Here is a 288,358-nt window from a genome sequence, read left to right as displayed (position 1 = left end):
TTAAGTTTCTCCAATCTTCCCAAAACTCTGGATTCTGATAGAGGGCAATGAGACTTAGACCTGAGTGCAAAAATGGAGGCTCTAGCCCCTTCCAGAGCTGAGATATGGAAACTCAAAAATTCGGCCCGAAAAAAAAAAAACGACAGTGGTACCCCTTACGGTTTTTTTTTGGGGCGAAAAATTAAGTTTCTCCAATCTTCCCAAAACTCTGGATTCTGATAGAGGGCCATGAGACTTAGACCTGAGTGCAAAAATAGAGGCTCTAGCCCCTTCCAGAGCTGAGATATCGAAACTAAAAAATTCGGCCCGAAAAAAAAACGACAGTGGTACCCCTTGCGTTTTTTTTTTTTTGGGCGAAAAATTACGTTTCTCCAATCTTCCCAAAACTCTGGATTCTGATAGAGGGCCATGAGACTTAGACCTGAGTGCAAAAATGGAGGCTCTAGCCCCTTCCAGAGCTGAGATATCGAAACTCAAAAATTCGGCCCGAAAAAAAAAACGACAGTGGTACCCCTTACGTTTTTTTTTTTGGGCGAAAAATTAAGTTTCTCCAATCTTCCCAAAACTATGGATTCTGATAGAGGGCCATGAGACTTAGACCTGAGTGCAAAAATGGAGGCTCTAGCCCCTTCCAGAGCTGAGATATGGAAACTCAAAAATTCGGCCCGAAAAAAAAAAACGACAGTGGTACCCCTTACGTTTTTTTTTTTTTGGACTAAAATTTAAGTTTCTCCAATCTTCCCAAAACTCTGGATTCTGATAGAGGGCAATGAGACTTAGACCTGAGTGCAACAATGGAGGCTCTAGCCCCTTCCAGAGCTGAGATATGGAAACTCAAAAATTCGGTCCGAAAAAAAAAACGACAGTGGTACCCCTTACGTTTTTTTTTTTTGGGCGAAAAATTACGTTTCTCCAATCTTCCCAAAACTCTGGATTCTGATAGAGGGCCATGAGACTTAGACCTGAGTGCAAAAATGGAGGCTCTAGCCCCTTCCAGAGCTGAGATATCGAAACTCAAAAATTCGGCCCGAAAAAAAAACGACAGTGGTACCCCTTACGTTTTTTTTTTGGGGCGAAAAATTAAGTTTCTCCAATCTTCCCAAAACTCTGGATTCTGATAGAGGGCCATGAGACTTAGACCTGAGTGCAAAAATGGAGGCTCTAGCCCCTTCCAGAGCTGAGATATCGAAACTCAAAAATTCGGCCCGAAAAAAAAACGACAGTGGTACCCCTTACGTTTTTTTTTTTTGGGCGAGAAATTAAGTTTCTCCAATCTTCCCAAAACTATGGATTCTGATAGAGGGCCATGAGACTTAGACCTGAGTGCAAAAATGGAGGCTCTAGCCCCTTCCAGAGCTGAGATATGGAAACTCAAAAATTCGGCCCGAAAAAAAAACGACAGTGGTACCCCTTACGTTTTTTTTTTTGGGCGAAAAAATACGTTTCTCCAATCTTCCCAAAACTCTGGATTCTGATAGAGGGCCATGAGACTTAGACCTGAGTGCAAAAATGGAGGCTCTAGCCCCTTCCAGAGCTGAGATATCGAAACTCAAAAATTCGGCCCGAAAAAAAAAACGACAGTGGTACCCCTTACGTTTTTTTTTTTGGGCGAAAAATTAAGTTTCTCCAATCTTCCCAAAACTCTGGATTCTGATAGAGGGCCATGAGACTTAGACCTGAGTGCAAAAATGGAGGCTCTAGCCCCTTCCAGAGCTGAGATATGGAAACTCATAAATTCAGCACGAAAAAAAAAAACGACAGTGGTACCCCTTACGTTTTTTTTTTTTGGGCGAAAAATTAAGTTTCTCCAATCTTCCCAAAACTCTGGATTTTGATAGAGGGCAATGAGACTTAGACCTGAGTGCAAAAATGGAGGCTCTAGCCCCTTCCAGAGCTGAGATATCGAAACTCAAAAATTCGGCCCGAAAAAAAAACGACAGTGGTACCCCTTACGTTTTTTTTTTGGGCGAAAAATTAAGTTTCTCCAATCTTCCCAAAACTCTGGATTCTGATAGAGTGCAATGAGACTTAGACCTGAGTGCAAAAATGGAGGCTCTAGCCCCTTCCAGAGCTGAGATATGGAAACTCAAAAATTCGGCCCGAAAAAAAAAAAACGACAGTGGTACCCCTTACGTTTTTTTTTTGGGGCGAAAAATTAAGTTTCTCCAATCTTCCCAAAACTCTGGATTCTGATAGAGGGCCATGAGACTTAGACCTGAGTGCAAAAATAGAGGCTCTAGCCCCTTCCAGAGCTGAGATATCGAAACTCAAAAATTCGGCCCGAAAAAAAAACGACAGTGGTACCCCTTACGTTTTTTTTTTTTGGGCGAAAAATTAAGTTTCTCCAATCTTCCCAAAACTATGGATTCTGATAGAGGGCCATGAGACTTAGACCTGAGTGCAAAAATGGAGGCTCTAGCCCCTTCCAGAGCTGAGATATGGAAACTCAAAAATTCGGCCCGAAAAAAAAACCGACAGTGGTACCCCTTACGTTTTTTTTTTTTGGACGAAAAATTAAGTTTCTCCAATCTTCCCAAAACTCTGGATTCTGATAGAGGGCAATGAGACTTAGACCTGAGTGCAAAAATGGAGGCTCTAGCCCCTTCCAGAGCTGAGATATGGAAACTCAAAAATTCGGCCCGAAAAAAAAACGACAGTGGTACCCCTTACGTTTTTTTTTTTGGGGCGAAAAATTAAGTTTCTCCAATCTTCCCAAAACTCTGGATTCTGATAGAGGGCCATGAGACTTAGACCTGAGTGCAAAAATGGAGGCTCTAGCCCCTTCCAGAGCTGAGATATCGAAACTCAAAAATTTGGCCCGAAAAAAAAACGACAGTGGTACCCCTTACGTTTTTTTTTTTTGGGCGAAAAATTAAGTTTCTCCAATCTTCCCAAAACTATGGATTCTGATAGAGGGCCATGAGACTTAGACCTGAGTGCAAAAATGGAGGCTCTAGCCCCTTCCAGAGCTGAGATATGGAAACTCAAAAATTCGGCCCGAAAAAAAAAAACGACAGTGGTACCCCTTACGTTTTTTTTTTTTTGGGCGAAAAATTAAGTTTCTCCAATCTTCCCAAAACTCTGGATTCTGATAGAGGGCAATGAGACTTAGACCTGAGTGCAAAAATGGAGGCTCTAGCCCCTTCCAGAGCTGAGATATGGAAACTCAAAAATTTTGCCCGAAAAAAAAACGACAGTGGTACCCCTTACGTTTTTTTTTTTTGGGCGAAAAATTACGTTTCTCCAATCTTCCCAAAACTCTGGATTCTGATAGAGGGCCATGAGACTTAGACCTGAGTGCAAAAATGGAGGCTCTAGCCCCTTCCAGAGCTGAGATATGGAAACTCAAAAATTCGGCCCGAAAAAAAAAAAACGACAGTGGTATCCCTTACATTTTTTTTTGGGGCGAAAAATTAAGTTTCTCCAATCTTCCCAAAACTCTGGATTCTGATAGAGGGCCATGAGACTTAGACCTGAGTGCAAAAATAGAGGCTCTAGCCCCTTCCAGAGCTGAGATATCGAAACTCAAAAATTCGGCCCGAAAAAAAAACCGACAGTGGTACCCCTTACGTTTTTTTTTTTTTGGGCGAAAAATTAAGTTTCTCCAATCTTCCCAAAACTATGGATTCTGATAGAGGGCCATGAGACTTAGACCTGAGTGCAAAAATGGAGGCTCTAGCCCCTTCCAGAGCTGAGATATGGAAACTCAAAAATTCGGCCCGAAAAAAAAAACGACAGTGGTACCCCTTACGTTTTTTTTTTTGGACGAAAAATTAAGTTTCTCCAATCTTCCCAAAACTCTGGATTCTGATAGAGGGCAATGAGACTTAGACCTGAGTGCAAAAATGGAGGCTCTAGCCCCTTCCAGAGCTGAGATATGGAAACTCAAAAATTCGGCCCGAAAAAAAAACGACAGTGGTACCCCTTACGTTTTTTTTTTGGGGCGAAAAATTAAGTTTCTCCAATCTTCCCAAAACTCTGGATTCTGATAGAGGGCCATGAGACTTAGACCTGAGTGCAAAAATGGAGGCTCTAGCCCCTTCCAGAGCTGAGATATGGAAACTCAAAAATTCGGCCCGAAAAAAAAAAACGACAGTGGTACCCCTTACGTTTTTTTTTTTTTGGGCGAAAAATTAAGTTTCTCCAATCTTCCCAAAACTCTGGATTCTGATAGAGGGCAATGAGACTTAGACCTGAGTGCAAAAATGGAGGCTCTAGCCCCTTCCAGAGCTGAGATATGGAAACTCAAAATTTCGGCCCGAAAAAAAAACGACAGTGGTACCCCTTACGTTTTTTTTTTTGGGCGAAAAATTACGTTTCTCCAATCTTCCCAAAACTCTGGATTCTGATAGAGGGCCATGAGACTTAGACCTGAGTGCAAAAATGGAGGCTCTAGCCCCTTCCAGAGCTGAGATATGGAAACTCAAAAATTCGGCCCGAAAAAAAAACGACAGTGGTACCCCTTACGTTTTTTTTGGGGGGCGAAAAATTAAGTTTCTCCAATCTTCCCAAAACTCTGGATTCTGATAGAGGGCCATGAGACTTAGACCTGAGTGCAAAAATGGAGGCTCTAGCCCCTTCCAGAGCTGAGATATGGAAACTCAAAAATTCGGCCCGAAAAAAAAAACGACAGTGGTACCCCTTACGTTTTTTTTTTTTTGGACGAAAAATTAAGTTTCTCCAATCTTCCCAAAACTCTGGATTCTGATAGAGGGCAATGAGACTTAGACCTGAGTGCAAAAATGGAGGCTCTAGCCCCTTCCAGAGCTGAGATATGGAAACTCAAAAATTCGGCCCGAAAAAAAAACGACAGTGGTACCCCTTACGTTTTTTTTTTGGGCAAAAAATTACGTTTCTCCAATCTTCCCAAAACTCTGGATTCTGATAGAGGGCCATGAGACTTAGACCTGAGTGCAAAAATGGAGGCTCTAGCCCCTTCCAGAGCTGAGATATCGAAACTCAAAAATTTGGCCAGAAAAAAAAACGACAGTGGTACCCCTTACGTTTTTTTTTTTGGGCGAAAAATTAAGTTTCTCCAATCTTCCCAAAACTCTGGATTCTGATAGAGGGCAATGAGACTTAGACCTGAGTGCAAAAATGGAGGCTCTAGCCCCTTCCAGAGCTGAGATATCGAAACTCAAAAATTCGGCCCGAAAAAAAAACGACAGTGGTACCCCTTACGTTTTTTTTTTTGGGCGAAAAATTAAGTTTCTCCAATCTTCCCAAAACTCTGGATTCTGATAGAGGGCCATGAGACTTAGACCTGAGTGCAAAAATGGAGGCTCTAGCCCCTTCCAGAGCTGAGATATGGAAACTCAAAAATTCGGCCCGAAAAAAAAAAACGACAGTGGTACCCCTTACGTTTTTTTTTTTTGGGCGAAAAATTAAAATTCTCCAATCTTCCCAAAACTCTGGATTCTGATAGAGGGCAAAGAGACTTAGACCTGAGTGCAAAAATGGAGGCTCTAGCCCCTTCCAGAGCTGAGATATGGAAACTCAAAAATTCGGCCCGAAAAAAAAACGACAGTGGTACCCCTTAAGTTTTTTTTTTTTTGGCGAAAAATTAAGTTTCTCCAATCTTCCCAAAACTCTGGATTCTGATAGAGGGCCATGAGACTTAGACCTGAGTGCAAAATTGGAGGCTCTAGCCCCTTCCAGAGCTGAGATATCGAAACTCAAAAATTCGGCCCGAAAAAAAAAAACGACAGTGGTACCCCTTACGTTTTTTTTTTGGGGGCGAAAAATTAAGTTTCTCCAATCTTCCCAAAACTATGGATTCTGATAAAGGGTCATGAGACTTAGACCTGAGTGCAAAAATGGAGGCTCTAGCCCCTTCCAGAGCTGAGATATGGAAACTCAAAAATTCGGCCCGAAAAAAAAAACGACAGTGGTACCCCTTACGTTTTTTTTTTTTGGGCGAAAAATTAAGTTTCTCCAATCTTCCCAAAACTCTGGATTCTGATAGAGGGCAATGAGACTTAGACCTGAGTGCAAAAATGGAGGCTCTAGCCCCTTCCAGAGCTGAGATATGGAAACTCAAAAATTCGGCCCGAAAAAAAAACGACAGTGGTACCCCTTACGTTTTTTTTTTTTTGGCCGAAAAATTACGTTTCTCCAATCTTCCCAAAACTCTGGATTCTGATAGAGGGCCATGAGACTTAGACCTGAGTGCAAAAATGGAGGCTCTAGCCCCTTCCAGAGTTGAGATATGGAAACTCAAAAATTCGGCCCGAAAAAAAAAAACGACAGTGGTACCCCTTACGTTTTTTTTTTTTTGGGCGAAAAATTAAAATTCTCCAATCTTCCCAAAACTCTGGATTCTGATAGAGGGCAAAGAGACTTAGACCTGAGTGCAAAAATGGAGGCTCTAGCCCCTTCCAGAGCTGAGATATGGAAACTCAAAAATTCGGCCCGAAAAAAAAACGACAGTGGTACCCCTTACGTTTTTTTTTTTTGGCGAAAAATTAAGTTTCTCCAATCTTCCCAAAACTCTGGATTCTGATAGAGGGCCATGAGACTTAGACCTGAGTGCAAAAATGGAGGCTCTAGCCCCTTCCAGAGCTGAGATATCGAAACTCAAAAATTCGGCCCGAAAAAAAAAAACGACAGTGGTACCCCTTACGTTTTTTTTTTTGGGGCGAAAAATTAAGTTTCTCCAATCTTCCCAAAACTATGGATTCTGATAGAGGGCCATGAGACTTAGACCTGAGTGTAAAAATGGAGGCTCTAGCCCCTTCCAGAGCTGAGATATGGAAACTCAAAAATTCGGCCCGAAAAAAAAAAACGACAGTGGTACCCCTTACGTTTTTTTTTTTTGGGCGAAAAATTAAGTTTCTCCAATCTTCCCAAAACTCTGGATTCTGATAGAGGGCCATGAGACTTAGACCTGAGTGCAAAAATGGAGGCTCTAGCCCCTTCCAGAGCTGAGATATGGAAACTCAAAAATTCGGCCCGAAAAAAAAAAACGACAGTGGTACCCCTTACGTTTTTTTTTTTTTGGGCGAAAAATTACGTTTCTCCAATCTTCCCAAAACTCTGGATTCTGATAGAGGGCCATGAGACTTAGACCTGAGTGCAAAAATGGAGGCTCTAGCCCCTTCCAGAGCTGAGATATGGAAACTCAAAAATTCGGCCCGAAAAAAAAACGACAGTGGTACCCCTTACGTTTTTTTTTTTTTTTGGGCGAAAAATTACGTTTCTCCAATCTTCCCAAAACTCTGGATTCTGATAGAGGGCCATGAGACTTAGACCTGAGTGCAAAAATGGAGGCTCTAGCCCCTTCCAGAGCTGAGATATGGAAACTCAAAAATTCGGCCCGAAAAAAAAAAACGACAGTGGTACCCCTTACGGTTTTTTTTTTTGGGCGAAAAATTAAAATTCTCCAATCTTCCCAAAACTCTGGATTCTGATAGAGGGCAAAGAGACTTAGACCTGAGTGCAAAAATGGAGGCTCTAGCCCCTTCCAGAACTGAGATATGGAAACTCAAAAATTCGGCCCGAAAAAAAAAAACGACAGTGGTACCCCTTACGTTTTTTTTTTTTGGGCGAAAAATTAAAATTCTCCAATCTTCCCAAAACTCTGGATTCTGATAGAGGGCAAAGAGACTTAGACCTGAGTGCAAAAATGGAGGCTCTAGCCCCTTCCAGAGCTGAGATATGGAAACTCAAAAATTCGGCCCGAAAAAAAAACGACAGTGGTACCCCTTACGTTTTTTTTTTTTGGCGAAAAATTAAGTTTCTCCAATCTTCCCAAAACTCTGGATTCCGATAGAGGGCCATGAGACTTAGACCTGAGTGCAAAAATGGAGGCTCTAGCCCCTTCCAGAGCTGAGATATCGAAACTCAAAAATTCGGCCCGAAAAAAAAACGACAGTGGTACCCCTTACGTTTTTTTTTTGGGGGCGAAAAATTAAGTTTCTCCAATCTTCCCAAAACTATGGATTCTGATAGAGGGCCATGAGACTTAGACCTGAGTGCAAAAATGGAGGCTCTAGCCCCTTCCAGAGCTGAGATATGGAAACTCAAAAATTCGGCCCGAAAAAAAAAAACGACAGTGGTACCCCTTACGTTTTTTTTTTTTGGGCGAAAAATTAAGTTTCTCCAATCTTCCCAAAACTCTGGATTCTGATAGAGGGCAAAGAGACTTAGACCTGAGTGCAAAAATGGAGGCTCTAGCCCCTTCCAGAACTGAGATATGGAAACTCAAAAATTCGGCCCGAAAAAAAAAAACGACAGTGGTACCCCTTACGTTTTTTTTTTTTTGGGCGAAAAATTAAAATTCTCCAATCTTCCCAAAACTCTGGATTCTGATAGAGGGCAAAGAGACTTAGACCTGAGTGCAAAAATGGAGGCTCTAGCCCCTTCCAGAGCTGAGATATGGAAACTCAAAAATTCGGCCCGAAAAAAAAAACGACAGTGGTACCCCTTACGTTTTTTTTTTTTTGGCGAAAAATTAAGTTTCTCCAATCTTCCCAAAACTCTGGATTCCGATAGAGGGCCATGAGACTTAGACCTGAGTGCAAAAATGGAGGCTCTAGCCCCTTCCAGAGCTGAGATATCGAAACTCAAAAATTCGGCCCGAAAAAAAAACGACAGTGGTACCCCTTACGTTTTTTTTTTTTGGGGCGAAAAATTAAGTTTCTCCAATCTTCCCAAAACTATGGATTCTGATAGAGGGCCATGAGACTTAGACCTGAGTGCAAAAATGGAGGCTCTAGCCCCTTCCAGAGCTGAGATATGGAAACTCAAAAATTCGGCCCGAAAAAAAAAAACGACAGTGGTACCCCTTACGTTTTTTTTTTTGGGCGAAAAATTAAGTTTCTCCAATCTTCCCAAAACTCTGGATTCTGATAGAGGGCCATGAGACTTAGACCTGAGTGCAAAAATGGAGGCTCTAGCCCCTTCCAGAGCTGAGATATGGAAACTCAAAAATTCGGCCCGAAAAAAAAACGACAGTGGTACCCCTTACGTTTTTTTTTTGGGGCGAAAAATTAAGTTTCTCCAATCTTCCCAAAACTCTGGATTCTGATAGAGGGCCATGAGACTTAGACCTGAGTGCAAAAATGGAGGCTCTAGCCCCTTCCAGAGCTGAGATATGGAAACTCAAAAATTCGGCCCGAAAAAAAAAAACGACAGTGGTACCCCTTACGTTTTTTTTTTTTGGGCGAAAAATTAAGTTTCTCCAATCTTCCCAAAACTCTGGATTCTGATAGAGGGCAATGAGACTTAGACCTGAGTGCAAAAATGGAGGCTCTAGCCCCTTCCAGAGCTGAGATATGGAAACTCAAAATTTCGGCCCGAAAAAAAAAACGACAGTGGTACCCCTTACGTTTTTTTTTTTGGGCGAAAAATTACGTTTCTCCAATCTTCCCAAAACTCTGGATTCTGATAGAGGGCCATGAGACTTAGACCTGAGTGCAAAAATGGAGGCTCTAGCCCCTTCCAGAGCTGAGATATGGAAACTCAAAAATTCGGCCCGAAAAAAAAACGACAGTGGTACCCCTTACGTTTTTTTTGGGGGGCGAAAAATTAAGTTTCTCCAATCTTCCCAAAACTCTGGATTCTGATAGAGGGCCATGAGACTTAGACCTGAGTGCAAAAATGGAGGCTCTAGCCCCTTCCAGAGCTGAGATATGGAAACTCAAAAATTCGGCCCGAAAAAAAAAACGACAGTGGTACCCCTTACGTTTTTTTTTTTTGGACGAAAAATTAAGTTTCTCCAATCTTCCCAAAACTCTGGATTCTGATAGAGGGCAATGAGACTTAGACCTGAGTGCAAAAATGGAGGCTCTAGCCCCTTCCAGAGCTGAGATATGGAAACTCAAAAATTCGGCCCGAAAAAAAAACGACAGTGGTACCCCTTACGTTTTTTTTTTGGGCAAAAAATTACGTTTCTCCAATCTTCCCAAAACTCTGGATTCTGATAGAGGGCCATGAGACTTAGACCTGAGTGCAAAAATGGAGGCTCTAGCCCCTTCCAGAGCTGAGATATCGAAACTCAAAAATTTGGCCAGAAAAAAAAACGACAGTGGTACCCCTTACGTTTTTTTTTTTTGGGCGAAAAATTAAGTTTCTCCAATCTTCCCAAAACTCTGGATTCTGATAGAGGGCAATGAGACTTAGACCTGAGTGCAAAAATGGAGGCTCTAGCCCCTTCCAGAGCTGAGATATCGAAACTCAAAAATTCGGCCCGAAAAAAAAACGACAGTGGTACCCCTTACGTTTTTTTTTTTGGGCGAAAAATTAAGTTTCTCCAATCTTCCCAAAACTCTGGATTCTGATAGAGGGCCATGAGACTTAGACCTGAGTGCAAAAATGGAGGCTCTAGCCCCTTCCAGAGCTGAGATATGGAAACTCAAAAATTCGGCCCGAAAAAAAAAAACGACAGTGGTACCCCTTACGTTTTTTTTTTTGGGCGAAAAATTAAAATTCTCCAATCTTCCCAAAACTCTGGATTCTGATAGAGGGCAAAGAGACTTAGACCTGAGTGCAAAAATGGAGGCTCTAGCCCCTTCCAGAGCTGAGATATGGAAACTCAAAAATTCGGCCCGAAAAAAAAACGACAGTGGTACCCCTTACGTTTTTTTTTTTTTGGCGAAAAATTAAGTTTCTCCAATCTTCCCAAAACTCTGGATTCTGATAGAGGGCCATGAGACTTAGACCTGAGTGCAAAATTGGAGGCTCTAGCCCCTTCCAGAGCTGAGATATCGAAACTCAAAAATTCGGCCCGAAAAAAAAAAACGACAGTGGTACCCCTTACGTTTTTTTTTTTGGGGCGAAAAATTAAGTTTCTCCAATCTTCCCAAAACTATGGATTCTGATAAAGGGTCATGAGACTTAGACCTGAGTGCAAAAATGGAGGCTCTAGCCCCTTCCAGAGCTGAGATATGGAAACTCAAAAATTCGGCCCGAAAAAAAAAACGACAGTGGTACCCCTTACGTTTTTTTTTTTTGGGCGAAAAATTAAGTTTCTCCAATCTTCCCAAAACTCTGGATTCTGATAGAGGGCAATGAGACTTAGACCTGAGTGCAAAAATGGAGGCTCTAGCCCCTTCCAGAGCTGAGATATGGAAACTCAAAAATTCGGCCCGAAAAAAAAACGACAGTGGTACCCCTTACGTTTTTTTTTTTTGGCCGAAAAATTACGTTTCTCCAATCTTCCCAAAACTCTGGATTCTGATAGAGGGCCATGAGACTTAGACCTGAGTGCAAAAATGGAGGCTCTAGCCCCTTCCAGAGTTGAGATATGGAAACTCAAAAATTCGGCCCGAAAAAAAAAAACGACAGTGGTACCCCTTACGTTTTTTTTTTTTGGGCGAAAAATTAAAATTCTCCAATCTTCCCAAAACTCTGGATTCTGATAGAGGGCAAAGAGACTTAGACCTGAGTGCAAAAATGGAGGCTCTAGCCCCTTCCAGAGCTGAGATATGGAAACTCAAAAATTCGGCCCGAAAAAAAAACGACAGTGGTACCCCTTACGTTTTTTTTTTTTGGCGAAAAATTAAGTTTCTCCAATCTTCCCAAAACTCTGGATTCTGATAGAGGGCCATGAGACTTAGACCTGAGTGCAAAAATGGAGGCTCTAGCCCCTTCCAGAGCTGAGATATCGAAACTCAAAAATTCGGCCCGAAAAAAAAAAACGACAGTGGTACCCCTTACGTTTTTTTTTTTGGGGCGAAAAATTAAGTTTCTCCAATCTTCCCAAAACTATGGATTCTGATAGAGGGCCATGAGACTTAGACCTGAGTGTAAAAATGGAGGCTCTAGCCCCTTCCAGAGCTGAGATATGGAAACTCAAAAATTCGGCCCGAAAAAAAAAAACGACAGTGGTACCCCTTACGTTTTTTTTTTTTGGGCGAAAAATTAAGTTTCTCCAATCTTCCCAAAACTCTGGATTCTGATAGAGGGCCATGAGACTTAGACCTGAGTGCAAAAATGGAGGCTCTAGCCCCTTCCAGAGCTGAGATATGGAAACTCAAAAATTCGGCCCGAAAAAAAAAAACGACAGTGGTACCCCTTACGTTTTTTTTTTTTTGGGCGAAAAATTACGTTTCTCCAATCTTCCCAAAACTCTGGATTCTGATAGAGGGCCATGAGACTTAGACCTGAGTGCAAAAATGGAGGCTCTAGCCCCTTCCAGAGCTGAGATATGGAAACTCAAAAATTCGGCCCGAAAAAAAAACGACAGTGGTACCCCTTACGTTTTTTTTTTTTTTTGGGCGAAAAATTACGTTTCTCCAATCTTCCCAAAACTCTGGATTCTGATAGAGGGCCATGAGACTTAGACCTGAGTGCAAAAATGGAGGCTCTAGCCCCTTCCAGAGCTGAGATATGGAAACTCAAAAATTCGGCCCGAAAAAAAAAACGACAGTGGTACCCCTTACGGTTTTTTTTTTTGGGCGAAAAATTAAAATTCTCCAATCTTCCCAAAACTCTGGATTCTGATAGAGGGCAAAGAGACTTAGACCTGAGTGCAAAAATGGAGGCTCTAGCCCCTTCCAGAACTGAGATATGGAAACTCAAAAATTCGGCCCGAAAAAAAAAAACGACAGTGGTACCCCTTACGTTTTTTTTTTTTGGGCGAAAAATTAAAATTCTCCAATCTTCCCAAAACTCTGGATTCTGATAGAGGGCAAAGAGACTTAGACCTGAGTGCAAAAATGGAGGCTCTAGCCCCTTCCAGAGCTGAGATATGGAAACTCAAAAATTCGGCCCGAAAAAAAAACGACAGTGGTACCCCTTACGTTTTTTTTTTTTGGCGAAAAATTAAGTTTCTCCAATCTTCCCAAAACTCTGGATTCCGATAGAGGGCCATGAGACTTAGACCTGAGTGCAAAAATGGAGGCTCTAGCCCCTTCCAGAGCTGAGATATCGAAACTCAAAAATTCGGCCCGAAAAAAAAACGACAGTGGTACCCCTTACGTTTTTTTTTTGGGGGCGAAAAATTAAGTTTCTCCAATCTTCCCAAAACTATGGATTCTGATAGAGGGCCATGAGACTTAGACCTGAGTGCAAAAATGGAGGCTCTAGCCCCTTCCAGAGCTGAGATATGGAAACTCAAAAATTCGGCCCGAAAAAAAAAAACGACAGTGGTACCCCTTACGTTTTTTTTTTTTGGGCGAAAAATTAAGTTTCTCCAATCTTCCCAAAACTCTGGATTCTGATAGAGGGCAAAGAGACTTAGACCTGAGTGCAAAAATGGAGGCTCTAGCCCCTTCCAGAACTGAGATATGGAAACTCAAAAATTCGGCCCGAAAAAAAAAAACGACAGTGGTACCCCTTACGTTTTTTTTTTTTGGGCGAAAAATTAAAATTCTCCAATCTTCCCAAAACTCTGGATTCTGATAGAGGGCAAAGAGACTTAGACCTGAGTGCAAAAATGGAGGCTCTAGCCCCTTCCAGAGCTGAGATATGGAAACTCAAAAATTCGGCCCGAAAAAAAAAACGACAGTGGTACCCCTTACGTTTTTTTTTTTTTGGCGAAAAATTAAGTTTCTCCAATCTTCCCAAAACTCTGGATTCCGATAGAGGGCCATGAGACTTAGACCTGAGTGCAAAAATGGAGGCTCTAGCCCCTTCCAGAGCTGAGATATCGAAACTCAAAAATTCGGCCCGAAAAAAAAACGACAGTGGTACCCCTTACGTTTTTTTTTTTGGGGCGAAAAATTAAGTTTCTCCAATCTTCCCAAAACTATGGATTCTGATAGAGGGCCATGAGACTTAGACCTGAGTGCAAAAATGGAGGCTCTAGCCCCTTCCAGAGCTGAGATATGGAAACTCAAAAATTCGGCCCGAAAAAAAAAAACGACAGTGGTACCCCTTACGTTTTTTTTTTTTGGGCGAAAAATTAAGTTTCTCCAATCTTCCCAAAACTCTGGATTCTGATAGAGGGCCATGAGACTTAGACCTGAGTGCAAAAATGGAGGCTCTAGCCCCTTCCAGAGCTGAGATATGGAAACTCAAAAATTCGGCCCGAAAAAAAAACGACAGTGGTACCCCTTACGTTTTTTTTTTTTTGGGCGAAAAATTACGTTTCTCCAATCTTCCCAAAACTCTGGATTCTGATAGAGGGCCATGAGACTTAGACCTGAGTGCAAAAATGGAGGCTCTAGCCCCTTCCAGAGCTGAGATATGGAAACTCAAAAATTCGGTCCGAAAAAAAAAACGACAGTGGTACCCCTTACGTTTTTTTTTTTTGGGCGAAAAATTACGTTTCTCCAATCTTCCCAAAACTCTGGATTCTGATAGAGGGCCATGAGACTTAGACCTGAGTGCAAAAATGGAGGCTCTAGACCCTTCCAGAGCTGTGATATCGAAACTCAAAAATTAGGCCCGAAAAAAAAACGACAGTGGTACCCCTTACGTTTTTTTTTTTTGGGCGAAAAATTAAGTTTCTCCAATCTTCCCAAAACTATGGATTCTGATAGAGGGCCATGAGACTTAGACCTGAGTGCAAAAATGGAGGCTCTAGCCCCTTCCAGAGCTGAGATATGGAAACTCAAAAATTCGGCCCGAAAAAAAAACGACAGTGGTACCCCTTACGTTTTTTTTTTTTGGGCGAAAAATTAAGTTTCTCCAATCTTCCCAAAACTATGGATTCTGATAGAGGGCCATGAGACTTAGACCTGAGTGCAAAAATGGAGGCTCTAGCCCCTTCCAGAGCTGAGATATGGAAACTCACAAATTCGGCCCGAAAAAAAAACCGACAGTGGTACCCCTTACGTTTTTTTTTTTTTGGACGAAAAATTAAGTTTCTCCAATCTTCCCAAAACTCTGGATTCTGATAGAGGGCAATGAGACTTAGACCTGAGTGCAAAAATGGAGGCTCTAGCCCCTTCCAGAGCTGAGATATGGAAACTCAAAAATTCGGCCCGAAAAAAAAACGACAGTGGTACCCCTTACGTTTTTTTTTTTTGGGCGAAAAATTACGTTTCTCCAATCTTCCCAAAACTCTGGATTCTGATAGAGGGCCATGAGACTTAGACCTGAGTGCAAAAATGGAGGCTCTAGCCCCTTCCAGAGCTGAGATATCGAAACTCAAAAATTTGGCCAGAAAAAAAAGGACAGTGGTACCCCTTACGTTTTTTTTTTTGGGGCGAAAAATTAAGTTTCTCCAATCTTCCCAAAACTATGGATTCTGATAGAGGGCCATGAGACTTAGACCTGAGTGCAAAAATGGAGGCTCTAGCCCCTTCCAGAGCTGAGATATGGAAACTCAAAAATTCGGCCCGAAAAAAAAAACGACAGTGGTACCCCTTACGGTTTTTTTTTTGGACGAAAAATTAAGTTTCTCCAATCTTCCCAAAACTCTGGATTCTGATAGAGGGCCATGAGACTTAGACCTGAGTGCAAAAATGGAGGCTCTAGCCCCTTCCAGAGCTGAGATATGGAAACTCAAAAATTCAGCCCGAAAAAAAAAACGACAGTGGTACCCCTTACGTTTTTTTTTTTTGGGCGAAAAATTAAGTTTCTCCAATCTTCCCAAAACTCTGGATTTTGATAGAGGGCAATGAGACTTAGACCTGAGTGCAAAAATGGAGGCTCTAGCCCCTTCCAGAGCTGAGATATCGAAACTCAAAAATTCGGCCCGAAAAAAAAACGACAGTGGTACCCCTTACGTTTTTTTTTTTGGGCGAAAAATTAAGTTTCTCCAATCTTCCCAAAACTCTGGATTCTGATAGAGGGCAATGAGACTTAGACCTGAGTGCAAAAATTGAGGCTCTAGCCCCTTCCAGAGCTGAGATATGGAAACTCAAAAATTCGGCCCGGAAAAAAAAAAACGACAGTGGTACCCCTTACGGTTTTTTTTTGGGGCGAAAAATTAAGTTTCTCCAATCTTCCCAAAACTCTGGATTCTGATAGAGGGCCATGAGACTTAGACCTGAGTGCAAAAATAGAGGCTCTAGCCCCTTCCAGAGCTGAGATATCGAAACTAAAAAATTCGGCCCGAAAAAAAAACGACAGTGGTACCCCTTACGTTTTTTTTTTTTGGGCGAAAAATTACGTTTCTCCAATCTTCCCAAAACTCTGGATTCTGATAGAGGGCCATGAGACTTAGACCTGAGTGCAAAAATGGAGGCTCTAGCCCCTTCCAGAGCTGATATATGGAAACTCAAAAATTCGGCCCGAAAAAAAACCGACAGTGGTACCCCTTACGTTTTTTTTTTTGGGGCGAAAAATTAAGTTTCTCCAATCTTCCCAAAACTCTGGATTCTGATAGAGGGCCATGAGACTTAGACCTGAGTGCAAAAATGGAGGCTCTAGCCCCTTCCAGAGCTGAGATATCGAAACTCAAAAATTCGGCCCGAAAAAAAAAACGACAGTGGTACCCCTTACGTTTTTTTTTTTTGGGCGAAAAATTAAGTTTCTCCAATCTTCCCAAAACTATGGATTCTGATAGAGGGCCATGAGACTTAGACCTGAGTGCAAAAATGGAGGCTCTAGCCCCTTCCAGAGCTGAGATATGGAAACTCAAAAATTCGGCCCGAAAAAAAAAACGACAGTGGTACCCCTTACGTTTTTTTTTTTGGACGAAAAATTAAGTTTCTCCAATCTTCCCAAAACTCTGGATTCTGATAGAGGGCAATGAGACTTAGACCTGAGTGAAAAAATGGAGGCTCTAGCCCCTTCCAGAGCTGAGATATGGAAACTCAAAAATTCGGTCCGAAAAAAAAAACGACAGTGGTACCCCTTACGTTTTTTTTTTTTGGGCGAAAAATTACGTTTCTCCAATCTTCCCAAAACTCTGGATTCTGATAGAGGGCCATGAGACTTAGACCTGAGTGCAAAAATGGAGGCTCTAGCCCCTTCCAGAGCTGAGATATGGAAACTCAAAAATTCGGCCCGAAAAAAAAAACGACAGTGGTACCCCTTACGTTTTTTTTTTTTGGACGAAAAATTAAGTTTCTCCAATCTTCCCAAAACTCTGGATTCTGATAGAGGGCAATGAGACTTAGACCTGAGTGCAAAAATGGAGGCTCTAGCCCCTTCCAGAGCTGAGATATGGAAACTCAAAAATTCGGCCCGAAAAAAAAACGACAGTGGTACCCCTTACGTTTTTTTTTTTTGGGCGAAAAATTACGTTTCTCCAATCTTCCCAAAACTCTGGATTCTGATAGAGGGCCATGAGACTTAGACCTGAGTGCAAAAATGGAGGCTCTAGCCCCTTCCAGAGCTGAGATATCGAAACTCAAAAATTTGGCCAGAAAAAAAAGGACAGTGGTACCCCTTACGTTTTTTTTTTTTGGGGCGAAAAATTAAGTTTCTCCAATCTTCCCAAAACTATGGATTCTGATAGAGGGCCATGAGACTTAGACCTGAGTGCAAAAATGGAGGCTCTAGCCCCTTCCAGAGCTGAGATATGGAAACTCAAAAATTCGGCCCGAAAAAAAAAAACGACAGTGGTACCCCTTACGTTTTTTTTTTTTGGACGAAAAATTAAGTTTCTCCAATCTTCCCAAAACTCTGGATTCTGATAGAGGGCCATGAGACTTAGACCTGAGTGCAAAAATGGAGGCTCTAGCCCCTTCCAGAGCTGAGATATGGAAACTCAAAAATTCAGCCCGAAAAAAAACGACAGTGGTACCCCTTACGTTTTTTTTTTTTGGGCGAAAAATTAAGTTTCTCCAATCTTCCCAAAACTCTGGATTTTGATAGAGGGCAATGAGACTTAGACCTGAGTGCAAAAATGGAGGCTCTAGCCCCTTCCAGAGCTGAGATATCGAAACTCAAAAATTCGGCCTGAAAAAAAAACGACAGTGGTACCCCTTACGTTTTTTTTTTTGGGCGAAAAATTAAGTTTCTCCAATCTTCCCAAAACTCTGGATTCTGATAGAGGGCAATGAGACTTAGACCTGAGTGCAAAAATGGAGGCTCTAGCCCCTTCCAGAGCTGAGATATGGAAACTCAAAAATTCGGCCCGAAAAAAAAAAACGACAGTGGTACCCCTTACGGTTTTTTTTTGGGGCGAAAAATTAAGTTTCTCCAATCTTCCCAAAACTCTGGATTCTGATAGAGGGCCATGAGACTTAGACCTGAGTGCAAAAATGGAGGCTCTAGCCCCTTCCAGAGCTGAGATATCGAAACTCAAAAATTCGGCCCGAAAAAAAAACGACAGTGGTACCCCTTACGTTTTTTTTTTTTGGGCGAAAAATTAAGTTTCTCCAATCTTCCCAAAACTATGGATTCTGATAGAGGGCCATGAGACTTAGACCTGAGTGCAAAAATGGAGGCTCTAGCCCCTTCCAGAGCTGAGATATGGAAACTCAAAAATTCGGCCCGAAAAAAAAAACGACAGTGGTACCCCTTACGTTTTTTTTTTTTGGACGAAAAATTAAGTTTCTCCAATCTTCCCAAAACTCTGGATTCTGATAGAGGGCAATGAGACTTAGACCTGAGTGAAAAAATGGAGGCTCTAGCCCCTTCCAGAGCTGAGATATGGAAACTCAAAAATTCGGTCCGAAAAAAAAAAACGACAGTGGTACCCCTTACGTTTTTTTTTTTTGGGCGAAAAATTACGTTTCTCCAATCTTCCCAAAACTCTGGATTCTGATAGAGGGCCATGAGACTTAGACCTGAGTGCAAAAATGGAGGCTCTAGCCCCTTCCAGAGCTGAGATATCGAAACTCAAAAATTCGGCCCGAAAAAAAAACGACAGTGGTACCCCTTACGTTTTTTTTTGGGGGCGAAAAATTAAGTTTCTCCAATCTTCCCAAAACTCTGGATTCTGATAGAGGGCCATGAGACTTAGACCTGAGTGCAAAAATGGAGGCTCTAGCCCCTTCCAGAGCTGAGATATCGAAACTCAAAAATTCGGCCCGAAAAAAAAACGACAGTGGTACCCCTTACGTTTTTTTTTTTTGGGCGAAAAATTAAGTTTCTCCAATCTTCCCAAAACTATGGATTCTGATAGAGGGCCATGAGACTTAGACCTGAGTGCAAAAATGGAGGCTCTAGCCCCTTCCAGAGCTGAGATATGGAAACTCAAAAATTCGGCCCGAAAAAAAAAACGACAGTGGTACCCCTTACGTTTTTTTTTTTTGGACGAAAAATTAAGTTTCTCCACTCTTCCCAAAACTCTGGATTCTGATAGAGGGCAATGAGACTTAGACCTGAGTGCAAAAATGGAGGCTCTAGCCCCTTCCAGAGCTGAGATATGGAAACTCAAAAATTCGGTCCGAAAAAAAAAACGACAGTGGTACCCCTTACGTTTTTTTTTTTTTGGGCGAAAAATTACGTTTCTCCAATCTTCCCAAAACTCTGGATTCTGATAGAGGGCCATGAGACTTAGACCTGAGTGCAAAAATGGAGGCTCTAGCCCCTTCCAGAGCTGAGATATGGAAACTCAAAAATTCGGCCCGAAAAAAAAAACGACAGTGGTACCCCTTACGTTTTTTTTTTTTTGGCGAAAAATTAAGTTTCTCCAATCTTCCCAAAACTCTGGATTCTGATAGAGGGCCATGAGACTTAGACCTGAGTGCAAAAATGGAGGCTCTAGCCCCTTCCAGAGCTGAGATATCGAAACTCAAAAATTCGGCCCGAAAAAAAAAAAACGACAGTGGTACCCCTTACGTTTTTTTTTTTGGGGCGAAAAATTAAGTTTCTCCAATCTTCCCAAAACTATGGATTCTGATAAAGGGTCATGAGACTTAGACCTGAGTGCAAAAATGGAGGCTCTAGCCCCTTCCAGAGCTGAGATATGGAAACTCAAAAATTCGGCCTGAAAAAAAAACGACAGTGGTACCCCTTACGTTTTTTTTTTTGGGCGAAAAATTAAGTTTCTCCAATCTTCCCAAAACTCTGGATTCTGATAGAGGGCAATGAGACTTAGACCTGAGTGCAAAAATGGAGGCTCTAGCCCCTTCCAGAGCTGAGATATGGAAACTCAAAAATTCGGCCCGAAAAAAAAAACGACAGTGGTACCCCTTACGTTTTTTTTTTTTTTGGCCGAAAAATTACGTTTCTCCAATCTTCCCAAAACTCTGGATTCTGATAGAGGGCCATGAGACTTAGACCTGAGTGCAAAAATGGAGGCTCTAGCCCCTTCCAGAGTTGAGATATGGAAACTCAAAAATTCGGCCCGAAAAAAAAAAACGACAGTGGTACCCCTTACGTTTTTTTTTTTTGGGCGAAAAATTAAAATTCTCCAATCTTCCCAAAACTCTGGATTCTGATAGAGGGCAAAGAGACTTAGACCTGAGTGCAAAAATGGAGGCTCTAACCCCTTCCAGAGCTGAGATATGGAAACTCAAAAATTCGGCCCGAAAAAAAAACGACAGTGGTACCCCTTACGGTTTTTTTTTTTTGGCGAAAAATTAAGTTTCTCCAATCTTCCCAAAACTCTGGATTCTGATAGAGGGCCATGAGACTTAGACCTGAGTGCAAAAATGGAGGCTCTAGCCCCTTCCAGAGCTGAGATATCGAAACTCAAAAATTCGGCCCGAAAAAAAAACCGACAGTGGTACCCCTTACGTTTTTTTTTTTTGGGGCGAAAAATTAAGTTTCTCCAATCTTCCCAAAACTATGGATTCTGATAGAGGGCCATGAGACTTAGACCTGAGTGCAAAAATGGAGGCTCTAGCCCCTTCCAGAGCTGAGATATGGAAACTCAAAAATTCGGCCCGAAAAAAAAAAACGACAGTGGTACCCCTTACGTTTTTTTTTTTTGGGCGAAAAATTAAGTTTCTCCAATCTTCCCAAAACTCTGGATTCTGATAGAGGGCCATGAGACTTAGACCTGAGTGCAAAAATGGAGGCTCTAGCCCCTTCCAGAGCTGAGATATGGAAACTCAAAAATTCGGCCCGAAAAAAAAAACGACAGTGGTACCCCTTACGTTTTTTTTTTTTGGGCGAAAAATTACGTTTCTCCAATCTTCCCAAAACTCTGGATTCTGATAGAGGGCCATGAGACTTAGACCTGAGTGCAAAAATGGAGGCTCTAGCCCCTTCCAGAGCTGAGATATGGAAACTCAAAAATTCGGCCCGAAAAAAAAACGACAGTGGTACCCCTTACGTTTTTTTTTTTTTTTGGGCGAAAAATTACGTTTCTCCAATCTTCCCAAAACTCTGGATTCTGATAGAGGGCCATGAGACTTAGACCTGAGTGCAAAAATGGAGGCTCTAGCCCCTTCCAGAGCTGAGATATGGAAACTCAAAAATTCGGCCCGAAAAAAAAAAACGACAGTGGTACCCCTTACGGTTTTTTTTTTTGGGCGAAAAATTAAAATTCTCCAATCTTCCCAAAACTCTGGATTCTGATAGAGGGCAAAGAGACTTAGACCTGAGTGCAAAAATGGAGGCTCTAGCCCCTTCCAGAACTGAGATATGGAAACTCAAAAATTCGGCCCGAAAAAAAAAAACGACAGTGGTACCCCTTACGTTTTTTTTTTTTTGGGCGAAAAATTAAAATTCTCCAATCTTCCCAAAACTCTGGATTCTGATAGAGGGCAAAGAGACTTAGACCTGAGTGCAAAAATGGAGGCTCTAGCCCCTTCCAGAGCTGAGATATGGAAACTCAAAAATTCGGCCCGAAAAAAAAACGACAGTGGTACCCCTTACGTTTTTTTTTTTTGGCGAAAAATTAAGTTTCTCCAATCTTCCCAAAACTCTGGATTCCGATAGAGGGCCATGAGACTTAGACCTGAGTGCAAAAATGGAGGCTCTAGCCCCTTCCAGAGCTGAGATATCGAAACTCAAAAATTCGGCCCGAAAAAAAAACGACAGTGGTACCCCTTACGTTTTTTTTTTTGGGGCGAAAAATTAAGTTTCTCCAATCTTCCCAAAACTATGGATTCTGATAGAGGGCCATGAGACTTAGACCTGAGTGCAAAAATGGAGGCTCTAGCCCCTTCCAGAGCTGAGATATGGAAACTCAAAAATTCGGCCCGAAAAAAAAAAACGACAGTGGTACCCCTTACGTTTTTTTTTTTTGGGCGAAAAATTAAGTTTCTCCAATCTTCCCAAAACTCTGGATTCTGATAGAGGGCCATGAGACTTAGACCTGAGTGCAAAAATGGAGGCTCTAGCCCCTTCCAGAGCTGAGATATGGAAACTCAAAAATTCGGCCCGAAAAAAAAACGACAGTGGTACCCCTTACGTTTTTTTTTTTTTGGGCGAAAAATTACGTTTCTCCAATCTTCCCAAAACTCTGGATTCTGATAGAGGGCCATGAGACTTAGACCTGAGTGCAAAAATGGAGGCTCTAGCCCCTTCCAGAGCTGAGATATGGAAACTCAAAAATTCGGTCCGAAAAAAAAAACGACAGTGGTACCCCTTACGTTTTTTTTTTTTGGGCGAAAAATTACGTTTCTCCAATCTTCCCAAAACTCTGGATTCTGATAGAGGGCCATGAGACTTAGACCTGAGTGCAAAAATGGAGGCTCTAGCCCCTTCCAGAGCTGTGATATCGAAACTCAAAAATTAGGCCCGAAAAAAAAACGACAGTGGTACCCCTTACGTTTTTTTTTTTTTTGGGCGAAAAATTACGTTTCTCCAATCTTCCCAAAACTCTGGATTCTGATAGAGGGCCATGAGACTTAGACCTGAGTGCAAAAATGGAGGCTCTAGCCCCTTCCAGAGCTGAGATATGGAAACTCAAAAATTCGGTCCGAAAAAAAAAACGACAGTGGTACCCCTTACGTTTTTTTTTTTTGGGCGAAAAATTACGTTTCTCCAATCTTCCCAAAACTCTGGATTCTGATAGAGGGCCATGAGACTTAGACCTGAGTGCAAAAATGGAGGCTCTAGCCCCTTCCAGAGCTGAGATATGGAAACTCAAAAATTCGGTCCGAAAAAAAAACGACAGTGGTACCCCTTACGTTTTTTTTTTTTGGGCGAAAAATTACGTTTCTCCAATCTTCCCAAAACTCTGGATTCTGATAGAGGGCCATGAGACTTAGACCTGAGTGCAAAAATGGAGGCTCTAGCCCCTTCCAGAGCTGTGATATCGAAACTCAAAAATTAGGCCCGAAAAAAAAACGACAGTGGTACCCCTTACGTTTTTTTTTTTTGGGCGAAAAATTAAGTTTCTCCAATCTTCCCAAAACTATGGATTCTGATAGAGGGCCATGAGACTTAGACCTGAGTGCAAAAATGGAGGCTCTAGCCCCTTCCAGAGCTGAGATATGGAAACTCAAAAATTCGGCCCGAAAAAAAAACGACAGTGGTACCCCTTACGTTTTTTTTTTTGGGCGAAAAATTAAGTTTCTCCAATCTTCCCAAAACTATGGATTCTGATAGAGGGCCATGAGACTTAGACCTGAGTGCAAAAATGGAGGCTCTAGCCCCTTCCAGAGCTGAGATATGGAAACTCAAAAATTCGGCCCGAAAAAAAAAAACGACAGTGGTACCCCTTACGTTTTTTTTTTTTGGACGAAAAATTAAGTTTCTCCAATCTTCCCAAAACTCTGGATTCTGATAGAGGGCAATGAGACTTAGACCTGAGTGCAAAAATGGAGGCTCTAGCCCCTTCCAGAGCTGAGATATGGAAACTCAAAAATTCGGCCCGAAAAAAAAAACGACAGTGGTACCCCTTACGTTTTTTTTTTTTGGGCGAAAAATTACGTTTCTCCAATCTTCCCAAAACTCTGGATTCTGATAGAGGGCCATGAGACTTAGACCTGAGTGCAAAAATGGAGGCTCTAGCCCCTTCCAGAGCTGAGATATGGAAACTCAAAAATTCAGCCCGAAAAAAAACGACAGTGGTACCCCTTACGTTTTTTTTTTTTGGGCGAAAAATTAAGTTTCTCCAATCTTCCCAAAACTATGGATTCTGATAGAGGGCCATGAGACTTAGACCTGAGTGCAAAAATGGAGGCTCTAGCCCCTTCCAGAGCTGAGATATGGAAACTCAAAAATTCGGCCCGAAAAAAAAAACGACAGTGGTACCCCTTACGTTTTTTTTTTTTGGACGAAAAATTAAGTTTCTCCAATCTTCCCAAAACTCTGGATTCTGATAGAGGGCAATGAGACTTAGACCTGAGTGAAAAAATGGAGGCTCTAGCCCCTTCCAGAGCTGAGATATGGAAACTCAAAAATTCGGTCCGAAAAAAAAAACGACAGTGGTACCCCTTACGTTTTTTTTTTTTGGGCGAAAAATTACGTTTCTCCAATCTTCCCAAAACTCTGGATTCTGATAGAGGGCCATGAGACTTAGACCTGAGTGCAAAAATGGAGGCTCTAGCCCCTTCCAGAGCTGAGATATCGAAACTCAAAAATTCGGCCCGAAAAAAAAAACGACAGTGGTACCCCTTACGTTTTTTTTTGGGGGCGAAAAATTAAGTTTCTCCAATCTTCCCAAAACTCTGGATTCTGATAGAGGGCCATGAGACTTAGACCTGAGTGCAAAAATGGAGGCTCTAGCCCCTTCCAGAGCTGAGATATGGAAACTCAAAAATTCGGCCCGAAAAAAAAACGACAGTGGTACCCCTTACGTTTTTTTTTTTGGGCGAAAAATTAAGTTTCTCCAATCTTCCCAAAACTATGGATTCTGATAGAGGGCCATGAGACTTAGACCTGAGTGCAAAAATGGAGGCTCTAGCCCCTTCCAGAGCTGAGATATGGAAACTCAAAAATTCGGCCCGAAAAAAAAAACGACAGTGGTACCCCTTACGTTTTTTTTTTTTTGGACGAAAAATTAAGTTTCTCCAATCTTCCCAAAACTCTGGATTCTGATAGAGGGCAATGAGACTTAGACCTGAGTGCAAAAATGGAGGCTCTAGCCCCTTCCAGAGCTGAGATATGGAAACTCAAAAATTCGGCCCGAAAAAAAAACGACAGTGGTACCCCTTACGTTTTTTTTTTTTGGGCGAAAAATTACGTTTCTCCAATCTTCCCAAAACTCTGGATTCTGATAGAGGGCCATGAGACTTAGACCTGAGTGCAAAAATGGAGGCTCTAGCCCCTTCCAGAGCTGAGATATCGAAACTCAAAAATTTGGCCAGAAAAAAAAAGGACAGTGGTACCCCTTACGTTTTTTTTTTTGGGCGAAAAATTAAGTTTCTCCAATCTTCCCAAAACTATGGATTCTGATAGAGGGCCATGAGACTTAGACCTGAGTGCAAAAATGGAGGCTCTAGCCCCTTCCAGAGCTGAGATATGGAAACTCAAAAATTCGGCCCGAAAAAAAAAACGACAGTGGTACCCCTTACGTTTTTTTTTTTTGGACGAAAAATTAAGTTTCTCCAATCTTCCCAAAACTCTGGATTCTGATAGAGGGCCATGAGACTTAGACCTGAGTGCAAAATGGAGGCTCTAGCCCCTTCCAGAGCTGAGATATGGAAACTCAAAAATTCAGCCCGAAAAAAAACGACAGTGGTACCCCTTACGTTTTTTTTTTTTGGGCGAAAAATTAAGTTTCTCCAATCTTCCCAAAACTATGGATTCTGATAGAGGGCCATGAGACTTAGACCTGAGTGCAAAAATGGAGGCTCTAGCCCCTTCCAGAGCTGAGATATGGAAACTCAAAAATTCGGCCCGAAAAAAAAAAACGACAGTGGTACCCCTTACGTTTTTTTTTTTTGGGCGAAAAATTAAGTTTCTCCAATCTTCCCAAAACTCTGGATTCTGATAGAGGGCAATGAGACTTAGACCTGAGTGAAAAAATGGAGGCTCTAGCCCCTTCCAGAGCTGAGATATGGAAACTCAAAAATTCGGTCCGAAAAAAAAAACGACAGTGGTACCCCTTACGTTTTTTTTTTTTGGGCGAAAAATTACGTTTCTCCAATCTTCCCAAAACTCTGGATTCTGATAGAGGGCCATGAGACTTAGACCTGAGTGCAAAAATGGAGGCTCTAGCCCCTTCCAGAGCTGAGATATCGAAACTCAAAAATTCGGCCCGAAAAAAAAAACGACAGTGGTACCCCTTACGTTTTTTTTTGGGGGCGAAAAATTAAGTTTCTCCAATCTTCCCAAAACTCTGGATTCTGATAGAGGGCCATGAGACTTAGACCTGAGTGCAAAAATGGAGGCTCTAGCCCCTTCCAGAGCTGAGATATCGAAACTCAAAAATTCGGCCCGAAAAAAAAACGACAGTGGTACCCCTTACGTTTTTTTTTTTGGGCGAAAAATTAAGTTTCTCCAATCTTCCCAAAACTATGGATTCTGATAGAGGGCCATGAGACTTAGACCTGAGTGCAAAAATGGAGGCTCTAGCCCCTTCCAGAGCTGAGATATGGAAACTCAAAAATTCGGCCCGAAAAAAAAAACGACAGTGGTACCCCTTACGTTTTTTTTTTTTGGACGAAAAATTAAGTTTCTCCACTCTTCCCAAAACTCTGGATTCTGATAGAGGGCCATGAGACTTAGACCTGAGTGCAAAATGGAGGCTCTAGCCCCTTCCAGAGCTGAGATATGGAAACTCAAAAATTCGGCCCGAAAAAAAAAACGACAGTGGTACCCCTTACGTTTTTTTTTTTTGGGCGAAAAATTACGTTTCTCCAATCTTCCCAAAACTCTGGATTCTGATAGAGGGCCATGAGACTTAGACCTGAGTGCAAAAATGGAGGCTCTAGCCCCTTCCAGAGCTGAGATATCGAAACTCAAACATTCGGCCCGAAAAAAAAAACGACAGTGGTACCCCTTACGTTTTTTTTGGGGGGCGAAAAATTAAGTTTCTCCAATCTTCCCAAAACTCTGGATTCTGATAGAGGGCCATGAGACTTAGACCTGAGTGCAAAAATGGAGGCTCTAGCCCCTTCCAGAGCTGAGATATCGAAACTCAAAAATTCGGCCCGAAAAAAAAACGACAGTGGTACCCCTTACGTTTTTTTTTTTTGGGCGAAAAATTAAGTTTCTCCAATCTTCCCAAAACTCTGGATTCTGATAGAGGGCCATGAGACTTAGACCTGAGTGCAAAAATGGAGGCTCTAGCCCCTTCCAGAGCTGAGATATCGAAACTCAAAAATTCGGCCCGAAAAAAAAACGACAGTGGTACCCCTTACGTTTTTTTTTTTTGGGCGAAAAATTAAGTTTCTCCAATCTTCCCAAAACTATGGATTCTGATAGAGGGCCATGAGACTTAGACCTGAGTGCAAAAATGGAGGCTCTAGCCCCTTCCAGAGCTGAGATATGGAAACTCAAAAATTCGGCCCGAAAAAAAAAACGACAGTGGTACCCCTTACGTTTTTTTTTTTTGGACGAAAAATTAAGTTTCTCCACTCTTCCCAAAACTCTGGATTCTGATAGAGGGCAATGAGACTTAGACCTGAGTGCAAAAATGGAGGCTCTAGCCCCTTCCAGAGCTGAGATATGGAAACTCAAAAATTCGGTCCGAAAAAAAAACGACAGTGGTACCCCTTACGTTTTTTTTTTTTGGGCGAAAAATTACGTTTCTCCAATCTTCCCAAAACTCTGGATTCTGATAGAGGGCCATGAGACTTAGACCTGAGTGCAAAAATGGAGGCTCTAGCCCCTTCCAGAGCTGAGATATGGAAACTCAAAAATTCGTCCCGAAAAAAAAAACGACAGTGGTACCCCTTACGTTTTTTTTTTTTTGGCGAAAAATTAAGTTTCTCCAATCTTCCCAAAACTCTGGATTCTGATAGAGGGCCATGAGACTTAGACCTGAGTGCAAAAATGGAGGCTCTAGCCCCTTCCAGAGCTGAGATATCGAAACTCAAAAATTCGGCCCGAAAAAAAAAAACGACAGTGGTACCCCTTACGTTTTTTTTTTTGGGGCGAAAAATTAAGTTTCTCCAATCTTCCCAAAACTATGGATTCTGATAAAGGGTCATGAGACTTAGACCTGAGTGCAAAAATGGAGGCTCTAGCCCCTTCCAGAGCTGAGATATGGAAACTCAAAAATTCGGCCTGAAAAAAAAAACGACAGTGGTACCCCTTACGTTTTTTTTTTTGGGCGAAAAATTAAGTTTCTCCAATCTTCCCAAAACTCTGGATTCTGATAGAGGGCAATGAGACTTAGACCTGAGTGCAAAAATGGAGGCTCTAGCCCCTTCCAGAGCTGAGATATGGAAACTCAAAAATTCGGCCCGAAAAAAAAACGACAGTGGTACCCCTTACGTTTTTTTTTTTTTGGCCGAAAAATTACGTTTCTCCAATCTTCCCAAAACTCTGGATTCTGATAGAGGGCCATGAGACTTAGACCTGAGTGCAAAAATGGAGGCTCTAGCCCCTTCCAGAGTTGAGATATGGAAACTCAAAAATTCGGCCCGAAAAAAAAAACGACAGTGGTACCCCTTACGTTTTTTTTTTTTTGGGCGAAAAATTAAAATTCTCCAATCTTCCCAAAACTCTGGATTCTGATAGAGGGCAAAGAGACTTAGACCTGAGTGCAAAAATGGAGGCTCTAGCCCCTTCCAGAGCTGAGATATGGAAACTCAAAAATTCGGCCCGAAAAAAAAACGACAGTGGTACCCCTTACGTTTTTTTTTTTTTGGCGAAAAATTAAGTTTCTCCAATCTTCCCAAAACTCTGGATTCTGATAGAGGGCCATGAGACTTAGACCTGAGTGCAAAAATGGAGGCTCTAGCCCCTTCCAGAGCTGAGATATCGAAACTCAAAAATTCGGCCCGAAAAAAAAAACGACAGTGGTACCCCTTACGTTTTTTTTTTTGGGGCGAAAAATTAAGTTTCTCCAATCTTCCCAAAACTATGGATTCTGATAGAGGGCCATGAGACTTAGACCTGAGTGCAAAAATGGAGGCTCTAGCCCCTTCCAGAGCTGAGATATGGAAACTCAAAAATTCGGCCCGAAAAAAAAAAACGACAGTGGTACCCCTTACGTTTTTTTTTTTTGGGCGAAAAATTAAGTTTCTCCAATCTTCCCAAAACTCTGGATTCTGATAGAGGGCCATGAGACTTAGACCTGAGTGCAAAAATGGAGGCTCTAGCCCCTTCCAGAGCTGAGATATGGAAACTCAAAAATTCGGCCCGAAAAAAAAAACGACAGTGGTACCCCTTACGTTTTTTTTTTTTGGGCGAAAAATTACGTTTCTCCAATCTTCCCAAAACTCTGGATTCTGATAGAGGGCCATGAGACTTAGACCTGAGTGCAAAAATGGAGGCTCTAGCCCCTTCCAGAGCTGAGATATGGAAACTCAAAAATTCGGCCCGAAAAAAAAACGACAGTGGTACCCCTTACGTTTTTTTTTTTTTTTGGGCGAAAAATTACGTTTCTCCAATCTTCCCAAAACTCTGGATTCTGATAGAGGGCCATGAGACTTAGACCTGAGTGCAAAAATGGAGGCTCTAGCCCCTTCCAGAGCTGAGATATGGAAACTCAAAAATTCGGCCCGAAAAAAAAAACGACAGTGGTACCCCTTACGGTTTTTTTTTTTGGGCGAAAAATTAAAATTCTCCAATCTTCCCAAAACTCTGGATTCTGATAGAGGGCAAAGAGACTTAGACCTGAGTGCAAAAATGGAGGCTCTAGCCCCTTCCAGAACTGAGATATGGAAACTCAAAAATTCGGCCCGAAAAAAAAAAACGACAGTGGTACCCCTTACGTTTTTTTTTTTTGGCGAAAAATTAAGTTTCTCCAATCTTCCCAAAACTCTGGATTCCGATAGAGGGCCATGAGACTTAGACCTGAGTGCAAAAATGGAGGCTCTAGCCCCTTCCAGAGCTGAGATATCGAAACTCAAAAATTCGGCCCGAAAAAAAAAACGACAGTGGTACCCCTTACGTTTTTTTTTGGGGGGCGAAAAATTAAGTTTCTCCAATCTTCCCAAAACTATGGATTCTGATAGAGGGCCATGAGACTTAGACCTGAGTGCAAAAATGGAGGCTCTAGCCCCTTCCAGAGCTGAGATATGGAAACTCAAAAATTCGGCCCGAAAAAAAAAAACGACAGTGGTACCCCTTACGTTTTTTTTTTTTTGGGCGAAAAATTAAGTTTCTCCAATCTTCCCAAAACTCTGGATTCTGATAGAGGGCAAAGAGACTTAGACCTGAGTGCAAAAATGGAGGCTCTAGCCCCTTCCAGAACTGAGATATGGAAACTCAAAAATTCGGCCCGAAAAAAAAAAACGACAGTGGTACCCCTTACGTTTTTTTTTTTTTGGGCGAAAAATTAAAATTCTCCAATCTTCCCAAAACTCTGGATTCTGATAGAGGGCAAAGAGACTTAGACCTGAGTGCAAAAATGGAGGCTCTAGCCCCTTCCAGAGCTGAGATATGGAAACTCAAAAATTCGGCCCGAAAAAAAAACGACAGTGGTACCCCTTACGTTTTTTTTTTTTTGGCGAAAAATTAAGTTTCTCCAATCTTCCCAAAACTCTGGATTCCGATAGAGGGCCATGAGACTTAGACCTGAGTGCAAAAATGGAGGCTCTAGCCCCTTCCAGAGCTGAGATATCGAAACTCAAAAATTCGGCCCGAAAAAAAAACGACAGTGGTACCCCTTACGTTTTTTTTTTTTGGGGCGAAAAATTAAGTTTCTCCAATCTTCCCAAAACTATGGATTCTGATAGAGGGCCATGAGACTTAGACCTGAGTGCAAAAATGGAGGCTCTAGCCCCTTCCAGAGCTGAGATATGGAAACTCAAAAATTCGGCCCGAAAAAAAAAAACGACAGTGGTACCCCTTACGTTTTTTTTTTTTGGGCGAAAAATTAAGTTTCTCCAATCTTCCCAAAACTCTGGATTCTGATAGAGGGCCATGAGACTTAGACCTGAGTGCAAAAATGGAGGCTCTAGCCCCTTCCAGAGCTGAGATATGGAAACTCAAAAATTCGGCCCGAAAAAAAAACGACAGTGGTACCCCTTACGTTTTTTTTTTTTGGGCGAAAAATTACGTTTCTCCAATCTTCCCAAAACTCTGGATTCTGATAGAGGGCCATGAGACTTAGACCTGAGTGCAAAAATGGAGGCTCTAGCCCCTTCCAGAGCTGAGATATGGAAACTCAAAAATTCGGTCCGAAAAAAAAAACGACAGTGGTACCCCTTACGTTTTTTTTTTTTGGGCGAAAAATTACGTTTCTCCAATCTTCCCAAAACTCTGGATTCTGATAGAGGGCCATGAGACTTAGACCTGAGTGCAAAAATGGAGGCTCTAGCCCCTTCCAGAGCTGTGATATCGAAACTCAAAAATTAGGCCCGAAAAAAAAACGACAGTGGTACCCCTTACGTTTTTTTTTTTTGGGCGAAAAATTACGTTTCTCCAATCTTCCCAAAACTCTGGATTCTGATAGAGGGCCATGAGACTTAGACCTGAGTGCAAAAATGGAGGCTCTAGCCCCTTCCAGAGCTGAGATATGGAAACTCAAAAATTCGGTCCGAAAAAAAAACGACAGTGGTACCCCTTACGTTTTTTTTTTTTGGGCGAAAAATTACGTTTCTCCAATCTTCCCAAAACTATGGATTCTGATAGAGGGCCATGAGACTTAGACCTGAGTGCAAAAATGGAGGCTCTAGCCCCTTCCAGAGCTGAGATATGGAAACTCAAAAATTCGGCCCGAAAAAAAAACGACAGTGGTACCCCTTACGTTTTTTTTTTTGGGCGAAAAATTAAGTTTCTCCAATCTTCCCAAAACTATGGATTCTGATAGAGGGCCATGAGACTTAGACCTGAGTGCAAAAATGGAGGCTCTAGCCCCTTCCAGAGCTGAGATATGGAAACTCAAAAATTCGGCCCGAAAAAAAAAAACGACAGTGGTACCCCTTACGTTTTTTTTTTTTGGACGAAAAATTAAGTTTCTCCAATCTTCCCAAAACTCTGGATTCTGATAGAGGGCAATGAGACTTAGACCTGAGTGCAAAAATGGAGGCTCTAGCCCCTTCCAGAGCTGAGATATGGAAACTCAAAAATTCGGCCCGAAAAAAAAACGACAGTGGTACCCCTTACGTTTTTTTTTTTTGGGCGAAAAATTACGTTTCTCCAATCTTCCCAAAACTCTGGATTCTGATAGAGGGCCATGAGACTTAGACCTGAGTGCAAAAATGGAGGCTCTAGCCCCTTCCAGAGCTGAGATATCGAAACTCAAAAATTTGGCCAGAAAAAAAAAGGACAGTGGTACCCCTTACGTTTTTTTTTTTGGGGCGAAAAATTAAGTTTCTCCAATCTTCCCAAAACTATGGATTCTGATAGAGGGCCATGAGACTTAGACCTGAGTGCAAAAATGGAGGCTCTAGCCCCTTCCAGAGCTGAGATATGGAAACTCAAAAATTCGGCCCGAAAAAAAAAACGACAGTGGTACCCCTTACGTTTTTTTTTTTTGGACGAAAAATTAAGTTTCTCCAATCTTCCCAAAACTCTGGATTCTGATAGAGGGCCATGAGACTTAGACCTGAGTGCAAAAATGGAGGCTCTAGCCCCTTCCAGAGCTGAGATATGGAAACTCAAAAATTCAGCCCGAAAAAAAACGACAGTGGTACCCCTTACGTTTTTTTTTTTGGGCGAAAAATTAAGTTTCTCCAATCTTCCCAAAACTATGGATTCTGATAGAGGGCCATGAGACTTAGACCTGAGTGCAAAAATGGAGGCTCTAGCCCCTTCCAGAGCTGAGATATGGAAACTCAAAAATTCGGCCCGAAAAAAAAAAACGACAGTGGTACCCCTTACGTTTTTTTTTTTTGGACGAAAAATTAAGTTTCTCCAATCTTCCCAAAACTCTGGATTCTGATAGAGGGCAATGAGACTTAGACCTGAGTGAAAAAATGGAGGCTCTAGCCCCTTCCAGAGCTGAGATATGGAAACTCAAAAATTCGGTCCGAAAAAAAAAACGACAGTGGTACCCCTTACGTTTTTTTTTTTTGGGCGAAAAATTACGTTTCTCCAATCTTCCCAAAACTCTGGATTCTGATAGAGGGCCATGAGACTTAGACCTGAGTGCAAAAATGGAGGCTCTAGCCCCTTCCAGAGCTGAGATATCGAAACTCAAAAATTCGGCCCGAAAAAAAAAACGACAGTGGTACCCCTTACGTTTTTTTTTGGGGGCGAAAAATTAAGTTTCTCCAATCTTCCCAAAACTCTGGATTCTGATAGAGGGCCATGAGACTTAGACCTGAGTGCAAAAATGGAGGCTCTAGCCCCTTCCAGAGCTGAGATATGGAAACTCAAAAATTCGGCCCGAAAAAAAAACGACAGTGGTACCCCTTACGTTTTATTTTTTGGGCGAAAAATTAAGTTTCTCCAATCTTCCCAAAACTATGGATTCTGATAGAGGGCCATGAGACTTAGACCTGAGTGCAAAAATGGAGGCTCTAGCCCCTTCCAGAGCTGAGATATGGAAACTCAAAAATTCGGCCCGAAAAAAAAAACGACAGTGGTACCCCTTACGTTTTTTTTTTTTGGACGAAAAATTAAGTTTCTCCAATCTTCCCAAAACTCTGGATTCTGATAGAGGGCAATGAGACTTAGACCTGAGTGCAAAAATGGAGGCTCTAGCCCCTTCCAGAGCTGAGATATGGAAACTCAAAAATTCGGCCCGAAAAAAAAACGACAGTGGTACCCCTTACGTTTTTTTTTTTTGGGCGAAAAATTACGTTTCTCCAATCTTCCCAAAACTCTGGATTCTGATAGAGGGCCATGAGACTTAGACCTGAGTGCAAAAATGGAGGCTCTAGCCCCTTCCAGAGCTGAGATATCGAAACTCAAAAATTTGGCCAGAAAAAAAAAGGACAGTGGTACCCCTTACGTTTTTTTTTTGGGGCGAAAAATTAAGTTTCTCCAATCTTCCCAAAACTATGGATTCTGATAGAGGGCCATGAGACTTAGACCTGAGTGCAAAAATGGAGGCTCTAGCCCCTTCCAGAGCTGAGATATGGAAACTCAAAAATTCGGCCCGAAAAAAAAAACGACAGTGGTACCCCTTACGTTTTTTTTTTTTGGACGAAAAATTAAGTTTCTCCAATCTTCCCAAAACTCTGGATTCTGATAGAGGGCCATGAGACTTAGACCTGAGTGCAAAATGGAGGCTCTAGCCCCTTCCAGAGCTGAGATATGGAAACTCAAAAATTCAGCCCGAAAAAAAACGACAGTGGTACCCCTTACGTTTTTTTTTTTTGGGCGAAAAATTAAGTTTCTCCAATCTTCCCAAAACTATGGATTCTGATAGAGGGCCATGAGACTTAGACCTGAGTGCAAAAATGGAGGCTCTAGCCCCTTCCAGAGCTGAGATATGGAAACTCAAAAATTCGGCCCGAAAAAAAAACGACAGTGGTACCCCTTACGTTTTTTTTTTTTGGACGAAAAATTAAGTTTCTCCAATCTTCCCAAAACTCTGGATTCTGATAGAGGGCAATGAGACTTAGACCTGAGTGAAAAAATGGAGGCTCTAGCCCCTTCCAGAGCTGAGATATGGAAACTCAAAAATTCGGTCCGAAAAAAAAAACGACAGTGGTACCCCTTACGTTTTTTTTTTTTGGGCGAAAAATTACGTTTCTCCAATCTTCCCAAAACTCTGGATTCTGATAGAGGGCCATGAGACTTAGACCTGAGTGCAAAAATGGAGGCTCTAGCCCCTTCCAGAGCTGAGATATCGAAACTCAAAAATTCGGTCCGAAAAAAAAACGACAGTGGTACCCCTTACGTTTTTTTTTGGGGGCGAAAAATTAAGTTTCTCCAATCTTCCCAAAACTCTGGATTCTGATAGAGGGCCATGAGACTTAGACCTGAGTGCAAAAATGGAGGCTCTAGCCCCTTCCAGAGCTGAGATATCGAAACTCAAAAATTCGGCCCGAAAAAAAAACGACAGTGGTACCCCTTACGTTTTTTTTTTTTGGGCGAAAAATTAAGTTTCTCCAATCTTCCCAAAACTATGGATTCTGATAGAGGGCCATGAGACTTAGACCTGAGTGCAAAAATGGAGGCTCTAGCCCCTTCCAGAGCTGAGATATGGAAACTCAAAAATTCGGCCCGAAAAAAAAAACGACAGTGGTACCCCTTACGTTTTTTTTTTTTGGACGAAAAATTAAGTTTCTCCACTCTTCCCAAAACTCTGGATTCTGATAGAGGGCCATGAGACTTAGACCTGAGTGCAAAATGGAGGCTCTAGCCCCTTCCAGAGCTGAGATATGGAAACTCAAAAATTCGGCCCGAAAAAAAAAAACGACAGTGGTACCCCTTACGTTTTTTTTTTTTGGACGAAAAATTAAGTTTCTCCAATCTTCCCAAAACTCTGGATTCTGATAGAGGGCCATGAGACTTAGACCTGAGTGCAAAATGGAGGCTCTAGCCCCTTCCAGAGCTGAGATATGGAAACTCAAAAATTCAGCCCGAAAAAAAACGACAGTGGTACCCCTTACGTTTTTTTTTTTTGGGCGAAAAATTAAGTTTCTCCAATCTTCCCAAAACTATGGATTCTGATAGAGGGCCATGAGACTTAGACCTGAGTGCAAAAATGGAGGCTCTAGCCCCTTCCAGAGCTGAGATATCGAAACTCAAAAATTCGGCCCGAAAAAAAAACGACAGTGGTACCCCTTACGTTTTTTTTTTTTGGGCGAAAAATTAAGTTTCTCCAATCTTCCCAAAACTATGGATTCTGATAGAGGGCCATGAGACTTAGACCTGAGTGCAAAAATGGAGGCTCTAGCCCCTTCCAGAGCTGAGATATGGAAACTCAAAAATTCGGCCCGAAAAAAAAAACGACAGTGGTACCCCTTACGTTTTTTTTTTTTTGGACGAAAAATTAAGTTTCTCCAATCTTCCCAAAACTCTGGATTCTGATAGAGGGCAATGAGACTTAGACCTGAGTGAAAAAATGGAGGCTCTAGCCCCTTCCAGAGCTGAGATATGGAAACTCAAAAATTCGGTCCGAAAAAAAAAAAACGACAGTGGTACCCCTTACGTTTTTTTTTTTTGGGCGAAAAATTACGTTTCTCCAATCTTCCCAAAACTCTGGATTCTGATAGAGGGCCATGAGACTTAGACCTGAGTGCAAAAATGGAGGCTCTAGCCCCTTCCAGAGCTGAGATATCGAAACTCAAAAATTCGGCCCGAAAAAAAAACGACAGTGGTACCCCTTACGTTTTTTTTTGGGGGCGAAAAATTAAGTTTCTCCAATCTTCCCAAAACTCTGGATTCTGATAGAGGGCCATGAGACTTAGACCTGAGTGCAAAAATGGAGGCTCTAGCCCCTTCCAGAGCTGAGATATCGAAACTCAAAAATTCGGCCCGAAAAAAAAAACGACAGTGGTACCCCTTACGTTTTTTTTTTTTTTGGCGAAAAATTACGTTTCTCCAATCTTCCCAAAACTCTGGATTCTGATAGAGGGCAATGAGACTTAGACCTGAGTGCAAAAATGGAGGCTCTAGCCCCTTCCAGAGCTGAGATATGGAAACTCAAAAATTCGGCCCGAAAAAAAAACGACAGTGGTACCCCTTACGTTTTTTTTTTTTTTTGGGCGAAAAATTACGTTTCTCCAATCTTCCCAAAACTCTGGATTCTGATAGAGGGCAATGAGACTTAGACCTGAGTGCAAAAATGGAGGCTCTAGCCCCTTCCAGAGCTGAGATATGGAAACTCAAAAATTCGGCCCGAAAAAAAAACGACAGTGGTACCCCTTACGTTTTTTTTTTTTGGGGCGAAAAATTAAGTTTCTCCAATCTTCCCAAAACTCTGGATTCTGATAGAGGGCCATGAGACTTAGACCTGAGTGCAAAAATGGAGGCTCTAGCCCCTTCCAGAGCTGAGATATCGAAACTCAAAAATTCGGCCCGAAAAAAAAACGACAGTGGTACCCCTTACGTTTTTTTTTTTGGGGGGCGAAAAATTAAGTTTCTCCAATCTTCCCAAAACTATGGATTCTGATAGAGGGCCATGAGACTTAGACCTGAGTGCAAAAATGGAGGCTCTAGCCCCTTCCAGAGCTGAGATATGGAAACTCAAAAATTCGGCCCGAAAAAAAAAAACGACAGTGGTACCCCTTACGTTTTTTTTTTGGGGGCGAAAAATTAAGTTTCTCCAATCTTCCCAAAACTCTGGATTCTGATAGAGGGCAATGAGACTTAGACCTGAGTACAAAAATGGAGGCTCTAGCCCCTTCCAGAGCTGAGATATGGAAACTCAAAAATTCGGCCCGAAAAAAAAACGACAGTGGTACCCCTTACGTTTTGTTTTTTTGGGCGAAAAATTAAAATTCTCCAATCTTCCCAAAACTCTGGATTCTGATAGAGGGCAATGAGACTTAGACCTGAGTACAAAAATGGAGGCTCTAGCCCCTTCCAGAGCTGAGATATGGAAACTCAAAAATTCGGCCCGAAAAAAAAACGACAGTGGTACCCCTTACGTTTTGTTTTTTTGGGCGAAAAATTAAAATTCTCCAATCTTCCCAAAACTCTGGATTCTGATAGAGGGCAATGAGACTTAGACCTGAGTGCAAAAATGGAGGCTCTAGCCCCTTCCAGAGCCGAGATATGGAAACTCAAAAATTCGGCCCGAAAAAAAAACGACAGTGGTACCCCTTACGTTTTTTTTTTTGGGGGCGAAAAATTAAGTTTCTCCAATCTTCCCAAAACTATGGATTCTGATAGAGGGCCATGAGACTTAGACCTGAGTGCAAAAATGGAGGCTCTAGCCCCTTCCAGAGCTGAGATATGGAAACTCAAAAATTCGGCCCGAAAAAAAAACGACAGTGGTACCCCTTACGTTTTTTTTTGGGGGCGAAAAATTAAGTTTCTCCAATCTTCCCAAAACTCTGGATTCTGATAGAGGGCCATGAGACTTACGCTGCCTTCACACTGGCAGTTGAAATCAGCTCCGTAATACGCAATACGTTCCCAACGGACGTCGTACTACACAGTGAAAAGCGTCGGACGCGGGTAGAACAAAAATGGCGGAGAGATTAAAGTTTGATTCTGTCAGTTCTGTATGATCTCTCTGATTAGGGTTATGCTGCGTGAGGAAAGTTGCTCAGGACGTTGACATGTCAGGTCGGCTAAAAAATGTGATCTAGTGGTCAATAGTTCAATGTCTACCTTCAATTTAATTGTATTAACTGCCCTTATAAACGTTAGAAAGTCATGAAAATAAAAAATGACATCACAAATTATCGTTATAAAATCAATATTTATTTTATTAAAAGTTAATAATTCAGGTTTGTTTATCAGTACCATAGCAACGCTCAACTTCCGCTGGAATTGTCGGATAGGAACCGTCCGTAGCTTTTCGCAAGAGTTCAAATTTTTGAACGCATGCGGATGACCAACGGACACGATTTTCTTCGCACCGCACTCGGTCGGACCCGTTTCGGACCCATTCGCATGCGGTCTGCGAATCTCCATAGGAAATGAATGACTTCCGGTCGTTTCGCAGCCGCATCGGAGCTGATTTCAACTGCCAGTGTGAAGGCGGCGTTAGACCTGAGTGCAAAAATGGAGGCTCTAGCCCCTTCCAGAGCTGAGATATCGAAACTCAAAAATTCGGCCCGAAAAAAAAAAACGACAGTGGTACCCCTTACGTTTTTTTTTTTTGGGCGAAAAATTAAGTTTCTCCAATCTTCCCAAAACTATGGATTCTGATAGAGGGCAAAGAGACTTAGACCTGAGTGCAAAAATTGAGGCTCTAGCCCCTTCCAGAGCTGAGATATGGAAACTCAAAAATTCGGCCCGAAAAAAAAACGACAGTGGTACCCCTTACGTTTTTTTTTTTTTTTTGGCGAAAAATTAAGTTTCTCCAATCTTCCAAAAACTCTGGATTCTGATAGAGGGCCATGAGACTTAGACCTGAGTGCAAAAATGGAGGCTCTAGCCCCTTCCAGAGCTGAGATATCGAAACTCAAAAATTCGGCCCGAAAAAAAAACGACAGTGGTACCCCTTACGTTTTTTTTTTTTGGGGCGAAAAATTAAGTTTCTCCAATCTTCCCAAAACTATGGATTCTGATAGAGGGCCATGAGACTTAGACCTGAGTGCAAAAATGGAGGCTCTAGCCCCTTCCAGAGCTGAGATATGGAAACTCAAAAATTCGGCCCGAAAAAAAAAACGACAGTGGTACCCCTTACGTTTTTTTTTGGGGGGCGAAAAATTAAGTTTCTCCAATCTTCCCAAAACTCTGGATTCTGATAGAGGGCCATGAGACTTAGACCTGAGTGCAAAAATGGAGGCTCTAGCCCCTTCCAGAACTGAGATATGGAAACTCAAAAATTCGGCCCGAAAAAAAAAACAACAGTGGTACCCCTTACGTTTTTTTTTTTTTGGGCGAAAAATTAAGTTTCTCCAATCTTCCCAAAACTCTGGATTCTGATAGAGGGCCATGAGACTTAGACCTGAGTGCAAAAATGGAGGCTCTAGCCCCTTCCAGAGCTGAGATATGGAAACTCAAAAATTCGGCCCGAAAAAAAAACGACAGTGGTACCCCTTACGTTTTTTTTTTTTTTTGGGCGAAAAATTACGTTTCTCCAATCTTCCCAAAACTCTGGATTCTGATAGAGGGCAATGAGACTTAGACCTGAGTGCAAAAATGGAGGCTCTAGCCCCTTCCAGAGCTGAGATATGGAAACTCAAAAATTCGGCCCGAAAAAAAAACGATAGTGGTACCCCTTACGTTTTTTTTTTTGGGGCGAAAAATTAAGTTTCTCCAATCTTCCCAAAACTCTGGATTCTGATAGAGGGCCATGAGACTTAGACCTGAGTGCAAAAATGGAGGCTCTAGCCCCTTCCAGAGCTGAGATATCGAAACTCAAAAATTCGGCCCGAAAAAAAAACGACAGTGGTACCCCTTACGTTTTTTTTTTTTGGGCGAAAAATTAAGTTTCTCCAATCTTCCCAAAACTCTGGATTCTGATAGAGGGCAATGAGACTTAGACCTGAGTGCAAAAATGGAGGCTCTAGCCCCTTCCAGAGCTGAGATATGGAAACTCAAAAATTCGGCCCGAAAAAAAAACGACAGTGGTACCCCTTACGTTTTTTTTTGGGGGCGAAAAATTAAGTTTCTCCAATCTTCCCAAAACTCTGGATTCTGATAGAGGGCCATGAGACTTAGACCTGAGTGCAAAAATGGAGGCTCTAGCCCCTTCCAGAGCTGAGATATCGAAACTCAAAAATTCGGCCCGAAAAAAAAAACGACAGTGGTACCCCTTACGTTTTTTTTTTTGGGGCGAAAAATTAAGTTTCTCCAATCTTCCCAAAACTATGGATTCTGATAGAGGGCCATGAGACTTAGACCTGAGTGCAAAAATGGAGGCTCTAGCCCCTTCCAGAGCTGAGATATGGAAACTCAAAAATTCGGCCCGAAAAAAAAAAACGACAGTGGTACCCCTTACGTTTTTTTTTTTTTGGGCGAAAAATTAAGTTTCTCCAATCTTCCCAAAACTATGGATTCTGATAGAGGGCCATGAGACTTAGACCTGAGTGCAAAAATGGAGGCTCTAGCCCCTTCCAGAGCTGAGATATGGAAACTCAAAAATTCGGCCCGAAAAAAAAAAACGACAGTGGTACCCCTTACGTTGTTTTTTTTTGGGCGAAAAATTAAGTTTCTCCAATCTTCCCAAAACTCTGGATTCTGATAGAGGGCAATGAGACTTAGACCTGAGTGCAAAAATGGAGGCTCTAGCCCCTTTCAGAGCTGAGATATCGAAACTCAAAAATTCGGCCCGAAAAAAAAACGACAGTGGTACCCCTTACGTTTTTTTTTTAAATTAAGTTTCTCCAATCTTCCCAACACTATGGATTCTGATAGAGGGCCATGAGACTTAGACCTGAGTGCAAAAATGGAGGCTCTAGCCCCTTCCAGAGCTGAGATATGGAAACTCAAAAATTCGGCCCGAAAAAAAAAACGACAGTGGTACCCCTTACGTTTTTTTTTTTGGACGAAAAATTAAGTTTCTCCAATCTTCCCAAAACTCTGGATTCTGATAGAGGGCAATGAGACTTAGACCTGAGTGCAAAAATGGAGGCTCTAGCCCCTTCCAGAGCTGAGATATGGAAACTCAAAAATTCGGCCCGAAAAAAAAACGACAGTGGTACCCCTTACGTTTTTTTTTTTGGGGCGAAAAATTAAGTTTCTCCAATCTTCCCAAAACTCTGGATTCTGATAGAGGGCCATGAGACTTAGACCTGAGTGCAAAAATGGAGGCTCTAGCCCCTTCCAGAGCTGAGATATCGAAACTCAAAAATTAGGCCCGAAAAAAAAACGACAGTGGTACCCCTTACGTTTTTTTTTTTTTGGGCGAAAAATTAAGTTTCTCCAATCTTCCCAAAACTATGGATTCTGATAGAGGGCCATGAGACTTAGACCTGAGTGCAAAAATGGAGGCTCTAGCCCCTTCCAGAGCTGAGATATGGAAACTCAAAAATTCGGCCCGAAAAAAAAAAAACGACAGTGGTACCCCTTACGTTTTTTTTTTTTGGGCGAAAAATTAAGTTTCTCCAATCTTCCCAAAACTCTGGATTCTGATAGAGGGCAATGAGACTTAGACCTGAGTGCAAAAATGGAGGCTCTAGCCCCTTCCAGAGCTGAGATATGGAAACTCAAAAATTCGGCCCGAAAAAAAAACGACAGTGGTACCCCTTACGTTTTTTTTTTTTTGGGCGAAAAATTACGTTTCTCCAATCTTCCCAAAACTCTGGATTCTGATAGAGGGCCATGAGACTTAGACCTGAGTGCAAAAATGGAGGCTCTAGCCCCTTCCAGAGCTGAGATATGGAAACTCAAAAATTCGGCCCGAAAAAAAAAACGACAGTGGTACCCCTTACGTTTTTTTTTGGGGGCGAAAAATTAAGTTTCTCCAATCTTCCCAAAACTCTGGATTCTGATAGAGGGCCATGAGACTTAGACCTGAGTGCAAAAATGGAGGCTCTAGCCCCTTCCAGAGCTGAGATATGGAAACTCAAAAATTCGGCCCGAAAAAAAAAACGACAGTGGTACCCCATATGGTTTTTTTTTTTGGACGAAAAATTAAGTTTCTCCAATCTTCCCAAAACTCTGGATTCTGATAGAGGGCAATGAGACTTAGACCTGAGTGCAAAAATGGAGGCTCTAGCCCCTTCCAGAGCTGAGATATGGAAACTCAAAAATTCTGCCCGAAAAAAAAACGACAGTGGTACCCCTTACGTTTTTTTTTTTGGGCGAAAAATTACGTTTCTCCAATCTTCCCAAAACTCTGGATTCTGATAGAGGGCCATGAGACTTAGACCTGAGTGCAAAAATGGAGGCTCTAGCCCCTTCCAGAGCTGAGATATCGAAACTCAAAAATTTGGCCAGAAAAAAAAACGACAGTGGTACCCCTTACGTTTTTTTTTTTTGGGCGAAAAATTAAGTTTCTCCAATCTTCCCAAAACTCTGGATTCTGATAGAGGGCAATGAGACTTAGACCTGAGTGCAAAAATGGAGGCTCTAGCCCCTTCCAGAGCTGAGATATCGAAACTCAAAAATTCGGCCCAAAAAAAAAAAACGACAGTGGTACCCCTTACGTTTTTTTTTTTGGGCAAAAAATTAAGTTTCTCCAATCTTCCCAAAACTCTGGATTCTGATAGAGGGCAATGAGACTTAGACCTGAGTGCAAAAATGGAGGCTCTAGCCCCTTCCAGAGCTGAGATATGGAAACTCAAAAATTCGGCCCGAAAAAAAAAACGACAGTGGTACCCCTTACGGTTTTTTTTTTTGGGCGAAAAATTAAGTTTCTCCAATCTTCCCAAAACTCTGGATTCTGATAGAGGGCCATGAGACTTAGACCTGAGTGCAAAAATAGAGGCTCTAGCCCCTTCCAGAGCTGAGATATGGAAACTCAAAAATTCGGCCCGAAAAAAAAACGACAGTGGTACCCCTTACGTTTTTTTTTTTTTTGGGCGAAAAATTAAGTTTCTCCAATCTTCCCAACACTATGGATTCTGATAGAGGGCCATGAGACTTAGACCTGAGTGCAAAAATGGAGGCTCTAGCCCCTTCCAGAGCTGAGATATGGAAACTCAAAAATTCGGCCCGAAAAAAAAAAACGACAGTGGTACCCCTTACGTTTTTTTTTTTTTGGACGAAAAATTAAGTTTCTCCAATCTTCCCAAAACTCTGGATTCTGATAGAGGGCAATGAGACTTAGACCTGAGTGCAAAAATGGAGGCTCTAGCCCCTTCCAGAGCTGAGATATGGAAACTCAAAAATTCGGCCCGAAAAAAAAAACGACAGTGGTACCCCTTACGTTTTTTTTTTTTGGGCGAAAAATTAAGTTTCTCCAATCTTCCCAAAACTATGGATTCTGATAGAGGGCCATGAGACTTAGACCTGAGTGCAAAAATGGAGGCTCTAGCCCCTTCCAGAGCTGAGATATCGAAACTCAAAAATTCGGCCCGAAAAAAAAACGACAGTGGTACCCCTTACGTTTTTTTTTTTTGGGCGAAAAATTAAGTTTCTCCAATCTTCCCAAAACTCTGGATTTTGATAGAGGGCAATGAGACTTAGACCTGAGTGCAAAAATGGAGGCTCTAGCCCCTTCCAGAGCTGAGATATCGAAACTCAAAAATTCGGCCCGAAAAAAAAACGACAGTGGTACCCCTTACGTTTTTTTTTTTTTTTGGGCGAAAAATTAAGTTTCTCCAATCTTCCCAAAACTCTGGATTCTGATAGAGGGCCATGAGACTTAGACCTGAGTGCAAAAATGGAGGCTCTAGCCCCTTCCAGAGCTGAGATATGAAAACTCAAAAATTCAGCCCGAAAAAAAAAAACGACAGTGGTACCCCTTACGTTTTTTTTTTTTTTGGGCGAAAAATTAAGTTTCTCCAATCTTCCCAAAACTCTGGATTTTGATAGAGGGCAATGAGACTTAGACCTGAGTGCAAAAATGGAGGCTCTAGCCCCTTCCAGAGCTGAGATATGGAAACTCAAAAATTCGGCCCGAAAAAAAAAACGACAGTGGTACCCCTTACGTTTTTTTGGGGGGGGCGAAAAATTAAGTTTCTCCAATTTTCCCAAAACTCTGGATTCTGATAGAGGGCCATGAGACTTAGACCTGAGTGCAAAAATGGAGGCTCTAGCCCCTTCCAGAGCTGAGATATCGAAACTCAAAAATTCGGCCCGAAAAAAAAAACGACAGTGGTACCCCTTACGTTTTTTTTTTTGGGCGAAAAATTAAGTTTCTCCAATCTTCCCAAAACTATGGATTCTGATAGAGGGCCATGAGACTTAGACCTGAGTGCAAAAATGGAGGCTCTAGCCCCTTCCAGAGCTGAGATATGGAAACTCAAAAATTCGGCCCGAAAAAAAAAACGACAGTGGTACCCCTTACGTTTTTTTTGGGGGGGCGAAAAATTAAGTTTCTCCAATCTTCCCAAAACTCTGGATTCTGATAGAGGGCCATGAGACTTAGACCTGAGTGCAAAAATGGAGGCTCTAGCCCCTTCCAGAGCTGAGATATGGAAACTCAAAAATTCGGCCCGAAAAAAAAACGACAGTGGTACCCCTTACGTTTTTTTTTTTTTTTTGGGCGAAAAATTAAGTTTCTCCAATCTTCCCAAAACTCTGGATTCTGATAGAGGGTCATGAGACTTAGACCTGAGTGCAAAAATGGAGGCTCTAGCCCCTTCCAGAGCTGAGATATGGAAACTCAAAAATTCGGCCCGAAAAAAAAAACGACAGTGGTACCCCTTACGTTTTTTTTTTTTGGGCGAAAAATTACGTTTCTCCAATCTTCCCAAAACTCTGGATTCTGATAGAGGGCAATGAGACTTAGACCTGAGTGCAAAAATGGAGGCTCTAGCCCCTTCCAGAGCTGAGATATGGAAACTCAAAAATTCGGCCCGAAAAAAAAAACGACAGTGGTACCCCTTACGTTTTTTTTGGGGGGGCGAAAAATTAAGTTTCTCCAATCTTCCCAAAACTCTGGATTCTGATAGAGGGCCATGAGACTTAGACCTGAGTGCAAAAATGGAGGCTCTAGCCCCTTCCAGAGCTGAGATATCGAAACTCAAAAATTCGGCCCGAAAAAAAAAACGACAGTGGTACCCCTTACGTTTTTTTTTTTGGGCGAAAAATTAAGTTTCTCCAATCTTCCCAAAACTATGGATTCTGATAGAGGGCCATGAGACTTAGACCTGAGTGCAAAAATGGAGGCTCTAGCCCCTTCCAGAGCTGAGATATGGAAACTCAAAATTGGCCCGAAAAAAAAAAACGACAGTGGTACCCCTTACGTTTTTTTTTTTGGGCGAAAAATTAAGTTTCTCCAATCTTCCTAAAACTCTGGATTCTGATAGAGGGCAATGAGACTTAGACCTGAGTGCAAAAATGGAGGCTCTAGCCCCTTCCAGAGCTGAGATATGGAAACTCAAAAATTCGGCCCGAAAAAAAAACGACAGTGGTACCCCTTACGTTTTTTTTTTTTGGGCGAAAAATTAAAATTCTCCAATCTTCCCAAAACTCTGGATTCTGATAGAGGGCAATGAGACTTAGACCTGAGTGCAAAAATGGAGGCTCTAGCCCCTTCCAGAGCTGAGATATGGAAACTCAAAAATTCTGCCCGAAAAAAAAACGACAGTGGTACCCCTTACGTTTTTTTTGGGGGGCGAAAAATTAAGTTTCTCCAATCTTCCCAAAACTCTGGATTCTGATAGAGGGCCATGAGACTTAGACCTGAGTGCAAAAATGGAGGCTCTAGCCCCTTCCAGAGCTGAGATATCGAAACTCAAAAATTCGGCCCGAAAAAAAAAAACGACAGTGGTACCCCTTACGTTTTTTTTTTTTGGGCGAAAAATTAAGTCTCTCCAATCTTTCCAAAACTCTGGATTCTGATAGAGGGCAATGAGACTTAGACCTGAGTGCAAAAATGGAGGCTCTAGCCCCTTCCAGAGCTGAGATATGGAAACTCAAAAATTCGGCCCGAAAAAAAACGACAGTGGTACCCCTTACGTTTTTTTTTTTGGGGCGAAAAATTAAGTTTCTCCAATCTTCCCAAAACTCTGGATTCTGATAGAGGGCCATGAGACTTAGACCTGAGTGCAAAAATGGAGGCTCTAGCCCCTTCCAGAGCTGAGATATCGAAACTCAAAAATTCGGCCCGAAAAAAAAAAACGACAGTGGTACCCCTTACGTTTTTTTTTGTTGGGCGAAAAATTAAGTTTCTCCAATCTTCCCAAAACTCTGGATTCTGATAGAGGGCAATGAGACTTAGACCTGAGTGCAAAAATGGAGGCTCTAGCCCCTTCCAGAGCTGAGATATGGAAACTCAAAAATTCGGCCCGAAAAAAAAAACGACAGTGGTACCCCTTACGTTTTTTTTTTTTTGGGGCGAAAAATTACGTTTCTCCAATCTTCCCAAAACTCTGGATTCTGATAGAGGGCAATGAGACTTAGACCTGAGTGCAAAAATGGAGGCTCTAGCCCCTTCCAGAGCTGAGATATGGAAACTCAAAAATTCTGCCCGAAAAAAAAACGACAGTGGTACCCCTTACGTTTTTTTTGGGGGGCGAAAAATTAAGTTTCTCCAATCTTCCCAAAACTCTGGATTCTGATAGAGGGCCATGAGACTTAGACCTGAGTGCAAAAATGGAGGCTCTAGCCCCTTCCAGAGCTGAGATATCGAAACTCAAAAATTCGGCCCGAAAAAAAAAACGACAGTGGTACCCCTTACGTTTTTTTTTTTTTTGGGCGAAAAATTACGTTTCTCCAATCTTCCCAAAACTCTGGATTCTGATAGAGGGCAATGAGACTTAGACCTGAGTGCAAAAATGGAGGCTCTAGCCCCTTCCAGAGCTGAGATATGGAAACTCAAAAATTCGGCCCGAAAAAAAACGACAGTGGTACCCCTTACGTTTTTTTTTTTGGGGCGAAAAATTAAGTTTCTCCAATCTTCCCAAAACTCTGGATTCTGATAGAGGGCCATGAGACTTAGACCTGAGTGCAAAAATGGAGGCTCTAGCCCCTTCCAGAGCTGAGATATCGAAACTCAAAAATTCGGCCCGAAAAAAAAAACGACAGTGGTACCCCTTACGTTTTTTTTTTTTGGGCGAAAAATTAAGTTTCTCCAATCTTCCCAAAACTATGGATTCTGATAGAGGGCCATGAGACTTAGACCTGAGTGCAAAAATGGAGGCTCTAGCCCCTTCCAGAGCTGAGATATGGAAACTCAAAAATTCGGCCCGAAAAAAAAAAAACGACAGTGGTACCCCTTACGTTTTTTTTTTTGGGCGAAAAATTAAGTTTCTCCAATCTTCCCAAAACTCTGGATTCTGATAGAGGGCAATGAGACTTAGACCTGAGTGCAAAAATGGAGGCTCTAGCCCCTTCCAGAGCTGAGATATGGAAACTCAAAAATTCGGCCCGAAAAAAAAACGACAGTGGTACCCCTTACGTTTTTTTTTTGGGGCGAAAAATTAAGTTTCTCCAATCTTCCCAAAACTCTGGATTCTGATAGAGGGCCATGAGACTTAGACCTGAGTGCAAAAATGGAGGCTCTAGCCCCTTCCAGAGCTGAGATATGGAAACTCAAAAATTCGGCCCGAAAAAAAAAAACGACAGTGGTACCCCTTACGTTTTTTTTTTTTGGGCGAAAAATTAAGTTTCTCCAATCTTCCCAAAACTCTGGATTCTGATAGAGGGCAATGAGACTTAGACCTGAGTGCAAAAATGGAGGCTCTAGCCCCTTCCAGAGCTGAGATATGGAAACTCAAAAATTCGGCCCGAAAAAAAAACGACAGTGGTACCCCTTACGGTTTTTTTTTTTTTTGGGCGAAAAATTACGTTTCTCCAATCTTCCCAAAACTCTGGATTCTGATAGAGGGCAATGAGACTTAGACCTGAGTGCAAAAATGGAGGCTCTAGCCCCTTCCAGAGCTGAGATATGGAAACTCAAAAATTCGCCCCGAAAAAAAAACGACAGTGGTACCCCTTACGTTTTTTTTTTTTGGGGCGAAAAATTAAGTTTCTCCAATCTTCCCAAAACTCTGGATTCTGATAGAGGGCCATGAGACTTAGACCTGAGTGCAAAAATGGAGGCTCTAGCCCCTTCCAGAGCTGAGATATCGAAACTCAAAAATTCGGCCCCGAAAAAAAAACGACAGTGGTACCCCTTACGTTTTTTTTTTTGGGCGAAAAATTAAGTTTCTCCAATCTTCCCAAAACTATGGATTCTGATAGAGGGCCATGAGACTTAGACCTGAGTGCAAAAATGGAGGCTCTAGCCCCTTCCAGAGCTGAGATATGGAAACTCAAAAATTCGGCCCGAAAAAAAAAAACGACAGTGGTACCCCTTACGTTTTTTTTTTTTTTTTGGGCGAAAAATTAAGTTTCTCCAATCTTCCCAAAACTCTGGATTCTGATAGAGGGCAATGAGACTTAGACCTGAGTGCAAAAATGGAGGCTCTAGCCCCTTCCAGAGCTGAGATATGGAAACTCAAAAATTCGGCCCGAAAAAAAAACGACAGTGGTACCCCTTACGTTTTTTTTTTTTTGGGCGAAAAATTAAAATTCTCCAATCTTCCCAAAACTCTGGATTCTGATAGAGGGCAATGAGACTTAGACCTGAGTGCAAAAATGGAGGCTCTAGCCCCTTCCAGAGCTGAGATATGGAAACTCAAAAATTCGGCCCGAAAAAAAAACGACAGTGGTACCCCTTACGTTTTTTTTTGGGGGCGAAAAATTAAGTTTCTCCAATCTTCCCAAAACTCTGGATTCTGATAGAGGGCCATGAGACTTAGACCTGAGTGCAAAAATGGAGGCTCTAGCCCCTTCCAGAGCTGAGATATCGAAACTCAAAAATTCGGCCCGAAAAAAAAAACGACAGTGGTACCCCTTACGTTTTTTTTTTTGGGGCGAAAAATTAAGTTTCTCCAATCTTCCCAAAACTATGGATTCTGATAGAGGGCCATGAGACTTAGACCTGAGTGCAAAAATGGAGGCTCTAGCCCCTTCCAGAGCTGAGATATGGAAACTCAAAAATTCGGCCCGAAAAAAAAACGACAGTGGTACCCCTTACGTTTTTTTTTGGGGGCGAAAAATTAAGTTTCTCCAATCTTCCCAAAACTCTGGATTCTGATAGAGGGCCATGAGACTTAGACCTGAGTGCAAAAATGGAGGCTCTAGCCCCTTCCAGAGCTGAGATATCGAAACTCAAAAATTCGGCCCGAAAAAAAAAACGACAGTGGTACCCCTTACGTTTTTTTTTTTTGGGCGAAAAATTAAGTTTCTCCAATCTTCCCAAAACTCTGGATTCTGATAGAGGGCCATGAGACTTAGACCTGAGTTTAAAAATGGAGGCTCTAGCCCCTTCCAGAGCTGAGATATGGAAACTCAAAAATTCGGCCCGAAAAAAAAAACGACAGTGGTACCCCTTACGTTTTTTTTTTTTTTTGGGTGAAAAATTAGGTTTCTCCAATCTTCCCAAAACTCTGGATTCTGATAGAGGGCCATGAGACTTAGACCTGAGTGCAAAAATGGAGGCTCTAGCCCCTTCCAGAGCTGAGATATGGAAACTCAAAAATTCGGCCCGAAAAAAAAAAACGACAGTGGTACCCCTTACGTTTTTTTTTTTTTGGACGAAAAATTAAGTTTCTCCAATCTTCCCAAAACTCTGGATTCTGATAGAGGGCAATGAGACTTAGACCTGAGTGCAAAAATGGAGGCTCTAGCCCCTTCCAGAGCTGAGATATGGAAACTCAAAAATTCGGCCCGAAAAAAAAACGACAGTGGTACCCCTTACGTTTTTTTTTTTTGGGCGAAAAATTAAGTTTCTCCAATCTTCCCAAAACTCTGGATTCTGATAGAGGGCAATGAGACTTAGACCTGAGTGCAAAAATGGAGGCTCTAGCCCCTTCCAGAGCTGAGATATCGAAACTCAAAAATTCGGCCCGAAAAAAAAACGACAGTGGTACCCCTTACGTTTTTTTTTTTGGGCGAAAAATTAAGTTTCTCCAATCTTCCCAAAACGTCTCGGTTACGTATGTAACCCTCGTTCCCTGAGTAAGGGAACGGAGACGTTACGTCAGAAGTGACGGAGATTGGGGGTTTCGCATAGAAAGCCAATCCTCTTCGAGTATTAAAACACGAGCCAATGGCATGCAATGCCTTGGGGCTGCGGAAATTTGCATAGCGTACTCCGCCCTACTCCGTGAGTATAAAAGGAGGAAGTGAACGCAACCGCAGTATGTCTTCGCTGAGGAGCCAAGACTGAACTCGGCCTCTACCCAGCGATACAGCAGAAGTGGCAGGGAGACGTAACGTCTCCGTTCCCTTACTCAGGGAACGAGGGTTACATACGTAACCGAGACGTTCCCTATCGTAGTCACTTCGAGTTACGTCAGAAGTGACGGAGATTGGGGGTCTGTGCCATCACGCCATCTTCAAGCTGTCTTCCAGTGCCCTGCGAAAGACTGAACCCCCGAGCCTTACCTCTTTTTTTTTTTTTTTTTTGGGGATCCGACTTTGACACAGGATTACCAAGGTACACTGGGAAACATATCCCGAAGGGGACATGCTACCAGCTGCCTACCGAAGGGAGGACTTAAGAATACACATATGGCCACATAGGGACACATATGGAACACTGGAGTACCAACCGCAGGTGGCTACTGATTTAAACTCCAGGGGTGGCAGATGGCTTGCCAAGGGAAGACACATGCTCAGAGAGGCTTACAGTGGATAATACACATGAGACGGTTACCATGGGGAACCGTGCGCATGGAGGCACCTAGCTAGCATCCAGAGCCACGCAGTGGTGCCCGCATCGTCGGTGCTGGAGGACTCAAGACTTCAATGGAAGAACTGAGGAAATATCGCACTTATCCAGTCCGGGGAGTGGAGTGGCGAGCAAGCGAAGACACCTGAGCGGATCCAGAACTGGCCGAAACGAGTACGTGAGAGGATACCGGCTCAATTCGCAGATTATAGAATCTGGCGAAGGTGTTGGGTGTCGCCCAGCCTGCAGCTCTGCAGATGTCTGTTAGCGAGGCGCCGTGCGCTAAAGCCCAAGAGGAGGCTACACTCCGAGTGGAATGGGCCGTCACACCAAGGGGGCACGGAAGGCCTTGCTGCTGGTAAGACAAAGCAATGGCATCCACTATCCAGTGGGACAGCCGTTGCTTTGAGAGAGCCCTTCCCTTCTGGCTCCCTCCATGACAGACAAAGAGCTGGTCTGAGGTCCTGAAACACTGCGTTCTGTCGACATAGGTGCGGAGAGCACGTACCGGACAGAGCAGTGCCAAGGCTGGGTCTGCCTCCTCCGGGGGCAGCGCTTGCAGGTTCACCACCTGGTCCCGGAAGGGAGTGGTGGGAACCTTGGGCACATATCCAGGCCGGGGTCTCAGGATCACGTGAGAGTAAGCCGGCCCGAACTCCAGGCACGCTTCGTCAACGGAGAATGCGTGCAGGTCCCCCACCCTCTTGATGGAGGCCAATGCAACCAGGAGTGCTGTCTTCATGGACAGAAACTTTAACTCTACTGATTGCAAAGGCTCAAAGGGATGCCTCTGCAGAGCACTTAAAACTACCGAGAGGTCCCAAGAGGGTACGAGGGGAGGACGAGGCGGATGCAGCCTCCTCGCTCCCCTCAGGAACCTGATGACCAGGTCGTGCTTCCCTAAGGACTTACCTTCCACTGCTTCATGAGAAGCGGCAATGGCCGCGACGTAAACCTTAAGGGTGGAGGGCGACAGCCTGCGCTCCAACCCTTCTTGCAGGAAGGAAAGCACGACACTGATCGAACATCTCCGGGGGTCTTCTCCGCGAGAAGAGCACCAATTGACGAAGAGGTTCCACTTCAACGCATAAAGGTGTCTCGTGGACAACGCTCTTGCGGAAGTGATGGTTGCCGCCACCGCAGGTGGCAGCGAACTCAAACCTGCCTCGTCCCGTCCAGGAGCCACACGTGCAGCCTCCAGAGATCGGGACGAGGGTGCCACAGAGTGCCCCGTCTCTGAGAGAGTAGGTCTTGTCTCAGAGGAATAGGCCAAGGAGGTGCTGTCGCGAGGAGCATGAGATCGGAGAACCACGTCTTGGTGGGCCAGTAGGGGGCTACCAGCAAGACCTGCTCCTCGTCCTCCTTGATCTTGCACAACACCCGTGCAAGGAGGCTCACTGGGGGAAACGCATACTTGCGTGGGCCCCGTGGCCAGCTGTGCGCCAGTGCATCCGAACCGAGAGTGCCCCAGGTCAGAGAATAAAACTGGGCGCAGTGGGCTGAGTCCCGGGAGGCGAACAGATCTATCTGTGCCTCCCCGAACTCTTTCCAGATCAGCTGGACCGACTGGGGATGGAGTCGCCACTCGCCGGAGATAGGGCGGACCCGAGACAGCTCGTCGGCTGCCCAGTTCCGGTCTCCAGGAATGTGAACTGCACGAAGGGACCTCAGGTGCTTCTGACTCCATATCAAGAGGTGGCGGGCGAGCTGCGACAACCGGCGCGAGCGTAGACCCCCCTGGTGGTTGATGTACGCTACAGCCGTAGTGTTGTCTGAGCGGACAAGCACATGCTGGCCCTTGAGCAACGCTCTGAAGCGGTGCAGGGCGAGCCGTACTGCCAGCAGCTCGAGGCAATTGATGTGCATGAGGCGCTGGGCCCCCGTCCAGGAGCCGGCGGCTGCATGCCCATTGCACATGGCACCCCAACCCGTGGTAGATGCATCCGTGGAGACGATGAGATGCCTAGAAACTCGCTGAATAGGGACGCCCGTCCGTAAAAAGCTGAGGTTCGACCACGGGAAGAAGGTTCGCCGGGATGTCGGAGTCACTGGGACTCGGAGCGAGCCGCGATGCCATGCCCACCTCGGGACTCGATCGCGAAGCCACAGCTGAAGCGGTCTCATATGAAGCAAACCGAGCGGCGTTGCCGCGGCCGCGGATGCCATATGCCCCAGGAGCCTCTGAAAAAGTTTCAGTGGAACCGCACTCTTGCCCTCGAAGTGACGAAGACAAGTCAGCAGTGAGTGCGCGCGCTCGATCGTGAGCTGCGCGGACATGGCGACCGAGTCTATCTCCACGCCGAGAAAAGAGATCCTCTGCACGGGGCAAAGTTTGCTCTTTTCTCGGTTGACCCGAAGGCCCAGACGGGCTAGGTGCCGGAGCACCAAGTCTCTGTGTTCGCAAAGCTGAGCTCGAGAGTGTGCTAGTATCAGCCAGTCGTCGAGATAATTCAGGATGCGAACCCCGTGTTCGCGAAGGGGAACAAGGGCTGCCTCGACGATCTTCGTGAAGACGCGAGGGGACAGAGCTAACCCGAATGGGAGAACGGCGTACTGATATGCCTGGCCCTCGAAGGCAAACCGAAGAAACGGTCTGTGTCGAGGTAAGATGGACACATGGAAGTACGCGTCCTTCAGGTCGATCGCTGCAAACCAATCCTGATACCGAACACATTCGAAAATGCGTTTGGCCGTGAGCATTTTGAACGGTAGTCGATGGAGAGAACGGTTCAAAATGCGCAGGTCCAGGATCGGTCGTAACCCACCGGTCTTCTTGGGGACAATGAAGTAGGGGCTGTAAAACCCGGACCTCACCTCGGCTGGAGGGACCGTCTCGATTGCACCCTTCGCCAGCAGGGTCGCAATCTCCGCTCTCAGGACTGGGGCATTGCCACCGACTATCGTGGAGCGAACTCCCCTGAAGCGGGGAGGAGACCGTGCGAACTGAATCGCGTAGCCGAATCTGATCGTTCTGATGACCCAGCGGGATACCCCGGGAAGCGCTAGCCAGGCTTCCAGGAAGTGAGCCAACGGGGTCATGTGAACCACAGACGTCCCCCCGGAGGGGCAGCGTGGCGGGTCGACTGGCACGCGTGCAGGGGTTACCCCGCTCGGATGCGTCGAAGCCCGCTCCCCGACAGAAGGGACCAGGGAAAGCGGAGCGTTCCACGGGGGTCCGTTCTGCCGGGGGTCTGGCGAGAGAGGGGGAAGGGATTGGTGTAGCCCGGGGACGACACACGCACCCTTCCGCGCCCTCCGAGACAGAGAGGAGTGAGTGGGCCGATACCCTGGGGCATCGGGGGCACTCACTCCAGTCTGTGAGCTCAGTGAGGATGTCAAGTCTTTCTTTAACCAGTTCAGGGTGCTGCCCACCCGTGGGTGAGCAGCGGGGAGCTGAGAACAAAAGATTCTCCCCCGGCCCTCCACCGGGGGAAGGAGGGGGCCTGCTACCGCCTCCTGTGAAAGACTCGAGATCGTCACTGAGCGGCCCGTGTCAGGATCTTCGCTTGGCCTGGCGTTTAGCGGGGCGAGCGGCCTGAGGGGGCTGTGACGCCGGCCTGCGGCCTCCTCGACGCCGGGGCCCGGGTGAAGGCTGCTGCTGGGGCCGGGCGGGAGGGAGGGGAGCCGCAGGGGGGCGTCCTCGGCGGCGAGCAGGGGGAGGCGCCTGTGCCGACGACTGGGTGGAGGCAGCAGCTGGTCGTCGGGGCAGGATGTGTTTGATGGCCTCCGTCTGCTTCTGGGCGGTGGAGAACTGGTGGGCGAAGTCCTCGACCGCACCGCCGAAAAGGCCAACCTGGGACAGCGGAGCGTCGAGCAGACGAGTCCGCTCAGCGCTCCGCGTATCCGACAGGTTGAGCCACAGATGACGCTCCTGAACCACGCTAGTGGCCATCACCTGACCAACGGCGCGAGCAGCCACTTTCGTTGCCCGGAGAGCAAGGTCAGTGGCGGACCGCAGTTCTTTGAATGCCGTCGTGTCAGTCCCGCCCTCGTGCATGTCTCTGAGCAACTTCGCTTGGAAGACCTGCAAAGTGGTCATAGCATGCAGAGCGGAGGCCGCCTGTCCCGCCGCTCTGTAGGATCGCGCCGCCATAGCAGACGAGAACCCACAGGCTTTGGATGGGTGCTTAGGAGGACCACGGGTGGAGGCGCTCTGTGGACACAGCTGCATCGCAACAGAGCGCTCCACCGGGGGCATCCCAGTGTACCCACGGGCGGCCCCGCCGTCGAGGGGGGGAAAGGCGGGGGAGAGATCGCGCTCTCGAGTGGACAAAGGAGCCCCCCAAGAGCGCGATAACTCCGCATGCAGCTCGGGGAAAAAAGGTATTGGAGTCGGCCGTGGCTTTGCAGCGGCAGCCTTGTCCAAAAACCAATTATCCATCCGTGAGAGGTCGGGGCAGGATGGAGGTTTCCATTCTAGCCCGATACTCCCAGCGGCTCGAGACAGCATGGCCGTCATCTCGGGATCTGACGCGGACAACGCTGGGACTCCCGAAGGAGGCAACGCAGCCGGATCTTCCTCTCCCGAGGAATCAAGCCCGCCTAGTGATGCTGTGATAGACATCGCATCATCATCTGGGGCGCTGCTCGAAGCAGCCGGTGCCGCCGAAGAGACAACCGACCGAGTCGAACTAGCGCCCGCTGGCTCACGCACTGAGGCGGGAGGTGTGGCCCGAGGAATTGTCGGGGCTTTATCCCACACCGTCACCGTTAGATCGCCCGGTCCCCGGGTCGACGGGCCCCCTCTCGTGAAGGAAGCCGATCGAGTAGGGGGGACCGGGGCTCTCACTCTAGTGAGATCATTGAGCCGCGACCTCAGTGTGGAGATGGTCATGGTCCCACAGAAGGAACATGAGTCATCCACGAACGCTGCTGCTGCATGCTGAATGCCCAAGCAAACAAAGCAGCGTTCGTGACCATCAGATGACGACAGAAATCTACCACATCCAGAAGGGCACGGGCGAGCCATCTTTAAAAAGACGTGCCGCGTGCAGCTCTTTTACAGAGAGGAGAGAAATTCACTCTTTCAGCGCTGAGGCTACCAGGGAGAAGCGCAAAGTCTGGCAAACCACTGCACAGATCGCAGGCAATGCAGAATCTCGCTGGGTACCGCCGTCACACCAACACTGAAGAGGACGCTCGTCTCGAAGAGTCTTGATTCAGCTTTGAGGAGTGAAGAGGTTCTCTTGGCTCCGAAGCGAAAACATACTGCGGTTGCGTTCACTTCCTCCTTTTATACTCACGGAGTAGGGCGGAGTACGCTATGCAAATTTCCGCAGCCCCAAGGCATTGCATGCCATTGGCTCGTGTTTTAATACTCGAAGAGGATTGGCTTTCTATGCGAAACCCCCAATCTCCGTCACTTCTGACGTAACTCGAAGTGACTACGATAGGGAACTCTGGATTTTGATAGAGGGCAATGAGACTTAGACCTGAGTGCAAAAATGGAAGCTCTAGCCCCTTCCAGAGCTGAGATATGGAAACTCAAAAATTCGGCCCGAAAAAAAAACGACAGTGGTACCCCTTACGTTTTTTTTTTTTTGGGCGAAAAATTAAGTTTCTCCAATCTTCCCAAAACTCTGGATTCTGATAGAGGGCCATGAGACTTAGACCTGAGTGCAAAAATGGAGGCTCTAGCCCCTTCCAGAGCTGAGATATGGAAACTCAAAAATTCGGCCCGAAAAAAAAACCGACAGTGGTACCCCTTACGTTTTTTTTTTTTTTGGGCGAAAAATTACGTTTCTCCAATCTTCCCAAAACTCTGGATTCTGATAGAGGGCAATGAGACTTAGACCTGAGTGCAAAAATGGAGGCTCTAGCCCCTTCCAGAGCTGAGATATGGAAACTCAAAAATTCGGCCCGAAAAAAAAACGACAGTGGTACCCCTTACGTTTTTTTTGGGGGGGCGAAAAATTAAGTTTCTCCAATCTTCCCAAAACTCTGGATTCTGATAGAGGGCCATGAGACTTAGACCTGAGTGCAAAAATGGAGGCTCTAGCCCCTTCCAGAGCTGAGATATCGAAACTCAAAAATTCGGCCCGAAAAAAAAACGACAGTGGTACCCCTTACGTTTTTTTTTTTGGGCGAAAAATTAAGTTTCTCCAATCTTCCCAAAACTATGGATTCTGATAGAGGGCCATGAGACTTAGACCTGAGTGCAAAAATGGAGGCTCTAGCCCCTTCCAGAGCTGAGATATGGAAACTCAAAATTGGCCCGAAAAAAAAAAAACGACAGTGGTACCCCTTACGTTTTTTTTTTTTGGGCGAAAAATTAAGTTTCTCCAATCTTCCTAAAACTCTGGATTCTGATAGAGGGCAATGAGACTTAGACCTGAGTGCAAAAATGGAGGCTCTAGCCCCTTCCAGAGCTGAGATATGGAAACTCAAAAATTCGGCCCGAAAAAAAAACGACAGTGGTACCCCTTCCGTTTTTTTTTTTTTGGGCGAAAAATTAAAATTCTCCAATCTTCCCAAAACTCTGGATTCTGATAGAGGGCAATGAGACTTAGACCTGAGTGCAAAAATGGAGGCTCTAGCCCCTTCCAGAGCTGAGATATGGAAACTCAAAAATTCTGCCCGAAAAAAAAACGACAGTGGTACCCCTTACGTTTTTTTTGGGGGGCGAAAAATTAAGTTTCTCCAATCTTCCCAAAACTCTGGATTCTGATAGAGGGCCATGAGACTTAGACCTGAGTGCAAAAATGGAGGCTCTAGCCCCTTCCAGAGCTGAGATATCGAAACTCAAAAATTCGGCCCGAAAAAAAAAACGACAGTGGTACCCCTTACGTTTTTTTTTTTTTGGGCGAAAAATTAAGTTTCTCCAATCTTCCCAAAACTATGGATTCTGATAGAGGGCCATGAGACTTAGACCTGAGTGCAAAAATGGAGGCTCTAGCCCCTTCCAGAGCTGAGATATGGAAACTCAAAAATTCGGCCCGAAAAAAAAACGACAGTGGTACCCCTTACGTTTTTTTTTTGGGGCGAAAAATTAAGTTTCTCCAATCTTCCCAAAACTCTGGATTCTGATAGAGGGCCATGAGACTTAGACCTGAGTGCAAAAATGGAGGCTCTAGCCCCTTCCAGAGCTGAGATATCGAAACTCAAAAATTCGGCCCGAAAAAAAAAAACGACAGTGGTACCCCTTACGTTTTTTTTTTTTGGGCGAAAAATTAAGTTTCTCCAATCTTCCCAAAACTATGGATTCTGATAGAGGGCCATGAGACTTAGACCTGAGTGCAAAAATGGAGGCTCTAGCCCCTTCCAGAGCTGAGATATGGAAACTCAAAAATTCGGCCCGAAAAAAAAAAACGACAGTGGTACCCCTTACGTTTTTTTTTTTTGGGCGAAAAATTAAGTCTCTCCAATCTTTCCAAAACTCTGGATTCTGATAGAGGGCAATGAGACTTAGACCTGAGTGCAAAAATGGAGGCTCTAGCCCCTTCCAGAGCTGAGATATGGAAACTCAAAAATTCGGCCCGAAAAAAAAACGACAGTGGTACCCCTTACGTTTTTGTTTTTTTTGGGCGAAAAATTACGTTTCTCCAATCTTCCCAAAACTCTGGATTCTGATAGAGGGCAATGAGACTTAGACCTGAGTGCAAAAATGGAGGCTCTAGCCCCTTCCAGAGCTGAGATATGGAAACTCAAAAATTCGGCCCGAAAAAAAAACGACAGTGGTACCCCTTACGTTTTTTTTTTTGGGGCGAAAAATTAAGTTTCTCCAATCTTCCCAAAACTCTGGATTCTGATAGAGGGCCATGAGACTTAGACCTGAGTGCAAAAATGGAGGCTCTAGCCCCTTCCAGAGCTGAGATATCGAAACTCAAAAATTCGGCCCGAAAAAAAAAACGACAGTGGTACCCCTTACGTTTTTTTTTTTTGGGCGAAAAATTAAGTTTCTCCAATCTTCCCAAAACTATGGATTCTGATAGAGGGCCATGAGACTTAGACCTGAGTGCAAAAATGGAGGCTCTAGCCCCTTCCAGAGCTGAGATATGGAAACTCAAAAATTCGGCCCGAAAAAAAAAAAACGACAGTGGTACCCCTTACGTTTTTTTTTTGGGGCGAAAAATTAAGTTTCTCCAATCTTCCCAAAACTCTGGATTCTGATAGAGGGCCATGAGACTTAGACCTGAGTGCAAAAATGGAGGCTCTAGCCCCTTCCAGAGCTGAGATATGGAAACTCAAAAATTCGGCCCGAAAAAAAAACGACAGTGGTACCCCTTACGTTTTTTTTTTTTGGGCGAAAAATTAAAATTCTCCAATCTTCCCAAAACTCTGGATTCTGATAGAGGGCAATGAGACTTAGACCTGAGTGCAAAAATGGAGGCTCTAGCCCCTTCCAGAGCTGAGATATGGAAACTCAAAAATTCGGCCCGAAAAAAAAAACGACAGTGGTACCCCTTACGTTTTTTTTTGGGGGCGAAAAATTAAGTTTCTCCAATCTTCCCAAAACTCTGGATTCTGATAGAGGGCCATGAGACTTAGACCTGAGTGCAAAAATGGAGGCTCTAGCCCCTTCCAGAGCTGAGATATCGAAACTCAAAAATTCGGCCCGAAAAAAAAACGACAGTGGTACCCCTTACGTTTTTTTTTTTTTGGGCGAAAAATTAAGTTTCTCCAATCTTCCCAAAACTATGGATTCTGATAGAGGGCCATGAGACTTAGACCTGAGTGCAAAAATGGAGGCTCTAGCCCCTTCCAGAGCTGAGATATGGAAACTCAAAAATTCGGCCCGAAAAAAAAACGACAGTGGTACCCCTTACGTTTTTTTTTTGGGGCGAAAAATTAAGTTTCTCCAATCTTCCCAAAACTATGGATTCTGATAGAGGGCCATGAGACTTAGACCTGAGTGCAAAAATGGAGGCTCTAGCCCCTTCCAGAGCTGAGATATCGAAACTCAAAAATTCGGCCCGAAAAAAAAAACGACAGTGGTACCCCTTACGTTTTTTTTTGTTGGGCGAAAAATTAAGTTTCTCCAATCTTCCCAAAACTCTGGATTCTGATAGAGGGCAATGAGACTTAGACCTGAGTGCAAAAATGGAGGCTCTAGCCCCTTCCAGAGCTGAGATATGGAAACTCAAAAATTCGGCCCGAAAAAAAAACGACAGTGGTACCCCTTTCGTTTTTTTTTTTTTGGGGCGAAAAATTACGTTTCTCCAATCTTCCCAAAACTCTGGATTCTGATAGAGGGCAATGAGACTTAGACCTGAGTGCAAAAATGGAGGCTCTAGCCCCTTCCAGAGCTGAGATATGGAAACTCAAAAATTCGGCCCGAAAAAAAAAAACGACAGTGGTACCCCTTACGTTTTTTTTTTTTGGGCGAAAAATTACGTTTCTCCAATCTTCCCAAAACTATGGATTCTGATAGAGGGCCATGAGACTTAGACCTGAGTGCAAAAATGGAGGCTCTAGCCCCTTCCAGAGCTGAGATATGGAAACTCAAAAATTCGGCCCGAAAAAAAAAAACGACAGTGGTACCCCTTACGTTTTTTTTTTTTGGGCGAAAAATTAAGTCTCTCCAATCTTTCCAAAACTCTGGATTCTGATAGAGGGCAATGAGACTTAGACCTGAGTGCAAAAATGGAGGCTCTAGCCCCTTCCAGAGCTGAGATATGGAAACTCAAAAATTCGGCCCGAAAAAAAAACGACAGTGGTACCCCTTACGTTTTTTTTTTTTTTGGGCGAAAAATTACGTTTCTCCAATCTTCCCAAAACTCTGGATTCTGATAGAGGGCAATGAGACTTAGACCTGAGTGCAAAAATGGAGGCTCTAGCCCCTTCCAGAGCTGAGATATGGAAACTCAAAAATTCGGCCCGAAAAAAAAACGAAAGTGGTACCCCTTACGTTTTTTTTTTTGGGGCGAAAAATTAAGTTTCTCCAATCTTCCCAAAACTCTGGATTCTGATAGAGGGCCATGAGACTTAGACCTGAGTGCAAAAATGGAGGCTCTAGCCCCTTCCAGAGCTGAGATATCGAAACTCAAAAATTCGGCCCGAAAAAAAAAACGACAGTGGTACCCCTTACGTTTTTTTTTTTTGGGCGAAAAATTAAGTTTCTCCAATCTTCCCAAAACTATGGATTCTGATAGAGGGCCATGAGACTTAGACCTGAGTGCAAAAATGGAGGCTCTAGCCCCTTCCAGAGCTGAGATATGGAAACTCAAAAATTCGGCCCGAAAAAAAAAAAACGACAGTGGTACCCCTTACGTTTTTTTTTTTTGGGCGAAAAATTAAGTTTCTCCAATCTTCCCAAAACTCTGGATTCTGATAGAGGGCAATGAGACTTAGACCTGAGTGCAAAAATGGAGGCTCTAGCCCCTTCCAGAGCTGAGATATGGAAACTCAAAAATTCGGCCCGAAAAAAAAAACGACAGTGGTACCCCTTACGTTTTTTTTTTGGGGCGAAAAATTAAGTTTCTCCAATCTTCCCAAAACTCTGGATTCTGATAGAGGGCCATGAGACTTAGACCTGAGTGCAAAAATGGAGGCTCTAGCCCCTTCCAGAGCTGAGATATGGAAACTCAAAAATTCGGCCCGAAAAAAAAACGACAGTGGTACCCCTTACGTTTTTTTTTTTGGGCGAAAAATTAAAATTCTCCAATCTTCCCAAAACTCTGGATTCTGATAGAGGGCAATGAGACTTAGACCTGAGTGCAAAAATGGAGGCTCTAGCCCCTTCCAGAGCTGAGATATGGAAACTCAAAAATTCGGCCCGAAAAAAAAAACGACAGTGGTACCCCTTACGTTTTTTTTTGGGGGCGAAAAATTAAGTTTCTCCAATCTTCCCAAAACTCTGGATTCTGATAGAGGGCCATGAGACTTAGATCTGAGTGCAAAAATGGAGGCTCTAGCCCCTTCCAGAGCTGAGATATGGAAACTCAAAAATTCGGCCCGAAAAAAAAACGACAGTGGTACCCCTTACGTTTTTTTTTGGGGGCGAAAAATTAAGTTTCTCCAATCTTCCCAAAACTCTGGATTCTGATAGAGGGCCATGAGACTTAGACCTGAGTGCAAAAATGGAGGCTCTAGCCCCTTCCAGAGCTGAGATATGGAAACTCAAAAATTCGGCCCGAAAAAAAAACGACAGTGGTACCCCTTACGTTTTTTTTTTTGGGCGAAAAATTAAAATTCTCCAATCTTCCCAAAACTCTGGATTCTGATAGAGGGCAATGAGACTTAGACCTGAGTGCAAAAATGGAGGCTCTAGCCCCTTCCAGAGCTGAGATATGGAAACTCAAAAATTCGGCCCGAAAAAAAAAACGACAGTGGTACCCCTTACGTTTTTTTTTGGGGGCGAAAAATTAAGTTTCTCCAATCTTCCCAAAACTCTGGATTCTGATAGAGGGCCATGAGACTTAGACCTGAGTGCAAAAATGGAGGCTCTAGCCCCTTCCAGAGCTGAGATATCGAAACTCAAAAATTCGGCCCGAAAAAAAAACGACAGTGGTACCCCTTACGTTTTTTTTTTTTGGGCGAAAAATTAAGTTTCTCCAATCTTCCCAAAACTATGGATTCTGATAGAGGGCCATGAGACTTAGACCTGAGTGCAAAAATGGAGGCTCTAGCCCCTTCCAGAGCTGAGATATGGAAACTCAAAAATTCGGCCCGAAAAAAAAACGACAGTGGTACCCCTTACGTTTTTTTTTTGGGGCGAAAAATTAAGTTTCTCCAATCTTCCCAAAACTATGGATTCTGATAGAGGGCCATGAGACTTAGACCTGAGTGCAAAAATGGAGGCTCTAGCCCCTTCCAGAGCTGAGATATCGAAACTCAAAAATTCGGCCCGAAAAAAAAAAACGACAGTGGTACCCCTTACGTTTTTTTTTGTTGGGCGAAAAATTAAGTTTCTCCAATCTTCCCAAAACTCTGGATTCTGATAGAGGGCAATGAGACTTAGACCTGAGTGCAAAAATGGAGGCTCTAGCCCCTTCCAGAGCTGAGATATGGAAACTCAAAAATTCGGCCCGAAAAAAAAACGACAGTGGTACCCCTTACGGTTTTTTTTTTTTGGGGCGAAAAATTACGTTTCTCCAATCTTCCCAAAACTCTGGATTCTGATAGAGGGCAATGAGACTTAGACCTGAGTGCAAAAATGGAGGCTCTAGCGCCTTCCAGAGCTGAGATATGGAAACTCAAAAATTCGGCCCGAAAAAAAAACGACAGTGGTACCCCTTACGTTTTTTTTTTTGGGGTGAAAAATTAAGTTTCTCCAATCTTCCCAAAACTCTGGATTCTGATAGAGGGCCATGAGACTTAGACCTGAGTGCAAAAATGGAGGCTCTAGCCCCTTCCAGAGCTGAGATATGGAAACTCAAAAATTCGGCCCGAAAAAAAAAACGACAGTGGTACCCCTTACGTTTTTTTTTTTTGGGCGAAAAATTACGTTTCTCCAATCTTCCCAAAACTCTGGATTCTGATAGAGGGCCATGAGACTTAGACCTGAGTGCAAAAATGGAGGCTCTAGCCCCTTCCAGAGCTGAGATATGGAAACTCAAAATTCGGCCCGAAAAAAAAAAACGACAGTGGTACCCCTTACGGTTTTTTTTTTTTGGGCGAAAAATTAAAATTCTCCAATCTTCCCAAAACTCTGGATTCTGATAGAGGGCAAAGAGACTTAGACCTGAGTGCAAAAATGGAGGCTCTAGCCCCTTCCAGAACTGAGATATGGAAACTCAAAAATTCGGCCCGAAAAAAAAACAACAGTGGTACCCCTTACGTTTTTTTTTTTTGGGCGAAAAATTAAGTTTCTCCAATCTTCCCAAAACTCTGGATTCTGATAGAGGGCCATGAGACTTAGACCTGAGTGCAAAAATGGAGGCTCTAGCCCCTTCCAGAGCTGAGATATGGAAACTCAAAAATTCGGCCCGAAAAAAAAAAACGACAGTGGTACCCCTTACGTTTTTTTTTTTTGGGCGAAAAATTAAGTTTCTCCAATCTTCCCAAAACTCTGGATTCTGATAGAGGGCAATGAGACTTAGACCTGAGTGCAAAAATGGAGGCTCTAGCCCCTTCCAGAGCTGAGATATGGAAACTCAAAAATTCGGCCCGAAAAAAAAACGACAGTGGTACCCCTTACGTTTTTTTTTTTTTTTGGGCGAAAAATTACGTTTCTCCAATCTTCCCAAAACTCTGGATTCTGATAGAGGGCAATGAGACTTAGACCTGAGTGCAAAAATGGAGGCTCTAGCCCCTTCCAGAGCTGAGATATGGAAACTCAAAAATTCGGCCCGAAAAAAAAACGACAGTGGTACCCCTTACGTTTTTTTTTTTGGGGCGAAAAATTAAGTTTCTCCAATCTTCCCAAAACTCTGGATTCTGATAGAGGGCCATGAGACTTAGACCTGAGTGCAAAAATGGAGGCTCTAGCCCCTTCCAGAGCTGAGATATCGAAACTCAAAAATTCGGCCCGAAAAAAAAACGACAGTGGTACCCCTTACGTTTTTTTTTTTGGGCGAAAAATTAAGTTTCTCCAATCTTCCCAAAACTATGGATTCTGATAGAGGGCCATGAGACTTAGACCTGAGTGCAAAAATGGAGGCTCTAGCCCCTTCCAGAGCTGAGATATGGAAACTCAAAAATTCGGCCCGAAAAAAAAAACGACAGTGGTACCCCTTACGTTTTTTTTTTTTTTGGGCGAAAAATTAAGTTTCTCCAATCTTCCCAAAACTCTGGATTCTGATAGAGGGCAATGAGACTTAGACCTGAGTGCAAAAATGGAGGCTCTAGCCCCTTCCAGAGCTGAGATATGGAAACTCAAAAATTCGGCCCGAAAAAAAAACGACAGTGGTACCCCTTACGTTTTTTTTTTTTGGGCGAAAAATTAAAATTCTCCAATCTTCCCAAAACTCTGGATTCTGATAGAGGGCAATGAGACTTAGACCTGAGTGCAAAAATGGAGGCTCTAGCCCCTTCCAGAGCTGAGATATGGAAACTCAAAAATTCGGCCCGAAAAAAAAACGACAGTGGTACCCCTTACGTTTTTTTTTTGGGGGCGAAAAATTAAGTTTCTCCAATCTTCCCAAAACTCTGGATTCTGATAGAGGGCCATGAGACTTAGACCTGAGTGCAAAAATGGAGGCTCTAGCCCCTTCCAGAGCTGAGATATCGAAACTCAAAAATTCGGCCCGAAAAAAAAACGACAGTGGTACCCCTTACGTTTTTTTTTTTTTGGGGCGAAAAATTAAGTTTATCCAATCTTCCCAAAACTATGGATTCTGATAGAGGGCCATGAGACTTAGACCTGAGTGCAAAAATGGAGGCTCTAGCCCCTTCCAGAGCTGAGATATGGAAACTCAAAAATTCGGCCCGAAAAAAAAACGACAGTGGTACCCCTTACGTTTTTTTTGGGGGGCGAAAAATTAAGTTTCTCCAATCTTCCCAAAACTCTGGATTCTGATAGAGGGCCATGAGACTTAGACCTGAGTGCAAAAATGGAGGCTCTAGCCCCTTCCAGAGCTGAGATATCGAAACTCAAAAATTCGGCCCGAAAAAAAAAACGACAGTGGTACCCCTTACGTTTTTTTTTTTTGGGCGAAAAATTAAGTTTCTCCAATCTTCCCAAAACTATGGATTCTGATAGAGGGCCATGAGACTTAGACCTGAGTTTAAAAAAGGAGGCTCTAGCCCCTTCCAGAGCTGAGATATGGAAACTCAAAAATTCGGCCCGAAAAAAAAACGACAGTGGTACCACTTACGTTTTTTTTTTTTTTTGGGTGAAAAATTAAGTTTCTCCAATATTCCCAAAACTCTGGATTCTGATAGAGGGCCATGAGACTTAGACCTGAGTGCAAAAATGGAGGCTCTAGCCCCTTCCAGAGCTGAGATATGGAAACTCAAAAATTCGGCCCGAAAAAAAAAAAACGACAGTGGTACCCCTTACGTTTTTTTTTTTTTGGACGAAAAATTAAGTTTCTCCAATCTTCCCAAAACTCTGGATTCTGATAGAGGGCAATGAGACTTAGACCTGAGTGCAAAAATGGAGGCTCTAGCCCCTTCCAGAGCTGAGATATGGAAACTCAAAAATTCGGCCCGAAAAAAAAACGACAGTGGTACCCCTTACGTTTTTTTTTTTTGGGCGAAAAATTAAGTTTCTCCAATCTTCCCAAAACTCTGGATTCTGATAGAGGGCAATGAGACTTAGACCTGAGTGCAAAAATGGAGGCTCTAGCCCCTTCCAGAGCTGAGATATCGAAACTCAAAAATTCGGCCCGAAAAAAAAACGACAGTGGTACCCCTTAGGTTTTTTTTTTTTGGGCGAAAAATTAAGTTTCTCCAATCTTCCCAAAACTCTGGATTTTGATAGAGGGCAATGAGACTTAGACCTGAGTGCAAAAATGGAAGCTCTAGCCCCTTCCAGAGCTGAGATATGGAAACTCAAAAATTCGGCCCGAAAAAAAACCGACAGTGGTACCCCTTACGTTTTTTTTTTTTTTTTTTGGGCGAAAAATTAAGTTTCTCCAATCTTCCCAAAACTCTGGATTCTGATAGAGGGCCATGAGACTTAGACCTGAGTGCAAAAATGGAGGCTCTAGCCCCTTCCAGAGCTGAGATATGGAAACTCAAAAATTCGGCCCGAAAAAAAAAACGACAGTGGTACCCCTTACGTTTTTTTTTTTTTGGGCGAAAAATTAAGTTTCTCCAATCTTCCCAAAACTCTGGATTCTGATAGAGGGCAATGAGACTTAGACCTGAGTGCAAAAATGGAGGCTCTAGCCCCTTCCAGAGCTGAGATATGGAAACTCAAAAATTCGGCCCGAAAAAAAAAACGACAGTGGTACCCCTTACGTTTTTTTTTTTTTGGGCGAAAAATTACGTTTCTCCAATCTTCCCAAAACTCTGGATTCTGATAGAGGGCAATGAGACTTAGACCTGAGTGCAAAAATGGAGGCTCTAGCCCCTTCCAGAGCTGAGATATGGAAACTCAAAAATTCGGCCCGAAAAAAAAACGATAGTGGTACCCCTTACGTTTTTTTTGGGGGGGCGAAAAATTAAGTTTCTCCAATCTTCCCAAAACTCTGGATTCTGATAGAGGGCCATGAGACTTAGACCTGAGTGCAAAAATGGAGGCTCTAGCCCCTTCCAGAGCTGAGATATCGAAACTCAAAAATTCGGCCCGAAAAAAAAAACGACAGTGGTACCCCTTACGTTTTTTTTTTTAGGCGAAAAATTAAGTTTCTCCAATCTTCCCAAAACTATGGATTCTGATAGAGGGCCATGAGACTTAGACCTGAGTGCAAAAATGGAGGCTCTAGCCCCTTCCAGAGCTGAGATATGGAAACTCAAAATTGGCCCGAAAAAAAAAACGACAGTGGTACCCCTTACGTTTTTTTTTTTGGGCGAAAAATTAAGTTTCTCCAATCTTCCTAAAACTCTGGATTCTGATAGAGGGCAATGAGACTTAGACCTGAGTGCAAAAATGGAGGCTCTAGCCCCTTCCAGAGCTGAGATATGGAAACTCAAAAATTCGGCCCGAAAAAAAAACGACAGTGGTACCCCTTACGTTTTTTTTTTTTGGGCGAAAAATTAAAATTCTCCAATCTTCCCAAAACTCTGGATTCTGATAGAGGGCAATGAGACTTAGACCTGAGTGCAAAAATGGAGGCTCTAGCCCCTTCCAGAGCTGAGATATGGAAACTCAAAAATTCTGCCCGAAAAAAAAACGACAGTGGTACCCCTTACGTTTTTTTTGGGGGGCGAAAAATTAAGTTTCTCCAATCTTCCCAAAACTCTGGATTCTGATAGAGGGCCATGAGACTTAGACCTGAGTGCAAAAATGGAGGCTCTAGCCCCTTCCAGAGCTGAGATATCGAAACTCAAAAATTCGGCCCGAAAAAAAAACGACAGTGGTACCCCTTACGTTTTTTTTTTTTTGGGCGAAAAATTAAGTTTCTCCAATCTTCCCAAAACTATGGATTCTGATAGAGGGCCATGAGACTTAGACCTGAGTGCAAAAATGGAGGCTCTAGCCCCTTCCAGAGCTGAGATATGGAAACTCAAAATTGGCCCGAAAAAAAAAACGACAGTGGTACCCCTTACGTTTTTTTTTTTGGGCGAAAAATTAAGTTTCTCCAATCTTCCTAAAACTCTGGATTCTGATAGAGGGCAATGAGACTTAGACCTGAGTGCAAAAATGGAGGCTCTAGCCCCTTCCAGAGCTGAGATATGGAAACTCAAAAATTCGGCCCGAAAAAAAAACGACAGTGGTACCCCTTACGTTTTTTTTTTTTGGGCGAAAAATTAAAATTCTCCAATCTTCCCAAAACTCTGGATTCTGATAGAGGGCAATGAGACTTAGACCTGAGTGCAAAAATGGAGGCTCTAGCCCCTTCCAGAGCTGAGATATGGAAACTCAAAAATTCTGCCCGAAAAAAAAACGACAGTGGTACCCCTTACGTTTTTTTTGGGGGGCGAAAAATTAAGTTTCTCCAATCTTCCCAAAACTCTGGATTCTGATAGAGGGCCATGAGACTTAGACCTGAGTGCAAAAATGGAGGCTCTAGCCCCTTCCAGAGCTGAGATATCGAAACTCAAAAATTCGGCCCGAAAAAAAAACGACAGTGGTACCCCTTACGTTTTTTTTTTTTTTGGGCGAAAAATTAAGTTTCTCCAATCTTCCCAAAACTATGGATTCTGATAGAGGGCCATGAGACTTAGACCTGAGTGCAAAAATGGAGGCTCTAGCCCCTTCCAGAGCTGAGATATGGAAACTCAAAAATTCGGCCCGAAAAAAAAACGACAGTGGTACCCCTTACGTTTTTTTTTTGGGGCGAAAAATTAAGTTTCTCCAATCTTCCCAAAACTCTGGATTCTGATAGAGGGCCATGAGACTTAGACCTGAGTGCAAAAATGGAGGCTCTAGCCCCTTCCAGAGCTGAGATATCGAAACTCAAAAATTCGGCCCGAAAAAAAAAAAACGACAGTGGTACCCCTTACGTTTTTTTTTTTTTGGGCGAAAAATTAAGTTTCTCCAATCTTCCCAAAACTATGGATTCTGATAGAGGGCCATGAGACTTAGACCTGAGTGCAAAAATGGAGGCTCTAGCCCCTTCCAGAGCTGAGATATGGAAACTCAAAAATTCGGCCCGAAAAAAAAAAACGACAGTGGTACCCCTTACGTTTTTTTTTTTTGGGCGAAAAATTAAGTCTCTCCAATCTTTCCAAAACTCTGGATTCTGATAGAGGGCAATGAGACTTAGACCTGAGTGCAAAAATGGAGGCTCTAGCCCCTTCCAGAGCTGAGATATGGAAACTCAAAAATTCGGCCCGAAAAAAAAAACGACAGTGGTACCCCTTACGTTTTTTTTTGGGGGCGAAAAATTAAGTTTCTCCAATCTTCCCAAAACTCTGGATTCTGATAGAGGGCCATGAGACTTAGACCTGAGTGCAAAAATGGAGGCTCTAGCCCCTTCCAGAGCTGAGATATCGAAACTCAAAAATTCGGCCCGAAAAAAAAACGACAGTGGTACCCCTTACGTTTTTTTTTTTTTGGGCGAAAAATTAAGTTTCTCCAATCTTCCCAAAACTATGGATTCTGATAGAGGGCCATGAGACTTAGACCTGAGTGCAAAAATGGAGGCTCTAGCCCCTTCCAGAGCTGAGATATGGAAACTCAAAAATTCGGCCCGAAAAAAAAACGACAGTGGTACCCCTTACGTTTTTTTTTTGGGGCGAAAAATTAAGTTTCTCCAATCTTCCCAAAACTATGGATTCTGATAGAGGGCCATGAGACTTAGACCTGAGTGCAAAAATGGAGGCTCTAGCCCCTTCCAGAGCTGAGATATGGAAACTCAAAAATTCGGCCCGAAAAAAAAAACGACAGTGGTACCCCTTACGTTTTTTTTTTTTTGGGCGAAAAATTAAGTTTCTCCAATCTTCCCAAAACTCTGGATTCTGATAGAGGGCAATGAGACTTAGACCTGAGTGCAAAAATGGAGGCTCTAGCCCCTTCCAGAGCTGAGATATGGAAACTCAAAAATTCGGCCCGAAAAAAAAACGACAGTGGTACCCCTTACGTTTTTTTTTTTTGGGCGAAAAATTAAAATTCTCCAATCTTCCCAAAACTCTGGATTCTGATAGAGGGCAATGAGACTTAGACCTGAGTGCAAAAATGGAGGCTCTAGCCCCTTCCAGAGCTGAGATATGGAAACTCAAAAATTCGGCCCGAAAAAAAAACGACAGTGGTACCCCTTACGTTTTTTTTTTGGGGGCGAAAAATTAAGTTTCTCCAATCTTCCCAAAACTCTGGATTCTGATAGAGGGCCATGAGACTTAGACCTGAGTGCAAAAATGGAGGCTCTAGCCCCTTCCAGAGCTGAGATATCGAAACTCAAAAATTCGGCCCGAAAAAAAAACGACAGTGGTACCCCTTACGTTTTTTTTTTTTTGGGGCGAAAAATTAAGTTTATCCAATCTTCCCAAAACTATGGATTCTGATAGAGGGCCATGAGACTTAGACCTGAGTGCAAAAATGGAGGCTCTAGCCCCTTCCAGAGCTGAGATATGGAAACTCAAAAATTCGGCCCGAAAAAAAAACGACAGTGGTACCCCTTACGTTTTTTTTGGGGGGCGAAAAATTAAGTTTCTCCAATCTTCCCAAAACTCTGGATTCTGATAGAGGGCCATGAGACTTAGACCTGAGTGCAAAAATGGAGGCTCTAGCCCCTTCCAGAGCTGAGATATCGAAACTCAAAAATTCGGCCCGAAAAAAAAAACGACAGTGGTACCCCTTACGTTTTTTTTTTTTGGGCGAAAAATTAAGTTTCTCCAATCTTCCCAAAACTATGGATTCTGATAGAGGGCCATGAGACTTAGACCTGAGTTTAAAAAAGGAGGCTCTAGCCCCTTCCAGAGCTGAGATATGGAAACTCAAAAATTCGGCCCGAAAAAAAAACGACAGTGGTACCACTTACGTTTTTTTTTTTTTTTGGGTGAAAAATTAAGTTTCTCCAATATTCCCAAAACTCTGGATTCTGATAGAGGGCCATGAGACTTAGACCTGAGTGCAAAAATGGAGGCTCTAGCCCCTTCCAGAGCTGAGATATGGAAACTCAAAAATTCGGCCCGAAAAAAAAAAACGACAGTGGTACCCCTTACGTTTTTTTTTTTTTGGACGAAAAATTAAGTTTCTCCAATCTTCCCAAAACTCTGGATTCTGATAGAGGGCAATGAGACTTAGACCTGAGTGCAAAAATGGAGGCTCTAGCCCCTTCCAGAGCTGAGATATGGAAACTCAAAAATTCGGCCCGAAAAAAAAACGACAGTGGTACCCCTTACGTTTTTTTTTTTTGGGCGAAAAATTAAGTTTCTCCAATCTTCCCAAAACTCTGGATTCTGATAGAGGGCAATGAGACTTAGACCTGAGTGCAAAAATGGAGGCTCTAGCCCCTTCCAGAGCTGAGATATCGAAACTCAAAAATTCGGCCCGAAAAAAAAACGACAGTGGTACCCCTTAGGTTTTTTTTTTTTGGGCGAAAAATTAAGTTTCTCCAATCTTCCCAAAACTCTGGATTTTGATAGAGGGCAATGAGACTTAGACCTGAGTGCAAAAATGGAAGCTCTAGCCCCTTCCAGAGCTGAGATATGGAAACTCAAAAATTCGGCCCGAAAAAAAACCGACAGTGGTACCCCTTACGTTTTTTTTTTTTTTTTTTGGGCGAAAAATTAAGTTTCTCCAATCTTCCCAAAACTCTGGATTCTGATAGAGGGCCATGAGACTTAGACCTGAGTGCAAAAATGGAGGCTCTAGCCCCTTCCAGAGCTGAGATATGGAAACTCAAAAATTCGGCCCGAAAAAAAAAACGACAGTGGTACCCCTTACGTTTTTTTTTTTTTGGGCGAAAAATTAAGTTTCTCCAATCTTCCCAAAACTCTGGATTCTGATAGAGGGCAATGAGACTTAGACCTGAGTGCAAAAATGGAGGCTCTAGCCCCTTCCAGAGCTGAGATATGGAAACTCAAAAATTCGGCCCGAAAAAAAAAACGACAGTGGTACCCCTTACGTTTTTTTTTTTTTGGGCGAAAAATTACGTTTCTCCAATCTTCCCAAAACTCTGGATTCTGATAGAGGGCAATGAGACTTAGACCTGAGTGCAAAAATGGAGGCTCTAGCCCCTTCCAGAGCTGAGATATGGAAACTCAAAAATTCGGCCCGAAAAAAAAACGATAGTGGTACCCCTTACGTTTTTTTTGGGGGGGCGAAAAATTAAGTTTCTCCAATCTTCCCAAAACTCTGGATTCTGATAGAGGGCCATGAGACTTAGACCTGAGTGCAAAAATGGAGGCTCTAGCCCCTTCCAGAGCTGAGATATCGAAACTCAAAAATTCGGCCCGAAAAAAAAAACGACAGTGGTACCCCTTACGTTTTTTTTTTTAGGCGAAAAATTAAGTTTCTCCAATCTTCCCAAAACTATGGATTCTGATAGAGGGCCATGAGACTTAGACCTGAGTGCAAAAATGGAGGCTCTAGCCCCTTCCAGAGCTGAGATATGGAAACTCAAAATTGGCCCGAAAAAAAAAACGACAGTGGTACCCCTTACGTTTTTTTTTTTGGGCGAAAAATTAAGTTTCTCCAATCTTCCTAAAACTCTGGATTCTGATAGAGGGCAATGAGACTTAGACCTGAGTGCAAAAATGGAGGCTCTAGCCCCTTCCAGAGCTGAGATATGGAAACTCAAAAATTCGGCCCGAAAAAAAAACGACAGTGGTACCCCTTACGTTTTTTTTTTTTGGGCGAAAAATTAAAATTCTCCAATCTTCCCAAAACTCTGGATTCTGATAGAGGGCAATGAGACTTAGACCTGAGTGCAAAAATGGAGGCTCTAGCCCCTTCCAGAGCTGAGATATGGAAACTCAAAAATTCTGCCCGAAAAAAAAACGACAGTGGTACCCCTTACGTTTTTTTTGGGGGGCGAAAAATTAAGTTTCTCCAATCTTCCCAAAACTCTGGATTCTGATAGAGGGCCATGAGACTTAGACCTGAGTGCAAAAATGGAGGCTCTAGCCCCTTCCAGAGCTGAGATATCGAAACTCAAAAATTCGGCCCGAAAAAAAAACGACAGTGGTACCCCTTACGTTTTTTTTTTTTGGGCGAAAAATTAAGTTTCTCCAATCTTCCCAAAACTATGGATTCTGATAGAGGGCCATGAGACTTAGACCTGAGTGCAAAAATGGAGGCTCTAGCCCCTTCCAGAGCTGAGATATGGAAACTCAAAATTGGCCCGAAAAAAAAAACGACAGTGGTACCCCTTACGTTTTTTTTTTTTGGGCGAAAAATTAAGTTTCTCCAATCTTCCTAAAACTCTGGATTCTGATAGAGGGCAATGAGACTTAGACCTGAGTGCAAAAATGGAGGCTCTAGCCCCTTCCAGAGCTGAGATATGGAAACTCAAAAATTCGGCCCGAAAAAAAAACGACAGTGGTACCCCTTACGTTTTTTTTTTTTGGGCGAAAAATTAAAATTCTCCAATCTTCCCAAAACTCTGGATTCTGATAGAGGGCAATGAGACTTAGACCTGAGTGCAAAAATGGAGGCTCTAGCCCCTTCCAGAGCTGAGATATGGAAACTCAAAAATTCTGCCCGAAAAAAAAACGACAGTGGTACCCCTTACGTTTTTTTTGGGGGGCGAAAAATTAAGTTTCTCCAATCTTCCCAAAACTCTGGATTCTGATAGAGGGCCATGAGACTTAGACCTGAGTGCAAAAATGGAGGCTCTAGCCCCTTCCAGAGCTGAGATATCGAAACTCAAAAATTCGGCCCGAAAAAAAAACGACAGTGGTACCCCTTACGTTTTTTTTTTTTTGGGCGAAAAATTAAGTTTCTCCAATCTTCCCAAAACTATGGATTCTGATAGAGGGCCATGAGACTTAGACCTGAGTGCAAAAATGGAGGCTCTAGCCCCTTCCAGAGCTGAGATATGGAAACTCAAAAATTCGGCCCGAAAAAAAAACGACAGTGGTACCCCTTACGTTTTTTTTTTGGGGCGAAAAATTAAGTTTCTCCAATCTTCCCAAAACTCTGGATTCTGATAGAGGGCCATGAGACTTAGACCTGAGTGCAAAAATGGAGGCTCTAGCCCCTTCCAGAGCTGAGATATCGAAACTCAAAAATTCGGCCCGAAAAAAAAAAACGACAGTGGTACCCCTTACGTTTTTTTTTTTTGGGCGAAAAATTAAGTTTCTCCAATCTTCCCAAAACTATGGATTCTGATAGAGGGCCATGAGACTTAGACCTGAGTGCAAAAATGGAGGCTCTAGCCCCTTCCAGAGCTGAGATATGGAAACTCAAAAATTCGGCCCGAAAAAAAAAAACGACAGTGGTACCCCTTACGTTTTTTTTTTTTGGGCGAAAAATTAAGTCTCTCCAATCTTTCCAAAACTCTGGATTCTGATAGAGGGCAATGAGACTTAGACCTGAGTGCAAAAATGGAGGCTCTAGCCCCTTCCAGAGCTGAGATATGGAAACTCAAAAATTCGGCCCGAAAAAAAAAACGACAGTGGTACCCCTTACGTTTTTTTTTTGTGGGCGAAAAATTAAAATTCTCCAATCTTCCCAAAACTCTGGATTCTGATAGAGGGCAATGAGACTTAGACCTGAGTGCAAAAATGGAGGCTCTAGCCCCTTCCAGAGCTGAGATATGGAAACTCAAAAATTCGGCCCGAAAAAAAAAACGACAGTGGTACCCCTTACGTTTTTTTTTGGGGGCGAAAAATTAAGTTTCTCCAATCTTCCCAAAACTCTGGATTCTGATAGAGGGCCATGAGACTTAGACCTGAGTGCAAAAATGGAGGCTCTAGCCCCTTCCAGAGCTGAGATATCGAAACTCAAAAATTCGGCCCGAAAAAAAAACGACAGTGGTACCCCTTACGTTTTTTTTTTTTTGGGCGAAAAATTAAGTTTCTCCAATCTTCCCAAAACTATGGATTCTGATAGAGGGCCATGAGACTTAGACCTGAGTGCAAAAATGGAGGCTCTAGCCCCTTCCAGAGCTGAGATATGGAAACTCAAAAATTCGGCCCGAAAAAAAAACGACAGTGGTACCCCTTACGTTTTTTTTTTGGGGCGAAAAATTAAGTTTCTCCAATCTTCCCAAAACTATGGATTCTGATAGAGGGCCATGAGACTTAGACCTGAGTGCAAAAATGGAGGCTCTAGCCCCTTCCAGAGCTGAGATATCGAAACTCAAAAATTCGGCCCGAAAAAAAAAAACGACAGTGGTACCCCTTACGTTTTTTTTTGTTGGGCGAAAAATTAAGTTTCTCCAATCTTCCCAAAACTCTGGATTCTGATAGAGGGCAATGAGACTTAGACCTGAGTGCAAAAATGGAGGCTCTAGCCCCTTCCAGAGCTGAGATATGGAAACTCAAAAATTCGGCCCGAAAAAAAAACGACAGTGGTACCCCTTACGTTTTTTTTTTTTGGGGCGAAAAATTACGTTTCTCCAATCTTCCCAAAACTCTGGATTCTGATAGAGGGCAATGAGACTTAGACCTGAGTGCAAAAATGGAGGCTCTAGCCCCTTCCAGAGCTGAGATATGGAAACTCAAAAATTCGGCCCGAAAAAAAAACGACAGTGGTACCCCTTACGTTTTTTTTTTGGGGTGAAAAATTAAGTTTCTCCAATCTTCCCAAAACTCTGGATTCTGATAGAGGGCCATGAGACTTAGACCTGAGTGCAAAAATGGAGGCTCTAGCCCCTTCCAGAGCTGAGATATGGAAACTCAAAAATTCGGCCCGAAAAAAAAACGACAGTGGTACCCCTTACGTTTTTTTTTTTTGGGCGAAAAATTACGTTTCTCCAATCTTCCCAAAACTCTGGATTCTGATAGAGGGCCATGAGACTTAGACCTGAGTGCAAAAATGGAGGCTCTAGCCCCTTCCAGAGCTGAGATATGGAAACTCAAAATTCGGCCCGAAAAAAAAAAACGACAGTGGTACCCCTTACGGTTTTTTTTTTTTGGGCGAAAAATTAAAATTCTCCAATCTTCCCAAAACTCTGGATTCTGATAGAGGGCAAAGAGACTTAGACCTGAGTGCAAAAATGGAGGCTCTAGCCCCTTCCAGAACTGAGATATGGAAACTCAAAAATTCGGCCCGAAAAAAAAACAACAGTGGTACCCCTTACGTTTTTTTTTTTTTGGGCGAAAAATTAAGTTTCTCCAATCTTCCCAAAACTCTGGATTCTGATAGAGGGCAATGAGACTTAGACCTGAGTGCAAAAATGGAGGCTCTAGCCCCTTCCAGAGCTGAGATATGGAAACTCACAAATTCGGCCCGAAAAAAAAACGACAGTGGTACCCCTTACGTTTTTTTTTTTTTTTTGGGCGAAAAATTACGTTTCTCCAATCTTCCCAAAACTCTGGATTCTGATAGAGGGCAATGAGACTTAGACCTGAGTGCAAAAATGGAGGCTCTAGCCCCTTCCAGAGCTGAGATATGGAAACTCAAAAATTCGGCCCGAAAAAAAAACGACAGTGGTACCCCTTACGTTTTTTTTTTTGGGGCGAAAAATTAAGTTTCTCCAATCTTCCCAAAACTCTGGATTCTGATAGAGGGCCATGAGACTTAGACCTGAGTGCAAAAATGGAGGCTCTAGCCCCTTCCAGAGCTGAGATATCGAAACTCAAAAATTCGGCCCGAAAAAAAAACGACAGTGGTACCCCTTACGTTTTTTTTTTTGGGCGAAAAATTAAGTTTCTCCAATCTTCCCAAAACTATGGATTCTGATAGAGGGCCATGAGACTTAGACCTGAGTGCAAAAATGGAGGCTCTAGCCCCTTCCAGAGCTGAGATATGGAAACTCAAAAATTCGGCCCGAAAAAAAAACGACAGTGGTACCCCTTACGTTTTTTTTTTTGGGCGAAAAATTAAAATTCTCCAATCTTCCCAAAACTCTGGATTCTGATAGAGGGCAATGAGACTTAGACCTGAGTGCAAAAATGGAGGCTCTAGCCCCTTCCAGAGCTGAGATATGGAAACTCAAAAATTCGGCCCGAAAAAAAAACGACAGTGGTACCCCTTACGTTTTTTTTTGGGGGGCGAAAAATTAAGTTTCTCCAATCTTCCCAAAACTCTGGATTCTGATAGAGGGCCATGAGACTTAGACCTGAGTGCAAAAATGGAGGCTCTAGCCCCTTCCAGAGCTGAGATATCGAAACTCAAAAATTCGGCCCGAAAAAAAAACGACAGTGGTACCCCTTACGTTTTTTTTTTTTGGGGCGAAAAATTAAGTTTATCCAATCTTCCCAAAACTATGGATTCTGATAGAGGGCCATGAGACTTAGACCTGAGTGCAAAAATGGAGGCTCTAGCCCCTTCCAGAGCTGAGATATGGAAACTCAAAAATTCGGCCCGAAAAAAAAAACGACAGTGGTACCCCTTACGTTTTTTTTGGGGGGCGAAAAATTAAGTTTCTCCAATCTTCCCAAAACTCTGGATTCTGATAGAGGGCCATGAGACTTAGACCTGAGTGCAAAAATGGAGGCTCTAGCCCCTTCCAGAGCTGAGATATCGAAACTCAAAAATTCGGCCCGAAAAAAAAAACGACAGTGGTACCCCTTACGTTTTTTTTTTTTGGGCGAAAAATTAAGTTTCTCCAATCTTCCCAAAACTATGGATTCTGATAGAGGGCCATGAGACTTAGACCTGAGTTTAAAAATGGAGGCTCTAGCCCCTTCCAGAGCTGAGATATGGAAACTCAAAAATTCGGCCCGAAAAAAAAACGACAGTGGTACCACTTACGTTTTTTTTTTTTTTGGGTGAAAAATTAAGTTTCTCCAATATTCCCAAAACTCTGGATTCTGATAGAGGGCCATGAGACTTAGACCTGAGTGCAAAAATGGAGGCTCTAGCCCCTTCCAGAGCTGAGATATGGAAACTCAAAAATTCGGCCCGAAAAAAAAAAACGACAGTGGTACCCCTTACGTTTTTTTTTTTTTTGGACGAAAAATTAAGTTTCTCCAATCTTCCCAAAACTCTGGATTCTGATAGAGGGCAATGAGACTTAGACCTGAGTGCAAAAATGGAGGCTCTAGCCCCTTCCAGAGCTGAGATATGGAAACTCAAAAATTCGGCCCGAAAAAAAAACGACAGTGGTACCCCTTACGTTTTTTTTTTTTGGGCGAAAAATTAAGTTTCTCCAATCTTCCCAAAACTCTGGATTCTGATAGAGGGCAATGAGACTTAGACCTGAGTGCAAAAATGGAGGCTCTAGCCCCTTCCAGAGCTGAGATATCGAAACTCAAAAATTCGGCCCGAAAAAAAAACGACAGTGGTACCCCTTAGGTTTTTTTTTTTTGGGCGAAAAATTAAGTTTCTCCAATCTTCCCAAAACTCTGGATTTTGATAGAGGGCAATGAGACTTAGACCTGAGTGCAAAAATGGAAGCTCTAGCCCCTTCCAGAGCTGAGATATGGAAACTCAAAAATTCGGCCCGAAAAAAAACCGACAGTGGTACCCCTTACGTTTTTTTTTTTTTTGGGCGAAAAATTAAGTTTCTCCAATCTTCCCAAAACTCTGGATTCTGATAGAGGGACATGAGACTTAGACCTGAGTGCAAAAATGGAGGCTCTAGCCCCTTCCAGAGCTGAGATATGGAAACTCAAAAATTCGGCCCGAAAAAAAAAACGACAGTGGTACCCCTTACGTTTTTTTTTTTTTGGGCGAAAAATTAAGTTTCTCCAATCTTCCCAAAACTCTGGATTCTGATAGAGGGCAATGAGACTTAGACCTGAGTGCAAAAATGGAGGCTCTAGCCTCTTCCAGAGCTGAGATATGGAAACTCAAAAATTCGGCCCGAAAAAAAAACGACAGTGGTACCCCTTACGTTTTTTTTTTTTGGGCGAAAAATTACGTTTCTCCAATCTTCCCAAAACTCTGGATTCTGATAGAGGGCAATGAGACTTAGACCTGAGTGCAAAAATGGAGGCTCTAGCCCCTTCCAGAGCTGAGATATGGAAACTCAAAAATTCGGCCCGAAAAAAAAACGATAGTGGTACCCCTTACGTTTTTTTTGGGGGGGCGAAAAATTAAGTTTCTCCAATCTTCCCAAAACTCTGGATTCTGATAGAGGGCCATGAGACTTAGACCTGAGTGCAAAAATGGAGGCTCTAGCCCCTTCCAGAGCTGAGATATCGAAACTCAAAAATTCGGCCCGAAAAAAAAAACGACAGTGGTACCCCTTACGGTTTTTTTTTTAGGCGAAAAATTAAGTTTCTCCAATCTTCCCAAAACTATGGATTCTGATAGAGGGCCATGAGACTTAGACCTGAGTGCAAAAATGGAGGCTCTAGCCCCTTCCAGAGCTGAGATATGGAAACTCAAAATTGGCCCGAAAAAAAAAAACGACAGTGGTACCCCTTACGTTTTTTTTTTTGGGCGAAAAATTAAGTTTCTCCAATCTTCCTAAAACTCTGGATTCTGATAGAGGGCAATGAGACTTAGACCTGAGTGCAAAAATGGAGGCTCTAGCCCCTTCCAGAGCTGAGATATGGAAACTCAAAAATTCGGCCCGAAAAAAAAACGACAGTGGTACCCCTTACGTTTTTTTTTTTTGGGCGAAAAATTAAAATTCTCCAATCTTCCCAAAACTCTGGATTCTGATAGAGGGCAATGAGACTTAGACCTGAGTGCAAAAATGGAGGCTCTAGCCCCTTCCAGAGCTGAGATATGGAAACTCAAAAATTCTGCCCGAAAAAAAAACGACAGTGGTACCCCTTACGTTTTTTTTGGGGGGCGAAAAATTAAGTTTCTCCAATCTTCCCAAAACTCTGTATTCTGATAGAGGGCCATGAGACTTAGACCTGAGTGCAAAAATGGAGGCTCTAGCCCCTTCCAGAGCTGAGATATCGAAACTCAAAAATTCGGCCCGAAAAAAAAAACGACAGTGGTACCCCTTACGTTTTTTTTTTTTTGGGCGAAAAATTAAGTTTCTCCAATCTTCCCAAAACTATGGATTCTGATAGAGGGCCATGAGACTTAGACCTGAGTGCAAAAATGGAGGCTCTAGCCCCTTCCAGAGCTGAGATATGGAAACTCAAAATTGGCCCGAAAAAAAAAACGACAGTGGTACCCCTTACGTTTTTTTTTTTGGGCGAAAAATTAAGTTTCTCCAATCTTCCTAAAACTCTGGATTCTGATAGAGGGCAATGAGACTTAGACCTGAGTGCAAAAATGGAGGCTCTAGCCCCTTCCAGAGCTGAGATATGGAAACTCAAAAATTCGGCCCGAAAAAAAAAAAACGACAGTGGTACCCCTTACGTTTTTTTTTTTGGGCGAAAAATTAAGTTTCTCCAATCTTCCCAAAACTCTGGATTCTGATAGAGGGCAATGAGACTTAGACCTGAGTGCAAAAATGGAGGCTCTAGCCCCTTCCAGAGCTGAGATATGGAAACTCAAAAATTCGGCCCGAAAAAAAAAAACGACAGTGGTACCCCTTACGTTTTTTTTTTTGGGCGAAAAATTAAGTTTCTCCAATCTTCCCAAAACTATGGATTCTGATAGAGGGCCATGAGACTTAGACCTGAGTGCAAAAATGGAGGCTCTAGCCCCTTCCAGAGCTGAGATATGGAAACTCAAAAATTCGGCCCGAAAAAAAAAAACGACAGTGGTACCCCTTACGTTTTTTTTTTTTTGGGCGAAAAATTAAGTTTCTCCAATCTTTCCAAAACTCTGGATTCTGATAGAGGGCAATGAGACTTAGACCTGAGTGCAAAAATGGAGGCTCTAGCCCCTTCCAGAGCTGAGATATCGAAACTCAAAAATTCGGCCCGAAAAAAAAAAACGACAGTGGTACCCCTTACGTTTTTTTTTTGGGGCGAAAAATTAAGTTTCTCCAATCTTCCCAAAACTATGGATTCTGATAGAGGGCCATGAGACTTAGACCTGAGTGCAAAAATGGAGGCTCTAGCCCCTTCCAGAGCTGAGATATGGAAACTCAAAAATTCGGCCCGAAAAAAAAAACGACAGTGGTACCCCTTACGTTTTTTTTTTTTTTTTGGGCGAAAAATTAAGTTTCTCCAATCTTCCCAAAACTCTGGATTCTGATAGAGGGCAATGAGACTTAGACCTGAGTGCAAAAATGGAGGCTCTAGCCCCTTCCAGAGCTGAGATATGGAAACTCAAAAATTCGGCCCGAAAAAAAAACGACAGTGGTACCCCTTACGTTTTTTTTTTTTTTGGGCGAAAAATTACGTTTCTCCAATCTTCCCAACACTCTGGATTCTGATAGAGGGCAATGAGACTTAGACCTGAGTGCAAAAATGGAGGCTCTAGCCCCTTCCAGAGCTGAGATATGGAAACTCAAAAATTCGGCCCGAAAAAAAAACGACAGTGGTACCCCTTACGTTTTTTTTTTTGGGGCGAAAAATTAAGTTTCTCCAATCTTCCCAAAACTCTGGATTCTGATAGAGGGCCATGAGACTTAGACCTGAGTGCAAAAATGGAGGCTCTAGCCCCTTCCAGAGCTGAGATATCGAAACTCAAAAATTCGGCCCGAAAAAAAAAACGACAGTGGTACCCCTTACGTTTTTTTTTTTTGGGCGAAAAATTAAGTTTCTCCAATCTTCCCAAAACTATGGATTCTGATAGAGGGCAATGAGACTTAGACCTGAGTGCAAAAATGGAGGCTCTAGCCCCTTCCAGAGCTGAGATATGGAAACTCAAAATTGGCCCGAAAAAAAAAACGACAGTGGTACCCCTTACGTTTTTTTTTTTTGGGCGAAAAATTAAGTTTCTCCAATCTTCCTAAAACTCTGGATTCTGATAGAGGGCAATGAGACTTAGACCTGAGTGCAAAAATGGAGGCTCTAGCCCCTTCCAGAGCTGAGATATGGAAACTCAAAAATTCGGCCCGAAAAAAAAACGACAGTGGTACCCCTTACGTTTTTTTTTTTTGGGCGAAAAATTAAAATTCTCCAATCTTCCCAAAACTCTGGATTCTGATAGAGGGCAATGAGACTTAGACCTGAGTGCAAAAATGGAGGCTCTAGCCCCTTCCAGAGCTGAGATATGGAAACTCAAAAATTCTGCCCGAAAAAAAAACGACAGTGGTACCCCTTACGTTTTTTTGGGGGGGCGAAAAATTAAGTTTCTCCAATCTTCCCAAAACTCTGGATTCTGATAGAGGGCCATGAGACTTAGACCTGAGTGCAAAAATGGAGGCTCTAGCCCCTTCCAGAGCTGAGATATCGAAACTCAAAAATTCGGCCCGAAAAAAAAACGACAGTGGTACCCCTTACGTTTTTTTTTTTTTGGGCGAAAAATTAAGTTTCTCCAATCTTCCCAAAACTATGGATTCTGATAGAGGGCCATGAGACTTAGACCTGAGTGCAAAAATGGAGGCTCTAGCCCCTTCCAGAGCTGAGATATGGAAACTCAAAAATTCGGCCCGAAAAAAAAACGACAGTGGTACCCCTTACGTTTTTTTTTTGGGGCGAAAAATTAAGTTTCTCCAATCTTCCCAAAACTCTGGATTCTGATAGAGGGCCATGAGACTTAGACCTGAGTGCAAAAATGGAGGCTCTAGCCCCTTCCAGAGCTGAGATATCGAAACTCAAAAATTCGGCCCGAAAAAAAAAAACGACAGTGGTACCCCTTACGTTTTTTTTTTTTGGGCGAAAAATTAAGTTTCTCCAATCTTCCCAAAACTATGGATTCTGATAGAGGGCCATGAGACTTAGACCTGAGTGCAAAAATGGAGGCTCTAGCCCCTTCCAGAGCTGAGATATGGAAACTCAAAAATTCGGCCCGAAAAAAAAAAACGACAGTGGTACCCCTTACGTTTTTTTTTTTTGGGCGAAAAATTAAGTCTCTCCAATCTTTCCAAAACTCTGGATTCTGATAGAGGGCAATGAGACTTAGACCTGAGTGCAAAAATGGAGGCTCTAGCCCCTTCCAGAGCTGAGATATGGAAACTCAAAAATTCGGCCCGAAAAAAAAAACGACAGTGGTACCCCTTACGTTTTTTTTTTGTGGGCGAAAAATTAAAATTCTCCAATCTTCCCAAAACTCTGGATTCTGATAGAGGGCAATGAGACTTAGACCTGAGTGCAAAAATGGAGGCTCTAGCCCCTTCCAGAGCTGAGATATGGAAACTCAAAAATTCGGCCCGAAAAAAAAAACGACAGTGGTACCCCTTACGTTTTTTTTTGGGGGCGAAAAATTAAGTTTCTCCAATCTTCCCAAAACTCTGGATTCTGATAGAGGGCCATGAGACTTAGACCTGAGTGCAAAAATGGAGGCTCTAGCCCCTTCCAGAGCTGAGATATCGAAACTCAAAAATTCGGCCCGAAAAAAAAACGACAGTGGTACCCCTTACGTTTTTTTTTTTTGGGCGAAAAATTAAGTTTCTCCAATCTTCCCAAAACTATGGATTCTGATAGAGGGCCATGAGACTTAGACCTGAGTGCAAAAATGGAGGCTCTAGCCCCTTCCAGAGCTGAGATATGGAAACTCAAAAATTCGGCCCGAAAAAAAAACGACAGTGGTACCCCTTACGTTTTTTTTTTGGGGCGAAAAATTAAGTTTCTCCAATCTTCCCAAAACTATGGATTCTGATAGAGGGCCATGAGACTTAGACCTGAGTGCAAAAATGGAGGCTCTAGCCCCTTCCAGAGCTGAGATATCGAAACTCAAAAATTCGGCCCGAAAAAAAAAACGACAGTGGTACCCCTTACGTTTTTTTTTGTTGGGCGAAAAATTAAGTTTCTCCAATCTTCCCAAAACTCTGGATTCTGATAGAGGGCAATGAGACTTAGACCTGAGTGCAAAAATGGAGGCTCTAGCCCCTTCCAGAGCTGAGATATGGAAACTCAAAAATTCGGCCCGAAAAAAAAACGACAGTGGTACCCCTTACGTTTTTTTTTTTTGGGGCGAAAAATTACGTTTCTCCAATCTTCCCAAAACTCTGGATTCTGATAGAGGGCAATGAGACTTAGACCTGAGTGCAAAAATGGAGGCTCTAGCCCCTTCCAGAGCTGAGATATGGAAACTCAAAAATTCGGCCCGAAAAAAAAACGACAGTGGTACCCCTTACGTTTTTTTTTTGGGGTGAAAAATTAAGTTTCTCCAATCTTCCCAAAACTCTGGATTCTGATAGAGGGCCATGAGACTTAGACCTGAGTGCAAAAATGGAGGCTCTAGCCCCTTCCAGAGCTGAGATATGGAAACTCAAAAATTCGGCCCGAAAAAAAAACGACAGTGGTACCCCTTACGTTTTTTTTTTTTGGGCGAAAAATTACGTTTCTCCAATCTTCCCAAAACTCTGGATTCTGATAGAGGGCCATGAGACTTAGACCTGAGTGCAAAAATGGAGGCTCTAGCCCCTTCCAGAGCTGAGATATGGAAACTCAAAATTCGGCCCGAAAAAAAAAAACGACAGTGGTACCCCTTACGGTTTTTTTTTTTTGGGCGAAAAATTAAAATTCTCCAATCTTCCCAAAACTCTGGATTCTGATAGAGGGCAAAGAGACTTAGACCTGAGTGCAAAAATGGAGGCTCTAGCCCCTTCCAGAACTGAGATATGGAAACTCAAAAATTCGGCCCGAAAAAAAAACAACAGTGGTACCCCTTACGTTTTTTTTTTTTTGGGCGAAAAATTAAGTTTCTCCAATCTTCCCAAAACTCTGGATTCTGATAGAGGGCAATGAGACTTAGACCTGAGTGCAAAAATGGAGGCTCTAGCCCCTTCCAGAGCTGAGATATGGAAACTCACAAATTCGGCCCGAAAAAAAAACGACAGTGGTACCCCTTACGTTTTTTTTTTTTTTTTGGGCGAAAAATTACGTTTCTCCAATCTTCCCAAAACTCTGGATTCTGATAGAGGGCAATGAGACTTAGACCTGAGTGCAAAAATGGAGGCTCTAGCCCCTTCCAGAGCTGAGATATGGAAACTCAAAAATTCGGCCCGAAAAAAAAACGACAGTGGTACCCCTTACGTTTTTTTTTTTGGGGCGAAAAATTAAGTTTCTCCAATCTTCCCAAAACTCTGGATTCTGATAGAGGGCCATGAGACTTAGACCTGAGTGCAAAAATGGAGGCTCTAGCCCCTTCCAGAGCTGAGATATCGAAACTCAAAAATTCGGCCCGAAAAAAAAACGACAGTGGTACCCCTTACGTTTTTTTTTTTGGGCGAAAAATTAAGTTTCTCCAATCTTCCCAAAACTATGGATTCTGATAGAGGGCCATGAGACTTAGACCTGAGTGCAAAAATGGAGGCTCTAGCCCCTTCCAGAGCTGAGATATGGAAACTCAAAAATTCGGCCCGAAAAAAAAACGACAGTGGTACCCCTTACGTTTTTTTTTTTTGGGCGAAAAATTAAAATTCTCCAATCTTCCCAAAACTCTGGATTCTGATAGAGGGCAATGAGACTTAGACCTGAGTGCAAAAATGGAGGCTCTAGCCCCTTCCAGAGCTGAGATATGGAAACTCAAAAATTCGGCCCGAAAAAAAAACGACAGTGGTACCCCTTACGTTTTTTTTTGGGGGGCGAAAAATTAAGTTTCTCCAATCTTCCCAAAACTCTGGATTCTGATAGAGGGCCATGAGACTTAGACCTGAGTGCAAAAATGGAGGCTCTAGCCCCTTCCAGAGCTGAGATATCGAAACTCAAAAATTCGGCCCGAAAAAAAAACGACAGTGGTACCCCTTACGTTTTTTTTTTTTGGGGCGAAAAATTAAGTTTATCCAATCTTCCCAAAACTATGGATTCTGATAGAGGGCCATGAGACTTAGACCTGAGTGCAAAAATGGAGGCTCTAGCCCCTTCCAGAGCTGAGATATGGAAACTCAAAAATTCGGCCCGAAAAAAAAAACGACAGTGGTACCCCTTACGTTTTTTTTGGGGGGCGAAAAATTAAGTTTCTCCAATCTTCCCAAAACTCTGGATTCTGATAGAGGGCCATGAGACTTAGACCTGAGTGCAAAAATGGAGGCTCTAGCCCCTTCCAGAGCTGAGATATCGAAACTCAAAAATTCGGCCCGAAAAAAAAAACGACAGTGGTACCCCTTACGTTTTTTTTTTTTGGGCGAAAAATTAAGTTTCTCCAATCTTCCCAAAACTATGGATTCTGATAGAGGGCCATGAGACTTAGACCTGAGTTTAAAAATGGAGGCTCTAGCCCCTTCCAGAGCTGAGATATGGAAACTCAAAAATTCGGCCCGAAAAAAAAACGACAGTGGTACCACTTACGTTTTTTTTTTTTTTTGGGTGAAAAATTAAGTTTCTCCAATATTCCCAAAACTCTGGATTCTGATAGAGGGCCATGAGACTTAGACCTGAGTGCAAAAATGGAGGCTCTAGCCCCTTCCAGAGCTGAGATATGGAAACTCAAAAATTCGGCCCGAAAAAAAAAAACGACAGTGGTACCCCTTACGTTTTTTTTTTTTTGGACGAAAAATTAAGTTTCTCCAATCTTCCCAAAACTCTGGATTCTGATAGAGGGCAATGAGACTTAGACCTGAGTGCAAAAATGGAGGCTCTAGCCCCTTCCAGAGCTGAGATATGGAAACTCAAAAATTCGGCCCGAAAAAAAAACGACAGTGGTACCCCTTACGTTTTTTTTTTTTGGGCGAAAAATTAAGTTTCTCCAATCTTCCCAAAACTCTGGATTCTGATAGAGGGCAATGAGACTTAGACCTGAGTGCAAAAATGGAGGCTCTAGCCCCTTCCAGAGCTGAGATATCGAAACTCAAAAATTCGGCCCGAAAAAAAAACGACAGTGGTACCCCTTAGGTTTTTTTTTTTTGGGCGAAAAATTAAGTTTCTCCAATCTTCCCAAAACTCTGGATTTTGATAGAGGGCAATGAGACTTAGACCTGAGTGCAAAAATGGAAGCTCTAGCCCCTTCCAGAGCTGAGATATGGAAACTCAAAAATTCGGCCCGAAAAAAAACCGACAGTGGTACCCCTTACGTTTTTTTTTTTTTTGGGCGAAAAATTAAGTTTCTCCAATCTTCCCAAAACTCTGGATTCTGATAGAGGGACATGAGACTTAGACCTGAGTGCAAAAATGGAGGCTCTAGCCCCTTCCAGAGCTGAGATATGGAAACTCAAAAATTCGGCCCGAAAAAAAAAACGACAGTGGTACCCCTTACGTTTTTTTTTTTTTGGGCGAAAAATTAAGTTTCTCCAATCTTCCCAAAACTCTGGATTCTGATAGAGGGCAATGAGACTTAGACCTGAGTGCAAAAATGGAGGCTCTAGCCTCTTCCAGAGCTGAGATATGGAAACTCAAAAATTCGGCCCGAAAAAAAAACGACAGTGGTACCCCTTACGTTTTTTTTTTTTTGGGCGAAAAATTACGTTTCTCCAATCTTCCCAAAACTCTGGATTCTGATAGAGGGCAATGAGACTTAGACCTGAGTGCAAAAATGGAGGCTCTAGCCCCTTCCAGAGCTGAGATATGGAAACTCAAAAATTCGGCCCGAAAAAAAAACGATAGTGGTACCCCTTACGTTTTTTTTGGGGGGGCGAAAAATTAAGTTTCTCCAATCTTCCCAAAACTCTGGATTCTGATAGAGGGCCATGAGACTTAGACCTGAGTGCAAAAATGGAGGCTCTAGCCCCTTCCAGAGCTGAGATATCGAAACTCAAAAATTCGGCCCGAAAAAAAAAACGACAGTGGTACCCCTTACGGTTTTTTTTTTAGGCGAAAAATTAAGTTTCTCCAATCTTCCCAAAACTATGGATTCTGATAGAGGGCCATGAGACTTAGACCTGAGTGCAAAAATGGAGGCTCTAGCCCCTTCCAGAGCTGAGATATGGAAACTCAAAATTGGCCCGAAAAAAAAAAACGACAGTGGTACCCCTTACGTTTTTTTTTTTGGGCGAAAAATTAAGTTTCTCCAATCTTCCTAAAACTCTGGATTCTGATAGAGGGCAATGAGACTTAGACCTGAGTGCAAAAATGGAGGCTCTAGCCCCTTCCAGAGCTGAGATATGGAAACTCAAAAATTCGGCCCGAAAAAAAAACGACAGTGGTACCCCTTACGTTTTTTTTTTTTGGGCGAAAAATTAAAATTCTCCAATCTTCCCAAAACTCTGGATTCTGATAGAGGGCAATGAGACTTAGACCTGAGTGCAAAAATGGAGGCTCTAGCCCCTTCCAGAGCTGAGATATGGAAACTCAAAAATTCTGCCCGAAAAAAAAACGACAGTGGTACCCCTTACGTTTTTTTTGGGGGGCGAAAAATTAAGTTTCTCCAATCTTCCCAAAACTCTGTATTCTGATAGAGGGCCATGAGACTTAGACCTGAGTGCAAAAATGGAGGCTCTAGCCCCTTCCAGAGCTGAGATATCGAAACTCAAAAATTCGGCCCGAAAAAAAAAACGACAGTGGTACCCCTTACGTTTTTTTTTTTTTGGGCGAAAAATTAAGTTTCTCCAATCTTCCCAAAACTATGGATTCTGATAGAGGGCCATGAGACTTAGACCTGAGTGCAAAAATGGAGGCTCTAGCCCCTTCCAGAGCTGAGATATGGAAACTCAAAATTGGCCCGAAAAAAAAAACGACAGTGGTACCCCTTACGTTTTTTTTTTTGGGCGAAAAATTAAGTTTCTCCAATCTTCCCAAAACTCTGGATTCTGATAGAGGGCAATGAGACTTAGACCTGAGTGCAAAAATGGAGGCTCTAGCCCCTTCCAGAGCTGAGATATGGAAACTCAAAAATTCGGCCCGAAAAAAAAAAACGACAGTGGACCCCTTACGTTTTTTTTTTTTGGGCGAAAAATTAAGTTTCTCCAATCTTCCCAAAACTATGGATTCTGATAGAGGGCCATGAGACTTAGACCTGAGTGCAAAAATGGAGGCTCTAGCCCCTTCCAGAGCTGAGATATGGAAACTCAAAAATTCGGCCCGAAAAAAAAAAACGACAGTGGTACCCCTTACGTTTTTTTTTTTTTGGGCGAAAAATTAAGTTTCTCCAATCTTTCCAAAACTCTGGATTCTGATAGAGGGCAATGAGACTTAGACCTGAGTGCAAAAATGGAGGCTCTAGCCCCTTCCAGAGCTGAGATATCGAAACTCAAAAATTCGGCCCGAAAAAAAAAAACGACAGTGGTACCCCTTACGTTTTTTTTTTGGGGCGAAAAATTAAGTTTCTCCAATCTTCCCAAAACTATGGATTCTGATAGAGGGCCATGAGACTTAGACCTGAGTGCAAAAATGGAGGCTCTAGCCCCTTCCAGAGCTGAGATATGGAAACTCAAAAATTCGGCCCGAAAAAAAAAACGACAGTGGTACCCCTTACGTTTTTTTTTTTTTTGGGCGAAAAATTAAGTTTCTCCAATCTTCCCAAAACTCTGGATTCTGATAGAGGGCAATGAGACTTAGACCTGAGTGCAAAAATGGAGGCTCTAGCCCCTTCCAGAGCTGAGATATGGAAACTCAAAAATTCGGCCCGAAAAAAAAACGACAGTGGTACCCCTTACGTTTTTTTTTTTTTTTGGGCGAAAAATTACGTTTCTCCAATCTTCCCAACACTCTGGATTCTGATAGAGGGCAATGAGACTTAGACCTGAGTGCAAAAATGGAGGCTCTAGCCCCTTCCAGAGCTGAGATATGGAAACTCAAAAATTCGGCCCGAAAAAAAAACGACAGTGGTACCCCTTACGTTTTTTTTTTTGGGGCGAAAAATTAAGTTTCTCCAATCTTCCCAAAACTCTGGATTCTGATAGAGGGCCATGAGACTTAGACCTGAGTGCAAAAATGGAGGCTCTAGCCCCTTCCAGAGCTGAGATATCGAAACTCAAAAATTCGGCCCGAAAAAAAAAACGACAGTGGTACCCCTTACGTTTTTTTTTTTTGGGCGAAAAATTAAGTTTCTCCAATCTTCCCAAAACTATGGATTCTGATAGAGGGCAATGAGACTTAGACCTGAGTGCAAAAATGGAGGCTCTAGCCCCTTCCAGAGCTGAGATATGGAAACTCAAAAATTCGGCCCGAAAAAAAAAAAACGACAGTGGTACCCCTTACGTTTTTTTTTTTGGGCGAAAAATTAAGTTTCTCCAATCTTCCCAAAACTCTGGATTCTGATAGAGGGCAATGAGACTTAGACCTGAGTGCAAAAATGGAGGCTCTAGCCCCTTCCAGAGCTGAGATATGGAAACTCAAAAATTCGGCCCGAAAAAAAAACGACAGTGGTACCCCTTACGTTTTTTTTTTGGGGCGAAAAATTAAGTTTCTCCAATCTTCCCAAAACTCTGGATTCTGATAGAGGGCCATGAGACTTAGACCTGAGTGCAAAAATGGAGGCTCTAGCCCCTTCCAGAGCTGAGATATCGAAACTCAAAAATTCGGCCCGAAAAAAAAAAACGACAGTGGTACCCCTTACGTTTTTTTTTTTGGGCGAAAAATTAAGTTTCTCCAATCTTCCCAAAACTATGGATTCTGATAGAGGGCCATGAGACTTAGACCTGAGTGCAAAAATGGAGGCTCTAGCCCCTTCCAGAGCTGAGATATGGAAACTCAAAAATTCGGCCCGAAAAAAAAAACGACAGTGGTACCCCTTACGTTTTTTTTTTTTTGGGGCGAAAAATTAAGTTTCTCCAATCTTCCCAAAACTCTGGATTCTGATAGAGGGCAATGAGACTTAGACCTGAGTGCAAAAATGGAGGCTCTAGCCCCTTCCAGAGCTGAGATATGGAAACTCAAAAATTCGGCCCGAAAAAAAAACGACAGTGGTACCCCTTACGTTTTTTTTTTTTTTTGGGTGAAAAATTACGTTTCTCCAATCTTCCCAAAACTCTGGATTCTGATAGAGGGCAATGAGACTTAGACCTGAGTGCAAAAATGGAGGCTCTAGCCCCTTCCAGAGCTGAGATATGGAAACTCAAAAATTCGGCCCGAAAAAAAAACGACAGTGGTACCCCTTACGTTTTTTTTTTTGGGGCGAAAAATTAAGTTTCTCCAATCTTCCCAAAACTCTGGATTCTGATAGAGGGCCATGAGACTTAGACCTGAGTGCAAAAATGGAGGCTCTAGCCCCTTCCAGAGCTGAGATATCGAAACTCAAAAATTCGGCCCGAAAAAAAAAAACGACAGTGGTACCCCTTACGTTTTTTTTTTTTGGGCGAAAAATTAAGTTTCTCCAATCTTCCCAAAACTATGGATTCTGATAGAGGGCCATGAGACTTAGACCTGAGTGCAAAAATGGAGGCTCTAGCCCCTTCCAGAGCTGAGATATGGAAACTCAAAAATTCGGCCCGAAAAAAAAAAAAAAACGACAGTGGTACCCCTTACGTTTTTTTTTTTTGGGCGAAAAATTAAGTTTCTCCAATCTTCCCAAAACTCTGGATTCTGATAGAGGGCAATGAGACTTAGACCTGAGTGCAAAAATGGAGGCTCTAGCCCCTTCCAGAGCTGAGATGTGGAAACTCAAAAATTCGGCCCGAAAAAAAAACGACAGTGGTACCCCTTACGTTTTTTTTTTTTGGGCGAAAAATTACGTTTCTCCAATCTTCCCAAAACTCTGGATTCTGATAGAGGGCCATGAGACTTAGACCTGAGTGCAAAAATGGAGGCTCTAGCCCCTTCCAGAGCTGAGATATGGAAACTCAAAAATTCGGCCCGAAAAAAAAAAGACCGACAGTGGTACCCCTTACAATTTTTTTTTTGGGCGAAAAATGAAGTTTCTCCAATCTTCCCAAAACTCTGGATTCTGATAGAGGGCAATGAGACTTAGACTTGAGTGCAAAAATAGAGGCTCTAGCCCCTTCCAGAGCTGAGATATGGAAACTCAAAAATTCGGCCCGAAAAACGTTTTTTTTTTTGGGCGAAAAATTAAGTTTCTCCAATCTTCCCAAAACTCTGGATTCTGATAAAGGGCAATGAGACTTAGACCTGAGTGCAAAAATGGAGGCTCTAGCCCCTTCCAGAGCTGAGATATGGAAACTCAAAAATTCGGCCCGAAAAAAAAATGACAGTGGTACCCCTTACGTTTTTGTTTTTTTTTTTTTGGGCGAAAAATTACGTTTATCCAATCTTCCCAAAACTCTGGATTCTGATAGAGGGCCATGAGACTTAGACCTGAGTGCAAAAATGGAGGCTCTAGCCCCTTCCAGAGCTGAGATATCGAAACTCAAAAATTCGGCCCGAAAAAAAAACGATAGTGGTACCCCTTACGTTTTTTTTTTTTGGGCGAAAAATTAAGTTTCTCCAATCTTCCCAAAACTCTGGATTCTGATAGAGGGCCATGAGACTTAGACCTGAGTGCAAAAATGGAGGCTCTAGCCCCTTCCAGAGCTGAGATATCGAAACTCAAAAATTCGGCCCGAAAAAAAAAAACGACAGTGGTACCCCTTACGTTTTTTTTGGGGGGGGCGAAAAATTAAGTTTCTCCAATCTTCCCAAAACTCTGGATTCTGATAGAGGGCCATGAGACTTAGACCTGAGTGCAAAAATGGAGGCTCTAGCCCCTTCCAGAGCTGAGATATCGAAACTCAAAAATTTGGCCAGAAAAAAAAAAACGACAGTGGTACCCCTTACGTTTTTTTTTTTGGGCGAAAAATAAAGTTTCTCCAATCTTCCCAAAACTCTGGATTCTGATAGAGGGCCATGAGACTTAGACCTGAGTGCAAAAATGGAGGCTCTAGCCCCTTCCAGAGCTGAGATATCGAAACTCAAAAATTCGGCCCGAAAAAAAAACGACAGTGGTACCCCTTACGTTTTTTTTTTTTGGGGCGAAAAATTACGTTTCTCCAATCTTCCCAAAACTCTGGATTCTGATAGAGGGCCATGAGACTTAGACCTGAGTGCAAAAATGGAGGCTCTAGCCCCTTCCAGAGCTGAGATATCGAAACTCAAAAATTTGGCCAGAAAAAAAAACGACAGTGGTACCCCTTACGTTTTTTTTTTTTGGGCGAAAAATGAAGTTTCTCCAATCTTCCCAAAACTCTGGATTCTGATAGAGGGCAATGAGACTTAGACCTGAGTGCAAAAATAGAGGCTCTAGCCCCTTCCAGAGCTGAGATATGGAAACTCAAAAATTCGGCCCGAAAAAAAAAAAACGACAGTGGTACCCCTTACGTTTTTTTTTTTGGGCGAAAAATTAAGTTTCTCCAATCTTCCCAAAACTCTGGATTCTGATAAAGGGCAATGAGACTTAGACCTGAGTGCAAAAATGGAGGCTCTAGCCCCTTCCAGAGCTGAGATATGGAAACTCAAAAATTCGGCCCGAAAAAAAAAAAACGACAGTGGTACCCCTCACGTTTTTTTTTTTTGGGCGAAAAATTAAGTTTCTCCAATCTTCCCAAAACTCTGGATTCTGATAGGGGGCCATGAGACTTAGACCTGAGTGCAAAAATGGAGGCTCTAGCCCCTTCCAGAGCTGAGATATGGAAACTCAAAAATTCGGCCCGAAAAAAAAAACGACAGTGGTACCCCTTACGTTTTTTTTTTTGGGCGAAAAATTAAGTTTCTCCAATCTTCCCAAAACTCTGGATTCTGATAGAGGGCAATGAGACTTAGACCTGAGTGCAAAAATGGAGGCTCTAGCCCCTTCCAGAGCTGAGATATGGAAACTCAAAAATTCGGCCCGAAAAAAAAACGAAAGTGGTACCCCTTACGTTTTTTTTTTTTTTGGGCGAAAAATTACGTTTATCCAATCTTCCCAAAACTCTGGATTCTGATAGAGGGCCATGAGACTTAGACCTGAGTGCAAAAATGGAGGCTCTAGCCCCTTCCAGAGCTGAGATATGGAAACTCAAAGATTCGGCCCGAAAAAAAAAAAAACGACAGTGGTACCCCTTACGTTTTTTTTGGGGGGGCCAAAAATTAAGTTTCTCCAATCTTCCCAAAACTCTGGATTCTGATAGAGGGCCATGAGACTTAGACCTGAGTGCAAAAATGGAGGCTCTAGCCCCTTCCAGAGCTGAGATATCGAAACTCAAAAATTCGGCCCGAAAAAAAAAACGACAGTGGTACCCCTTACGTTTTTTTTGGGGGGGGCGAAAAATTAAGTTTCTCCAATCTTCACAAAACTCTGGATTCTGATAGAGGGCCATGAGACTTAGACCTGAGTGCAAAAATGGAGGCTCTAGCCCCTTCCAGAGCTGAGATATGGAAACTCAAAAATTCGGCCCGAAAAAAAAAACGACAGTGGTACCCCTTACGTTTTTTTTTTTGGGCGAAAAATTAAGTTTCTCCAATCTTCCCAAAACTCTGGATTCTGATAGAGGGCAATGAGACTTAGACCTGAGTGCAAAAATGGAGGCTCTAGCCCCTTCCAGAGCTGAGATATGGAAACTCAAAAATTCGGCCCGAAAAAAAAACGAAAGTGGTACCCCTTACGTTTTTTTTTTTTTTTTTTGGGCGAAAAATTACGTTTATCCAATCTTCCCAAAACTCTGGATTCTGATAGAGGGCCATGAGACTTAGACCTGAGTGCAAAAATGGAGGCTCTAGCCCCTTCCAGAGCTGAGATATGGAAACTCAAAAATTCGGCCCGAAAAAAAAAAAACGACAGTGGTACCCCTTACGTTTTTTTTTTTGGGGCGAAAAATTACGTTTCTCCAATCTTCCCCAAACTCTGGATTCTGATAGAGGGCCATGAGACTTAGACCTGAGTGCAAAAATGGAGGCTCTAGCCCCTTCCAGAGCTGAGATATCGAAATTTAAAAATTTGGCCAGAAAAAAAAAACGACAGTGGTACCCCTTACGGTTTTTTTTTTTTGGGCGAAAAATTAAGTTTCTCCAATCTTCCCCAAACTCTGGATTCTGATAGAGGGCCATGAGACTTAGACCTGAGTGCAAAAATGGAGGCTCTAGCCCCTTCCAGAGCTGAGATATGGAAACTCAAAAATTCGGCCCGAAAAAAAAAAAGACCGACAGTGGTACCCCTTACAATTTTTTTTTTGGGCGAAAAATGAAGTTTCTCCAATCTTCCCAAAACTCTGGATTCTGATAGAGGGCAATGAGACTTAGACCTGAGTGCAAAAATAGAGGCTCTAGCCCCTTCCAGAGCTGAGATATGGAAACTCAAAAATTCGGCCCGAAAAACGTTTTTTTTTTTTGGGCGAAAAATTAAGTTTCTCCAATCTTCCCAAAACTCTGGATTCTGATAAAGGGCAATGAGACTTAGACCTGAGTGCAAAAATGGAGGCTCTAGCCCCTTCCAGAGCTGAGATATGGAAACTCAAAAATTCGGCCCGAAAAAAAAATGACAGTGGTACCCCTTACGTTTTTGTTTTTTTTTTTTTGGGCGAAAAATTACGTTTATCCAATCTTCCCAAAACTCTGGATTCTGATAGAGGGCCATGAGACTTAGACCTGAGTGCAAAAATGGAGGCTCTAGCCCCTTCCAGAGCTGAGATATCGAAACTCAAAAATTCGGCCCGAAAAAAAAACGATAGTGGTACCCCTTACGTTTTTTTTTTTTTGGGCGAAAAATTAAGTTTCTCCAATCTTCCCAAAACTCTGGATTCTGATAGAGGGCCATGAGACTTAGACCTGAGTGCAAAAATGGAGGCTCTAGCCCCTTCCAGAGCTGAGATATCGAAACTCAAAAATTCGGCCCGAAAAAAAAAAACGACAGTGGTACCCCTTACGTTTTTTTTGGGGGGGGGCGAAAAATTAAGTTTCTCCAATCTTCCCAAAACTCTGGATTCTGATAGAGGGCCATGAGACTTAGACCTGAGTGCAAAAATGGAGGCTCTAGCCCCTTCCAGAGCTGAGATATCGAAACTCAAAAATTTGGCCAGAAAAAAAAAAACGACAGTGGTACCCCTTACGTTTTTTTTTTTTGGGCGAAAAATAAAGTTTTTCCAATCTTCCCAAAACTCTGGATTCTGATAGAGGGCCATGAGACTTAGACCTGAGTGCAAAAATGGAGGCTCTAGCCCCTTCCAGAGCTGAGATATCGAAACTCAAAAATTCGGCCCGAAAAAAAAACGACAGTGGTACCCCTTACGTTTTTTTTTTTTGGGGCGAAAAATTACGTTTCTCCAATCTTCCCAAAACTCTGGATTCTGATAGAGGGCCATGAGACTTAGACCTGAGTGCAAAAATGGAGGCTCTAGCCCCTTCCAGAGCTGAGATATCGAAACTCAAAAATTTGGCCAGAAAAAAAAACGACAGTGGTACCCCTTACGTTTTTTTTTTTTGGGCGAAAAATGAAGTTTCTCCAATCTTCCCAAAACTCTGGATTCTGATAGAGGGCAATGAGACTTAGACCTGAGTGCAAAAATAGAGGCTCTAGCCCCTTCCAGAGCTGAGATATGGAAACTCAAAAATTCGGCCCGAAAAAAAAAAAAACGACAGTGGTACCCCTTACGTTTTTTTTTTTGGGCGAAAAATTAAGTTTCTCCAATCTTCCCAAAACTCTGGATTCTGATAAAGGGCAATGAGACTTAGACCTGAGTGCAAAAATGGAGGCTCTAGCCCCTTCCAGAGCTGAGATATGGAAACTCAAAAATTCGGCCCGAAAAAAAAAAACGACAGTGGTACCCCTCACGTTTTTTTTTTTGGGCGAAAAATTAAGTTTCTCCAATCTTCCCAAAACTCTGGATTCTGATAGGGGGCCATGAGACTTAGACCTGAGTGCAAAAATGGAGGCTCTAGCCCCTTCCAGAGCTGAGATATGGAAACTCAAAAATTCGGCCCGAAAAAAAAAACGACAGTGGTACCCCTTACGTTTTTTTTTTTGGGCGAAAAATTAAGTTTCTCCAATCTTCCCAAAACTCTGGATTCTGATAGAGGGCAATGAGACTTAGACCTGAGTGCAAAAATGGAGGCTCTAGCCCCTTCCAGAGCTGAGATATGGAAACTCAAAAATTCGGCCCGAAAAAAAAACGAAAGTGGTACCCCTTACGTTTTTTTTTTTTTTGGGCGAAAAATTACGTTTATCCAATCTTCCCAAAACTCTGGATTCTGATAGAGGGCCATGAGACTTAGACCTGAGTGCAAAAATGGAGGCTCTAGCCCCTTCCAGAGCTGAGATATGGAAACTCAAAGATTCGGCCCGAAAAAAAAAAAAAACGACAGTGGTACCCCTTACGTTTTTTTTGGGGGGGCCAAAAATTAAGTTTCTCCAATCTTCCCAAAACTCTGGATTCTGATAGAGGGCCATGAGACTTAGACCTGAGTGCAAAAATGGAGGCTCTAGCCCCTTCCAGAGCTGAGATATCGAAACTCAAAAATTCGGCCCGAAAAAAAAAACGACAGTGGTACCCCTTACGTTTTTTTTGGGGGGGGGCGAAAAATTAAGTTTCTCCAATCTTCACAAAACTCTGGATTCTGATAGAGGGCCATGAGACTTAGACCTGAGTGCAAAAATGGAGGCTCTAGCCCCTTCCAGAGCTGAGATATGGAAACTCAAAAATTCGGCCCGAAAAAAAAAACGACAGTGGTACCCCTTACGTTTTTTTTTTTGGGCGAAAAATTAAGTTTCTCCAATCTTCCCAAAACTCTGGATTCTGATAGAGGGCAATGAGACTTAGACCTGAGTGCAAAAATGGAGGCTCTAGCCCCTTCCAGAGCTGAGATATGGAAACTCAAAAATTCGGCCCGAAAAAAAAACGAAAGTGGTACCCCTTACGTTTTTTTTTTTTTTTTTGGGCGAAAAATTACGTTTATCCAATCTTCCCAAAACTCTGGATTCTGATAGAGGGCCATGAGACTTAGACCTGAGTGCAAAAATGGAGGCTCTAGCCCCTTCCAGAGCTGAGATATGGAAACTCAAAAATTCGGCCCGAAAAAAAAAAAACGACAGTGGTACCCCTTACGTTTTTTTTTGGGGGGCCAAAAATTAAGTTTCTCCAATCTTCCCAAAACTCTGGATTCTGATAGAGGGCCATGAGACTTAGACCTGAGTGCAAAAATGGAGGCTCTAGCCCCTTCCAGAGCTGAGATATCGAAACTCAAAAATTCGGCCCGAAAAAAAAAACGACAGTGGTACCCCTTACGTTTTTTTTGGGGGGGGCGAAAAATTAAGTTTCTCCAATCTTCCCAAAACTCTGGATTCTGATAGAGGGCCATGAGACTTAGACCTGAGTGCAAAAATGGAGGCTCTAGCCCCTTCCAGAGCTGAGATATCGAAACTCAAAAATTTGGCCAGAAAAAAAAAAACGACAGTGGTACCCCTTACGTTTTTTTTTTTTTTGGGGCGAAAAATTACGTTTCTCCAATCTTCCCAAAACTCTGGATTCTGATAGAGGGCCATGAGACTTAGACCTGAGTGCAAAAATGGAGGCTCTAGCCCCTTCCAGAGCAGAGATATGGAAACTCAAAAATTCGGCCCGAAAAAAAAAAAACGACAGTGGTACCCCTTACGTTTTTTTTTTTTTTTTGGGCGAAAAATTAAAATTCTCCAATCTTCCCAAAACTCTGGATTCTGATAAAGGGCCATGAGACTTAGACCTGAGTGCAAAAATGGAGGCTCTAGCCCCTTCCAGAGCTGAGATATCGAAACTCAAAAATTCGGCCCGAAAAAAAAACGACAGTGGTACCCCTTACGTTTTTTTTTTTTGGGCGAAAAATGAAGTTTCTCCAATCTTCCCAAAACTCTGGATTCTGATAGAGGGCAATGAGACTTAGACCTGAGTGCAAAATGGAGGCTCTAGCCCCTTCCAGAACTGAGATATGGAAACTCAAAAATTCGGCCCGAAAAAAAAGCGACAGTGGTACCCCTTACGTTTTTTTTTTTTTGGGGCGAAAAATTACGTTTCTCCAATTTTCCCAAAACTCTGGATTCTGATAGAGGGCCATGAGACTTAGACCTGAGTGCAAAAATGGAGGCTCTAGCCCCTTCCAGAGCTGAGATATCGAAACTCAAAAATTCGGCCCGAAAAAAAAACGACAGTGGTACCCCTTACGGTTTTTTTTTTGGGCGAAAAATCAAGTTTCTATAATCTTCCCAAAACTCTGGATTCTGATAGAGGGCCATGAGACTTAGACCTGAGTGCAAAAATGGAGGCTCTAGCCCCTTCCAGAGCTGAGATATCGAAACTCAAAAATTTGGCCCGAAAAAAAAAGACGACAGTGGTACCCCTTACGGTTTTTTTTTTTTGGGCGAAAAATTAAGTTTCTCCAATCTTCCCCAAACTCTGGATTCTGATAGAGGGCCATGAGACTTAGACCTGAGTGCAAAAATGGAGGCTCTAGCCCCTTCCAGAGCTGAGATATGGAAACTCAAAAATTCGGCCCGAAAAAAAAAAACGACAGTGGTACCCCTTACGTTTTTTTTTTTTGGGCGAAAAATTTAAATTCTCCAATCTTCCCAAAACTCTGGATTCTGATAGAGGGCAAAGAGACTTAGACCTGAGTGCAAAAATGGAGGCTCTAGCCCCTTCCAGAGCTGAGATATGGAAACTCAAAAATTCGGCCCGAAAAAAAAACGACAGTGGTACCCCTTACGTTTTTTTTTTGGGCGAAAAATTAAGTTTCTCCAATCTTCCCAAAACTCTGGATTCTAATAGAGGGCCATGAGACTTAGACCTGAGTGCAAAAATGGAGGCTCTAGCCCCTTCCAGAGCTGAGATATCGAAACTCAAAAATTTGGCCAGAAAAAAAAAACGACAGTGGTACCCCTTACGTTTTTTTTTTTTGGGCGAAAAATTAAGTTTCTCCAATCTTCCCAAAACTCTGGATTCTGATAAAGGGCAATGAGACTTAGACCTGAGTGCAAAAATGGAGGCTCTAGCCCCTTCCAGAGCTGAGATATGGAAACTCAAAAATTCGGCCCGAAAAAAAAAACGACAGTGGTACCCCTTACGTTTTTGTTTTTTTTTGGGCGAAAAATTACGTTTATCCAATCTTCCCAAAACTCTGGATTCTGATAGAGGGCCATGAGACTTAGACCTGAGTGCAAAAATGGAGGCTCTAGCCCCTTCCAGAGCTGAGATATGGAAACTCAAAAATTCGGCCCGAAAAAAAAAAAACGACAGTGGTACCCCTTACGTTTTTTTTTTTTGGGCGAAAAATTAAGTTTCTCCAATCTTCCCAAAACTCTGGATTCTGATAGAGGGCCATGAGACTTAGACCTGAGTGCAAAAATGGAGGCTCTAGCCCCTTCCAGAGCTGAGATATGGAAACTCAAAAATTCGGCCCGAAAAAAAAACCGACAGTGGTACCCCTTACGTTTTTTTTTTTTGGGCGAAAAATTAAGTTTCTCCAATCTTCCCAAAACTCTGGATTCTGATAGAGGGCCATGAGACTTAGACCTGAGTGCAAAAATAGAGGCTCTAGCCCCTTCCAGAGCTGAGATATGGAAACTCAAAAATTCGGCCCGAAAAAAAAAAAACGACAGTGGTACCCCTTACGTTTTTTTTTTTTTGGGCGAAAAATTAAAATTCTCCAATCTTCCCAAAACTCTGGATTCTGATAGAGGGCAAAGAGACTTAGACCTGAGTGCAAAAATGGAGGCTCTAGCCCCTTCCAGAGCTGAGATATGGAAACTCAAAAATTCGGCCCGAAAAAAAAACGACAGTGGTACCCCTTACGTTTTTTTTTTGGGCGAAAAATTAAGTTTCTCCAATCTTCCCAAAACTCTGGATTCTAATAGAGGGCCATGAGACTTAGACCTGAGTGCAAAAATGGAGGCTCTAGCCCCTTCCAGAGCTGAGATATGGAAACTCAAAAATTCGGCCCGAAAAAAAAACGAAAGTGGTACCCCTTACGTTTTTTTTTTTTTTTGGGCGAAAAATTACGTTTATCCAATCTTCCCAAAACTCTGGATTCTGATAGAGGGCCATGAGACTTAGACCTGAGTGCAAAAATGGAGGCTCTAGCCCCTTCCAGAGCTGAGATATGGAAACTCAAAGATTCGGCCCGAAAAAAAAAAAAACGACAGTGGTACCCCTTACGTTTTTTTTGGGGGGGCCAAAAATTAAGTTTCTCCAATCTTCCCAAAACTCTGGATTCTGATAGAGGGCCATGAGACTTAGACCTGAGTGCAAAAATGGAGGCTCTAGCCCCTTCCAGAGCTGAGATATCGAAACTCAAAAATTCGGCCCGAAAAAAAAAACGACAGTGGTACCCCTTACGTTTTTTTTGGGGGGGGCGAAAAATTAAGTTTCTCCAATCTTCACAAAACTCTGGATTCTGATAGAGGGCCATGAGACTTAGACCTGAGTGCAAAAATGGAGGCTCTAGCCCCTTCCAGAGCTGAGATATGGAAACTCAAAAATTCGGCCCGAAAAAAAAAACGACAGTGGTACCCCTTACGTTTTTTTTTTTGGGCGAAAAATTAAGTTTCTCCAATCTTCCCAAAACTCTGGATTCTGATAGAGGGCAATGAGACTTAGACCTGAGTGCAAAAATGGAGGCTCTAGCCCCTTCCAGAGCTGAGATATGGAAACTCAAAAATTCGGCCCGAAAAAAAAACGAAAGTGGTACCCCTTACGTTTTTTTTTTTTTTTTGGGCGAAAAATTACGTTTATCCAATCTTCCCAAAACTCTGGATTCTGATAGAGGGCCATGAGACTTAGACCTGAGTGCAAAAATGGAGGCTCTAGCCCCTTCCAGAGCTGAGATATGGAAACTCAAAAATTCGGCCCGAAAAAAAAAAAACGACAGTGGTACCCCTTACGTTTTTTTTTGGGGGGCCAAAAATTAAGTTTCTCCAATCTTCCCAAAACTCTGGATTCTGATAGAGGGCCATGAGACTTAGACCTGAGTGCAAAAATGGAGGCTCTAGCCCCTTCCAGAGCTGAGATATCGAAACTCAAAAATTCGGCCCGAAAAAAAAAACGACAGTGGTACCCCTTACGTTTTTTTTGGGGGGGGCGAAAAATTAAGTTTCTCCAATCTTCCCAAAACTCTGGATTCTGATAGAGGGCCATGAGACTTAGACCTGAGTGCAAAAATGGAGGCTCTAGCCCCTTCCAGAGCTGAGATATCGAAACTCAAAAATTTGGCCAGAAAAAAAAAAACGACAGTGGTACCCCTTACGTTTTTTTTTTTTTTGGGGCGAAAAATTACGTTTCTCCAATCTTCCCAAAACTCTGGATTCTGATAGAGGGCCATGAGACTTAGACCTGAGTGCAAAAATGGAGGCTCTAGCCCCTTCCAGAGCAGAGATATCGAAACTCAAAAATTTGGCCAGAAAAAAAAAACGACAGTGGTACCCCTTACGTTTTTTTTTTTTGGGCGAAAAATTAAGTTTCTCCAATCTTCCCAAAACTCTGGATTCTGATAGAGGGCCATGAGACTTAGACCTGAGTGCAAAAATGGAGGCTCTAGTCCCTTCCAGAGCTGAGATATCGAAACTCAGAAATTCGGCCCGAAAAAAAAAACGACAGTGGTACCCCTTACGTTTTTTTTTTGGGCGAAAAATTAAGTTTCTCCAATCTTCCCAAAACTCTGGATTCTGATAGAGGGCCATGAGACTTAGACCTGAGTGCAAAAATGGAGGCTCTAGCCCCTTCCAGAGCTGAGATATGGAAACTCAAAAATTCGGCCCGAAAAAAAAACGACAGTGGTACCCCTTACGTTTTTTTTTTTATTTGGGCGAAAAATTACGTTTATCCAATCTTCCCAAAACTCTGGATTCTGATAGAGGGCCATGAGACTTAGACCTGAGTGCAAAAATGGAGGCTCTAGCCCCTTCCAGAGCAGAGATATGGAAACTCAAAAATTCGGCCCGAAAAAAAAAAACGACAGTGGTACCCCTTACGTTTTTTTTTTTTTTGGGCGAAAAATTAAAATTCTCCAATCTTCCCAAAACTCTGGATTCTGATAAAGGGCCATGAGACTTAGACCTGAGTGCAAAAATGGAGGCTCTAGCCCCTTCCAGAGCTGAGATATCGAAACTCAAAAATTCGGCCCGAAAAAAAAACGACAGTGGTACCCCTTACGTTTTTTTTTTTTTTGGGCGAAAAATGAAGTTTCTCCAATCTTCCCAAAACTCTGGATTCTGATAGAGGGCAATGAGACTTAGACCTGAGTGCAAAATGGAGGCTCTAGCCCCTTCCAGAACTGAGATATGGAAACTCAAAAATTCGGCCCGAAAAAAAAGCGACAGTGGTACCCCTTACGTTTTTTTTTTTTGGGGCGAAAAATTACGTTTCTCCAATTTTCCCAAAACTCTGGATTCTGATAGAGGGCCATGAGACTTAGACCTGAGTGCAAAAATGGAGGCTCTAGCCCCTTCCAGAGCTGAGATATCGAAACTCAAAAATTCGGCCCGAAAAAAAAACGACAGTGGTACCCCTTACGGTTTTTTTTTTGGGCGAAAAATCAAGTTTCTATAATCTTCCCAAAACTCTGGATTCTGATAGAGGGCCATGAGACTTAGACCTGAGTGCAAAAATGGAGGCTCTAGCCCCTTCCAGAGCTGAGATATCGAAACTCAAAAATTTGGCCCGAAAAAAAAAGACGACAGTGGTACCCCTTACGGTTTTTTTTTTTTGGGCGAAAAATTAAGTTTCTCCAATCTTCCCCAAACTCTGGATTCTGATAGAGGGCCATGAGACTTAGACCTGAGTGCAAAAATGGAGGCTCTAGCCCCTTCCAGAGCTGAGATATGGAAACTCAAAAATTCGGCCCGAAAAAAAAAAACGACAGTGGTACCCCTTACGTTTTTTTTTTTTGGGCGAAAAATTTAAATTCTCCAATCTTCCCAAAACTCTGGATTCTGATAGAGGGCAAAGAGACTTAGACCTGAGTGCAAAAATGGAGGCTCTAGCCCCTTCCAGAGCTGAGATATGGAAACTCAAAAATTCGGCCCGAAAAAAAAACGACAGTGGTACCCCTTACGTTTTTTTTTTGGGCGAAAAATTAAGTTTCTCCAATCTTCCCAAAACTCTGGATTCTGATAGAGGGCCATGAGACTTAGACCTGAGTGCAAAAATGGAGGCTCTAGCCCCTTCCAGAGCTGAGATATGGAAACTCAAAAATTCGGCCCGAAAAAAAAAAACGACAGTGGTACCCCTTACGTTTTTTTTTTTTGGGCGAAAAATTTAAATTCTCCAATCTTCCCAAAACTCTGGATTCTGATAGAGGGCAAAGAGACTTAGACCTGAGTGCAAAAATGGAGGCTCTAGCCCCTTCCAGAGCTGAGATATGGAAACTCAAAAATTCGGCCCGAAAAAAAAACGACAGTGGTACCCCTTACGTTTTTTTTTTGGGCGAAAAATTAAGTTTCTCCAATCTTCCCAAAACTCTGGATTCTAATAGAGGGCCATGAGACTTAGACCTGAGTGCAAAAATGGAGGCTCTAGCCCCTTCCAGAGCTGAGATATCGAAACTCAAAAATTTGGCCAGAAAAAAAAAACGACAGTGGTACCCCTTACGTTTTTTTTTTTTGGGCGAAAAATTAAGTTTCTCCAATCTTCCCAAAACTCTGGATTCTGATAAAGGGCAATGAGACTTAGACCTGAGTGCAAAAATGGAGGCTCTAGCCCCTTCCAGAGCTGAGATATGGAAACTCAAAAATTCGGCCCGAAAAAAAAAAACGACAGTGGTACCCCTTACGTTTTTTCTTTTTTTTTGGGCGAAAAATTACGTTTATCCAATCTTCCCAAAACTCTGGATTCTGATAGAGGGCCATGAGACTTAGACCTGAGTGCAAAAATGGAGGCTCTAGCCCCTTCCAGAGCTGAGATATGGAAACTCAAAAATTCGGCCCGAAAAAAAAAAAAAACGACAGTGGTACCCCTTACGTTTTTTTTTTTTTTGGGCGAAAAATTAAGTTTCTCCAATCTTCCCAAAACTCTGGATTCTGATAGAGGGCCATGAGACTTAGACCTGAGTGCAAAAATGGAGGCTCTAGCCCCTTCCAGAGCTGAGATATGGAAACTCAAAAATTCGGCCCGAAAAAAAAACCGACAGTGGTACCCCTTACGTTTTTTTTTTTTGGGCGAAAAATTAAGTTTCTCCAATCTTCCCAAAACTCTGGATTCTGATAGAGGGCCATGAGACTTAGACCTGAGTGCAAAAATAGAGGCTCTAGCCCCTTCCAGAGCTGAGATATGGAAACTCAAAAATTCGGCCCGAAAAAAAAAAAACGACAGTGGTACCCCTTACGTTTTTTTTTTTTTGGGCGAAAAATTAAAATTCTCCAATCTTCCCAAAACTCTGGATTCTGATAGAGGGCAAAGAGACTTAGACCTGAGTGCAAAAATGGAGGCTCTAGCCCCTTCCAGAGCTGAGATATGGAAACTCAAAAATTCGGCCCGAAAAAAAAACGACAGTGGTACCCCTTACGTTTTTTTTTTGGGCGAAAAATTAAGTTTCTCCAATCTTCCCAAAACTCTGGATTCTAATAGAGGGCCATGAGACTTAGACCTGAGTGCAAAAATGGAGGCTCTAGCCCCTTCCAGAGCTGAGATATCGAAACTCAAAAATTCGTCCCGAAAACAAAAGCGACAGTGGTACCCCTTACGTTTTTTTTTTGGGGGCGAAAAATTAAGTTTCTCCAATCTTCCCAAAACTCTGGATTCTGATAGAGGGCCATGAGACTTAGACCTGAGTGCAAAAATGGAGGCTCTAGCCCCTTCCAGAGCTGAGATATCGAAACTCAAAAATTTGGCCAGAAAAAAAAAACGACAGTGGTACAACTTACGGGTTTTTTTTTTTGGGCGAAAAATTAAGTTTCTCCAATCTTCCCAAAACTCTGGATTCTGATAGAGGGCAATGAGACTTAGACCTGAGTGCAAAAATGGAGGCTCTAGCCCCTTCCAGAGCTGAGATATCGAAACTCAAAAATTCGGCCCGAAAAAAAAACGACAGTGGTACCCCTTACGTTTTTTTTTTGGGGCGAAAAATTAAGTTTCTCCAATCTTCCCAAAACTCTGGATTCTGATAGAGGGCCATGAGACTTAGACCTGAGTGCAAAAATGAAGGCTCTAGCCCCTTCCAGAGCTGAGATATGGAAACTCAAAAATTCGGCCCGAAAAAAAAAAACGACAGTGGTACCCCTTACGTTTTTTTTTTTTTTTTGCGAAAAATTACGTTTCTCCAATCTTCCCAAAACTCTGGATTCTGATAGAGGGCCATAAGACTTAGACCTGAGTGCAAAAATGGAGGCTCTAGCCCCTTCCAGAGCTGAGATATCGAAACTCAAAAATTCGGCCCGAAAAAAAAAAACGACAGTGGTACCCCTTACGTTTTTTTTTTGGGCGAAAAATTAAGTTTCTCCAATCTTCCCAAAACTCTGGATTCTGATAGAGGGCAATGAGACTTAGACCTGAGTGCAAAAATGGAGGCTCTAGCCCCTTCCAGAGCTGAGATATGGAAACTCAAAAATTCGGCCCGAAAAAAAAAACGACAATGGTACCCCTTACGTTTTTTTTTTTGGGGCCAAAAATTAAGTTTCTCCAATCTTCCCAAAACTCTGGATTCTGATAGAGGGCCATGAGACTTAGACCTGAGTGCAAAAATGGAGGCTCTAGCCCCTTCCAGAGCTGAGATATCGAAAGTCAAAAATTGGGCCAGAAAAAAAAAAACGACAGTGGTACCCCTTACGTTTTTTTTTTTGGGGCGAAAAATAAAGTTTCTCCAATCTTCCCAAAACTCTGGATTCTGATAGAGGGCCATGAGACTTAGACCTGAGTGCAAAAATGGAGGCTCTAGCCCCTTCCAGAGCTGAGATATCGAAACTCAAAAATTCGGCCCGAAAAAAAAACGACAGTGGTACCCCTTACGTTTTTTTTTTTTTGGGGCGAAAAATTACGTTTCTCCAATCTTCCCAAAACTCTGGATTCTGATAGAGGGCCATGAGACTTAGACCTGAGTGCAAAAATGGAGGCTCTAGCCCCTTACAGAGCTGAGATATCGAAACTCAAAAATTTGGCCAGAAAAAAAAAACGACAGTGGTACCCCTTACGTTTGTTTTTTTTGGGCGAAAAATTAAGTTTCTCCAATCTTCCCAAAACTCTGGATTCTGATAGAGGCCCATGAGACTTAGACCTGAGTGCAAAAATGGAGGCTCTAGCCCCTTCCAGAGCTGAGATATGGAAACTCAAAAATTCGGCCCGAAAAAAAAAAAGACCGACAGTGGTACCCCTTACGTTTTTTTTATGGGCGAAAAATGAAGTTTCTCCAATCTTCCCAAAACTCTGGATTCTGATAGAGGGCAATGAGACTTAGACCTGAGTGCAAAAATAGAGGCTCTAGCCCCTTCCAGAGCTGAGATATGGAAACTCAAAAATTCGTCCCGAAAAAAAAAAAACGACAGTGGTACCCCTTACGTTTTTTTTTTTTTGGGCGAAAAATTAAGTTTCTCCAATCTTCCCAAAACCCTGGATTCTGATAAAGGGCAATGAGACTTAGACCTGAGTGCAAAAATGGAGGCTCTAGCCCCTTCCAGAGCTGAGATATGGAAACTCAAAAATTCGGCCCGAAAAAAAACCGAAAGTGGTACCCCTTACGTTTTTTTTTTTTTGGGCGAAAAATTACGTTTATCCAATCTTCCCAAAACTCTGGATTCTGATAGAGGGCCATGAGACTTAGACCTGAGTGCAAAAATGGAGGCTCTAGCCCCTTCCAGAGCTGAGATATGGAAACTCAAAAATTCGGCCCGAAAAAAAAAAACGACAGTGGTACCCCTTACGTTTTTTGGGGGGGGGGCCAAAAATTAAGTTTCTCCAATCTTCCCAAAACTCTGGATTCTGATAGAGGGCCATGAGACTTAGACCTGAGTGCAAAAATGGAGGCTCTAGCCCCTTCCAGAGCTGAGATATCGAAAGTCAAAAATTGGGCCAGAAAAAAAAAACGACAGTGGTACCCCTTACGTTTTTTTTTTTGGGGCGAAAAATAAAGTTTCTCCAATCTTCCCAAAACTCTGGATTCTGATAGAGGGCCATGAGACTTAGACCTGAGTGCAAAAATGGAGGCTCTAGCCCCTTCCAGAGCTGAGATATCGAAACTCAAAAATTCGGCCCGAAAAAAAAACGACAGTGGTACCCCTTACGTTTTTTTTTTTTTGGGGCGAAAAATTACGTTTCTCCAATCTTCCCAAAACTCTGGATTCTGATAGAGGGCCATGAGACTTAGACCTGAGTGCAAAAATGGAGGCTCTAGCCCCTTACAGAGCTGAGATATCGAAACTCAAAAATTTGGCCAGAAAAAAAAAACGACAGTGGTACCCCTTACGTTTGTTTTTTTTGGGCGAAAAATTAAGTTTCTCCAATCTTCCCAAAACTCTGGATTCTGATAGAGGCCCATGAGACTTAGACCTGAGTGCAAAAATGGAGGCTCTAGCCCCTTCCAGAGCTGAGATATGGAAACTCAAAAATTCGGCCCGAAAAAAAAAAAGACCGACAGTGGTACCCCTTACGTTTTTTTTTATGGGCGAAAAATGAAGTTTCTCCAATCTTCCCAAAACTCTGGATTCTGATAGAGGGCAATGAGACTTAGACCTGAGTGCAAAAATAGAGGCTCTAGCCCCTTCCAGAGCTGAGATATGGAAACTCAAAAATTCGTCCCGAAAAAAAAAAAACTACAGTGGTACCCCTTACGTTTTTTTTTTTTTGGGCGAAAAATTAAGTTTCTCCAATCTTCCCAAAACCCTGGATTCTGATAAAGGGCAATGAGACTTAGACCTGAGTGCAAAAATGGAGGCTCTAGCCCCTTCCAGAGCTGAGATATGGAAACTCAAAAATTCGGCCCGAAAAAAAACCGAAAGTGGTACCCCTTACGTTTTTTTTTTTTTTGGGCGAAAAATTACGTTTATCCAATCTTCCCAAAACTCTGGATTCTGATAGAGGGCCATGAGACTTAGACCTGAGTGCAAAAATGGAGGCTCTAGCCCCTTCCAGAGCTGAGATATGGAAACTCAAAAATTCGGCCCGAAAAAAAAAAACGACAGTGGTACCCCTTACGTTTTTTTGGGGGGGGCCAAAAATTAAGTTTCTCCAATCTTCCCAAAACTCTGGATTCTGATAGAGGGCCATGAGACTTAGACCTGAGTGCAAAAATGGAGGCTCTAGCCCCTTCCAGAGCTGAGATATCGAAACTCAAAAATTCGGCCAGAAAAAAAAACGACAGTGGTACCCCTTACGTTTTTTTTTTTGGGCGAAAAATTAAGTTTCTCCAATCTTCCCAAAACTCTGGATTCTGATAGAGGGCAAAGAGACTTAGACCTGAGTGCAAAAATGGAGGCTCTAGCCCCTTCCAGAGCTGAGATATCGAAACTCAAAAATTTGGCCAGAAAAAAAAAACGACAGTGGTACCCCTTACGTTTGTTTTTTTTGGGCGAAAAATTAAGTTTCTCCAATCTTCCCAAAACTCTGGATTCTGATAGAGGCCCATGAGACTTAGACCTGAGTGCAAAAATGGAGGCTCTAGCCCCTTCCAGAGCTGAGATATGGAAACTCAAAAATTCGGCCCGAAAAAAAAAAGACCGACAGTGGTACCCCTTACGTTTTTTTTTATGGGCGAAAAATGAAGTTTCTCCAATCTTCCCAAAACTCTGGATTCTGATAGAGGGCAATGAGACTTAGACCTGAGTGCAAAAATAGAGGCTCTAGCCCCTTCCAGAGCTGAGATATGGAAACTCAAAAATTCGGCCTGAAAAAAAAAAACGACAGTGGTACCCCTTACGTTTTTTTTTTTTGGGCGAAAAATTAAGTTTCTCCAATCTTCCCAAAACTCTGGATTCTGATAAAGGGCAATGAGACTTAGACCTGAGTGCAAAAATGGAGGCTCTAGCCCCTTCCAGAGCTGAGATATGGAAACTCAAAAATTCGGCCCGAAAAAAAAACGAAAGTGGTACCCCTTACGTTTTTTTTTTCTGATAGAGGGCCATGAGACTTAGACCTGAGTGCAAAAATGGAGGCTCTAGCCCCTTCCAGAGCTGAGATATGGAAACTCAAAAATTCGGCCCTAAAAAAAAAAAACGACAGTGGTACCCCTTACGTTTTTTTGGGGGGGGCCAAAAATTAAGTTTCTCCAATCTTCCCAAAACTCTGGATTCTGATAGAGGGCCATGAGACTTAGACCTGAGTGCAAAAATGGAGGCTCTAGCCCCTTCCAGAGCTGAGATATCGAAACTCAAAAATTTGGCCAGAAAAAAAAAAACGACAGTGGTACCCCTTACGTTTTTTTTTTTGGGCGAAAAATTAAGTTTCTCCAATCATCCCAAAACTCTTGATTCTGATAGAGGGCAATGAGACTTAGACCTGAGTGCAAAAATGAAGGCTCTAGTCCCTTCCAGAGCTGAGATATCGAAACTCAAAAATTCGGCCCGAAAAAAAAAACGACAGTGGTACCCCTTACGTTTTTTTTTTTTGGGGCGAAAAATTACGTTTCTCCAATCTTCCCAAAACTCTTGATTCTGATAGAGGGCCATGAGACTTAGACCTGAGTGCAAAAATGGAGGCTCTAGCCCCTTCCAGAGCAGAGATATCGAAACTAAAAAATTTGGCCAGAAAAAAAAAACGACAGTGGTACCCCTTACGTTTTTTTTTTTTGGGCGAAAAATTAAGTTTCTCCAATCTTCCCAAAACTCTGGATTCTGATAGAGGGCCATGAGACTTAGACCTGAGTGCAAAAATGGAGGCTCTAGTCCCTTCCAGAGCTGAGATATCGAAACTCAAAAATTCGGCCCGAAAAAAAAAACGACAGTGGTACCCCTTACGTTTTTTTTGGGCGAAAAATTAAGTTTCTCCAATCTTCCCAAAACTCTGGATTCTGATAGAGGGCCATGAGACTTAGACCTGAGTGCAAAAATGGAGGCTCTAGCCCCTTCCAGAGCTGAGATATCGAAACTCAAAAATTCGGCCCGAAAAAAAAACGACAGTGGTACCCCTTACGTTTTTTTTTTTTTTGGGGCGAAAAATTACGTTTCTCCAATCTTCCCAAAACTCTGGATTCTGATAGAGGGCCATGAGACTTAGACCTGAGTGCAAAAATGGAGGCTCTAGCCCCTTCCAGAGCTGAGATATCGAAACTCAAAAATTCGGCCCGAAAAAAAAAAACGACAGTGGTACCCCTTACATTTTTTTTGGGCGAAAAATTAAGTTTCTCCAATCTTCCCAAAACTCTGGATTCTGATAGAGGGCCATGAGACTTAGACCTGAGTGCAAAAATGGAGGCTCTAGCCCCTTCCAGAGCTGAGATATCGAAACTCAAAAATTCGGCCCGAAAAAAAAACGACAGTGGTACCCCTTACGTTTTTTTTTTTGGGCGAAAAATTAAGTTTCTCCAATCTTACCAAAACTCTGGATTCTGATAGAGGGCCATGAGACTTAGACCTGAGTGCAAAAATGGAGGCTCTAGCCCCTTCCAGAGCTGAGATATCGAAACTCAAAAATTCGGCCCGAAAAAAAAAAACCGACAGTGGTACCCCCTACGTTTTTTTTTATGGGCGAAAAATGAAGTATCTCCAATCTTCCCAAAACTCTGGATTCTGATAGAGGGCAATGAGACTTAGACCTGAGTGCAAAAATAGAGGCTCTAGCCCCTTCCAGAGCTGAGATATGGAAACTCAAAAATTCGGCCCGAAAAAAAAAAACGACAGTGGTACCCCTTACGTTTTTTTTTTTGGGCGAAAAATTAAGTTTCTCCAATCTTCCCAAAACTCTGGATTCTGATAAAGGGCAATGAGACTTAGACCTGAGTGCAAAAATGGAGGCTCTAGCCCCTTCCAGAGCTGAGATATGGAAACTCAAAAATTCGGCCCGAAAAAAAAACGAAAGTGGTACCCCTTACGTTTTTTTTTTTTTTTGGGCGAAAAATTACGTTTATCCAATCTTCCCAAAACTCCGGATTCTGATAGAGGGCCATGAGACTTAGACCTGAGTGCAAAAATGGAGGCTCTAGCCCCTTTCAGAGCTGAGATATGGAAACTCAAAAATTCGGCCCGAAAAAAAAAAAACGACAGTGGTACCCCTTACGTTTTTTTTGGGGGGGCCAAAAATTAAGTTTCTCCAATCTTCCCAAAACTCTGGATTCTGATAGAGGGCCATGAGACTTAGACCTGAGTGCAAAAATGGAGGCTCTAGCCCCTTCCAGAGCTGAGATATCGAAACTCAAAAATTCGGCCCGAAAAAAAAAAAACGACAGTGGTACCCCTTACGTTTTTTTTTTGGGGGGGCGAAAAATTAAGTTTCTCCAATCTTCCCAAAACTCTGGATTCTGATAGAGGGCCATGAGACTTAGACCTGAGTGCAAAAATGGAGGCTCTAGCCCCTTCCAGAGCTGAGATATCGAAACTCAAAAATTTGGCCAGAAAAAAAAAAAACGACAGTGGTACCCCTTACGTTTTTTTTTTTTTGGGCGAAAAATTAAGTTTCTCCAATCTTCCCAAAACTCTGGATTCTGATAGAGGGCAATGAGACTTAGACCTGAGTGCAAAAATGGAGGCTCTAGCCCCTTCCAGAACTGAGATATCGAAACTCAAAAATTCGGCCCGAAAAAAAAAACGACAGGAAAAAACGAAACTCTGGATTCTGATAGAGGGCCATGGTACTTACGCCGCCTTCACACTGGCAGTTGAAAACAGCTCCGATGCGGCTGCGAAACTACCGGAAGTCATTCATTTCTTATGGAGATTCGCAGACCGCATGCGAATGGGTCCGAAATGGGTCCGACCGAGTGCGGTGCGAAGAAAATCGTGTCCGTTGGTCATCCGGATGCGTTCAAAAATTTGAACTCGTGCGAAAAGCTACGGACGGTTCCTATCCGACAATTCCAGCGGAAGTTGAGCGTTGTTATGGTACTGATAAACAAACCTGAATTATTAACTTTTAATAAAATAAATAATGATTTTATAACGATACGTTATCATGTCATTTTATATTTTCATGACTTTCTAACGTTTATAAGGGCAGTTAATACAATTAAATTGAAGGTAGACATTGAACTACTGACCACTATATCACATTTTTATTCGACCTGACATGTCAACGCTCTGAGCAACTTTCCTCACGCAGCATAACCCTCATCAGAGAGATCATACAGAACTGACAGAATCAAACTTTAATCTCTCCGCAATTTTTGTTCTACCCGCGTCCGACGCTTTTCACTGTGTAGTACGACGTCCTATGGGGAACGTATTGCGTTACGGAGCTGATTTCCACTGCCAGTGTGAAGGCGGCGTTAGACCTGAGTGCAAAAATTTAGGCTCTAGAACCTTCCAGAGCTGAGATATTGAGATATTTATAATGGCATAAATGCTATGTGGGATCTCAATATCTCAGCTCTGGAAGGGTCTAGAGCCTCCATTTTTGCACTCAGGTCTAAGTCCCATGGCCCTCTATCAGAATCCAGAGTTTCAAGAAGATCAGAGGAACTCAAAATTTCGACCCAAAAAAAAAAACAACAGTTGTACCCTGTCGTTTTTTGTTTTTTTTTTGTGCAAAAAAATAAGTTCCTCCAATCTTCTTGAAACTCTGGATTGTAATAGAGGGTCATGGGACTTAGACCTGTGTGCAAAAATTTAGGCTCTAGACCCTTCCAGAGCTGAGATATTGAGATATTTATAATGGCATAAATGCTATGTGGGATCTCAATATCTCAGCTCTGGAAGGGTCTAGAGCCTCCATGTTTGCACTCAGGTCTAAGTCCCATGGCCCTCTATCAGAATCCAGAGTTTCAAGAAGATCAGAGAAACTCAAAATTTTGACCCAAAAAAAAAAAAAAAAACCCGACAGTGGTACCCCTGTCGTTTTTGTTTTTGTGTGAAAAAATAAGTTTCTCCAATCTTCTTGAAACTCTGGATTCTGATAGAGGGCCATGGGACTTAGATCTGAGTGCAAAAATGGAGGCTCTAGACCCTTCCAGAGCTGAGATTTTGAGATATTTATAATGGCATAAATATCTCAGCTCTGGAAGGTCTAGAGCCTCCATTTTTGCACTCAGGCCTAAGTCCCATGGCCCTCTATCAGAATCCAGAGTTTCAAGAAGATGAGAAACTCAAAATTTCGACCCCCCCCCAAAAAAAAAAAAAAAAAAACGACAGTGGTAGCCTACCCTGTCGTTTTTTTTTTTTTTTTTTTTTTTTTTTTGTGCGAAAAAATAAGTTTCTCCAATCTTCTTGAAACTCTGGATTGTAATAGAGGGTCATGGGACTTAGACCTGTGTGCAAGTTTAAATGTAAGTTTCACGTTTGAGGGGGTTAAACCGTGACATCTACACGGCCGCATTAACGGGGCCCAAGCAAGGAGGGGGCCCGTGATTGGCTGTGGAGCAGATACTGCAAGCCATCTGATTACCAAAGCCGCAACGTCCCCCACAAATTCCCTGTTATTTAGTGGCACTTTCCCTTGTTATATTCCATGCATTATCATGGAATCATTATCATTAATAGAGACGTTCGCAAAGACCCGCCTTTTTAGTATGTGACGAGTACGAGCCAGTTTCACGAGTCATGCATATCATATGTTCTCATGCACTCACGCAGTGAAAAATACATCGCGGGGCAAAGACTAACGTTACACCGAGTGATTACGAGAGAGAGTTCAAAGCAGCTTACTGATGATATGAAACAAAGTCTCAACTTTCAAATATTGTCATTTAAGTAATTTCAATACCGTTTTCAAGTTCATATCCACCGACGTTACAGCTTTGTTGTCGGACAAAGTTGCTTATTCGGCGTTATGATTGGCCAGGCCACCTGTCAATCAAACCCCCGTGGGCAGCAGGGCAAAAATGAAACGTCAGGTTTAAATTTGATATGACATACATTTATTCTATATTTAACTTGTGAACGATCGACCTGCTGCTGCAAGTAGGCCTGTAGAATCCTATTAGAATACATCAACCAATAAATCACCTACTACTCTTCACTTCATTCTAGTCTATTCTTAAAATCATCATCGACCCCACAAACTTTCGGTAAGTTTGAATATTAACTTGATGGATGTATAATTTTGCTTTTTGTGTTTGATTAAACTCTATATTCGCCTAAAGGACTGGTGATAATGGGTTGTAGGTCAAACGTGTAAGTTTCACGTTTGAGGGGGTTAAACCGTGACATACACGTTTTCCAAAGTGGACCAACGTGATTATTTCACGTTTTGTCGTGATACCGGGTTGCATATCCGGTAGAAATATTTAAATTTTGCTGCGCATCGATTTAAGTAAACGCGTTTTTAAACATTGTGGTTTGGATACAAATTATTTCAAACTGCTCAGGCACAGTGAGCAGCGGGAGAGAATTCATTTTGTAAATGCTGGTTTTGAGACCATGGTGAACTTGAGACGGTTTTGCACAGCGCACTTGAATCCGACTCTGAGGTCTCAAAGTGACAGACGCTGCTAATAAAGATGCTGTCGCCATGTGTGTTAATAATGTTAATCAAACATCAGAAAGAAAGTAATTTAACGTAACTGTATTTGACTGAATTACTTTTGCAAAATTAACAAGAATGAATGTTGAATTTATAGTGATGTAGGCTATTGTATATTTGATTAGGCTACTTTATATAATATAATATTATTCAGTGCTTAAAGTTTTTCATAAGTCGATTTATTGTGCCTTTGTTCTATTTTAATTTGTGACTCTTGTCATCAGTAAGCTTGAGATTATTTTCTTAAGCTACTATTATTTTTTGGTGATATTGAAATTGGTCACAATAATTATGAAATTTTAGTCGCAATACATTTTGATATGATAAAAAAATCGTGTTAAAAGTAACATAACTTAACTGTGAAGTATATCATAGATGGATAAAATGACTCGTATAATAATATAACATTTAGCTCATGTAGTTGGTGACCTAAAGTGGTGGGGGGGCCCTGCAGTAACTCAGAGCCCCGAGGCCCAGTGAGCTCTTAATACGGCCCCTGTCGTTTTTTTTGTTTATTTTTTTTTTTGTGCGAAAAAATAAGTTTCTCCAATCTTCTTGAAACTCTGGATTCCAATAGAGGACCATGGGACTTACACCTGTTTGCAAAAATTTTGCCTCTAGACCCTTCCAGAGCTGAGATATTGAGATATTTATAATGCCATAAATGCTATGTGGGATCTCAATCTCATTTCTGGAAGGGTCTAGAGCCTCCATTTTTGCACTCAGGCCTAAGTCCCATGGCCATCTATCAGAATCCAGAGTTTCAAGAAGATCAGAGAAACTCAAAATTTCGGACCCCCCCCCAAAAAAACGACAGTGGTACCCCTGTCGTTTTTGTTTTTGTGCGAAAAAATAAGTTTCTCCAATCTTCTTGAAACTCTGGATTCTAATAGAGGGTCATTGGACTTAGACATGAGTGCAAAAATGGAGGCTCTACACCCTTCCAGAGCTGAGATTTTGAGATATTTATAATGGCATAAATGCTATGTGGGATCTCAATATCTCAGCTCTGGAAGGGTCTAGAGCCTCCATTTTTGCACTCAGGTCTAAGTCCCATGGCCCTCTATCAGAATCCAGAGTTTCAAGAAGATCAGAGAAGCTCAAAATTTCGACCGCCCCCAAAAACAGTGGTACCCCTGTCGTTGTTTTTTTTTTTTTTTTTTTTGCGAAAAAATAAGTTTCTCCAATCTTCTTGAAACTCTGGATTCTGATAGAGGGCCATGGGACTTAGACCTGAGTGCAAAAATGGAGGCTCTAGACCCTTTCAGAGCTGAGATATTGAGATCCCACGTAGCATTTATGCCATTATAAAAATAGTGGGTTCGTGGACGGTGGAATTATGGGATGGCGCTTGGTGCTACGGACTCAGGGGCCCCAGCTGAGTGCAGTAAAATAGTTTTATCATGAAAGAAACTTTAATTAAAATGTCCAAAAAATACGCTACCCAAATCCCCATTTCAAATAAAGAAATCGGATTTGATTCATTCTGAGTGACGAATATTAGTGATGTAAACAAATACACATGCACACATTTACTCCAGTAACAGATGCATATTAGTTGTGGAGTTTTTTTTAATTTTCTGATGATAACATTTAATTCAAATATAATTATCACCATATTCTTAGTTTTACAATCAGTATTATAATACAGACAAACACATGCCAGATGAAAGGTCAGAAGTGGACAACCCATAGGGAAGAAGACAAATAAAAATATGAACCTCTTTCTTAACAGCTACAGCCAGGCTGTCCTCCTCAGAAACCCAAGTCACCATGATTTTGCCAAAACATGTTCCCAGATCAACAAATTTTGTTGAGCCCGCAACAATATTCCTGTCAGTCATAAACTTATCAGCGGGAAACGATAGTCGAATCACAGATGTTGATCCAGGAACATGTTGTACTTGGTAAATCATATTGACCTCAGGTACCCAAACATGCATACTACTAACTCACTCACTCAAACATCATTCAGATGTCCAGACACTACATTACCGTGTGCTTCTTCACTCACAGTCATCCTTTAAATTCACAGTCTTTTACTTCAGTATGGGATACACATCTTACCATCCCGGTCCAGAAAGATTTGAATCACCGTCTACAGTTCTGTGATCAGCATAAAGCACACTTCAGACAGGTTGGCTCAGACCGCATTGTATTCTCAATACATCCATGCAAAGTGATCAGTCAGTCATGACCCTTTATAATCGGTTTAACCAAACAAATAATACAAAACTTGTAAGCATTTCTCTTTGTTACTTTGTGCTTGTCATTGTAATATAAATTCCCTGGTTTAGTGGAATGTGCTTCTATATTATTGTACCTGGATTCACTACAGCACCAAGTAATGCAAAGAAAAAAAAATATACAAAGAATTGTTATATTACAAGATGTACCATCCATCTTCACCGGTCAGCAAATATCAATGCATATTTAGTGGTTTGGATTAACAATCATTGAGGGAGGACGGGTCTGGAAGTCCGTAGTTTGACAGCTCTGAGAGAGTCACATACAGGTGGAAGCCTCTGGTAAACACTGGAGCTGTTTCTCAATGATACACCGCAGATACTTATATCTATTCACAAACAGAGAGAGACAAAGTTATTTAACCCTCTGATGCATGGGTTATTAAATCACAAAGAAATTCACTAAATTATATTTTACAATAAACAATAAGGTCTCATTTGTTAACAACATTACATAATGTATTAACTAAAAAGAACTGACAATGAGCAATACATTTGTTACAGTATTTATTAATGTTAGTTAATTAAAAAAAAAACACTGTTTATTCATGCTAGTTCACAGTGCACGTTAAAGTTAACAAATACAACTTTTGATTTTAATAATGTATAGTAAGTGTTCACATTAATATTAACTAGATTAATAAATGCTGTAGAAGTATTGTTCATGTTAACTAAGGTAGTTAACTAATCGAACATTATTGTAAAGTGTTACCACACAAATCTAATAAAAAAACAATATACACCACATTCAGAAATTTGGCATTGGTAAGAAAATTTTCATATTTATCAATTGAATACTATTGAATACTGTCAATTGAATATGCCTGCGTGCGAGTAACCTGTGTATGTGTGTGTGCGAGTGTGTGTGTGTGCGTGACTTGTGAACTTTCTTGGAGCAGATCAAATAAAAAGGAGTTTATATATCTGACTGATTGTATTCATTGTCGCCTAATGCTCACCAAGGCTACATGTATTTGATCAAAAATACAGTAAAAACAATGGATGTTTGTTTCCGCCACAGAATAAAAAAAAGAAAAAAATGTAACCAGCTATTTATTTATAACTCACAATTGAAAGTTTCTATCTCACAATTCCGAGGAAAAAAGAAATGCGAGATATACTTTAACTCACAATTCTGAATTCGCAATTTTTTCTTGCAATTGTGAATTTATATCTCACAATATTTGTGGGGGGAAAAAATCGGAATTGTGAGATGTAAACTCACAATTACAGGGAAAAAAAAATCCAGAATTAGGTGTTAAAAATCCAGAATTTCTTTTTTTTTTTTTTGTGGCGAACACAAGCTTCAATAAAAAAAAATCTGCAATATTGGTAAATATTATTACAATTCAATTATTTTTTTTCTAATTGAATATACAGTAAAAATGTAATTTATTCCTGTAATTACAAATCTGAATTTTCAGCATCATTACTCCAGTCTTCAGAGTCACATGATCCTACAGAAATCATTCTAATTTGCTGATTGGCTGCTCAATAAACATTCCTTATTATTATTAGTGTTTAAAATGTTGTGCTGCTTCAAATTATTGTAAAAACCATGATAAATAACATATTTTTCCAGGATTCATTGATAAATTGAAAGTTCAAAAGAAAATTATTTGAAATAGAAATATTTTTGTGACATTACAAATGTCTTTACTGCGATTGTATTAATTACTTCCAAGAAATAAATAATAAATACATAAATAAAAATCATACTGGCCTCCAAACTTTTGAACGGTAGTGTATCAGGCTATATTAAATGACAATAAAATACTCTTTTTGTGATGAATTTAAGGAAATTACATTACATTACATTACAAGTCCATTGCAAACTAAAATAATAGTTAATATTATGCGATCACGAGAAATTAATTCATTATATTACAGTATATTTCTGGATGGCTATTAAAAGCATGAAACTGATTGTCCTTGTCTGCAGCCTTTGACGTCACAGGCAGCTCAGGATAGTCGCTAGTTGAAGGGCCTGTGATCAGCCGATTAGCATTGTCATGACTCGTGACATCATTTTCTGTGGCTCTAAGGGCAGCAGTCACATCGCATTCAGCCTCAAAAAACAACTGGAGACACCATGATACGATCTCAGAAGTAACAGCATTGTGTTATTGTAGCTAACCGCAGGTGCCTCAAGCATGTGCTCTGAAACATTAAATCATGCTTTAACTGATTCAAAGGTAAATCGTACCTGCTTCTCAGCTTCTGCACCTCCCTGTCCTCCTCTTCCTTCAGTTTGGTAATGAAGCTCTGCAGGACAGGCATCTCAAATTTGATGTACTGCGCCACCTAGAGCAGAGGAGAGCAACGCAGTCAGGTGTGTGGATTTATTTGTATTTCAGTATCAGTAACCTCATTATCAACCCTCCGTCTCACACACACACTCACTTCATAGGGAATCTCCTCTCCCAGATCCTGCTCCATGAGAAAGATCTTGCAGACGTGTTCGCATGGTCCCTGAAGTATTCTCACTACTAATGGGTAGTCTGTACGCTTCAACTGGACACGCTCTGAAACATAGAACACATATGTACAACTAGATTTATATATTTTCTGAAGATTTTATAGGGTATCATGGGTCTATAGACACAACTTGAGGAAAATTATCTTTTTAATACACCCACAGTGCATGATTGCAGAAAAAAAATAAAAAAAACTTTTTATTGAGTCAGCCGACTATTTATTATCATGTCAGTTATTGTGCCTTTAGCACCAACAATACTTTAACATATTCTTCATTTATTAAAAAAAAAACCTGTTGATGACAGGTAAAAAAAAACATTTACAGCATGTGAGAGTAGCTTAAACTGAAAAATCATTTTTTTTTTTTAAATACATTCTGTAATGTTATCGATTTTCATTTGGTACATAAATCAACATTTGTCAACATTATATGAATTAGAATCAATTTTGCGTTGCTGCCTGATTGTGTCAAGGATCAGTTTTCAAATTTCTACGTATAGAGTGAAATATAGTGTGCTTTTTAGCCCAGTTGTACCCTAATGTTTTTGGTATGTAATTGGTGCTTGTTCTTGCCAAAACTATTCACAATGGTGTTGTTATATGGTTGCTTAGGCGTTTTGGTTACTGGCCAAAAGTAAAATATTTTTGTTGTTGTTGTTTGGCTGTTGACATTATTATTTTTTTTTAAATGTGTCCAAAATTAGATTCTAGTCTAAAACAAGTTACGATCTTGAACTGACCCACATGCGCAAAACAACAATAACAATGTCGGCACACATAGGTGTGTTGAAATGAATTGTTTTAATTGAATATGTTTTCAATAAGACACTGGAAAGAATTTCTGTTAGTAAACAGTTTTGAATTGTGCAAAATGTAGAATCGGCAATTTACAGCGTGTGTCTGCGTGCAAGTAACCTGTGTGTGAGCGTGTGTGTGCGTGACTTGTAACTTAAGTACACTACTTGACAGTTTAATGTGAATGTTTACTAGTTCCAAATGCTCCTGTTGTCTGCTGTGTTCAGACTTTAATTTTGTTTAACTACATTCAGGAAGTGAACTTTCTTGGAGTGGTTCAAATAAAAAGGGAGTTTATATATCTGACTGATTGTACTCATTGACGAAATTGTAGCTATGTGGAGTAATATATTGCAACACATCGTGATGAATCATGATATCGAATTGAATTATTAACATGATATTTGCAATCGAATTGAAGTGTGAGACCAGTGAAAATTCACATCCCTAGCGCCACCAAGGAATTATATGGAAGCAAACTGCATGATGTGCCGCAGAAGCCAGCAGATTTGTGTTCTGCTGACTGCAGATTGTCTGTTGATATATCGAAATCGTCTTCCATTGCAGTTTCCTGTATATCTAAATGTTTAGATCTTCACTGTGAAAGATAACACTTCTAAAATTTCTGTGTAAACAATGAGTGACGTACACACGCATGAGAGATCACTTCCGGGGTTTTCCGGCACGCTTGCCCTCAGATCAGTTGGACGTGACTGTGATTTCTAGAGGTAAAAACGATATAAATACTGTTTGTTTTCTCACACAAACCGCTCGTTTCGTATCTTAGGCCATCAATGTGTACTTACATTTACGAGTCATTAAATCATGTTTAATTTTTGACTGCTCTGTGCATGCTCTTTGAGGTGGACCCCATAGACCTCCATTATATGACTGATAGACAACAACGGTTTGACCTAAAAATATCAAAATTGAAAATACTGTGGAAACAAAGACACCTACATCTTGGATGCCCTTGAGGTAAGCTAAAACATATCAAAAATTCATTTCAAAGTGAACTATCCCTTTAAGTTGTGTTGTTCTCTGTCCACTAGATGGCGATTCAGTGTTGCACAGTCAAGTGTAAAATAAAAGAAGACAGCGGCTGACCTCCGCTGGTATGAACGAGGTAGAGGGCGAAATCATCTGGGCTGTTCTCAATCTTAAACTTGTTCAGTAACACCCGCAGCACCTGTGGTGTGGTCATGCAGCTGTTGATCCGTACGTTAGTAACAGAACCATATGCAGGAGTGAACACGGCCGTCTGAACGAGAGAGAGAAAGAGGAACAAGAGATTGCATGACTGATCAACATGTACTCAAACAATCAAACACACACAAAGTTCTTTTCTCAAGTTACCTTGTGGTTGTAGAAGTGACCGTTGATGGAAAATCTGTGCCTTCTGATTCGCCGCTGGTCACTAGGAGACCGTCTTCTGCCCCGTCTCAGTACACCGGCATCGCTTTTGGTTCTAAGAAGCTGAGCGGAGATGTCACACCCCTCTGCCAAGAAAACACAAGATGAGGCGGGAAAACCAGTCAGGTTTATTCAAAGCAATGGTTAAAGCAAGTTTTACCCTCTTCTTCTTCTTCTTCTTCATGGTGTTGTGTTGTGCCGTTGCTTGATTGGTCCTCTGGGGGAGTCACTTCCACCTGAGGGGGGCATTGAGGAGTCTGTGTCTGACCCTCCTGACTAGACAAGTAAAGACAAAACAATTATTCCACTACACAATAGTCACGATTCCCAGCACAACACAATGTTCTTACTATGTTTGGGCAAAGTGAACTTTGGCTGCGTCTGAAATCGCATACTCTCTTGATCTTGAGCAGGTTTTTATTTTGAATAAGTATTTTTTCTTTGTATTATTGATATATGTTATCAATATTATCACTGTGAAGCTGTTTTGATACAATCTCCATTGTAAAAAGCACTATATAATAAAGGTGACTTAACTTGGCGACCGCTAAAAAAGTAAACACTATAGTATACTATATAGAATGTGTGTAGTATGAATATTATCTTGACATACTTCATTTGTCCTGTTGACATTGTCACATGACCTACCAGCGTCAGTTTGCTTCACTGCCATTCACAAATCCTCTCCCTGGCCTCATGGGATAGTAAAGTGTCCATCATATGCACTTCATAATCTCACCAGTAGGTCATCCGGCTACTTTTTGCCTACTCTTTTATTATGAGTACTGTTAATTCAGACATACTTCTTTTGTCATGTACTGTTTTTCATCTACTATACAGTATAGGGAAGTATGTGATTTCAGATGCAGCCATTTTCTTCAATTTTCCACCAAAATTGTACCACAGACATCACATCACCGGTCAAAAAGTTTGTTTTTGAAAGAAGTCTCTTATATTTGTCACAGTCAGGTTGCAACAATGAGAAGAAAAAGGGTCTAAACACAGCAATTAAGGTTTGATTTACATTTCCCCTTAGAAACGGAAATAGAACAACCAAACTAAACACAACATCAACTGACAAAGAACTGAAGGAAACACAGGGCTTAAATAGAACAAACAAACCAATCAGATAAACGAATGACGGGTGTAAGACATTATCACTGAACAACTATGGAAACAAACTGAAACCTATCCCTGCGTCCCAACGTCCATACCATACATGTTTTCAATAGGAGCGCCGCGTCAACGATGTGCTGAGCGTTTTTTTTTTTTGATTTTTTTTCACGTTGAAGCACCGAGCGCCCAGCGTTTTTTACTGGTCGCCGAGAGTTGAAAAATGTTCAACTTTGAATAAAACGCAGCGCTCATCACGGTCACTTCTTACCCACCCGTCCAATCACAGTGGAGGAGGGGCAGGACTAAACCACACTGACCAACTGTCACAACATTCTTTCTACACAACGACATCAACCAACAGATCTAACCGAACAAAATGGATGAAAAATTAATTTTTAGTATGAAACAAATTATCTGCTAAATCAGTTACAAGTAAATTATGCTGCGGATATTCTGTATCATAGCAACGTTACGTCTCAACAGAAAAAAATGCTGCGCTGCCAAAACGCTCTCCAGCGCTCAAAGCACGGCGTCTTCAGCAGAGTTCAGCTCCATAAAAACGCTTTGGTGGACACACGGCGTAAAGGCTAATATTGCCCACAACCCATTGCGCTTTGGAGGAGGAACTACAAACATGAGTAAAATGTGTAAAAAAAAAAAAAAAAAAAAAAAGACAAGCCATGGCGGATATGCGCAACCGACAGTGAGAGACTGTTTTGCAAAGATGGCTCCTGTCTGTATACACAAAGTGGACTGTCTTAATAAAATATCTTCTTATTAAATAGTCTGTACACTTACAATGTTTTCAATGCTTCGTTTTGCATGTAGGGACTAGCGATTTCTTTTACTTATTATATGCCCCCATATACTAGCATTATAATCTAAACAGTTTTTAAAGATAAAACTCTTTACATTCGATTATCATGAAAACAAATCTCAGAGAACGGTTGTCTAGGTACCAATGAGTTATTAGACCAAAGGTTCATTTTGCGCCAGAGTTCACCTTTAACAGGGACAACATGATTGACAGGCCATTTTACGACAGAGAGCAACCGTTAAAGACGCAATCGTATGACGTGATAGTTTGCCTCAAAGCTTGTGTGCTCATACTGGAAACTGCTTGTTAAGATAACATAATTATCAAGACGTTACTGGCACAAACTGATGCCTTCAGTCTTTCATTCTGTTTATCCACCTCAGTGCTGGAAACAATATTTGAGTTGGAGCTCTCAGATATAAATAGTTATTTTGAACTCCTTATTTGGCATTGAGGCAAAAATAGATCAAAACCATAAAACATTAGAAATGTGTGCATTATTTATATTACACAAGTCTCTGAGCTGAAAGAATGCCAAAAGCACAGTCATTACAAGGATAGAGTTGCTATGGCAACAAACAAAGCAGGCTTTCAGCGTATGAGCTGTCAAAGTTACTTGAGTTTAAAGAACTGGGCTTCGTTTCTATGATGATGAAGACGTTGATTTGCTATGGTTCAGAAGTTACAAGAACTGATTAATCAATATATATAACCAAATTGATGTTTAATGATGGAAAAATTCAGCAGTGGAAAGAAAAAAATCTTAGTATTTATCAATCTTGAGCAGCAAATCATATTAGAATGATTTGTGAAGGATCATGTGACACTGAAGACTGGAGTTATGATGCTTAAATTCCAGCTTTCAGATCATAGGAACAAATTACATTTTTTTCCTTCAAATGGTCTTTGTTTCCTGTTTACACTTCTGGGCTTCGGGGTCTATCCAACCCCAACAATTGATTGAGTAATTGTACAAAAAATATAGATTTTTAATCATACAAATAATATATCTTTTTTTTTGTTTACTTCTCATCTATTCATTAATGCTGTGTTTTTGGAGATATAAAGAACTTTGGAGTTATGAAGTACACTGGGATGAAGGGAACCTTTTTTTATTAACTAAAAGTTGATTGGGGTCATATATACCCCATGACCTGATTGAGGGCTATACATATTTATTGTACTTTCATTAAATAAAAGCAGCCTTGGTCAACATTGGTCATCAAAAACCTTTTTTCAAAAAATCTCCAACCTCAAACTTTTGAAAGTCTATGTCTAGTATTTAACCATTTGATTAGTCTTATTTTACAGTAAAAAACATCCCAAAATGAGATATATTACTTGAGGAATAAGATGAACCTTCTTGATAAGAAGAATTACAGATTTTGGTAGTGCACTATTCTTTCTCTCTTGACTGATGTTTACTAGTTCCTCAATAAAGCATGTATAGGAAGTCAATGAGCTAATGTAAAAATATCTGACCTCTGGTTGTCTAGGTTACACCCTGAGTGCCAGGAGGTAGATGAGGGAGGTGGTCTGATTCGCTCATGGTCATCCTGCATCTGAAGCCTGATTGGTCGACGCAAACCCCATGAGATATTGAGAAGTCCTTCTATGATCAGCTCCTCCTCTTCCTGCCGGCAGAATGCAAAACAACATACATATACACTCGTACTTGAGTTTCTTATGCATAAAGGGCCTGAGTATTAGGTTTAAGTGACCCACAAGCCACCTTTTGACTTTTAGAATAAATGAGGCTTATAAATGATAAATACAGCATGTCAGTTATTTGGCACCTGGGCAAGCTGCATTTACAGACACAAAAGAAGCCTCAGTCACACCCACACAGGGGCAAACATCCCCTCCAGACACAGACGCGCATTACTCCCCTGACAATAGTGAATAATTGAGAAAGCACAGAAGGGGTCAAACGCTTCCCCACCTGCCACACAATGAGTGTAAAACTCTCTTACCTCTCTGTGTCGAAGCTGCAGGTTCTTCCCTTCATAGTAGAGATTGTAGGTCTTTAAATACGAGAGAATGTTGCTCCTGAGAAAGAACAATGTCTTGCTTAATAATCTATTTAATCTTTAAAATGTTAAACATCTTGTGTCAGGGGGTGTGTCTTAAAAGTTCATTGGGTGCAACCATGTGATAACCTTTTCAAGTAATTTTTGAGTGAATTGACAACTGAATAAAAAAATGAATCTAGCAAATATTTTATTAAAAAATACCCAAAGTTGTAGTTATTTCTAAATTTACTGTTTGATACAGTATGTATATAGTTAATCGATGTGCATTTATTTCTCAATTTATAAAGTGATTTTTTTCTTTTGGATATACACACACACACACACACACACACACACACACACACACATATATATATATATATATATATATTGTGTAAGCAAAAACTTTGTTGGATGCGATTAATTGCAATTAATCGCTTTGTATGTGTATATACATATATGTGTGTGATTATTGTATATATATATATATATATATATATATACACAGCATATATATAAACATAAATGTCATATATTAATATATGTAGTTGCAGTATCTAATCTGGTTACTATTCGCATTCCTTTCTACTAGATTAAAGTAAAACTAGTTAGATTAATTAATTAAATCAATGTTCATGTCCATGTATTCTGTTGGGTTTATTAAAAATATTGACATTTACTGTACATAATTCATGTATTCTGTAATAGTGAATTATTACAGAAGCGTAACAGGACAAAAAAACAACCATTAGTTCAGATGTTATCAAGAGTTTCATCAGATTTATACTCACTTGCTGATGATTTTGTTTTCTCCAACCCGTACCCCGTCATTCCTGTCATCCATTTTATCCCAGCCACGACTGCATGGAAGCACTCTAGAGAGACCAAGAGGGAGGAGAATGGAGAAAGAGAATCTTTCTGTTTCTTGTTTTAACATCAAAGAATTAACTCTTCAATATCTAGGTCAGAGGAAAAAAAAAGAGAGTAAGAGAACGAGAAACCCTTAAAACAAAACAAATAATGTATGCATAACTCACACTCCTCACTAACTCATGTATTTTTGATATCTCTAGACAAGAGACTCATGCTCTGTTCAATATCCCACAAAACCACGTGAAGCCGACATCTGCAAGTCACAGCTGAAAGTAAACTATTCATGAGGATGTGACCAGAATAGACATGCCGGAGCACAAACTGGAATAAATAAGAGTATTGAAACAGTTCATCAACACATTTAAAGACCCCGTGAATTGAAAGCTAAAGTTTTGTGTTCTTTAGTCCACATGTGTTAGCTTTGAGGTCACCTATAGTAAAATAAACAACCAACCAACCAACCAAACAAACAAACATATACTGACACACTGACTCTGAAAAACCACGTGGAACCATATGTCCCTCCACACACGTTTGAGAACTTTCTAGTAACTTGATGGAAGAGTGGAGTAACATCTCACAGTAAATTGCTGGAAAATCTTGCACAGTCCATGAAGATGAGATGTATTATAGAACATAAATCAGCTGTCCAGGGACTCATTATTACATTTTTGTTTGTCATATGTGAAATTTGTTCAGTTTATGTATCAGTTGTTGAACATTATGTTCATACAAATCTTTCCACAGTAAGAAATAAACAAACAAACTAACAAACAGTTGAATGTTTATTTAATTGCTACTTTTGTCAAAGTTTGGGGTCAGTAAGATTTTAGTAAGAAATTAATACTTATTATTATTATTCATCAAGGACACATTCAATTGATCAGCAATTGATCAATATTACAATATATATATATATATATATATATATATATATATATATAAAATAAATGCTGTTCCTTTTGGAACAAAGAAAACCAATTCCACATAAATATTAAGCGGTACTGTTTTCAACATTGATAATAATCAGAAATGTTTCTTGAGCACCAAATCAGCAGAATGATTTCTGAAATGATGCAGAATGATGCTGAAAATTTAGCTTTAACACCACAGGAATAAATTACATTTACAAATATATTCAAATAGAAATCAATTATTTTAAACTATAATTTTAAACTTTATATACTCATATCTGGCATTTAAATTTGATGCGTTTCGTCTTAAAAAAAATACTAATGACTCATGCTGCACTACACAGATTGTTGTCCAATTAAATTATCTCTAGATTAAGAGTGTCTCGCCCCGCAATTTGATCAGACTTAAAACATTTAAACTGGTAAAAGATGCTCAGTCATAATGATGATCTATATATATATATATATATATATATGCTATAGGATAATATATATATATATATATATATATATATATATATAAAAATAGGAATGCCATTGACTGAAATACAATCAGTGCTATAGGATAATACGGTATTGTCCCTTGTGGTTAATTACAGATGAAACCAGAGGCTAAAATGAAACAAAATATAAAAAAAAGCCTACAAGCAAAATAGCCAAGAGTGCAATAACCGAAATAAAATATTTTTTAAAAGAAAACATCTTCTTAGAAAATATTTCCTTATATTTTTTATTTATTTTTCAGAAAATATCTATAAAAGTTCCTCAACAGTTCACATGCAGAAATGCTTTATATATTTCCAATGCGAAATTTGAAAGATGACAGAGTACACACATATATATATATATATATATATATATATATATATATATGAAGAGTTCAGATGCAAAAGCCTCTAAGTGCCATTTGAAATTTTCTTCTAGAATGATCATTTTTATCAAGCTTGTATATTTAAGTTCAGTAATTTCACTTAAATGGCAATGATAATTACCTAGTAATTGTTATTTAAGTGAAATTACTGAACTTGAATATACAAGTTTGATAAAAATCATCATAAAAGAAGAAAATTTCAAATGGCATTTAGAGGCTTTTGCATCTGAACTCTTCATATATACAGTATATATATATATATATATATATATATATATATATATATATATATATAAACTACTTATACCTTTTCTATAAGGCTCAATGGCTGACACATAAACTCATGTTTGGAGGTTCCCCTGGCACAATACAAACTGCTTTCATCAAGGCTTCCTTCCTCACCAGCTGGAAAGGCTTTACTGACGCTTCCGGAGACGGGGACAGGTGCAGGACAACAGGGGTACTGTTACCCTGCTGATACAACGACTCAACATCTCTGAGTGACTACAACTCTGAACCAATCCTACATGCTGCCGCTTTATTGTATCTCATTCAGTATACAACTGTCATTCCAACAAAGCTGAAATGAATAACATCAAACCATATCTAACTTTAATGGAACGATACATTTTCACTCTGAACCTAACTTTAAAGGAACTAAAAGGGAGGAAATTGCATCTGCATTGTACATGGTTTCTAGGGGTGCACGATTCAGAAAATGTCACGATTCGATTCGATACCGATTTTTTGTCTCGAGATTCGATTCAAAATCGATTTTCGATTCAAAAACGATTCTAGATTCAAAAAACGATTCGCAGGTCTACATAAATGTAGTTTACTTTTTCCTATGTGATTGATTGCAGTAGACATAATTTAAAAGAAAAGTTTGATATTACTTTATATGTCTTCATACAAAAATAAAAACTTTTGCAACTAAAAAGTGCTAAGTGCCAAGCTTTGGCCAGCTTTTAAATACATTTAATTCAAGTTTAAAATAAAACTGGTAACACTTTACAATAAGGTTCATTATTTAACATTAGTTAATGTATTTACTAACATGCACTAACCATGAGCAATACATTTGTTACTGCATTTGTTCATCTTTGTTAATGTTAGTTCATGAAAATACAGCTGTTCATTGTTTGTTCATGTTAGTTAGGGTGCATTAACTAATGTTAACAAGATTTTAATCAAGTATTAGTAAATGTTGAAAATAACATTAACAAAGATTAACAAATGCTGTATATGTGCTATTCATTATTAGTTCATATTAACTAATGTAGTTAACTAATGTTAACTAACGAACCTTATTGTAAAGTGTTACCATAAAACTTAAATAAAAAGCTTTTACATTTAGCTTTAAAGTGCTATAGTCAGATCAAACAAACAATTATGCTAAATGTGTTTTAAGGAGTAGGCCTACTTCAGCTAGGTTGACTGTTGAAATGTGAACTCGACTGGGCACATTGAACTTCCTAAAAATATATACTAATTTCATAGAACCCTTGCGAAAATGTTTTAATTAGATTTAAAAAAAGCCACCGCTACTGGTAACATCTATGGTTAGATTGATTTGTTTACATCCAGTGAAGTCGTTCATAGGCGCGTAATTTGCGGGTATCTCCAGTTAACTAGCAGAGCATTCATTTAGTTCGCTATTAAATAAGAGACCTTTTCATTGTTTTTAAAATCAAGCTGAGCGCTCGTGTCCGCTGCGATCAGTGTCATGGATACAGTGTTCTCTGTGGCTCACGCAGTCTTCTCTCGGACGCGCGCTTCAATCTATCGCCGTTGTGGAGACTCCGGTGAAATCACAAAATAAAATGCACACAAACGTGATGAACATATTCGGTTTTGATGAGAGAGAGAAAAAACTAGCTATACGAGTGCGGTTTAGAACCCGTCACCTCTGACACGCTTGGCAAAAGATCTACAGAACTCAAACAGATCTGCGGATCGATGCATTTATTTACGGGTTGAGCAGAGTGGCTGCACAGTTTGACCAGCGGGCGGCAAGAACTTGCAATGACTATTTATCAGACCGGCCCTCGCAGCCTCGAAACCATAGAAACACTACCGGACCACCGGTAAAAGTCCCGACTTACCCGATTGCCACTCCGCCCCTGCACGCCATTAAAAAATATAGCCTATGAATCGATTTTTGGAATTCTATGAATCGATTCTGAATCGGTAAAGATTGAATCGCGATTCAAATGTGAATCGATTTTTTTGCACACCCCTAATGGTTTCATAACATTGTAGGGGCGAATCAGTGTTACGGGAATAGTCCACCCAAAAAATCAATCAATAAATAAATCTGTAATTATTTACTCACCCTCATGTCATTTAAAGCCTGAATGACTTTCATTGTTCTGTGGTAGATAAAATAATATATTTTGAAGAATGTTGATAATCAAACCATTTCACTTCCAATTGACTTCCATAATATGGACAGGAAATAAAACGGAAGTCAATGGGATCCAAAAACGTTTGATTACAAAAGTATCTTGTTTTATATTCCATAAGAAAAAAAGACAGTCATACACAGGTTTGGATTGGAACGAAATGAGGGTGAGTAGCCTAAATAATGACAGAATTTTCACATTTATTCATCTTCATCTGAAATACAACAAAACAGCACATTTCAAATGCCACAAGACATTGATTGAAATCCTGACATTTATCAACAGACTGAAAAATACTTTCCATTATCTGTCTCACTATTTCATGGCATGTCTTAAACTAGACATAAAGACTTAACTGAGCGCACATTACCTTATCTCTGATGTAAAAGGCTCTTTTGCAGTCTTTAAATGCTAAGGGAGTGCTGAACCCATGTGACACTCTCCTAAACTCTTCCTCTCAGATTTGCACAGCGGAAACTGACACAAGGTTTCAGACTTCCTCAATTGTGGTTTCGCTGGCTGCCTCCTCCTCCCTTTATCTCCTTGTGTCTGTTTCTCTCTCTTTCTCTCGCTGTCAATGTTTCACCATCAAGCATATACCAACAAAAGATACATGGAAAACCTATCCACTTTATGAGCACTTAGAATCACTTTAGGAGAACTACTTAGTGTGCACACACAGACGTGAGCACGTAACTCAAGGGTCTGGTACACACACAAATACACACACACAAGGCACATTTGACCTAGAGAGACCCCAAATGGAACCGTTAAAAGCCTCATACAAAACTCCTGCTCCATTCTTCATTCACAAGATTATTATCCCACGTGCAAAGTTGCAAACGGGTCTCTCTTTTGCACGGGCATGTTTTCTTATCAACACCACCATCTCCTGACCTGGCGTTAAGGATGTGTGGCAGTTAGGGTGTGTGTGTGTGGCCCCTCCCACGTCTTTCATACACACCACTCGCTGCGCTCAATCAGGAGATGATGAAATATTCAATACCAATCGACCCAGAGCAGCTTATTCTGACATGAATATTTCATATCCCAAATAAAGTCCTGTCAGAACTACAGATGATTATTATAAGAGCTATTAGTTTCTGAAACACGTCCAAAAGTCATTGCCAACAGATAACGGGCATCAGATGATAGAAGGGTCTGTATTTAGGGATGCATGATATATCAGTGCCCTCTTGACCGATACAAGCTCATTTCCCTCCCATCTAACACTTTAAAACACTAATGTTAAATGTTACTGTAAACGGTAACACTTTACAATAAGGTTCATTCGTTAACATTAACATGAACTAAGAATGAACAATGCTTCTACAGCATTTATTCATCTTTGTTAAAGGAATAGTTGACTTTGAAATTCATTTTTGATATGTTTTAGGGCATCCAAGATGTAGGTGTCTTTGTTTGCAGTATTTTCAATTTTGACGTTTTTCAGTCAAACCGTTGTTGTCTATCAGTCATACACTCGAGGCTAAAGGGGTCCACCAAAGAGCATGCACAGAGAAGTCAAAATTAAACATGATTTAATGATTCGTAAATGCAAGTACACATTGATGGCCTAAGACACGAAACGAGCGGTTTTTGTGAGAAAACGAACAGTATTTATATCGTTTTTACCTTGTTTAATCCAAATGATCTGAATCAGTTGTGCAATGTCCAACTGAACCGAACTGAATCAGTTCAATGTTACGCCGGAAGTGATCGCTTGCATGTGACATCACTCAATATTTACACAAAGATTTCGGAAGTTTTACCTTTTACTAAACATATTTAGATATACCGAAATCGTCTTCCATTGCGGTTTCCCGTATATCTAAATATGTTTAGTGAAAGGTAAAACTTCCGAAATCTCTGTATAAACAAAGAGTGACGTAGGCGCGCAAGCGATCACTTCCAGTGCATGCGCAGACCGAAGTGCCCGGCTATGATTACAAGAGGTAAAAACTATATAAATACTGTTCGTTTTCTCACACAAACCGCTCGTTTCGTGTCTTAGGCCATCAGTGTGTACATATCAAAAATTAATTTCAAAGTGAACTACCCCTTTAATGTCAAGATTTACTAATAGGCTACATTATTGAAATCAAACATTGTAATTTGTTAACATTAGTTAATGCACTGTGAACTTACACAAACAAACAATGAACAGCTGGATATTTATTAACTATCATAAACAAAGATTAATAAATATTGTAACAAATGTATTGCTCATTGTTCATTTTAGTTGAACTAATGTTAACTAATGAACCTTATTGTAAAGTTTTACTATTAGTTACCATTAGTAACATTAGTAAATCTCAAAATGAATATATATTTTTTTATACTGTATGAATATCAGAATATTTATAGGCTACTACTTTGGGATCAATGAGATTTTTTCTTCTAAAGAAATTAATACATTTATTCTGCAATTAAATGGTTCGAAAGTGACAGTAAAGACATGTATAATGTTACAAAATATTTCTATTTCCAATAAATGCTGTTCTTTCTATTTATCAAAGAATCCTGAAAAAAAAAGAATCCTGAAACACACAAAATGTAAGCAGCACAACTGTTTTTAACATTGATAATAATCAGAAATGTGTCTTGAGCAGCAAATCAGTATATTAAAATGATTTCTGAAGAATCATGTGACACTGAAGACTGGAGTAATGATGCTGAACTTTCAGCTTTGACATCACAGGAATATATACAGAAATAAATCATGTTTAAAATATATTTAACACTTTTTTTAAATCAAATAAATTCAGTGTTGGTGAACTTAAAACATGCAGAACAAGGAAAAGGGAAAGCCAAGAGAGAATAGAAACATTTCACAATCTTATCTGAACTGTTACTTTTTTCTTTTCCAGTCAACTACTTTTAATCATTTTTGTTTTACCCAAGACCAAATGTTGGTTCGAAAAATACACCACATTAAAAACATTTAGATAAAGAAAATGCAAAATGACCCTGCTTCAGTCTCTGCAATGCAATAAGCCACGCTTTTCACAGGAACTACTCCAGCACCACGCTTCGAGAGCCATGTACTTTTCCACGCTTACACAACTATGCCTTGAGCATTAAATGTGTCAGGGGAATCTATGAAAATTGAAAGTAAAAGAGCATGAGAACTATTTTTACAGTCTTTAGACTCATGTGACTATCCAATCTGCCAGTTCTCCTAAAGATCAACTCAGCATCTACAAAAAGTATCTAATTATGAATAATTACATGTTTTTCCAAACACAGACTGTCTGGAGTGGACTGGGCGGGCACATGTGTGGAAGTGCTGAGAAGATTGTGGAAGTGGGACTGACTGGATAGAAGTTGTGGTTCGTGCCGCTTCAGCATCCAAATGGCTAGTTTTTGCTTAAGTTACTATATTTATGATAAATTATTATTTTATGCCTGTTCATGCTATTGTTTGCAATGGCCTTAATCCAACCACGGACACCGTTCCATCCCTCTTTTTCCTTCCCAGTGGTTTGAAAGTTATTCCACCCTTGTTGTCCAATTCCAAAGCAACCACTCACTAACCTCTTCCTTTAAGATCCAGGCCAAGATCTCTGCTTGATGTTTTCTGGCCTAGATCCCCCTCCACACACACACACACACACCATTCCCTCACCTCCCCCAACCAGCTTCTCCTGACAAACACTATAGCTCGGCGGCTATTGTTTAAATTGCCACGGCAACCTGTAAAACACTAGCAAAGCTACAACGAGCTTCGTCCAACAATGCTGAAAGTCACACGTGTGCTTCTTCTTCCTTCCCTTCATTTATATGTTCAGCAGCTTGCACTGCCACAGTTGTCGGCATGTTTACAGATGGCTGCTGCTTTGTGTTTCTGAAACACTCAAGTTTTATGAAATATGACACAGAAGACAAAACACAGCTATTCTTTGCCTGGAAAATCTTCCTGGATTGCCAACTTGCATCTGAGACACTGAGGGTAGTGAGTAACTTATTTGGAACACTGAAAAAAAGTCCACATTTATCAAAAGAAATGTTTTTTAGATGCAGTTGGTCAGTTTAGAAAAACTATTCTCATTTTTCTCCCATGGTTTTGGACTGGAAAGATACTGAAACTCAAACGTGTCTCAGTCACACAGCCATCTGAAGGTGTGAGGATCTCTGTTAAAGGGATAGATCACCCAAAAAAAGAAAATAATGCTAACCTACTGTGTATGCAGTTTTGAACCAGTATCACTTTTTTTTTTGTCAGTGAACACAAAATATGTTTTTTAGAATATCCAAACACGTTTTCATGTGGCTTTCGAGAAGAATTGAGTGATGTGTACAGTATGAACTAAGTTACTTAAAAGTGTTCTTGAAGTTTTCCCGGTCCTCAAATCTGATTGGTCGAGCAGCATTCCAGGAGTGCTGATATTCACGGTGATTGTTATTTATTTTTTCCTACGCCATGACTCCCCTTTGCACGAATTATGGGAGTAACGTTAATTTTTCGTTAACCGGAAAACAATCAGTGAAAGGTTTGCTTTATGAGCGCAATAAGCATTCTTAAAAAACTGAGTACAATAAAGCCTAGTTCACACTGCATGATTCACACTGGTTCACACACCAGTTTGCAAATCGTTGAGCTTGCCGACAGGTCAGGGTGCTGTCGCATGCAAATCGCGGAGGATTGGCGGGCAATGAACGCTCTCCAATCTGTTAGTATGAAAGAGCCAACAACGCATCAAAGACGCTCGCAGACACGTCGCCGAGCCCAGAAAAATATCTAGCATGCTACATATCCAGAGCTGTCGCACAACTGAACCTCACGTGATGTCATGAGCTACAGCCAATCAGAGCAAGGCATGGGTTGAGGTCACCAGGTAAATCTTATTTATTTTATTTATTTTTTTGCATTTTTTTCCTCAGAGCAATTCATCGCGCAAACAGTTTGCAGCACTAGTTTCTGTCTGATGTCCATATTAGCGAGCTGTGTTCTTCGTCTTCTTCGCTGATTGGCGCGCGTGCTGTTTCACGTCATTTCCAGGTTCGTTTTATCGTGAGATTTTTCGTGACAAAACGTGGTTTGTAGACAAGATAGAATCGTTGGGTGACAGAGTTGTTGTCAACTTGTGTAGTGCGTTACCTCCTGTTGCGGATCAATCACATTGTGTCGTGTGGTGTCAACAACTTGAACACTCCTGATTTCACAGAGAGCGAGTCATGTAGTGTGAACCGTACAGTTCAGCCCAACGTTTTAAAATCATGTAACGGTAGTGTGAACTAGGCTTAAGATGACATTATTCTACTCACAATTCAACCATCGAACATTTAAAAGTGCATACATAAAAAGTGGGAAAAACATGATCAGGAGGAAAATAATACAGCGACTGAAAATAGCTCTTTCCATAAATATTCATGTTATATGTGCATTAAAATACAGTTATATTATTTGTCTGAAGTCTGCAAATAGAAAATTAAGGAAATATTACAGCTCAATCAGTCAAACTGATGGATACTGATCATTCGTGACTCAACCTTATGATTTGGAATGATTTATTCAGTCTTTTTGAGTCAAACTTCTCCAAACCGGAAGTGCCTCCCACAATCTAAATCGCAGGTGTATCGTTAGGAAAAAGGTGAATACTTCCACTTGCCTGTGACTTTGTAGACTCACAATGCTTGATGCTTTGGCCTGCTTTAGAACTATTTTCATAGGCGACAATTGAACTAGGCTAAGTGGCCAATTTCATTTTCTCAAAATCATAAGCACAGTCAAATCAGCTGTGATTAACTGAGGCGAAATCAGAAGTTAGGCCTATGTTCTCTATTTAAATTTTTAAATGTAATTCAGTCCTACTCATGTGATGACAAGTTTGAATTTCCAGCAGCCATTACTCTAGTCTTCAGAAATCATTATGCTGATTTTCAATAAACATTTCAGTTGATGCAGCTATTTAATCACACTCTAAATGTCTTTGTCACTTTTGGTTAATTTAATATGATCCTTGCTGAATACAAATAGAAGTTTTTTTTAGGGTATACTTTCATTTTACAGAAAAAAACAAGCACGAACTTCTCTATTTGTGCTCCATGGAAGAAAGAAAGTCATCAAAAAGTAGATATCGTGACAGACACGTAATTGTTTTGGTGAACAATTCAAGATAAACCAGACTGGTTATGTAAACTGGTCAGATATAATGCCAGACGAGTCATAGTTACTTTCATTGCTATCACAGATATCTCTCAGGAAGATAAACGACCCTAAATGTTAAACACTGTGGCGCATTCTCTTGACAAGAGTCTACAGATGCTTTTGTAATCTGAAGCCTGCATACTACATTACATTTCCAGTAAGACATTCTCAATGCATTTCAATGCACAACTGATCATACACATTTCGATACAAAGTTGCAAACACATGGCAGTAGCAGATAACACAGTCATTCAATGGTACACAAGCGTCCAAGTCTGAGTACGTTACGCCGTGAGTAACAAACATCTACGAAAAACGTGAACACAAGCACCCACCACTCTCTTGTAGATCTCTGCTGCCCAGATGTCACGATGCTCGTCGCTCAGGGGTGTAAATCTTATCAATGTTCTACTGTCTCCAGACAACACTCAATCTGCACGAATCCACCATCCGAGACCATATGAAACGACACAGGGCTTTACTTTAGTCCAACTCGGACCGAGCTTCTGGGCGAACAATCGCAGTTTGAGGGGGGCGTCCGTCTGAGGAAAAGGAGGAGGAGGAGGAATGCCCCCCATCTGCTGTTCTAGACCTCAGTTAGCGCACCAGCCAATCAGCGCGCGCTCCGACGCCCCTTTGTTCACGCGCTGCTCCTTTGGAGAACATATGCGTTCTGTGGGGAATCCCCAAAACAATAGCCCACTAAAGAGGAAAAGAAGGAACATAACATAAGCTTAATTTTTACCCGTAGTAACATGTGTGACTAAATACGCAAAAGGCTCGAATAACCCCCAAAAGAGCCTGCATTAAAGACTTGTAGCTAACTATTAATAACTTTTTATTAGTTAAAGAATACTGGGAAATGTATCACGTGTCCACAATGAAACAAAAACTATTTCACTGCTAATAATGAGAACCATTATTAACAACAGAGTACCAAATAAACATATTAGAATGATATCCGAAGGATAATCATGTGACACTTGAGAGATGCACAAATAAAAATAAAATAAAGCATTGCCATCACAGGAATTAATTACATTTTAAAACAGGCTACATTAAAACAAAAGTTATTTTTGATTGTAATAATTCTTTTTTATGCCAGCAGTTTGTTTCACTTGTTTATTCAAGGAGTAGCCTACACATTTTCTCATCCAGCAGTGGCAAATTTGGAAACAAATGGGTTAACGATGCTGGCAGTGAGGATTAGATTTAGATCATCATCATGGGTCATAATCAGGTCAGAAAATGAGCTGGGAATGGTATCGTTTTAATCTCTTGTCATCTGCTACCCTCTGATCACCCCATCTGTTCAGAGCACTGTTAACGGGTTAATAAAGCCTAAAAAGCTCCAAAGTGTTTCAGGGGCTCAGGATTAAAAAAAAGATTTAAAACTAATAGTGTGACGTAAAAAGGACAAATTATTTTGCTCATATCTAAATATTGTGTTTTTATTGTTTTCTCTGTCCAGACATATTCACCAGTAGAAACTTTTTTTAGGCCTGTAATATATTACATTAAGATGAATGGTGATGCCTATATTCATAATGTACTTCACTGTCAGAAAAAAAAGGTACGAAAGCTGTCACTGTACCCTCATGGTACACTTTTGTACCTAAAGGGTGCATATGCACCCTTTTGGTACAAAAGTGTACCTTTTTGAAAAGGTACCGCCCCAGTGACAGCTTTCGTACCTTTTTTTCTGACAGTTTTTTTCAAACAAATGTAATTTTACTCATTTTATTAATGGTATTCCATCACAGTTGTGCAGTTTTTGTTTTTATACATAAAAAAACATTATTTTATGTAAAATAAACTTAAAAAAGACCCACATTTCTAACTTTAATGGGGTTAACAAGGATAATTTGACAATATTTAGTGTAATATTTTTGGCCATATTTTAGAAAATGCATTTTAAAAGTAAAAAATGATCACTTTAATCAGTAGATGGCTGCAGAGCTCCACTATTTGCTATTTGACTAACTGAAAGACATCTTTTCACAAGTTTTTTTTCCAGTTGGATTCATATCTACATATTAAGAGATCACAATTATAACAATAAAAATGACTTTTTGTCAAACATTACATTGATTAGAATCAAACCCGAAAAAGACGTTACAAAGAGAAAAGTTGGAGTCTTTAGAGTTTATCATTTATTGTTTCTGCAAATTTAGAAACAATAAATGAGAAATAAATTAGAAAAAATACATTTTTTAGTCCGTTTTCTTTATTTTATAATCCGTATAATTTATTTTAGCAAACGTCATTTGGTGTCAAAAAGACCTTGAACAGCACAAAGGGTTAAGTTGTGTGTGACTAATCATGTTAACTCAAGATTGTAACGGTCAACACACACACACACACACCGGGCTGATGATGGGAGAAGCAGAAGTGAAGCACAGATGTAACCTGATATACTTAATGAGTTTTCAAGATCAGACAGGAGAGAACTGCATTTATTTTTATTCAGCTAAAAAGATAGTAACTCAATCTTTCATATGAAACGTAATTTTAGTTTTTCCACCCGAAAAAAACAACAACAAAAAAAAACTAAAACAAACTAGTAATAATCATTAAAATAATTATTTTAAAGCTACACTGTGTGATTTTTACCCCATATAGCGGTGAAAAGGTATATGACCATCCAGTGAATATTAGTTTCTGTTGCTCTCAATTCCGATTTTGTTTTAACTCGTACGGTGGCCAATGTAGTCCAAGATTAACATGGATTCCAGTTCGACCTCGTCCATGAGTGTTAACTCAAATGTAAACACGAAAGGCGAAGCTTGAACAGGTATGTCCCTCTTTGGCTAATGTACTTTCAAGATGGCGGGGCAACATGGCGACCGACATTACAACCCCTTACTCGTATGTATTTACAATGGCATATTATACTCACGAGAATACTTTATTACTTATATGTGCTCATTAATGTAAATATACATTAATGAACACATATGTTTGAAAGTACTAAGTGTTTTTAGCTAAGAATAAACTAAGAGTTACACAGTATAGCTTTAAAATCTACTATTATTTTTAAAGGTGCAGTAAGCAATTTCTGTGAAAAACTGTTGATATTTGAAATAACCAAAACAAACACACCCCTAACCAAAATGATCACACCCAATCTTGAAGGTTTCACCCCCAAATTCAAAAAACCCTTTATGCAATACAGGCACTTCCCCCCCTAATGAGTGGATACGCCCCTTACTGCGGATTGGCTACAAATGAGTTTTGGTGCTCCGCCCGATCCACTTTCAAAAGCATTTATCAGAAATTGCTTACTGCACCTTTAAGGACAATATAATAATTACAATGATACACACAAACAAATACACATAAAAAAAGACAAAAGACATTATGATTTGCTCAGAAACATCTTGTTAAATATATCTTTAGGAAGATGGAACAAAACAATTTCTGCTGTTTCTACTAACAGGAGCTCAAACGGCTGGTCCAAGAATATAGCACATTCTGCACTTAATATAGAGATTCTTTTATTTATAATAGTCTCAAAGCATTGCACCTCTTTCTAAATCTATTAACATGAACAGGAATTAATGTTAGAAAAATACAATATGAAAACAGTCTAGTTAACAAAAATATTCAATCAAACTAAAGATTAAAAAAAAAAAAGACAACAACAACAACCACAACAACAAAAAGATTTGTTTTACTCTTAAATAATGTAACAAAGTGGTGCGCTTTGCAGCATGATGGTTTAAGATTATATGATTTTTTTTCCAAACATCTTTTTTGTCTGTAAAAAACAAACTGATGTATAAAAAACAAGAATAAAACATTAAAAAGATATTACTATTCAGATAGACCAAGTATATTCTTCAGATATATCCCCTTCAAAATAACTGAAGGATTGTTTCTCTTTGAATCACATGCCACTATGTTATTAAGACCCATTACAACCTTTAAATCTCAGCAGCGGATACTGGGATTCATCACAACTGCTTGTTACCAAAATATTATCATATCAAAACCATGTAGCGTCAATATTGTTTCAGTACTAATAATATTGGCCAACGATATATATAATTGTATTTGTAAATGTATTTGTGTATATATATATATATATATATATATGTATGTGCATATATATATATATATATATATATATATATACTGTATATACACACACAGACATATATTACATATATACTGTACATTTAACACATCATCCTTATTACTGGACAAACAAATATGTATATGTCACTGCCATCGAAACCTTTATGATTGAGAGATATATCAACAGCACATGATGAAAAGGGTCTTATTCATAAGTGGTCATATTCTGTTTTCAATAACATTACAATAAACTATTGTAGGATAAAAGAGTTAGGAGATGAGGACTGACACCACTGCAAGCACTATGAGTGTGAATGGAAGGTGCTTTAGAGGCAAACGGCACACGTTCTCAGTTGCATTTACTTTGGATTCTCAGACAATCATTAAACAAAACTTCAGAGTGCCGACTGTTTTATAATAAAATCTTTCAGGAACAAAAAGTGCTATAGTTCTGGATTCCTTATGACATACAGTATGTTGTATGTTTTGACAGGAATTTGGATTGTAATTATTATTCCACTCGATTACTGTAGCATTCTGTTCCAAGTGTTCATTAAACAACTGTCATTAAATACTGTCACGTAAGAATCCTCAAACAAGTTAAAACACTCAGTGATTGGTTCATTCCTGTGATAATACACAGAGCGCTTTTTTTTTAATAAGGCTGAAAACAAAGTAACAGTTGTAACATTGTTACCAAGTGAAATGGTCCTTGCATAATTAGGGTTTTCTGTAAAAAAAAAAAAAAAAAAAAAGAACACATAAGATCATGAAGGCTATACTACAGGTTAGCTAAATTGTGTGTGAGAGGGAGAAAACTCAGAAACGTGTTTGTTGGAATGACCCACTGAGGAAGCACCAGTTATGTTGTAAATATCTAGACAGTGGAAATATAAAACCTCAATTTCTATCTGCATCAAGCTGACCAGTTGCAAAACACACTCCCCTCCAGTAGATCAAATCAATCATTTAGAGTGGAGTTACTTCTCCCATTCCATGCTTTCAATCTTACAGTCAAGCAAAGGATTTGCACAAAGATTGTAGACATAGGACATATAAATAAATAACACACCAACCAAAGAAACTCTGCATCTAAAGTGGATACAGTATGAGATGGCAAGCCTCTGATACAGATACGACCATCGGATTGAGCTCTAAGTGAGGTTATCACAGAGCTGAAAGCACAACTGCACACTTTTAAATCAAGTAAGGCTCTTTCATGACCGCTGATGTCAACAGTCCATCTGAAAATGAGAGTCTCCAATGACAGAGAGAAATTAGGATGCTCAACAATTGGTTTCAATTGTGTAACCATAACTGTAAGTGTACATTGAAAGACTTTGAGTTGTATATGTTATTGGAAAGATCATAAAATGTATGTAAACAAAAATGAGAAAAAAAAACAACTAAATATTAAAGGGTTAGTTCACCCAAAAAAGAAATTTCTGTCAGTATTTACTCACCCTCATGTTGTTCCAACCCCGTAAGACCTTCGTTCGTCTTCGGAACACAAATTAAGATATTTTTGATGAAATCTGAGAGCTGGATCACTCCTGCATACTAGTCCATAGGCTTCTTGAGGGATTGAAACTTGCCGGCCTCGAAAAGTTATTAAAGGCATCGTTAAAATAGTCCAAGTGACTTCAATGGCTAAATCTTAACTTTATCAAACGACGATAATACTTTTTGTGCGCAAAAACAAACAAAAATAACGACTTTATTTCAACTATTCGTTTATTTCTCTCTCTGCCTCGAGTCAGGTTACTAGTTTAACAGCTTCTGTTATTGTAAGTCACACGCATCAAACACATGACCAGCGTCGGCCAATAGTGAGCCTACGTGTGACGTAGCTCTACGCTATCACACTACGTTAACTGACTAGAGGCCCATAGGGAGTGAATAGTTTAAATAAAGTCGTTATTTTTGTTTGTTTTTGCGCACAAAAAGTATTCTCGTCGCTTGATAAAGTTAAGATTGAGCCACTGTAGTCACTTGGACTATTTTAACAATGTATTTATTAACTTTTCGAGGCCGGCAAATTTCAATTCCTCAAGAAGCCTATGGACTAGTATGGAGGAGTGATCCAGTTCTCAGATTTCATCAAAAATATCTTAATTCGTGTTCCGAAGATGAGCGAAGGTCTTACGGGGTTGGAACAACATGAGGGTGAGTAAATACGGACAAAATTTTCATTTTTTAATGAATAGTAATTATTGTGAAAATGGAGTATAAAGGCCAGTTCAACAAACGCTGATCAATGTGGACAATCAGCAGATTACGGTAAGTCACTTCTCAAACACTTCGTGACTCAGAAAAGGCGATTGAAGGCGCTCAATGGGGTAACACACGGATCCGTCAAAACCCGCCGAAGTGTATTGCCATTGGTTGCCGTCTGTCGGTTCAGTGTGAATTGGCCTTAAAGGGAACTATCCCTTTAATAGGATCTATACAGTGGCAGAGCCTGTCAATAGATGCCCACTAAATGCCCATCACTGCCCAAAAACAAACTACATCTCCAGTGCTTGCGGATATACATTATAAACCACGTTCACTTGAACAGCAGTGAGGAAGTGCCACCTATAATCAAACAAATGACACACCAAAAATGTGGCGCCCAAAAGGGGGCTCAATAGATTCCGACAAAAAATAAAAATGGGACTGCCTGAGTGCAACCATCAAGTTTTTTCCTTCCTTCTTTTAAAAACCATGCACTGACTTTACATTCGTCTTTCGTGTCATTTTACCTACTGCATAGCTATCTGCCTAGTGTACACCTCTGAAACTCGCAATGACTTTCATTTCGAGGCGGCAAAGAACAGCATTTATTAAAAGAAACGCCCCCTTCAACGTTAACTATTTATCAAAATAGCAGCTAACTAATAATGACAAGGCTAAAACGTAAATTTGTATGACTGAATCTTTTTCCTTACATTTAAGGCATTGGGACTTGCACATTTGGAAGCAAGACTCAGACACTGGAAGTTAAATTAGGAACAAGCTAACTACATTGTGTGCGTTAATTCAAGCAGTGCAATTCAAACATAAAGCACGATAACCTTGCATCACTACTAGCTCCACTCGCTTTAACGGGATCCAGAACAGTGCCATGCATAAAGCGAGTATGGGCATGTTTGTGTTGTGAATTTGTGTGACAGCGGCCACTGCGTGCACGCAGGCACTCATTAGTACATTGTCTAATTTCAAACACATCCAATTATCTATACATCGATGCTTTGTGCAGACGGAGCGGTGCAGGTCAGACAAAAAAGGAACACTGATATTGGAAATTTGGTAGATTTTCCATCCATCAAGTCTCTGTTGTCATATCCTCCCACACTGAAAGAGATGAACAAGGACACCCTGCATTGCATCCACTCGCTGTTGTCATGGAGACACCTTCAGATGAGCTCCAAAGCTGCTGCGCTTTCAGAGTTTTCAGCAGCCGTATTAACATATAGAAACCAACTTTAGTGTTGATGACAAACTTGATGAGTGAATCAAAAAGGGTAGAGTTTTCAAAGGATTGTGGGATGAGACGAGTTTATAGCTGGCTGTTAATTAAGCGACTGGACTATTCACTGCCTGGGTGGAATGAAGCTTTGTGGCGACCGCCTAAAAACCTACCGGTGCTAAACACTATACCCCACTTTCTCCCAGTTCTGGCTTTGTTGGCATATCGTCCTCTCTCCTGTCGTGGCGTTCATGGCAGTTGCGGGTGAAGATGCTCCATTGGTAGCCGGCGAAAGTGGGGCTGATTGGTATGTACTTGAAAATGCGATGGCGCCGCAGGAAGTCCATACCAAAAGGAAGGTCGTAAGACTCCATTCTTTCCCGTTTAGATGTGCTGCTTGCACGATTCATTTTACGGATGCCCCTTTCCTCCAGGGAGCCTGGAATAACATAGAAACAGAATGAACTAAGCATGACCAATGAGAGAGAGAGAGAGAGAGAAAAAAAAGTTTAGAATGTTTAATTAACTCTTCGAAAAATGTTGGTGACTTTAGTCGCATTAGCTATGTGAACACTAAAATGCGTGGACAATAGGGCTGAAACGATTAGTCGACAATAAAAAATAGTCGACAAATATCTTTGTTGTCGACTAGTCGTTTGATCTCAATGTAAGGTCGTGCAATATCGCGATTTGACCGCTACTGCGCTGTGGCGCTAGAGTGTAATGCAGCACTTTACAAACGCTATTGCGGTAAAAGAAAAAAAAAAAAACTGCACTAATTAAATTAAAATAATTAATTAAAATCTGGAAAACTTAAAGAGAATGACCACTTTAGTTGGCTCTAAGTTCATTAAAACAACTATTTCAAAAGCTGAACTGATTTTCTTTTTTTATATATTATAGTAAGAATATGTATAACTCAATGTTTTAACTAATTGAAAGCTGAATAATCGTTCCAAACTTACTGATTAGCCGGCAAATAAAATCGACAATTAGTTGATTACTCGTTCTAATAATCGTTAGATTAATCGATTATCAAAATAATCGTTTGTTGCAGCCCTAGTGGACAAGTCCACTTGGTTCCTTCATGGTCTAAAAACACCAACAAAAAAATATAAACAAATAGAGCTCCACACAACAATTTTTTTATGAGTGTGTTATGAGATTGGCACCTACCAGGAATAGTATTATCCAGCACAAACGCCACAGATCCTCCAACAAACATGGCAGTTGTAAGCAGAACGTTCAGCACCTGATCTATCTGCACTATACCTATGACAGAGGAAAAGAATAAGAATGCTTACATTGTTCCTCATGTAATCATTTCGCATGAAAGTATGCATGCATCAGTGTTTGGGCATCTACCAGTGACGAGGGGGTTTTCTTTGAGGTAGCTGGGCAACACCAGGCCGAAGAAGATGGAGAAGCCAAGGACAAACAGGTTGCGGGACGAGTTGAGATCCACAAACTGCAGGTTGGAAAGGCCGACGGCGGTGATCATGCCGAATAGTGTGCAGAACAGCGCTCCCAGAACTGGGTCCGGCAATGATGCGAATAGAGCACTGAATTTACCCACCATACCTAGCAGTAGCATCAGTGCTGCACCATACTGAATAACCCGCCTGCTGCCCACCTACACACAGAGAGAAGAAACACTCATTTATTTTCATTTAATGTACTAAATTTTAAGCTAAGGATGTCAAAGCAATTGTTGTCAGTAATGGTTAAAGTTTCTAAATATAGATTTTTTTCTGTGCAGTTTGATGTCGCTGATCTATTAAATGATATGACAATCGCACAAATGACAACAAAAACACTGTTATTTATATACAGTAACAACTGAGAACAAGTTAAATGATAACCTGTCAACTGAAATACACAAAAGCATGGGGTGGGTATGATTTGTAATGTTTAAAGTCTCTGATGCTCACCAAGGAAGTAATTATTTGGTCAAAGAATATAGTAAAAACAGTAATATTATGTGAAATTACTCCAATTTAAAATGTGTTTATTTTTTTTTATTTTTTTACTTTAATACATTTAGTAAAATAAAGTGTAATTTATTCCAGTGTGGCAAAGCTGTCTCTTCAGCATCATTACTTCATAACTTCAGAAATCATTCAAATATTGTGATTTTGCTCCTAAAGAAACATTTCTTGTTATTGTTGATGTTTATACAATTGTGCTGCTTAATATTTTTGTGGAAAACCTGATGTATTTTTTGTCAGGATTCTTTGATAAATATAAATTTTAAAAGAACAGCCATTATTTATAAATCGTTTGTAACATTATACACGTTTTTTATTGTCTTTTTTGTCAATTTTAAAGGACAACTCCGGCGCAAAATGAACCTTTAGTCTAATTACACATTGTTACCTAGTCAACTGTTATCAGAGATTTGTTTTCATGATTGCCGAATGTAAATAGTTTTATCTCTAAAAACAGTTTAGCCTATAACGCTAGTACAATGCTAGTATATGGGGCATAGAGTAATGACAAATAAAAATCGCTTGTTATTACCACTAACAAGGCTCAAAATAGCCCCACAGTAACACGACAGCATAACAAGGGTCCCTACATTCAAACCGAAGCATTGAGAACTTTGTCAGTGTCCATACAATTTAATAAGAAGATATTTTATACACAGTAAACTTCGGGAATACAGGAAGAAGCCATCTTGGAAAAATAGTCTCTACCAGTCGATCTACGAGTGCCGATCCATGTGCGCTGGTGAGATGTGAATAAGGTGATAAGGTGAGCGCGAACAGTAGGCTACGTGTACATATTGAAGAGAAGAAAACGGTTTGTGTTTGTGTTTCTACTGGAAACAACGGACCATATGAGATTCTGCACAGTTCAGCGCACTTGGATCGGCGCTCGTAGATCGACTGGTAGAGACTTTTTTTCAAAGATGGCTTCTTCCTGTATTCGCGAAGTTGACTGTGTGTATAAAATATCTTCTTAATAAACTTTATGGACACTAACAACGTTCTCAATGCTTCGGTTTGAATGTAGAGACCCTTGTTATGCTGTCGTGTTGGTGTGGGGCTATTTTGAGCCTTGTTAGTGGTAATAACAAGCGATTTTTATTTGTCATTACTCTATGCCCCATATACTATCATTATACTAGCGTTATAGGCTAAACTGTTTTTAGAGATAAAACTATTTACATTCAGCAATCATGAAAACAAATCTCAGATAACGGTTGACTAGATAGCAATGTGTAATTAGACCAAATGTTCATTTTGCGCAGGAGTTGTCCTTTAAGTATTCATTTCTTTAGAAGGAAAAAAACATAATAACCCCAAACTTATGAATGGTAGTGTCCATGATATGTAGTTCATTCCTGAACTGCTGTAAACACGGCACTGTGGGAGTACATAGCCAGAGAGAGCTTATTTCTTTAATGAAGTTCACTGGCAACTCAAGAGCTGCTCTCTTCAGCATTTACGGTCTTTATGGTGCCAATGATCCACTGCAGTCACATGATGCTGTGTGTCACATGGGCTGTTCACTGTATGTGCTTTTACCACCCAGCTCCTTGAAGCCAAGCACCGTTGGTGGGGAAACTGGTTTACCAGTCAAGATGCTGCTATTTTGTTTTCCTTCGTTGTAAGTAAAATCACAAAATGTCGTGGCCTACTGGTTAGAGAGTCGGACGTGTAACCCAAACGTTGCTGGTTTGAAAATGCAGGCGGGAAAAATGCAGATGGGGGAGTGAATGAACAGCACTCTCTATACCCAGGACTGAGGTGCAATGGAGCATGGTACCTAACCACCAATCGCTCCCTGGGCACCACAGCAAGTGGCTGCCCCCTGCTCTGGGTGTGTGACCACGGTTTGCAGTGTGTGTTTTCACTGCTCACTGCTCCTAATGTTTCCGCACTAACTTGGACGGGTTTAATGCAGAGGACAATTTCTGAGTATGGGTTCCAATTATTGGCCTTAAAGTCACAAAAGAAATAAGGGAGGTTGAATAGGAAAAGATCCTACTTTTGTGATGCCCAGCACTCCGATGTTTGGGCTAGAAGATGTGGAGCCATTTCCTGTCCCAAAAACGCCATCAAGGACACAGGAAATGCCCTCCATAAAGATCCCTCTGTGGAAAAATGTGGAACAAATTAGATTAGGACAAAAAAACAAGCTAGATTTCAATCAGTTTTTATATCGCGTGCTGCTGTGTCTTGGTGTTGTACCTGTTAATGGCATGTATAGGTGGAGGAGGGGCACAGGAGAGACGGGCACAGGCGTAATAGTCTCCAATGGACTCTATGATACTGGCAACCACAGCACTCAGCATCCCAATTACCCCTGCGGCTGACACTGTAGGCAACCCCCACTGGACTAGAACACACAACCAATCAGCATTATTGGCAATCTAAGCATGTTAGTATACAGAAATACCTATAGAAGGATTATCTAATATATTATATTCACAAATATGCTCATACATTTGACTGCTTTAACACACAGAAGCTCTTCATAGTAGGGCTGGGGTAAACGATTATTAACTAAACGATTAGTTGGGCGATTATTTTATCGATTAGTCGACTAATCTAATGACTAATTGGATGACTAATATAAAGAATATTTTTTCTGCTGCTCAATTAATAAAAAAACAATATCTCAAATAAATACTGGCATACTGAATCAAGATACTATAAGCTGGCTAACGTTAGTCTAATGTTATGTATTTGAACACCATCATTATAACTCTACAACCGCCAAAACCGTGTTATTAAAATATTTTTTACAAACATTTTTTATCATAGAGAATGTTTAAATATTAATATCAGCTGAGGAGGGAAACGGAGGCGGAGTTAGTGGTGCGATCGGAGGCTTCTACTACTGGAGATGAATCGGGAGAGGTTTGTGGACCTACTGTTGAGAGCGCGTGCTGACACGGAGTAAAGCCTTGTTTGTACTCGACACGTCCGCACGAGCGCGAATGTGCGCACGGCAAAAATGATGCGTTGGGTGCGCAAGACCAGGAAGACTCAAGACTGTGGCTGGCTGTGTGTACGCCTTTTTTTTGTAACAGCGCGCCCGGCGTCGCATCCGGAAACGACTTCAAGCCGAATCTGCCCGAGCTTGTACGTCTCACCACACCGGCACCCAGTTTGCGCATCTAAATTGCAATTTTTTTTTTCTTAAGGGTTTGTTTACTGTGTGTGATTCATTTAATGGATAGCACATTCACTTCTAGTTGTCTTCGTCCTCTATTCTGCAATGTTTCGGCCTCCCACGTGTGTGTGGCAAGCTGTACCGCCGGGAACATGCAAAAAATAAATAAATAAAGAAGCGTCGACGCAAAAATATGACGTCGACGCAATTTTGACGTCGAATCATCGACGCGCCGCTACAGCACTACTTCATAGTGAGCTGCCTACATAGGCATCATCCTCCTAAATGTCACGGAGCAACCTATGTAGCTAATAACTCTACATATTTCAATAGAATTTGGTGTTAGGACATTGCTACGTTGTGATACTTTAATGCATTAGCATTACTTTGCGCATTAGCATTTAAAGAGACATGCACTGAAACGGTTCGCTGTGAACAGAGCTGTTTTTGAGGGTGTAAAAAGGGTGTTGTTTTACACAACCATTGAGGAATTTTAACCAAAGTATGTTACAAACTTTACATGGAGACCCCAAAGAATCATACCAACATGTGGAAAATGGGCATTCGATGACCCCTTTAAAGTGGACCAGATTCGATATGCACATACACTGTATATTATATATTAATGAACCACACACACTTACAGGGGTAAGGTATTTTAAACCAGGGAGCGGCTGCCAGGATGCCCTGTCGAGCATCTGTTCGGGCGTAGAACCCATATTTGCCCTTCTCAGGAGGAAACACGTCAGTTACCGTGAAGATGAAACACAGAAACCATGACACAAGGATAGCCATGATGATCTACAGAGAGAGAGAGAGAGAGAGAGAGAGAGAGAGAGAGAAAGAGAGAGAGAGAGAGAAACCCAACAACTTTAAAAAAAGAAACCCAGACTTTTGAACACAAAACCAGACATGTTATCCAACCTCCTTAACAACAGCAGACAACACTGACCAAATAGTCAAGGATCAATCTGTGTATATTTTGGCTATCCTCTATCTGGCTCCCACGCTTACTTTCATTGCCATGTCATTGTCTGCTGTGTTTCCATTAAAAAACCCAGGCCCCAAAAGACCTCATCTCTGAAACAGCATGGCAATTACGGCTGTCGTCAGAGATTACAAGATTATGAGCGTTGCCAAGGGTCTGAAAGTGCCAACTCATGCTACTGGGAGCTGGAGACACCAGACTGCTAATGAGCATGATAATTCCATTCATGGGAATGAGGATCACTTTAGAAATAAAAGATGCAGTAAACTGATTTTTGAGATGTCTCACACATTTACCTGCCAATAGATTAAAAAAGCAACATTTGCAGAGGGAAAATAATCAGAGATGATCGCTTGAACACACACACATATATATATATATATATATATATATATATATATATATATATATATATATAAAAATCAATCTACTTTCAGCTGCTATGAGATTTTGGTGTTTTATTATTGTTTGTAATTATTCTCATATTCTTTCACAATTTTGGCAACAACAACAAATATAATTTTATTATAAAATATAATAATAATGATATATACACACACACACACACATATATATATACACACACACATACCGACACAAAAGTTTGGAATTACAATTACATTAAATTGGTTTAATATTTTGAAAGTCCCTTATATTCACCAGGGCTGCATTTATTTAATCAAAAATATAGTAGAAACAGTAAAATTTTGAAATAAAATACTCTCTGTTTTCTGTTTAATACATTTAAAAATGTAATTTATTCCTGTGATGCAAAACTGAATTTTCAGCATCATTACTCAGTGTCACATGATACTTCACAAATCCTTATAATACGCTGATTTGCTGCTCAAGAAACATGTATTATATTGTTGTCAATATTGAAAACGGGCTGCTTAGCATTTTTGTGGAAACAATGATTTCATTCAAACATTTGAGGTAAGATAAAAAAAGAGAGAAATGAATACTTGTATTCATCAAGGATGCATTAAATTGAGCAAAAGAGATTTAGATCACCTTTATAGTGTTACAAAAGATTTCAGTTTAATAAATGTAATAAATACATTTAATAATGCAAATAAATGCAATTTATTGAACGTTCTATTCATCGAAGAATCCTGAAAAGTTTCACCATTTTCACAATAAGCAGCACAACTGTTTTCAACATTGATAATAAGAAGAAATGTTTCTTGAGCAGCATATTGAAGGATCATGTGACACTGAAGACTGAAGTAAGGATGCAGGAATAAACAACATTTTAAAATACATTAAAATGGAAAACGATTTGTTTAATGTACACAAACCTTTGACAGGTACCGTGTATATATTCTCTACATCTTTATGAGCTTTCTTATCTTGGATTAATGTGGAGAAACTCACTGGGAACATCTTGAACAGCTGGAAACGGTAAGACGTCCAGCCTTTTTTAGATTTGTAGATAGGGAGCGGCAACTGGATGTTACGAGCATACTGAGAAAACAGCAGGACCAGGAATATGGTTCTGTTTAGAAGAGCGGAGAGAGAGAGTTTACACGATGAGTCCACAGAGCCAAAGATTGGTTACATAAACAGCCAAACGTGTTTGTGTGCAAGTCGTACTCACAGCATGGCAATGCCCCAGTGTTTGCCTGCCCTCTCTCCAGCAGCCCGGAAGCCGGAGAGTCCGATGAGGGTGACAGTAGGTGTGATGGTGAGCGGCCCGATGTACTTCAACAGGACACCTGGCAAACCCAAGGCCCCTATGACCACCTCGATTAGAGATGAGACTATTATAGCACCCTGGATCTACAGAGCGGGAGAGAGAAAGTAAATCTAATCATACAAACAATCTAAAATAACCAAACAAAGAAGAAAAAAAGGAATTGATAATAAAAAGTGGTAAAGGTTAAAGCCATTAAGGTAGAAAAGTAACATTGACAGTCCTCTAGACAGCGTCAGGGACGTGCACAGGGGGGTTGCTCAGGTTGCCCGGGCAACTGCCCATATGCCCTTCTCGACTCAGGTTGCCCTTCCGAGGAAAAAAAAAATCGTACAATGGAGAATTTCACGTAGGCCTAGACAAAAAAATAATATAAAAATCGCAAAGCCTCATTCACTTCCATTCGGGCACTGAAAGTGAAAGTCAAACTGTTTACGTGGCTGCAGTGCCGCACGCGACCATAGACTGCACGCGACCGGTGTGTATGGTAAGGCACCGCAAATTACTCAGGCCGCGCCTCCATCTCGTGTCGCGCGCTAATTAATGTTGTGTACGAAGTCCATGACAAAATGAAGCGAAACTTTCCTTCTCGTCACGAAAAGAGGAAGAAGAAAAACATGAGAGTGAATTGCGGGAACAGCAGTCAGGTAAACATGTGTTCTTTCCTCTCTAGTTTGATGTCAGCAAAGTTTGATGGTTTTTGGTCTTGCTAACCTATCTGGGCAGGCAGTGCATCTCTTGCATCACTTTTTGCCTGACAAAAGTGAGAGTAAAATACCATTATTTATTACGTTTTGTTTTTGAGAAACGACAAAGTGCAACAACAGTGTTTGTTTACTGCAGCTCGGAAAACATAACGACGTCGCGTGTGTTGCGTTCATATGCGCGTGCACGAAATGAAACTGGCATTTTTCAAGCAGAAATGTGGAGACCAGAAATACTGTACAATATGTGAATGATGGCACTCCCAATCAAAGTACACATTATAAAGACACTGATTATCTAGTCTCAGTTTAGTTAAAAACTCTAAACAACTGCACTAATTATGCAAGATAGAAACCAATGTATTGGCAATTTGACATTGATTGACTATTGATTTATAGGCTATATTGAATTTAAAATGATGATTAGCTGGACATTCTGGTCAATATGAATGCAAATCCCTCAGTAAATAACAATAAATCAAGATTTGCTTCAACATGCATAAAAAAAATAAATAAATAAAAATCATAGGCTACTGATTCCGAAAATACCCTGGCTGTAGAGTGAATCAAAATTAATCCCAAAAGCCAAAGTTCAGGGTTGTACTTTATTATTTTCTTCTTCTTTATGTTTACGTTAATATTCACTTGTTATCTTAACATTCTATAAAAATGCTTTATTCAGTAAATATTGTTTGTTTGAACCTCATTCTGTTCTATATTGTTGTACTTGTTCTTTGACTGTTTTGTTTAAAGGAGGGAGGATTGTATGGGCGGTATTGAGTGGCAATGGCAAATGGTTTACATGGCTCACGGCATCACAGATCAGGTAGAGGGCCCCTTAGCAGAATTTTGCTTAGGGCCCCATGCAGGGGGAGGTCAGGATTGGCAAAAAAGGATTGTATTTTTTCCCGAAATCTAAGCGTTTTTTTTCGAGTTTTTCCATTCAATCCAGATTATTTCTTTTCAAATAAATAAATAAATAATAATAATTAAAAAAAAACAATAAACAACAATATGAGGAACTCTTTTGCTCATTTGTCTCATCTCTGACATTTTGCAATCTTTATAAATAATAATAAGACCATAAGATAAGGCATTGCGTTTGGACATAAACACGGGCAGATAAGGCAATTTGGAAGGTGACAAATTCAACTGAATATATTCCTTCATATAGCCCATGAGGGGGGAGGAGGAGGGGGGTGCCCTTTTTTCAGGTCAGAGCAACTGCCCCTCAAAATTCCTGTGCACGTCCCTGGACAGCGTAATGCCCCATTTAATCGAATTCAGCTCAAGTTGCTTAATCTTCATGTCTGCCACGGTTTAGACCAAAATCAATATTGAATCTGTTTACACAAGTCTCTTAAAAGACAGACAAAGAAACAAACAACAACAAAACAAGCAAAATTGTATTCATACCTTAGAAGCAATATTTATAGTGGCCTCTAAGAGTATTTGAACACTTATCACTGCATTACTTCAAAAGAAGGTCTGGCCTGGGTCTACAGTTATTCCTTTTATTTGTATGCTAATTACATTTTTATTGCAAGTTATATGCATATTATTATATAATTGTATATACTAGTGACAGTATATACACACATTTCTATTTTCTATTCTGGGTAATGAATAGAACAATGTTCTATTCTATTTCCTATTCTGGTTAATGTTCTGCAACTTTATTAATAAATAAAATATTAAGCAGCACTGTTTCAACACTGATGATATCCATCCATCCATCCATCCATCCATCCATCCATCCATCCATCCATCCATCCATCCATCCAATCTCCTGTAGGGTCATGGGAAAATATTAGTGTTATTTTAAATGTTTTTCTTTCATAATATTACTGCTTTCATTGTATAGATCAAATAAATATAGATCAAAAAGTCTCTTATGCGACTGGGTCAGAGTATTTCTGTACTGGCATGGCTTGTGTGTTGCTTCTAGTCAGCATGGTGAGAATTTACCTACAGTGGTATAAGAAGGGACAAACCACAAACCAGCAAAAGGGTGTTGGGCACCCAATGCTCACCGATGCACGAGGACAACGGAGGCTTTCCTGTCTGGTCCGAGCCAACGATAATGATGGTTATGGTTGGGATGTGTTACATCACACTATGTACGCCGTCAAAAGTGCCTTCAATGGGCACCAGAGTGTCGAAACTAGATTTTAGAGCAGTGGAAGAAGTGCGCCTTGTCTTGTGAGTCCTGATTTATTTTACATCACATGGGACGATGACAAGCTGGTGGAGGGAGTGTAATGCTCTGGGTAAAGTTCTGCAGAGAAACTCTGGGTTCGGCCATGCTATTGGTTAACGATCCAGTTTTTTTATTTGCAGTGATAGTGGTCCTATTGATGTCATGACAATTTTTTTACATTATAGCCATGTTCATGATCATGTCCCAGCTACGCCTACAGCCAAACCACCCTGTAGCTCAAGACTGGTTGCCCACTGAAGCTAAGCAGGCCAGAGCCTGGTCAGTACCAGTATTTTTGATGTATCTGTGAAGAACTTTGGTCAACATTTTTGTTGTTAAAATGTGCTTTAGAAATAAACTTTGACCTTGACCTGGATGGGAGACCTCCTGGGAAAACCAGGTTGCTGCTGCAAGAGGTGTTAGCGAGTCCAGCAGGGGGTGCTCACCTTGTGGTCTGTGTGGGTCCTAAAGCCTCAGTATAGTGATGGGTACACTATACTGTAACAAGCTCAGGCCTTCGGATGAAACATTAAATTGAGGTCCTGACTCTCTGTGGTCATTAAAAATCCCAAGACACTTCTCATAAAGAGTAGGGGTGTAACCCCGGTGTCCTGGCCACATTCCCTCCATTGGCCCTCATCAGTCATGGCCTTCTAATAATCCCCATCAACTGAATTGGCTCCATCACTCTCTCTCTCTCTCTCTCTCTCTCTCCTCTCCACCTATAGCTGGTGTGTATCGAGCCGTTGTTCTGTGGCTGCGGTCGCATCATCCAAATGGATAATGCACACTGGTGGTGGTTGAGGAGAGATCCACTGATATGATTGTAAAGTGCTTTGGATGTACAGCAGTACATAATGAATTTCCTCATTCATTCATGATAGCACCTAGGGTCCCACAATCCCATGGAGCAATCCTGTTAAAGCCCACTATAGACCTTAACTTTCCACTATATTTCATTAGTTTCACACCATTTCCTCTATCGGTTTTAAGTTCCTTATTAAATAGTTCTGTTCTCATCTCTTTTGGTCTCTTTGTTTTAACACACCTCTCGTATCCTGGGGTACCAGATGTCTTCTGTGTGAGGCAGCTCTGTGGCATTTAATACAGCAAAACCTGCAGAGAAACATGATAATGCAATTACTGACTGAAAAGCTACATAAGTGTGAGCAGGGTTGCCACAAATTTAAGGCTTTTTAAGACCCTTTTAAGTCCTGAAAAAAAGGAATACTTTAAGCTTGGGGTTGACAAAAATTAGCTCTTGATATTTTGGGGATTTTGTCAATAATAAAAATAAAAATAATAATAATATATTTGGTAACACTTTATTTTACAGTGTCCTTGTTATATGTGACATGTACTTACCATAGCAATAGAAGTAAATTATGCATAATTACAAGCATCTGACCCTCAACCAAATCCTAATCTGACCCTAACCCTATAGTAAGTACATGTAGTTGATTAATATTACTCAGTACTTAATTACACTGCAACAACGACACCTTAAAAAATAATGTGTAACCTATATTTTTTGACTGAGTGTATTTTTGAGCTGGTTTATATTCTGAAATACAATTTTTCATAAAGGGGCAATATTTAAGACATGGGGAAAGTCTTTCTGCAAGTGGGAACCCATGTATGTGTGACATGTGTACCTGTTGTGTTACATTTCCACTTATCCAGTGAAAGGATGGCTCTTGATGGGGCTAGAAATGCAAAAGCACTAGCTTGGAACAATGGAAGCCTGGAAGCAAAACACACACAAAAACACAATAAGCAAATCACAAGAACACATACCCTTACAAAACAACAACCACCACTCTTGTGCCTTGGAAGCATCTATTATGTGCGGCTGACAAGAAAAGCTTTTACCCCCATCATGAGGTCACTCCTGAGCTACTCTTCAAGAACTCCAGAACTCTTCAACTACTGTTCCTAAATACTTTCCAACAATACTATTTACAGTTGACTGTGTAATATGGGACGAATTTCACGAAGGTTCTTAATGCAAAGGTGGCACCCTATCACAGTACCATGATTCACTGAGCTCTTCAAAAAAGACAAATTTTTACCCCACAGATATGTATAAGCAAACTATAAAAAAAAGTTGCTGCCTTAAAGGGGTCATAAAATGCCATTTCAAACAAGTTCATTTGATTCTTTAGGGTCTAAATGAAAACTTTGTAATATACTTTAATTAAAAATTCCCATTAGTATTGCAATAAAACACTCATTTTACCTGGTCAAAAACATCTCCGTTCTCAGCACGCCGTTTCAGTGCATATGCCTTTAAATGATAATGAGCTTCGCTCACTCCACCCCTCTGTTCTGCGGGCGTTTTGACACAATGCACGTCGAGTGTTGCCTTGACAACAGTTGAGAGTATATTTTGGAGGAAGAATGGCAGCGGGAGTCTCTGAGGACACATCTGTTCAACCGCATCAGTTTGAACCAAAGTCGCACCCGGAACAAGATGACGGCCGCAAAGAACTTCGACAATTAAGACTCAAAAAGGACATTTCTGAATGGTTGGTTAACGTAATGTCACTTTGATCTATCTTTGTGTACTGGCAGGGTAGAGTAACTTAGTGAGATGTACGAACGCTATGCGTTTACTGATGCACTCACGTACTCAGTTTGTAATTACACAAAAACCATAACGCATTGTTCATTATAAACGCGAGATTATGAATTATATTGAGAGCGTCGTAAACTACATAGAACACATGCCGTATTCATTGTGAAGCGTGCAAATGATTTGCAAAGATTAATATAAAAGCTTCATAAAGATCTTCCTTTATAAAGCAGTCTGGTGAGAAAAGATTCGTGAATCGCGCAAACATGAAAGCAGTGACGTTGCTCGTGGGGAATATTCCCTTCGAAAATAAAACTCAGCCACTGCGTCTTCAGTGGCGGGTCTGTGTGGAAACGCTGCTGTCAGTCAACAATCGTGGGAGGGGCGTCCGACAGTGTGACGTCACATGGTCAAAAGGCTCGATTTGAGGAGATTAAAACAATATAAGGCGGATATAAGGAGATTAAAACAAAAACACTGGATAGATTTTTATCATTATATGATGGTTGTGTACAGGCACTGCCAACAGACATTTCAGTCCAATCAACTTGAAAAAGTGCATGCATCATTATATGACCCCTTTAAATTAAGGACAATCACCTTGGATGTTTAAGTAATTTCATCTTATATTACATTAACTGACTGAAAAATTAGGTGAATCTAGTATAACTTATACAAAAAAAAAAAAAAAAAGAAGTAAATTGCTTATTTATTTTGATGAGTTGAAGCAATGTAAAAACATGTTGTCATAACTTATTGATCATTTAATTATTTACAGTGCAGTGTGCATGGCTAGGGGCTTGATTTTATACACCTGTGACAATGGGTCTGACAAAAATACACGAATATAATCATTAAGAGGTGTGTCCCAATACTTTTGTCCATTTAGTTTATATACAGATCTGCTTTTGGATATCAAGTTAACTTGCTATGAAGCAAGCAAATGTTTTCAAAGATTTACGCCACTTACATGACACTGGCAAATCCCCTGATCATTTCAAAATAAATACTATCCAAAAAGAAATACAGTAAATAGTAATTTATTCATCTTTAACAAGTATATCATATTATTTTTTATGATATTTAATATAAATATGCAAAATATAGCAAAATTACTTTCTAGAAAATTTAGAAACATTTAGAAAACTAGTGTAATAACTAAAGGCAGCAGAGAAATTAGTTTGTGAATTGATACATATTCATTGTAATGCTCATGAGTGAGACATTTAGTGGCTTTGCTCAAACCACTAGATGTCTCCACACACACACTTCTCATACGTCACTGATCTGTCGTCGAAGTCTACAAAACAAAGCCAAACTCCCGCTCTCATTCTTTTCCCCCTTATCTCTACTTACGAACACTAAAATAAAGCGTTGTGCAACCATGATAATAAAAATGCAACTTAAAGAAAAAGCATGTTTTACAAAATCTACAAATTGAATAAAATAATACAGATTATATTGAAAAAGGTTTGCATTAATATGTGTCCAAATAGAGAGAAAGTTTAAGGTTAAAATTTACTGTTTATGATTAAAGCGTTTAATCAGATGCAACATGTATCAGGTATCAGTAGTACAGAGTTTAGTATCATTAATATACTATAATAGTTTTTGTTAAGATTTTCAATTAGATTTCTGTTTTATTTTGATTTTAGTTAAAAAGTTTTTGTATTTTGTTGTTGTGTTTTTTGTCTTTTAATGCATTTATAGTTTTAATTTACTTATTTGTTTTAGTGATTTTAGAACTAAGTAAAATAAGTTTAAGGTTATTTTTTCTATTGTTTTATTTGAGTTAATATGTTTATTTTCGTAAAAAAAATAAATAAATAAAACATGCATGTTCAACAAAAACCATTAAATATATATATATATATATATATATATATATATATTTAAATTTTAATGATAACTACTAACTCAGGCATAAAAACACACTAAATTGAAATATACTAGTTAATATATAGGTAGAACATAAAGGCCAGTCACATACAGTGACTCAGCACACAGGTCTGACAGAAACACTTGCCCAGTCCTTTCCACTATTATCTTCCTCTCATTTCCCTTTTTTTTTGGCCACTTGCTCAGGTTTCCCTGGAGACAGCATGTGCCATGAGCATGTGACGTCAGAACAGAGAGATCAAATGCGTAAGACAGACATCAGACGGCCCTCTTACACATTGGGCAAAGTGGCCACAAAAGAACATCGAGTGCAAGACACAGAACAGGCCATGTCTAAATGTCTTTATGACATGAACAGCCTAAAAGATCAGACCTCTGATACTCACCTTCCTCATTTTTCAATTTAATGTGCGTGTTCCAAATTCCTTATACACGTACACTGTCAATTCATGGTTCACTGTTGGGGTTTTATGTCATATAAAACTGTATGGCACCATAAATTACATTAAAGTGAATTACAGCAGCAAAACATTAACAGTGGCAACTTGCAGAGGAAATAAGTGTTTCCTGAATTGCAGTGATTGATGCTTTATAGTTTGGTACAAGCCTAAACAGATCCAAAGCACCACTTATTTTATAAGGGACCAGCATGCACTCGTTTGTTTTAACAATCCTTATTCAAATCAGAGGTGAGGCCACATAAGGGCAATGGAGGTGCTGGACATTCCACATTGATCTACCCACTGTCTAATGGTTTGTAAATTTTACGAATATACAAAATAACTAAGAAAATTTCAGATTTTAATATTTTATCAATGCAAAGCTGAATTTTCAGCATTACTTCAGTCTTCATTGTCCAGATCCTGCAGAAATCATTCTAATATACTGATTTCATGATCAAGAAACATTTACTCTTATTCATTTAGAAAATACCATTTCATCTTAATATTTTTGAGGAGGATTTTTTATGGGATTCTTTGATGACTAGAAGGTTACAGAACAGCCTTTATGTGAGATTTTTTTTCATTATAGAACGGTTAATTCCAATCCTTGATTCTGATTGGTCAATAGTTGTGCTTTATTCATGATAAAAAACGGCTATGACCGCTTCACCCAACGGTTTTATTTATCACTGTGCAACACTGCAGTTCCTTTGTTGTTTTTATATGAGCTTTCATGCATATTATATTACACATTGGATCATTGTTGCAGTTCACGGTCAGGGGACTATTTATTTCTAGCGGAAGGAAGGCTTTTAATTGTTTTATTCACGAAAGTTGCACTAACACCCATATTGGTAACACTTTACATAAAGGCAACATGAATTATCATGAATTTATGTATAAATTCATGCATGAATTATGCATTCAGTCATGCATTAATATCTCATGAATCATCAGGAACTAACACGAGTTAGATATTTTTCACTCATGACTTCATGAATGAACAACACCTTAATCTAAACATTAACTTAGATGAGCACATCATCATGAATAATGATTTATTACGCATGATCATGATGTTTTCTTTGATCTTTGTCTAGGTCAGTGACCTAGTCACCACTTTAGTTGAGGGGCCACACACATGATAATAGATAATGTTTAGTTAATGATGACTACTGAATTGGACAGATCCCAAAATCACAGGTCATAGCACACAAATTATGAATCAAATACAGAAGTCATCATTAACTAAGCATTATCTATCAATGACTTCATCATGTGTGTTGCCCCTTAACTAAAGTAGTGACTAGGTCTACTGATGAACTATGTGATATAATGGTGGCATAACTGTGAACAAAGAAAACATCATGATCATGAGTAATAAATCATAATTCATGATGATGTGCTCATCTTAGTTCATGTTTAAATTAAGTTGTTGTTCATCTATGAAGTCATGAATGAAAAACGTTGAACTTGTGTTAGTTCCTGATGATTCATGAGATATTAATGCATAATTCATGCTATATTAATGCATGATTCATGCATTAATTTACACATGAATTCAAGATAATTCATGTACCCTTACCTTAGAGAGTTACCCATATTTTTTTCTTTAATATTTTTATTGTGTGGTAACCGTTTTATAAAAGCAATAAGGTACTCGAGGCAAGTGCTGTGTCGTGAATAAGTAACAGCTGAAGGGCGTTGTTAGGCACGACGCAAAGCGGCACAGCCTCTCGTACCTTATTGCTTACATAATTAATGCTACAACAGTTATTGGTCAATATTGGAGATTTGTTGTTTGCAAATTATCTATCATTATCTATATGACTGAATTTCAAATTAAAATGATACCATTTTAATATTGGGCATGAATTGGCCAAAACATGAAAATAATACATGCGTACATTTAGAAACAAATTTAATAGCCAACCATACGCCTAGGAAACATAAGAGAGGGAGAAAAAAAAAACAGAAATCCACCGAATTTCATCTTGGAACACTTTAAAATCTCTCATATTGTGTCCTTTCCTCATTCTCAAGCCACAATAAACAGCACTAGCCAGACTATGTCAGACTTTGTCCTTCAATCAATTTCAGTTCACTTCTGTACTCAGTCTGAGATAACTGAGCTATATGTCGCTTTCCTTCCGGCCTGAAGACAGCCGACCAATCAATGAACAGAGGGCGGGCATAGACACTGAGCGCAGATTTTAAGATGGTATTTTAGGTTAGGGAAATCGAAAACGACCGCGGATATGGAGACACGGGACGCAATACGCTCTGTTGTGGAGAATATTCCTGAAGCCCGAACAAGAAGAGTGTTTGTTAAACATTTTGAATGGAGGTCAACTTTAAGTTGGAGAGGTGTTTGCGTTATGTGATTGGCTTACGGGTAACCGATTTTGTACTTCAGAAAAGCCCCCCCACGAGAAAGAAAACACTTTTCAATTATGCCATTCCAGACTCGGTCTACGAAGCAAAGCGAAGTAGCAGAGTTTGGTATTACCAGGCTAAAACAGCACCAGTTTGCTGTTTGCTGCCTGAATTGTAGCACTATAAAGAGCCGAAGGCCTTCATTACGGAGTGATTAAAGACCCTGAAAGATCCACAGATGACCACAGCTAAAATTGAACAGAACAATTTTCTCCAGACCTCCTGCTACACCTCAGTTCGATTTTGTTCCAACAAAAGCAGCTCTCCAAAAAAATGTAACCAGACAAAATGAAAATTGTAATTGGAGAAGAGAATGCATTTAAGAGTGCACGCAGGAATGCTCTACGCACCCAGTTTGTGTTTTAGGCTGTGTGCTAAACTAAAGCCAGTGAGGAAAAAAATAAAACCTTTATGCAACAGGAACAACCTTCCTCTTCACAGAACCGAGTGAAATATTTCCAAATCTAGGTTACTGGGTCACTTCACTTTCAGCAGGAGACAGGGAAACGAAAGGGAAATAAAGACAGAGAGATCAAAATAACAGAATGTAAGGTGGAGGAACAACAGGGGGAAAAAAACGGACAAAGTACTAAGCATTGAACTAAACAACAATATAGTAAAAAGAGGAATAAAAGGAGACTATAAAGTTTTTCTTCTTTACATACATTATGGAAATGCGTATTGAACTGTCAACAGACTAAAACTGAGTAGGATTACATCACAATGAGATAACATGTCCAGACATGCACAGAAAAAAAAATTACAGCATTGAAGACTGTAAATTCTAAGTTCACCTTTGTCAGGTCATGACGTTTGTGCCATTGTTCTAACTTGCCTACCCAAACCACAAGCACAAGACATCCTGCATCGCAACGCGCTAATAATGTGCGTTCATTGTAAACAGGCAGTTTTATGATAACAATTCTGAAAACTGAGTTTCCACTGATGAACTTGAGACAACACTGGTATTGTGGACCTGGGGTATCGACTGAGATATTGAAATAACTTTTGATTGTGAGCTCACTTAACACTTTCGCAATCAGGAGCTGTGATGGCCAGGATTTATGCCACACATTAATCTATGCATTGATCAATAAATAAAAGGACATTACTATATTGGTTTGGTTTAAGATCTTTATTTGTCATAAACATAGCTAAAATTGTTAAAGTTCATCTTGTAATTAAGATGACTTTAAAATGTTTTAGTACCTGGTTTGTTGTGGGAATGGACCAGCATAGTCACAGAGATTCAAACAAGAAGTTGATCTGTGTTCATGGGAATTCTAAAGGAAGTGAGAATGTACCAACTTTGACGTAATGGAGGGGACATTGGAAAATGTGACTTTTGGTTAATGGAATTCTATGGCTCTAAATTTAGTTAATGTATTGTGTTCATTCCAGGTTTTGTATTGTTACTGTTGTGAGAATTTGTATGGTTTTGCTTCCCTTGTGCTGGCCACCTCCAATTAATTCAGTGTATGTCTTGTCTAGTAAGAGTCTTGGTACTCATTGTACCCTGGAAAAGTGGTGCTGATTTTGGTCCTCAGTAAGTTTGAGAGGCTCAAGCTCTATTATGTCCTTTTTGAATACAGGCCATTTCCTGTGATGTAACCAAAATTGATTTTTATTTTTTTCCTCTCTAATGAGGCTTGATCACTTTTTTTCTTGTGTAAGAAAGATTCATTAAAGACTGTCACAATTGAAGACTTTGCTCCCTGTTTTGTGGCGATGGACTTAGTTTTTGTGATTTTCTAAAGCTCATGGAAGTTCCATCACAGGAGCATTTACTGTATAAGGAGTGGGCGGCATTACTGACGGCACATTTTACAACAAAAGATATTAGTCAATGATAGTCAGGGTGTGTTGTCTTTCTTTCTTTTATCTTTCCTTACTTTTGTCATGTGATGAGTGAAATCTGACTAAATGGTTTATATTTCTATAAAAAGCTGAACGATAGAGTGGGTGGGGTAGGTTATGAAATCAGTGTATGGCCGAACACATGTAACACCAGAGTAACACTTTTAAGCATAAGACTGACACGACACCTTCACAATCATGACATGACGCATGTCATGAAAATGAAGGTTTTATGCATGTTTGACAACGGTCATTAAGTGTCATTCGCTTAATTGTGACATTTTGAATGCAAATATGACATTGTTTGAGATGTCTTTGTTATGACAAATTATTATCGAAATTTAATTTGTCATTAAAAAGTTATATTGTCTTCATGACAGCCAATGTCAAAACCAACTACATGAAATTTTAAAGTAATGTTAACCCATAAAGCTAAGGGGTTTCTTAAGTTTGATAATTAATCTGCTATGTCATGTTTATGACATATTTATGACAGTTTGTGTTGTCTTGGTAAAGTTTTGTCATAAAGACATCTCAAACAATATGTCATATTTGCATTAAAAATGTCATAATTAAGCGAATGGCACTTAATGACTGTTGTCATAAACATACATAAACCTCCTTCATATTCATGACGTGTCCTGTCATGATTATGAATGTGTCATGTCAGTCTTATGCACACCCCTTCAAGTAAAGTGTTACCAACACCAGCAACACCCGACTACCGTAGCTAGCCTATTCTACAGTGGATGTTATCATCTTCTCTACCATATCTCTACCAAACAAAAATAGAGTGAAGCAGATGCAATACTTGCCGATCTAAAGTGTGTTTGTAAACTAAGCCTGAATCTAACCTCCTGAAAATAATCAATAAAACCACCCACATAAGAAACAACATACTGTTTGTACTACAAACATGAACACAATTTACTGAAAACATATACACACACACACACACACACACACACACACACACACACACACACATACATACATATATATATATTTATTACAGACATATATACATACTATATTTAATATATTTATATAAAGTTACATGTTAACTGTCGTACTTGTTAGTTGAGTTGGGTAAACTCCACTGACAGTGGAGCAGTGCATGGGATTCCCCACACAGGCCAAATTTGAACCTTTGTTCCCCATTGCTCAATGTGTCTGGAACATTTTCTAACAAAATCACACTTACCGGCAGCCAAAGGTAGTCTGCAGCAGGGTGGTGATGCCCACGCAAAAGAAAATGGTGCCAATCAGCTGACTGGTTGCCCATTGATCATGACCCACACACATGGCTTCAGCCAGCAGGAAGGGAACAGCGATAGTTCCACTGAAGCAGGTTAAGTAGTGCTGAGGAGAAATTATGTGGAAAGAAAAGAATATCTAGCTTTTTATCGCTGTAATGAAGAACATCAAATCTTACACAAGCCTAGGGTAACTGCAGTAAATTTAGGTTCACTGCTATAAAGTCAAGGGTCACTGCTTTAAAGTGTATGTTTCACTGATGAAAGTCGGGTCACTTCTTAAAAAGTCAAGGGTCATTACAGCAATGACCCACAACTTCACAGTGAAGTCTAGGGTCACTGCTGTGAAGTTGTGGGTCCCTCTAAAAGTCAAGGGTCACTGCTGTAAAGTCAAGGGTCACCACTTCAAAGTATAAGTTTCACTGCTGAAATTTAAGGTTCACATCTTCAAAGTGGAGGGTCACTGCTAAAAGTCTAGTTTCACTGCTGTAAAGTTGAGGGTCACTGCTTTAAAGTTACACGTCACTGCTGTAAAGTCAAATTTCACTGTTGTAAATTGGAGGGCCACTTCTTTAAAGTCTAAACTTTACAGTCACTGCTATAGTTAAGTCATAGCTGGTAAATAATCATCTTCTGGGGCTTATCACTGTGGCTGTGTATGCGTTTGTACCTGTAAACCCAGGAACACACACAGGTACCAAGGTGGTGTGTCCTCTATGGTGTATATCATGTCCATTCTCTTGGCATCTGTGCTGTCTGCACTGTCCACAGTGTCTGACATGGAGCACTGGTGGGGAGAGGAAACACAAGACACATGGGAGTTAGACTATGGGACGTCCCTATGGTAACCCATCCCTATTACAGAGAAGCTGAGTAAGAGCTGTACACTATAAATGGCATCACAGCATGCACACACACAACCACACACCAAAACTGCAGGCAATTCAAACGGCACCAGAGGGAGATCAGTGACATTATATGAAATTATCCTGAAACTGCTTAATAAACTCGGTTCTAATCTTCCAAATTGAAAGACATTACTATAAGAGCTATTCTGTTACATGTTAAAATAAGCTGTAATGGAAAAATATGTACCATTACTGAAAACTAGTTTTAACAATTTAACCAATTAAACCACAAAGCAAAGATACAACGTTTTTCAAAGCAGTAAGATTAGCCTTCAGCTGTCCCTTGCTACATTTATCTTTGTTTTAAAGACAAAATCGGTTTTGTGAAAATGAAAAACTAGATTACCAGTCAAATAATTCTCATTTTTGACAGATATTACTGGCAACACAGAAACAGAAAAAAAGTCAGAAACCCAATGCGTTGCATCAGCATTGCTGTACTGAAGGCAAACACTGAGGAAATTCCACTGCAATGTTGTGACCTCCCAAATCCCTGATCCCTCTCTGTGGGGGAAAAGTGCCGAGTCATAATGACTGAGCCATTACCAAACAGGGCTTAATACAGAGTGGATAAGCAAGACTGGTACGAGTAGCCCCTTGATTTAAAGGTGAAGAGTGTCATTTCTACACCAATAGCATCACCAAAACTCACCTTGTCTTCATTCTGGCTGTCTTTTGCGTAAATGGCCATAAGTTGCGTGTCCTCTGCGTCTTGATCTCCAGGGGTTTGCACGGCACCGTTAACCACCTGTTAAATACAGAGATATTCGCAAAGATCACATATTTACCAACCAACAAAACAAGGAAAATGTTTGACGCTACTAGCAAACTTTTCTATCGTTATCACAAAAGATAAAAATGTAATGTGGACGTATCTGTAAGAAATCAGACAATAATTATGCAATTATGTAGTTTAGCTTGACACACAAAGGGTTACGATTCCAGAAGCTTTGGTTGTCTTTGCCAAATTCAAATAACAAGGTTTCAGTGTCAAGCATATTTGTTTTACCTTACGCCCTCATGACATTACACCCCAACACTGACGAGACTTATCTGCCCACTGAAGTCCACAAGGGCAATTTCACACACACATTTCAAAGAAAGAGGGTTATGCAGATAAGTGATCGCACTCATGTAGGGGGAGAGTTCGAGAAAACAATGATGGTCTAGCTGTACACGGTTTTTGGTGGTTCTTCATGACATCATACTATACAGAAGACTCATGACTCCACAAACAACCTTTTGTCTTTCAAACAATAATTACATACAGCAATATCTTAAAAAAGGCTAGAGTATTAGAAAAGAACACTCATTTTAATAATTAATCAACAATTGAGAACAATATATAACAAAAGAACAAAACAAACCCAAAAGAAAATAATGATATAATCCACATAACTGTTATAAGATAGTGTTTGCTATGTAATTGTCTTTAAGTGGTGGGGGCATGACTAAGGGAAACTTGAGTCTTGACATGAATGTCTTCATAATGTGCGAACAGATAAAGTTACAGAGCACAGATCATAGTGAACCGACTGATAAAGGGACACTTCCGTGGAAGGGTGAGATAAAAACAACTCTCTAATAGATAACCTCTTATAGAAGCGCTCACACAAGACAGTAAACATTGGCTTCTTGACATGTTTATTAAATGGTTCATGCAAAAATGACACTTCTGTCATTAATAACTTCCCCTGATTACTTGTACTTTCGTTGAAGATGAAAACCTTCGTTCATCTTCAGAATACAAATAAAGGAAAAAAAAGAAAAATGCAATGCCATTACAAATTTTCATGCTGCGGTTAATTGATTGAGCTTTTATTACGGTATACGGTATTATCACGATATTTGAATTCCTCAAGAGAAACAGATGGATTGTGGGCATCTAAAAAACAACAACTTGCGTCACAATGTGTAATTGTGATTTTTAAAACATGTCGTAACTAGTAACTTCGTATTGTAACTTTCAAAGTAGCGAAAATGACCTGTCTAGTGTAATATCTAATAGGATTTTCTCACGAAGTCAATGATGGGATAAAAACATCACCTAGTCAACACCTTTATGTACAGTATACAACACCTTTTTCACTGCAACTTCAGCAATGTTGTCAACTAGCGCTGGATAGCCTACCTGAGGTAATTTTGTAACACTATGCTACACTGCATAATATCTCATTGTGAATTTTTCTCACCCTTTCCATATATCCCTCTTTTTTAACATATACTTGAAAAGGGGCTTTGACCTGTCTTTTTTTTTTGTACCTCGACGATTAACTTCTCTGCAATGTCATCTGCCATTTTAAATGCGCGAGACCTTTAAATTAGAATGGATTCTGATTGGTTGTCAGTGTTTTATCGTTGGACAGCTGAAAAAAAAAGTTCTGAAAGTAATCCCAACGATATCGTTCCTCATATATTTATCGTTATAGCTGTGGTGTGAACTCTGTTATTCTTTAATATGGAGAACGATTTTTAGAATTACATCTTTATAGTTATCTTTATTATCGTGCTTGGTGTGAACGGCCTATTGGATATATTATTGGAAATTTTGAAGTGCACGCGATAACAATATCGTGCATTCTCATTACCGCGATTTATCGCATTTCTGAATACGGCACATGTCTGGTTGAATTAAGTCGTAATTTATTTTTTATCGCACAAAAAGTATTATCGCCGCTTCATAACATTAAGATTGAACCATTGTAGTCACATGGACTCTGTTAATGAAGTCTTTACTACCTTTCTTGACCTTGAAAGTGGTAATTGTTACTATAGGGGGTCAGAAAGTTCTCGGATTTCATCAAAAATATCTTAATTTGTGTTCTGAAGAAGGTCTTGCGGAACATGAGGGTGAGTAATTAATGACAGAAATTTAATTTTGGGGTGAAGTTGAACTAAGACTTCAATAGTGATGCCGGTCACATGTTACTCTAATCTGACCACCGGTAACGAGTAATATTACGTATTACTATTCCCAAACCAGTAATCAGATTCAAGTTACTTAAAGTCACTACGCGTTATTTTTGTCATTTTCCTAAGTAAAAGTTGGGGATATAACGATATGCGATATGAAACCGAAATTGTGACACTCAGATCCAGGAACCCATGTCGCGTGTGAAGGCAGGATCGCGACACACCCCAAGGAGTTATCCTTGCCGTCCAGGTACAATGCTACATCTTTAAATTCAGTCATCGGTCTACACAGAAATACACATGCCAGTATGTGACAACAAATATTAAACTTTTAGGTTGCAAAATATGTTTTAGTAATTTTGTGATTTACACAGCGCAAACCAACGGTTATACTACCCACCGGATACAGAAGGGTTGGCCCTCCACAGAATATAAAATATCATTTTATTTTCATGTTCACATTTCTGAGGAAAAAACAATGTTACGGACGTGAAAGTTGTCCGTTACGGACATGACCGCTCTGAAAGCGGCACTAAAAGACTGCTTTAAAACTTTCACAGAGACCTCAAACAGAAAGCACAAAGCCTTTCTTCTAAGTGAATTTCGTTTTGTATTAATTGTAAAGCGCCACCCTTACATGTTACATGAACGCATCACCACCGTCATTATTTGCGATTGTGTCAGCTAAAAAGATAGCAATAGTAAGGTTTGTTGTACACTCTGTGCTGGTGGCGACAAAGTGCTATCTAGTTACAAAAAAAAAAAAAAAAAACTGCCAAATTTGAAGAAACATTTGGAGTCAGGTGAAGAAAGACTGTCTGTATTTTATATTTTAGAAAAACAAGTATTTATGTTAAGTGCAGTCAATAAAGACCGTCATTGTTTTTTTTTCTTTTTTTTTTTATAAAAACATGCATTTATGTTAAGTGAAGTCAAGAAAGACTTAAATGAACCTGAAAAAAATACAAGTTTTTAATAAAAAAGAAAGTTTAATTTAAAATGTCAGGAGATACATTGTTGACGTTACTGTTAAAAATGCACTCCCAATAAAGTGAGTGTTGGCAGAATCGGTTGTCATTTTTATGTTGAGGACGGGTGTGTTGTCGGCAGCTGCTGAATGTAACTAACAAATAACTTGTAATCTAACTTAGTTACTTTTAAAATCAAGTAATCTGTAAAGTAACTAGTTACTTTTTAAAGGAGTAATCAGATTACTTTTTCAAAGTAACTGTGGCAACACTGCCCTTTATTGTTTAAACATGCATGTTTAACAGCAAAAACACTATCAAAAAGCAGCAGCTGGTTATTTCAAGTTGTTCAGTTTTTTCTACTTATGAATGAAGCTTTCATGCAGTGATAAGATAACATACATATGTTGAGGGTCCAAATTGTTACAAAAACCAACAGTATATTTAAAATCGATAACACTTTCAAATAGGGTTTTATTAATTAACTACATTAACATGAACTAAGAATGAACTGCACTTATACAGCATTTAAATTAATATTTAGTTAATTTCAGCATTTAACAATATTATTAAAATCAAAAGTTGTATTTTAACATTCGTTTATGCACTGTGAACTAACACGAACAAACAATGAACAGCTTTTTTTAAATTCAAGTTAACAAAGATTAACAAATACAGTAACAAATGTACTGCAAATGGTTAGTTCATGTTAGTTAAAACATTACATTTACCAAATGAGACCTTATTGTAAAGTGTTACTATTAGATTAGTAATATTTTACAATATGGCTCTATATGTTAACATTTGGTATTACAATAATAAATAATTTTTTACCATTAATTAATCTTGGTTAATGCTAATTTACAGATTATTCTTCACTGTTAATTCATGTTTGCTCTTAATAAACCTTATTCAGATCAACGCAAGTATGAAAGTGAGGCTGTGAGGGACAGACTTACGTTGTTTTCAATTGAATCTGCGGTAAAAAAAACTGTATGAAGCTCATAGATCACTTATAATTTCCACAGCTCATATTGTCTGGGTTTTTTGTCTACTGAAATTTCTCTGAAAGATATTTTTGCAGCGTTTCGCCTGCAGAACAATCCAAAAACACACTGAATGTAGAGAACCCACTGAAGAGATGTTTGTATTTCCCTCAGTCTCGCTTTCATTCCCTTAAAATCAAATATAGCGATACATTGATTAATGTTAAACAACAACTTGAAATATAGTTTTTAAAAGGGTATTAGTACTATACACTATCGTTCAAAAGTTGCAAAGATCTTTAATTTTTTTATAGAAGCTTCATATACTCACAAAGGGTGCATTTATTTGATTAAAATACAGTAAAAAAGTAATTTGGTATTACAATTTAAAATAAAACTTTTTAAAAAAATTTTTCATATATTTTAAAATGTAATTTATTCCTGTGATGTCAAAGCTGAATTTTCAGCATCATTACTCCAGTCTTCAGTGTCACATGACCCATCAGAAATCATTCTAACATGCTGATTTGGTGTTCAAGAAACATTTATTATTATTGTTAATGTTGAAACCAGTTGTTCTGCTTTTTTTAAGGATTCTTTGATGAATAGATCAACAGCATTTATTTAAAACAAATCTAAAAAAAATAAAAGTACTGACCCCAAGCATTTGAATGGTTAGTGTATTTATAACACCACTACGTTTATGACTTGTGTGCGCATCTTCAAAAGAAATGTAATGCATGCCATAATGGTAAATCTGTTGTTTGTCATTCCTGGAAGTTTATTGACACAGCGGTGTAATTGAAGATATGACAGACTTCGATTCAGTGTCTCAACACGAAAACATGACTTGTAGGGAGAAAAAAATAAAAAATAAAACTGCTCGGGACCTAAATGTTCTTAATGCTGTTTTATATGATAATGGACTTTGCTTTATATGATAATGGAAAGTAGGAATTTGCATAACACACTGACCTGCTTAAAAAAGTACACGTGAGCATGCACACATGCGGTTAACACACACCCTGTCCTGTCGCTGTAATGATAGGCTTAAAGATATTGTATTTTAGCCCTATGATTAGCCATTCCTCACACACACACACACTCACAGGGATGGGATAGAAGTGTGCACTGTGTTTGTTCTCCTCTTCATATTTGCCAGGCTCTGCGGTGGACTCCATGGATTTGGAGGTAGTGTTTCTACCAACACCCATTCCTATTCCTTCCTCTGGCTCTGTTCCTCTCCTCCGCTCCCTCTCACGCTCGGGTAGAAACACTGCTTCTCTGCCTGTCAGCACACACTCATGCTCCACGGATTGGCCAGCCAGATCATCTGAGGTGAAACAGAGCAACGCTATTAATGAATGAAATAACCTAAATCTAATGACTTCATGCAATCATTCAACAAAATAAAACAATCCAAACAGTCATAAACCTAAATCTAATTCACTGAAAATCATCCCTTTAAATTATATCTCGTGTTTGTCAAATAAAAATGGAACACTTCGCAAAGTCAAAGGCAGAATGAACTGGACAAATAACTTCAGCAATGAAATACATACAGAACATCTCAAGTGAATAATTGTTTATTTACTCGAATCATATACCCACACTTACATTACTATGATTTTGGACTAACAATAATGTGTGATCTACAGTAACAAACACAAGGAAAGAGAATGTTGAGAGAATGATAAAAAAGAAGAAAAGACTTAAGAAGATTAAAAAAGAAGGACTTTTGAAAAGAAGATTGGGAAGTGGCATGGCAAAGATAGGATGGAAAACAGAAGCGAATGAAAGAAAGCGTGAGACTGGAGAAGGCCAGAACGCTTTATCAAGCGGATGTTGTTGATTTTGTTAACAGTCAAGTTCTATTTACTTTTCTTGTGGCCTTGGGCCAGCACCCTTCCCTATTAATGACCGTGATTAGACATGACAGTTCACCACCAACGGCTGCACCCTTCCCCCTACAGCCCATGATCCCTCAGCAGCCTTGAACTCCGGGACGATCACATCTGCTTGGTATCTAGAAGGGGTTCACAAAACCCCCCTCAGCGCTAAACACACAGTACCAGATTCTTACACGTATCCAAACTAGGAATCGTCATGACAAACGACAAGATATTTTGTCTTCTTGAGTAGCCACAACCACTAGGACATCTCACTGGTCTAAAATTCAGCTTCACATAACTGAACAATAAACATGAAATATTAAAATAAAATAATATAAATATCAAACTTATTAAATTATGTGTTGTGTATTTAATTGTATTAATAATATATTATATGTATTAGATATAAAATTTAATATATATTATTATTAATAATAATAACACATATTTTGTCAATCACTTGTTTTTTGTGTGGATTGGCTTCAGCTCCTCTTACTATATATTAAACAAGAAATATAAAGGTTACACATGAAAAATAGAAATATATATTTATATATATTTTTTTTTTCTGGAAAAATTTAAAATTCCTATTTTCCCACAATTCTGAATAAACACGTGAAAAAATGTTTATATGTTAAAAAATGTTAACTGCTGCAGACCAATTAATAATGTTTAATTAATTTGAATTAATAAAAAAAAATGAAGAAAAAACGGTTTGAATGAATGATCCAATGACTCATAAATACTTATTTTTCAATTATTGGATGAATCAGTGTTTTTGAACGATTCTCTTAAATTCTTTGACTTCGTCATACTCATATTATTGTCAGAATATGAGTCTGAAACTCCTCCAAAGGGCTTTGATTATTAGGCGTGTCTTAACCGAACCAGGACAAAAAACAAACAAAAAAAAAACTCTGCACTCAATTGGATAGTCGGTAAACCTACAACCAATCAGAGCAGCACAGTAAGTCAACTACTTTGCATACAATTGTCAACTACAGAACTTACTTATTTTAGAAGTAAAATAACGAGTGTTGCTTCTTTTACTTGGTCCTCCATGAGTGCGACCAAAGGAGAAACCACAACGACCACAGGCTTTTCATTACGTCCCATCTTCTTAACGACCGCCAGAGCCAGCTGATAAGTTACACTTTTCCCGAATCATGTAGGAAGGACGCCAAAAATATCTTTCCGATCGACAAATGCCCTGATTGCAGTTCTCTGTTTGTCTATTGAAATGAATGCGCTGTTGATTTATTTCACAACAGTCATGACAGCGGAATCTATACATCTCAATTCTCCAGCTGCAGTCATCTTCGACAAGCGCTCTTTAATAACGTGATGATTACGCCCCTGCAGATCATCTGTCCATCATCGTATAAAGCCCGCCCTGGCAATTTGATTGAGTTCGGGCTGGCATCCAGGCTACTTAAATTCAATTCAAAGACACATAATTTTTTTTTTAAAAAAATCACTTGTCGCCACCTACTGGTGCCAATTTTGATCTCTACCGTAGACAACCGTGTTTATGTCGACCTATAAACTTTTATCCCAGTACTTGTGATAACCTCCAACACAGAAATAATGATATGTGGTCTGTGAGCCTATCTGAGAAGCGGTTTCATGACAACTGCTCTCTGTGGGTCTGAGGCAGGGAGAACGTAGATTTGAATGTTCGTTGTGATACTTAGTCATAGATATAACGAATAGTTGTACAAATAATCGAGTGGGTGTTTGAATCAAGATCACAATCTTTGTGTGTGTGGATAATATCCTCATTCATTTGATCTACATACAGTCAGACATGTTTCAAAGGCTTGGCTAAATTAATTCTGGGCTGTCAGGATGCCTTCATTAAAACCAAAATTACATTAAATGTGATTATGGTAATGTAAAACAAAACAATGAGAAGGATAATGTCCAATTAAATGATACCCTCAGAACAATCTTTCATTAACAATATGCTCAAATGTGACTTTTAGATATTGCAAGTGTAGCTGTCTTCTTAAAACAAATCTTTTTTAAAGTTTACCCAGCGAACTGATACTAAGACTGACTAATAAAGTTGATATTAGATGTCTTAGTCTATTGAATTTTATTTGGAAAGCAGGTGTCCGAGTCATGCAAATCCAAGTGCAACTGAGGACAGTAAAGAAATAAGTACCTAGTTCACACATCACTCCCACCAATCTGGTCGGCCGGACGCATCTGTGTAGGAGGGGTTAAACTGGGAGAAGGGGATAAGGTAGGGATATGGAAAAGGAATGAGGGTTGACAAAAAAAGAAAGATAGAGGAGACAGGTGTTAATCAGCAGCCAAAATGCAAGCCATTTTCTACCATTCCATTTCAAATCTAAGCGGTTTAATAAACATTGATATTCTGAATGTGAATGAATGCAAAGCAAATCTTTGCAACAAAATCTTTGGCATGCAGTTGATTGCCACAGACAATAATTTGGACTCTTCCCTTAGTTTGTACAAACAAAACAAACAGTGTTTGCCGTAATGCTCATTTCCTTTCCTTTCCTTTAACTTTCAAACCAAGCAGATTTTGGTCGGTCAATGCCGTGACCCTTGTGAACATACTGCAAAATTTGCTTGGGGATGGTGGTTTTCACCTTCACGAGACATTCACAGTTTCCTACTGAAATGACACAAAAATTTGTTGACTAAAAGTAAATGTGACCACTCTTTAAGTTCTTTAAGCACCCTTTGTTCTGTTCCTCCTTGTGTGATTTTACTCTTTGCTGACTGGACTGCTGGGTAAAAAGTGTGCTCTCTGCAAAACAGCATACAGTAGTAAAGTGGAAGCTAGTGAGCACCCTACTGATACAGAAAATATGACCAATTAAATGATAAACCTAAATAGAATCTTTTATGAATGTTGGTGGCACAAAGTGATCTGGAAGGCAAACGTTTTAGATTGATTCATTTGATTAAATTAATAGATCTGGACAAAAAAAAAATGAGTGTTACATTAGCAATAAACGTACTACTAATATGTTATAATAGCAATAAACAGACTAATACTATTCCAGTACTATAGTAACTATTTTGACAGATTTAAGGCTCATTCACATCAAACTATTGGTAGCTAAAACAATAACTATATAAGAGTACACACTAACTCACAATAATTGTTATTTTATAAGCTTTCAGCAGTTATGTTGTCTGTCGCTTTAAATGTTCAAGCTCTTTAAAGCAGTTTGGATTTTAATTGGCGGTCAATGTTTTGATTGTTCATCAGCTAAAAAAAAATCGTGATTTAAGTGACACTGTTCCTCTGTCCCATCATTGTAGTGGTGGTGTAGACTCTGTTATTCTTTTACATTAAGAACGGTTTTTAAAATGGAAATGGACTAAAACTAACTTTTTGCCACACCTGCCAATGGCTGGTGACTTTGAAAATTTACCGGCCATAAATATTTTCTTTACCAGCCATGAAATCGATTATTCCTTACTAAAAGTTGCAAAAGTTATTCGGTCAAGAGCAATGAATGATTGTTCTTTGTCTTTTGTTGTTTGATAAGAATGAAAAACACAGACAGCTGCAGAAATATTACTGCTGTGACTTAATATTGCACTGCTGTGCAATACTGGATCCATTATACGGTTAAACATTCATTTAAGCCATAACGGACTACGTTTACAAGGATACTTGCCAAGACATAATCCTGTTTAAATATGTCTGTTCAAGAGGCGAAAAAGTTCAATTGGATTTTTGGCGCATGCTTCAGATGTTTGCGCAGAAAAAAAGCAAGTAACGAATTAAGTTATAGTTGTAGTAATAGTGATGTAATACTGCCCCGTCAACGGTCCAAATGCAACCGCCCAACTGGCAATTAACAGTTTCATATACCCGAAAACACTGATTTTTACTCACATTTGGCACAGTTGGCGAGGGTTCATTTTAGGCCCTGTTGCTACCGTTATAGTTATTGTTCTAGGTGTGAATGGGCATTACATCCTGATTTCAAACAGAACCAGATCCATTTTATTATATGGCTGGCAGATAAATCACAAATCTAACAATCAAAAACAAGGTCGAACAACACAAATCCACACAAATCTAGAGAGAGCCTGAGGTGGACACATTTGGAGCCATACAAATATTTGGCTAACTGTGGTGATTTATTTCTAGTATATCAATGTTGGACTTCAAAATAGCAACCTTAGACCTGTAGAAAACCATCTCACTTGGAAACTATTATTACTGGAGCAATACTAATTCAATAAACTCATAACAGCTTTAAGACACCAGAGAAAGAGAATAAATGAAGAACTTGGTGTTTCAAAGTCAGCACTAGTTTCTACAGACTTTCATTGTTGAATGAAAATATTAAAGTCCAGACATCTAATGTTTTGTAATAATCCCACAACAATGTCTGTTTGACTGGTCTGTCACACTGGTGACTAACGTTTGAAACACATTTAATTTTGGTCAGCCATGATCTTATTACCTCATAATTACAGCTTACTGATCCACGTTTAACAGACCTAGACAAACCAGCCTCTTCAGGAGCACATTTATAGACAAAACACACGCTGAGCTCATTTCTGCTAGCCTTAATGACGAAACGTATATTAGTCATTCGGTTATGGCGGACATTGAAAGACATTGTCAGAATATGACAGTTCATCACATACAGCATAATGTGTCACTTTGTCTCATGGCAATTAAGATGCGTGTCAAAGCCAGTCCCAAAGCTAAACAAATTTATCCTAAAAAGGCATCAAGTTCTTCCACTGTCTGCAGATACCAATTTGTTTGCTGTTTGTTTATTTTTTTGTTTTAATTTTTAATGCCATGTTAGCATAAGGGCTATTTGCAAGGCAAACAACAGGACAATATCACTTATTGATTAAATTAATAAATAAAAATTTGGTAACACTTTACAATAAGGTTCATTAGTTAACGTTAGTAAATGCATTAACTAACATGAACTAACGATGAGCAATGCATTAGTTACAGTGTTTATTAATCTTTGTTAATGTTAGTTAATATAAATACAGCTGTTCATTGTGCGTTCATGTTAGTTCACAGTGCATTAACTAATGTTAACTAATACAACCTTTGATTTTAATAATGTATTAGTAAACGTTGGAATTAATATTAACTAAGATTAATAAATGCTGAATAAGTATTGTTCGTTCTTTATACATGTTAACTAATGTAGTTAACTAATGTTAACTAATGAACCTTATTGTAAAGTGTTACCAAAAATTTTAATTATTGTATAACATTTCAAACTGACATCTAGCATACATTCGGATGAAACATTCTGAAATATTCCATGTAAACATGTTTCTGAAAAACAGGTTTACAAGGAAACAAAAAGTTTTCTAGCAGCATAGGCTAAAGGAGGAACTTCCATGAATAAAAACCCATGTGTCAGTCCTGAGTGATTCGGTCGGCACCTAGAGAAGCCGACTTGGCCACGTCTTGATTTTAAGTTAAGGAAGACATACAACTTATTTTTGTACTTTTTATTTTCATGCAATTTCTTCTGTAACTTGTTAGTGATGTAGAAGTTAAATGTCTGAAATCCAAAGTTGGTATTTGACAGTCAGATATTTCTGGGTCAAAAGCATCCCTGGCAGCCGTGCCCGCCCTCTCATTACCAGTCAGGCCAATCCGATTTGGAAAGATAATATTATAAAGTTTTCCCTCTTTGAAAGATCTAATTTAGTTAAAATCGACAAATATGGGGTGGTCAGTCTTTACTGATTCATGTGCTTGAAGACAACACCTTGAGTCAGAGGCAATTAAATAGTACCATTTTGACCATTCTCAATATTTCATAGAACCGGGAGTAATGCTTGAGCCTCAGCTGTGAAGATACTAGCATTGGTCTGGAATTCAAATGCCATACTAGCTTTGATGTAAGAGAGGACTCGTAACTTAAACGTCTTCACCTAGCATATTATAAAGACCTTTGAGAGACAAGTCCTCTCTAACATCAAGGCTAGTATGTCAACTCACATGAAACCTCTACAGTTTGCATATCAGCCAAACAGGGCTGTAAATGATGCCCTCATTTACATGTTAGAGGACCCATGTACATCTGGACACTCCTGATGCATCTATGAGGTCCACATTCTTTGACTTCAAGCACATTCAATATGATCCAGCCACAAATGCTGTGCAAGAAGATAAGGAGAGTACAGTTGGATTCATCATTGACCTGGTGGTGCATGAACTATCTATCCTGCAGGTCACACACAGTGTGTGCGTCTTAATAGTGTCTCCAATACTAGTAATATGGGGGTGCCACAAAGAACAGTTCTGGCTGCATTTCTGTTTAGCATCTACACAGCGGACTTCAAGGAAAATACTGACATAGCATTTGCCAGAAAAAGCCATTTAAATCAACAACAGCATCTTCCTCCAGAGATTTTCCGATGATACGGTAGTTGTCGGCCTAATTAAGGAAAATTTGGCCAGGATGCCGGGGTTACACCCCTACTCTTTCGAAAGACAACCTGGTATTTTTAATGACCACAGAGAGTCAGGACCTCGGTTTAAGGACGGTGCTCTTTGACAGTATAGTATCCCCATTACTATACTGGGGCATTAGGACCCACACAGAACACAGGGTGAGCACCCCCTGCTGGCCTCTCTAACACCTCTTGCAGCAGCAACCTGGCTTTCTCAAAAGGTCTCCCATCCAGGTACTAACCAGACTCAGCCCTGCTTAGCTTTAGTGGGCAACCAGTCTTGGGCTACAGGGTGATATGGCTGCTGGCGATACTGATCAGTAACTGATTGATTGCACCAAAGGGAAAGTCTGAGCGCAGCAATACTTCCTTGTCCTAAGTGGTTCCTATTTGAATAAGGAAATTTTTATTAGAAAGGAAGTTGGAGATAAAAATGGTTAGGTTGCATCTTTGAGAATATCATCTCCAGGTGGTATCACAGGCCTTCTGTAGATCAAAAAAATACAGCTATGTTCTTTTTAAGCTGTCCCAAACAAATGATTCAAGTCTGATGAGATGATTAAGGTGCCACACCTATCCACAAGTTTCCGAGGGGCGCTCCTGTGAAAAATAAAGTGGGTGAAACTTCCGGTGACGCGGCGGAAGTAGCATTCCAAAGGTATTTTGTGTGTTAGTTAGCGAAGAGGCTAGCTGTTTTTCAGAGAATTATTTTAATATTTAAAGACGCAAAACTTTATGAGAGATGTCGTTACGGAGCTCAGGGAAAACATGTGCTGTTCGCGGTTGTATGTATAGCCGGACTAAACTAATTTAGTGGCTTAAACGGGATTGTTTTGAACATAAGCTGAAAACGAAATCAGAGTGATCCTGCCAACGACTGTAGTTTCCATCACCTCCCAAAAGACGACGAATCTTCCTGTGTACATTTGTTTAAATTCTTAATGTTCTATAAACTCTATCAGCATGTGATTGGCTGTTCGCTACTGATGTTCAAGCTAAACTCAGGATCAAAGCCTGTGTTGACAGAATACCAAATGTGCCAGTTAATGTATTCAAGCAGCACATTCATTTATAATTTTGAATAAACTCCAAAGCACAATGACTAAGTGTGTATTTTTTATTTTAATTGTTTGTCAGCTCACACAACTGTCTGTCACCATGCCTTGATGAGTATTGATTATTAATAATGTTATTATAATACTCCCAATCAACTACTGCGGAGGTAAAGGTACTGTTATTTCACCCTTTTGAATTTCGTTGAGGTTGTGTTCCCACATCGTTAGCTAGTTTGGATCGCTATAACTTGAAAGACTGTCAACTGTTGAATGAACGAGTGTCAAGCATGTCAAATCGCGCTTTGTTTACTTCCAACCGGAAGTCGCGCCCACTTTTGACGCAAGGCCTCATGGTGCGTAGGAAACTTGTGGATAACCACTTCAATCATCTCGTGCTCTGACTCCAGTGTCTAGACCATACATCCATTTACCATTCTTTCTATAGTTTTGCAAACAAATGGTCAGAGCTATTGGCCGATAGGTTTTTGAATCACAGTGGTCCTTACCCAGTTTGGGAATGGGAATAATAACTGCTTCCTTCCAAGATGGTGGTATATGTCCTGTTCTCCATATGGTATTAAAGATTACCAGAAGAATAAAAAAAAAAACGGTGTCAAAAAATCTAATAAAGGTTTCTGTCAGGTCCAACAGGAGATCATTTGAGAGTACAGGAGAGCTCCTCCAGAGGAGAAAAAGGTTAATTATGTGGTTCAGGAGTTTTTTCTTGAACGAAAAGTATAGTTCAATTTCGTACACTGTTAAATTCATGTCGAAAGTTTTCTAGTGAATATTTCTTTTTTTTTTTCTTATGGCATTGGTAGAACATTTATTGGCTTGTGGTTAAAAGGGTGTCCTGATGGCGTATGCCGTATTTGAGGACCTTCCAATCTGTTTTTCATCTTTTGTATTTAGATATTAATTTTACTTTGTATATAAAAATAAATTAATTAATTAAAAAATATTTTTTGGGGGGTGTTCGTTATTAGATATGATACAAATCTTCTCCAGCTCTGTCTCTTTGTATCATTTATGACTCTACGTGCTTGACATTTTTAATTCAATTTTCATTTGTTGGATGCCTCGTTGAAGATCCTCTCTGCTTTTTTACAATCTTTAATAGCCTTTATACAATTGAACCTTGGATTGATCCTACGACTTGGCTTTGATGAGGTCTTTGGTTCTATTTAATTTCCCATTTCCAGAAGTATATCTGTGAAACAAGCTCTGAAAAAGATAGCAGTTGGCTTTTTCAAGTTTCCATAGGGTTTATATGTTGAAAGTCTGATTTAATGGAGGTAATGAGAATTCAACATAAATCATCCCATTTTGCCATGAGAAATCAATTAAAAGTTCAGGCTCACATTTTGTTATATCATTTGCAGAATTTGTTCCATGTACTGGGTGCAAGTAGGTATTTGAGCCAACATTGAAAAGGCACAGATCATTGTTATTAACACAATTGTCCTTTTTATCCCTTTGCATTACTATAATTTCCAGCCTATAACCCTAACTGTGACCATTAAGATGTCCTATAATTATGAAGGTGGTCAGAAAGCTTATTTAGATCTTGAAGCGTCACTCACTGCTCCGCCAAGAGGTATAGAACACGCCTATATAAACCCCTACAGTCAGTGTTTACACTCAACAAACTGTCAGCATGGACTTTAGAGCATTCTGTCAAAAAACTACCTGATCTCAACTACATCCTTAACCATTCCTGAGACTCCCCTTTGAATTGCCAATAGGTATTACTAATATATTAGTAATCCCTGTTTAATACCTATATAAGTATATATTGTCTGATGCCATGTCTGTTGAAAAAGATTCTGAGAGTAATAAACCACCAATTTTTTTAATCAGTAAACATCCAGCGTTTATGTCATCATCTGGATTCTGTTCTTCAAATATTCACCCTTTTGAGGTTGGTTTAAAATATTTGTTGTAATTTTGATTAATCATCTTTGATGTACTCTTGAAAGAAGAACTAATGTTTAAATTGCTTGATTGACCCTTTTTGCCATCGCATTCAGGGAAGAGAAACATACGGCTGATTTAATTGCCAATGGCCACGTCATGACTGGTCGATTGGTTGGATCGGGCCCCTCTAACCGCCCGTCTATATGAAGTTGGAACCAAAGCATTGTGTAGAACCTGGCAAAGCCCCAGCTAATCACAGTCCTCAAATGCCAGAACTTCTTCCTCCACAGACACGAATCGCAACTTAAGGCCAACAAGTTTGTCCCATTTGTCAACAGCAAGGGGGTGCTATGGGAGCCAATTTGGTTGATATTCTGTTATAAAACTATGGAATTCCTCCATTTTAACTAGTGTGACTTAAGTGACCAAATAAATTTTGGGACTACTATTTTTCTGAGATACCAACAGTATGTGCAATGCAAAAGTTTGTAGTCAGTAAGTTATAAATATTTTTGAAAGAACACTTCATTTCACAAGGCTGCATTTATTTGATCAAAATACTAAATCTCTATGCAAAAATTAATGATGTGAATGAGTGGGAGTCCAAATATTGGGGTTATTTTGTGTGAGAACCGTGATTTTTTCAGGGTTCTTTGATGAATAGAAAGTGAAATTGAAATCTTCAGTAACAATCTTACTGACACCAATCTTTTGAACAGTATAAACAGTTAAATGTTTATTGTATGTGTTTTTCCATTACAAAATGTCACTCGAAAGTTCAAGGAACTGAAACTAGACCAAGATAATCAGTCCAAAGAGACGAAATTGAACTTACTAGTTCTGTCAATAGCTTTAGAGGAACTCATCACTCGTGACTAATGAAACTCATCAGATTCCACACACACATTCTTTATACAAGCCCAGCCCCAAACACTCAGCATCTATACACTCAAAAACTCCCAATTAAAGCCTTGCCAAGATCATTCACAATATCCTGACCCGCCTTCCCGGAGTCAATGGTTTTCAAATTAGGGTCTAAGAACCCCCCAGCTGTCCGCAAGAGGGTGTTAGGGGGTCCACGATAGACGATGAAAAAAAAAAAAAAAAAAAAAAAAATACCAGTAAGAAATAAGACATGCTAGGTACAGAGAATATAAATAGTAAGTAACATGATTGCCTCTTTCTAAGTGTTTTTCCCCGTCATACTGTTGTTCTTCATTCGCTCACTGTCTGGCACTTTTATTTTTCTTAATGCGAGAAAACCATTTTTAATGTTTAATGAGAGAAATGCTAGAGAAATAAATCTGACTAAAATCTGAAATATTCCTGTAATATACTAAAGTTGCACAAACAAAAATACTTTATATTAAACAAATTATAATAGTACCTTTACTTAATATTATTCAATATTCTCCATATAACATTTGAAATACTTTTAACTTTAATAGGTTTAATCATTTAAAGTTCAATAAGTTTTAGCTTTTGTGTATTTTTGTATATTGTTCTTAATAAGTCAAACTACTTATTATTCAATAACATTTACAAAATGATTTACTTTTGGAAATAATGTGTTGTCATGATATTCACATTTAGTATTTTCAGTGTTGTTACTGGTAACTAAAATAAATCAATAGAAATCCCCATCTTTAAATAAAAATAAAATAAATATTTATCATTATCTTATTATTATTATTATTAGATTTAAAAGAAGAAAATGAGAAATGTTGCCTGGACAATTAACTGAAATAAATATGCTTTAAAGCTGCAGTCTGTAGCTTTTTTGGGGTAAAAAATGATCCAAAATACATATTGGCCTAAAGGTTCAAATGACAATCACCAGTAACTAGAGACTCACCCGCTGTAAAAAGCAAAAGACGGAGCCACTTCGGAGTGGCTACAGAAAAAAAAGAGACTGCAACCGGACCCATGCGAAAACATGGATAGCATCGGAAGGATATTACATGTATTCACGCAATGCTTGCTTATGTTGTTAACATTAACAATTTGAGAACAAAGTATAATTTGCACAGTTGATATGATAACTTATAAGCGATTGTTAGATTTAATCAGCACGATTTACTGCAATGTCAGAACCAGAACAAAACTTGATGTTTCTTACTCGTTCAGATGACATTTTCTGGTGAAAATTCTTATGTTGGTCATATCCTGACAGCCTCAAAATTCTTATGTTGGTCATACTGACTGACAGCCTCATACTCTCCTCAAACATTGTGTACATCCACGATGTTCAGTGTCGATGGTGTTGAAGTACAACTCACGTAAAGTTGATAATTCCGCAAATGATTGCAATTGCAGATTTTGAACAGAGATGGCGACAACGAGGAAAAACGCCGGAATGCAGCTTACAGTTGAAATACTAATACTACGTCCTCTCTGTTCCTGGACATGTCCTCTTTTTGCATATAGGACAAAAGTGTCCAGCAGGGATTTCTAGATTGCCCAAAATGTCTGGGATTCGGCTTTTGCTTTACTACAGTCACTGTTTTTGCATTGCTTTAAGTCCCACCATCTTGCACGCCACCATTGGTTGGTCGATCATGCAAGTAATGCAAACATCAGTCAAACTGCATCTAAATCACTACCCTCAGCACCACAAGAGCACAATAGTCAGAGCAGCGCTTGCTTGTCAACAGTGGCACATGGCTCCTAAACGGTGTAAAAAAAAAGCCCAAATATAAATTCACAGAACACTGATATTAAATATAGTAATCAACATTTGAACTGGATCAAAAAATGTTCGTCAAAGTTGTCCTAAGACAAGAACGGGTATTGTATTTCATGCATATCTTTGATAAACGTCAAACTGCATCTAACAGTTTTGATCCACTTCAAATGTTGACTCCTGAAGTTGACCCACTGCCCATCATAAGCCATCATTCCTGATTTTAAACGTACAGTATGTCATTTTTGGCCACCAGGGGTCACTCATTTAAAATAATAACAAAATACGTACTTTGATGATGTCGGGAAAGAGCGTGGGCTTGTTGTCGCTGTCAATGACAACCAGCTCAGCTCATGACATGACATCATCGTTTCACAAAATATACGGATATACGGCATCTCTCTGTAGATTTAGCATGTCATGAAGCTTTAAATGCAACCCCAATGTTTACCTGTGTCATGCTTTTTCTCCTGTCCCCTTTGTGTTTGGCGGTTTCACCGGGTTCCGCGGGAAGTTAGAGAAAATAGAGGAGTCAAAGGTTATATGACGCCATAGATGAGCGACGAAACGGAAATAAGGAAACGCCCCGTGTCTTCGAATTAAACTATACATTTCTCCGTATTTGAAAGTTGGTGGAAACTGTTGGGATAATGCAAGTACACATCTAATAGAAATATATAACATAGATAAAGTTATTTTTGCTATTTTTAAAGCAGAAAAAATACATATTGTGCCTTTAACTGGTTTCCCCCAGGAAAGAGGCTGACCTTTCCACACCCATGAAAACACATTCCTCCATACCAGTTAACTTGCACAAATATGCAGTTTAATTAGCCCTCTCAGTGGTGAAGTGAGTTTAGTGACAATACCGCAGCACTGCAGGGAACCTGGCATCACCGGACCGCTGCCCTGCCCCACTGAGCACAGATTTAAATATCAGCGCACCTCGGCAGGGGCGAACTTTAAGTATCAAAGAATGACACATTCCCTTTAGAAATTAATATATCCATAGGGTCTCTTGGATGCACATCAATCAAACACAAAAGGAAAGGGAGGGGGCATTTAAATCAACAGGGGTATCTAAGGGCTTCAGTTAGCAGAACAGGGTGGGATTGAATCTGGTCTGTGCCAGATAGCATGCCAACAACATTTACTGCAGCACAGCGAGTGAGATTTATAGAGCTGTTTATCAACTACAAGGATCTCAGGAGATGCTGTTCAAGAACAGGTGAATTATGGTGAACGTCTAAATGCAGTGCTTTAAGTCTGAGATATTATGTTTAACTATGTAAGGATTTAAAAAAGTAAAAGGTATCATGTAAAAATGAACTCTTTAACTAACTATAATGATATCAACTCAAATAGACTGAATCTAACAATTTATAGATCAATCTGACACAGACACACTAACAAAAACCACTGTCTGCACATTTTGTGAAAAAAGCCACTGTCAAGGACGTCTTGGTTTTAAAAACCATGCAGTCAAGCACATCATGTGACCCTGATTGTCTGCTTTGGGTGGAATTTTTGGGTGTGTAGGTCGACTTATAGCCGATGGCCATTTGAGTTTTTTTTTTTATTACTTTCTTTTATTTAAAAAAAAAATTAAAGTGCAGATTGTAAGAACAATGACAATTGCTATATTGCTGATGTATATCTGCCACCATAACGGTATTGGACAATATATGGTCATTACGATATGTTATCATTATTAGCCCATAAGAAAATGAGGCCGATATATTAAAGCCGATAAATAATGGATTATTTCCTTCAGCTGAAACACTTCAGATGCACACTGTTCGCCATGATGGTTTTGAATTTCTTGAAATCATTTTGTAATCAATTGTGTGCTTGAGACATTTTAAAGGTCCCCTGACATGTAAATTTTCCCTTTCTGAGTTTAACATCAATATGATTTCCCCTAGCCTGTATATGGTCCTCCAGTGGCTAGAAATTTAAATCAATGTGATGAAAGCTCGATGAAAATGAAAGCTCAGACGGGCTGATCTTGAATCTCCTCCGTATGACGTCATACGGAGGAAAGGTAACCTCCCCTTTCTCTGCTTTGCCCGCCCAGAGAATTTGGCTCGTTCATGAAAAAATTGAGCTAGAAAGTACGAACACGGGAGTGCGATTTGAGTTTTTCCTCGAGAGATATCATGGCTTGCAAACGAGCGAAGCATGGCAGTTGATCAGTGTTCGGATGTACAAATGAATACAAAAGTATATTATAGTTCCTTCATCCTTTGAAGAAACAATGAGGTAGTTATTTTCTCTGGAAATGCGCCGACACAACTTCCCATAGTTTTGTACGGTCCAAACATTTCACCGACGACTGTTTCCTCAATTGGCCAATACAGAGCTGGCCTTGATGAACATCTGAAAATAAATTGATGGAGCTACCAAAGCCGCGTTTTCACCGCAGGAACTTTCCCCAGGAACTAGGAACTTTGTGGTGGTCCTCGCTGTGTTTACACCGCAGGAACCAGGGTCTAAATGAAGTTCCGGGTAAAAATCCCCCCCACCCCCTAGAAAGTCCCTGCTGGCGAGGTGGTACTTTTTCAGAGTTCAGGCACTTTCGGGGTGGGACTTGTGTGCTGAACATGCTGATTGGTTCTCACCACGCTCTCACCACGATTTGAGTTTAACCTCCCCTTTCTCTGCTTTGCCCACCCAGAGAATTTGGCTCGTTCATGAGAAAATGAGCTAGGAAGTACGAACACGCGAGTGTGATTTGAGTTTTTCAACGAAGCTCTTACTGTATGTACATCATCGTGTTTGCATTGCTGAAAGCATTAGAGAGAGTGCAACTGCATTGCAATGATAAGATCTTCATCTGTATGTACGAAGCTCGAAGCTCTTACTGTACATCATTGTGTTTGCATTGGTGAAAGCATTAGAGAGAGTGAAAGTGCGTTGCAATGATAAGATCTTTATCCTCGCGATCAACAGACTGTCATCTGCTTGCTCAATGCTCATCAGGGCAACATTTTATGTGATGGGAATAGATCTAAATATACTTTAAAAACTTCTCATGATTCGTTAATCTCGATAGCTGCAATAGTAAAAACGTATAATAGCTGTAGTAAAAGTTTTTTTTTTTTCAAAATTATATGACATAATACAGTAGATATAAATGTTTCACATATACTGTTCTAAATGATTACAAATCAACATAAAATATGAAGAGCATTAAGGATAACAGTCAAATCAATTAAATTAAAGAACATTTGAAGCTGTAGTAAGTATTTGAGAGAGCAGACACAGCAGACAATCACAGCAGACACGCCCCTTTAAACAGAGCATTCAAATCAGAGGCTAAAATTAGGCTAGGAAAAATGCCTTTTATTTCTAAATTATGACTATTTTTGATCTAAAAAACATACTAACATTACAAGGAAATGTTTTAAAATAATAAAATAACCCCATGTCAGGGGACCTTTAATGGTGAGACTTGTTTTTGTAATCAGGCTCTCAAAAATTATCAAAAAATTGATTTAGACTTATTGGCCAATATATTGGTTATTGGATTTCAATTATATATAATAGGTTATCGGTATCGGCCAAAATTTTTATATCGGTGCATCCCTAATGATAATTAACAACCAGTGATAAATTCTTAGAAGATGAACCAGCACGTTTATGAACGCCGTTGACTTAACGTTATAGAAATATATGACTTACCTCAAAACCCCGTCCCTAAACCTACCCGTCACTGGGGTTAATGGCATTTATGACTGGAGATTTGACTGCGTGTACAGACACGCGGAATGACACGGACGTTAATGGCGTAGACATATACGCATACACGCGGATACCTCAAAATGCGTAGAGATAACACGCCACCTGACTCGAAAGTGGCGTATATGTTTACGCAAAAGTCATGATGTCATGTTGTTTTATTAGTCAAATTCATTAAAAAAACTAAAACTCAAGTATAGAATATAAGTAGGCTAAAACTGTTGTTAATGAGAAGACAGAAGACTACTGAAGGTTAGTGGATAAATATATTTAGCCTATTTATTATTCAGAATCGAACAGTTAGAAAGAAAATATATTTATAGGAACATTTCAGCAGGCTCAAGATAATTAATACAGAGATCGTTATTCATTGTTTTAATCAATTGGCATCCATAAAACGTAGTGATAATCCACATTCTCATGTATGGATGTGCGATGAACACTCTAACCGGAAACTCCCGGTATGTAATAAGTAAAACGCGGAAGTAGTTGTGCAAGTAGTCCATTATTTAGCCAAAATTGAGTCATTTCATCATGTCATCATCATGACTTGCTTTCTTCTGTGGAACATAAAAAAATTGATATTTTGAGCAATAGAGAGCCTAAGTCCCTCCCCTCCGCTTTCAGCTCATGGGACCTTATTTCAGAAAAAAATATGTATGGTAGGCTAGTCAATGGCAATCTTTTTATTCCATCTGAACTGTGCCTTGAAGAACACATATGATGTTTGTCAATTTAAAAGATAATTCTGAAAATCAAGAAAGTCACAGATTGTCATAAAACAGAAGAGTAACATTTAGTTTTATGTGAAAATAGCTCAATGAACTAATCTCCTGGGAAGCGAAACAACGAGCAAGATCCGCTGCTCGTGTGTGTGTGCAGTCTGGTCCAAAACACTCAGGCATGACGGCGTAACGTAGCGATTATAACGGAAGACTATGGAAACAATGACAGACGTTAGCTTCAGTAAACTTAGCTTCATTCATTGAGAGAAAATGTGCGCCTTTGGGGTTTGTAGTCTTTGTAATTCCGTATTTTCACAGTCTTATACCTCAACGGTTTTACATCAAACTGTGACTTTCTTGACTTTAAAATGTATCTTTTAAATTGACAAACATCATATGTGTAATTCAGGGAACAATTAAAACAAGATCAAAAAATTTGTTGTCTCTCGCTATTGACTACCATACAATGTTTTTCCAAATTAAGGTCACATGGTGGTCGACCGGAAGGGGAGGGACTTAGGCTCTCTATGTCTCCTTTTGATCAAATGATGTTATCTTCAGTATCTTTTATCCACAGAAGAAAGAGTCATACAGGTTTGGAAGGAGATAACAGAATTTTCATTTTTTGGTTAAACTATCCCCGTAAACCACGGCATTGCCGGGACAAAAAGACAGTACCAGCAGTCAATGCCTTATTTTACATGACTATATACTACATCTCTTAATCCTACCTAAACAACCACCTTACTAACTATCAATAAGCATTAATTAAGAGTTTATTTTGGCAAAAGTCAGCTAATAGTTAGTTAACAGTAAATTGGACCCTAAACTAAAGTGTGATCATAAATGTTTCCGGATCATAAAACAGAAGAGAGAATCAGAAGTCATGTGAAAAAGACTGAAATAGCGTGAGTGAGAATGTGTGAGTGAAGGCATATTTTTCGCTTCAAGAGACTAAATCTCATTTTGTGAGTGATCAGATGACTGAGATATAGAAAGCATAATCAAAAAGAGGAAGAAAGATCTTAATACCTTTTTGTTTTTCAGTGGTGCGTTATATAACGTTTTGTGACCATCAGCCTGCTGGTGTGTTAACATGCTCGCTCAGCTTCACTGTCTAATTACACGCTTCTTCTCCCTTTCCTTAGTTAAGCTGTCTGTGAAATCAATACAGTTGATTGGCAATTTATTAAAACAATCCACTTCTGGGTACGTTTGGAATGGATTGACAAGTGAGCAATGACTTCTGCTGACAAATGCTGATTCGAAGATAAAAAAAAAAAGAAATTTAAAAAAAAAGTAAGACTTTACAACTATGACGACCCATCGCCTTTAACTTCTCTGTACAATATTTAGGCAAGTCAAAACCAAGCACAACAGATTTGTTTAAGCAAAGCATTACACTCAAAACAGTCTTGACAGCTTGTGCTGTAAAATACAGCCAAGTTCATCTGAGTTAAACTGATTTATCTAAACTGTTTATGCAGCCCTGGATGTCTTTCTGTTGACATACTTTTAAAGGTTATGGGTTTAAAAGAGTAGAATCAATTATGCTCTCAGAAACATGCAGTGGAGTAAACTATTTAGTTACTGTACTAGAGTATCTTTTTGCCTATTACTTTGTAGTTTTTATAGTTTGTCATTTTTTCCTCAAAATTAATTTTATTTCTCACAATTCAAGAAAACAAGTCAGAATTGTGAGGTATAAACTAACTCACAATAAAAAAATTGCCTTATTATTATTGCGACTTTCTCAATCCTTTTTCTTGCAAATGGGGGTGTATATCTCACAACTTCGAGAAGAAAAAAAATAAATAAATACCACAATACATAAACTCACAATTCTACACCACCACCACCCCCCCTCCACTCTCAAATGAAAGTTTAAAACTAGCAATTCTGACTTTTTCTCTGAACTGTGAGTAATAAACCTGCAAATGAGAGAAAAAAAAAACAATTATTAGATAGGCCTACACCTTTAAAAAAAAATTTATTCCATATGTAGGAGATGTCACTGACTTTATACCATCTCATGGATGGATGGATGGATAATTTATAATTTATGGAATCATTTACAAAATCATCCAAAGAACGGTGAATGAAAATATAAAAGAACATAAAATCCATATTTTACAATGAACCACAGAAAGATGGAGAGCATAGGTTGGCTATAGATGACCTCCATCCACTGTGCATAACTGGAAGATTCATGAGAGCATGATTTGCCATTCATACTTAGCATTCCCTGACTGTGTGATGAAAAAAATATAGGCTATATTTCCATTCATTCATGGTTGCTGGGTAAAATTAATTTCATAGAGATATACTGTATGAGGAAGATTTAAACATGCATGTCAGATAGCAATTACATTACTCTGATTTTTCTTTCTGTACAAATGTTGCCAAAAAGACCCTCAACAGACGGATGTTATCACGATGGCTTGTGGATTTACTATACAAAGATCGACATCTTGCTGATTTCCTTTTTCAGAGCCAAATATAATACCACTCAAAAGATTAGGGTGATTAATAATTTTAGTCAGCAAAGATGTATTACATTAAAAGTCACAGTAAAGAAAGACATTAATAATGTTAGAAGTCATCAAAATTTCCTAATATTTACAGATTTTCCAAGATCAAAAACATGTATACCAACACCTCTCACCTTTTTACTAATTTTGCCATTCAGGGATTTACATTGTGTCTTACAGGGACAATAAACTAGTATCGTTGTCAAGGGCACAATTGGGAAGAAGTTAAAGTCAGCCTAAAAAACTTCCAGTTAGCAGCCACTAGACTTCATCTACACCTACTGATTTCCATAGAAACACCTGACAGTTTCGAAAAAACATGCACTGATTACCAAATCCATTTTTAATGAGGCACCAACTATGTACAGGTTGTATCACACATGATGATGTCAGGCATGAACCTTATGAGCCTGCGCTTCTTAACAATCTTTATCCAATGTCACCTCTTCTAACTATTACTAACCTTGACATACTTAGATAATAAAGTATCTCTTTATTTAGTCAACCCAGAGTCTCAGACAAGAACGTTTAATGTTAAAACTATCATGTCACCAAACTGGAACTGGATACATTTCTCGCTGCTTTTGAAAGGAGAAATGATATACGTAATACGTTGTTGTGTTTTGCCCAATCAAACGTGGCGTTTTAATGTCGTCTAGCATAATTAAATCGTAATTAAGCGATAAACCATGTGTGTTTAAACATGTACGCAGCCTAGAAAACAGAGAGATTAACCGACTAGTTGTCACTTATAGTTATTATAACATCAAAATATACATCTCAAACCAAACCGGCTGAAAGCACGTGGTCCTTTAAAAAGAGCCAGTGACTCAACATCTATATGGCTCAGCTCAACAGACAGATAATGCTGAACGTTATCCATAACTCAATATCTTATACCTCAAGTCTTATATACACATAAACCAGAGAACAAGAAAAAATGTAAGTGTTCCTATAACAACGTCGTCTTTAATCGTATGCAGTCAAGCCGGTTAGAAGTCTACATAACGTTAGCGTTAAGGTTATCGCATCGCTGGGACTGCAATGAGGTGTTGATGGGATGCGAGTAGGATATCTTCCGTTATAATTGACATGAAGAAAACATATATTTACATTTCCAAGCACACCACTTGCGTCACAAAATACAGTCAGTCGTTATTGCTCACCTTTCAGGGAAGAAAAAAAAACCGTCGTCCTCCTCTTCTGTAATTTCCCCTTGTGTTCTGTCGTGCTTCGCTGAGTGTCCTACTTCAACCCTACTGAGGGTCAGTACAGAAACAGCGACTTTCTCTGAGCAAACATCTTCGACAGGAAGGAGTCTTTTGACAACAAGGGCTTACATATGATGAGAAGGAGGCGAGTGGAACGGATTTTCACGCTCTGTTATATAGCAACACAGGGACATACACACACACAGGGGCACTGTGGCATTTCAACGCATGCTCAAAACAAACCCTGACGTAGCGACGCTCATAAAAGCCCCGCCTTCTGGTGACTCTCGGCCAATAGAATTGTTCAGAAGCAATGACGCAGCACTCCAGTCACCTCTTTTAGTTTCCGCCCCTGTGATTCCATAAATCCGCTGAATGCATCCTCCTTCACACGCCCCCAATCTGCCTCACAGGACCAACATTTCCTCCAAGTGTACTTTTAACAGTAAAATGGCGCTTTCATTCTCACTTTTTCCCCAAGTACAGACATATTTACAACATAGGGCTTATAATATGCAATTATACAAATAATATGCAAAAACAAAATTTGAGGCGCGAAGAGACGGGAAATACATGTAAATATATACATATATAACCTGAATGACATAAACATACATCTAACGCTAATATAAATAACGATATGTTAAATAATGGTACATAATTTCACTCAAGGCCATCCGTGGTGTTCCTCGACGCCCCCTTTCGGTCATCAGACTGCACTGCGTCTTACTTAATTGACCTACATTCGTTCACCACTACATAATGGCAAGGCACCAATGATATGAGCCGCATTTTTTCATGTTACACAATTAGAAAAGCTTCTCTTAGTTTTGTTCTCTAAGCAAACAATTTTGAGTGCAGTTTAGGAAGTAACAACACGTGACCTGTTTTCAATTATCATCATTATTAAACATTTTCATTACAAAACAAATTAGGTAAGCCTATTGGTGAACAGCCCACTAAAAGAACATGTAATGCAGACATGCAGGGAGGTCACTGAGGGAGTGTTGTTTTTGCTCAACAGAGGACTTTTGAAGAAGCAGATGAACAGTTTGTTGTGCAATTCATTCTTTGTTTTTTTACTAAGCTTTTAATGAAGGGTTTAAGAGAGAAGTAGTACACCAGCGACTAAGCTCACTGACCATCTAATATGAACACACAGCACCACTGAGTAAATACAAAACTTGTTTAGGTGCTTTTATACTTTATATAAGACACAGCAACGTTACTCTAGATGAAAAAAAAAACTTGTTAAAAAAAGGTAGGCTAATGTCTAATAGTTTTGTAACATTTAGCTGGCATGTCTGTGATGCACATAAAATCGAATAAACGGAGTAGGCTAGTGCTTATATATGAGTGGATATACTTACAAAGTAAGTCAACATGACTAGCTTTTACTGCCCCCTGATGGTGTGAATAGGCTATGTTATATAAAATTAAATAATTATGATTTGCAAATAGGTATTTCCCTAATAAAATAATTAATTAATTGCAAATTACATCCCAAAATGTAAGCCTAAAAATAAAAAGCACATCAAATACATCATACACCGCTTTGGTAATCGACAAAGGCTACTACTTATTGGGAAAAAAAATAGTTAATTCCCATGGATACAAAAAAGGCTTTATTATTTGCCAGTTTGCTTTCAGCAGCACAGAATGGTAACAAAAGCATACATTTGACCAGAGTGACACTGAATTTTGAACATAATTGAAACGGCTTTAGAAGAAAGAGTAGGCTAATGTAGGCCTGCATAATTTGCAGGTCATGCAACATGCAATCATACATAGCGTATAGGCAACTTAAACCGCATGCCTGTAATTTGAATAAATACATTTACAGCCAATAAGTAAATTGTTAAAAAGTTCATTTTTGTTATTTTGGTTTAAACAATTATGTCTGCATTTTACTGCTTATTTTGTACGAATTCCATTTTATTTCTAAATTGTCTAAAGTTTTACATTAAAATGTCAACAATGACATTCTCTGTCAAATACTTTTTTGGTAACACTTTATTTTACAGTGTCCTTGTTGCATGTTACATGAAGTTACTGCGGTAATAACTGTAAATGACATGTGACTAACTGTAAACCAAACCCTGATCCTAACCCTAACCCTAAATAGTAGTTAATTGTTATTACTCAGTACTTAAATGTACAGTAGTAAACTACACTGTAGACAACTTAAAATAAAGAATAACCACATTTTTAAATAAATCTCACCCGGCTGGCTGTAAATGGCATGATCAATAAATGTATTTCTGCTCAGATATACGCATAGGCCTACGGGAAGTGATGTCACTGCTGGATAGCAGACTGACCCTGAACAGACGGGGGAAAGAATCGGAAGAAGTGCTGTCATAATACAGTACATGAACAAGAGCTAGACAGTGTTGATTTGGTCGTCTTCCTGGTTATTTAAGAGTTCAATGGCCTGAAATAGTAGCTAATCTGTGGGGTTAATTGATAGATCTAATGGCCTCACCAAGATTCGACATGTTAACTGATTTACAGTAGCCCACAAGGAATCACATAGGCGATGTCATAAGAGATTGAACATGGGAAATGTTAAGATGAACAGCCAATAGAAATGATACATGAGGTGAAAAGTATAGAGGTTAGAGAAGAGAGATTGTATTCCCTAGTTAGACACCCAAAGCAAACAAAATGGAGACGTGTCTCCAGCATGAACCAAAACACACACAGATTTGCATAAACACTGAAAATGGGGATAAACGTTTCTGTTAGGACATGATATTCTATAAAAACAATTCTCACACGGATATCATGTTTTGGAAGGCAAATCACACGCATGGAGAGGTGTAATCTGATTTCCCATTTCTGTTTCGCTTGGGTGAATTTTGAATTGTTATAATATTTGGGATTTAATGGTTTTATAACTGACACATTTTTGATCACACTCACCTTGAAGGTTCAACACCAACGAAATTGTGGACATGATTTAAAAATTCTAAATGATCTTGAAAAAGTTGTCAACTTGTAGCTAACTAAAAAATGTCATAAATAAGGAATCAATGGTTTATTGTTTAAGTTTTAGTTAGTTCTAATAGTTCTAACCTCGTTTCATTTCAGAGGACATTGATTTTGTATGGATTGCCATCTCATTTAGTTTTTTTTTTTGTTTTTTTTCAGCATCAACTTTAGAGTCCCATACACTTACAATAATGGACTCACAGCATTATTTAAAAAAAAAAAAATGTTCTGAAGAAAGACAAATTCACATCTGGGCCAGCATTAGAGTGAGAAATTGAGAAAACTTTGAGAAATGAGAGTGTACCTTAAACCCTTGTATGACCTTATGGACATTTTTGTCTTTTTCAGGTTATTTATTTAATTATCATTTTGCCTGTGTTAATGCCAACTGCATACATTTTGGAACAAGTGTGTATTTTTATTGGAATTTTACTATTTTACCCCCATTTACTTTAATAAATCTATTTTACATTAGTAACACAAAATAGTGCACTTGGGATCGTAAGGACAAACATGTCCCCCTTGAAACCCATTAAAACCCATTAAATCTTTAATCCCAGGGCCATTTAACTTTAAAATGATGCAGTCTTTTTTAATAGGCTTTCATTCTGTTGGCAAGGCTTCAAATTTTCAAATTTATTTACCAGATGGTGCCATTTTCTCAGGGTTGGCCTTTATCATAAAGATACTCACTTTAGCCCTGTTTTCTGCTTCTACATATTAAAGAGCCATATTATAGTGTGTGTGTGTGTGTGTGTGTGTGTGTGTGTGTGTGTGTAAAATATTTGAGAGAGAAAAACATTCTCTGATGAGACTGTCATGTTGTGATTTTTGTGTCTTGTTCCTTGTTCTTGTCTGTCATGTGATTCCCTGATTGTCATGTGATCCTGCCTTGTGTCTGATCATTACGTGTTCCTTGTCTTGTAATTAGTCTGTGAATATTGCCCTCATGTTTGCCCTGTGACACAAAACCAAATTTTTAAAAGACACAAGGTTGTGGAATAGAATTTAAATAATTATTAAATGACATGATGAAACACACTCCTGTACAGTAGGTGGCGGTATGCACCTAAAAGTTTTTTGCAATCCGCCATTAAAATAATAATAATAAGAAGAAGACACAAAACCCACAACATAACAGAGACCAATGCTGTGTCTGAAATCACTCACTACTCACTATATAGTGGACTATATGAGCTCGCCATTTTGTAGTGCTGTCCGAATGTATAGATGATTATTATACCCTATATAGTCCACTCAATGTATCCCAGAATGCATTTTGAAAAGTAGTGTACAACCGATGGTCACTAACCCAAGCCGTACATACCATTATGCATTGCGCTGATCGTAAAAAATAAGTTATAATCATGTGTGGAGTAGCGCCGTATAACAGAAATGTCCAGAAATGACTTTTAGTTTATACATTTTCGGAGAAATAAGCTCAATATAATGCATAGACATATACACTAGACCTCACCTTGGCTACGGCAGTTCATTGGAACGAATGCGTCAATAGAGCCGCCATCTTGAAACAGGGGAGCCCCTCCACTTTAATGCATCAGCGGCAATGTAGTAGACACAGGTCTAATGGAAATAAAATCACCATAAATCATCATGAATGCGATTTTTCTTGTTTTTTTTTTTTTTTTTGGTTCGTTCCAACGGTCAGACATGTATTTATCATTGATTCCAGAAAGAATTTTTTTTTTTTTAAAACATTCTTCCTAGTTCAGATTTCATCCGTGAACATCATACGCTGCACAAAAGTCCGCCACCATCAATGAATTCGCCGTAAAGGCAGAGATAGCAGCGTTACCTATATACTTCCTATGACAAGACCCCTGTTCCAAGATGGCGGCGGTTTTGACGCATGCTTAGACCCCCAAGGTGAGGTCTAGTGTATATGTCTATGAATATAATGTAATGTATTTATTTTAAAATAAATAAATAGTGTCCGAAAGTGGTGTTTCTATTATGCTGGTGAGCTCAATATATAGTGCTCTGCTCTCTACCCCCTATAGGTTGTAGGGAGTAGTGGTGTGAGTGGAGATTTTGGACAAAGCGCAAGCTTCGCATTTTTATTAGTTTTTTGACATTTTTGTCCTCTATGAACCTATGTGTAACTTTTTTTTTTTTAATTTACACACACGGGTTGAGAATGGCCTGTTTAAGGAAAAGCACTACGAATAACCACTGTCATTGGCTAAATGACATAACTTCCTGTCTTTCTTTGGAGTGAGTCTATCATTAAAAGCATCTGTAACATTAAGAGAACCACACTGGTTTTGATCAAGAGTAGTGCATCTTTTATTCATTAGATCTACATGAATCTGCATCTGTTCCAACAAAATGAACAAAAAACAAAACAATAATAGCTTTTACAATCTGAAAGTGAACTGAAAAGAAACTTTTAATTTACTCTGAACTTTTTAACTTCACGTTAGTTGTAGTATTTATTCTTTTATAGGTGTACAATATTTATAAAATGCTATTGTTGCGTAATGTTACAATAACTGCCCCTTATTCCGGATAATACAACTGTCTCATAAGCAGGAGATGCTCAAAGTTGTCAATCGTGTATACTGTACTTCATCAAATAATAATAAATAAACTTTACAAAACAATATCTAGGCAAAAGAAAAAAAATGAAGATAAACAAGCCTCTCATACAGTATATTTATATCAGTCTGTTTCAAATATATATAACAAAATCCAAATTATTATTATTTTTTAACATAAGCATAATAACATATGTAAACCACATTTTTAATAACCTGGACATGTTCATTCATGCCCAAACCCTGCATTCCATTAAACACTGCCTGACAAATAAATACATTCCTGAAAATAAAACACATATTCCAATACTTCTAAATTTCCTATACTGTAAATATAATTTATATATATACCGCATTGCTGTGCAAGAATCAAATGTGACCAAACAAATTATCCTGGCCCCACTGACATGTGCAATACAGGTTTGAGCAGAACTTATAAACACTGGCACACTATCTAACTCCACGCATACAGTTGCTTTAGTTTGCTTACAATTTTCTGTGGGACCTACTGGCTTACAAGGAAGAAAATGTACAACTTTTGTCAGTCTCCATGCAAGAAAATCACAAAAATCTCACATATCTGGACAGGCATGCTTCAGGTCGTTCTTCATCACATTTATTTTGTTCTTTTGGTGAGTATTACGTGTAGTCTCGTGCTTCAACTCATTGGTCATTGGTGCTAGACGCTCCTTTGGGTCCCTTGAAATCCATAGTTGCTTTACTGTCCTTCAAACTATGGTGTCTTGGAAGGTAAAGATTGAGTCTTGTAATGTCCCTCATTCATAAGGCAGAAGAAAGCAGTCCGAAGTGTTGGAGACTCCATTGGAATCCATCAACCAGTGATGCAAAATGATCAGTAAGTTCCACCACATGGTTGCCAGTATTTAGCAACAGGAAGGATCCCAGCCGTCCAGGCTTTTCTTATTGAAAGTAGTCCTGCTGTGAAGTACAAACTGTGAAGCCATACCGTAGGCTATGTGTTGGTCTATATAGGATTCTACAGAGTGCAGCAGGCATGGGAGTAGTGCTACAGGACAAGACAGAGAGTGACTGCTGTGCTAGTTTGGTATATAGACATGTGGAGAGAACTGGTTTGGGAGATTGAGGGCTGTATTAGCTTTAGATTGCTCCAAACCCGTCCTATATCACATTTTCGAAGAGCTGCATGGAGTTCATGATGTTTTCATCCTGGAAAGCAGAAATAAACAGTTATGGCCGCTTGTAATGGTTGGTTGGTTGGCATCAATCTGTTTGTTTAAAAGAAGAGGCTGTTTTCTTTTGACATATTGTTTAGATATTCATTCATTCATTCATTCATATCAAAATATCCAAATAATCCAAATAATTAGTAACTCCCACAGAAGTATCTAGTAACACTTTCATCTGTGAGCTATTACTTACTAATTATTTGGATCCGTATTATAAAGTGAAGATCATTGGAACTAACTAGTAATTACTCAAGTGTTACTACATGATCTAGTCATGATTTCTGCAAACGTTTGAGATTTTTGGTGAACTTTAGTAACTTTTAGAAAATGTCTTTAGTAACACTTGAGTAATTACTAGTTAGTTCCAATGATCTTCACTTTATAATACGAATCCAAATAATTAGTAATTCCCACAGAAGTATCTAGTAACACTTTCATCTGTGAGCTATTACTTACTAATTCGTTAATAAGAAATTATTTTAGTTAATAGTAGTTACTAGATTGTAATAAACTTTTTCAGTAGTTCTCTGGGAAGTATTAAAAAAATAGTAGTTATTGATTACTTAATAGTGAACTACCACTTTCGTCTGTGCGCTATTACTTACTAGTTCGTTAATCAGAGTTTCTTGTTAGTTAATAATAGTTACTAGATTGTTAATATTGTGTTACTCATTAGTTCTTGTGTAGTTATTCATTAACGAAGGAACCGTATTCTAAAGTGTTACCGTTAATCCATTTAGTAATGTTAACTAATGAACCTGATTGTAAAGTGTTACCCATTTATCTATTAAACTTTTAAAAGATTTTGCACTGATTTTGCACTGTGACCATTCAAAAAGAAACAGTTATATGAACAATGTACTGTACAAAAAATCTGAATGCGATAATTTACAAAAGAAGCATTTTACGAGCAATTCACATACATTTTCCATTTAACTGAAAGTGATCATTAACATAACAATGGTTTTATGAACTATTTACTCAATTGTCACATCAAATTGAATGTGATCATTTAAAGAATGTATTTTTTTTTTTATTTATGTAAGAATGGTTACAAACATTTCAAGCCAAAATGTGTAAGTAAATACTAATATCAACTTACTTTCTGACAGGTCTCAATAAACTCCTCAATGGTGACCACACCATCTCGATTTCTGTCCATTTTCTACAAGAAATTTATAAAGTTTAGATGATCTTAATACTCTAGTAAGATTGCGTGTGTTCATATACATAAATGTGCTTGTTATTGGTACCTGGAAGAACTTTTCTACATGTTCAGATGGAGCTTCATCTCGCACACTGGGGTATGTGTACCTGCCCATCATGTCGTAGATTGACTTCATGATTAACAGCATCTCCTACATGCACGCAAACACACACATGCCACTTATTACTCATTGAGTCCTCTTGACAAAAGTAACAGTGAAAGAACCCCTGGAGCATTATAGCATAAAGGTTTGGTGAGCACCTCTTTAGTGATGTAACCATCTTTGTTGATGTCGTAAAGGTTGAAAGCCCAGTTGAGCTTTTCGGTGACAGATCCTCTCAGCAACACGGACAGACCAATCACAAAGTCCTGCCAATGAGAGCAGCCGAGTCAGGGAAAAGGTAACAAAGGGTATTACAGAAACACTATAGCCCCTTTCACACAGAGCGTTGATCCCAGAAAATTGCCATAGAATTGCTGGAGTGCCTTCTGTGTGAACATGAAGACGTCCCGGGATTGATACAAGGATAGGCACCTACTGTAGTAACATTACTGGGATCAGTCCCGGAATGCGCCCAGTGTGAACAAAAGGCAGGACCAATGTCATAATGTTGTAGTGAGGACGCTGAAGCTGAGATTGTTTACCAGTCTAGTGGAACGGTACGCGATGCAGTATTTTATGATCGAATCAGAAAAAAAAACGCACGAGCGTGGAGAGAGAAAGAAATTGCAGTTCATAAGCAAACTTAAAGTCCCCATGGAATCAGAATTTAAGTTTTTTTGATTTTAGGATGAATATGTTAGCCTTACTGTTACCTATAAGCTAGTGTGCTTCCAAAACAACGACAAAATTCACATTTACAAGATGCATGCATTCAAAACTTACAGTCTCTCACTTCTGCCAAAAGACCATTTCACAAGATGTAAACAACACTGGTCCAGAAACACTTCCTGTTTCAGTTTGTAACTGTTTTCTTTATTTCACATGTAAAGAAAACATCTTAAAGATGTTTGTTTAACTTTTGATTCAGTTTTAAATGTTCTGTTGGTTGTATTTTATCCCAGATTTTATGTAGTGTTAAAAAACTAAAACAGGAATTGCTTCTGGACCAGTGTTGTTTACATCTTGTGAAATGGTCTATATGGATCAATGATTTTGATGACATCACTCTGCACTTCAGCTTCTCATCAGACTTCCTGTCCAATCAAAATCTCTCTAGAATCTGAAGAGTCCCGCCCACTACATTATAAATAAACGCTGAAGCTGCGGCCGATATCAGTCACTTGTTTGCACATTTACTAATTTACTATCTCTAGATGAGGGAACGATCGCGTAAGCTAGCTTACGCTACGGGAATGATTAGTCTTTTCTCAGATATTAAAAACCAAAAACGTATCCTTAATTTTTGTATCCATTGTCAACGCAGTGCAGCAGCTGCAGACAATGAGCGGGCTAGCTAGCAAGCTCATTGGTTGCTCTGCGGCAACTGCTGCAGCCTATAGACGAACTTGAGTGATCTCGTGTCCAATGAGAGGCGCTCGCGCCGTCATTGCATCATAGCCCGCCAGAATGGGTGTGACTAGAGTGTATATAAGCAAGGTTCGTAGGCTGCATCCCTTTTAGCGAAGCTCTTCCAATAACTCAGAAAAGATGAATCCTGTAGCGTAAGCAAGCTTACGCAATACGAGAGAACCTCTCGTAAGAAAACTAAATGCTATTGGCCAATTTTTAAAAGGGGAGGAGTTGTTCGATATGTCCCATCCTGTTTTCCTGATTCAGTGGAAATTCTGTCAACACATTGAATAATGCATTCAAGACACTTCAGCAGGCCTTCGAAGATATTACATGTCACATCCTGATGTCCCGTGTCTTTACGGGATCTTTACAGCATGTGTGTGAACGCATGCACAGATTACAGAAAATCACTGGCAGTGTGAATGAACCAAAATCAAACGATACTGGAACAAATCTCGAGACACATCATCTGTATATTTTCTGGAATCTCTGTGTGAAAGGGGTTTATGAGTAAAGAAATTCTCACCTCAAAACGAATTGAGCCATTTCTGTCAAGATCAAATGCATTAAACAGGAAATGGGCGTATGTGGTGGCATCTGAGGGAATAATGAAAAATAGATCAGTAAGATATAAAACTTCAAATTAGTCTTCAATCTGACTGCTAAACCAATATACAGATGATTTAGTGAAAAACATTTGTATTTACCTCCTTGGGGAAAGAACTGAGAGTAGATGGTCTTGAAAGTTTCCTCATCAACCAAACCACTTGGGCACTCCTTAAATGGAAAGAGAGGCACATCTAATTAAACATCTAATTAAACAGATAATGGACTAATTCTCACTGTGCCACATCGGCAGCTCATGAAGGCTTTAAATAAGAGCATTGTGCTAATTTTTTGCCCTATATTGTACACATCTGCTTATGCAAACAGAAAGAACAACATTTTTATTTCAAAGCTTTTCTTTAAATATGAACTGTCATTTAAAAAAAATGAATTATACTACTATTAATTGTGCTGCAGACATGAATGATAACTCAATAGTGCTGCTTCTTGAGAATATGTGTGCTAATACTTTTTAAATAATCAGGTTGAGTTGTCACCTGTTGGACATTAGGATGGGTGAAAGAATTACACTTATGTTAAGGGAGGAACTCAAGTCCAGAATATTTGTGATTAGACTCTTTTGACTTGATGGGCCAGTGAGAAACCACTTAGCAAGCTGTTACGGTTTGGGGTTTGTATCTTGTTCCTGATTCTTGTCTGTAATGTGATTCCCTGTTTGCCATGTGTCTTGTCAATTGTTAATTGTTAATTGCCAGAAGGGTCTTCTCCGCCCTGGCGAGCTAGAAGGGTTTTCTCCGCCCTGGCCGCCCGAAGGGTCTTCTCCGCCCTGGCCACCCGAAGGGTCTTCTCCGTCCTGGCCGCCCGAAGGGTCTTCTCCGCCCTGGATGCCCGAAGGTTCTTCTCCGCCCTGGCCAACCGAAGGGTCTTCCCCGCCCTGGCCGCCCGAAGGGTCTTCTCCGCCCTGGCCACCCGAAGGGTCTTCTCCGCCCTGGCCGCCCGAAGGGTCTTCTCCGTCCTGGCCACCCGAAGGGTCTTCTCCGCCCTGGCCACCCGAAGGGTCTTCTCCGCCCTGGCCACCCGAAGGGTCTTCTCCGCCCTGGCCGCCTGAAGGGTCTTCTCCGCCCTGGCCGCCCGAAGGGTCTTCTCCGCCCTGGATGCCCGAAGGTTATTCTCCGCCCTGGCCACCCGAAGGGTCTTCTCCGCCCTGGCCACCCGAAGGGTCTTCTCCGCCCTGGCCGCCCGAAGGGTCTTCTCCGTCCTGGCCACCCGAAGGGTCTTCTCCGCCCTGGCCGCCCGAAGGGTCTTCTCCGTCCTGGCCACCCGAAGGGTCTTCTCCGCCCTGGCCACCCGAAGGGTCTTCTCCGCCCTGGCCACCCGAAGGGTCTTTTCCGCCCTGGCCGCCTGAAGGGTCTTCTCCGCCCTGGCCGCCCGAAGGGTCTTCTCCGCCCTGGATGCCCGAAGGTTATTCTCCGCCCTGGCCGCCCGAAGGGTCTTCTCCGCCCTGAATGCCCGAAGGTTCTTCTCCGCCCTGGCCGTTTGAAGGGTCTTCTCCGCCCTGGATGCCCGAAGGTTATTCTCCAACGTGGCCGCCCGAAGGGTCTTCTCCACCGTGGCCGACCGAAGGTTCTTCTCCACCCTGAACCCCTGCACAGCCTCGGGGTTTGTCACGGTTTGGGTTTTGTGTCTTGTTGCTTGTTCTTGTCTGAGGCCCCGTTTACACGAAGGGAAAACGCAGATATTTCCCTGCAGATTGGCCTCTCGTTTACACGAAAACTCCAAAAACGATTATTTCTAAAAACTCCGGCCAAATTGGAGATTTCTGAAAACGGCGGTTGTGTTGTCGTGTGAACTGGGAGAAACGGTGTTTTAGGTTCTCTCTTGTGGATTCTGAGGCTTCTGATTGGCTTGCATGGCTTTATCCTTAACCCCTACACTGCCACCAATAGGTTTGGCATAGTTATGATGGCGCTCGAAGGCATATTTATGCGGGTGTGTAAACGATTTTATTTTTGAAAATGGAGAGAAGGAAAATATTCATTTTGCAAAATACCCGGCTTTTTGTAAACGTGGCCTGACATATGATTCCCTGTTTTCCATGTGTCTTGTCAATTATTAATTGCCTGATCATTGTTCCCAGGTGTTTCTTATTAGCCACACCCTCTTGTTATTTTGTTTTCCTGCCTCTAGTTCAGTCTTTGTGAGTTCTTGATGTTATAATGTTTGCTGTCAGCTGTGTCTTTGTTCCTGTCTGAGGTTCCTGTTCTGGGTTTTCTCTGGATTAACTTTTTTGTATTATTATTATTATTATTATTAAAAAGTGCTTGTTATTGGATACAAGCAACCATCCAGAATACTCGGAAAACTGCCTAGCAACAAACCAACAACACCCACAGTGCCTTAGAAACTACTTAGCAAAACCCCAGAATTTGCAAAAAAGAAACCACCTAGCAATGCTTTAGCAACCACCCAAAATACTCTAGCAATACCTTCGCAATTAACCGCATCCGAACACAACGAACAACAAACAGTGGTTAAATGTAAAAAATCATTTTTTTTTTTTTTGCAGTTCTGTTTGGAGTTAGTTATACAAAAATGAAATCCTTAGTTTTTCTTTAATAATGCTCTCAAAACGTTAGCTAAAAAAAACATTATACCTGGAATATTTTACTTTTTCTGAAACGTTTTAGTTGGACATTCATCGAATGTATTTTTAAATGTTACTTCTGTAATGGTTGCTGTCTTATGATTGAAATTGTGAAATGGCCTTAGACAATAACTAAATAATCTGCAAAATGTTATGTTAATACATTTATTTCATGCATGGATTCTTTTGACGGCGCTTTAACAGCTTGCAGCGCCATCTGAGGGAAAGTTAGCCAGGGTTCAAAGCGCCAAAGTAAAATTCGGCATTGAAATGGTGTTATTCACCAGTTGCCAATATAATAATACAATTGTTTTACATTCCAATAGTGTAGTATTGCAATAATAATAAAATAGTTCTTAAATAATATAATACAATATTTAATATTTTTATAAATGCCACTGAATACTGACCTCAACATTAACCCTTGTTTTCCCCCTCTCCTTCACAGATACTTACATTTTTGAATCCCCGATAAAGGGACTGCAGCTCCTTCTTGGTGAATTTGGTCTGAGCCTGCAGCTGCTCCAGACCCTCAGGCTGATGTCTCACCGTGGACAGCTCTAGGTCACTTTCACTGCTGTCTATGAGAGAGAAAGAGAGAGGAAGAAGGGGGGAAAGCAGAGAGAAAAAGAGGGAAGGGGTCGGGAAGGGGGTGAGTGTATGGGATGCGGGATGGGGCAAGAGAGCATTTTAAAGAGGGAGACCGCGGTTGCGAGGAGAGAGAGAAGAGGAAGGGGGATGAAAGCAAAAGAGTTAGCATAAAAGTCAAAGACAGGCAGGAAGAGGAAAGAGATGGAGGTTTGATTGACAGGGTGTCACTTTCTTTTTCAATTTGATTGATTGCTGATGTCAATTTGAATTACTTAATTTTTTGAGGTTCCATACTTTTACACTAAAGCAATTATAATTGATGGGTTTATTTGTTTCCTCTCAGCTCTGCTATGACTGCTAATGTCTGGAAAAGAGTTAGCATAGCATAGCATAACAATACACTCACCGTCTTAACAAAAACAAATCAAAAGTGAGAGGGTTATAAGAGAAAGACAGAAGAGAAAAGAGAAAGACAGAAAGAGTCAGAGAGGGCGAGAGAGAAAAAGAAAAGCAGTCAAGTCAGCCACAAAAATCAGAACAATAATCACAAAAAAGATGAAGGAAAAGAATCCATGTTAAATAATCAGTGTTGTTATTGTAAACTAAAACTATTCAAATGCTGTTTTTTTTAATTGAAAAAAAAGCCGACATAAAATAAAAATATGAAATGGAAAACTTAAACTTTAAAAATTTGAGGTACTAAATCTGAAAAAAATAAATTAAAGCTAAGAACACTAAAATATTCTATGATCAATAAGTTATGACAATGTATGATTTTACATTGCTTTAACTCACCAAAATAAGTTCAATTTTCAACTTTAATAAGTTAACAAGATTTAACTAAATTTAAGTCAGTTTAATGTAATTTAAAATGTTAAAAGTTAAACTGACTTAAACATAAAAGTTGAATGTTACAAATGTAAGGTAGCAATGTTTTTCACAGTGAAAATTACTAAACTCATTCAAAATATAATTAAATACTATATAAATAATATAATACTAAAATAGCACTGCAAATAATGAAGCTTTAGGGAACAAAAGATATTAAAATGAATTCCATTACACCAAAATATTAGCTTTTTAAGCTTAAATCTAACATTAATTGGTGAGATTTATGCTTACAAGAAAAACAAAAATGTAAGAAAAATCAACTAAATATAAGATAAATTCTCTGAATATTATATGCCATTTTGCCTCTAAGGAAGTTTAGATATTTTGACAAAATCCCACAGATGCAGGGGCGTAGAATTTAGCGACGTGTATCCAGTGACCCTTATATATCCCGCAATAACTTTGATCAAAACGTAAAAAATATATTTATATATTGATATCCCCATCCCTACCAATTTCAAAATCAAACCTACGCCACTGCACAGATGACATCTATTTAACCCATAATATTATTTTATGGTCATGTAAATATATGACTTATAACTAAGCCAAATCAAAAGCCTCCATTTTCAACCAATCCCTGAAATGACGTTTGCTAGTGACTCTCTCTCTCACCTGTCTCAGTTATGTCTATGAGTCCGAGCAGATGCATGAGTTTGAGAAACATTAAGACCAGGCAGACAATTCCCACGGTCTGTAACCCCTCTGTCTCCCACCTCACACTCATCCTGAAAACACTTTTTCACTGCCCGTCTTCCAACACTTGTTCTTCCAGGTTAGTCCTGTTTTAGACTGTTAATTCCACAAGCTTCATGAATGACTCATAAAAATCCAGTAGAGCCGATTATACAAGTCCTGCATCGATAGACATCTGGTCCAGATGATTTTCCAAAAAGTCAATAAAACATGGATGAAACAAAAAGTATCTTATGGTGTCATTTTGTCTTAGCCTTGTGTCCAAAATGACTCTGAAGTCCATATATTTGCTGGTAACTCTCCTCTCTCATTATTTCTTTGCCTCTATTCTTCTCACGTCTATTTAAAAGTTCACTCTGACACAATTTTCTGAGGGAATTGAGAAAACTCCCACTCAGGAGACAAGTTTGTCCCAATTAGATTTAGACACAACCCTAACATGAATCTTGAACTTTGACATGATAAAAAAATTATGCTTTAAATGAGACAAGATGTTTGGAAGTGTAGTTTCTTGTAAAAATGACACATGGACTTAAAGGCAGGGTAGGTAGAAGTTTTATAAAAAACTTTTCCCCAAATTTGTTTAAACTGTCTATGTATACCAATACATAACTAAAATGTAAGTACTCTGAAAAAGAAAGTAATCAAATCGAGTGTGTCTGTAGTCCTCTCAGTGCTGCAATAAACACAGCTAATTATTTCCAAACGGGACGAAAGAAATGATTGGCTGGGCGACTGTCCCTCTCCCTCACTACCATGGCTACCATCACTGCTGTGTAAGAGCAGCCCAAATGCGCACACACGTTTGCTCGCGGAGTGGAAGAGGTACGGAAGCTTGGAAGAATCACAATTATGGCAGAGAAAGAGCAGTCAAAATTCGCAGTTACCTGCATGTCAGCGAAGGAAAACCACACAAAAAAGGAAGAAAGTATTTGAAAAGGCTATGACCAAAAAGTCTTTGGATAAAGCAAGAAGTCAGATGAGAGTTAATATCGGCGGGGCTTTCCAGCCATGGCGACAACCGACAACCAGGGGCTGAAAAGTGACGGCAACAGTGCTTTTGTGGAAGCTCTTAACTACAATAATATAAAATACAAGCATAGCAGAAGTTATTACTCCACCACCAGCACATGATGCCATTAATTCTCTATATTGTTGAACTAACGACTGGTGTCGTTACTAGCTTGTTTCAACAATAATGCATCGTATTATGTTGGTTAAACAGCGAGTTACGTTGTTCTATGGGAAACACAGCCCTGATTAGTTCCTATTACTATAAAGCCCCTCCTTTCGAAAAGCGCAGTAAGCTCTGATTGGTGGGCTGTGGGATCAGTGTTGTGACTGGTCTTTTGCTTCCAGCGTGTTTTGGAAATGTCACGCCCTTAACCATTACCACAAGACATTACTAACACAACTCAACCAGGCCTTGTTCCCTTTATTTTGCACATTCCTTGGGCTGGAATTATTTAAATGAGGAATATTTTGAAACTCAAAGCTCACTGTAAAAAATAATCCTGTAAAAAAACAACAACAGTAAACTACTGGCAGCTGTGGTTGCCAGCATCATACCGTAAAAATACGGTGTGTTACTGTTTTTGAAATTAACAGCTAAATACCGTATTGTCAGCTACAGTATAAAACTTTAATTTAACAGCACAAAAACAGTAACATGCAGTATAGTTACGGTATGATGCTGGCAACCACAGCTGCCAGTAGTTTACCGTTTTTTTTACAGGATTATTTTTTACAGTCAAGGCATTTTGGGATTTCAGAATCAGAGTAGAGATTACTGATATAAAGAATAACTCCCTGTGGAATGGACTTTATGCTTTATAATTTTGCAGACCTTTTTCATGCTCACACAGCAACATTACAGTAAAGAAAGTTGAAAATGTAGAAAAGCATGATAGGTCCTCATTGTTGGAATAGATACACTCATAAGGTGCCCTACATCCTGCTTCCCTTGTCTTGTGAACCAGTTTCCCATGACTAATTATTCTCTCTGTATTTCAGCCTTTGTGATATGACAGTGATCTACAGAGACTGTTCTTCATTTATCCTCCTACTCGCAGCCTTATTCACTGCTCACTTGCCAAGTGTGAGCTTTAAGATTCTGTATTGCACAACAAATGTATGACAGCAGTGCAGAAAATGTCAATTTTTAGAGGGAACAGCTTCTAAAATGCTTCCGCTTTAAATGCTTGAGTTTAGCAGGATTGATTCTGATTGACTGTCAATGTTTTCATTGTTCATCAGATGGATAAAATCGTTCTGAAAGGGATTCCAACAATATTGTTTCTCTGTGCTGTTATTGATATAGCTGTGGTGTGAAATCTGCTATTCTTTAATCTTGAGAATGATTTTTAGAACTAAATCTTTATCGTTCTCTTTAGTTATCTTTGAATGGGCCTTTAGCATGCAAATATTTCCCAGATGGGTCTTGAACTGAGCCCTTCAAGTAATGTCATCAACTGTGATATAGGGATCTTTCTAAACCGAAGGGCTTAAAACCATGAAAATATATTTTGAGAGCATAAAAAATAAAATTAATTACATTTTGAAATGATTGAAATATTTGAAATGATTGAAATATATTTGAAATATTACATTTGTATTAATAAAGATAGCCGCAAGCAGCAATCATCGGGGTCCAAGCACAAATGGTCTGCAACTTTAAAACATTTCCAGAAAAGTTATTGGGACATTTTGTAAAATGCATTAAAATCAAGAATCTGATTAGTTAATTCTGTTTAAACTTTATTTAACCCAAAAAGTACAATGAATAGATTTTCAATGTTTTCACTGGCCAACCTAATTGTATTTTGTAAATATAAAAAAAGTTACATTTTGATGGCACTCCAAAAACGCTTGGACAGAGGGACGTTTAAAACTGTCACATCACTTTTCCTACACTTTTTAATTGTTCGGCAATGTAGGATATAATGTAGCAGTTTTGCTAGTGGATTTTTTGGCCGATCTCACCTGATACAAGACATCTGCTAAACAGTCCGTGGTCATCATAGTCTGTTTATCCTTTTTCTGATGGGTCATGCATTTAAGACAGATATGGACAACGCATTCTCTCCCCAAGCCGTCACCTTTTGACCATGCTTCAATATCCAACGCTTTAGGCGCCCTTTAGCGTCAGTTACATGACGCGATCCTACTGCGTACATCTAACTGACTAAAGGGTGCCTAAAGCGTCAGATATTGAAGCATGGTCAAAATGCTTGCAAGTCAGGTGACGCCTTAGGATGAGAATGGGCTGATATGGACTTCAGGCAGGCCACTCAAGCACATCCACTCCATGGTGAGTGTCTAATAAACCAATCTGTTGTGGCACATGCAGAATGAGGCTTGGTATTATCTTGCCTCCCAGGAAAGATGTCATCTTGATGGCAGTATGTCTCTGTACAATCCCAATATATGCCTCCACATCAATGATACCGTCACATACATGTATAAGCAAATCACCCATGCCGTTTGCAATGATGCATCCCCAGATGTTTGCTTTTGCAACATGTCTGGATGGTTCCTTTCGTCTTTGTGAACATACACCCTTACCATTACATTATCTATTCTAATCTATTCTGGTTATAATGAAGTCAAAGGGTCCTACAATTTGTGATCCCTATACTACAAATCCCATTTGCCATCAATAGAGAAATGTTTAGAATCAGAATCAGATATCTAACCATTCTTAACCAGCCAAACCTTAACCCCTTGGTTTCAACTCACAACTTGGTAAATTTTCCTTGTCTCGGTTTGAAATCATATAAAGAAACATCGCCCTCTGGTGGCTGATGCTTCAAATCTGTGGTGGACTATTTGCATTATACTATGAACAGACACAAAGTTGAATAAATAAGCATTGACAGATCAAATTCCTCTCATTCAAAAGATCCGGCACATATTGATCATTAAGCACGCTTTCCTTCACAAGTAATGCTTCACCGTCTCTGATTGCGTATTAGATTCACACAACCAACCAGAAACCCAATCAGAAACCCAAAATAAACTTCACCCTCCTGAAACACAGCGTTCAGGAATAGTCAGAGCTGTAGTGATGCCACAGAGCTAAAAATAGTCCCCTGCTGATCCGTTGGGTGGTCCGGCTCAAGGGCCAATAATGGACAAAGATTTATGTATAGATTACACGAGGCACTCAGACCCTTCCAGCTGATGAAGTGTTTATTTGCAAGTTGTATCACTGGATGAATATATGACCTTCCTGGTGCCGATGTATCCCTGCAGACAAACTGCATAAACTAAATTGGTTTGCTGGTCTCAGCTGGTATTACTGTATCTGGTCTATGATTTCCCAACCTGCAATAGCTGATCAGTCACCAAAACCCCTTGAAAATAGGCAAACCATTCCAGCCTGATATGGTTTGGAGAAAAGCCAAGACCAGCAAACCAGCTTAAAGGATTAGTTCACTTCAGAATTAAAATTGATGAACATACTGTAAACAAAGCCATAACAGAGACAAGGGAACCGAGAACAGAATGAGACACACCGAAGTACATTAATGTACATTCCTAGAAGAAAAGGTTCTATATAGAACCTTAAAAGGTATCAGCGCTACATACTGTAGGCCTATATGGAACGTTCATTCATTATCATTTGTTTTGTCCTTTCCGGATTAAATATTTCATATTAATAACAAACATCAAGACCCTAAAATGTACTCATGAATGCATGTGAATGATCACAAAATTCAAGATATGGGGGTTAGAAAATGTATTCATATCATTTTATGTAGTTAATCAATATCACACAAAGAGTGTCACTTTAGTTTTTCTCCTTAATTAAAATTAAAATGTGATATTTAGTCACTACAACAGTTTAATAAACAATAATTTAATTACAACTACAAAATGTTGCAGAATAATGCAATATACAGTATGAATGAATAATAGCCTATAAAGAACCTTTGTGCCAAAAGGGTTCTTTCTTGTCATTATAGAACTTTTTTTTTTTAACATTTAAGGTTCTTTGAAGTTGAGTAAAGAACCTTATGCTTCATATGAAGAGTTCAGATGCAAAAGCCTCTATAAGTGCCATTTGAAATTTTGTTCTAGAATGACCATTTTTATCAATTACTGAACTTGTGTATTTAAGTTCAGTAATTTCACTTAAATGTCAATTAATAGGTCATCTTCATTGCCATTTAAGTGAAATTACTGAACTTAAATATACAAGCTTGATAAAAATTATAATTTTAGAAGAAAATTTCAAATGGCACTTAGAGGCTTTTGCATCTGAACTCTTCATATATAGAACCCCAATGAACCCTTTTTTCTAAGAGTGTAGGACAAGACCTGACAAAGAACACAGGAAACACAGGGGTTTAAATACACTGGGAAGACTAATCAACATGAAAAACTACAAAGAACTACAAAACATGGAAGACAAGAAATAACAAAAGGTCCACACAAGACAAGGATGAACACAAGACAGGAATAATGACATTTTTAAACACAAATTATCGTCTCGCACATCCACGACTTCACGCATTTTGTAATCTCGTTGGAAAGGTCAGGTGGTATACTGACGTAGACGGAAAAAGGTAGGGTAGGGCGAAATTTTCGCCTCCAACTTCAAAATAGTCCGACATCGTTGTATACCTTTAATTTATGTATTGTAAACACAAAATCAGTACTTACGCCTACGTCACGTGACCTTTCAACATGATTATGTAATATGTGGCACATCACAGCTAGTGCAAGATGAGCATTTGTGGTTAAAAAGTAAATAAATATTATTATTTTTTTATATATAAAATGACCAATCGTTTTGCTATAAGACCCTTATTCCTCGGCTGGGATTTCAATAATGCAGTTTATTTCATTTATAATTCTTTTTAAAGAGCAAAAAACTACTGAGCGCACCTTTAATAATTAAAATTGTAAATAAGTTTAGATTGATGCTTGTCAATAACACTGACCAATTATTACTTCTGTTCCTGAAAGTCAAACAGAAGAGACACAAATCAAATGTCAAGACCATTTAAGGATATCGATCAAAAATAAATAACTGTACCAATAGATTAACCAGGCAATAATATGAACGTTAAAATATGACACACAGATGCTAAATATTGCACATCATACATACTAGGCTAATATTTTCATTCCTTTTTTCATGTCTTAATAGTTTGATGTAATTAAAGACAACAAAAATGCGTCATGACACAGAGCACGTCCACCAAACAACAGAAGGAAATGTGGAAGACAGTGGAACATAAGAATATCTCCAATCTCAAACTCAAACTCAAACTATCTCCAGAAGAATTGCATCTATAGTATATGAAGGCGCTGACTCTGATCTGTATACTTTAGAAATGTATGATTGGATATGATCTTGAGATGAAGCAAGGGTTGAGAGGGAAATGGACAGTGCCCTTCAGGACCAGAGACCAACGGACCCATTTTTAGGAAACCGTAAAGAAAGCCTGTTCGATAAAGCATACATAATAAATGAAGGGTAATGTTAGACTGGGTTTTGATTCAGAGAGAGAGAGAGAGTGTGTGTGGTGAGTGTGTGTGGTGAATGTGAGTGTTCAGGTATACCCTACAGTATGGGGACAAACTATACCCACAAATATGGCAATATCGAATATATCCTTGTCCTTGCGGAGGACATTTTTTTGTTTCCCATGAGGAAAACAGCTTATAAATATTTTTTATTTTTTTTGTTGAAAATGTAAAAAGGCATTTTAACAAATGTAATTAGGGACATCTTTATTTCTTTCTTATATATTTAGCTATATATATATATATATATATATATATATATATATATATACTTATCTATCTAACTAGGCACCATCTCACAGTTTTTCCACCATTTTAATAAACATTTGGCCATCATTACTTTAAATTTTATATTTTAAATTCATTTTAAATGGTCAAGTGCAACATTTTAAGCACAAATATTGCCATAGAAACAGCAAGGATATTAATTAAAATTTAAATGATTCTTTTTTAGATGTATAGGATTTTCCCTTTTAAAGTCAACTACTAAAACAACATTGTGAGGATATTCGGCCTTCAATTGTTTTTTTTTTTGGTTTTTCATACATACAGCAATCTAATTATGATTTATATTAAGCAAATAATACACATCAATTATGATTAATAAACAAAAATATACTATGAATTTACCTTTTATTCAGCATTTAGTTATTATTTATTCATTCGAGAACATCCAGAAGGGGAGGTTTTGTCAGATTTGAACACGTTTAGGACAGTTTTGTTCCCACCTGGTGCTGCAGTACTTTAACCCCTTTAAAGCCGTCTTTAAAGCCCACTTTAACACATGAAGTAACAGGTATGTGTTGTGGTCATATTTACCTACAGTAGAGTTAAATTTGTGATAAATTGCTTCAAACTTCAATTAATCGCCTACCAGCCAAATAAGACCCAGTGACCTTCAAAACTCAAAAGCAGGAAAAAGTCAAAGGGAAAAATCTATTATTGCATTCTGTGAGAGTGCAATACCTTTCCTTCACTTTAACACAAACATCACAACATTAGATTTGTTAACACTATCAATCATCGGTGCACCTGACACAACCCTGGCCCCAAGGGCCTAATTGGTCAAGCATATCACCATGACATTAAAGGGGAGGACCTCAGTTCTAGTATTGTGCTTACCTTCCAGCGACATGGGCTCCAGAATGCCGAACTGTTTGAGAACAGCCACAAACAGAATGATGACCACTCCAATGGCAAACAGCTCCATTCCCTGAATACCCATGGCTGCGATGAATTACGACTCTTGGCACAAGAACTTCTAGAACTACTGGAAGTGAAAGTATTATGCTAACACGGGACAAAGCCAACTTGCCGTTGTAGCATGGCATCAGAACAGGACGTCTCAAAAGGAAAGATTAATTTCAGCAGTTGCTCTGAAGAATATTTAAAAGAAAAACCAGGGTATATTTTTGGCAGAACGTCAAGCTAGCAGTGTGCATGGGAAAAAGAGTCTGGTCTAGTTACATTTATTTTGGAGGTGAGAGGAGAAGTCAGTGTTTCCATGTTAGGTCATTTTTTTTCTTGAAAGCCCCATCGCATAAATAAAGAGCTGGATTGCAGTTCTCATACACAGTCCAGATGTGTAAAAGCCATCCCTGGCCGCAAATGTTATTTGCAAGTGTCAACAACAGACAAGAGCATTTTAAACTCTATCGTGAAGAATTGCGACGCTGTGATATTCAAGATTGTTGATCCAAAGGTGTAGGTTTCAGTGTCAAGCAAGAGGCACAAGAGAATGAAGAATCATTCCACAGATCCAGACGAGTGGAACGTGCAATTGCGACTTGGAAGCAATGAACTAATTTAGCTGTTAAAACGATCATATTTCACTTCAAGTCCTAAGTGGCTCTTAAATCCGGATTTTGTCGATGCCGACATGGAAATATGAGACTAATGGGTACCCAAACAGGAATAATTGTCCATGCAGAAGTCATTAAATAAATACTCAGTTTAGTTATATGCACGATCAACATCTGGCACTGCCTCGGTCACTGCGACAAGAACTGAGGTGGCATCTCGAATCCTGGTCCAAAGCATTCGGCGATCTCCTGCGTGTAATGCCAGGTTGGTGCAAATCAGCAAAAAAGAGAGAAAAGAAATACTAGAAGTTTCTTCCCATGGCAAGCGATATGAATACTTTGCAAATTAGGTGGATCCGCCTTGAACTAGGTGCAAATCCAGTGAAGTTCACAATTCTCGACCCCATCAAACCTTTCAAATGGCCCATTAAGTTCGGCGATACGTCTTGGGAGTGGTCCCGAAGAATGCAGTTTCTCGTCTCTCCTCCTTCTCGGGGGTTCTACCGTCAGTCAAGCGCCATCATCTTTTCCATCATCTGTTTCCTCAGAGTCAGCATCAAGTGCTTTTGTCTCTTCTTTCAACTTGCACTGTACAGTTCAGGTTTTTCCACCCTCCCTCTCTTGCTTCTCTTGCCCTCTCTTGTCCCGTAATAATCTGCAAAGGGCAGTTTATCTTCACCTCTCTGTCTATCCCACCCCTCCTTCCGTGTCTCTTCCTCTCTGCTCATCTATGACCACTCCATCCCTTCTTTTATCCATCGCTCACTTTCCTAGCCTTACTAACTTAGACTGCAAAGTCAAACCCCCGTGACTACTGGTCCTTTTCCCCTGACCACAACTCCCTCTCTCTTTTGCTTCCTTGGCTTCTGTCTGGGGACTTCGGAAAAAGTCACATTTCCAAACAGGGCAGAAAGCCGAAGAGAGGGAGAGATACTAGGGGGATCAGATTCCAGGGACGCCCTCCCCTACCGATTTCCCAGCCTCCATCCACCCACATATCTGTTCCATCTTGAGCACTTTCCCTCTCTCTCTCTCGAGTGAATCGGGGCAAGGCCTCTGGACGGAATGGGATAACCAGAGGAGACAACATTAGCTCACAGGTTTTCCTGTTTATAGCATAGCGGGAGAGAAGAGGGGAGAGCTATAATGGCTCAGTTAGATAAAGGAATCAATAACGTCTTAATGGTAGCTTTAAGTCAACCAAACACAATGTGAGATCAAACACTGTTTCTACTGCCAGCATCAGCCCATCTCTTACACCTCCCCCTCGTTTTTTTTATCAAATAGCTGTTTGTCTAGTTAAAAGAGCCATAAAAAGATTATAAATGTCAGATATGACAACAGAACCAGATTAAAAAATAAATAAATAAATAGAAACGAGGTGCTACAATGTAGATTTTTTAAAATGCTGTAATCTCTGGGGAAAATCTTAAAGGGTTAGTTCACCCAAAAATGAAAATTAAGTCATTAATTACTCACCCCCATGCTGTACCAACCCCGTAAGACCTTCGTTCATCTTCGGAACACAAATTAAGATATTTTTTATTAAATTTGAGAGCTGTAACTACCACATAGACTGCCTAAGGGACTGGCTCTTGATGGCCCAGAAAGTCAATGAAGAAAATGTTTAAATATCCCATGTGACTACCGTGGCTCAACTATAAGTTTATCAAGCGACGAGAATACTTTTTGTGCGAAAAAACAAACAAAAATAACGACTTTATTCGACTATTCCTTTTCTTCCTTGTTGGCCTGAAACGAGACATCCTTAGATTTCCACGACGCATGTGCGAGAATTGCGATCTCCTTCAACTACCTCAGTTCAGTTCTCGCGCATGCGTCGTGAAAATCGAAGAAAGTCTCGTTTCAGGCCAACAATGAAGAAAAGGAATAGTCGAATAGAGTCGTTATTTTTGTTTGTTTTTTCGCACAAAAAGTATTCTCGTCGCTTGATAAACTTATAGTGGAGCCACGGTAGTCACATGGGATATTTAAACATTTTCTTCATTGACTTTCTGGGCCGTCAAGAGCCAGTCCCTTGGGCAGCCAATGTGGTAGTGAGACAGCTCTCAAATTTAATCAAAAATATCTTAATTTGTGTTCCGAAGATGAACGAAGGTCTTACGGGGTTGGTACAGCATGGGGGTGAGTAATTAATGACTTAATCTTCATTTTTGGGTGAACTAACCCTTTAATGTCTGGAACGTCATCTTCAAATTATTATGAATGTTACGCCTCAAACCGAAATACACCATCCAGATACAAAATTCATAAAAATCCTAAAGGAATGCCAATGTATCATGATTTGAAAACAGTAATCGGAGACCAACCAACCGACAACAAATAAACATGAATTTACTCCATCCAGTAAAAACCAAGTCGATTATTATTTGATCCACTTTTACTTTTGAATTAGTTCCAAATTGAGATAGAAATGACATTAAGATTTTGAAAAGAGGTTACCCACATAAAAAAAAAAAAAAAATCACATCATAGGCTACGTTCACACTGCAGGCTGAAACGACCTAATTCTGATTTTTTTGCCCCATGCAAACTTTATCTGATCTTTTCATGACAGTCTGAACGACACAGATCCGATCTTTTCAAATGCGACCCAGGCCACTTGGGTATGTGGTCCAAATCCGATATGTATCCGATCTTTTGAAATGCGACTTCAATCTGAACGGCCAGGTCATATATATCTGACACGCATGTCATTGCACGCACCTGTTGCTAGCCAATACACTCCACTCTGCACTGTTATGGGCCGCCGCAGACGTGTCTCTTCCCGTGACAGAGTTGATCGAAGGCGCTCACAAACATAATCGAAGGTGGATCTGGTCATTCGGAAGTTACTGATGAATTCTGTATCAGTGAAGCCATTCACATCAGTATCCCACCACTCCTGGCTGCGACTCCGCACCCACACGTTTCTCTGTTTAATTTCCTTCTTTAAACGGGAAGATTGTAAGTGTGCTGGCTCTATTGTGAAAATAACTTTAATATTGCTAAACGAGCTCCACTGTCGACATCCATTTAGCTACTTCCGCAAACAACAAGTGACGTCGTTGACCATTGAGTACTCTTCTGCGCATGCGGGTCACTTCTGGGTCATTTTACGTTCACGTTCACACAGGAGATCACAAAAGGCATTTAATTGGAAATGTGAACGGCCTTGCAAAAAAAATCGGAATGAGCATTAAGCCCTGCAGTGTGAACATAGCCATAATGTGGAAACAATAACCTGAATTAGTGAATGGATTAGTAAATGAATGAATTAATGATTAGTAACAGAAATTTTACTTTATTTTATCAGAATCCCAACGGACTCTTGTTCCATTTTCCATTTACGTTTATACATTTCATTTAGCAGATGCTTTTATCAAAAGCAACTTACAAATGAGAACAATAAAAGCAATTAAACTAACAACAGGACAACAATATGCAAGTACTATAACCTTTCCCAGTTTAATCTAATGCACTACATATACTTTTGTGTGTATATATTTTTTTAATAAAGATAATAGATATAGAATAGAAGATAAAGTTTTAGTATCAATGGATCAAGTGTTGCTGAAAAAGAAAATGGCCAAGGACATAGCAGCAGCTATGGTTGAGTTGGGTAGGTCATACCACCAGCATGGAGCAGACCAGAAAAAGGTCCGATAAAGACCTTTGAGATGGCACCACAAGAGTTTAGGTAGGAGGGAGCAGAGCCAGTGGTTGTTCTGTAGGCAAAAGTAAAATCAATGACTTGAATTTGATGTGAGCGGCAACCGGCAACCAGTGCAATTTTGTGAGGTGAGTAGTGACGTGTGCTCTCTTCGGCTCGTTGAAGACCACTCTAGCTGCAGCATTTTGGATCAGTTGGAGAGGTTTAACAGTGCAAACTGAAATACCTGCTAGGAGAGCATTACAATAGTCCAGTCTAGATAGAACAAGTGTTTGGACAGGGAGTTGTGTAGCATGCTCTGATAGGAAGCAGTTGTAGCAATGTGGTCTGTAAAGTTCAACTGATCATCAATCACAACTCCAAGGTTCCTGGTTGACCTTGACGGAGTTATGGATGATGAACCTAGCTGAATGGAGAAGTTGGGTTGGTGGTGTTGTGTTGGGTTGGCCGGGACCACAACCAACTCTGTCTGCACAAGGTTTAGTTGAAGGTGGTGGTCCTTAATCCAGCCAGAAATGTCTGTCAGGTAGGCTGCGATGAGAGCAGCAACCATTGGATCATCAGGCTGGAATGAGAGGTAGAGTTGTGTGGCATCAGCATAGCAGTGATAGGAAGCCATTTTTCTGAATCACAGATCCTAGTGATGTCATGTAGATGGAGAAGAGAAGTGGTCCAAGCACTGAACCCTGAGAAACCCCAGTAGGTACATGTAGGGTCTTTGACACCTCAATCCTCCACAACACCCTGAAGGACTTACCTGAGATGTAAGACTTGAACCATTGTAGTGCGGTTCCCAAGATGCCCTTCGTCTTTAAAATTGACAGGAGGATCTGGTGGTTATCTGTGTCAAAGGCAGCAGACAGATCCAGCAGGATGAGAACTGAGGATTTGGAAGCTGCTCTTGCCAGTTTAGAGCTTCAATTACAGAGAGCAGGGCAGTCGCAGTTTCCAATTTTGAAACCAGACTGATTGTTTTTCAGGAGATTGTTCTATGTAAGAAAGGAAGAGATCTGATTGAAAACAGCTCGTTCAAGTGTTTTTGCCATACATGGAAGAAGGGATACCGGTCTGTAATTTTCCAGATGTGCTGGATTTGGAGAGGGGTTTTTTAAGCAGTGGGGTTACCCAAAGGCTGCTTAAATGCTGTGGGAAAAATACCTGTGTGAAGAGTGTGTTTATGATGTGGGTGAGTGCGGATACAACTAAGGAAGAAATGGCTTGAAGTAGATTAGTGGGGATAGTTAGTCATTTTAGCAGTGGAGATATTAACAGAGAAGGAAGAGAGAAGGGATTGATAAAGATCAAGGTCAGTAGGAGTTTAGAACAATGTTCGCAGAAAACATCAGATAACCAGGGGGCAGAAGATATGGCTCTGGGCTGGCCTGGAGGAAAGGGGTCAGAAGTTGTCCATATGATGTTAAAGTGGAGAAAAGAGTATCAGTTGCTCTGTTAGTATCTAGTGTTGAGAGCTGATCAGGTGGAGAAAGTGTGGATGAGACCAAAGATAAGAGGATAGGCGAGAGGGTGAGAGTGAGTGTAGGTTTCGCCGAAAGGTGACCTGTGGAGGAGTTTGTGTTGTGTTCTAAGGCAGGTTGAAGTTGAAAGAGAGGAGGAAGTGATCTGAGGTGTGCAGCGGAGTGACCAGTAGCGCGTGTAAATAAGGTCTAATTGGTTACCTGATTTGTGAGTAGCTGCACTAGATGCTCGTTTGAGGTCGAATGAGGCAAGCATAGTGTGGAAATCAGCAGCCTGAGGATTTTCTAGGTGGATGTTGAAGTCTCCGAGAACTACGAGAGGAGTTCCATCCTCAGGGAAGGATGAGAGTAGCACATCAAGCTCCTCTAAGAAACTGCCAAGTTGACCTGGTGGACAATAGACAACTACAAAATGGATTTTAATAGGCCTAGTGATGGTAATTGAAGGTGAGGTGGTAAAGGATCAAATTTCCAATCGTTTGAGATGAGAAGACCAGTACCTCCACCCCTTCTGGTCAGGCGAGGGGTGTGTGAGAAAGTGAAGTGGAGAAGGCAGCAGGTCTGGCAGTGCCCTCTGGTCTGATCCAAGTCTCAGTCAGGGCTAACAGGCTGAGACCTGAATGACTTGAAATAGATGTAATGAAATCAACTTTCTTTACAGCGGACTGGCAATTTTTTAAAAACATTTTAAACTTTGTATTAGTTCCAAGTAAAATTAAAAAAATATTCAGTAAAATCCTATGGGACTCTTATTTGACCCATTTTGATCTTGAATTCCGGAATAAGAGATCAAATCAGATAAAAATCATCCAATCTAAAAATTCTACCAAAAACAAATAAACACAACATTGTTTTTAATCTCTCTAATGCCTTAATTTTCACTATAATAATGCATTCTCTGACTAAACACCTGTATTAATGGCTGGCGTCTGTGCTTGTTGTTTAGGAATTAATGTTGAGCTTTTAGGAGGATGGGGCGGGTTCCAGTAATGCCATTAGAAGATGAACACTTCTTAACAGGATCTAAAGCAGGAGCCTTTTGCTGACAACACACACTATGGACAAACATAACTCATAACTGAACCTAATCATGTAAATCAGGAAAACAATAGTACAACCTGATCTTGGCACAGATCCAAGATCCATATATTTTCTTTTAAAATCTAATTTTAACAAATTCATCCATCTCTTTTAATTTCATGCGCTAAAAGAAGGCGAGCTTTCGAGTTTTAATCCAATGCACTCCGATTACAAAACCTGGATTTATCCATCAGTGCTGTAGTATTCATTCAAAGCAAACAAACCAGCATAAGGCCTATTACTATGGAGGAATAATCTGGCAAAGCGATCCGTCAATGTATGCAAACACTGCACATCCCCTCTACATGTTCAGTAACTCTGCACGTACAGAAATGAAACCTGATATAAGGCAGCCGGTCCTCTATCTAATACATAAGCACTCTGAAGCCAAACCCAACCCTGCTCTTTGAGACCTAAGACTCGACAGAAGTGCTCACTCTGTCTCTCCCTCTCTTTTAATGAGGTGTGATGGATCGACTTTTTAATGATAAAAACACCATGGAATGCAATGCACTGACGGAATAGATTGAATTCAGGTTGATCGGGACACTTTTCCCCAGTCATATCAATGACAACAACAAACAAAGTTCAAGAATAGGGGATGGAAATTACTAATCACTGACAAGCCAAAGATTAATCCATTTCCAGTGACATTTTTACTCCTATGTTTAGGTTTAGTAATTTCACTTCAATGGCAATAAAAAAGTTATTAGTCAGCTATTGAAATGCCTTATTAGTCAATGCCACAAATGCCACTTTAGTTAATTCATTGGCATTTAACAAATTTGTTGGTCTCTTGCTGCAAAACCAATTAATTCTACTTCTTTAGACTAGTAAATAGTAAATAGTTTAACTTTTTTTGTGGGTGGAATAGACATTTTCTAGGTTATGTCTGTTTCTGTCAGAGTTACAGAAGCACATGAAGCACTGTGAAATCCCGTCATTAACATTTAGGATTTTCTTTAGCCAGAATTATAAGCCACAGGTTCATCCATTTCATCATAGTCCTCCATCTTGTTTAGTTAAAAAAATCTCTTTAAACAGGATACAAAACTGAAAGCTGGCTCATGCGTCATTCATCTTGAAATCATATAATTCGATTTTCCACTTCTGATTGGTTCTGTGAACTGTGGCAAAGGAAAGTGGCATTTAGAGGTTTCTGCCAAAGAACCAGTATTTCTGAATGGGCTGAAGCTGGATTTTAGCGGGTATGAAGCAAAAGTATTCGATAAACATATACCATCTGCAGAGAGCATTCACTCAATATTGTTATCTCATTTTTGACTGAGGTGGTGTTTAGAGGCTTATGCAGACGCTACCTAGTTTGCTTACACATCAAAAACCCATCAATAAGCCCAAACTAAATGTGTGGACTTTTTTTCTATGAGCATTTTCTGTGATAATTTATTTGAAGAATTCCTACACTCATTGGTAGCAGAAAGCAACATCAATGAAATCTTCATTTAGCATTTGAATTACATTTTAATCTTAAGGAAAAAGGTCTTAAGATTAAAAAATGATTTGAATCTCCTTTTTTGATTTTTAAGTTAACTACTGTGGTGTTAGTCTAGAAGTTCTTTATGTAAGTCTGTGGGTTCTCTATCGCTGCTTTTCCATTCTTGATTTTCTTTGCATTTAGGTCATCAATTAAAGGTGCTCTAAGTGATGTCACACATTTTTAAGGCCAAAACATTTTTTGTCACATACAGCAAACATATCCTCAATATCCGCTAGCTGCCTATAATAAAACGCGCTCCACAAATGGCAACAAAAACAAACTGCGGCAACCCGCTCCATGAAACATAACAAACTGTTCCAGCCAATAACTGACAAGAAGGCTGCATATCTGGCCGTCTCAATTTGAAGGATCCTCGGAAGCTAGTCCTTCATTCAACTAATTTTGAAGGATGCATTAAGTGTTTTCTTCGCAACATTCAATCATCCACAATCCTTTGCACACATGCCAATTATCGGAAAAGAGCTGACGGAAAATTAGTCAGCACTGAGCTTGTCTGAGTTCATTATGAAAAGTAAGACAAGGTAAGATCAGAGATGAATGCTATCGACACAGTTCAACAATGACTGAGACGGAGGCTATTTATGTCACTGCTCTGTTCCACTTTGTAAATCTAACCAACAACGCCAACCCTACGTAAGTTTTCATGGATTCCCAACTGAATTGAGTATAAGGAAGAACTGGATTAAAAAACTTTAAAATAAAACAAGGTAGCACGTTTGTTTGCAGCCGGCACTTTAGTGAATCAGACTAATTTACCAGGGATGCCATATAAATAAACTTAGTGTAGTCCGTCATCAGTTCGCCAGTGAGATCGTTGATTCAACGGAAGTGGCAGTGCACAAAGATCACTGAATCCGGAAGTCCAGCGTGATAGTCCCCTATAGACACTTTTTTATCATTGTGTTTGTTGTTAGGTTTAGTAACCTGCTGTTTTGTGACATCTGGAGTTCTCTCAAAATGACACATTCATACTCAAATTATCCAATGAATGTTACTGTTATTCTTGTGTACCAAGAATTGAGATCTATGTGTTCGGGAACATTATGTCTAGATGTCTATACAGTATATATACTGTATTAAAGGAGCATTTCACCCATTTCAACATTAATCTTTATTGAAAGTGGATCATATATGTAGTCGAAATGTAAAATAATTTTTGAATTTGGTGCCCTCTTGACCGAGAAAATAACTGAAGGGCGCATTTGCATGTAAGACAACAACTCCCACAATGCACCACATTGCACAGCTCCGCAAGTGGGAAGTCCCACCCACTGATCTGTAATAGGCCTGTAGGGTGAATGGGTCCCACACCGTTGAATAATAATGAGCTAATGTTTGTAGTCTCTAAACTTTTCAATGAAATGTGACTTCCTGCTTATTATGACACAAAATTACATTTTTTACCTCATAATAAGCAGGAAGTAAAACACATAAATCCTTATTTCTCCCATCTCAGGGGAAAATAAGTGAATAAACCATGACCATTCAAAAATATGACTGGGTTTCTAAAGCCTCAAAGCTTAATGCAAATGGTTGAAGTGTTCTTTTAATAACTTAGATGTTTTAAGTAAAGCATGCACTTAAAAATTATGGTTAAATTAAGTTATATTGTTTGAGTTAAATGTGCTCAAAACAGAGAATTGCAAAGTAAACTTCAAGTAATTAGAAATTACTCTACAAACTTTAACTGGCCAAGTTAGTTCCTATTTGTCTTTGTTAATTTTACCCAACTTAGCTAAATTTACTTTAAATTTACTTTTAATTTACTCTAAATTTACTTTAGCTAAAAAAAACTTGCAAAAGAAAAATTAAGTACATTTTGCTTATCGATTTTTTTCAGCCACTGGGAGACAGCAGATGGTTGTCATTCACTGTATTGCATTAATAAAACCAGATAATATAAATATTTTAATACAAGATATTTTTCCCAAATTTAAGTTTTGATAGCATTTTTGTGCCGTGACCATGGGGTCATACACATACTGTATACTAGACAGTCTATACTTGTAGTGTTTAATTCTGAGGAGGACTGGACAAGTAGGACGCAGCTTCAGCCTTCTGTTTGAGAATAACTTCAAATCAGATGACTGCGTATGCACAGGGCCCTCTGCTGGACAATAAACATCACTGAGTAAACCTCATCCATCTGTATGTTTAAGGAGGAGTCTCTTTTTGCCCAAGGGTAAAAAGCCCCTTTCAAGCTCTTGCATTGTCAGCATTACCTACATTTCCTATCGCAAGTGAGTATTTGTTCAATAATTGTTTTTTTTTTCTCTTCTAAATATCATCTAATGAAGCTCTAGTCCCAAAGTATGAAATGCTGCATGTATGCTTGTTTTTGTTGTTGGCTTGAATATGCTGATATACTTGCTTCCGTATAATTTCATAGATTGCAATCTGCAAAATATCCAGAGGATTTCTTACGTTTCAAGAAACGAACACCTAAAAATGCTAATTCTATCATGATTTACTCACCTTTATTCTGTTTCAAACCTGCCTTTCTTTCATCTGCGAAACACAAAATTAGATATTTTAAAGAACGTTAGTGTCCAAATGATATTGACTTTCAACAGCAAGGGGAAAAAAACAACAACATTTTTTTTTTTTCAAAATACCAAATTGGTTCAAGAGAACAAAAAAAAAATGTCATGCAGGTTTGGAACAGAATTTGTATTTTTGGGTGAAGTATTCCTTTATTAACATTATCAATTTTTGTTTTTAAAAGTGATGTTTGCTTGCCATTACCTGACTGTGCATTTAATTTTTGTTTATCTTAACTTTTTTTTTTTGCATATCTGCTGCTTCTCTTCAAGTGTTTTGGACAGCAGAGACGCCAGCATTTTACCTCTCATTGAGTCAAACTCCATCTGCACACAATGATTCTATATTAGGGACACGTACGTACATACTCATATGTTCTACCTGTCATTCTCAGCTCAAAATACTTTATAGTCGCTCTGGAGTATTTAAAGAGCCACAGTCTTTTGAAATAACACTTAACTATGGTTAAGTGTTGACGCACTATGAGAAAACATACAAAAGTCTGAGAACAGGTCGACTTATTCATCATTATGCTTCTTTGTTTTACTTTTAACGATTCAAATACTGTATATTGAGTGTACAACAAAGTCATGACATTAAAATCGTGGCTGCAATGATAATCAGTTTTATGAATTATTATTTTCAGAGTGGATCGATTATGGGCTCTATTGCATCTGTGCTATGGTGGTGATTGTGTTTTTGTATCATTGCTTTCATGGATCCTATCAGAAATGTAGGAAAACAGGTAAATACAATGATTAAAGTAAATCTTAAAGGAACACTCCGACTTTTTGGGACTTTAGCCTATTCACCTTACCCCCCAGAGTTAGATAAGTCCATACATACCTTTTTCATCTCCGTGCGTGCTATAAGTCTGTTTGACGCACCCACCGCTAGCCTAGCTTAGCACAAAGACTGGATGTGACTGGTTGCAGCTTTCATACTGATCCAAATGAGTGGCAAAATAACGCAAACGTTTTCCTATTTACATGTTGTGATTTGTATGGTCACATAATGTACAAATAACAAAGTCAAATGAGACACAGACATCTTTTAACCGTATAAAACCTGGGAACTATTCTCTTAAGGCGAAGCACTGCTACTTTGACGGCGTAATAACCGCATCACCTGAGACACGCAGTGGTGAGGAGCGGAGAGTTCGCTCGGTGTTTGGGTAATAGAGTCAGCAATTTATAAATAGTAAAAGCGTAGTTTAGAGTCATGGGTTTTCGCTCTATTGTAAATAGCTGCGACAGTAAACAGGGGAGGTAATACTGGATGTTTCACAGAATTCCAACTAAAAACGCTGACTGGATGAAGAAATGGCTAACTTACTCTGGATATTTATCCAAACACACCTAAGATTATCAAGGGACATTATGTTTGCTCGGTACATTTCAATGAGGACGACTATTTTGAAAAAATGGAATTTGCCACACGGACCATAATGTGCTGAAGGATACGGCCATCCCATCGATAGCACAGACAGGACAAGTACCACCTGCGGCTGAGGTAAGTGTTCCGTTATGTTTTTAGATGACCTACTGTAACAGTGCCTTTAGCCAGATCTAATGTAACGTTAGTGACACTATTATATGATTAGGGTATGAATATGTTTTTATCTTGATGCGGTGCGGACGCGCTTGGGGAAAAAAAACGAGCGCGTTGAACTTGCACCCTGCGCGCGGCGCGCCTATAGCCTAAATTTGAAATAACCATGGAAATAACGAACTTGAGCGTGCAAAAGGGTACGATAGGCTGTGAGTTCATTGTGCAAAAACAATTTGTGCTATTACTTTCCCCTTATTCTATCCTATAGTAATGCAATACTGTATATTATATAGGCTACTGTTGAATACATTTGGTTCAGCTAATAAATTGCATTTAAAATATATTGATTCCTGTAATAATAATTATTTATTCATGATATTTATAAATCTGGGTGCGTTTTTGGTTGGAAATCAATGAAACATGGTACTGTATTACCTGGTCTCCCCTGTTTATTGTCACAGCTCATACAATAAAGCAAACACCCATGATAAACTATGCTTTTCTATCTAACGTTAGTAATTGCTGACTCTTTATTCCAACGCTGAGCGAAGCGAACTCTCTGCTCCTCGTCACGGTGCGTCTCAGGTGATTGTTATCACTCTGCCCAAGTAGCAGTGCTTCCCCTTCAGAAAATATAGTATTTATACGGTTAAAAGATGTCTGTCTCATATGGCCTTGATATTTGCACACTCTGTGACTATACAAACCACAACATGTAAATAGGAAAACGTTTGCGTTATTTTGTCACTCATTTGGATTAGTATGAAAGCTGCAACCATTCACATCCAGTCTTTGTGCTAAGCTAGGCTAGCGGTGGGTGCGTCAAACAGACTTATAGCACGCACGGAGATGAAAAAGGTATGTATGGACTTATCTAACTCTGGGGGGTAAGGTGAATAGGCTAAAGTCCCAAAAAGTCGGAGTGTTCCTTTAAAGGGATACTTCAGGATTTTTCATTAAGCTTTGTATTAGTAGAAAACCTGTAGTATTTTCGAATTACCATGCTTTCCACCCTCATATCTCCGAGACGAGAGATTTGTGTATTTTTTATCTGAAAAAAAAATCCTCCGATGACACAAAAAAACGTCACTTTACGTCATCGGAAGATTTTCTGGCCAGAGGCTAAAGACTACAGCCAGAAGTAGGGGCTGTCCCACATGTTTTCAACCCGCCCATAGAGGGTATGATCTCACTCACAGAATGTACACATAGTGTCAGACATTTTTTTTTTTTGGAAGCTAAGCTAGCAGGCTGTTGTTCTGTGGAGAAAGCTGAGTAGTAGGGTTTACCATCCTCTTTTTCTGGCCGTCGAGATCGTAAAATATCCTGCATCCTCCACCTTTTGTTTAAATCTAACTGAATTCATTCCGATTGGTGAATCTGAATTTAGTGTTTACATGAACGCTAAACAAGTGATCGGTTGATGTGCGTTTTAACATTGCTAAGAAAATTCCCGCTCCTCCGTGAGAGATACAAGACCGGTAACTTACGTCTCACAGGTGCTGCTCATCAGTAATCACGCCACCGGCCTCGTGCCGTTCTCCACACGGCCCTAGCCTCGTCCTGCTCGCCACAGTAAACATAATGAATGGCGACTGAAGAACGCAAAAGCCAAATCCTGGTCATTTTGAGCGATATCGAAATCCCAGGCAGATTCGTCACAGAGACGCACTAGCTATGACTTCTTGTTTAACTACTAAACTCTGTTACCGGTAGACGTGGCCTCCAAGGGCAGCGAAGCAAGTGCATTCTGGGAGTTGTTGTCTTTCATCCACATGAGCCAAAAATTCATTTTCTAGCTTTTCTCAGTCTAGAAAGCTCCAAATTCAAAAATAATTTCACATTTCTTCTACATAAATGACTCATTTTAAATACACATTCATCTTTCCAGAGGTGAAGTATCCCTTTAACACAGAAAATAGTAACTAATCTTTTTGAACTGCAGAAGTCACATGGGAGGTGGGTGGCACTTCTAATCCAGACTGCAGCACAGAAAACCCAAAGGCAAGAGTCTTTTAACTTCAAACTCATATAAACTAGAGTCTGTGGGATTGATTGGTTTTCTTGTGTTTAGGATTGCCGCCACTTATCGTTAACTGTACTGACAGAAAACAACAGTGTCAGGATGAGCTCCATCTACCAGAGCCTCATCCCCTCCTCCTCTGAGAGACAGTCAGTCTATGAGTGTCTTGATCAAGAGGAAACTCCATTTACAGACATTTATGAAACTTTTGAGTAATGGCAATGCACAGACCCAAATGGCTTATTGCTTTTATAAAACTGAAGCAACAGCAAACAAAGATACATGACATCAATGTTCAACTAGACAAATGTATCAAAGAATTATCAGAATAAACTTTTCTTCTGACATATAAGAGTCAAATGTATAATGTGCTGTTCTGTGTTTATAGTCATTTTACAATTGACTGTGGCTCAAAAAGACCAATTTTATAGCTAAATACGCATACAGACCATTTTTAATACATCGTTTTATATGTATACAATAATTGTACTAAATTAAAGTGTTAAATTGACAGTCTAGTTATGATCCATACATCTATTTCTAGAAAATGCTACTTCTGTTTATAAATCGCAGGTGCTATAGCAGGTTGTTACTATTTCATTTACATTTTTAAATCATCGTTTTGCATGTGTGAAGGATTTTTTTATTTATCATAATTATAACCTTTTCTTGCAGGATTAAAATTTGTGGTTTTTCTAAAATTGGCACTGAGAAAGAAACGTTTGTCATTAAAACCGTGGTTTTATGTCACATTTTTTTTTCTCTGTCTTTTCTTCATTGATAGAGTGTTGGAGGCTTTTTTAAAATCATTTTGCTCTTTTGGTCTACACACCTCACATGGACAGTTTTTAAGGAGTGGTGAGTGTTTTTTACTTCTATAAACTGTTCACTGTAAAAAAAAAAATATTGATGGTTTAACTTAAAAAAGTAAGTAACCTGGTTGCCTTAAAATTTTAAGCTCATTGAACTGGAAAAAGTGAGTTAATACAATGAAGGAGAATCATTTAACCATCAGAAACTCAAAATTCTATGTTATCTGAACTAAATAAATTATTTAAGTTGATTTGACAAAATAAAAAATGTTGTGATTACTACACTGTAAAAAAATATTGTTGGTTTAACTTAAAAAAGTAAGTAACCTGGGTTGCCTTAAAATTTTAAGTTCATTGAACTGGAAAAAAGTGAGTTAATACAATGAAGGAGATTAATTTAACCATCAGAAACTCAAAATTATATGTTATCTAAACTAAATAAATCATTTAAGTTGATTTGACAAAAGAAAAAAATGTTGTGATTACACTGTAAAAAAATATTGTTGGTTTAACATAAAAAAGTAAGTAACCTGGGTTGCCTTAAAATGTTCAGTTGATTGAACTGGAAAAAGTGAGTTAATACAATGAAGTAGATTAATTTAACCATCAGAAACTCAAAATAATAAGTTATCTCAACTAAAAAAAAATATAAAGTTGATTTGACAGAAAGAAAATATGTTGTGATAACAAATCTTGAAAATATTTTTTACAGTGTTGTACTCTTTTGGTCAGTAGGATTCTCTGAGGTCTTTCCAGCCATTTTTGAGTAATCTTCATAAATTAGGCTTAAACACTTAATATTCAACGTTTACTCAAAACCTCTATAACATGTTCTTACATTTTTTTAAGACGCTTCACTTCTGAAATAATCTAATGAGTGATTTATTTAAGAAGGTCTGTATTCAAAATCCAAAGCATTTATGAATTACAAACATTTAAGATAAGATACTTGATTTAAAAATGGTGAAATAACCCAGTGGTGCATGTGACAAATATTTTTTCTCTATGAATAATTTTCTCTATTAATATAGAAACAAATATAAGCATTAATTGTTATCGCAACTTATTTTCTTGTGTCAAATCAACTTAAATAATTAATGTGGTTCATAATATTTTGATCTTCTATTAATTAAGCCAGTCTCCTTCATTGTATTAACTCAAAATTTTAATTTCATTGAACTAAAATTAAGGCAGTGCATTTTAAGTTTTCAGGTAACCAGGTTAAACCAACATTTTATTTTATTTATTTATTTATTTTACAGCGAGCAAGCATGATATGCCAACGCATTCTCATCATTTAACGTCATATACAACGCTATATGCAAAAACGGCGCTATACTACGCACATGGCACCCGTTATCGTTAATATAACAAGCGCTGTGAGGGCTAAGTTTAGGTGTGGGGTAGGGTGTGCGTGTCATATTCACGCTAAAGGATTTATAACGTCTTGGGTTCGGGTGTTATATTAACGATAAAGGGTGCCAACGGGCTGGATATGCTGCAGGACGCTGCTTGACTCCATGTCAACTATGTATCTGCATTTCATCCATATTTATTCTAAGTAATAAACTGTATGCATGTACAACGAACACCAGAAAAAAAAGAAAGAAAAAAAAACCTTTTAATGTTTTCTAATAACTTCACAATGAAAGTAACACTAATGGATCTTTAACATGGCAAACTGAACGGGCAAACGATTAAAAGGGACAAAACACAGATGGCTCAAAGACAGAGTGTTGTTGTGATAAGCATTACCTGAGCGATGATAGCGAGCCGTACTGTGACGACAGTCGGCCAGGAAGCTGGGTCGAGAGAAACGCCGACGCGCTTCTAAAGAGAGCGTAGCCATCATACTCCCCATTATAGACTGATACAGAAACCACACTAGATATGCTAAAAACAGGAACCACAATGAGCATGAACCAACAGCTGTTCTCCAAGAAACCAAGATGACAACCTGTGTGTGTATAGAGTGTGTCTGGTGCAAAAGCACATTGAGCAGTCTGTTTGGTGACTATGGGTCAGACACTCAGGTAGATACATGTGAGGGAGAAAGACACTTCAAAGACTAAGTGCTACAATGACCTTTAACTTAAAACACAACACACACTCTTTCTCTCCTGTGGCCTATGTTTGAATTTTTTCTCCTCTCACACCGTGATCACCCCACAGAGGGGAAAATATGAATGCGAGTATATTAATAAAACAGATGAGCTTCAAGAGCACAGACCAAAGCATCTTTAAAAATGCGCATTGGAGGTCATCAACAGTATTGGAGGATCTGCTGTGGTGTACCATATACTGTATAGTATCCATACAATGGATAATATTCTGAATGTTCCAATCCAATCCGCCTGAATCATAATCATACACTGTTCGTTCATTGGCTAGAGAAGAACAGGTCCCCCCGAGCCTGGTTTCTCTCAAGGTTTTTTCTCCATTCTGTCACCGGATGGAGTTTTGGTTCCTTCCCACTGTCGCCTTTTTCACCTTTGTTGCCATTGGCTTTTGGCTTGCTTAGTTGGGAACATTTAATTGAATACTCAACAATAATTTTGATCTGCCTGCATTGACACCATTGTATGAGATAGATACAGTATACATTTAAATATAAATGAACTAAAAATAGTTTTGTTATTTCTATTTACTTTGTCATTTGTTTCAATTTTTTGTGCACTAAAGCTGGAATATTTATCAGTCTTTTAATAATATACGAAGAGTTCAGATGCAAAAGCCTCTAAGTGCCATTTGAAATTTTCTTCTAAAATGATAATTTTTATCAAGCTTGTATATTTAAGTTCAGTAATTTCACTTAAATGGCAATGAAGATTACCTATTAATTGCCATTTAAGTGAAATTACTGAACTTAAATATACAAGCTTGATAAAAATGACCATTCTAGAAGAAAATTTCAAATGGCATTTAGAGGCTTTTGCATCTGAACTCTTCATACACTAAAATTCAAAAGTATGGGGTCCGTGAGGTTTGATTAATATTTTTAAAAGTTGTTTTTTCAAAATGTTCAGCATCATTCCTCCAGTCTTTGGTGTCACATGATCCTTCAGAAATGTATGTTTTAATATGCTGATTTGGTTCTTAAGAAACATGTATTATTATTATCAATATTAAAAATAATTGTGCTACTTCCCCTTTTTGGTTCCGAAAAGCAGAACGTTCCCCTATCCTTCCCTTAATGTTCTACTAACCCGTTTTTCACCATATTTATTTTACATATTCTGCCGCTTCCCATATGGTATAAGCCAGCACGGCATGAAAGAAGGACGAACGGATGTCAATCATCAGTACTACAAACCATGTCTTGTTTGGAACAATTGTGTAACCAATAGAAAAAATCTGAGCACATAAACAGTCAAATGGAGGATTAATTTAGATTGATTTTGGCCTGGTTTCACAGTTCACGGGTTTAGATTAAGCCAGGATTAGGCCTGAATTGTTTTAATGGAAACCAAGATACATTTTTTAGGATTGTTTGATGAATAGATATTTAAAAATGACAGCATTTATTTGAATTTTATAACATTATAAATGTCTTTACTATCTCTTTTAATCAATTGAATGCATTCTTGCAGATTAAAAAGACTAACTTCTTTAAATTAAATCTTACTGACTCCAAACTTTTGATTGGCAGTAAACTCTTGACAGAAATAGTGTGTAGTGTAACGGATTGTAGCTACTGTCCACTGTGAGGCGCTAGTGGATCCTGGTTTGTGATACTGTACATTTACGACAGTCACAAGTCTCTCATCTTTTGTGTCCTCATTGGCTGACCTGGCTGAAGGCCACAGAAACATGAGACAGATTGAGTCGATCTGACTATTTAAGGCACATATAAATGCTTAATTAGCAAGACTTATGATCATATTCTGTTTCTAAACCTGCACTGCCCCTGCTGATGCCGCAATTTCTTTTCCTGTCGCAGTCTTTTTTTAAAAGTTGACTTAGTCAAGAGAATATAGATCAAACAGATGACAGATGGCAGAAATTGAAAATATTATCAAACAGATTCTTGGTCCATGATTGTCGTTATATATTACATACAATTATGGAACTTTTCTTTCTGAAACTTTTTTAGTTGGACGTTCATCTAACACTTTTTTTTAATGTTACAACTTTATCCAGAACGTTTGCAATATCAAGAAAAACAACTTAAAACTGGATGTATTGAATGTGCAGAGAACAATAGAAGATTTGTGAAATGTGGCTGAGAACATTGCTAATAATAAGGCCCACTATCATTTATCTCCATTTTAACACATTTTACCATGCTAAATCCATTCCAGTCTTCTGCTTCTGCTTCTGGCTTGAACATTATTCATTCCCTCCTGACCCCGCACTTCACGTCTCTATACAAATGTGCAAACTGGAAATGAAATAGAGGGAAATTTTTATCATAATGTGTTCTCTTACGAGAGGTTCTATAGTACTGTGTAATATCTTATGCTCAGGGAATACCTCTTTTTCATGAGATATTGAAGCCAAAAATTATTCTTAATTTTGAATGAATGGCAGACATAGGCAAGGCGGCTCGCGTGCATATTGACTGTCCTGCGGCAACTGCGGCAGCATATCGAGAGAGGCTTTGCACCCACTAAGTCACCTCCCGCGAAAGCGGGCATGGTCTGGGCCTATAAATATAGCTCGATAGGTGGATTAAATCAGATTTTTCATCTCTTCAGCGAAGCTCACACATCGCTGGATCCGGAGTAAAGAAGCCGCACCGTCAGGAAAAAAGCCCTCTGCGGGACGAGCTTCTGCATCTGAAGCCACTGGCCTTCATCTCGCCACCTTCAGTCACCGTACCTGCTACGCTTTCCGGCATCTATATTCTTTTACTCTGCGGAGTGTGTGTTTGCCACTGCGACTCACACTCTCTCTTTCTCTATCTAAAAGAGCATCGTCTTTTTAAAGACGACTCGTTCCTGTGGCTCGTGTCGAGCCGCACTCAGCCACGGGGACCGCCATTTCATCTGCGTTTCCTGCCTGGGTAAGGATCATGCAGCTCTCGCGCTCGCTGACAGCGGCTGCCATCATTGCGAGCTGTTGCCCTGGTTTACTCTGAGGTCTCGCCTGGCATTTTTTTCTTTATAGTATAGTACCTATATGCTACAGTACCATGCCGTAAAAGCAACATACTCAACGGGTCCCCAAACCTTCTCCAGCTTGTGAAAGCTCACCGGTTTGCCCGCAAGCTTCACCAGCTTCACTCGAGTCGCTCACCGACAGACAACGGCCACAGTCCGCCGCCGCTTCCTCCATTAAAGATGACGAGATAGCTGCATCTGTGGAGGCCAGCTGATCTATCCTGGCATCGGACAGTGAGGACTGGGCGACCTCTGTGGACCTCCCCCTGTCTGCCCGCAAGTCGTCAGGGAAATGGGCCAGCATCAAATCCGAGCTGATGTGTCTACTCTCGCAGGCCGTGGGGAGCCTCTGCCTTGAGTGGTTGGCGCCCTCGCACAACCGACTGGATGGATGTTTCCTGCAAAGGGACCGTGTTCCTCTGTCTCAGCAGCATTCTCCATGGTGGACGGTGCTAAAGACATAGGACACCACTCCCTTCCCCCAGTAGAAGAAGCTGTAGTGGCCCATCTTTGCCCGCCCTCTGCTGGATGGTGAGCTAAGACGGCGGTACATTCTAAAGTTTGCCGCAATACTTCCGCTATGCTCTTCGTGCCGCGAAATCCGCTGCACAGGCCATTGGGTGGGAAAATGGCTCCTCTCACCATTGCTGAGAGTCACCTACCTGTATGGATGACTTTATCGGAGATGCCGGACGCGGAGTGCTCCTCATTCCTTGACGAGCCCATCTCCCCAGCAGGTCTCTTGGATCATCCGTCAAAGATTTTGGATTTGCTGAGGTTCAGAAGACTTCACTGGCAATAAAGCACTTCTTACCAAAGCGATCTAGCTTTGCAGCAGATTGCACAAAACAGCCGTCTGCTCGAAGCTCCCAGCCACAGCCTCCGCCCGCTGCCGCTTGATGTTTTGAGTGTAATAAAAATGCACAAAGCCCAGTGTTAATTTTTTACACACAAACACAGCCCGCCACAGTTCAGGGCGACCCAGATAAATCACATAAACAGTGTAATTTCTGGTATTCCGGCCACAGCCGATGATGTTACGAGTGTAATAAAAATGCCCACAGCCCAGTGTTCATTTCTACACACTAACACAGCCTGCCACAGCACAGGGCTCGCACAAATAAAATCGACTCTTGTCGATTGTGCATTAAATGTAGTGCCTACACTGCATGCCCCACGTTTTTTTTTTTTTTTTTGTAGAAACGAAAGCAACACGCATACAGTCAGCTCAGGCCAACAGTTTTTTTAGTGCAGTAAATTTGCCCGCTGTCCCCCGGCCACATTCACTCATAGACATGTTAAGCCCCGTGGGGATCGCCTCGCTCGCTCTCTCTCAGCAAACTACTATAAGGGAATCGAGCACGGCAAGGCTGCCCGCCGTGACCGGCGCGCCTCCCACCTCAAACGCTCTCCAGTCGCCACTATGTTGCGGTCCAAAGCCCAGATCTCATTCTACCCCTTGCTATTCATCTCGCGGCTCTCGCACCCCTGAAACTTAAGGGCATGTGAGTTTTGAACTACTTGGATGATACGCCTTATTCACGGCAGCGCCATCTTTGATTTTTAATGAGAATGAAAGCGAGGCTGTGAGGGATAGACATGCATCTCTTCAATGGGCTGTACTGTTATTTAATGTGTTTTCGGATTGTTCTGCAAAAAACCCCAAAAATATCTTTCCAAGAAATTTCAGTTGACAAAAAACTCCCGACAATGTAAGCTGTTGAAAATTGTAAGTAATCTAGGAGCTTTATTCAGCTTTTTACAGCGGATGCCATTGCAAACACGGCAAGTCTATCCCTCACAGCCTCACTTTCATACCTGTCATGGCGCTGCTCTGAATAAGGTCTATTGGCTGATTCTAGCTCGGTCATACTCAGAGCTCATTGAACACAGGACCATATTACTGGAATATCTCGAGAATCAAGGTCTCAAAGTCAATTGGGTCAATTGCGAAAAGTTCGCTGTCTCCCAGTCAGAAAATATCCTTTCTGGGCACAGAACTGAACTCGCTGTCTATGACAGCAAGACTGTCGCCAGAGCGCAGACTGAACATTCAGCGCATCACAAAATCCTTCCGCAGCGACACCAAACAGTCCTCTTCCGTCCCAAGAAAACGCTCACTGTCTGAAGTTTTTCTCTAAGAGCAGGGCACGCATGGGCAACCACCAGGTACCCGCAAACCTCCAAGAGGGAGTGTTGGATACACGATAACGCAGGCTAGAGTCTACTAGACAGCTCTACTCCTCAAAATGGCCTGTGTTTTCTGGCTGGTGCAAATCCCAAAGCTTTTCACGCCTAGACTGCGGGGTTACGGAAGTTCTCTCCTTCTTTCAAGAGCTACTGGATAAGGGCAGAACCCCATCCACGCTCAAAGTTTATGTGGCGGCTATAGCAGCGTTTACAAGACCCGCGACTGGCCAGTCACTGGGAGGAAACGATCTGGTCATCCGCTTCCTTAAAGGAAGATGCTAAATACTCCCAGACCCCCCTCAGTCCCCATATGGGACCTTTCCACGGTTTTGGAAGCCATAAAATGTACCCCGCTCGAGACAATCCACTTGTCGGATATGAAACATCAGTCATTCAAGACAGTGTTTCTTATGGCTCTTGCTTTAGTGAAATGCATAGGGGATTTACAAGCGCTCTCAGTAAGCGTGATGTGTATGGAATTTGGGCTAAATGACTCGAAAGTCACACTCAAACCAAGTCACGTATACGTGCCTAAATTCCTCAACACATCGTTCAGGGCTCAGGTTATTTTAGATATTACGCAGTACTCGTTCCCTCTTCTAGAGAGAACCGAGGTTACGTTAGTAACCGAGTACATTTTCTCTGAGCTGGTTTTCATTGGAAAATAGTAGTGAGAACACTCTGCCAAGGCGTAACTTTTGTATTCCTCAGAAGAAAGGAAGGAGTCTCAGTAGTGCCAACGGAAAAGACAGTACAAATTGAATAGGACTAATTCCATTATTCACCTGAAAGACTAGAGCATCTGTCCTTTGACCAGCAGTGAGACAGAACAATGTTTTAGTACTTAATGAAAGTTAAAGGGCTCGTATTACACACACACACACACACACAGCATAACACTGCAACAGTATAACTGGCAGACTGAGACTATTTTACACAGAATCAGAGTCCTTTAGAAGAACATACCAGCACAATTACAGTATATTATTAAGTTATAGATTGTATATAATCAATAAAGTGATTATAGACCTGCCTGTCCAGAAATAATGTGTTCATTTTTTTTCTCATGCTGCAACTACACCCACCCAAAATGAAAAGTACTGATCAGTAAGTTCTCTCAAGTAAATGTATCTCAAGGACATTTTCACTCAGAAAAAAACAATTGATAGCTCCCAACATAAAACTTCACTTGTGCAGAAACTTCATAAATTTTAGTTAAAAGAATATAAAAAGACAATATTCACAGCAAAGACAGATCACAGCAAAGGAAGTACCTTGGGCAAAAGAGCCGGTGACCAAGCCGAAAAAGCAGCTCAGCATGCTGGTCAACTCCTTCTGACAGTCATTCTTAAAGTCGTTCACCGCATCCATGTCTCTCGTCCTTCAGTAACGTCCCTCGAATGTCTCAACAGCTGATCGAACAGTCACTGTTAAACTACTGTAACTCACACAACGGAAAAAGTCCAATCAAACCATCACCAAAAGACAGACTAATCTATACAAACTTTACCTCAAAAACAGTATGACATCAGACTTCCTCCTCACTTAAAAGAGAGGTCCCAGATCAGGTTTTTCTCAGGCAAGATCAAATTTAGAGTATTATTTGGGCTGCTGTGATTGTCGAATTAGTCTATTTCCATTTCTTTCTTAATGAATCAACAAATCCATATAACTTTCTTAGATCCAGTGCTGGAGGGTTTTGCTGCAAAGTGCAGAAAAGTCTCAATGTGACCCAATGTAGAACACACTGCTGATTTGCTATCTGGATAACGTTACACCTCCCAATCCAGAAGTGGACAGTAATCCAAACCAAACAGCTAGTGAGGTCTTCAGTGTCCCGACAGAGTTCTGCTGTATATATCTGAACATATCCTGGACCGTCTAGGAATTAAAGCTATGAACAGGAAGTGTCACTGATCAAAGAGAGATAGAGAGAGAGAGAGATATAGAGAGAGAGAGAGAGAGAGAGAGAGAGATAGAGAGAGAGAGAGAGAGAGAGAGAGAGAGAGAGAGAGAGAGAATTTGAATTTTAACAAAACGTTTATTTTACAATTCTTTAGACATTAAAAACAATTCCAATATAAATGTCACCACAACACACATCACATGTATTAATACTTATTGTAACACACAAGAAAAAAATAAAAATTCATCTACAACAAGACAAACTGCATCATTATAACACCACTGATTTGAAAAAAACGTCAAGTCCTTCATCATTTTATAAAATTTGAAATCAATCCATACTCTTGATTTTATCCTGTTTTTTAAAATAGAAACAGCTTCACAACCTTCTGATCCTTCAATTTTATTCTTTCTACTCAGGTATATTGCCATTTTTGCTTCACCTATGATGAAGTTTAAAAATTGACTTTTTATTCTATTTTTTGCAACATACCGAAAACCAAAAATAAAACTCTGAACAGTAAAAACCTCATTTAACTTATTAAACAACAATTTAAGAAAATCAAAAAAATAACCCAACCTTGAACACTCCATGAAACAATGAAAGATGGTCTCCCTTTTTTTACAAAAAGGACACCCATTTGACACATTAGGATTAATAACACTTATAAAAGCATTGACAGCAACTGCCCCGTGTAAAATCCTCCATTGAAGATCCCCAACTCTTTTTTCCAAAGGAGGTTTATACAACACTCTCCACACAGGCTTTATACTATGATCCAAGCAAAGCTTGTCTCTCCAAACAGTGTCTACTCTTCCATTTAAAACTTTCTTATTTAATACTTTAACACAATTTTGATACAGTTTCTTACGGTCAGCCTTGTGAATACTTACATCTTCCAAGTCCTCTAACATTAACCCATTTGCTCCTTTAAGATCAGGAGAAAAGAAAACTTCAGGAAAAGGATCTTTATTATTTGGAGAAACCTTCCCTTCCCCGTAACTTGCAAGTAGAAACTTTTCTTCCATCGTAAGTCTCTGTTTTAAAACCTCCAGCAATTTACTTGCCAATCTTTCTGACTTTAATTTTAGACCAGCTACTACCCCATGTGAGTTATTTAAACCAGGACCCCCAGCTGCAATCAGATCACACAATTTAACCTTTTTTGAAACAATCAATACATTTTCAAAACCACATGCAATTTCATTAGATACATCCAACCTGGCTCCAAACACAGTCGGTTCTTCTAATAACCAAAATAAAGACGTCTCAGAAACTCCTCTTCTCTTTTTAAAAAAACTCCACACTCTAAAAACCCCCTTATAAAAAGGTGTCAGTCCATTCAGTTGAATCTTGTTAGAATCCAATAAAAACAAAGTAAAGTCCAATCCCAGACCTCCAGCTTGTTTTAATATAGATCCAGCAACATTTCTCCAAACTAGATCCTCTGGACCTGTTAAAAGTCTTTGAATGAACTGTAAGCGAAAAGTTGCTCCTCTGCTGACCAAGTGTATCAGTCCTTGTCCCCCTTCTTCTCTAGGAAGATAGAGTACACTCTGGGGAATCCAGTGAAGCTTAGTCCAGAAAAAGTCCACAATTACAGCCTGCAGTTTTGCAAGAAGTCCACTTGGCGGCTCAATACATGCCAACCGATGCCAGAACATTGAAACCACCAGATTATTAATAATTGTCACTCGTCCTCTAAAAGACATTTTTGACCACAACCATCTCCATTTTTCTAGACGTCCTTTTGTTTTTTCCAAAACCCCTTCCCAGTTTTTTTGCATCATTGAGTCGTCTCCAAGATAAACACCCAAATATTTAAAACCACCTTTCTTCCACTCAAGTCCACCAGGTAGTTTAGGAAAACCTCTACCTTCCCATTTTCCGCCAATTATGGCTTCACTCTTAAACCAGTTTACCTTAGCAGAAGACAATTTACCAAACTCTTCTATAATTACCTGTAAAGTGTTTACTTCTTCTTGATTTTTAATCATAACCACAATATCGTCAGCATAAGCTGATAACTTAATTTTACATTCAGATTGCGGTATACTCCACCCATCAATGTTTGCCCTAATTCTTACCAGCAACGGTTCAATGGCTAAAGCATATAACATGCCAGACAGTGCACACCCTTGTCTGATACCTCTTGTAATTTTAAAAGGAGCACTCAACCCTCCATTAATTTTGAGTATACTCTCAATGTTTGCATACAACACTCCGATCATTTTGATAAAACCCTGACTGAAACCAAACTCACTCAGAGTCCTCCAGAGGTACTTATGCTCAACCCGGTCAAAAGCCTTTTCCTGGTCTAAGGAAATAAGGCCAAAATCTAAACCCAATGATCTAGAGACGTCCAAAATATCTCTAATTAAATGAATGTTGTCAAAGATCGATCTATTAGGAACACAGTATGTCTGGTCTATATGGATGACCCCACCAATCACCTCCTTCAACCTAATTGCTAAGGCTTTAGATAGGATTTTTACATCAGAGCATAAGAGTGACACTGGTCGCCAGTTTTTTATATTCGTGAGGTCTCCTTTTTTCGGTAACAGGGTGATCACTGCTCTCCGGCAGCTTGTTGGCAGTGACCCTCTGGCCACGCTGTCATTAATGACCTCCAGAAGATCATCACCCAAAACTGCCCAGAGTGCCTTATAAAACTCAACAGGAATTCCGTCGATCCCCGGAGCTTTCCCGCACTCCATACTCTTTAGGGCATTATACAGCTCACCTTTCGTAAAAGGTTTTTCCAGCTCAGTGTTTGCTTCATCCGAAACTTTAGGCAGACTCACATAAAACATACTGGCTATATCCTTTTCCTCCACGTGACCACTGCTATATAACTCTGAGTAAAAACCTACCGCTCGTTTTCTAATTTCCTTAGCCTCTATAATTTCTGTGCCTGATTCAGATAACAAGCAATGCATGCTTCTATTTTGGCCATTTTTCTTTTCAAGTCCAAAAAAGAAACTGGTTGGGCCATCCATTTGTACTACACTCTGAAAACGCGAGCGTACCAGAGCACCCTGTGCTTTAACCCCCAACAAATCATCTAAAATCTTCTTTTTATCTTTTAAAACTTTGACACATTCTCTGTCTCTAACAGATTCAATTAAATTTTGCATTTCAACTATCTCTTTCTCTAGATCCTTTAGAGATCGGGAAATGTCTCTCGAAGCATTGAAAATATACATACGGCACAGTTGCTGTATCTCTATTTTTGCAATATCCCACCATTGTTGCAAAGAATCAAATAATGACCTCTTATTCCTAAACTGTTGCCAAAAATGACCAAACACCTCAAGAAAAAAATTATCTTGTAAAAGAACCGTATTAAAATGCCAATAAGCACTTTTTGGCTTTACATTAGTGATAAAAACATTACAACTGACTAAACCATGATCTGAAAAGCCTACAGGAGAAATTGCACATTGTTTAATAATATTAAGATGATGTTTAAAACAATACCACCTGTCTAGTCTAGCCATTGTCACATAACGTTCCCTCACTTGTGTCCATGTGTACTGTCTCTGTGTTTTATTCAACACCCTCCATATGTCATACAGTTCACATTCTTTCAGAATTTGTTTTAAAACACACTGTGAAGGCATGTGTGGTTCTTTGTGATTTCTATCAATTTTATCATCTTCCGTACAATTAAAATCACCCCCTAGAAATAAAAACTCTTCAGGTTTACAACTTCTTACAGTATCTCTAACTTTGTTTAAAAACAACACTCTTTCAGGGCCCAAAACTGGTGCATACACATTTATAAATACAACAGAAAATTTTTCAAACTCAAGCCGTACTTTCAAACACTGTCCCCCGACTACATGCTCTACTTCGCACGAGACTGGATTGATATTTTTTCTGAGTAAGATTGCTACACCTCCACTAGTGGTAGTCTTATGGCTCATTATCACCTTTCCTTCCCATTCCATCATCCATTCACTTTCATTTTTTATATCACTATGTACTTCTTGAAGAAACATAACATCAATTTTTTTCTGTCTCACCAATTCATAAAGTATTGCTCTTTTCCTAAAATCCCTTGCACCATTCACATTCAGGCTGCCCATCCTTAAATTACTCATAAATAAATGAGAAAAAAAAGAGACTGAGCAAAACAAAAACAAGAACTTAACAAAGAAAAAGGAAAAATTAAAACACCTCCTTTTCATCATTTACCATATTGGATCTCACTTTATGAACTATTTTCTTTAACCTGTATACTTCTTGCTCTGTGAGACCCCCCAACCCAATTTCTTTCATTGACATCTTTGCAGACTCTATAAACAACTCTCGATCTGGAAAAAACTCTAGTACTTGAACTCCCTTCATGCCTTTTGTACTCTGCAAAAAAGCTTTAATTTTTTCAAGGGTGTAAGCACTCCTCCCAGATCTTCTCAGAGACACTGAGTCAACTGAACTTACAGATTCACACTCACTTCCTGATACTGAATCATCTGAATTACTGTATTCAGTGTTAGGCATTGTTTCTTGAACCATCTTTTCCTCTGTCTGTTCTTCCTGAACCTGCTCCTTCTTAGCTTTTTTCCCTCTACTTTTTCCACTTGTTTTTCTCTTTAAAGTCGGTGTTTTAAACAGACTGTCATCCTCCGTCATATCAATATCTCTTGAGACATCTACAGGGCCAGCAGCATCATTTGCTCTTTCAAACTCCCTTTCTCCTACTGTTTCCTCATTACTCCTGCTTACAATTTTTGTTTGATTAGTTTGTTCACCATTCTCTAGCACTTCTCCACCTTTTTCCTGATTTTCATCCTCCACATTATCTTTCTGTCCCTCACTTTCAATGTTATTCTGTCCTGGATCATGTTCCACATTCTCAGGACACGAACGCGCAAGATGTCCTCCTTGTCCACATTTAAAACATTTCATTGTCTCTGATGTAGCGTAAATGACATAGTCAAAATCATCAATTCTAAACTTCATCGCGAGATTCAGCTCCGCACTCTCATTGTTCAGAATCATGTACACCTGCCGCCGGAAAGAAACAACATGCTTCAACTGTGCCGATTTGCAATTTAATGCGATTTTTTTAAACTGTGAAACAATTTTTCCGTGCCTGACCAATTCCCTTTGGATCACTTCGTCCTTTATAAAAGGTGGAACATTCGACAACAAAATCTTTTTCGCCGGTTGCATCAAAGGCATCACTGGTGTGTACGACTCATTCAACACAATTCCACTCGCGACTATTTCATTTACTTTGTTCACGTCATCTAGGAAAAAAACAAACGCACTGTTCATCCTAGATGCTGACAAAATACTCTTATACCCCACAACTTGAGCAACTGCTATGCTGCAGTCTTCTATAGAACAGCGTTCCGCGGGCGTGATTTTAATGCCATTCCTCCGCGTTAGCTTGTCAAACTGTATGCTCTCCGATGCTGCTGCCATCTCGGACAGCACACGCTGAGCAACAGCGACCTACTCTCCCTGACTCCAAAAAAACCTCCACAAATACACCAACAACTTTGCCAAAGAAAGAAGAAAAGTTAGAAAACTCACACAGCCCGCAGGCCAGCACTCTCGCACTCCACACTCGTTCAGCTCAGACGCTCACGCATGCGCGCACAGAGAGAGAGAGAGAGAGAGAGAGAGAGAGAGAGAGAGAGAGAGAGAGAGAGAGAGAGAGAGAGAGAGAGAGAGAGAGAGAGAGAGAGAGAGAGAGAGAGAGAGAGAGAGAGAGAGAGAGAGAGAGAGAGAGAGAGAGAGAGAGAGAGATGACAAGCAGAATACTCAAGTTTCATGTAGGGCCTGCAGTATGTTATGCAGTCAGAAGACATCAAATAATCTAACAAAGTGGAATTTAAACAAATGATGCTACAACTTTTCAAAACTAACAGAGTTCCTAGCAGTATCCTAGCAGAGTTCACATTAAAAATTAATTTGATCCACAATATGTTGGCATTTTGGAATTTTCCACATACCAAATACTTTTATATATAAACAAACATGAATCATACTTTAAAGGGGTCCTATTAAGCCCTTTTACAAGGTATTGTTTTAGGGTTGTCCCAGAATATATTTTTATGCTTGATTGTTCAAAAAAATGCATTATTTTTTCACATATTTTACATTATTACTGTAACGGGGCGAACAAGACGAGAGACGGGCGGATCCATATGCAAAGCTTTATTCCAAGACATGGTCTTAATACAGGCAAGGTCAATGAACAGCAGACAGGTATGGCAGAGGCATAGCACAGAGAAATCCTAAGAGCAAGAGTGGGTCAACGAGGTGGTGCAAACAGAATCCGAAGGGCTAGGCTGAGGGAGAATCCAAGTAACACAGGAAGGGATCAAAACAGAGAATGTCTAATTGAAGAGAATTGGCACTGGCTTGTTACTTCCAGTTTCTGGACTGGCTGCAGTAACGCGTCTCCATCCATGTGGGGGTGCTCGCGGTCGAGTGCATAATGAATGGGAGTCAAAGGGCTTTCACCCCCAGAAATCCACTTTTCTCAGGATGTAATTTATGTCAAGTAATTTGAAAGTTGCATTCAAAAGGGAGGGCTAAGAAAATACACTCAGCTGAACATTGCATTTTTAAGTTCACTTATCTGTTCTAAAAATCCGTTCAAAAATGTGATGACGTCACACAATAGCAGAATGCTAGCGTGTTCCGGCCAACAACGGCCTAACCTGTAAGAAATCAAAAGGACATAAGTACTCGTTCATTCGACTTTTGGCCTATAATCTATGTTGAACTTGCGGAATCAACAATAAAATCTATTTTGATTTAACGACAAGCAGGTTAAAGAGACACATTTAGCCATTTAGCCTCATAGACTCCCATTCATACTGCACTCACCCGCGATCACCTCCAGTGGAATTCTAATGGAACTGCAACCAAGATGATACACAACGGGGCTAATAGGAAGTGCCAAGGCTCTCCGTTAGACGGGCTCTGATCAAAACTAGAAGGACAAATCCAAGTAACACAGGCAGGAATCAAAACTAGAAGGACAAGACAAGACCAGAGTTCAATGGAAGGCTCAGAGAGTAGCTAACACTACAGTACATACGTACAAACAATATCCGGCAACAGAGAAAGGAAGTCCAAGGCTTATAAAGGCTGTGAGAGGGTGTGTGATGGTTCTCAAGTGTGAGCATGATTAGTGGAATCAGCTGTGTGAATCATCAGTGCATTGAATGATGGGGATTGTAGTTAAGTGCAAGAGTCCATGCTGTGAGTGGGAGACCTCTGGTGGTGAATGTCCGGAAGTGAATGGACCAGATAGGTGACAATTAAAGCTCCTCACTCACTCCCTAATGGCTGGTTTAACTTTTTCGATGAAGCCCCTCTTTCCGAAATATGACATGTGCTTTGATTGGTTAGCTGGCCTAGTGTGCAGTGCTTCAGTGCATGTTTGGGAAATGTCACGCCCCTTCTTAACCGCAAGCTCTACTCAGATGTAAATATGAACAATGCCATCAATTTCAAACCATTTCGAGCCCGATTCAGACCCTGACAATGTTGACAACAGGATTGTGTTGAACATATTTAAAGCATGGACTTTGCAAGCATGGATTTCACAGAATGTTACAAAGTGGTATTTTTTTTTCTTATGTTGTTGTCCACCATTTCATCATATTTGTCGCTAAACCATGGTAATTCAAACAGTAATTGATCACAAAATCGTAGATAATTAAGGGACGGTGAACAATCATACAAAAGGAAGTGCTTACAAAAGCTACAGTAAACACTACATCAGTACTTTAATATATAGTTAACAGGCTAGTGGAGCCAAAGCTTTACGTCATAGCTATCAAAGCAACTACATAAAGCTTATAAATGGAACTGTTAATAGAAAGGACAACTACAAATAATAAGACATACTTGCAAGTTATGATCCATAAACACCAGATTTCCCCTACAAAATATATTTCAGGAAAAGCTGTTGTGCATATTTCCTGCATTGTGCTGCCTTCTGGAGGCTGTTCTCCGTAAAATGAGCAGCACGCAGACAAACGTTGGGGTTATAATGCTCAGGAAAAGTGTTAAAAATACAAACACAAGAATATAATTAGCTACTGTAGAACCATGCAGTCGGCGCTAACTTTGGTGAATACAACAGATAGATTTGTAGCACTTAGCTATCGATCTCTATTATAACGTTAAATGATCAAGAAATCTCACAGTAGGGCGACAGTTTGTGTGAATGATTGTTTTCACCAACTGTTTGTTATGAATTTGAGTGTTCAGTCATAGTATTGACAACTTTGACTAAATTTGCTTACGAATGAGTCGTTGTCTATGCTCACTGGGAAACTTGCTATAATCTTGCGATAATTGCGTCCTTATATGTGAGCTAAAGTTATAACCTTAGGTGGTGAAACGTTTTATCGTTTTTTTTTTTTTTTAATTTTTAATTTTTTTTTGGTAATGTTTCCTTTTCTGCATTATATGAAAGCATTTATCTAACTTGGTGACATTACACCTTGAATGAAGTATCAGTAAAACTACAGGGGGAGGGGACGGGATGAGGAGGAGGGAGGGTCTAGTTAGCCTCCGTTTGCCAACAAGAAGTGACGTCACCCAACATTGCTTAGAGCACCTTTAAAAAATGATTTCTGTAAAATAAAATATATCCCTTTGCATTGAACCTTGAGCATCGTACTCAAACAGCAACATTATACTCTAACTAAAGTAGAAAAAAAAAATCATAATCATAATCAAGGACCCCTTTAATATTTTCACTTACAGTACTTTATTACGTTCGCTTGCTTTAATATGTTGTATGTATTGATACATTTTTTAAGTGTGGTTAAAGCGTCCAAATTGTTTTTAGGGCTACTGTAGAAAGGCCACTAGTTTGATTCTGAAACACTTCTCATCCTCCGTCTCTTATTTCACTCTTCCTATAGCCCTCTCTGATTTCCCTATTTGCAAGCCAATCTCTGATTTCCTGATTCTGTCCATAGAGAGTCCCTTTCTTTTAATGGTGCCACAAACTGTTTCAGTGTCTCTTTCAACACTCTTATGAGTGTTTCTTTCTCTCAGCTCTCTCAGCAATCTTGAGAGCAAAAAAAAAAAAAAAAAAAAAAACATTAAATCAATATAGCATTATGACAAACACTTACTAATATATCACATATTTACATTCCATTACATATTCATACACATTTATAAAAGCATTGTCTTTATGATTAAACATGATTAAAGTCTTTGTTTCATGTGAGATGGTGTATTACGCAAATTTGTTTCCCCACATAACCACCAGACGGCACCAGCTGAGCACAGTGAAGAACACAATGATATGCAACGTCTGGCGCTAGGCATGTCACCTTCAGTGTGGAAAAAAAGGACACCCTTGATTTTATATAATTTTAAAGTTCAAATTTAATGACTCATGAAAGTAAAAATTAATAACATATTTTCCTTACACCTGAGTATCTACTATACACTTGAGTATCTTACTATTTAATAAAATGTTTTTTTTTTAAATCGTTTAATTTTTTTTTATAATATCATAAATAAGTTATATGAATTCAAATGATCTGATATTATCTAATACAATACTTTGATTTTGCAGGAAAAAAAAAAATCAAATATACATTATTTCTAAGAAATGCCAACACAAAAACCTTTAACAAAATGTATTTAAAATACATTTATTTCATAAGATACTTTAAATCCATTAACATATTCATTGACATATCACTTGAGGCTAAATATTATAATTAAACTTTATTTGGAGTATTTCTTTACTGCACAATCTACATTTGTTAATATTAAGCCTAAAATGTGTTTTAATATCACTAATAGTTAGAATAGTATGACCACTATAATATCAGTCTTTAAATACAAAATATTTTAAGTGTAAAGTATACTTAATTAAGAATATCTTTAGTTGAACTTCAGCACTATTTCTGGATAAGTAAAGTGCGTTGAGTACTAAATTAGTTGTTCCAATTTAGCAGACTTCACGTACACCAATTTAGTACCAAAAGTACAATAAGGTATTTATATTAAGTACTTCTGTAAATGTATTTGTAGTATACTATTTGTAGCATAAAATAAATGCATTTCAAATACGTTTTAGTATATTTATTTTTCACTAGGTAAACCATTTAAATTACATGTTTGTCTTTGATATCAGGACATGTTTGACTTTATGTCCAAAAAAATATTAAAGTATGTTTTATCAAAACTCGGGAGGAGCCTGTCTAGATAATCTACCCAATCAGCAAGAGGAGGCCAACATACAGTTTATATAGCCGACTCACCTCTATCTCTTGACAGTTTTCCAGCATCCCTCCACCACCCCAACTTCCTATCCCAACCAGGGATATCGGGGTAGTACTCTGGGTTCAGGCTAAAATTCTGAGCCCAGAAAGTATGCCAAGAGTATTGCATACTCTTTACTCTATTCAATTAAAATAGTCACTGTAGAACTGCATGCCATAAAACAGAACTATAACCCATATTAACAATACCCTTTACTTAAAAATTAACTTACAATATCTAATAAATATACACACCCACACACACACACACACACACACACACACAAACTCTATTCAAACCCTACTGTGAATCATGAAAATCAGCTCCAGATTATTGGAGCCATCAAGAAATGTAAGATAGCCTAACTTAACCTGAACTGGCGGTATTATTGTATAGAAACCAGACGCTCTGAGTTCAAAGCTGACAGGACAGTCATAATAAAACCAACCAAGTTTGAAAAAGCAGTACTTTTTAGAAGGTTGACTTCAACCTCTATTTCAACGCATTCTCACCCCAAGGCGTCACCTTTGACCATGCTTCAATATTTGACGTTTTAGGCGCCCTTTAGCGTCACTTACATGACGCGATCCTACGGCGTCATCTAACTGACGCTAAAGGAAAGCGTCAGTTAGAGGACGCGGTTAGGTTTAGGTGTGGGGTGGGGGTAGGGTACACGCGATCCTAGGGCGTCATCTAACTGACGCTAAAGGGCGCCTAAAGCGTCAGATATTGAAGCATGTCCAAATGCTTCCCAAGGCGTCAGTTAGGTGACGCCTTGGGGGTGAGAATGGGCTGTCTATTTTGATGCAATCTCATTTATGGCCCACAGAGGGCTAGCTTACGTGAAGAGAGTGGCAACACAGATCGATCAAAACCCAATCAACCTGAATCCATTCCCTGTGCCATGTTCAACAGAAACACTTCTACTGAGGTCTGTTTGATCTGATCAATGTCACCCCTCTTGAGGTCAAGGCTCAACATCTGTGGTTACAAGCTGCCCCGGGACTCATTTACTAATGGAGATGAAGTGATTAGCAGGTGGAGGATGTCATATATAAAGGTGCCATATATTTACATGCATTCTCTGCTGGTAACAATAAAGACGCAGTGGTTCGGAAAATATTCCAAGCATTTTGAAGCTTGAGAAACAGACTGAAATGAAGTTTGTACTGAAATGAAGCCCAACCTTGGCTTGATATGCTTTGGGGAAACACGGACCTGAATGATTTGTTCACGAATCAGATTGATATGGTTCTTGAGTTCACAGTTGCAGCAGTTCTTGAGTTAATATCTCACTGGAAAGGACGATTTTAAGTGAATTTCAGTGAAATGTTAATGTGTTAATCAAATATAGCCATTGTTTCTCATATCTTAGGCATGGACATTTCTCTTTCCGTTTAGGTCTAACTGGTTCTTTGAAGGTGAAGTGACGTGATCAAAAGCCTTGCGCAAATTACGTTATTTGATTAGAAATTGTTCTATGTCACACACAAGCTTACATATTGGAAGTACGTATCAAGGATGTAATAGTGAACAAATCGAAGCACGTTACAGAAGAAACCTGACATTTATTGGTCTAATTTATGCCATCTTTGTGTTAACATTGCACGTGACAGTTTTTGATTTTATCAGACACTTAGGCCTTGTGTCCACCAAAGCATTTTAAGCCAGCTGAAAACACCAGACACTCTGCTGAAGACGCTGTGCTTTGGGCGCTTGAGAGTGTTTTGGCAGCGCAGAGTTTTTTAAGTTGAGACGTTTCGCTGCTATGATACAGAATATCCGCAGCACAGTTTACTTGTTAACTGATTTCGCAGATAATTTGTTTCAAACTAAAAATGTATTTTCCATCCATTTTGTTCGGTTAGATCTGTTGTTTGATGTTGTTGTACAGAAAGAATGTTGTGACAGTTGGTCAGTGTTGTTTAGTCCCGCCCCTCCTCCACTGTGATTGGACGGGTGGGTAAAAAGTGACAGTGATGAGCGCTGCGTTTTATCCAAAGTTGAACATTTTTCAACTCTCGGCGACCAGTAAAAAACGCTGGGTGCTCGGCTCGCCTCGTTACGGTCATGGCGTTTAAAAAACCTGTCGCTCTCATTGAAAACAATTGAAAACGTATGCCAGGCGCGTGGGAAAAACTCTTTGGTGGACACATGGCCTAAGTGTTCTTAAAGACTGAATGCTTCAGTCATTCTTTTCTGCATTGAAAAGGGCAGTAAAAATTTTCAAAAATGTGATCATCTAGTAAGTAAAAGTATGTGCTCAAATGTTATTGCATAGAAGCTTAAAATATGACATTAATTACTCTGCATTTAACTTGGATTTCCTTTATGTAATTCAATTTATGTTCTTTTTTTGGAGTATATGCAGATATGTGTCCGTCACATATGCAGAAACATTGCAGCAGTCCTTCATAAAAATCTCATTTTCTTTTCCGCCACTTCTCTGTCTCACCTTGCTCTTTGGGACCGGTGCTGGCGATGATCCATTTGACCAGACAACACCTCATGAGGGCTTTCCGTGTGAAGCGAGGCCTCTGCCATTTGCCACTCTCCTTCTGTCGGCCTGTGCCAGGCTCCAGCCCATTGGCATCACCCAGCAGACTGCCATCCCCCAACTTGCCATCCTCCTGGGAGAGAAACAGACAATGACAAAGAGTCTACTTCTTCTCACTCAGCTGATTGAATCTTGCAAGATGTGCGTTTGTGTTAAAGGTGGAATACATAAGATTTTTGCATTAAAATATCCCAAAATTGCAAGGCCAGTGTTATATATTTAGTTAAGATGATAACTTACAATATTCCAAATGTTTCAAACAATGTTTAAATCGCGAGAAAATTGAGATTTTAACCAAGGAAATGGGGCGTGTGAGCTGGGAGTCGCCAGTAAATCGTGTCATATCCGCGTTACCTCGGTTTCCGCTCGTACTGCGTGTAGTCCTGGACAAATGCGGAAGTTGTAGTTGTGCATTAGCACAGCTTGTTTCGCGCATTTGTTATGGAATGGAGCACAATTATTCTTTAGCGATTGCACCTGGTTCTGTCGACAAAGACAAGTCTCATAAACGCAAACGTCAACAAACGGGTCAACCAAACGGCCCAAGAAGAATTTGGGACAAGAGAAATAAAACCAGCTCAACATCGGTGTGGCATTTCCTAAATGGAGAGAACTTTGTGAAAAACTCTAACTAGAAAGAGACGCCGATCTTGCATGTGTTTTACTTGACAGGTGAGTAACACCGTGTTCTGTATTCAAATTTCATGTCAGTAAACCATGCAAAACAATTAGCATTATTGTTAGAATGTATTGTTGTCTATGCATATGATGTGAAAAATCGTAAGGTCATATTCACCCTGAATACTTCTCGGAATGTGAACTGTTGGCTGTATCTTAGAAAACAACGTTTATCTGAAAAGTGTTTCAACCGTTCCGGCTGTCCCCTAACATCTGTGATAACTAATTTACTTTTAAACCTTACTTTTCTTGCGGTTATTTCTGTTTAATGAAAAACAAGCATGTCATTAAACGCAACAGTTATAGAAATCGAACTTTACCTCATCCATGACAACTAATTTTCGATTCCCGTCTGACTGATTTATCCACGGTGTAGTTGAAAACAACAGTTCCCATCATTCCGCGTTTCTCCACAGCGCCATAAAGCAAAGCCGTTGTTGTTTTTTTGAATGTAGCGCCCTCTAGTGGCATAAAATCTTAGGTATTGTAGCATTAAATTCTATTCTACTCAGCATGAGAACAGCGAATGGTAGAATGCATCTCGCTTATGTTGCAACGTGTTCTTTGAGTGTTGAAAGTACTTCAGAGAAGCCATAATTGTCCTCAGGGGTGTGAATGTTACATATGTAAACAGATGGTACTGTTGCGTTCAGAGGACATATTTTTGAAGATGACATCACTCAAACACGAATTGATGTATTCGCTTTTGGGTTCCCTGTTTTTTTTTTTTTGGCTACAGCTGCCAACAAAACAAATAAAACTAGATTTTCATCTGCTAAAGAAAATACTAGTGCTTGCAAGGCAGCCAAAGCATAAGGGAAGATTTCAAGGGTGAAGATGTTTTTTGTAATCTAAAACACAATAAGCCTGCATATATTTCTTCAGGAGGTTGTCATGTTGTTGCAATGGAAATGAGAAATGAGGGATGGAAATGGGGTTTACATCAGTCTATGAATCTAAAATGAGCTTTTATTATCCTCAGGTTGTTTATTTTGTAAACATATATATATATATATATATATTTATATATGTGTGTGTGTGAAATGACAAATCATGGGACATCATGCATATACATGTAGAAATGTTTCATATCAGCCTCTGAATCTAAAGTCTGCTGCAAATATACAGGCATGAACCATAAAATATGAAGAAGGACATGTAAAACTCTGTGACCATGCCATCAGCCACATTGACATCATCATAGCGCACGGATTGTCTGACTATGGCACAATCCGAAATTATGTCACAAGATGATCTGTCATTATAGATGCCTTCTTAGAATCCTGACATTAACATTCAAATCGAGATTTAGAGGCAAAATCCATTTTTTTAAAAAAATATCTGATTTAAGCCTGTAACATTTTGAACTATAATAAAATATTAAATGATCCTTGGAGCTCTGTAAAAATGACAAAACTGTATCATATCAAACATAGTTTCTGCCAAAAATATCTTAGTTATTATTTTTTATAATAAGAGACTGTGGTAAATTGGTAGCAGCCACAATCATCATTTAGATAGTTTACAGGTGATCCCATTTTAATTTAATATTTTATATAGTAGGCCAAGTAACAATATTTCCAGTAACTATAGAGAAGGAAAATATGGTTACACTATCAGTTTATGTTTCCTTCTTGCACAGCCTCTATTTCTTCACCAATACCTCAAGCCAAGACTCATTTCAAACATCTCCACAAGTGATGAAAACCAGCTGTTTCTGAAGCCATATCAGCATTGCTTTGAACAATGATTTCATAAAGCACATTATTGGGTCACATGGCCCGGGTGGAGGCCATGATTACATTTCTCACTGACAGAGGAAATATCTTGTGACAGTCCCCAAACCCCCATACATACTTGTGAGCATATTTTCTACACAATGATAAGATCCACAAATTCAACAGTCAAGCAGACCATTATCTTCACAATGTTGTTGCCTGTTTATCAAGGATTGGACAATCAAAAAATTAATCACACAGAACAATACAGAGGGATTTCTCCGTTGCAAAAGATCTTAATTATTATTCCCGACTCTTGCTGACTTTTCCACTGTTGAAGAATGCTCTATGTCTTGAAAGAACGAATGCTGTTTTCTTTCATGCTGCGGGTGCTGTGTGAAGATGTCTTATTTTGTTATCAATCACGACTCATTGCTTTGTGTTTGCATACATAATGCATATTTAATGCTGCTCACTCTTATTGATGGTTTGAGAGAAAAAAATGTAGCCTAAACGTGCATATTTTGTCATGTTTGGCTACTCGACTTAGTTACATGTTTTGGTTTTATTGTTTTGAGAGAATGGATCACTTTAGGAAAAGTACTCGCATTTTCCGTGTTCATTAGTTTAAGATCTGTCTAACAGTCCTGTCTAACACGTTATTAAATAGAACTGTTATACATAAAAAGTAGACCGTATATGAAATGGTATTAGCATATGCTGTTGATGTCCATTGTCGCTAGCTGAGAAGAAAATGTTTTGCGTGCATTTGGCAAATCACACTAATGTCTCTGGTAATTCCTATAGTGCTGGTTTAGACCCTACTCTGAAGTACGAGCTAAATTAGTTCCTCCAAAAGGAGTTCCTAAAACTAAAAACGTTCATAGTTCCTGCGGTGCGAACGCACCAAAAAATGGGTACTTCCGCCAATAGTTCTAGAAACTATGAAAAGATTCCTCCGGAGCGAAAGCCAATATTGTAACAAACAAAGCAGAGACATGACGTAAATAAAAGATTCATTGATTAATACGGGAGCTTTGACACTCAATGAGTTTGTGGCGAACTGACTGACAGCTTCAGTGATGCAACCGTTTTTTTACTTGGTTTAAATTCATTTGCATTTTGAAGAAGAAGTGTTTGTTTTTTTTTTCATTAGACTGTGACTTTCCCTACATACATTTACATTTATCATGGTAACATTTAAATGAGTTAATATTCAGACATTTGAGATTGAAGTGCTGTAAAAGGTTGGAAGTGGTGAATTGATGCCACTGAAATCACAGGTGTAAATCACAGATTTAAATCACAGGTGTACAAGACAGTTCTTATAAATTGTAATGATATTTCACTTTATATATATATATATATATATATATACTGTATATATATATATATATATATATATATATATATATATATATATATATATATATAGATAGATAGATTTGGGCTGTCAAACGATTAATCGCGATGAATCGCATCCAAAATAAAAGTTTGTGTTTGCATAATATATGTGGGTGCACTATGTATGATTATTTTGTATATATATATATATATATATATATATATATATATATATATATATATATTTATTTGGGCTGTCAAACGATTAATCGTGATGAATCGCATCCAAAATAAAAGTTTGTGTGTACATAATATATGTGGGTGCACTGTGTATGATTATTTTGTGTATATACGTATATATATATATATATATATATATATATATATATATATATAAATAATACACAAATATGCATATATTTAAGAAAAAAATATTATTTATATATAAAATATTTATATTTATATATAATACAAATTAGGTATAAATACAGTATATACATTAAAAATATTTCTAAGTATGTGTGTGTATTTATATATATATATATATATATATATATATATATATATATATATATATAATTGTACACAGTGCACCAACATATATTATGTAAACACAAACTTTTATTTTGGATGTGACAGCCCTATATATATATATATATATATATATATATATATATATCCCTCCTGTTACCCTCAAATCTGATAACACTTTTTACCCTCTGGGGTCAATTTGACCCCAGTAATTTAAATCTCCACAATATGTTTATTTTTTTGTACAAAGGTTTGTCTCAGTTAATTTATGTCTTTGTTGACTACTTAAGTAACATTTTAAGTTGAAATCCACCCACCACCCCCCTCCCCACCCCACCTAACCCCACCTAACTCCACCTAACCCCTTACACATCCAGAATACCCATTGCCCGACTATGGACAAATTTACAAATCAACATAAAATCTTACTTATTTGACCTAAAATTGGAAAAGTACAAATACATCTGGTGTTTTATTTGTTTTATAATATTTCTAAGTATAGATTTTTGTCATCTATAACATTTGGAAAGAAAAACTATTTATTTTATCAAGGATAGTAACACGAGTTATGTTTGGGGTCAATCTCACAAAAATTATGTTTTCTCCTCCCCCATGGCACGGGAAACATCAAAGTTGTCACAAAAAATCATGTTTTCCCCTCCCAAATACACAGGAAAGAATTATTAGTTATCTTGAGAATTATGTCACATGTCATGTGAACTACTAGTAGTTCTCGCAATACTACAGATATGGTTATGTTTGGTTAGAGCCCTAAAACAGAGGGACGTTTTTTGAAAATGATATTGAATATGTAAAATTACAATGAACATTATAAATTCAAATTATAACATGTTATAATGACCTCAATATAACAACCAAAACAAATGTGTGTGAAATTTTAATATTTCTTCTGTTTTATTATACAACTAAAAGAGCCTGGGGTCAAATTCACCCCAAGGAACACCGATGCTACAAAATTTGTACAGGACTTTGAAAAAATATTAGCAGGTTAATTTTATGTTTACAGAGTTGTCCCCATTAAATTAGGAAAAGTCATTAAATTTGAAGCAAAAAAAAAAATAAATAAAATTATGTTTTTACAGATGTTAAACATTGAATGGGGTCAAATTGACCCCAAGGATAATAGGAGGGATATATTACTGTATTTTTCATCAAATGAATGCAGCTTTGGTGAGCATAAGACTTTTTTGAATGGTAGTGCAACAGCAGGGTGAATTGAATTAAACAGCAATGTGTGCCTCTTGTACAGTCAGAAGAATATTTCTTATTGAAGAATAGTGACCAGAAGAACCTGTAATTGGGTACCTGTAACACACCGCTTGATTTCAGAATGACCTTTGCCAAGTGAAGAAATATGGAGAAAGATGAAAAATATCAACATTTGAGCAACAATGGGACAATGTGGCATTTCACTGCTCCCATGAGTTATTTCAGCCCACCTCAGGATCACCTGTTCGTGAACAACCAACAAAACCTGGACTGGAGCAAACACATATGAAATAGACTGGATAAACAAACTGCCAATAATCGTAATTTGGTGGCGGAAGCATTTCTGGATCATTCCAAGTCATTTTAACCCCTGGCTTGTCTGTCATCTCCAAACTTCAATACCAGGACGGGTCTTGTTTACTAAAGGAATCCCCCTGACACAAACTGTACTACACCTCGTTCCTGCACAGCACAACTCCGCTCATTCGTCTTTCACTCAATTATTCAGACCCTAACTCTATAAAAACCCCATCAATAAAAGATCGGCAGAGAGAGAGCGAGCAGGAAACCGTAGGACAAAGCCTCTTTTACGAGCACCCACAAAAGCATGGCAGGTAGAGGTTTGAGAGCCGCCTCTCTCTTCATACACTCACAAAGGAGCCCGTCATCATCCTGAGAGGGCTTTTATAGAGATAAACACAGACATTGATTAGGCTCTCAGGGAGAGGTTGGTTTAGGCCAAGCTGTAAATGCTGAGCAGCATGAGCCGGGTTGAAACACAATCGCTAGAAACGGAGCTAAATGCCAGGTGAGAGAGGGACTGTCAAAGAATATGACACATCAGACAGCCTCTACGCCTGAATCCTGACAGTGAGTGTAATCGGCTAAATTAAAAATGGAAGAGCCGCTGCTCTTGCCGCATTAAGTCTAAGGAGATTGAATTAAAAGTATGGTTGGGATTAATGACTGGGTGTGTGATAAAAATGGAAAATTAGGTATTAGAATGACTTTGAATTAGGATAAAGAGACACATTTGCAACATATTTGTTCTGCTGAATTAACAGATTTTATGACTCAGACATTTCCCTTCTGGTGAGACAGCGTGTCAACGTTTTTACTGATCTTAGTTTACTTCATTTTTCACTTTGCTCTTTCTTTTTACCCTGTTTTCTGTTTGCCATTTTTGTGCACTAGAGCTAGTTGATATGACCAAAAATACCTCAGTCTCAACATTTTCAGAATAATATATATATATATATATATATATGAAGAGTATGGTTCCAAAACGCTATAAATCCATTTTGATGAATTTGAGTAAAACTGTGTTTTCTTTAGCAAGTAAATGGGAAGATGAAAACCACTATTTTCGGTTTCAAATTTTCACATAGCATTTGTAGGTTATAATAACAATAAAAAATGAAATCCAGGTTTTGATTTCCAAAGATTTATTATAAAAACAGATCGTTTTTTCCCCAAAATGCAATAAATCCAATAATATTTTTTTTTTCAAAATGCAATTAATCAAAATAAAATTTTATAGACATTGAATTTCTTGTGCATACTATAAATCCATTGCTTTAATATAACAATATTCGGTAACACTTTAAGGGTTCATGTCATGAATTATCATGAATTCATGGATAAATGAATTATGCATTAATTAATATTAATATCATCAGGAACTATCAAGTTTTTTTTTTTAACAGTTCAACGTTTTTCATTCATGACTTCATGGATGAACAAAACCTTAATTAAAACATTAACTAAGACGAGCACATCATCATGAATTATGATTTATTAAGCATGATCTAACGTTATGCATATACATCGCTGTTGTCAAACTTCGACGTCGCCGCTGAACTTTTTTGACGGCGATCAGCTGTAAACTGGCTTGGTCCTGCTCGGTTTTCGTTGACTTTGAATAAAACAACTGAAAGTTTTCCAAAAGATCCTCTGGGGGTCAGTGTGTCAGCGTGACAGAAGTTTGATGCTGTCGTGTGAGAACAAGCAACAGCCGGCATTTCCTCCTCCCGAGTCCATCTTCTTCCTCACGTAAATGATTCGATGTCGATGTCACGTTTACCCATGCAGGATGCCTTACCCTCCGCAGGTTCACCAATGCTGTCAAAATTATTCATTTCTTTGTTTGTTTGTTGATCGAAAGGACACAATAGAGAAAACCTAGGAAGCCGGGTTAGTTAAAGCGCTGCCGTTACTGTTTACATTGCGTGGAATGGTGCGTTGCGATTGGTTTAGCGGATATGTGGCATTTTGCAGAAAAGGGAGACTGGCGTTTGTAGCGGTTTGGAAAGAAAGGGAGAAAACATTACATAATAACACGGCGGATATCCCGTTTTACGTAATATTAAACATTGTTTTGTATCTGGTCGGTATTGAAAAGTCCGATTTTTGCAGTAACTCATTTTTTTTTTAAATGGCGTTTATCGCGTTTTGGAACCAAACTCTTCATATATATATATATATTATAGTCTTTGTTGAGTAAAGATTAAAGAAAAGCTGTAGATTTTCAAACAACCAGTTCTTTATTTACCCTTGAATTACAACCACAGTCATGCCAAAAAAAGCTAATTTGTATTTGATATGAGACAAATCGTCAAGAGAGGCGAACTCATGAAAAATGTGTGGGCAATTCAGAGCTTATAATTGTAGCTCCATCCACTCAGTTCTTTTTTTCCCAAACCTTCCCATGATGCCTCAGTCATCTAATAATCACGGAACTACTTGCCAATGATAATCTCTCTCGATCCGTCTAATTGACCCAGCACAGACTGACTCGCTACCCACACACACACACACCCACACACACACTATTCAGTTAATACACATGGAGTCATACTGTCAAGCACATGCGTATGGCCAGTAGGCACAAGTTTGCACACAAACACACATTTTAATTCCACACAGATTATTAATCTAGCAGCATTTGACAGCTCCGGCGACCACCGTAAATGATGGAATGCAGAATACATTTGTGGAAACGAGAGGACAAAATTGAAGAGCAGGAGAGGTTTGTTTTTTCCTAAGGGACAGGAACTAAGGTTGAGAAATATGGAGAGAGGGAGGAGGCAAATAGAGTAGTGTAAACGTTCTGACCAAACACTCCCACCACGCTGAGATATAAATAGAAAATGAGAGAGAGGGGGGTGGGGGGGGGGGGTAGAGGGAAAGAAAGAGAGAGAAGCAACACAACAGATATACAGTAAAATAAATAAAGAAATTCACCACTAGAATTTGTTCTTAGATACTCTGCTCTGACACCAATTAGCATAATGAGCAGATAAATACAATAAAAGAAAGGGAAGACAGAGCGGAGGAGTGAAGAAAACAGATAAGAGGGGAAATGAACGGAGGGTTATTGGAAGATATGAGATGATATGAAATCATTTTGGAAGGGGGAAATCTGCATAGCTATTTCTGTGCATTTCATTGGGGAGGGAGAGAAAGAAAGAGACAGAGACAAATAGAGAGCAGGGAAAGAAAAGGAGAGAGGAATGAGAAGAAAGAGCAATAGATTCACTGTGGAATAAAGAAAATCTAGAATCTAGTTTTGTCAAAACTGAAACAAACAGAAAGGAGTCCTCTATTCGCTATAAAAAGTAACAGTGATTTAATGTTGTAATATGTTTGTCTTTCTCAAGGTTACATAACTTCAGTAATAGGGATGCCTTCGTGCGTTATAAGGTAGTGACTGCATTGTTTAATTAAATTGTTTGTTACAGTAAAATATGTTGTTGTACACAACCTAAACAAGTCTTAATCCTTTATTAAAATGTGTTTTGACAAAAAAAGAAAAGAAAAAAAAGATAGAGTCCATCAACACCCCCAAAGCTTACACAGTGGTTAACCTCTTTGAGGGTCCGATATTTCATTGGGTAATTCATTCGAGCTATTGCCTATGGTGACTCTGAGGACTGGCCTGGCATATTTCTCCGAGTCTGCTCTCCCGCTCGCTGTAATGCCGCGCAGTAAAAGCGCTATACTAAGCGGGTCCTCGAGCCTTCTCCAGCCCGTGAAAGCTCGCCGGGATCGCCCGCGAGCTTCACCAGCTTCACTCGAGTCACTCACTGACGGACAACGGCCGCCACGTGCTGCCGCTTCCGCCATTAATGACGACGAGATAGCTTCCTCTGTAGAGAAGCCCAGGTGATCTATCCTGGTATCGGCTCTGTGGACCTCCCCCCTCTGTTCGGGAGTGATCAGGGGAACGGGTCAACATCAAAACCGCAGCTAGCTTTCTTTACGTTATAAGAAAACTATCCCACCCCCGCCCCCCATGGGCATGCGTCAGCGGCGAATGAGGAAAAGAGTGTTTTAGTTCCGCCGAAGCCGCCCTCGAAGGTGAATTTTGAGGTACCAGTCCACCGACTGGTACCAGGGACTTCCTTGAATGTGCAGGTGGTGTCTACGGACGCCTCCACCTCGGGATGGGGAGCACTGCACGAGGGCAGACTGTTCTTGGGCCAGTGGTCAGAACAAGAGAAGCTCCTTCATATAAACTTAGAATTAGAAACGATGGCAGAAATGATGGCGTGGTGATCCCCGAATTAAAGGTCACCACGTCTTAGTCCGCTCAGAGAACATGTCAATGGTATCCTACATAATTTACCAGGGCGGTGTGAAGTCCCGAAACCTTTTCAGGCTGATGGAACGCATCTTGGTCTGGGCTCAGCATAGTCTGCGCTCACTGAGAGAAGCACAAGTGCCTGGCTCCCAGAATTTGAGGCCAGACAGACTGTCCAGAAACAATATTCCAGCAGGAGAGTGGTTTCCTCCCCCTGCAGACGATCCTCCAGCTGTGGGAGACATTCGGCAGAGCCCAGGTGGACCTATTCGCGTCCCAGGAGAAAGCTCACTGCCCAAAGTTTTTCTTCAAGAGCAAGGATGCGCTGGCCGACATCTGGCCCTGCTGCCCGCTCTATGCTTTTCCACTAGTCTTGCTCCTGCCTCAGGTGCTGAAACAAATCAGGGAGACCGGATGCTCAGTGCTCCTTGTGGCTCCGCTCTGGACGAACCAAGCCTGGTTCCCAGTCCTAATGCAGCTGACGAGCACTGCCCCATGGCCAATTCCGACGAGGAAAGACTTCCTTTCTCAGGTCGAGGGCTCAATTTGGCATCCTCACCCGGAACGGTGGGCCCTGCACACATGGGTCATCAACGAGTACCCGCAAACCTCCCCGAAGGAGTGCTGAACACAATCACACAGGCTAGAGTGCCGTCTACGAAACGACTCTATGCCCCAAAGTGGTCAGTGTTTGTTAACTGGTGCAAAGCCCGAGACTTTTCACCCATAAACAGCGGGGAAGTGCCCTCCTTCCTTCAAGAGCTGCTGGATAAGGTCAGATCCCCATCCATGCTCAAAGTTTACGTGGCGGCCATAGCAGCGTTTACGAAACCCGCGACTGGCCTGTCACTGGAGGAAAACGATCTCTAAAAGGAGCTAAAGGATAACTCCGGCGCAAAATGAACCAACTGTCTAATAAAACAATGGTACCTAGTCGACCGTTCTCTGAGATTTGTTTTCATGATGATCGAATGTAAAGAGTTTTTGAAAAACTGTTTAGAGTATAGTGCTAGTACATGGGGGCATTTAATAAGTAAAAAGAAATCGCTAGTTAATACCACTAACAAGGCTCAAAATAGCCCCACACTAACACAGTAGCATGATGAGGGTCCCTACTTGCCAAACGAAGCGGTGAGAACTTTGTAAGTGTACAGACCATTTAATAAGAAGATGCTTTAAGACAGTCCACTTCGTGTATACAGACAGGAGCTATCTTCGAAAGACAGTCTCGACAAGTCGAACCTTACTTGTGAATAAATAATTACTGTACGGTTTACAGACATCTTATTCTATGATTGTTTTTGAATTTTGCGATGCTGTATTATTTTAGAAGTTCTGCAACAACGCCTCCTACCATATCATATACCAAGCATGGCTCTACAAACACCAAGGTCATTGGTTTGATTCCAAAAGAATATAAGTTCATTTAAAAATATAAACTCTTCAAACAAATGCATAATGTAAATGGAAAAGACAAAATCCACCCAACACAGAGACTACTGCATGTTATGTTCAGAATAGGATCCTGAATACTGCAGTATATACAGTACAGCCTTCAACTATTAACGATACTATGTGAAACAGAATGTATTATGCAATAAAAGTGGTTAATAGTTCTAATTCAGTTACTCTGAAAATGAAAGGTGAAGTCGAGCGCACGGCATTGTCAGAGACTGTGGTTTACTGCAGATTTGGTATTCTAAGCATACGGATTATTAACAAGTAGCATGGTAGTATGCTACTCTAAACAAAAACCCAAGACACTGCTGTTTAAGCTGGTGTTGTAACCAGTGCTTAGTATTGATCACAGAAAGATTAAATGCTGTGAAAGCTGCATAATTAATAAGAGTGGAGCCACACGTGTTCTGGGGAGGAGGATCAAAATGCTAGAGAAGACCGTGTTCTCCATTAAAACACCATCAAACATGTATAACGCTCTCTGCCCTTGAGTCTACTTCCATGAGCAGAACGGCAGTAAGACAAAGAGCACGTGAGTGGTTTCCTTTTCCTTTCTCTTATGATATAATCAAATATAACATAATTATAATTCACAGTGTTCCTTGGCCCAATATTGCTGTATAAAAGGAAATTTCAGCTTTAAGGAAGCAATTCATACAGTACATAAAAGATAGATTGACATCTTTTGATAACATTGATAACATATAGTGTATTTCCAGGTGGTAAAACTACCCAAACACATGGAGTTTTACCCAAAATTCTAAAAAGACCTCCATCAATCAAACTTCTAAAAAGATCTGAAATCGCATACTTCCCTAATATAGTAGGCGGAAAACAGTGTGTGACAAAAGAAGTGTGTCTGAATTCACAGTACTCGCAAAAGAGGAAGAAAAAAGTACCCGGATGATCAACTACTTCCGAAGTGTGCACGATGGACACTTGACATACAATCCTAGAGGATTTATGAATGGCAGTGAAGCGACGTAACTGTGGCTGGTAGATTACGTTATAATGACAACATGGCAGATGTACTGTAGTACGACCGGATTACATTCATACTAAACACACTCAAACTATAGTATATAATACACTTTTAGTCGTTGTGAAGTAAATTAATTTCTTGTACAAAATAAGTACCTACTCAAGAGAGTATATGCGATTTCGGACTCAGCCACTGTTACCATGGAAACGTCCACCCACTTCCATGAAGCATCATAAATGACCATCATAAGGTCACGGACACACTGCAGCTAAATTCGGTAGTCAATTCATTCTTTAGTGCTTAATCCTGTTCTGTACACACACAATGTACAGGAGTGACAAAAATTGAGGTATTTACAACAGCATTAAAAAAGTTCTATGCAGTGTGTTACAGAACCAAACTGATCAACTAGTTGTTAAGGATATTTGTGTCTTTCTTTTGTATGTGAAGTGCGGGAAAACCACAAAGCTAAAAAAGCAGCAAACAAGAACAAGCCCATATACCTAAATGAATTCAAAAGCTTTATTGGAAATAAGACCAATATATCACGACCTGCACCTCCCCACTTTAGCTACTCCATAAACTGGATTGCATTATGAGCCAAGCCCAAAGATGCTTATAATCAATGGATATGGCACATTCTGAAGAGCACGCTGTGTGAAGTTTGGTTAAAATAGCTGAAATGAATGAGTCTTTGGTCACTGTAATACTACTTGGGTCAAAAATAGTAAATGTGCAAGATGCCAGAATGTTGCTTTACAGTATATCAGTGCCACAGTGTCAATCATCATTGCCATTTCAGGGGTGAGTCAAGTTCCATACACACAAAACACTAATTTAGAGTAGTCGCTCTCCCTACATTTTCAAACTATAACTATTGATAGCCATTCACATAGAACAGTTTTATGCATTTAAAAACATACAATGCAGGGTGGTGAAATGGACTAAAAAAACGCAACATCACATTTTCTAGAAAAGTGTGTGTGTGTGTTAAAAGTGATTCATATATTGTATACTGTAGAACATGAAAAAAATAATGTCATTGTTGGCCGTCAGAAGACATTACTGTAAGTTGTTGCATAATGTAATCATGTGCGGCGAACCTGATGTTTGAGCATGTGAAATTAAAGGTTATGATCAACCATGTCCTTGAGAGGAAAGACAAGCCCCTTATGTAACCACTTGTCAGCTTGTTTATATTTGTACAGCAAAAAGATGGGCAGAGGAATGTAAAGAATACAGTGGTGAGGGGGATAAAGAGATCTCTCGACTCTGCCAGGCGTTATCAGTCAATGTAACTCATAAGAGGTTAGCTTTTATGTTCTGTCTTAACGCACCACAGCCCCTTGACTCAAGACAACCCTAAAGGCTTAAGTCTTCAAAAAGAAGCTATGACTTTGACCTATTAACTACTGAGGAAGAGAAAGCAAGAGAGAGAGAGAAAGAGGAAGGAATGTTGCTAGATTAATCAATTATTCACTACAAGTCAAGGGAGATGTGATATACAGTAAGTGCTTCTTCAGATCATGCATGAGATATTCACCACCCCCCACACAAACACAAACACGCCCAGGCAACCATATAACGACAAACGGTTCCTCGTACTGCACTATAAGAGCTTGTCTTGCCGCTAACCCTTTTTAAAGTTGGCATGAAAAAGAAATTGCGATATGCTTTTCTTATAAATTGTGAAGTATATCAGAGAGAAACAGCTTCTCAAACATTAAAAAATGTAGAAAGGGTCTTGATTTTGTCCATTGGGAATTGATTGGATTGTTTGATCATTGTGGATTTGCTATGGCTGTAATCTCATGTGAGTGACAGTTTGTCCTGTCCTCACGCCGCACTGTAAATCCTAACGCTAAAATAATTCATTGGTTTGAGTAGAGCAAACTTAGATTAAACAAAATAGTTCAAACAAATGAGCTTTTATGAGTATTTAGAACTTTCTTTTTATTTTGAGTTCACGAAACATTATTAAGTAATCTGAATTTTCTGGGCTTTTTGGGAGGTTTCCATCATGGTGATGTGTCGCATGAACTTAATTTAAAAACAGGTAAATGCTAAATGGGTTACACTTTAGAATACTGTTTCTTACTTACTGCATAACTAATAAGGAATTATAAGGGATTATAAGGAACTAATAAGGAAGAACTAGTAGGTAATTCTTCATTAACTTCACTGCTGTTAACTACTAACGAACATGTGTTAACTAATCAGTATGTAATAGAATTAAGGGGGGGTTGGGGGTTGGGGGGGGGTTGATTGCGATTTCACTTTTTCATTTTAAATAGTGTGTAATGTTGCTGTTGGTGCATGAACAGTATTTGCAAAGTTGCAGCACTGAAAGTTCAATATAAGCATAGATATCGTCTTTTAAAAAATCAGGAAGTTTAATGCCTACAAAAACTTGATTGGGACGAAAGCCGGGTTTTAGACGTCAACCCATACATTTACATCAACCCCTCCCTCCAGAATATCCAAAAAAAGGCATGATTATGTTTCTGCGGCTCTTCGAGTCTGTTATGTTCACGCAGCTGTCAGATCTTCTGTGTTCGGGCTTCCCACGGATGCTGTAGTTCGTCAACAATGGATAAAATTTATGTTTGATTATGTTCCTGAAAATGACGATCGTAATTTATGTCTCTGTGCTGCGCATTTACGGAAGACAGCTTCCAGAATCTCCACGAATTCAACACCGGATTCAACAAGAAACTGTTACTAAAACATGAAGCAGTTCCAACTTTAAAGCCAGAGGAAGCAGTTGTTGGGCCACAACCTGTAAGTAGGCCAAGACTTAATCATTTTAAATGTATTTGCATGTATAATTTCAGATGTAATGGTTTAGTTTTATCAAGTGCCAACGCTGGCTTTATACCCACTTAGTTATGCTATTTCGTGTCTATGACAAATGCGTACAAACATTTTGGACCTGAATTTGTATATGTACTAATTTTGTAAATGTATTTTTTTATGTATATATGCTTTATGACGCTATTTTTGATTTGATCAAGAACATAAACCAATGCCAACGCTGTTGTGTATATAGTAGCCAGACAGTTCGATGCTATTGTGTAAAACAATTGTGTATAAAGTTTTAAAAATATAGGCAAATTACCATTCAGAAACATTTTGTAAGAGCCATGTTTGGTGAGGTTCTGCTTGCCTCTCTTCATCGCCGCTTTTGGGGTCTGATACTGCAGTATCGACACCATTATGTACATTTGACAGGAACACATGCAACTCTCGCCCGTAAAGGTAATGGGCTTAAGTATCCAGACAACTTGCATTACTCAGTTTAGCCAATCACAACACACCGGCACAAACCAATCTGAACCCATTGCCTGTTTCTGAGGGAGTGGTTTCATAGAATCAGGAACTCAATGGGTCTTTCAAATGACAGAGGAGAACGTGGCTTACAATAAAGGCGAAATTTATGAAAAATAAGGCTTTTTAAAAAAGAAAAACCACGAATACATGTTATATTGCACCCCATAAACACAATCATGCAAAGAAAAAAAAAAGCAATAAACCACCCCTTTAATAGGAAGCAAAAAATAAAAACATTCCAGTACAAAAAAACATGCCACATCAAATGTGTCATCCAAAGAAACACTAGAATTGACTCATTAATTCACAAATGAATGTATCTAAATGTGTTTGATTTAACTACAAAACTTATGAATCGCAAATATTGATATTGAAACACTGAATCTGTTTGTAGTCATCAGTTGCTCAAGGCTTTATTGGTTGTCTACGCTGGCATGAGTGTCGGCCAATTTTTCCTGCTTAACTTAGCTAAAAACAAGCATTGCTGATAAATCAGTCCATCATTCCTAGCTGTGATTGGCATCTGCTCCTGACTTGTTGCAGCTTTCAATGAGAGTCAATTGAGCTCCAGAACAAGTCCCAAGAACACGGGGGAGTTTATTTATAGCTCACATCACCCTGTGTACATTCTCCCCTGAGACGGAGAGACGAAAGAAAGGCCCCGCAATCAGCTCACACACCTGCTGCTGCTCCCCCATCCCTCCGCCAGTCTCCGTACTGTAAATGACACACTCATCTTCTTTCCGCAGAGACAAACTCTCACACACAAAAATATAGCTGAATGTAACGTATAATCTCTCCATCTTCCCCTATCTATTTCTCTCTCCTTTATTCCTTCTGATACCTGCTCCAACTCCATCTGCCTTTCCCACTCAATATCTTTTGCTGTCAATCTCTCCCTTCCCATACTCGCTTCCTGTCCTCCCACGCCTGATGTCAGATACCATATCTCTCCATCATCCCCTCTTCATCCCTTTCCAGTAGTTTCCCTTTGCATTGCTTCTCCTAAAAACCTTCTCCTTTCCCTTGTTACGGAAAAATAACAACCACCCTGTCTCCTTTCTCTTGTTACGAAGTGTTTCTCGAAATATCAAAAGCAGAATGTTTGTTGACTTGTTCCATCCTGGCTCTTATATAATACCTATGATCTACCACAAGCACGCTGCCCTGCTGTCAATCATCCCGGCTCAGGACTGCCAAACCAGAAACATATATATCATCCTTCCTGAGAATAAAAATTAAATGGTGAGATCTTCAAGAGAAATGCACTTTAAAATCAGTTTCTCAGAATTCCCTAAACCAATTGGTTGCAAAAACAGACAGTTGCTGAGCATTTTCATCATGGCTTTTGCAACCTGTAAAATCCCCTTACGAAACATTCGCTCTGTTATAAAGCAAGTCTATTTCTCCCTGCCTCTGTCCTTCAGGATTAGACCAAATTAATCGACATGGAAAGCCTCTAAATCCTGGTGGTGGACTTTACTGATCTTAACTGATCACTGATAGATTGCGCTGAGGGATGTCTGGCATTGTTTCACAACCCTACTTGACGGACTGACTGATTGAAAAGTTGGACAGAAACCAGAGAAAACAGAATCTGCTGATCACAAGGTGAAGATTCAGAGGCACACAGATGGGGACAAAGGGACAAAGGCTAGAAAAGAGGATTGATTTCAAAGCTTCCTCTCCTCTTTCAGGAAATTTAAACATTCGGATGCCTCGGCATGCTCCTGCCTCTGGAGAAATGCCTCGTCCATGATTCAACACAATGGTAGTAATGACCTTTTCATCTTGGATTCATCTTGACGTTCATTCGCTCTAGTAATAATGGACTGGCATGTCTGCAGTAACCCTTGATAGTCAGCAGGAGGGACGTTGTGTAGCCTCAGTGTGTTAAGGTGCCCGAGATGCTATTTGTGGGGGGAAAGAGAGAGCGCATGCTTCTCTGTGCTTTATGGAGCTGGTCTCAACTGTGAGTGGGAGGATGGAGGCCCCATATGCATGTCAGGTCTGCTAGAGGAGCACATCTATTTAATAGAGTGTTTGTGTGAGTGTGTGTTTCTGCAGGGAACAGTGGGGGGCAGTAAAAGCAATTGTTCTGGGCAATGTACCTAGTTTGTATACACAAATAGCTCTAAGCGATTTCATCCATTCGTGCATGCATGTAATCCTCCAACATGTTTCAGCTTCTCATTTATGTCTTTTAGAGATCGACAATTCAATGCGCAAAAATCGGGTGCCGCATGTATAGTAGCAATGGATTATTATCAGTTGATATTGGACTGTTTTTCAATAATTATGTTGGTTTTATATTTTACATTTAGATTACCTTTTCCATCACAACGCTTGCTTAAAAATGACCCTGTCTAATTGTTGGTTTTGACACTATTTGTTTTAGTGTTGTAATTTTTTTATTCAGATTATTATTATTATTTAAAAACCGATACTTACGTAAACATTATTCTATTTATAGAATCGATAATTCAGACAGACCATGGTGAGTGGATTCTAACTTAAACACCTCTAATTGGCCTTTGCGTTAAACGGTTAGTTCACCCAAAAATGAAAATTAAGTCATTAATTACTCACCCCCATGCTAGTACCAACCCCGTAAGACCTTCGTTCATCTTCGGAAAACAAACGAAGATATTTTTGATTAAATTTGATAGCTGGATCACTGCTACATAGGCTCCTAAAGCATTGAAACTTACGGCCCAGAAAGTCAATGAAGAAAATGTTTAAATATTCCATGTGAGTACAGTGGCTATAAGTTTATCAAGCGACGAGAATACTTTTTGTGCGGAAAAACCAACACAGTCTCACGAAGATGCGTATCTATGCCACGAATGTCATTTCTCGTGGCATTTATACGGCAAAAATGGTTTTTGCGTGCTTATGCTACGCACTAAAAAACCCTGGGGTTGGTTTAGGGGGGAGGGGGGGGGAGGAGTTTGTGCGTATTATACGGCAAAAAGTACGTATCATATGCACGCAAAAAACGCGTACCGTATACACGCAAAAAAAAATACGTTTTTGGCGTATAAATGCCACGAGAAATGACATTTGTGCTATAGATACAAACTTTCATGAGATCAGGACAAACAAACAAACAAACAAACAAACAAACAAAAAAGACTTTATTTGACTATTCCTTTTCTTCCTTCTGGGCCTGAGATGAGAGTTCAAGAGATTTCCTCGACGCATGCACGAGAATTGCGCAAGAAGTGGAATAACAAAGCAATTCTAGCGCATGCATCGTGGAAATCTCTTGGACTCTCGTCTCAGGCCCAGAAGAAAGAAAAGGAAAAGTTTACTTTGGGCTTAAGCCTTTCCCAGCCTTACACACACTTGCATATGCAAATCGTTTTCATTTTAATTTAGTTGTTCTTGATGCTTTTTTGCAATAGATGAATAAAAATGTGTTTGCTTTTATATATTTTAGTTTTAATTATTTCTATTTTGCTTTGGAATATTTCTATGTTGGTGTGTGAGATTCGTCAGGCATTTTATACCACACATTTTTACATGAAGAATACAAAATATGCATATCGATTTGAACTCTATGCATGTTTGATGAAAAGAAAACGGTGGATCTTCGAGGAATGCTGTTTATTGAATAACAGTAAAACAAAACCTGTTTTAATAATGTTTTTGGCTTGCTGTCTCTGGCTAGCTGTATACACAGTTCTGTTGATAATGAGTCTACGGGGACAGGTTGGGACAGGGTCCAAGTCAATGGAGAACAAGCACCATTTCTCCTCTGCTGCTAATAGCTTACATTAAAAGAGACTATGGAGATTTTTATGTCACTTGAAAATATGAGAAATTTGATTGGCAATTTTTCATAATTAGTGACATGTGACTCATAAAGCTTCACTCATAAAGCTAGATCTCTGTAGCCCCTTTTCCACCAAAGCATTTTGAGAGCCGGTTCGGAGCCGGTGCCTGCGCGCGAACCAGTTCTTTGTGTTTCGACAGCCAAAGAACCGGTTCTCGGGCCAGAAGAACTGGTTCCAAAGCGGCACCAACTCTTTGCTGGACTAGAACCGTTCTTTTACAACGTCATGCTTACGTCGGGGGCTGGGGCGGGTTTAGATGTCTTCTAAACATCTTTTCTGACCATAATAAAGGAGCGCAAAAGCCAGGAGAAACATTTGCAGAAACACGATGGAGTCCGCCTTTGTAATTGTTATGCTTGAAGTTAACGCAAGCGTTTCTATTTTTGTAATTTTTTTATTAAAGACATTATAAGCAAAGAAGAAAAGTCACAATAGAACATATAAATGGAAAGAAAAAAGACACAATTACAGGGGTACATAACTTATCAGAAAAAATTACATTTCAAACGAAAAGATTTAAAGATCGACATATTTCAATTGTTTTTAAAGCTTTCTTGGTATACGAGTTAGAGATAATCCGAAAGTAATGTTGTATTTGCAAGCGTTTCTAGCTAAGACGTATGGCGACGTACACAGTGACCCCTGAGCAATAAGCACATTATCACAATTACTGTAAATTAATGGTGTGTTGCATCTTTACTGAGTTACTCTAAAGTATTTCACATTGAATAAATCAGCATTAATTCATGAGGCCCTCCGGACAACACTGCACAAGCTGATACTACCTTTAGTATTCCGTCTACATTCTTCCAATTTATGTTTCTTGTTTAATTCAGGACGGTGTGTTTCGCTGTTCTGGGTTCTAGGCTTACACCAACTTAAAATTCAGAACCACAGCCTGATTAAAACTCAGAGAAGCGATGCCAAACAGTACACTTCAGCCAGCCAACTAAGTTACGGGTGAGGCAGGTCAAAAGAAAGTCTCTTTCATTTTAATCAAAGGACATTGCCATCCTACTTCGTGAATCTCAAATAGCAGATTGCAATCTTTTTCGCTGCTGCTATACCTCATGAATGCATGTGCTTGCTTGTAAAACAGAAGGAAAAGCACTGACCTCGCACTGAACACTTTCAATCACGCTCATCAGAGGATAAACGAGCCCTGCCGGTGTCGGTAGCGCCAGCTCTGGTTCATTGCTGCACTGTGTTATTCTGTTCCCCTTTTCCAGGCATTTCCTTTCCCTTTCACTTTAGCAGTAGTATGGATTACACACCACGCCAAATTATTTATTATTCAGCTTCTCACTCACCTGGACCCCATTGAGACCAGGCCACTGTTCGCTTGTGTGTGTGAGGGGACATTGAATTACCCTTAATGAAATAACCTAATCTATTCTAATTGATTTGGTGTGAATAGCTGAAGAATGGTGTTCAGTTTCCAAATGAGGGCACTACGGCCCTGACTTTGTTTAAATTTAATGGACACAAACTAAAGAGGTTTTGATTATCGATGTTGCTATGAGAACATAGCCGTGATGGAGAAAACACAAAAACAAAATAAAGAATTACTCACAAAAGACACTGAGTTGTATATTCAACCAATAGCTGGATATGGTTTAACTCTTAAAGAAACAGTTCACAATAAATGAAATATTCCTAATTGGTGTCGTGAACCAATTGATTTTGGCATTGCTGATGTCAAACCTATTTTTTCCCCTTTTTGTACGTATTTGATTCTGTAAAAATGCAGCATGGATATTCTTCAAAACATCTAATTTGATGTTTCAAATAAGTCATGAGGATGAGTAGATGATGACAGCATTTTAATTTTTGAATTTTGATCTCAAATCCAGTCAGTGAAGTATTGACGAAATAAGACCAGTCATAAACACTTAATAAAGGATTAATGCTATTATTTAGAAAATGGCCATACTTGATAACTCACAATTGGTTTAATATGAACATTTTGCCATTTATGCACCCTTCAGAAACAATACGTTTCAAAACATCAGGAAAGCATAAGACTTATTATCATCATGCAGAGAACAATGAGCAAATCTACTTTTTACATTCAGATCAAACACTTTTAGATCAAAGCTCTGGAGAAGGGAACCGGACTTCCCCCCCAGAGTACAACCAGTCATTTGTCAAAGTGAGGACAGGATTCAATGTAATAATTTCAAAGCTGACATAAACTAATTAATTAATCATTTAAATGGCAAACCTTTCATGCAGTGAGAGAAAAGGATTATCACAGCTTGAAGCCATCATACACCACAAGGTTCAAAACTCACCATCTGACTCATAAACATGAGTCAACAGCCACCCATCATATTAGATATCATATTGCCCCCAAGCTAAATCTGCAGTTCACTTCAATAGTTGAAAGATGAACAAATTTGATTTTAGTCTCGTAAAAAGTTCAAAGCATTCGGTGTGCTCAGATTCCCCAAACCAGGAGGAGATGAAAACAAGAAAAATGGGAAAATAAATAAACGAATAAGCCTCTTATCTCCAGATGCTCGCACGCAATGTTCTCCAAATTTACGCGACCTCAGTTTTCATCCCTTCTTACTCCCGTGTTTTTTCCAATTCACTAAAAGAGCATGTAATTTCATTTTTAAGAGGTTTTTCATCCATTAGCATTACATCAGTTTAAATTGCAGGGGCACTCGGCGGGTTTGAAGCACGCTCGAGAAACATTCTGTAACGGTCTCTAAGTGCGGTGAAGAGTCCGTCATTGTCACTGCCCGAACTGGTAATGATATATTTATTATATGTAATAATACGCATCATATATGGCACATTAAGTCACAACAACGAGGACGATATGAGTAACACCGCGACCGCGCTCTAAGGACGCGCGATCTACAGTTCGAGTGAAATTATGTAACTATCATCAACTCAGTCTCACAGCGAATAGTCGTGTAGAAACCACAAGCCACATTTGGAGTATATCTTTTTCATATTTTATTTATGCTGTTGTATCGTATTAAACGTTGTTTTTTGTCCCCTTGATGCCACAGCGCCTATTTTTCACATTTTTAAAGGTACCCGTTAAGAAGTGATAGATTCCTCACCTGCATAGTGTTCTTGTGATGAATCCTCCTCAAGCGCTGAGGAGAAATGTCTGTTGCTATTGCACTCACTACAGGAGCAGCAGCTTCAGCACGCAGATCTGTCAAGTGGAATGTGAGGGAATGCCCAAGCCAGCCTTCCTCTCCTCTCCTCTCCTCTCCTCTCCTCTCCTGAGTGTGTGTGTGTCAAAGAGAGTGGGCGCCCAGACATATTGGATCAAATGTGTGTCTGTGGGTTTATAAGTCTTTTATTATCTTGGCAGATTAAAAAAACCTCACATAAACCTCTGCTGGCAGTGGCAGATTAGGATAATAGAGATGCTGCTATGTCGATGCCGTAAAGTGCCTATAAAACGACCTCTAAAATTAAAAGAGCTGATTTTTCCACCTTCTGCATTAACTCCATTAGTTTTCCTGTAGATTGAACAGCATGGTATTAGAAACGCCAGTGTCATGGTTTCAATTCTCAGAAGGAACTAAAACTATTTTTTTTTCTTATGTAGGTGTTTAGTTAAAGCCATGCACCATGAAATCAAAATTGACAACTCTTGGGGTTTATTTATGTAACATTGCAGTAGGCTACTTAAAACGATTTATCCATGCACATTTTTATTTATTTATTTATTTTTGATTTACATAGGCCTACCTTCAAAATCTTGATTTTTAAATCAAAACATACTCCCTCTTGCAGTGCCAGCTCTTTTTTTTTTTTTTTTTTTTTTGGCTTGAGGGCGGGGCAACCTGTCCATCACAGATAACAGCAACAGCAAACCACAAAAATACAGTAGTCCAATCAATTCCTGATGTTCAAAATCAAATCCCACCCTATCTTTTTTTCTAGTTAGAGAGTTTCACGGGGATAGGCTATACGCATAGACACAGTAAAAGAAATGGACACAGTGACCCCAGACTTCAACAGAGAAAAGTGAAGTGAATTAGAAGCACTCACTTCCTGATGGACGAGCACACTGCGCAGGCTAAAATTGAGCTTGACGACGTAGATGTGACGTGAGCAACCTGTACGTCTTCTGGCAGCTTTGCCAAGAGGAATCTGAATCATTTCCTTCCGAATCTTGCAGAGACGGAGAGTGCGATTATTAGCTGTCCATGAGCTAGCAGCAGGAGCAACTTTTTGACTCTCTATGGGCTTCTCCCTTGACTTTATCGGACGCTATGCCTCCACGCCCCACCAATTGCCCTCGAGCATCTCCTTCTGTCTATAATTTCTCGACTGTGCGACAGAGAGTCATGTGTTATGACGCAATCGTTAGCCTATTTTTATAAAAACTGCTTCTACGAGGCCACAACGTAAGATACAAAGTAACAGAGCCTTTATACATTGTTGTTTCTTTAGAAATAATAATTGGATAAATTGAATCTTTAAACGCCTCAGATGTTAAGTTATTTGCTGTCAAAGTGACGCCAGAATGAATGGGAGTCAATGGAATGTTAACAACAGGTGAAGGCTTGCTAACCAATGGCGGGCCCCGGGGAGACTTCAGTTTCGGGCTGGTGGATTGCCCCCTTTGGATATACGTCACAATAGGAAAGAAAAGGCAATTGCAACTTCCTTGTCATGCTGATTTTAAAGGGGGGGGGGGGGGTTGACTGCTTTTTTTCTTTGCATGATTGTGTTTATGGGGTGCAATATAACATGTATTCGTGTTTTTTCTTTTTTAAAAAGTCTTATTTTTCATAAATTTCACCTTTATTGTAAGCTGCGCTCTCCTCTGTCCCCCGAACGAGCGGTCGACTTCCTGATTCTATGAAACCACTCTCTCAGAAACAGGCAGTGAGCTCAGATTGGTTAGTTTGGGCCGGTGTGTTGTGATTGGCTAAACTGGCTCACATTGTCCGGAAGGTTAACGCCCATTACCTTTACGGGCGAAACGTGCATGTCATGAGCTCCGGTCCAGATGTAAATAATGATGTCGAGACAGTATCAGTTTGAGGCAGAATCAGACCGAGAAAGCCGCGATGAAAAGAGTCAAGCTGAACCTCACAACACACGGCTCTTACAAAGCGTTTCTGAATGATAATTTGCTCCATTTTTTTAAGTTTATACACGTTTGTTTCACACAATAGCATCTGACTGGCAACAATAGCAACTGACTGGCTGCTCTACTCAAACAGCGTTGGCATTTACGTTCTTGATCAAATCGAAAATAACGTCATAAAGCATATATATACATGAAAAATACATTTACAACATTAGTACTTGAACTAGTACTAGAAAATTCAGGTCCATAATGTTTGTACGCATTTGTCGTAGACACAAAATAGCATAACTAGTAGCCTAGTGGCTATAAAGCCAGCGCTGGCATTTGAAAAAAATAAATAAATAAAACACAAGGCTACGTCTGGAATTATACATGCAAATACATTTAAAATGATTAAGTCTTGGCCTACTTACAGGTTGTGGCCCAACAGCTGCTGCCTCTGGTTTTAAAGTTGGAACTGCTTCATGTTTTAGTAACAGTTTCTTGTTGAATCCGGCATTGAATTCGTGGAGATTCTGGAAGCTGTCTTCCTTAAAATGCACAGCACAGAGACATAAATTACGATCGTCATTTTCAGGAACATAATCAAACATAAATTGTATCCATTGTTGACGAAGTACAGTACAGTACAATATCTCTGCTTACACTAAACTTTCAGCGCTGCAACTTTGCAGATACTGTTCATGCACGAACAGCAACATTACACACTATTTAAAATGAAAAAAAGTGAAATCGCAATCAACCCCCTTTATTTGAGCTTGCTGCTCACTGACTGAATACTGCACAATGTGCACAATAACAAAGAAAACAGTATGCCATAGTTGTCAATAGACAGTATAGTGTTCACCTATAGTTTAGTACGCTTGTCACATGTTTACTTTTGTTGCATGTTTAATTCAGCAAGCAGCCTCCGGTTAACATCTTGGAAATAATAATAGCTGTTTGCATTTTTTATCTTTTGTCCAAACATTCAGTAGTCACATTAATCGTCCACATGACAACAATAGAATAACAATATTAATTCTAGTTTATTTATCAATGGAAGATCAAGTCCATTTTGGCGTGTTTATTCATAACACTATGGAAGAGTCCATTGTGGGATGCAGTCAGAGGTGGATAGAGAACACAGCTTTATTACTTGAGTAAAAGTACAGATACCCCTGACTAAATTTTAAGTACAAGTAAAGGCACTTCAGTCAGATGTCTACTTAAGTAAAAGTACTGAAGTACTGGTTTTAAAAAGTAATTGAGTATCAAGAGTACATTTTCTAAATATTGCATTACCTCTGCCACTGTGCTTACATTTATGTACAGAAACGTCCTACATGGTGTTATGAAAAAATGTTAATACCTTGGAGAATATAAAAGGAATTGAACGTAAAATCGAGTCATTTTCATCTTTTTACCATGTTGCTTTATTTAACATTTAAGAAAATTTCAGAATATTCAGAAAATTGAAATATAGTCTGGCAAGGTGGGGCCACGGCTTGGCACATTAACGGATGGACCTTCATCTGTTGTTTCGTCTCTCATCTAAATCTGACCATGGAGTTGACTTTGGCGGAAAGCTGAAGGTGATTGCTGATATTCCATGCAAAAATATATATATATATATATATCCTACATCTTGTGGATAATACTCCAGCAATATGTTAAAGGTGCTATTCAGTGACCAACATCTACAAGTGGCAAGACCAGAGGCATTTCTTAAAATGTAATTTAAATTCCTGAGGAGATTCCTCTGTGCAGTAATGAGTCTGTGAATCAATTTGCACTGCCTCCACTAATAGCATGTCTGGGTGTTTAGGCATGGCTGTGGATCTGCAGTCTGTCTCACACACTCTGTGATGTTACCTCTGTCCTCTGGTACGTCACATGCTCTTTCAGCCCTTGTGACATCACTTGCACTCACTCCCAAGGAACAAGAAGAACATTGAAGTCAGTTCTTGTTTGCAGGTGAAAAAGCAGGATAGCAGAGGTATATACAGTATTATATACACATTTATTTTCATTTTGTTCATGAATTAAATTTTGGCTAGAGAAATATGTCTAATGTTATATGGGTTATCTAGATATCCATCCAATTGTCAGCATCACATTCTCAGCAATGTTTTGAGCTGAAATGTATGACTAATGCACAAATGTCACAACCCAGTAATCTCTGTCTAACACGCCAGTGTCATATTTTGATGTTACATAAGATGGGAGCTGTATAACACCTTCAGCATCTTTCTAAGACAACCGGAAACTTGTACAGTGAATATATAGTCTTCTATAACCAGAATATTGTTATTATAATTTGGCAAATAAGCAAATACACTGTGGCTTCTGCAGCAATTAATCACTTTCTCTCTTTGTCTCATCGAACACAATCACACACACACAAACAGACATCAATATAAACTGACAAATAAGGCAAAGAAGAGTGTAAGGAAGCAGCGGGGTGTATTAAAAGATTTGGCCTGCAAACACAATTCTGAGTTAAACAGGGCACTATAGCTTCAAGGGGACTTTTCATGCAAACTGTGCACTTCAAGGTACAAACAATATAAACATGAGAAAGTACGTAATTCCCCAAAGTGTGAAACCTTTTCAGCACTAAACTGACACATTTATATGTAAATTTTTGTTACTGTTGAGCTTGATATGCAGTTAACACCTGAGTTAATTACTGTGAACCCTATAATGTGCTGCACCAGTGGTTCTATGAGATCAGCATGTGCAAAGTCAAAATAATATGGAAAATGAATACTTGCTCACTATATTTCAAGTTCTCTGAGGTCATACAATAGTATGACTACGTTCACAAAGGGAGCATTATGTCAGGGTTGTGCTGTAGACTGAAGTCCAGGAAACATAACTTCAATTATGTTCAAGCTGGTTTATTACCAAACTCAGGATACAGGGAAATTCAGGAACTCAGGACAACCACAATCTTACATTGACAAAGATCAACCAACACTGAGGGAAAACACAGGGCTTAAATGAACAGGGACTAATGGGATGATTAACTGAACACAGGAAGGGAATAGCTAATTAGACAGAGAGCGGGAAAACTAACAGGACTGAACCAAAATCACAAAAGACAGGGGGAAACAAGATCTCAAAACTGAACTAATAACAGGACTAAACCAAAATCACAAAGACAGGGGGGAAACAAGATCACAAAACAGAACTAAACACATTGAAAACGTGACACATTTATAACTGAAAATAATTTATTCTTGTCATGGAAAGCTGAATTTTTACCAGCCATTAGCTACTCCAGTCTTCAGTATAGTAAATTATGCTATCGGTATTTGTCCCATACTTTTGTTATACTTACTGTTTCCTGTTCTTTCTATCATCTTTGTAGTTCTGTTGTAGTTTTTCATTAGTTCTCTTATTTTTCCCAAGTGTGTCTTGTTTGCCATGTTAGCCCTTTTATATTGTATATATGAAGAGTTCAGATGCAAAAGCCTCTAAATGCCATTTGAAATTTTCTTCTAAATTTACCATTTTTATCAAGCTTGTATATTTAAGTTCAGTAATTTCACTTAAATGACAATTAAAAGGTAATCTTCATTGCCATTTAAGTGAAATTACTGAACTTAAATTACAAGCTTGATAAAAATGATCATTTTAGAAGAAAATTTCAAATGGCACTTAGAAGCTTTTGCATATGAACTCTTCATATATATATATATATATATATATATATATATATACATACAATTATCATATAGGCCTACAGTAAATTTCCATTAACATTTTTCTCAAGATGGGATTTTACCTCTGGTTTACCATATATTCAACTTATTATGGTTTACCCATCGTGCTTATAGAAGATAGAGAAGAAGAAGATTGAGCAAAAAGGAGATTACAGCTAATGTGGTTTTGATGAGTCTAGATGGATTATGGTGTTGTTATAGATAAAGGAAATTACAGTGGTAGCAGAGGTGTTGGTACCATAATGAGAATTCAAGCGATAAAATTCATGCAGAATGTCAGATCTGTGAACCGAAGAAAAAACGAAGAAACCAAGCCAATTAACCTCAGGTTTAAGAGAGAGTATTCTTGCCATTAGTTTCTTTTGCTATTATAATAAGCAATTTATATTAGTGAGTAAAAACAGACAAACATTACTTCCAGAGCCATGGCCCAAAAATTGTGCAGTAGCACTTTAAACAAAAATGTACTCCCTAGCTAAAAAATGTGCCTCCAGAAACCAATGAAACAAATCCATTGGATTAGTTTAGAGTTTTACATCGGCCTGACAAACTGCTTTTAACTTTTAATCTACATTCACCAAACTCAGCACAGAGCTTCATTCTGTTCTCACTCTGGTTATTTGATTTTTCTAGCAGATCAGACTTACAGTTTTCTTGTTGTGGAAGATCAAACATCATATAGACGATTTCTTATTATTAATTCTGACTGTAATTTCTCAAGCTAAGTCAATCTGTTTTATCCAACTCTTAATGTTTTAAGTCTTAGGCTATACCTTCAAATCTTTAAAGGGGGAAAACTGTTTCAGGACTTTGTCAGTGAACATCAAGGTTTGTCTTGACGAACATTTCTTGTCCTGGGTTAGACTTCTAAGTATAGACTGTGACTGATCGTTAACTAACTGCATTGACTTTTCAGTTAATACATTTCTTTGACAGAAACAGCAAATCCATTTCCAACATTTAAATTTCCCCTCAACATAGATATTATATACATATTTTTACCATTGTTAATAGTACTACATTATTAATTGTACTGAAAAGGTACCTGCCTGTTCCGAATAAATAGTGAATTGTTCCAGAAAATCCTGCTTGTCTTGTATCTGCCAAGGAGGCCAGATTTAAAGTGTTTATGTGCCCAGTATCCGCCAAGGAGACCATTTTGTTAACCCCTATTTGCACTTCCCAGTCCTTCAGCCCCCTCCTCACTGTCTGACATCAGCCCTGCGTCTCCTCCCACTCCCCTATGGATCAGCCCATCACATTGTGGACCAGCCTCAAAATGTTAGCTCACCAGCTCAGCAATGGGATTTTGATTCCCGAGCTCCACCTCGAATCTCCTGGCCCGTATCTCCACCTCGGACTCTCAAGCAGACATCTCCTCCTTGGTTCCTCCATCAGTCGGCTCCACCTGGGACTATCGTCCCTATACGGCTATGCCTTGGCCAGTCGTTGATCGTTTGCACCTGTTGTTCATTTTGTTGGTTGGTTTATCTGTATATTTAAGTCAGTTCTCGTCTTGTGGAGATCAGTTGTTTTGTTGCAAAGTGTTCTTAGTGTTTTCAGTTTTGTTAAATAAAGATCCACACTGCTGTGAATAGATCATTCTCAACTTTATTGCAACCAGACCGTGACATTTATACAGTCATTTTCCAAACCATTTTTAATTCATTAATTCAGTCTTTCGTTCGTTCGTTCGTTCGTTCGTTCATTCATTCATTCATTCATTCATTCATTCATTCATTCATTCATTCATTCATTCATTCATTCATTCATTCATTCATTCGGTCATTCAATCATTCAGTCAGTTGGTCATTCATTCATTCATTCATTCATTAACTCATTCATTCATTCATTCATTCATTCATTCATTCATTCAGTCAGTCAGTCAGTCAGTCATTAAACATTTTAATCTAATGATTAAAAAAATCATATTAGAATATAATAAAATCGTTCCCCCCTTCTTGTTATTACATTCAATCATCATAAAGCTCTGAACATATTACAGTACATGTAACAGGATTCATAAATCTTATTGACAATGATCCATTTAGCTATGAGGTACTGTACGGAGTGCTAGCCTGCAGCTTGGTCTGTCCTAAGCCATGACATCTCACTGCCCTTTACGCTGCATTTAATGAGTCCGCTGTACTGACTGAATGAGCATTAGTTTTCTCCCTCACTCTCCATGCTCTCTTTCTACTGTGCATGAACATTGCCAATTAAACTTTTTCTCTGGGCAGCCTCACTACTTCAGGTGCTAGGAGCACAATTCTCATGGTGATCCGCATGTAACAAGTTGAAACCAGAATTTCTAAGAATATCCTGTTATAACTATGATTATAGTGTTAATTTTGTGGATACTTCTTTCCTAAAAGAACAGATTTATAGAGACAGTTCACCCAAATTTTGAAATTCTGTCATTAAAGCTGCAGTCCGTAGCTTTTCCTCTTTGTCGCCATCTCTGTTCGAAATCTGCAATTGGAGTTATTCGCGTAATTATCATCTTTACGTGGGATGTAAATCGGATGAAACAGCGCGGAAGAACACAGTGTTTTGAGGCGAGTGCTGCTGTCAATCACCGCGGTGTGTGGATACTGTCATACAGAATCACAGATTTACTTTTTGAAAGTTTGACCAACATAAGAATATTCACCGGAAAATGTCTTCTAAACAAGTAAGTAACATCCATTTCGTTCTGATCAACTATAAGGGGGAAAAGCATTCGACATGATAAGCGTCGTTGCGATTTACAGCAACCGTGCAAATTATAGCCTACTTTGTTCTCCAATTGTTCATGTTAACAACATCAGCATTGCGTGATTGTGTTAAATTGAATGTGTTTTATGGTTACCTGTGTAGTTCAGAATTCATATTCTCCATAATAGCAAAACGAGAAAGGCAAACAAAGGAAACGCTGATTAAGAAAACGTACTGTTACCCGATTGAACTATTGAAATGTCTTACTTGTTCAGCAGAAAAAAAACAGTCTCTTCTCCCGTTTTGAAACCCTTCAAAACATGGAGTTAACGCACTTTTCAAAAGCCCCGCCGATGTTTAAATCCTTGTGTTCACATGAGATGGTTTCTTTCTCTTTCTCTAGACACCTTAAATCTGAAGTACGAAGTCTTTTGGGTTTAATAACTTCTGAATCTACAGTTGACACTAATGATTGTTGTTTTGATCTTTCTGGATGCCATAAGTTTAATTATGTGTAGTGCTGCGAGAAAAGCCTATACATCTTTACATCTCTCCTCACGCTCAGTAGCCGGCTAGCCGAAACTCCTTCTTTGTGTTTACTGGTGTGACGTAATGACGCAAAGACATGCTCGAATTTCCAGCGGAAACCCACCAGTACCACTGGAATTAAAATCAGTATTACAAGCTATCCGTTTTGAATCTAGCTATGGCAAGCAGATAGTTTTGACCACTGTCTTTATTTAAACCTTGTTAATGCAAGTGAGTGTCCAGTGGAGGGGATTGTGGTTCCCTCCAGCCAGTGTCGCCATTCCTTGAAGGCAGCTTTCATGGTCAGAAGTTCACTATCTGCCACTTCATAGTTTCTCTCAGCGGCGTTGAGCTTTCTTGAGTAGAACGCACAGGGGTATAGTTTGGGTGGAGATCTCTGCCGTTGGGACAGTACAGCGCCTTGGCAAGTGTTACATGCATCCACTTCCACCACTAAGGGCAGCATGGGATTGTGCAAGATAGGAGCAGACGTGAAGTGTTGTCTCAACTGATTAAAGGCAAGGATGGCTAGCTCATTCCAGGGAAGACGTAATGTACCCCTTTTCACCAGAGATGTCAGAGGATTTGCCACAGTGTTGAAGTTCTGGATGAAGCGACGGTAGAAGTTAGTAACCCGAGGAAGCGTTGTAGTTCCTTAGAGTGATGGGTCATGGCCACGCGAGAATAGCTCGGACTTTGCCTTCGTCCATGGCGACGCCCTCAGGACTGATGACGTACCCCAAGAATGTGGTCGAGGTCAGATGGAAGTCGCATTTCTCAAACTTAGCGTACAACTGGTGCTGGATGAGTCTTTCAAGGACTGCTCGGACGTGCTGAATGTGGTCCTTCAAGGTGTCGGAGTAAGTTAAGATGTCGTCAATGTAAATGATGACTGTACGATGGAGCATGTCTCAGAACACCTCGTTGATGAAGGCCTGGAACATGGCTGGACTGTTTGAGAGGCCGAACGGCATGACCAGATATTCGTAGTGCCCAGTGCAAGTGGAGAAGGCTGTTTTCCACTTGTCCCCTTCGTAAATGCGAATAAAGTTGTAGGCACAGTGTAGGTCGAGCTTGGTGTAGAATTTGGGCTTGGTGTAGAATTTGGCCGTGCGGATTAGTTCCAGGCTGCTGGCACCAAAGGAAGCGGGTAGTGGAATTTAATGGTCTGGTCATCGAGGGCTCGATAATCAATACAGGGTCAGAGTTGGGGTGTGTTAAGAAGGTTATGTCCTTGAGTTTTCAGTACAATAATTGTGTTGTGAGCTGAAGGAAAAGTAAATGAGAATCAGAAGAGTAGCCCTCTTGTTGCTGTAATATGGTAAATGCAGTGATTCTTGTCCCTATTACGATGATATAACTAATGTAATTCAGTCAAACTACCACTCAATTCAATGTATGAAGCACAGGTGCTGCATTGATATAATTTGTTTTTAGGGAGAGCTGCACATCTAATTTTAGATGCATTTAAAAATAGCAAACTTTTCCCAGTCACGATTTGCATTCCTCGCACTTGGTGGCTGATTTGTTTTCTCTCTGCAGACATTATCCAAATAAAATAAAACTCATACATGACTTTATTAGTTTGCAAACCAACACTGTAAATCACTTTTTAGTTCATGACACAATAAGAAGGTTGAGGGTTTGATGAAACTTTATAGCTAAAAAAGTTGTGTAATGAAGAAAAAGAGATGCAAAGTAAAACAAGACGAGGAGGAGAGGGCTGAATTTGTTGTCTTGGAGACTGTTGCTAAGTAGCAATATCAGGGAAGCATGGCTACAGTGTGATCTAAAAGGAAGACACACTTTTTTGAGATTGTGCTTTAAAATGTGCAAGACATTTAACAATGGTAACATGACAGGTGTGGTTTCACACTTTTAAGGAAATGCGTAGCTCGTGCGCACTCATGAGGGTGGGAGTTAAGTCTAGACTTGAATGACCAAAATTATTTTTAGCCCAAGCAGTGAGAGACCCCTGGAGAATGGGAGCATTAATTATGACGTGAGGAAGAGAGAGAATAAGTGAGCAAGATTGATTTAATCAACAATACACACAATTAGCTCAAATGACTTTTTTCAAACTGTGAATTAATTTGTGGATTAGATTGCTTAAAATATGTATTAGAATACATAATGTTGTGTGTTCAGCTGTGACCGTCATCCCACTTCCACCCAAAGACCATTTCCAGGCTTATAAGTCATTTATGGCACACCTGGGGATAATTTCTTAATAAAAAATGACGATGACTAACTTAGACATGTGACCAGACATGCCAATCACAGACTATGTGGTTTTTTTAAATAAATGTACTTAAAAAAAATAAAAATAAAAATAAATAAATATAATAGCCTCTTCTATACTATATGCTATGTTTTGTGAAAGGGCCCCCCCTGCTGGTTATATGATTTCACAATACAGGATTTACACACTTTTTATGCTTGTGATGTTCATCATGCATCTTTCAGAAGCTTTGTAACATTATAACAGTACATAACTATTGTCAATGCTTGCAAATGCAATGTATTTACTGCTTATTAGCCCTGAAAAAAGATATAAGTCGCTTTGGATAAAAGCGTCTGCTAAATGACTAAATGTAAAAGTAAATGTTTTTATTAGCTGAGTCAACATTTTTAATTGTCTTAAACGCATTTTTTGTATTTTCCTAATTTGGCATAAAAATCATCATTATTCTGTTTGCACAAAAAGAACTACAAAATTCGACCGCTTTACGGCATACATCATATTGTAAAATATTCATATTTAAAAATGAATCAAAAAGTTAAACAAACATCTTTAAGATGTTTTCTTTACATGTGAAATAAAGAAAACAGTTACAAACTGAAACAGGAAGTGTTTCTGGACCAGTGTTGTTTACATCTTGTGAAATGGTCTATAGAGCCTTTGCAGCAAAGGCCAGTATAAGCCTCCACTTATATCCACTGATATCAGATCTGCTAAGTCGATCTCTCTTTTGAAACCCCATTTAAATAGACTTGCATTTATCAACATAGAATCTGTCTTTTTATTGTATTTTATTTACCAACTGATATTGTATTGCCTCTTTGATGTTTATGACCCGTTAATGTGTTAACTTGAGCTATATTTTAATTGTGTCTTTTTCTTTTGTGTTTATCATGGATAGCAACAGAACAGTTTATATGTAATGCAGCACCTGTTTACAGCAAGGTGGATTCAAACAATACGCCATATATAAATATATATATATAATATTACCTGAAACACATTTAGTGACAAACTAAGATGTTTTAATAGAAATTTCACAGGATTCACAGTAACTCTAAATAGCAAAGATGCATCTGCCTCT

General features: G+C 39.6%; 3 protein-coding genes across 7 annotated transcripts; all 3 read right to left on the bottom strand.

The window, feature by feature from the left end:
* Positions 1 to 116,199: 116,199 nt before the first annotated feature.
* On the bottom strand, positions 116,200 to 137,327 carry rassf2a (Ras association domain family member 2a). Of its 2 annotated transcripts, none has more exons than XM_039681708.2 (10): positions 137,072 to 137,327; positions 126,314 to 126,397; positions 125,484 to 125,559; positions 124,993 to 125,144; positions 121,738 to 121,853; positions 121,521 to 121,663; positions 121,272 to 121,425; positions 119,295 to 119,416; positions 119,098 to 119,195; positions 116,200 to 117,220 (listed from the first exon to the last, which is right to left on the bottom strand). In XM_039681708.2, the coding sequence occupies exons 2-10, from the start codon at positions 126,364 to 126,366 to the stop codon at positions 117,151 to 117,153; spliced, it is 984 nt and encodes a 327-aa protein (XP_039537642.2). In that variant the 5' UTR covers positions 126,367 to 126,397; positions 137,072 to 137,327; the 3' UTR covers positions 116,200 to 117,150. The 2 variants fall into 2 exon arrangements, with proteins under 2 accessions (XP_039537642.2, XP_039537648.2); XM_039681714.2 differs by lacking the exon at positions 137,072 to 137,327 and adding an exon at positions 130,956 to 131,063.
* Positions 137,328 to 139,174: 1,847 nt separating this feature from the next.
* On the bottom strand, positions 139,175 to 193,657 carry slc23a2 (solute carrier family 23 member 2). 2 transcript variants are annotated; one of them, XM_039681726.2, is made up of 16 exons: positions 193,372 to 193,657; positions 175,280 to 175,342; positions 172,330 to 172,553; positions 167,006 to 167,101; positions 166,116 to 166,232; positions 165,394 to 165,551; positions 156,635 to 156,723; positions 156,028 to 156,095; positions 151,980 to 152,161; positions 151,757 to 151,877; positions 150,036 to 150,192; positions 148,464 to 148,611; positions 148,261 to 148,366; positions 145,633 to 145,900; positions 145,444 to 145,539; positions 139,175 to 144,706 (listed from the first exon to the last, which is right to left on the bottom strand). In XM_039681726.2, exons 2-16 carry the CDS (start codon positions 175,290 to 175,292, stop codon positions 144,453 to 144,455), a joined length of 2,097 nt encoding a protein of 698 aa, XP_039537660.1. In that variant the 5' UTR covers positions 175,293 to 175,342; positions 193,372 to 193,657; the 3' UTR covers positions 139,175 to 144,452. The 2 variants fall into 2 exon arrangements, with proteins under 2 accessions (XP_039537660.1, XP_039537667.1); XM_039681733.2 differs by lacking the exon at positions 175,280 to 175,342 and having other exon boundaries at positions 193,372 to 193,648.
* A 5,036-nt stretch (positions 193,658 to 198,693) lies between these two features.
* On the bottom strand, positions 198,694 to 276,278 carry kcnip3a (Kv channel interacting protein 3a, calsenilin). Of its 3 annotated transcripts, XM_039681751.2 has the most exons (9): positions 276,101 to 276,278; positions 253,227 to 253,401; positions 206,567 to 206,691; positions 203,607 to 203,676; positions 203,426 to 203,496; positions 201,645 to 201,752; positions 201,430 to 201,534; positions 201,279 to 201,341; positions 198,694 to 200,156 (listed from the first exon to the last, which is right to left on the bottom strand). In XM_039681751.2, exons 1-9 carry the CDS (start codon positions 276,104 to 276,106, stop codon positions 200,109 to 200,111), a joined length of 771 nt encoding a protein of 256 aa, XP_039537685.1. In that variant the 5' UTR covers positions 276,107 to 276,278; the 3' UTR covers positions 198,694 to 200,108. The 3 variants fall into 3 exon arrangements, with proteins under 3 accessions (XP_039537685.1, XP_088975611.1, XP_088975610.1); XM_089119485.1 differs by lacking the exons at positions 253,227 to 253,401; positions 276,101 to 276,278 and adding an exon at positions 233,057 to 233,207; XM_089119484.1 differs by lacking the exons at positions 253,227 to 253,401; positions 276,101 to 276,278 and adding an exon at positions 208,208 to 209,803.
* Positions 276,279 to 288,358: the final 12,080 nt, after the last annotated feature.

The sequence above is a fragment of the Pimephales promelas genome, chromosome 14 (genome assembly GCF_988280905.1).
Source record: "Pimephales promelas chromosome 14, fPimPro1.hap1.1, whole genome shotgun sequence".
In the NCBI taxonomy this organism is placed as follows: Eukaryota; Metazoa; Chordata; class Actinopteri; order Cypriniformes; family Leuciscidae; genus Pimephales; species Pimephales promelas.
The sequence above is the reverse complement of the archived record's forward strand: the minus strand, read 5'-3'. Positions and strand labels throughout refer to the sequence as shown.

What these genes read in the sequence shown, in the direction of transcription:
- rassf2a (XM_039681708.2), bottom strand. Translation starts at nt 126,366, where the DNA reads ATGGATGACAGGAATGACGGGGTACGGGTTGGAGAAAACAAAATCATC. An exon ending in GAAAACAAAATCATCAGCAA is followed by an intron (nt 125,560 to 126,313) that starts GTGAGTATAAAT and finishes GTTCTTTCTCAG; the next exon opens with GAGCAACATTCTCTCGTATT. An exon ending in CCTCGTTCATACCAGCGGAG is followed by an intron (nt 119,417 to 121,271) that starts GTCAGCCGCTGT and finishes TCTATGTTTCAG; the next exon opens with AGCGTGTCCAGTTGAAGCGT.
- slc23a2 (XM_039681726.2), bottom strand. An exon ending in CACTGGGGCATTGCCATGCT is followed by an intron (nt 151,878 to 151,979) that starts GTGAGTACGACT and finishes TCTTCTAAACAG; the next exon opens with AACCATATTCCTGGTCCTGC. An exon ending in GTTTAAAATACCTTACCCCT is followed by an intron (nt 148,612 to 150,035) that starts GTAAGTGTGTGT and finishes TGTGTGTTCTAG; the next exon opens with TCCAGTGGGGGTTGCCTACA.
- kcnip3a (XM_039681751.2), bottom strand. An exon ending in ATGGCTCAATTCGTTTTGAG is followed by an intron (nt 201,753 to 203,425) that starts GTGAGAATTTCT and finishes TCTCATTGGCAG; the next exon opens with GACTTTGTGATTGGTCTGTC. An exon ending in ATGGTTACATCACTAAAGAG is followed by an intron (nt 201,535 to 201,644) that starts GTGCTCACCAAA and finishes GCGTGCATGTAG; the next exon opens with GAGATGCTGTTAATCATGAA.